The 243,793-nt window shown below is 36.3% G+C and overlaps 2 protein-coding genes and 2 pseudogenes across 4 annotated transcripts; all 4 read left to right on the top strand.

Moving 5' to 3' along the window:
- Window positions 1–13,825: 13,825 nt before the first annotated feature.
- On the top strand, window positions 13,826–30,672 carry LOC129506186 (40S ribosomal protein S21-like). Its single transcript, XM_055319633.1, has 2 exons — window positions 13,826–13,902; window positions 30,399–30,672. The coding sequence occupies exons 1-2, from the start codon at window positions 13,826–13,828 to the stop codon at window positions 30,670–30,672; spliced, it is 351 nt and encodes a 116-aa protein (XP_055175608.1).
- An 83,557-nt stretch (window positions 30,673–114,229) lies between these two features.
- RFX7 (regulatory factor X7) lies at window positions 114,230–243,322 on the top strand. 3 transcript variants are annotated; one of them, XM_055320057.1, is made up of 10 exons: window positions 114,230–114,288; window positions 114,454–114,616; window positions 168,988–169,021; window positions 190,974–191,056; window positions 192,485–192,607; window positions 229,958–230,074; window positions 231,383–231,467; window positions 232,174–232,381; window positions 235,068–235,363; window positions 237,198–243,322. In XM_055320057.1, the coding sequence occupies exons 2-10, from the start codon at window positions 114,456–114,458 to the stop codon at window positions 240,471–240,473; spliced, it is 4,383 nt and encodes a 1,460-aa protein (XP_055176032.1). In that variant the 5' UTR covers window positions 114,230–114,288; window positions 114,454–114,455; the 3' UTR covers window positions 240,474–243,322. The 3 variants fall into 3 exon arrangements, with proteins under 3 accessions (XP_055176032.1, XP_055176033.1, XP_055176034.1); XM_055320058.1 differs by having other exon boundaries at window positions 114,258–114,288; window positions 114,451–114,616; XM_055320059.1 differs by lacking the exons at window positions 114,230–114,288; window positions 114,454–114,616; window positions 168,988–169,021; ... (2 more) ...; window positions 231,383–231,467; window positions 232,174–232,381 and having other exon boundaries at window positions 192,522–192,607.
- LOC129506149 (40S ribosomal protein SA-like) lies at window positions 130,376–131,243 on the top strand (annotated as a pseudogene).
- Window positions 157,103–157,969, top strand: LOC129506386 (spliceosome-associated protein CWC15 homolog; annotated as a pseudogene).
- Window positions 243,323–243,793: the final 471 nt, after the last annotated feature.

Genomic DNA, 243,793 nt, shown 5'->3' on the forward strand with positions numbered 1-243,793 from the left:
CTATCTCTACACAGTGGGGAATTCTAATCAAGAAAGAATGCTGTATTTTCTCAAATGCTTTTTCAGCACCTATTGAGAAATCATATGTTTTTTTTCCTTTCTTTTATTAATGTGGTGTATCACCTTGATTGATTTGCAGGTGCTGAACCATGCTGCAGCCTGGGAATAAATTCCACTTAGTCATGGTTAATAATACATTTAATGTACTGTTGGATCCTGTTCGATCCTATTAGCTAGTATCTTGGTGAGAGTTTTGGCATCCATGTTCATCAGGGATATTGGTCATAATTCTCTTTAGTAAGGTCTTTGGTTTTGGGATCAAGCTAATGCTGTCTCACAGAATGAGTTTGGAAGTTCTCCTTTCATCTCTATTTTGTGAAACAGTTTCAGAAAAATAGGTATTAATTCTTCCTTAAATGTCTGGTATGCTTCCCCTGGGAAACCATCTCATCCTAGACTCTTGTTTGTGAAAAATTTTTTATTACTACTTTAATTTCCTTAATGGTTATAGGTCTGTTCAAGTTTTCTATTTCTTCCTGTTTTGGTAATTTATATATTTCTAGGAGTTTATCTATTTCTTCCAAAATCTATAAAGAACTTACCAAGCACAACACCCAAAAACAAAACAAAAATCCGGCCAAGAAATGGACACAAGACATGAATAACACTTTTCCAAAGAAGACATACAAATCGCTAAAAGATACATGAAAAAAATGCTCAATATCACTCATCATCAGGGAAATACAAATCAAAACCACAATGAGATACACCTTACACCAGTCAGAATGACTAAAATTAACAACTCAGGAAACAACAGATGTTGGCAATGATGTGGAATAAGAGAAACCCTTTCTCACTGTTGGTAGGAATGCAAACTGGTGCAAGGACTCTGGAAAACAGTGTGGAGGTTTCTCAAAAAAAGTTAAAAATAGAACAACTTTATGACTCAGCAATTGTACTACTAGGTATTTGTCCAAAGGATACAAACATAGCGATTTAAAAAAGTACATGCATCCCAGAGTTTATAGTAGCAATGTCCAAAATAGCCAAACTATGGAAAGAGCCTAGATGTCCATTGACAGATGAATGGATAAAGAAGGAATGGTTCAATGGATAAAGTTGAAAGAATAAAGAAGGAAAGGACGAATGGATAAAGAATATATATATATATATATATATATATATATATATATATGTGTGTATATATAATACTCAGCCATCAAAAAGAATGAAATCTTGCTGTATGCAATGACTGGGAAAGAACTAGAGGGTATTATGCTAAGTGAAGTAAGTCAGTCAGAGAAAGACAAATACCATATTATTCCACTCATATACGGAATTTAAGAAACAAAACAGATGAACATAGGGGGGAAAGGGAAGGAAAAATAAAATACAATGAAAACAGAGAGGGAGACAAACCATAAGAGACTCTTAACTGTAGAAAACAAACTGAGGATTGTTGGAAGGGTGGTGTGTGGGGGATGGGGTACCTGGGTGATGGGCATTGAGGGCACTTGATGTAATGAGTACTGAGTGTTATATGCAACTTATGAGTCACTAAATTCTACCCCTGAAACTAATAATACAGTATGTTACCTAAATTGAATTGAATTTAAAAATCTTTTAAAAGAAATTTTTAAAACATACCATTTGTAATTGTACCAAAAAGAATAAAATACCTAGGAATAAAGTTAACCAAGGAGATCAAAGACCTGTACTTTGAAAACTATAAAACATTGATGAAAGCAATTGAAGACAACACAAACAAATGGAACGATATTGTATGCTCGTGATTGGAAGAATATTGTTAAATAGCCATACTTCCCAAAACAATCTACAGATTCAATGAAATCTCTATCGAAATACCAACAGTGATTTTTGAAGAACTAGAACAAATAATCTTAAATTTTTTACAGAACCATAAAGGACCCCAAATAGCCAAAACAATCTTGAGAAGGAAAAACAAAGCTGTAGTAATCAAAACAGTATGGTACTGGCACAAAAGTAGACACATAGGTCGATGGAAAAGAATGGACAGCCCAGAACTAAAACAATGAAACTATGGTCAATTAAAAGGTCTATGACAAAAGAGGCAAGAATATACAATGGGGGAAAGACAGTCTCTTCAATAAATGGTGCTGAGAAAACTGGACAGTTCCATGAAAAAGAATGAAACTGGAGCACTTTCTCACACAATATCCAAAAATAAACTAAAAATGGATTAAAGGTCTAAACATAAGACCTGAAACTATAAAAATCCTAGAAGAGGGGCAGCCCAGGTGGCTCAGTGGTTTGGCACTGCCTTCAGCCCAGGGCCTGATCCTGGAGACCTGGGATTGAGTCCCACGTCGGGCTCCCTGCATGGAGCCTGCTTCTCCCTCTGCCTGTGTCCCTGCCTCTGTGTGTCTCTCATGAGTAAATAAATAAAATCTTTTAAAAAAAATCCTAGAAGACAACATAGGGATTTGACATCAACTGTTGTAACATTTTCCCAGATATATCCCCATGGCAAGGGGGAAAAGCAAGAACAAACTATTGGGACTATGTCAAAATAAAAACGGTTTGAATAGTGAAGGAAATCATCAACAAAATTTTTAAAAAAAGCAAGATATCTGTAAATGTTACATCCAATAAGGGGTTAATATCCAAAATATATAATGAAAGTATATAACTCAGCATCAAAAAAAAAAAAAAACCCAAACAATCCAATTTAAGAATGGGCAGAGGACCTGAATGTACATTTTCCCAAAGGAGACATAAAAAGGCCAACAGACATATGAAAAGATGTTCAACATCACTAATCATCAGGGAGATGCAAATCAAAGCCACAATGAGATATCACTTCACACCTGTCAGAATGGCTAAAATTAAAAACACAAAAAATAACAAGCTTTGGTAAGGATGTGGAGAAAAAGATACCCTTGTGCACTATTGGTGGGAGTGCAAACTGGTTGCAGCTCTTGTAGAAAACAGTGTGGAGATGGAGGTTCCTAATAAAATTAAAAATAGAAACAACATTTGATCCAATAATTCCACTAACAGTTATCTACCCAAGAAAATGAAAATACGAATTCAAAAAGATATATTCACCCTTATGTTTACTGCATTATTTACAATAATCAAGCTGTGGAAGATATATATATATATATATATATATATATATATATATTATATATATATAAATGGTATATATGCATGTATATATATGATATATAAATGGTATATGTATGTGTGTGTATACCATATATACATAGGAATTATTCAGCCATAAACAAGGATGAGGTCATGCCATTTGCAACAACATGGATAGACCTAGAGGGGATTACACTAAATGAAATAAGTCACACTAAGTAAGACAAATACCAAATGATTTCATTCACATGGAGAATCTAACGAATAAAACAAATGAGTAAACAAAAAACAAATTTAGACCTATAAATACAGAACAAACCGATAGTTGCCAGAGGGGATGAAGGTGGGCAGGATGGGTGAATGGGAGTGGGAGACATAGGCTTCCAATTATGGAATGAGTCATAGAAATAAAAGGCACAGCATAGAGAATATAGTCAATGATATTGCAACAGTGTTGTATGGTGACAGATGGTAGCTACACTTGTGGTAAACATGGCTTAAAGTATAGAGATACTGAATCAGTATGCTGTACACCTGAAATTAATGTAAAATTATGTGTCAACTATACTCAGATAAAAAAATTTAAAGTTAAAATAAGAAGTTCTACTAACTTTTATTTATATACCTTTACAAACTTTGTGTACCAGGTGTTTCCAAGCTGCAGCCTGGAAAAGAACAATCAAAAAGAATAATCTTCCAGGAGCCTAGGTGGCTCAGTTGGTTAGGCAACCGACTCTTGATTTTGGCTCAGGTCATGATCTTGGGATTGTAGGATCAAGCCCTGTGTAGGGCTCCGAGCTGGGCATGGAGCCTGCTTGAGATTCTCTCTCTCTCTCTCTCTCTCTCTCTCTCCTTCTGCTCCTCCCTCTTCCTCCTCCTCTCAAGGAAAAGACAAAAAACAAAAAACAAAAAACAATTCTCAATGGTAATAAAATCAACTGTTTTTCCCCCTAGGTCCCTAAGAAGTGGAATCCCAGTTCCCCTAGCTCCTACTGCCCAGTAAGTTTTGTCCCTAACAGACCATTTCTAAGAGTGGGAGTACCTCACAAACTCTCCATGACACAATAGGTACCAGCCCAAACTGTATTAATCTTTTCATCCTTTTAAAAATTAAACTTTTTTATTTTGAGACAATTAGATCATACATAGTTGTAAGAAATCATACAGAGTGATCCCATGTTCAGTTTCCCTGATTTCCCCAGTGGCCATATCTTACAAAACTATAATACAAAATCACAACCAGGAAATACATTGATACAATCAAGATATAGAATATTTCCATTACCACTAGGATCATTCATGTTACCCTTTTATAGACACATTCACTTATTTTTCTAGCACCCCTACTCATTCCTAAACCCCTGACAACAACTAATGTATTCTCCATTTCTATAATTTTGTCATTCTAAGAAATTATATAAATGAATCATAGGATATGTAAACTTGGAGATTGGTGCTCCCCCCCACACACACACACTTATAATTCTCTGGAGATTCACCTAGGTTGTTGTATGTATCAACAGTTTGTTCCTATTTATTACTAATATTCCTGGTATGGATGTATCAGAGTTTCTTTATTCACTGATAGAAGGATATCAAGGTTGTTTTCAGCTAGGGATTATTACCAAAAAAAAAGCTGCTATATAAACATTCATATTAGGATTTTATGTGAACATAAACTTCATTCCTCTGGGATAAATGCTGTGTTGAGTGACAGTTACATGTTTGGTTTATTAAGAAAGTGTCAAACAGCTTTTCATTGACTGTATTACTTACATTGCCATCAGCAATGTATGACAGATCCAGATTCTCCAACATTATTATCAACATTTGACGTTGTCACCAGTTTAATTTTAGCCATTCTAATAGCTTCATTGTGATATCTCATTATGGTATTAATTTACATTTCCCTAATGGCTAATGATGTTGAACATCTTTTCATGTGCTTATTTGCCATCTGTATATGATCTTTGGTGAAATGTCTCTTCAAGTCTTTTGCCTATTTTCTAATTGACTGTTTGATATTTTTTTCTGTTGAGTTTTAGGAATTCATTACATAGTCCAGACAATAGATATATCAAATAATGTGGTTTGCAAATATTTTTTCTTCTCTGTAGCTTGTGTTAACAAGGTCTTTCCTGGAGCAAGTTTTTAATTTTGATGAAGTGCAGCTAATTTTTCCTTTTATAGATCATGTTTCTGCTGTCAAATCTAAAAGTCCTAGATCCTGAAGATGTCTCTATATTTTTTTCTAAAAGTTTTATACTTTTACATTTAAATTCATGATCCATCATTTGAATTTTTAAAAAGATTTTATTCATTTATTTGAGATGGTGAGAGAGAGAGAGTGCATGAGAGGGGAGTAGGGAGAGAGGGAGAGAGAGAAAAATACTTCAAACTGAGGAAGGAGCCCATTGCAGGGCTCAGTTCCTGAACCCTGGGATCGTGACCCAAGCAGAAGGCATATGCTTAACTGGCTGAGCCACTCAGGTACTCCAAGGTTCATGATCCATTTTGAATTAATTTTTGTATATGATGTGAAGCTTAGGTCAAGGTTCATTTTTTAAACCTATGGCTATCCATTTGCTCCAGCACCATTTGTTAAAAAGGTGAAAGGATAACTTTCTCCCATTAGATTGCTTTTACACTTTTGTAAAAAAATCAGTTGGACATAGTTTTGTAGTTTTTTTCTGAGTCCTCTGTCGTGCTTCAATGATTTATAAGTCTATCCCACTAGACCACACAGTTGATTATTGTAGCTATATAATGTCTTGAAACCAAGTAGACTGATTCCTTCCATTCTGTTCTTCTTTTAAAAATTGTTATAGTGGGGCACCTGGGTGGCTCAGTTGGTTAAGCATCTGCCTTTGGCTCAGGTCATGATCCCCAAATCCTGAGATCAAGCCCTACATGGACTTCCTGCTTAATGGGGAGTCTGCTTCTCCCTCCCCCTACTCACTCTCTCTCTGTCAAATAAAAAAATAAATTTTAAAAATAAATAAATAAATAAAAATTGTTTTAGCTATTTAGTTCTTTTGCTTCTCCAAGAATAATTTTAGAATAATATAACCTATATCTACAAAAACTGTTGCCAGAATTGTGATAGGAATTGTGTTTAGGGATCCCAGTGGTTTAATGCCTGCCTTTGGCCCAGGGCATGATCCTGGAGTCCTGGGATCGAGTCCCACGTCAGGCTCCCAGCATGGAGCCTGCTTCTCCCTCTGCCTGTGTCTCTGCCTCTCTCTCCATGTCTATCATGAATAAATAAATAAAATCTTTTTTAAAAAAGGAATTGTGTTTAATCTGTATGTAATTTGGAAAGAATTGATTATTTTTACTATGTTGACTCTTCCAAACAATAAATATATTATGTCTTTATATTTATTTAGGTCTTCTTTGATGTCTTTCCTCAGTTTTGTGTAGTTTTCCGCATACAAATTCTGTACATATTTGGTTAAACTTATATCTAAGTATACTTTTTATAGACTATAACTGATATTGTATTTTTATTTTTGAGCTCAGATGCACATTGCTAGTATACAGAAATAAATTTTCCTTTGTCTTTTTATCTTATATTGTAAGACCTTGATAATCTTACTTATTTTCTAGAAGTTTTTTTTTGTGTGTATGGAATCCTTAGAATATTCTATATAGACAAATGTCTGAAAATTGGGACAGTTTCATTTCTTCTTTTAAGATTTCTATGTGAGGGATCTCTGGGTGGCTCAGCGGTTTAGTGCCTGCCTTTGGCGGGGGATGTGATCTTAGGGTCCCGGGATTGAGTCCCACATCGGGCTTCCTGCATGGAGCCTGCTTCTCCCTCTGCCTATGTCTCTGCCTCTCTCTGTTTCAGTGTATCCCTTTCATGAATAAATAAATAAAATCTTTTTTTTTAAAAAAAGATTTCTATGCTTTGTATTTCCTTTTCTTGCCTTATTGAGCTGTCTAGAACTTCTAATACTATGCTGAATAAGAGCTGTGAGAGTGGACATTCTCAAATTGTTTCTGATCTCAGGGGTGAAACATTCAGTCTTCTATCATTAAGCTCTAGAGTATTTGTAGATGCTATTCACCACGTTGAGGAAGTTCTACTCTTTTCTTATTTTTCTGAGAGTTTCATCATGAATGTGTTTTTCTGTATCAAAAGTTATGATCAAGGGATGCCTGGGTGGCTCAGCAGTTGAGCATCTGCTTTTGACTCAGGGTGTGATCCCAGAGTCCGGGATCAAGTTGCACATCAGTTTCCTGTGGAAAGCCTGCTTCTCCCTCTGCCTGTGTCTCTGCCTCTTTTTCTGTCACTCATTAACAAATAAATAAAATCTTTAAAACATTATGATCAAATGCCTTTCCTGTGTCAAAGGTTATGATCATGTGATTTTTTTCTTCTTTAGCCTGTTAACATGGTATATTAATTAGTTTTCAAATTCATGTTGTATCATTCCTTTAATATATTGCTGGATTCTATTTGCCAATATTTTAAGATTTTGCATCTCTATTCATGAGGGACTTTGGTATATAATTTTCTTTTTCTTTTTTGTACTATCTTTGTCTGTTTTTGGTGTCAAGGTAATACTATCTCCAAAACATGAACTGGAAAGCATTGCCTCCTCTTCTATTTTCTGTAAGACATCCGGTTAGAATTAGTGTTAATTCTTTTTTAAACATTTGTTAGGTTCTGTTAATAAAGCTATCTTGCCATGGGAATTTTTTTTGGAAGTTTTAAAATTATTAATTCAACTTCTGTAATAGTTTTAGAATATTCAAATTTTTATTAGTTTGGTTTTTTGGAGGAAGCAGTCCATTTCACCAAAGCTGTCATATTTATTTGTATAGAGATTTTCATATTATTACTTTATTATCTTGATATCTGTAGTGATTTCCCTTCTTTAATTCTTGATAATGGGAATTTGTGTCTTTTTTTTCCGTTTTTTCTTTTCAGACTTCCTAGAGGTTTCCCTATTTTATCGATATTTTCAAAGAATTAGCTTTTAGTTTTATTGATTTTTTCTGTGTTCAATTTCATTGATTTATGCTCTTATCTTTATTATTTCCTTCCTCTGCTTGCTTTGGTTTTATTTTCCTCTTCCTTTTCTAGGTTCTTGAGGTGGGAGAATAGATAACTATTTGAGAATTTTCCTTTTTATAATATATACATTCAGTTGCTATAAAGTTCCCTCTCAGCACTGCTTTATTTGCATCCTATATATTTTGATATGTTACATTTTCATTTATATTCAGTTTATTGTATGTTTTTTTATTTTCATCTTTTACTCATGGATTATGTTTAATTTCCAAGTATATGGATATTTTCCTATAATTTTTCTATTATTGATTTATGTTTGATCTCACTGTGGTGAGACATGCACTCTGTATGACTTCAGTTTTTGAGTTTCATCTTATGGTTCAAGGTATTATCTACTGTGATGAATAATCCATGCACACTTGGAAAAAATGTGTATTCCGTTGTTGTTGTTCTAAAATATCTGTTAGATGCTATCTGTTGATAGTATTCTTGAGTTCTTCCATATCCTTGCTGATTTTACATCTGGTTATTTTATCAATTGTCGAGAAAGGGGTGCTTATTATTTAATAAATCCAACTATAATTGTGGATTTGTCTATTTCTCCTTTCTATCAGTTTTTGCTTCACATGTTTTGCAGCTCTGTTGTTTTGTTCATATACATTTGGGGTTGGTATGTCTTCCTGATGGATTGACACTTTTGCCAACATGCCTTTATCATTATATTTAAAATGAATTTCTTGTAAACATCTTTTTTTTAATTTTATAAATTAATTTTTATTGGTGTTCAATTTACCAACATACAGAATAACACCCAGTGCTCATCCCGTCAAGTGTCCCCCTCAGTGCCCGTCACCCATTCACCCCCACCCCCCGCCCTCCTCCCCCTCCACCACCCCTAGTTCATTTCCCAGAGTTAGAAGTCTTTATGTTCTGTCTCCCTTTCTGATATTTCTCACACATTTCTTCTCCCTTCCCTTATATTCCCTTTCGCTATTATTCATATTCCCCAAATGAATGAGAACATACACTGTTTGTCCTTCTCTGGTTACTGTGGCCAAGTTCAAAAAGGGTGTTGCCTGAGTTCTCCTCTGGGATTTTGATGGAATCTTGTCTCACATTTAGATCTTTCATCTATTTTGGGTTTATCTTTGTGTATGGTGCAAGAGAGTGGTCCAGTTTCATTCTTCTGCATGTGGATGTCCAATTTTCCCAGCACCATTTATTGAAGAGACTGTCTTTCTTCCAGTGGATCGTCTTTCCTCCTTTATCGTATATTAGTTGACCATAAAGTTCAGGGTCCACTTCTGGGTTCTCTGTTCTGTTCCATTGATCTATATGTCTGTTTTTGTGCCAGTACCACACTGTCTTGATGAACACAGCTTTGTAGTACAACCTGAAATCTGGCATTGTGATGCCCCCAGATATGGTTTTCTTTTTTAAAATTCCCCTGGCTGTTTGGGGTCTTTTCTGATTCCACACAAATCTTAAAATAATTTGTTCTAAGTCTCTGAAGAAAGTCCATGGTATTTTGATAGGGATTGCATTATACGTGTAAATTGCCCTGGGTAACATTGACATTTTCACAATATTAATTCTGCCAATCCATAAGCATGGAATATTTTTCCATCTCTTTGTGTCTTCCTCAATTTCTTTCAGAAGTGTTCTATAGTTTTTAGGGTATATTTTGAGAACCATTTGAATGGTAAATGGTTCTCCAACCTTTTATTTTCAGGTTGTAGGTGTCCTTCTGTCTAAAATGAGTCTCTTGTAGACAGCAAATAGATGGGTCCTGCTTTTTTATCCAGTCTGAAACCCTGCGCCTTTTGATGGGGTCATTAAGCCCATTCACGTTCAGAGTTACTATTGACAGATATGAGTTTAGTGTCATCATGATATCTATTTAGTCCTTGTTTTTGTGGATTGTTCCACTGAACTTCTTCTTAAAGGGGAGTTTTAAGAGTCCCCCTTAAAATTTCTTGCAGAGCTGGTTTGGAGGTCACATATTCTTTCAGTTCCTGCCTGTCTTGGAAGCTCTTTATCTCTCCTTCCATTTTGAATGAGAGCCTTGCTGGATAAAGTATTCTTGGTTGCATGTTCTTCTCATTTAGGACCCTGAATATATCCTGCCAGCCCTTTCTGGCCTGCCAGGTCTCTGTGGAGAGGTCTGCTGTTACCCTAATATTCCTCCCCATGAAAGTCAGGGACTTCTTGTCTCTTGCTGCTTTAAGGATCTTCTCTTTATCTTTGGAATTTGCAAGCTTCACTATTAAATGTCGAGGTGTTGAACGGTTTTTATTGATTTTAGGGGGGGATCTTTCTATTTCCTGGATCTGAATGCCTGTTTCCCTTCCCAGATTGGGAAAGTTTTCAGCTAGGATTTGTTCAAATACATATTCTGGCCCTCTGGCCCTTTCGGCGCCCTCGGGAACCCCAATTAAACGTAGGTTTTTCTTCCTTAGGTTGTCATTTATTTCCCTTAATCTGTCTTCATGGACCCTTAATTGTTTATCTCTTTTTTCCTCAGTTTCCCTCTTTGCCATTAACTTGTCTTCTATGTCACTCACTCGTTCTTCCACCTCGTTAACCCTCGTCGTTAGGACTTCTAGTTTGGATTGCATCTCATTCAATTGATTTTTAATTTCTGCCTGATTGGATCTAAATTCTGCAGTCATGAAGTCTCGTGAGTCCTTAATGCTTTTTTCTAGAGCCACCAGTAGCTGTAGAATAGTGCTTCTGAATTGGCTTTCTGACATTGAGTTGTAATCCAGATTTTGTAACTCTGTGGGAGAGAGGGCTGTTTCTGATTCTTTCTTTTGAGGTGAGGTTTTCCTTCTAGTCATTTTGCTCAGTGCAGAGTGGCCAAAAACAAGTTGTATTGGAACACGGGGGAGTATCACTGGTCGGTCTAGCTGGTCTTCTGGGGGAGGGGCCTGTTGCGCTGATTCTCAGGTGTTAGCACTTGGGGGAGCTGCTCTGCCCCTGCCTGCTGCCGGGCTCAGCGGGGGTTGTTTACCCCGTGGGGCCCCAGGAGGAACAGCCGCAGTTGCTATGGCAACTCTGGAAGCCTGGATTCAGCCTCCGCAGGAACTACGGGGCTCGGGGCTCTCGGTTCTCCGTCTGCAGGGCCTGGAGGCTCCGGGGCGGGGCCGCTGATGTGCTCAGCTCCGGGCAGGAGCGTCCTCGCTGTCCTGGGCCCTCCCGGCCTCTGCCTGTCCCAGGGGGAGGCCGGATCCTGGGCTGTGTCCCGGCGCCCTGTAAACATCTTTTTAATGCAGTTTACTTATATCTGTCTTTTAACTGACATATTTAGATTATTTTCATTTACTCTCATAAAAAAATGGATTCCCCCCAAAAAGGATTAACTTTGCCATTTAATTTTTTGTTTTCTGTTGGTTCTTTAAAAAAATTTTTCTCCCTTACCATGGGTTAGTTAGAATTCCTATAGTTTCTATAGTGATTTTGAGTGTATCTCCTTAACAATTTTTAGTGGTTGCTCTAAGTATTACATTAAATATACAGAATCACACTTTAGTAGTATCATCATTTACCAGTTTAAGTATAAAAACTTAGCTATTTATACATCCCTCTCCTGTTTAGAACATAATTGTCTTTTTTGTTTAAGATTTTATTTATTTATTCATGAAAGACACACAGAGAGAGGCATAGACATAGGCAGAGAGAGAAGTAGGCTCCCCACAAGAAGCCCGATGTGGGAACAATCCCAGACCCAGGGATTATGCCCTTTGGGCAGACATTCAACCACTGAGCCACCCAGGTGTCCCAATTGTCTTTTTTAAAGATTTATTTACTTATTTGAGAAAAAGAGAGAGAGAGAGAGCAGAGGGAGTGGCAGAGAGAGAGATAGAAGGAGACAGAATCTAAAGCAGACTCCTCACTGAACCCAGAGCCCAAGCAGGGCTCCATCTCATGACCCTGAGATCATGACCTGAGCCAAAAATCAAGAGTTGGCTGTTTAATAAACTGAGCCACCCAGGTACCCCTAAAAATTTATTTTTAAAGTCAACATTTCTGTTCTTAGGATTACCTTTTTATATACTTTGTTTTCCTCTTTTGCATATTCGTATCCACTCATGACCTTTCACAGACTCACCTTTTCCTTGATTCTTTAAAAAATAGTGATTATTAATATTGTTGTTTTGAAGAAAAATATTGTTGTTTTGTTGCTCATATTATCAGAGTTTGGCTGAATATTTAAGAGACTCCAGATTTTTATTTTTGGTACTGCTCTTCAAGAAAATTAATCAGGAAATCTTGGAGGTAAGGAAACATTAGGAAGAGTCTAAAATGAAAGAAAAAAAAGAAAAGAAAGTTTAAAAAGAAAGTTTTCTAGGTGTCTAGACATTGTTTAAAGTACAAAAGATATGTTCCAGGTATGTGTGGGAGTGGTGGAGGGGCTAATAAATGACTGATACAGGAGTCTGAATATCTGGCCCCTGGCCTTAAGTTGAGAAAAATCTCCGTATGATTTGTACTCCAGGGGGCTCACTTCCATTGCTCAGGCAAAATACAGATTTAACTTGAAACCACATCACTGTACAGTCTTTCCCTTTCCCAATCCTGCTTCCTTCTATCTCTTTTACGTTTTTCCTGAAGAGTGCTCCTTCATTAAACACCTGCACCTGAATTCCTATCTCGGGTTCTGCTTCTAAAAAACACCAACCATGACACATTGGTATTAGAAATGGGCTAGGAAGCAGTCTATAAGGATGGTATTCAGCAGTTGGATCACCTGCTTCCACTGAAGACTTCACTGCTGCTGGCAAGTGAAGTATGAATAGTTTGAATTATGCTGAAACAGTAAGATCATCAAGGCTTTCCAGTTGTGGCTAACTGTTATGGAATCTAGAAGGGGATGCATTGACTTATACAATCTCTGGCATTTGAGAAGTATGGGGGAACTAGAAATTATAAAGATTGTGGAATTGCATAGCTGTTGCTGAACAACATCAGTGCTTTAGGGTGGGAAAAAAAAAGGTAGGTTAAAGGTGATCACTCATCAATTCAAAGTAAAGTGTGAATAATAGACCCTACTAGGCATTTAAAGAAGTCCTCATTGCCTTAGGACTTAATCTTAAGAGTAGCAGGGGGATTTTAAAAAATATTTCATTCTCAATCCTAGAAAATTTCCTCTGCCAAAGTCAGGGCCCTGAGATGGAAGGAATGAGACCCTGAGACCTAGGTTCAGGATTCTGGGGAATCCAGATCAGAACATTGAACCCCTGGTATGTCTAAAATCTCTGAGCCTGCACTAATAATGTCTCACTCATTCTTGTTAGAAGATGGGTGCTACTTTGCTTGAATAATATGCAGGTGTTTCAAATATGCAAATGGCTTACAAGACAATGCTTGCCATTCTCAGGATCTGCCCTCTGGCAACCAGACCAATAACTAAAGTCAACTTTCAGCATAACTGGGGATTGTCAGGTCTGCTAAGGCAGCAGAGAGGTGAGCTACAATGATCTACTCAATAAAATGCAGCAGTAAGAACCAGAAATGTTTGCAGGAAGTTCGACTTGAAGGTGCTGAATCAGGGGAGCGAAATATAAAGCAGAATAAGGCAGAGTTTGTTGATATAGAAACACTTTCCCATGACATTTGGTTTAACACTCTGGCAAGTATCTTGACATCCAGTTCTAGTAAGTTGCTGGCATGGCTCTTAGAAGCTTGGAAAAGCAGTGGCCTGTGTTAAATGAAGTGGAAAATTCAACAGCTAATTATGTTCCTTGGTATGGCCTCGAGGACATTCCATTTACCAAGATAATAAGAAAGCCATTGGAGAGGGTGGCCAGAGGCAGTAGGGAGAAACCCAGTAGTACCTGTTCTCTGGAAGAAGGGGCTGACAGCAGGAGAATCTGTAACAGAATAGGCTCTTTAATAGCAACAGTATGATTTTGGAATAGGAGAGGCCAAGCGGAAGCATTTAATTGTCAAAGGCAAGGTAGGTGTAATTATTCTCTTGGGCGGTGAGGATAGAAAGGGAACCAGAGAAGCCTGATCCATGATGACCTATGGAGATATTTAACAGAACGTGTGTTCAGGACCAAGACATATAGGGATCCAGCAAGGGTGTTGCTTAATATATACAACAATCAAGGGTATATATCACTGGATGAGCAAAAGATTCAGGTCACATGACCCAGTGGGAAGATATAATCCTTTGTCTAGTTTGCAGACTTGAGGCAATTGTCCGACTTACAACGCATCAGTTAAAGGAAAGGCCAGGTCCCTTGAGGAAGAAGACTACAATTCAATAGCAAATATATACTATAGTGATTTCCCCAGTCCTTTCCCAAAAAGACTTTCCTTTGGTAATTATAAACTGAGAAAAAGGACTACATAACAGTTTTTGAGGGATGTTGGATACAAGGTCTGAATGAACACAGAGTTGAATACCAATGACCCAAAGTGTTATCATGACGCTTCAGTTAAAATAAGGAAGGTCAGGTAATAAGTGGAGTCTTGGCCCAAGTCCATCTCACAGTGAGTCCATTAGTTCCAAAAAGAAAAATAAGCATAGAATGACCTAATAGTCATTTCCCTGCTACCTAAACACATAACTGAAATGGACAAACTCAGCAATTGGCAGAACTCTCACAATGGCTTCCCGACCTATGAAAGAAGACCCATTATAATAGAAAAGTCCAAATGGAAACCTTGGGAATTGCCCTTCCTACCCTTGAAAGATTGTAAAATCAAAAACAACACTGCTTCAAGGAAAAAGGCAGTGATTATTAACATCTTCAAAGACTTGAAGCTTGGTGGTATCCATTGCAACCCTATGTCTGGCCCCTAAAACACAGGTAATTAATATCTCAAACTTAATTAAGTAGTAACAGTCAACTGTGGCTACTGTGATGGATGTGCTATCTTTGTTGTAGCAGATTAACATAGCCCCTGATAAGAAGTATGAAGCCATTAATATGGCAAAAGTGTTGTTTTCAATATCTAACAGTCAGGAAGAGCATACACAGTTTGCCTCTACATTGGGAAGACCACAGTACATTAATAGTCTTGCCCAGAGCTAAGTTAATTCTCCTACACTGTTATTACATAGTGGAAAATATCTGGACCATCTGGACATCCCACAGATAATAGGGTTCTATGACATTAGCAGTATCATGTTAGATAGACTTAATGACTAAGAAATGGGCAAGTACTACGTACATATTGGTAAGACACGTGTACATCAGAGTATAGGAGACAAATCCTATGAAAATTCAGGTCTATCCATGTCAGTAAAGTTTTTAAGGGTCCAGTTGTCTGCGGCTTGCTGAGACATCCCATCCATATTAAATATTGACATCTATTTCAGGTATGGGTTTAATTTCCCTGCCCAAAGTGCCTCAGACACTACCATTATATAAGAGGTCATTATCTCAGACCAAGTGAGCTATTTAACAAATGAGATGTGGCAGCAGCCCCATGACCATGGGATTTCCTTGTTTTGTCACACACTTCATCCCCCAAAACCTGCAGGCCTGATGGGTGGAATAGACTTTTGAAAGCATAGCATCATGTGAGGATGGGGGATTATCCTTCAGGATGGGCCTAACACTTTAAATCAATGATCACTGTATAGTGATATTTTTCAAACAGGGGGTCTAAGGTTGTGGAAGTAGGAGTAGCTTTTCTCAGTAGCACTCTAAGTGCTGCCAGTCACTGCAACTACATGCTCTGCAGGCCTAGAGTTTCCAGTCTGCTTAAAGGAAATACTTCCATAAAGGGACAGAGTAGGAAGGATCTCATTAAACTTTAAGCTACCACCTGGTTATTTCCCATTCCTTTTTTGCTAAGAGGCTAGCAGACAAGAAAAAGAGTCCCCATACTGGCCAGGTAATTGGCTCAGATAAGGTAGAAGTAACTGTTACACAACGCAGGAAAGGAAGACTATTTAGCACTTAACTGATCCACTGGAACATCTCTTGATAACTTGCCTAACCAATTTTGTTGGCAAAGAGACAAATGCAACATCCACAGCCTAAGACAGATATGGCAGCTAGAGGCTCAGATCCCTCCAGGATGAGAGTCTGGATAGCCCTTCCACACAAGCCACCTAGCCCATAGAAGGGCTATTTGAATGTTAAGAGGATACAGAAGGTATGCAAGAGGAGAGAGATGATGAATGTCAGGTTCAAATGCAATGTCAGGATTTAGAATTTTCCCCATTAACCTTCTTATAAATTTCTCCAGGAAAAAAAAAAAAAGAGGAAACAGAATCCAGATGAAGTGAGGTTATGTTTCTTAGAATGTTTCTGAGAATACTCCCTGTTTTTTTTTTTTAATACTCCCTGTTAACCACCTGCATGCAAATCTCCATCGCAGTCTGTTTCCCAGGAATTTTAACCTAAGATAATATCACACCCACTGAACAAGTTGAGATCATGAGGAGATGATGTGCAATTTGGTACTGCTATAAACTAACAAGTGACAAGTACTCTAAGGGGGAAAAGAAAGTGTTCCAACTATATAACTGTATGTGGGAACTCATGATGGCTCTGGGCTGGAAGTACTCAGCTAAAATCCAAACCAATATTCATAAATAGAAAACAATGGATCCTAAGTTGTGGTAGTGGCGTTAAATGACACACATAAAACTGAATCTCTGTAACCTAAGTGGATGTATCTTGTGATATATCAGATATCTTGTGCATAATAAGGCACATTATAGTATTTTGAATTCAAACTTACCTGTATTAAGTAATATTTCTGAACTGTAAAGCAAGCATGAATCATTGGCACTTGAATACACAGCACTCTTTCCCACAGTTTATATCTCGTAAGCATTATCATAATAAACATATAGTCAAGTGGCAACCAGACCAAATATAAATTCATTGTGCAAATGAAACTGAAATAAAGCATTTCCCTCAAGAGAGCAAAAACCTGGAACCAATTTAAAAGTCCAACTGGGGAAATAATTAAATAAATTATAGTATAACATATCATCATTAGTGACGACATGAGTAGATTTACATTTATTGACATAGAAAGATGTAATATATGGTATTACTAAGTGTCAAAGCAGTCTGCAAATTAATATCATAGAGGACATTTTTATGATAATTTATATTCGGGTAAGTATACGTATAGGAAAAATTCCAAATGGAAGTATATAAAAATGTTAATCATTAATAATTATCATTATAATTATTTTGCTTATTATCTCAGATGCTGTCAGTGTCCCATGTGGTACTCTAGTCAATTTCTAATGGCTTTCTCTGTGCCTGAAAGCTTTTTATTCCAGACCGGCAGAAAACTGCTTGTAAGTGGGCTAAAAATGCTAAGGTAGTCGTTCACCCCTAAGGTAGCATAACTCTGAGGCATTTATTTTGCAGCATTTTCCAGGGGTTCTCCATGAAATTTCTGTCTAGTTTCCTACTGCTATAGCTGACTTAAAACATACCCTTCATTGGCCAGATTCTCTTCCTTGTATTACTTCCCCATTACCCTAAAATATTCTGCATTTCCAAAATAATCTGTTTGCACTCAAATTCTTTTCTGTTTCTGGGCACATCCAAACTGCAATATTTATCTGTAATTTTGAAATAGTTCTGTTTAAAACATTACATATATAAAAACTTAATAAAAATTTTAAAAACATTTAACATCAGATGGGGTGTTTTTTGTTTTGTTTTAATAGTTTATTTATTTATTTTAGAGGGTGGGGCGGAGAGGGGCAGAGTTGGGGAGAGAGGGATTGGGAGAGAATCCCAAGCAGACACCATGCTAAACATAAAGTCTGACAGGGGATTCAGGGCTCCATCTCACAACTCTTACATCATGACTTGAGCAAAAACCAAGAGTTGGACACTTAATCGACTGAGTCACTCAGATGCCCCAACATCAGATGTTTTATATATCAGATGTATAATAACATAATCAGAAGAAAAGTCATGAGTTCATTTTGGGTTATTCAGTAAAGATATTTGTCTTTAAGTTTTTGTTTTAATGCTGTGATAGGGGACATGGGAACTACTTTGACATATCAAAAGGGCTAATATGTAAGAGAAAAAATTCATGTATTCATCATGACACCAAAGAAACCATAGAAAAAGAGGCTAGTGGGTGGAACTCACAAGGAGAAGGATTTCTTTCAAATAAGAACTTTCTAGCAGTTACAGTTACCCAAAATTGGAATAAATGTTCTCTGGAAAAAGAGCATTTTAGGCAGTGACAAGTGATAGTGTATAAGCAGAGGCTGAATGACCCCCTGACAGGGACAGTTGGCTTCAAGGATCTCTAACACCCTTTTCAACCTGAAGAGTCTCTATTTTTTAAATCTAATCCATCAAATTATGTGGCTACCAGGAATCATTTATAGTTTCTCACTAACGATACCTGGTGTGTTGGATAATTTGGGACCCTATGTTCATTCCTAGACCTTCAGACATGAGTGAAGGGATGATGGGGGCACCTTGTACCAACGGGAAGTTCACATTCACAAAACACAGAGGTGAAGAAAGTCTAGGACTCTAGATAAATCACTAAATTCAGATCAAAAAAATATTAATTTAAAAACTCCGTTATTAACACAGGCTGTAGTCAGACCATGAAATGGTCTTGTTTTATCTATTTTTCCAGCATTTGCAATATCTTACATGTAAGCCAGAGATCAGTAAGTGATCGGTTTGGACAAATAGGAGAATTCATTATGCATCCTTAAGACAAAAGAAAACACATTGCTTCTGTGACCTATATTTTGAGAGAGTGCAGACATGGGAAGAAAGAGCTAATGTGGGATACTGCTGGATCCCCCAGTTTTGCTACTGAGTAACTTCCTAATATGGCTAAAGGAGATTAGAAAATATGGAATCATGGATGTGGGAAAATGCATTAGACGGGAGAGGTAGGATAGCTAAAAAGCGATGAGGGTGTTTCACTAAAACCTTTGGAATCTTTTCTTCTGTCCCATCATCTCCATAAGTCATATCAAACTTTCTAGATCACACATCTCATGTGTTTTGGTTTGGAATATATAGCTCTACTAATGTGGCAATGAGATTTCTGGGTCATAAGACCCAAAACATAGTTCTGTCTTTACTACTAACTAGCTTTGACCATTATCCTTGAGAATGTAACTATCTTTCTGAGCCTTAATTTCTCCATATGCAACATGAAGAAGCAGACTACATGATTTTAACTTTTCTTTCAGGTTTACCTTTTGTTATTTCCACAAGGATATATTCAATACACAGAAGGAGAGACCACATAATCATCTACCAAAGAAGGAAAACCCTTATAAAATAGACTGTTTAACCTGGTGTATTTCCAAAATCACTTAAGCCAGTGTGATTATTCCTGACTTTAGGCTCTATTGGAAGTTTCCAATGATTAGAGGTAGATGGAGATTATCAGTCCCTTCCTCCACAATTTATCATGTGGTTTTTATATCGCAATCAAGTTCTAGGTCAAATTCTGCCACACTTACACTTTTTTTTTTTAACATTTCTGCAGGATTTTTTTTATTGTGTTGAAACTTAAAATTTACCATTTTATTTATTTATTTATTTTTTGTTTCTTTTTTTTTTAATTTTTTATTGGTGTTCAATTTACCAACATACAGAATAACACCCAGTGCTCATCCCGTCAAGTGTCCCCCTCCGTGCCCGTCACCCATTCACCCCCACCCCCCGCCCTCCTCCCCTTCCACCACCCCTAGTTTGTTTCCCAGAGTTAGGAGTCTTTATGTTCTGTCTCCCTTTCTGATATTTCCCACACATTTCTTCTCCCTTCCCTTACATTCCCTTTCACTATTATTTATATTCCCCAAATGAATGAGAACATACACTGTTTGTCCTTCTCCGATTGACTTACTTCACTCAGCATAATACCCTCCAGTTCCATTCACGTTGAAGCAAATGGTGGGTATTTGTCGTTTCTAATGGCTCAGTAATATTCCATTGTATGCATAAACCACATCTTCTTTATCCATTCATCTTTCGATGGACACCGAGGCTCCTTCCACAGTTTGGCTATTGTGGACATGGCTGCTAGAAACATCGGGGTGCAGGTGTCCCGGCGTTTCATTGCATCTGAATCTTTGGGGTAAATCCCTAACAGTGCAATTGCTGGGTTGTAGGGCAGGTCTACACGTTTAATGCAATCCCTATCAAAATACCATGGACTTTCTTCAGAGAGTTAGAACAAATTATTTTAAGATTTGTGTGGAATCAGAAAAGACCCCGAATAGCCAGGGGAATTTTAAAAAAAGAAAACCATATCTGGGGGCATCACAATGCCAGATTTCAGGTTGTACTACAAAGCTGTGTCATCAAGACAGTGTGGTACTGGCACAAAAACAGACACATAGATCAATGGAACAGAATAGAGGATCCAGAAGTGGACCCTCAACTTTATGGTCAACTAATATTCAACAAAGGAGAAAAGACTATCCACTGGAAAAAAGACAGTCTCTTCAATAAATGGTGCTGGGAAAATTGGTCATCCACATGCAGAAGAATGAAACTAGACCACTCTCTTGCACCATACACAAAGATAAACTCAAAATGGATGAAAGATCTAAATGTGAGACAAGAGTCCATCAAAATCCTAGAGGAGAACACAGGCAACACCCTTTTTGAACTTGGCCACAGTAACTTCTTGCAAGATACATCGACGAAGGCAATAGAAACAAAAGCAAAAATGAACTATTGGGACTTCATCAAGATAAGAAGCTTTTGCACAGCAAAGGATACAGTCAACAAAACTAAAAGACAACCTACAGAATGGGAGAAGATATTTGCAAATGACATATCAGATAAAGGCCTAGTTTCTAAAATCTATAAAGAACTTCTTAAACTCAACACCAAAGAAACAAACAATCCAATCATGAAATGGGCAAAAGACATGAAGAGAAATCTCACAGAGGAAGACATAGACATGGCCAACATGCACATGAGAAAATGCTCTGCATCACTTGCCATCAGGGAAATACAAATCAAAACCCCAATGAGATACCACCTCACACCAGTGAGAATGGGGAAAATTAACAAGGCAGGAAACAACAAATGTTGGAGAGGATGCAGAGAAAAGGGAACCCTCTTACACTGTTGGTGGGAATGTGAACTGGTGCAGCCACTCTGGAAAACTGTGTGGAGGTTCCTCAAAGAGTTAAAAATAGACACTTACACATTTTTATTAGGAAGCAGAAGTAAAAATATTCACACAACCTGCAGTGTAAGCTTTCTAAAGCCCCAGCTTTCTGTCTTCTTAAGCATTTGAGCAAGTAACTTGCATGAAGGATTTGCTCAAGGCAAATGCAACATGATTGAGCTAATCTAGTCAAAGCCAAACCACAAAATCCTTTTTAAGTGGCTTGTATACAAAATGAATTGGAATTCTAAGCATAGAATACCATTCCAATGGGTGGAGACTAATGGGTTCACCAGATTTTTTTTTTAAGATTTTATTTATGTATTCATGAAAGACACACACACACACAGAGAGAGAGAGGCAGAGACAAAAGCAGATGGAGAAGCAGGCTCCATGCAGGGAGCCTGATGTGGGACTCCATCCCGGGACTCCAGGATCACACCCTGAGCTGAAGGCAGGTGCCAAACTGCTGAGCCACCCAGAGATTCCCATTCACCAGATTTTCATATCCTGTCACTATAAGTGTGGAAATATTAGTACAATATTCCTAGCCAATCCACATACCTTGAATTCTATGTATTTTACCAATGAAAAATAATCTTTAACATTTCTTTGGTTGGTATTTGTTTTTTCTATACACTCTTGATGTGAGTATACTCAACTCAATGTTAATTAGCCTGCCTGGGGTATAGATTAAAATTAAAAATCATACTGTCCATAACGAACTATTCTAAGGTAAATTATACATGTGTAACAATATAATATGAGGACTTCTAGGAAGGACTCCGATCCTAAAAGGCCTGATGTTGCACCATTCATAATTTATTTTTGTTAGATGGTACTCTGTGCCATTCTTCATATACTCTCCAACCTCTCTTTATCATCCTTCATATCATTTTTCTTTACCATTCTTTTTACTGTCCTCTTACCATCCTTCACATTTTCCTCTCTTTATCATGTGATATTCTTTTGTGATAGGATTATGTACTGGACTAAGATATCAATAGTTTAGTGTGAATTATGGTAATATTATCATAGCTCCTTTATGTCTTACACATATCTGACAAAAGCCTTGACTCTTGATTAATTAAATTATCTGCCTTCTTCATTCATACACTTGGGCTTCTGAACATTGCTAGAGAAAATCATATAATTATGTGCTTTCAAGCCACAAAAAATTCCTTGTCTCCAACTTTAGCTAGCTTTCAAGTTGTCTAGAAGCATTTCTGTATTTATTACCATGCCTATTTAAGGCCCAGGAGCTTAAGGAATCCTAAGATAATATTAAGTTTATCATTGCAATGATGAGCCATAGATGGGGTTCTGGCCAGGCAAAAGAGTAAAGCTTTCCCTCTTATCTACTTCTTTCACAGTAAAGTGTTCCTAAGCAACCACCATTTCTACATAGTTGCAATGGCTTTTTTGCTTCCGTACTTACCCCCAAATGTCTACTCTTCATAGAGCAACTACAGCAATCTTTTAAAAATGCACCTCAGACCAGATAATTCCCTTAGTCTCAATGGCTTCCAGGCATACTTAAACTAAAACTACTTGTTTAGGCTTATCAGACTCCACGCAATTTGGCTACTCCCCATCTCTTGCCTACTCCTCTCTATCCACATTGGTGTTCTTGTCAATTAGCAAACCTAAAGCATGTGCCCAATGCTTTTGCACTAGCTGTTCCCTCTGACTAGAGCACCCTTCCTTAGAGTTTCACATTGTGGTTCACTTCTTCACATCTTTGAGGACTCTGTTCATATGTCACCTTCCTCTACTTCCCTACCTGTCCTCTTATACTATTACTTCAAACATCAAGAAATATCAGTACTAAGAGGTTCTGTGTATTACTGTGTAAGGGAATTTTTGATGCTTCAAGTTACATGTCCCATGTAACTATTCCATGTTCTGTTCCTACTGTCATAAGGCCTACAACAGGTCTGCATATGGAAAGACAAATATACCTTTGTGTTCATCAGGAAGATATGAACATTTTAAAGCAACAATTTAGAAAGGCAAGGAGGGCATTGGAGGGGATATTGTTTATCTAGTTTTACCTATAAAGTCCTGGATGCTTTTATTTTTAAATCTCTTATTTATATACGGTATAATATATTTAAAACTTGTATATGGTAAAATTCATTCTTTGTGATGTACTCTTCTATGAATTTTCACATATATGCCTACAATTATATACTCACCCCAACAATCAAGATATAAAGCAGTTCTATCACTCCCCAAATTCCCTTATATGTGACTGCTTTGTAGTCAACCTCTCTCCTACCCTCCCCTAACCCCTGCAATCACTTAGCTGTTTCCTATCCCTATAGTTTTTAGGCTCTGAGAATTCTGAGTCTAACCATTATTTAAGGTCCAGCAAGTCCTGGTGATCTGCCAGCATTATTCAAATCTGTTCTTGATAGCAAAATTATTGGTTGAGCATGACTGAAAGAGTGTTAACTATGTATATATTTAATAAATTATACACTAGCTTTTGTGGAACTATGATATTGATTCTCAGGGTAATACTTTAGCTGAGGTGGTTAGAAGAATAATTTCTCCTCTGGTCTGGCTTAGTTCAGATCCCTCCTCTCCTATTTTATCAAGATTCTGCCAATTTCCTTCATCATACACGGCTTCGCCCTCAAACAGCTACTTCTTTATGTAATGTTCTTAATACTGTACAGTATTTTTCTCCTTGAATTTACAAATACCCAAAGTTTCTTTTAAGCACAGAATGATTGTCACTGAATTGCTGAAGGTGACTTTCTGATGATGTCCACAAAAATTTTCTTCTGCTCCCACTTTCCATCTCAGTCCTGCACTGAGTCTGTGCTCCCTGGCTCAGGCAGTAGTTGCTTCTTGAATGCTCTGTGCTCTGCTCTTAGCTCTCTGATTTGCCACCTGTGTGTTTCGGATGTGCCCTGGAACTGAAGGTTTAAGTATTAATGTCCAATGTAGAGCCTGATTATTGCAGCTCGGGTGCATTCTTGTTTGACCATTTCATGCTCACTAATCATTCACATCCATTAAGAAATCTGACCCATGAATTACATAGTGGAATTTAGTTTACCAGGAATAGGAACTAAGAAGTAGGGATAGGAAAAAAAAAATCACAGGTTAGTTCCTGTGCCTGCTGCACCTGTAGCATCAACACCAGAAGTTAACATATCAGGCAGGCTGAAGGCAAAGTAGCTTCAGTAGCCACTGACAAGTCACAAATCTGCTTGGACTTTGTCCTGCACATATTAGAAAGACTACACTAGGTTCTAGCTTTAAATTCACCTTGGAGGCTTCTTTATTTCCTAGTTCCAGCTATTCCTCACAAAATCCTTGAGGAAGATACATGCCAAAGCTATAAGAGCAGTGGAAAACCAAGCAGCATTTCAGTTTGAGACTAGTGGGCCCCAATGGCCTGGTCTGCCAGGAGAGCACTGGATGTTCATGGGTAGTTACTGATAGCACTTATTTATTCTCCAAGTGTACCAATTTTGATTATAAATTATACAACTACTGGGGCACCTCAGTGGCTCAGTGGTTGGGCTTTTGCCTTTGCTCAGGTCATGATCCTGGGGTCCTGAGATTGAGTCCCGTATCAGTCTCCCCTTAGGGAGCCTGCTTCTCCCTCTGCCTGTGTCTCTGCATCCCTCTCTCTCTCTCTCTCTCTCTGTTTCTCATGAATAAATAAATAAAATCTTTAAAAAAATTATATGACTACCTTAATTACATACAGCATACATACACAATATATAATTCCTCCCTCCCCATCAGGAGAGAATATGGAACCATTAGAAATTAGACACACAAAGAGAAAGGTACAAGATCAAAGAAAGAATTAAAATCATTCTCAGTATTGACAAGTAAAATTGGCAGATTGAATTTTGTAATACTTCTCAGAGTGGAAGCAACACACCCATAATGGCAGTTCTTAAGAGGGACTTAGAGTTTTTACCAATAGAGTGAGTAATGAGAAATATGAAAGCCCCTGAAACTAGAGACTGACATCACATACACACACACACACACACACACACACACGAAGAATGCAGTTATGCAGGAAGGAGATGCAGGAAGCTATGCACATTGGACCAGAACAGAGACCCATTCCTTAGCTAAAATGGCTGAAGGAGAGGTCCTTATCTTGGGTTCATTGATAGACTTTGGAGTCTATATCACTATATACTTTAGTGAAGTATAAATAAAACTTCTTGTATATATAAAATTTTCTAGAAAACTTATCAGTGATTTTCATCAGGCTCTCAAAAAAAGTCCAAAAAGTTAAGAATCATTGCTTTATGGTGTTTTCAGTTCTGGTATATATTTTAAAATATATTAAAAAGTAACTAGTTCTCATTCTAGTGTTATACTATTTAGTTATTTTCAACACATCTACCACTAGTTTCATAAAATCCTAAGTTAAATAGCCTTTACTGGGCTAGGTGGGCCCTACTTGAGTTTTATAATAATAATTCCAATATCCAGAGTAGATAAAAGAAACAGATAAACAGCATTGCTAGAGAAATGTTCTCTTAAAACACCTTCTTTCTTTCTTTTTCCTTTTTTTTTGTGTGTGTGTGTGGGGGGGGGGAGCAGGGTAGAGGGAGAGAGGGAGAATGCCAATAGGCTCCATGTTGCATGTGGGGCTTGACCCCACAACCCTGAGATCATGAGCTGAGCTGAAATCAAGAGTCAGACGGTTAACTGACTGAGTACCCAGGTGCTTATAGTTTTTCTATATAGGCATGTATTATCTTACAGAAACCCTTGGGAATTCTAAACTCCTTAGGGTAACATAGAGACAGTTTTGCAAGTTAAGTGCCATTTCCGATAAAGATTTGAGAGCTATGTCATGAAAAAAGATTGATTTTGCAATGCCACTTGAGGACACTTCTCTTCCTTTTGACTTTTGGTTTAGTTTATTCCTTCTTGGTACTGCATTTATATGCCAGGTGAGCCAGGTTGTGACTGGTTTATACAGTTCTTACTTGTAATAAAATACTAAATGGTAGGTAACTCTACTTCTGTTACAGTAAACCCCATATTTGTTCCTACCATTAAGTATCTGGATGCCCTTGTGGAAATAATGTAACTTCTCTGGGCCTGAGGTTCCTTATCTCCAGACATGATGAGAGCATTGGCTTTCATAAGAAGTTATCCGAGGTTTCTTCCAGCTGTGTGATTGTATGGCTTTGTATTTCTAGGAAGGCAGCTATGTTTACCATTCTCAAGTTTATACAACAAACTCCTGAGGAGGAGAGTCACTTTATATTTATACAGGATAATATCTAAGACAACAAGTAAATAAAAGACAAAACATTGATTGAGCAGCTGGGGAGAAGACCTCTCAGGAAAACTATGCTTCATTAGACTCCCTACCCCATGAAAAGACTGATTGGCCAAATTCTAGGAGTCTTTTTGGACTACCTGCCATAGTACACAGAACCATCATATCATACACTAAATGTCACACACACACACACACACACACACACACACACATGCAGCATGAATTCTCTCTCCCTTTTTATACCTACAAGGTTTGCCCTAGCTAGCTCTTCTGTATCATTTTTCCCACCATGCAGAAACAAATGAAAAATGAAACCAATTTCCACTTCTCAGGGACAGGAGTCTTGGCTCTCTTGCCACCTTCTCTCTCCTGGGCACAGAAGTTCCTCCTGTAGAACTATTGTCCTTCTGGTCTGCTTTCTGAAACATGAAAAGTTCCTGGTATTCAGAGGTAGGTCACATCCCCCTACTGAGAGTACCAGAATATGGCATGTGGCAGGAGGAGGAGCGTGTAAAGTTGGAGGTTACAGTATTATATCAGGCAACCCTACCCTAGTTATAGAATAACACATTATAGAGAACATTTCCCTGAGCCAAAAGTATCACTTCCTCATTACAATCAGAATTGAAAATGGGTCCCCCATTCAGACGAAATTATGAGGCTTTCATATCATCCCCAGCCTTAGCCAAGCAATGGTCACTTATAAGCATTATTATTTAATCATATGCAAGTTGTTTTCATTCTGATAGTTGTGATGGACCTGAAGAATATTATCCTCTTTACTCATATACCTAATCTCAATTTAAGTGATGTCCCTAGAGGTTCAAAATCCAGTATATTTCACCCTAGAAATAAATATTGGGCATCTCACTCCAGAAAAGCAATTATTGGAATGTGTCATGCCATACACCATCCAGATCCAAATAAAACTATTGTTCCTCCTTCACATCTATAACCATTTTCTTCAAAATTTAGTATAGAAGTCAATTCTTTCTACTGACTTAGGCTGGACTGCAGCAGTTTTCTGTTCTTATGCAACTTAGTGATCTTTTAAATAGTTGGATATGTTGCTTGCAATCTGAATTCTTATAGCTAAGAATTGAGAGCTTTGCATCTGCTCTTCTCTTTCTTCTATAAAACACACACACACACACCACACATACACACACACTGATGTTAACTGTAAGGGAAAAAAGGAGAGTACACATTCTTCTAAAGTGGCATCAAGGAAAAACGAACTAGGGGTGATGGAAGGGGAGGAGGGCGGGGGGTGGGGGTGAGTGGGTGACAGGCACTGAGGGGGACACTTGACGGGATGAGCACTGGGTGTTATTCTGTATGTTGGTAAATTGAACACCAATAAAAAATTAATTTATTAAAAAAAAGTGGACTCAAGGAAAGATCCTATGTTAGGCCATAAAACAGACCTCAAATTTAAAAGGATTGGAATCATACAAAGTATGTTCTCCAACAACTTTGGAATAAAATTAGAAATCTGTAACAGAAGGAAATTTGGAAAATATAAAACTATCTATATTTTATTTGTACACAATCTTATATATAGAAAATCCTAAGGAATTCACACAATGTGTTATTAGAACTAAGAAAAGAATTCAGCAAAGTTGCAGACTACAAGATCAATATAGAAAAATCAATTATATTTCTATACACTAGCAATGAATAATCTGAAATAGAAATTAAGAAATTAAGAAACCAATTCCATTTATAATACCATTAAAAGGGATATAATACTTAGGAATAAATTTAACAAAAGAGCAAGACCTATACAGTGGAAATTAAAAAGCATTATTAAAAAAAATTAAAGATCTAAATAAATGGAGAGACATCTCACATTTATGAATTGGAAGACTTAATGTTGTTAAGATACCAATAGTTCTCCCCAGAGTGATCTACAGATTCAACACAGTCACCAAAATCCCAACTAGTTTTTTCCTTTTACAGACATTGACAAGCTGATCTTTTTTTATATGTATACATATATATATATATTTAAAGATTTTATTTATGTATTCATTCATGTGAAACACACACAGAGAGAGGCAGAGACACAGGCAGAGGGAGAAGCAGGCTCCATGTAGGGAGCCCGATGCGGGAGTCCATCCTCGGTCTCCAGGATCACGCCCTGGGCTGAAGGCGGTGCTAAACTGCTGAGCCACCTGGGCTGCCCTGTATTTTTATTATTATTATTATTATTATTATTATTATTATTGGATTTCGATTTGCCATCATATAACACCCAGTGCTGATCCCATCAAGTGCCCCCCTCAGTGCCCCTCCAGTCATCCCACCTCCCCTCCAGTACCCCTTGTTTGTTTCCCAGAGTTAGGAGTCTCTTATGTGATCTTAAAATTCATACAAAAATACAAGGAATCCTGTATAGCCAAAACAATCTTGATAAAAGCACAAAGTTGAAGGATTCACACTTTCCATTTTCAAAACTTACTACAAAGCCACACCAATGAAGACAATGTATCAATGGTATAAAGACAGGCACACAGATCAATGGGATAGAATTAAGACAGGCACACAGATCAATGGGATAGAATTAAGAGTCCAGGAAAAAAATCTTCTATTTACGGTCAACTGACTTTCAACAAGGGTCCAATATAGTTCAATGGGAAAAGGATCATCATTTCAACAAAAGGTGTTGGGACCAATGGATATCCATGTGCAAAAAAAATAAACCCCTCCCACACACAATATATAAAAATTAATTCAAAATGGATCATAGCCCTAAATGTAGGACTAAAACTATGAAACTATTACCAATAAAGCATAGAAATAAATCTTCATGACTTTGGAGTAGCAATGTTTTCTCAGATATGATACCAAAAGCACATGTAATAAATAGATAAATTCAACATCCAAATGAAAAACTTGTTTTGTGCTTCAAGGATCACCATTAAGAAAGTGGAAAGATAACCCAAAGAATGGGAGAAAATATTTATAAGTCACATATCTGATAAAGGCCTGGTATCCAAAATATATAAAGAATATTTACAACTCAATAACAAAAAGACAACCTAATTAAGGAATGGGCAGAGGACTTGAATGGACATTTATCCAAAGAAGACAAATAAATGGTCAATAAGCACATCAAAAGATGTTCAACATCGTTAGTCATCAGCAGAGGCAAATCAAAACCACAAGATACCATTTCACACCCACTAGGGTGGCTATAATAAAAAAGATGGGTCATAACAATTATTGGCAAGTATATGAGGAAATTGGAAGCCTTTTACCCCTGCTGGCAAAATATAAAATGGTGTAGACATCTTGAAAAACAGTTTGGCAATTCCTCAAAAGTTAAATATAGTTACCTTACCAATCAGTATTTTCATTCCTAGATGCATAACTGAAGAGAACTTAAAACTTATGTCCACAGAAAAATTTGTACACAAATGTTCAGAGTAGCAGTAATCGTAATAGCTAAAAAGTGGAAGCAACCCAACTGCCCATTAACTAATGATACCATATACCAATGTGATATAGCCACACAGTGGAATGTTACTACCCTATAAAAAGAAATGAATTACTGATACACACAACATAGATGAACATTAGAAATATTAGGCTAAGTTAAAGAAGCCAGACACAAAAGGCTGTATATTACTCCATTTACATGAAATGTCCGGAATAGGCAAGTTCCAGAGAGTGGAGAAGTGGTTTCCAAGGAGGTGAAAATGGTAAGTATATGCTAGTGAGTATGAAGTTTCTTTTTGGGGTGATGAAATATTCTAAAATTAGATCATGATGATGATTGCACAGCTCTAGAAATATACTAAAACCTACCATATTGTACACTTTAAAAGTGTGAATTTGCAGTGGCAGCAAGCATGCCCTGGACACACACAATGATGCTGGCAAGTTTGTGGACATGCACCAGCAACAGAAATGCTCCACCAGCAACCGCAACATGGGCGCCAGGGGCTATGTGTCCATTCAGATAAAGGTGGCTGAGGCTGACCAGGTGACAGGCAGGTTTCACCAACAGTTTAAAACCTACACTGTGTGTGGGGCCCTTTGCAGGATGGGTGAATCAGATGACTCCATCCTCCTACTGGCCAAGGCAGATGGCATCCTTTCAAAGAACTTCTGACTGGAGAGGACCAGGATGTGGAATATCTGTCATAACTAAATAGCAAAAACCCAAAGAGAATAGAATGAAAAAGTGTGAATTTTATGTGACATGACTTGTATCTCAATAAAGCTGTTATTTTTATTCAATCCAATGTTTTATGCAGATAATAAATACTATGTATTTATTAATTTAACAATATATCTATTAATAAACGCATAGTATCTATTAATGAGTAAATTAATAAATATTAATAAATACTATGTGTTTATTAATTCAGTACTCATTGAACAAATCCTTGCGGGAATAGAACTAAAATAAATTCAGAACTGATTGTTTACTGGGCACTGTGTATTAAGCACTGTCATGCATGTGATCCAAAAAGATAGAACCGAAGAAAGAGCCTTTGAATCTTAAGACTGAACAACAGTGACCTTTAAAAAGCAGTTTCATTAGAGAGGTGAACTAGAATTGGAAGGATTACAGTGGAAAAGTGAAAGTAATGAGTGTGGGCTCCTTTTTCAAGTCTAGCAGCAAAAGAACAGATGAGATAGCTTAAGGAAGAGGCAGGGTAAAAAAATTATAGTAACTTATTTTTCTGATTATTTAATATGGGCCCAATGTAGACAGTTTGGAAGAACAGAGAAGTATAGCAAAAAAATTAAATGGTTTATGATCTTTAAATAAAAACAAACTACAAGTCTACATTTTCTGCATAAATTCATATCAAAGAAATCTGGATACTAAATTATTCAAAAGCTATTATACAATTTAGATTTCTAAGCCATCAAAGTATATTTCTATTAAAGAAAGAAGGAAAGGACAAAAAGTGACTTTTCTTTTGTGGTAGATGTTGAATTTGAAGGAAAAACATGGGAGTGATGGAAGCCACTTGGTACTGCTTAGAGGTTATTTTCCTAGTTGATAACAATAAGCTTTTGTTGACAGAAGTAGATCTCACCACAAGAAAAAAAAGTTTGTAACTATGTGTGGTGATAGGTGTTAACCAGACTTCTGTGGTGATCAGTTTGCAATATATACATACATTGAATCACTATGTTGTACACCTGAAATTAGCACAATGTTGTATTTCAATTATGTCTCAATTTTAAAAATAATGAGATTAAAAATATGTATAGGATCAGACCTCCAAAAAATTTCATTCCCACATAATAATAAAAATTACAGACTTCAGGGGAGCCTGGGTGGTGCAGGCTGTGATTGATCTCAAGATCCAGAGATGGACCCTAGCCGCGGTAGGATCCATGCTCAGTGGGGAGTCTGCTTAAGACTTTCTTTCCCTCTCTCTCTGTCCCCCCCACCCCGCAACTTCCTATCTCTCTCAAAATAAATAAAAGCTTTTTTAAAAATTACAGACTTCATTTGTATATTAGGCTTCTCCTCCCCACATCTGGCTCAGATCTGCAGCACCCAGGGCAGCCTGCAGTCAGAGAAGCCAGAAGTCAGGGAAGGGAGTATGAATCACTCCTTCTCTTCCCTTCCATTACCCTTCTGGGGCTCCTCCCACCGTTTTATAGCTCTCCAAGGCTGGAGTGCAGAGAGGAAGGAGAAGAAAGCAGGCAGGAAAATTCTCACTTAAATGACGCTGAGGCTGGCTGCTACTGGCTCCATTTAGACTTGGCAGATTGTAAATCTGATTTTCCTTTCCTAGAAGGTATTGAGGTTATTTTGCAAATCCTGCCACCACCACTGCCACTACTCCTGCTGGGTATCTCAAATCCATCTCTATTCCAGCTAGTCATTTGTGATTTCTTCCATACCCTGAGGTACCACTTTTGGCCTTCTGTTCCTGAGGCTTCCACTTGGACTGAAACTGAGACCATCCCAAGCTGACTTTCTCCACGTTATACACCTAGATCTGGTCCTTGGGAAACGTCACAAACTGTTGGCACTGTGACAGACTCTAAAAGGGCAGCTAGTTCCCAAACTATAACCATTGACCACTTCCTCTAAGCTCTCATTGTTTAGATTTTTCAGGGATATTTCTGACACAAGCCTTGTGTGTCCCCCGAACTCTGGGAAACACATAATAAGTTATGTGTTTAAGCTCTTTAAGTTATTTTCTAAGTTCCTCTCTCCTGCCTTCAGCTGCAAGGGAAGCACCCTCACCCTTTTCCCACCATGTATGGTGTCAGCACACCTACAAATTTACATAAAATTATATGTACACATAGCTAAATTTTTAAGTAAAAAAAATAAATAAAACAAGACAGTTAAAGAGCCAAGCATAGTCCCAGGAAGATAGTAAGCATGAATGAATGTTAGCTAAGTATTAGCTTCTCTGAAAGGTCATCTATATAATTGTTAAGAAATGGAAAAAAAGAGTCATCTTTTAAAGAGCTGGCTAACTACATGCCAGGAAACAAATTCCCTTTATGAAAATATAGTTAGAGGGGTGCATGGGTGGCTCAGTCAGTTAAACATCTGCCTTTGGCTCAGGTCTTGTTCTCTGGGTCCCGGGATGGAGCAATGGATCAGACTCTGCTTCTCCCTCTCCCTCCCCTCTTCCCTCCCCCTGCTCATACTTTCTCTCTCTTTCCCTCTCTCTCTAATAAGCAAAATCTTTAAAAAATAAAATATAATTAGAAATATTAAGGACTCTGCCTTGTGACTTATACTTTTACAAATAAGATGGTATGGCATAGTTAAGTGAGATCAAGACACCTGCAGAGGCAAAGAAAGTTTTGCCAATACATGACACTATAAAAGAAAAATTAGACATATGTAGCACAACATGCTGAAAATGGTTAGGATTAAAAAGTAATAATAAAAAACAGGGTGGCTGGGATCCCTGGGTGGCGCAGTCGTTTGGCGCCTGCCTTTGGCCCAGGGCGCGATCCTGGAGACCCGGGATCGAATCCCACATCGGGCTCCCGGTGCTTGGAGCCTGCTTCTCCCTCTGCCTATGTCTCTGCCTCTCTCTCTTTCTCTCTCTGTGACTATCATAAATAAATAAAAAAAAATAAAAAAAATCTTTAAAAAAAAAATAAATAAAAATAAATAAATAAAAAACAGGGTGGTACAGTCAATAGAACAATTTTGGTGCCATCATCTAAATACTTTTCTGTAAACGAGGTGGAATATAAATGAAATAAATTACAATAGCTCTAATTGTGGCTTGCAGATCACACAATCAACATGGCAGAAACAATTTGTGGGGCATTGCTGAAGTGATCAGTTTGCCATGTTCTTGTTACTTGGGGCATCCAGACCTAACCAGAGATACTAACATACTCTGTATTCATGCCTTCATTCAAAAGATATGCACCTATTATGCATAAAGTATCTTCCTTACAGCCTGTGATGGATATAAACAACTATGACACAGTAATTGCCTTAAGGCATGAACAGTCTAGTTGGAGAAGATAAACAAAGCATGCTGTCTTTCAATTTAGAAATTTTGCGAAGAACTTAGCTAGCTCGGTAGAGTGTTAGGTACTTACTATTAGAAGAAACATTTGCTATTACTGTCAGATTCTATATATTTTCAAATTTGAGGTATCTATTTTCAAGTTTGTGACTGTTAGGGTAGATAAAAAATGCATATGGTAAAAAAAAGGATTAAAATGATGTATTTAAATATCACATATGCATTTCTTACATACCACAACACAAGAAATGCTCTAATTTTATTTCTTTCTTTAAGATGTATTTATTTGGAGGGGGTGCAGACAGAGAGAGAATACCAAGCAGACTCTGCACTCAATGCTGAGCTCAATGTGGAGCTCAATCTCACAATTCTAAGATAATGACCCCAAGATCATGACCCAAGCCAAAACCAAGAGTTGGATGCTTAATTGACTGTGCCACCCAGAGACCCCAGAATGCCCTAATTTTCAAAGACACTAGTTTTTATTTCATTAGCCTATTATTGCATTTCTTTCTCTGATTTAATTCAATCCCCATGGCATGCAACATGCAGAACTTCATAGGTATATTTCAGGCCAACATAACACTTGGCCAGATGTCATTCTCTGTTCTCTTTACAGAATTTCTGCAGAGTTTCCTCTAAATGTTTTTTTTTCTATAATATAATCTATATTCCTTTTTTGTTTCTTCCATTTCTTTTTTTTAAACTCAAATCACATAACCCAATAGAGATCTAAAAATCCTTATTTCAGCATCTTCTAATCTGCTACTGAATTCTTCCCAGACCCATGATTTAACATCTGTGTTCAATATTCTAATCTACCAAAAAAGATTGGAGCTCAGCTTTACTTGCTTCTTTCAACCTGGTAGAGCAAGACAAAAAAAAGGCGGGGGGTGGGGTGGGGGGAAGCAGAATAATTGAACTCATCAGCTTCCTGATTTGAGATCTTTATAATATTAACTTTATTATTTTGACTTGAAATCCCTAGACATTGGACCACCCATATTCAAATTTAGGAGCAAAAGCATCCCAAAGACAAATATAAATTACTTTTGGAGTACTCAACCTCTGCTTTTCCTGATACAGACAATTGAGTTGACAATATATTTTATACAGTGAAAAGTGATACCTTTGGCTAGCAATTAGCCTTTTATATAACTTCGTGATATTGTATCCCAAAGAGATAGAATAGAGATTTGTTAATAACCCTTTTAAATGTTACATTTAAAATAACTTTAAAAACTGGGTCATAATGAGTGATTCTTGAAAAATCCCCAGCTAATTTTAATGCCCTAGCTTTAAATAATGGTGAAACACAATGGCTTCATCTTGAAAATTTGACAACCAAATTGATACTAATTAAAGAAATGTGTGCAATTTTCTTAGGGCTCTAAAACAAAATGGAATTTGAAACTCAGTAATAAACTAGAATGACTGTCAGGAAATTAGATAATTAAAAGATTTTAAAAGAAGCACACATGTAATACAGTAGAGAATAGGTAGCTCTACAAGGTAAAATATGGAATGCAATTTATGTGATTCTTTTAAAAAGATAATAAATGAGTGCATTTATCAGTGCTGACACTTGGATAAGCTTGACCCTGAGGTATAACTGGGGCCTGAATTCAGGATGGGAGAGGAGGAAAATCAAAGCCAATCATAGAGTGGGGTCATGGGGCAACAAGCTAGTGTTCAAATGACAAATTCACCACTGACTCAGACTGGCATTGAAATTTGGTCTATTCCAGTGGGTAAAGGTATAGAGAGTAAAAAATAATGATGTCAGTGGAGGCAGTGGTTTGGGATTTCAGGAGCAGTAGTCTAACAAAGCCTTGGGTTTACAGAGCACAAGACTCAGCCCCTCAAGAACATGCTGGTAGGATGATTCACATAGATTTGGTTAAGTGTTCCTATTCCAAAGGTGATCTTAAATTCTGAAGAGTTAACTGCAGCAGAAATCAGTCAAATGGCCTGGAACAACCCAAAGAGATGAGGAGAGGCTGTAGTTTTGGGGCAGCTGAGAAGCCAGGGTTCTCCCTAGACACACAAAACCCAGGCTCAAAACAGTAAGACTAATACCACACTCCAATGGCTCTTGTTTGAATCTGATAAAATATTGCCTCCTAGGTACTAAGATAAAAGCAATCAATAGAAAAAAAAAAGCAATCAATAGTTGCAAGGTAGTGAGGAAGGTAGTGAGGCTAAATGTCAGACTGAGGATACCAGTGCCTTACATGAACGGGACAAGCAAAGGCAAAACACAGTAAGAGCCCAGTTCTCAAGAAATTATTCATAATATAGAAAGAATAGAATACTCAAAAAGGAATGGTTTGTACTTGGATATATTTTTTTAAAAAAGTTGCCACTTAACTGATATATCCAATTAGGACACAAGAGTGGTACCCGCTTCAGGGTACTTGGTGAGGTAATTTTTTAAACCCAAAATGTTATGAAAGGTAATGGTAATAGATAAATTTACTGAGGACATCTTTGGACTAAGCATTCTATAATGCTTTCAACAACCTACAAGGGAGTTAGACTATTATCACTATTTTTACAGACAGGGAAACCAAGAGTCAGAAAGGTACAGAAAGTGGTCCCCAGCCATTCAGCTTATAATATGCTGAACTGGGTCTGGTTCCAGTAAAGCAGCTGAAAAGAAAATAGGCTTATATTATGGAATAAAATATATACAGTTTATTGCTAGTTAACTTAAGCAAAAAAAAATGGTTATATAGGTAAACTTACTTTAGTATACACGTACATATATAGAAAAATGAAAATAAAATACAAGCTTTACTACTGTGATGTTCTAATGCTAATTGGTCCTTTTGCATTCAGATATTAGGGAAATGTTCCTAGTGTCTATTCTCAATCTCCTCCCTGGTTTTCTTAGTGCCTCCCTTTTATTCCCTTCATTGGTCTATAGATACATTACATCAGTTTCTATGCTAATCCTAAGTGAAATGGAACTTGTGTTTAAAATCTCCTGGTATTTAAATTCTTTTTTTTTATTTTTTTAAATTTTCTTATTTATTTATTTATGATAGTCAGAGAGAGAGAGAGAGAGAGGTAGAGACAGGCAGAGGGAGAAGCAGGCTCCATGTGGGGATCCTGATGCGGGACTCTAGGATCACGACCTGGGCCAAAGGCAGATGCTCAACCGCTGAGCCACGCAGGTGTCCCAGATAATGAAATTTACAAACTTAAAATTATAAAGAAGATGCTATGGTGCCATGCTACATCTATTCACAAAGAAGTTTCATTACAAAGGAACATTTATAATTAACATCTAATGTTAATTTAAAAATCAATTTCTGGGGATAAAAAAAGTATAGCTGTAATGTGTAAATATGTGCATCATATAAAGTAGGCTGCAATACTAAGATTTCACTGATTTCCAATAAAAATAATACCAGATGTGTCAAATAGAAAGTATACATTGAGTATCTGAGGGCAAATGAAGGTCAAGTTTTGGGATGGGAGGGGAATGTCTCTCCCTGATGTAGGGAAGAGAAGAAAAGAAAAGCAGCAGCATTCAGAGTAACTGGAATAGAGAAGCAACCTTTCATCAAGACAGGGCAGATTTGAGGTCCTAGAAAATGCTGGTGACAATTAAACATCTTTTTGTCAGTCCATCCCATCAGATGCCATCTCTCACATCTCTAATCAAATGTACTGGTGGTCTGTGCTCCATTTACATGACCTTAGTGATGGATTCAGGGGCACCTGGGTGGCTCAGTGGTTGAGCATCTGCCTTTGGTTCAGGTCATGATCCCAGGATTCTGGGATTGAGTCCTGCATCATGTTCCTCATGGGGAGCCTGCTTCTCCCTCTACCTATGTCTCTGCCTCTCTCTGTGTGTCCTTCATGAATAAATACAATCTTAAAAAAAAATGGCTCCAGAGCTAGAGATGAGACCCAAGCCAGATGTGAGACTTCAGCCAACCATACAGTTAGAAGGAGCAGTGTCCACACAAGACTGCCCTCACTTATGATGCCAACTACAAATTTGGGGGGGTTCCCAAACCACCCTCAGTTTTGATAATTTGCTAGAAGGACTCAGAATGCCCTAAAAACTACTATATCCAGGTCTACTACAGGGATTAAAATTAGCCAAGAGAAAAGAGCAGAGTCCAAGAGGGGTCCGAATGAGGTGCTTCTTGTCCTTTCAGCACGGAGTCATGCAGAGTGTTAACTCCTTTCTAGCCACAATGTGTGAAGATATGCATGGACAGCTAAGGAAGCTTGCCACAATCTTTGGTATTTAGAGTTTTTATTGGGACCCCATCACATACCACCTGTGTGGCTGACCCTTAGGCTGCAGACCCGCTTGGAGGTTAGGCTGATATCTTAATCTCCAGGCTCTTTTGGAGGTAAAACTGATACCAAGTGGCCTCAAACCTCCATCATAAATCACATTTTTAGACTGATAATGTATGGGTCAAAGCCCCCAGGCAAAAATACTTCTATTAGCAGGACGTTCCAGGGGCCTAGAAATCACCTCCTGGTAGTTTAGGGGCAAAGGCAGACCTCTCTTTGGGACAGGTTCTTTACTATATACCAGGCAAATCAGAATTCTTCCCCAGGAATTTTCTTTTTTGAGATACAGAAGGAACTGTCTTAGGAACCCTAGAAATACAGCTTGAAACAAGATTCTTATGTGATTTGCTGAAGGAGTGTTCTTGAGAGAAAGCTAACAGGATGTAAGTGAAGCACAATAGTACAGGGGAAGATACTAAGCAGAAGAAATAGTTTCAGCTGAAGTCTAGTCATAGCCAGATTCCACCAGAAGCTTTTGAGCATGACTGATTGCACCTCAAAATTGTCATACCTTGAGAGGTGCTTTATATCCTCATATCATTCAGCCATTGGCTATAGGCCACCAAGGGGATGGGGAATTATTTCCCAGCCATTTTGGGATAAAGCAACAACTAGTGGCCCAAGGCAGTTCTCCAAAATTGGGTGCAGCCATGAGCCGGTATCGATCAGCCACAGTGGCAGCTGCTCAAAGATAGAAGCACTGACCTGGAAAAGGGGGCTAGTGGGGTGAGCCACCAATAGCATTTATTATAGTCCACACTTTGCCCTGCTCAGATCAGCTTGTCTGTCACAGTGAGTTTACTACACCTAGTCATAGCTTCTCCAGGATTCTGGTTGATCACAATTTCTCCTCCTTACAGAAGGAGGATCAATGGGACAGGTCTCTACCCCTAGCTGCTTTATTTGATCATAAGGCCAGATACTCATCATGTCCCTCCTCTACAGCTCTATTCTTAATTATTCTACACAGAGAATAGGTTCTGCACAGTAGAATAACCAAGACACTGCATGGGAATAGCACCAAGACCCTTCTCAAGCTCTGGTTGCTATTTTTGCCTATATAAATAGTTATAGTTAGAATCAGGATGGGACTACCAAGAGATGCCACAGTGCATCATCTGGGCTTCTTCCTGCTTCTTTATGTATCGACAGTTCTACCTCTCCAAACGATGAAGGTCAGTTGGCCCTGCCTTTGTGGTATGAGCTGCTGTGGAGAGACAAGAAGTACAATGTGACTAGAAAGCAGCTATAGCTTTAAGTTTAGAGGACTCTATGTTGCTTAGTGCAAAGACCCCACTGCCATGGAAATTTAGACCTCTCAACCCACAGATCCTAAAGCTGCAAGGACAAGAAGACAAGGTCTCCAAGTGGGTCATTGCAAAGGATGTTGAGTGGAGGTACAACTATTTCTATACCTTAGTTCCTGAACCTATATATTCTAACTACTGGGGACATAGCACCATATAATATTTATCACTTCAAGTTTTATCCAGTGTTCTGAAGAATAATACCCCTTTCTTGCATGAGAGTCATCTCTAAGCTAGCACCTCAGAAGAAGCTTTAAAAAGCTATTCTGACTGATAATGACACAAATGAATGGAAAGATATTCCATGCTCATAGATTGGAAGAATTAATACTATTAAAATGTCCATATTATCCAAAGCAATCTACAGATTCAATGAAATCCCTGTCAAGGCACCAACAGGATTCTTCACAGAATTAGGATAAATAATCCTAAAATTTGTATAGAACCACAAAAGACCCCAAATAGGCAAAGAAATCTTGAGAAAGAATAACATAGTTAGAAGTATCACAATTCCAAATTTCCATATAAACTACAAAGCTGTAGTAATCAAAAAAGTATTATACTGGCACAAAAACAGACATATGAACCAATGGAACAGAATAGAGAGCCCAGAAATAAACTCATTATTATATTATCAATTAATCTTCAACAAAGGAGATAAGAATATACAGTGGGGGAAAAGAAAGTCTCTTCAATAAATGGTGCTGGGAATACTGGACAATTACATTACTAATCATCAGGAAATGCAAATCAAAACCCCCATGAGACATCACCTTACACCTGTCAGAATATAAAATCAAACCACAAGAAATAAGTGCTGGTGAGGATGTGGAGAAAAAGGAAGCTTCATTTAATGTGGGTGGGAATGTAAAATGAAAAGTCACTGTAGAATACAGTATAAAGGTTCCTCAAAAATTAAAAATACAAATACTATATAATCCAGTAATTGGGAATTGCCAAAGAAAATGAAAACACTAACTGAAAAAATATATGTACCCCTCTATATTGACTGTAGCATTATTTACAATAGCCAAGAGATATAGAAGCAACCTAAGTATATCCACTGATAGATGAATGGATAAAGAAAATGTGATATACATATCATATATATATATATATATATATGAGAATATTGGAATATGGAATATTACCACATGGAATATTACACAGCCATAAAAAGGATGAGATCATGCCATTTGAGACAACATGGATGGACCTAGAGTGTATTATGCTAAATGAAGTAAGTCAGGCTGAGAAAGACAAAGATCCATATAATTAAAAAAATAATGAACAAAAATCAGAGAAGTACAGAAAACAAACTGACAGTTGACAGAGGGGAGAGAGATGAGGTGATGGACAAAATAGGTGAAAGGGAGTGGGAGATACAGGCTTCCAGTTATGGGTAAGTTACAGGGATAAAAGGTACAGCATAGGGAACATAGTTAATGGTATTGTAATAGCATTGTATAGCAACAGATGGTAGCTACACCTGTAGTGAACATAGCATAATATGTAAACTTGTCAAATCACTATGTTGTATACCTGAAACTAACACAACACTGTGCGTTAACTATCCTCAAAAACAAACAAAACCCCCAGCCATTCCACCATCAACAGGCTGATAGCTCCTGGGTTGTGCTATATGTGGTAGAACCAGTGGATTCCATAGTCACATGCAAGTTGCCTCATCTCCTTTGCCATAATGTGGGTAATTTATTCTAAGGAGATATTATGTGGGATCCCATATTAGTAAACCAAGTAGTCTGTGAACCCTCAAAGAGTAGAGTTAGAGTAGACTCTGTGAAGAAGAAAAACACCCATACCCAGAACCACCACAGTAAAAATGAATCTTTGCTGTTTCGAAGGTGGATAATATCTCACTTAAGCAAGGAAACCAAATGGTCTTCTCAATAGAGTGTAAATGTTCCTCTTAACTATCCCAAGCAAAAAGAAGCATTTTGGCCCTTTAGTGTCATACCATAGTCTATGGCCAAGGTCAACAGTATTCTTCTTCCCCTTCTCAGATTACAATATCTCTGACCCAGAAGATCTTTCACATATGTATTTAAGAAAAATGTCCTAATCTACATCACAATCTGTATAAATGAAGAATCCTAAATTTATCTAAAGCATCCAGGTGCATTAAGATCAGTTCCTCACTTATCAGAGGCTTCTATCTCTTTCCACTTTACAGCTAGTTTTACCTTTGAATACTATTTGCTACATAAAATGGAAGGAAAATAGGAGTTACAGTCCTGCCTTTTTTGGTAAACATTGATTATCTTGCCTAAAACAGCTAAACTGTGCCTTTTCAATTATTTTAATCCAATAATCTAGACATCTTAAAAGACAGTAGAATATACCTGAAAATAATGTAACATTGTGTGTCAACTACACTTCGATTTTTTTTTTAAAGTAGACGGAGCACTTTTCCTATCTTTTACATTTCTTATCCATTGGAATTCCAGCCTTCAAGTTTTAATTTTTTTAAAATTTTTTATTTTTTTTAAATTTATGATAGTCACAGAGAGAGAGACAGACAGAGAGAGAGAGAGGCAGAGAGGCAGAGAGGCAGGCTCCATGCACTGGGAGCCTGACGTGGGATTTGATCCCGGGTCTCCAGGATAGCGCCCTGGGCCAAAGGCAGGCGCTAAACCGCTGCGCCACCCAGGGATCCCACAGCCTTCCAGTTTTAAAGATTCATGACACATTTTGCTGTCTTTTAATTATGTGCCATTCCCTCTATTTTTTTAAGATCACTTCAAAATCTGAGTCTATCACAAAGTTCCTTATATAGCTAATTTTATTTCTTTATGTGCCAGTTACCTCATTTTCCCAATGAAATAATTAATGATTGAATAGTGATAATTTCATATTTATAAGAATCCCATATTTTAAACCATATTCCTTTACAGATATTCTAGCCCTAGTACCATAATTAGTTTTTCTGTATTTAAAGTAAAACAAATTTCTGACTTTGACAATCCCATTTTCAGGTCCAAAGCCAGGGGAACCAGAAAGGACAAGTCTCCTCTTCAGGGATTCCAATCTCACATTATCTTCAGCTCTTTGTTAGTGAGCTTCAAATTCATAGTTTATTTCCCATTACTGCATTATCTACCTTAACAGAGAAGAATTTTTCCTCAGGGATGGCATGTATCTGTAGAAATTTTTCTCTTCTCTAGATTCCACAAAAAAAGTCCAAACTCAAGTTATTTTAACCACTATTATTAATTTGATTCTGTTGTTTTCTTTACACTTTTCACATAATATCATTTCCCCCCAGAAATCTTGTCCTCTTTAAAATTGCATAATATTTTCAGAAAAAAAATAGATTCTTTGTTGCAGGAGTTTGCAACATCTTCTAATCAAAGAGACAAAACAAAATTCCAACCTGATCTACAAGCTTTGGAAATTCAGAGGTGGGACAAACTGGAAAGAGAAATGATGTTGTAATTAAATCATGGATAGGTTATAACCTACCCATGCATGAAATGGAATGAGGAAATGTGTTTCAAAAAAAACAAGAAGAACTGGAAAAACTCAAGATGTACTCAGAGGACATCTGAGTAGTAAACTAGTGAACTAGTTTATCTGGAGGGTTTGGAGAATAAGATGTGAGACTAAATCTAGAATGTTGGTGTGGAAGATTTACATGGCAAGCCAAGAATTAGTATCCTAAGAATTAGGATATTATTCTAAACAGAAGTTCTGGATTGGTTTAATAAGTGAATTCATGTTAGCAAAACTTTATTTTAGGAAGATGTATGATGGCATTAAGCAGAAGTATTAGGAGAACTAATACCAGTAAAGTAATTTTGAAGTAATTCAAACATAAAAGAATAAACCCTCATATTGATGGCAGCAAAAAAAGAAATAATGGATACATGGGAAACCCATTTCAAAAGATGGGGCTTGTTTGGCTGTTTCTAAAACAGCTAAATATAGAATTACCATATGACCCAGCAATTTCACCTCTAGGTATAGTCTCAAAAATATTTACAACAGGTATCCAAACAAAAACTTGTATATGCATGCTCATAGTAGCAGTATTCCTAATAATCAAAAAGTGTAAACAACCCAAGCATTCAAATAATGAAAGAATAAATTAAATGTGGTATATTCATATAATGGAATATTATTTGGCAAAAAAAGGAAGGTAGTAATGATATATGATACAACATGGATAAATATAGGCAATATAAAATAGCCCATACACAAAAGTACCAATATTATATGATTCCATGTATTTGAAATACCCAGAATAAGCAAATTCATAGAGATAAAAAGCAAATTAATGGTTGCGAAGGACTGGGGAAAGGGTATGATGGGGACTGACTACTTAATGAGTACAGGGTTTCTTTTCACAATGATGGAAATGTTCTATAACTAGGTAGTGATAAAGGCTAAATACCATTGTGAATACCACTGAATTGTATATTTTTAAATGGTTGAAATGGTAAATTTTATGTTATATACATTTTACTACACACAAAATACACACACATACACACACACACACCAAAAAGCAAAAAAACACTTGGCTTGCTAACTAATTGGAAATGTTAGAGAGAAAGGGTAAGCCATGGTATTATCATTTAAAGTATGGTTGATTAGAATAGTGATGCCATCATTAACTGAAAGAAGAAAATTAATTAGGGAGCTTATTTGGGAAGAAACTATGTGGCAGTCACCTCCTTACATGGCAGGGAGGTTATGAGATCAAAATTAGGTTTCCTTCCCTTTTTTGAAGGTACCATTGACACACAAAGTTACATTAGTTTCAGGTGTACAACTTAGTGGTTTGACTAGTTTATACATTATGCTATGTTCACCACAAGTATAGCTACCATCTGTCCTATTATATTGCGGTTATAATATCATTGACTATATTCCTCATTCTTTGCTTTTTATTCCTGTGACTTAACCATTCCTAACTGGAGGCCAGGACCTCCCCCACCCCTTCACCCATTTTTGTCCATCCTTCACCTCCATCCCCTCTGTCAACCATTAGTTTATTCTCTGTTTATAGTTCTGATTCTGCTTTTTGTTTGTTTGTTCACTTTTTAAGATTTCATTTATGAGTGGAATCATATGGTATTTGTCTTTCTCAGTTTAACTTATTTCCCTTAGCATATTACCCTCTAGATCATTCATGTCTCAAAGGGCACCATCTCATTTTTTTGGCTGTGTAATATTGCATTGTATATATACCATATTTTCCTTATCCATTTGTCTATTGATGGACATAGATTACTTCCATGGCTTGGCTATTGTAAATAATGCTACAATAAACAAAGGGGTTACATATATCTTTTCAAATTAGTGTTTTTATTTTCTCTGGGTAAATACCCAACAATGGAATTATTGGATCATATGGTATTTCTATTTTTAATTTTTGAGAAACCTCCATACTGTTTTTCACAGTGGCTATACTAGTTATCATTCTCACCAACAGTGCATGAGGTTGCTTTTTCTTTACATTCTCACCAACAATTGTTGTTTCTAACATTAGGTTAGAATGACTCATTAGCAGGGTATATAAAGTCCCTGACATTTGGGTCCAACACAGGAAAAACTGATGGGCCAAACTTCTCCATGGGTTCCATCAAAGCAGTCATTTGGGCCTGGATCACAGCTCAAATTCTCTAACTGCCTAATCTTGCTTCTTTCTCTTTTCTTCCACAAGCATTGATCACAATGGCATTTCCTAATAAACATCCTGAACCTTAAACTCTAATATATTGTACTTCCTAGAAAATCCAATCTACAAGAATTGGTGCCAGGCGTGGACTAAGAAAACAGGTAAGATGGGGATTTAGAGTTAGTTCATTCACTACCTGCTTGTTAAAAAGGATGCCATCACTGATGATAAATTAAGCAACAACAGCCTCTGGCTGTAGAGAGCTGTGCAATTGTTCAAATTCCACTAGTAGTGAGCTGGAATGGCATAGTAGTAGAAAGAAATAATCAGGCATTTGAAAATATGGATACAGTAGTAACTACAAAAACAATGGAATTCTGTAGCTAATGCAAAACTGGATTGATGCTCTAGAAAAAGATAAAAGGCTAAAAGCAATTAATAGGCAATTGAAAGTCAAGTGGAAAAACCAGGGGAGAGGACTTAGCAACATATAAAGTGGCTCTCTGTAGTAAGAAGGCAAGGAAAACTAGGATCAGGTCCAGAGCTTAATTGTCAGAATATGTACTTTCCAAAAAAGTTCAACTTTCAAACAAGACAGGTCTGCTATACTAAGTTCTAGACCCTGTTTGAGAAAGAATTGGACCCTTGGAATGGGGGCATTTTGGTTGATAATTCTGAAAATATTGGAACTCTCAGATTTCCCTGAGTTATGAGTCTGCATAAGTAGCCCAGCCCTCCCTATTCAGAGCTACCACTTCCTTTTGTTTTAAGAAAATACAGATTCCCATTCCCTGCAAGATAATATGTGCCCATCTCAGAATCTGTGAGGTAGGTAGTTGGGGGAAAGATTTTGATGGGGATCATAGCATAACCCAGCTGGGGACATGTTAGGACATGAAAGAGAGCATAAAGGAGATGCAGGACCCAGATAGCATGTGCTGGAAACAGCTGGAAGTATGCCTGTGGCTGTATTCTTGAGGGTTTTATCAGGGGAATTAAAACAAAAGATTGGAAAGAGCATTTTTTTTATTAAGCCCTATGATACAGGCTTTAACACTTACAACAAGGATCCCAAGAGAGGGGATCTCTGTGAACTATCTGTGATCTCTGTGAACTCACCAACTCAGTAACACCTAACAGTATGGAAAAAATGATGGCCCACAATAAGGGAGGTCAAAATGCCAGAATTCCTGTGACTGATGGAAAAGGAAATTGAAAGACATAAGAAAATTGGCATACTGTATCACAAAAATATCCCTCCTAAATGATTGTTCCATGGGAAGATCTGAAGGATACACAATTTAGCAAGACTATAGGCATGATCTGGTTGAAGGAAGACAATCACTAAAAATTTAAGTGTTAGTTCTCCTTTGAATGCCATGTCTGACAACAAAAGCGATGGTTATAGTACCAGGTTCACTTAGGTCAACAGGGATGATAAGATTCTGAAAAGACAAAGAATACATGATAGTACTTAATTAGATTCTAGGTAGATGCAATTATTGTAATGAGTGGCATGTTCAGACTGGTAGCCAAAGAGACTGACCCACAGAGAGTTATGGAGATGGTTAGTAGAAAAATGTATCCCAAGGACCAAGACAGATGGACAAAATTAGTTGTATTACTCAACTTGTACCCTTAAAAGAAATCAAGGATGGCTAAATAGGAGGCTGAGGGTAGATTTTGCAGTAAAACTTCATGATCTTTTGCCCAGTTTTCAGATTTGAATCTATTTTGGGGGGACTGAGAGGATGCCAGTTTCTCAGAAGGAAGAGCTAGCTGCACAACAGCAGAACAAATACAATGGTTAAATTATTCCCCAGGGGGACCTATGGCCATTTATGCAGATACATATATACTGGGAAAAGGGGACTATACAAACATTTTGGGGAACTGTTGGATATCACTTTAAGATAAATACAGTATCCTGAAGAAGTGTCTCTTTCTTACATGGGGGTTATGTCCAAAAACAGCAGAGGTGCCAGCTGAGGATGAGACACATCTAGAGAAGTTGCAATTATGGAAGCTGTAGTTAATCTCATTAACATTCCTCTTCTAAGTTTTCCCCAGTAGGGTAGGCCAACCAGAATCCTAGAGGAACTTTTCTCTGAATATACTTTAGGAAGTAGATTTGAGCAATGTATAATAGATAGTGGTGAACATCAAATTGTGATATCTAGAGCCTCGTTTAAAGAAGGACTTGCTAGAAACAGTCAACAAAACCAAAAGACAACCTACAGAATGGGAGAAGATATTTGCAAATGACATAACAGATAAAGGGCTAGTATTCAAGATCTATAAGGAACTTATCAAACTCAGCACACAAGAAACAAACAATCCAATCATGAAATGGCCAGAAGACAAGAACAGAAATTTCTCCAAAGAAGACATACAAATGGCCAAGAAGCACATGAAAAAATGCTCCACATCACTTGCCATCAAGGAAAAACAAATCAAAACCACAATGAGTTATCACCTCACACCAGTGAGAATGGCAAAAATTGACAGGAAACAACAAATGTTGGAGAAAATGTGGAGAAAGGGGAACCCTCTTGCACTGTTGGTGGGAATGCAAACTGGTACAACCACTCTGGAAAATAGTGTGGAGGTGCCTTAAAGAGTTAAAAATAGAGCTACCCTATGACCCAGCAATTGCACTACTGGGTATTTACCCCAAAGATACTGATGTAGTGAAATGTCAGGACACTGGCACTGCAATGTTCATAGCAGCAATATCCACAATAGCCAAACCATGGAAGCAGCCTCAATGTCCTTTGACAGATGAATAGATGAAGAAGATGTGGTCTATATATACAATGGAATATTACTTAGCCATCAAAAAGGACGAATACCCACCATTTGCTTTGATGTGGTTAGAACTGGAGGGTATCATGCTGAGTTAAATAAGTCAATCAGAGAAGGACAATCATCATATGGTTTCACTCATATGTGGAATATAAGAAATAGTGAAGGGGATTATAAGGGAAAGGAGGGGAACTGAGTGGGAAAAATTAGAAAGGAAGACAAACCATGAATGACTCTTAACTCTGGGAAACAAAGGGTTGTAGAAGGGGGGATTGGTGGGGTGATGGGGTGGTGAAAGGCACTGACGAGGGCACTTGGTGGGATGAGCACTGGGTGTTACACTATATGTTGACAAACTGAATTTAAATTAAAAAATGTAATAAAAATAAAGGACTTGCTAAATACAAAGCATTCTGACATGAAGTAACAATAAAGGACACTCAAATTGTTTTTCTCTATCATTTGGTTTCTCCTCTTTTTACAAGAAGGATAGTATAGAGGTAATTGTCTCAGCTGGCTCTGCCTCAGTGGAAATATTAGTGAAACGGTTAAAAATATGCCAAATTTGAGGTGATAGTAGAATACCCAACTCAAAATTTTCAGTAAGAACTTGCCTGGAGCTTGAGAAAAATGTCAGAACAAGACAAACATGAAGTAATTTGAATGTCACTCAAAAGCTTAGCTAAGATATACCAGTTATTTCTTTTTCTGCATTTCAACTTACTTTCTGATCCTGACTTACCGTCTGACTCTGTTCCACTGGACTAACAGGAAAATTATCCTCAGGCCTTCTGGGGAATGCTCTTCTCCTTGAGTTGTACTGTAATTTTAGGGTCTAATACAGTGCCAGGGCAAGGAGAACTTACACAGTTACCACTAAAAGTCCACTGTCCTATCTTCATGGTCCCTCCAGTCTTAAAAGCCCTCTGCTGCTTTTGTGCCAATTTAGTGCCTGGGAATCATGTTTTAAATTGCCTACATTCCATCTCCTATATGGCCCCACAGCCATTTCTCTCTAGCTACTTTCTTTCTCTCTACTATCCCCCTGGCAGCACCAGATGAAAGCAGTACCCCAGTGTCCAAGCTCTGGACACCATGGATCTCCTTTTCATCTCCTACCCTCAGTCCAAGAGAACATCATTTTAGTCTAAGTTAGATCTTTGTTTTTTCATGTTTCTTCTGAGACATGCCATTTGTGCCTGGAAATTTTATTTTCCCTTTCTTCTAACTTCCCTTTTAAGTTTTTCTAAGGTCTTACACTTTTGGAATGCAAAAGCCAAAGAGACTTGGGGTTATTTCTGCTTTCCATTCTGCTGCATACCTCCTTGGAGGCAATAATCAGAGAACTACATGCTTGAATGGGAGGTAAGGAGAGGGAAAATACAGAGATGAAAAATTCCATAGATTCACATCTCAAAATAACTTCGAGCCACACAGATTTGATCATGAGCTGAGTAAAGGTGAAGTCATAAAAATTTTTGAGATATTTTTTATTCTATTATATCAAAATCCATTGGTCTATGTTGGATACACACACACACACACACACACACTATTCTATTCAGTTTATTCAAGAGTGACAGATGTTTAGTGCTGGATTTTTTTCAGCAGGCTATATAGAGTGGAACCAAATACTATATGAATATTTGGTTGTAATTTTTCTTTTAATTTTTGAGTAGCAAATAACATTGCATGGTTTCTTTATTTCTTGAAATATAGTTGACACATGATGTTACATTAGTTTCAGGTATACAATATAAGGCTTCAACAACTTTATGTATTATACCATGCTCACCACAAGTATAGCTACTATCTGTCATCATACAATGCCTTTAGAATACCATTGACTGTATCTTCTATTACTACATACTCCATTATTCTTTTTAGTCATTCTATAACTAGAAACTTGTATCTCTCACTCCCTTTATCCATTTTGCCATTGCCCCACATCCCTCCTCTCTGGCAACCATCAGTTTGTTCTCTGTATTTATTGGTCTGACTCTACTTTTTGTTTATTTATTCATTTGCTTTGTTTAAGTCCCACATATAAGTGAAATCATATGGTATTTGTTTTTATCTGACTTATTTCACTTAGCATAATACCCTCTATCTCTATCCATATTGTTATAAATGGCAAGATCTCTTCCTTTTTTAATGGCTAAGTAAATTGGTACAGCCATTGTGAAAACAGTATGGAGGTTCCTCAAAAAATTAAAAATGAAATGCCATATGATTCAGTAATTCCACTACTGGGTATTTACCTGAAGAAAACAAAAACATTAATTCAAAAAGATATATGCCTCCCTATGTTGATTGCAGCATTATTTACAATAGCCAAGATGTGGAAGAAACCTAAGTGTCCATCAAGAGGTGAATGGATAAAGAAGATGTGAGATAGATATATCTATGCATATATATGTATTGGAATATTACCTTGCATTTTAAATCACACTTCTGCCATTAAACTTGTCAAACTGTTTCAGACTACGATGAATTCATTTTCTTCTGAAGTCACAGAAAATAATTATCACTATTTTTGTCTTGGGAGGGTAATAATCATATACTTACTATCTTGTGACTTATCTTTTTCTTCAAATATCTTGAGGTTTTTGCCCATATCTTTTTTAATTGCAAGACTAATATGTATTCACTATAAAGAACTTGTTTGGGGACTTAAATTTTGTGGCATGGCAGGTAAGTATTTGAACTAAGCCTCTTACTGAAAACCCCAAAAATGCCAAATAAAATGCATATTTTTCAGTTAAGAGCACTGAAGAACTGACAAGATCAAAAGACACTACTAGACCAAAATCCAAAGGAAAGCTGAAACCCAGAGACAGAAGTCACAACACCAAAGCCACTTTTGGCCTGAGGGTTTCTGCTATTCCTAAAAAACTTGAATTTGGTTTTGGTGAACTTGCAGCATGGTGGAGACAGATGTCAAACTCCAAATGGGAGGTGGTTACACCAGTGAGAATGGCTAAAATCAACAACACAAGAAACAACAGGTGTTGGTAAGGATGTGGAGAAAGGAGAACCCTCTTGCACTGTTGGTTGAAATGCAAACTGGTGCAGCCACTCTGGAAACAGTATGGAGTTTCCTCAAAAAGTTAAAAATAGAACTAATGTACAATCCAGCAATCACATTACCAAAAAATTTAACCAAAGAATACAAAAATACTAATTTGAAGGGATATATGCACCATGATGTTTACAGGAGTATTATCTACAATAGCCAAATTATGGAAACAGCCCAAATATCCATCAACTAATGAATGGATAAAGATGTGATATATATTTTAATAATATATATAATGCAATATGACTCAGCCATAGAAAAGAATGGATTATTGCTATTTTCAACAATGTGGATGGAGCTAAAGAGTATTATGAAATAGGGAACACCTGGGTGGCTCAGCGGTTGGGTGTCTGACTTTGGCTCAGAGCATGTTTCTGGAGACCTGGGATCGAGTCCCACATCGGGCTCCCTGCAGGGAGCCTGCTTCTCCCTCTCCCTGTGTCTCTGCCTTTGTCTCTCGTGAATAAATAAATAAAATCTTTTTAAAAAAAGAGTATTATGAAATAAGCAAAATAAGTCAGTCAGAGAAAGACAAATACTATATGAGTTTATCATATGTGGAATTTACAAAACAAATGATCACGGGGAGAAAAAGAGAGAGGCAAATCAAGAAACAGATTCTTAACTATAGAGAACAAACTGATGGTTACCAGAGAGGAGGTGGGGGTGGGGAATGGGTGAAATAGGTGATGGGGATTCAGGAGTGCACTTGTAATGAGCACTGGGTGTTGTAAGTGTTGAATTACTGAATTATACATCTGAAACTAATATTACACTCTTAATTAACTGGAATTTAAATAAAAACTTAAAGAAAAAAGAAATAAACATGTAAATCTGCACTAATTCCCACTTCCACTGGATGGCAAATGACATTGCTTTGGTGCTGAAAAGAAAAAAGAGAAAGGATTAAACCTTCCACGAGAATTTGTGACTACCCAGTGTATTCTCCCATAGATGTATAGCTGGGATTTATATCACCTAATGGTCCAGAAAACCTCAAGACATGAATTTGTTTTGAGATGGTCCTGGATTAAAGCCTGGCAGAAGAAACATAAATACTCACTGAAGAAGGTATTGTGATGGACTGAACAATGCCCTCTCCTCTCAAAACAAAAGGTGTTCATATTCTTATCCCTGACACTCGTGAATATGTTAACTTAGTTTGCAAAATGGACATTGCAGATGTGATTAATTTAAAATCTTGAGCTAGGAGATTACCCTGGATTATCCAGGTTAACCCAATGTAATCACAAGGATTCTTATAAGAAGGGGTAAGGCGGTCAGAGTCAGAACTAAGAGATGTGATGATGTAAGCAGAGGTTGAAGTAAGGCAAAGGGTTACAAGCCAAAGAATGCAGGTAGCCTGTATTAGCTCAAAAAAGGCAAGAAAATAGATTCTTCTCTGGAGACTCTGGAAGGAATGCAGCCCCTGACACCTTGATTTCAGATTTCAGCTGTAAGAGAATATTCCATTAAGTTTGTGGCTATTTGTTAAAGCAGCCATAGAAAATTTATACAGGGGGACACCTGGATGGCTCAGCAGTTGACTGTCTGCCTTTGGCTCAGGGCGTGATCCGGAGGTTCTGGGATTGAGTCCTGCATCAGGCTTCCTGCTTGGAGCCTGCCTCTCCCTCTGCCTGTGTCTCTGCCTCTCTGTGTGTGTGTGTCTCTCATGAGCAAATAAATAAAATCTTTAAAAAAAATTTATACAGGTACCTTCATTATAAGTCTTTTTTTTTAAAAAAAGATTTTATTTATTTGCTCATGAGAGACACACAGAGAGAGAGAGGCAGAGACACAGGCAGAGGGAGAGGCAGGCTCCAAGCAGGAAGCCTGATGCAGGACTCAATCCCAGAACCTCCGGATCACGCCCTGGGCTGAAGGCAGTGCTAAACTGCTGAGCAACCTGGGATGCCCCCTTATAAGTCTTAAAGAATCCCTACCAAAAATTTTCAAGAACAAAATGAGGCATACACAGTCAAAATACCTAGCACAGAAAAACACAAAATACAATGAATAAAAACTAGTAGAAACAGAACAAATAGATGCACAAAGTATTCAGGCATAAGGATTACCAGACATACATTTAAAAACCCTCTCTACATACTATGAAGAAATGAAAGATAATTTGAAATTTTCTGTAAAGAATTGGTATAAAATGGACCAAAAATGACCAGTTAGAAACATATAGAAAGAAAAAGTAATATACATAACAACCAAAATTTAAAATATAATGGATCAGCAGATTTCATCAGATTATAGCCATCTGAAGAAAAAAATAAGTGAATCAGAAAATAAGTTAAAAGAAATACAACATGTAACAGAAAAAGTCTTAAAAATATGAAAGAAACATAAAGACATTGGGATAGAATGACAAGTACATATTTATCAGAATTCCAGAAGGAAAGAAAGAGAGAATGAACACAGGCAATATTTTAAAAGATCATGGATAAGAATTTTCCAGAACTAATGAAAGACAACAATCTACAGATTCAAATAAAAGACAGGAGAAATAAGAAGAAATCACAATTAGGTACTTCATGGTGAAATGCAGAACCCTAAAGACAGTCTTGGGATGCCTGGGTGGCTCAGCAGTTGAGTGCCTGTCTTTGGCCCAGAGCATGATCCTGGGGTCCTGGGATAGAGCCCCACATAGGGCTCCCTGCATAGAGCCTGCTTCTCTCTCTGCCTATGTCTCTGTCTCTCTCATGAATAAATAAAATCTTAAAAAAAAAAGACAGTCTTGAAGGAATTCAGATGTAAAATATCACCTTCAAAACAATAGTTTTTATTCTTATGACTTATTTTTCGATGTTCAATGGAAGCCAGAAGACAGTAGAGTATCTTATACTGTTCTTAACTCAATAATTAATAATTAAAGAAATAATTGCCAACCTAGAATTCCACGTACAAGAGAAAATATTTTCAAGACTGATATACTTTAGATCAAGAGGAAAGTAATCTCAAATGGAAGGTCTGAGACAAAGAAGGAATAAAGAACATACAGGGGTAAATCTAAATGAACCATGACTTAATAAAAAAGAGACAATACCTTGTGAGAGAAAAGAAAATGATAACACAGAATTTTAAAATTCAAAGCATACAAGTGGAAATGGGAAAATGAAGTTAATGTGTTCCAAGAAAGTGGTATTGTGCTGGCAGAAAGTAAAGGTATTGATTACACCTTGATAAGTTAGGCATAAATTTTTAAGTTTCTAGTGTCACCATTAAAAGAAGAGAAGCCTAATGTGTAACCTTCACTCTAGAAAAGACATAATATAAAAAGATTAAGCAATCCAGAATTCAAGAAAGGAGAGAAAAAGAAACAGAAAAGGTGAGACAAGTAGGAATCACAGGATGAAATGATAGATTTAAAACCAAATATATCAGGAATTGACATAGATTCAAGCCAGGTAAAATAACACACTATAACTATATGATGCTTACAAGAAATACATCTAGAATATTAAGATTCAAATAAAAGTCTGGGAAAATACTAAACTCCTCCTAAAATCTAGTGTAGCTGTTGCTATATATCAAACAAATAAATGCAAATACAGAAAGGATTACAAGATTTCAAGATCATTGATCAACAGAACCAGGAGTTGGTTCTTTGAAAGAATTAATAAGATAGGTAAACCATTAGCCAACCTTATTAAAAAAAGAGAGAGAAGACTCAAATTAATAAAATCATGAATGAGAAAGGAGAGATCACTACCAACACCAAGGAAATACAAACGATTTTAAAAACATATTATGAACAGCTTTACGCCAATAAATTAGGCAATCTAGAAGAAATGGATGCATTCCTGGAAAGCCACAAACTACCGAAACTGGAACAGGAAGAAATAGAAAACCTGAACAGGCCAATAACCAGGGAGGAAATTGAAACAGTCATCAAAAACCTCCCAAGACACAAGAGTCCAGGGCCAGATGGCTTCCCAGGGGAATTCTATCAAACGTTTAAAGAAGAAGTCATACCTATTCTACTAAAGCTGTTTGGAAAGATAGAAAGAGATGGAGTACTTTCCAAATTCGTTCCATGAGACCAGCATCACCTTAATTCCAAAACCAGACAAAGACCCCACCAAAAAGGAGAATTACAGACCAATATCCCTGATGAATATGGATGCAAAAATTCTCAACAAGATACTAGCCAATAGGATCCAAAAGTGCATTAAGAAAATTATTCACCATGACCAAGTAGGATTTATCCCCGGGACACAGGGCTGGTTCAACACTTGTAAAACAATCAATGTGATTCATCATATCAGCAAGAGAAAAACCAAGAACCATATGATCCTCTCATTAGATGCAGAGAAAGCATTTGACAAAATACAGCATCCATTTCTGATCAAAACTCTTCAGAGCATAGGGATAGAGGGAACTTTCCTCGACATCTTAAAAGCCATCTATGAAAAGCCCACAGCAAATATCATTCTCAATGGGGAAGCACTGGGAGCCTTTCCCCTAAGATCAGGAACAAGACAGGGATGTCCACTCTCACCACTGCTATTCAACATAGTACTGGAAGTCCTAGCCTCAGCAATCAGACAACAAAAAGACATTAAAGGCATTCAAATTGGCAAAGAAGAAGTCAAACTCTCCCTCTTCACCAATGACATGATACTCTACATAGAAAACCCAAAAGCCTCCACCCCAAGATTGCTAGAACTCATACAGCAATTTGGTAGCGTGGCAGGATACAAAATCAATGCCCAGAAATCAATGGCATTTCTATACACTAACAATGAGACTGAAGAAAGAGAAATTAAGGAGTCAATCCCATTTACAATTGCACCCAAAAGCATAAGATACCTAGGAATAAACCTAACCAAAGAGGTAAAGGATCTATACCCTAAAAACTATAGAACACTCCTGAAAGAAATTGAGGAAGACACAAAGAGATGGAAAAATATTCCATGCTCATGGATTGGCAGAATTAATATTGTGAAAATGTCAATGTTACCCAGGGCAATTTACACGTTTAATGCAATCCCTATCAAAATACCATGGACTTTCTTCAGAGAGTTAGAACAAATTATTTTAAGATTTGTGTGGAATCAGAAAAGACACCGAATAGCCAGGGGAATTTTAAAAAAGAAAACCATATCTGGGGGCATCACAATGCCAGATTTCAGGTTGTACTACAAAGCTGTGTCATCAAGACAGTGTGGTACTGGCACAAAAACAGACACATAGATCAATGGAACAGAATAGAGAACCCAGAAGTGGACCCTGAACTTTATGGTCAACTAATATTTGATAAAGGAGGAAAGACTATCCATTGGAAGAAGGACAGTCTCTTCAGTAAATGGTGCTGGGAAAATTGGACATCCACATGCAGAAGAATGAAACTAGACCACTCTCTTGCACCATACACAAAGATAAACTCAAAATGGATGAAAGATCTAAATGTGAGACAAGATTCCATCACAATCCTAGAGGAGAACACAGGCAACACCCTTTTTGAACTCGGCCACACTAACTTCTTGCAAGATACATCGACGAAGGCAAAAGAAACAAAAGCAAAAATGAACTATTGGGACTTCATCAAGATAAGAAGCTTTTGCACAGCAAAGGATACAGTCAACAAAACTAAAAGACAACCTACAGAATGGGAGAAGATATTTGCAAATGACGTATCAGATAAAGGGCTAGTTTCCAAGATCTATAAAGAACTTCTTAAACTCAACACCAAAGAAACAAACAATACAATCATGAAATGGGCAAAAGACATGAACAGAAATCTCAGAGGAAGACATAGACATGGCCAACATGCACATGAGAAAATGCTCTGCATCACTTGCCATCAGGGAAATACAAATCAAAACCACAATGAGATACTACCTCACACCAGTGAGAATTGGGAAAATTAACAAGGCAGGAAACAACAAATGTTGGAGAGGATGCATAGAAAAGGGAACCCTCTTACACTGTTGGTGGGAATGTGAACTGGTGCAGCCACTCTGGAAAACTGTGTGGAGGTTCCTCAAAGAGTTAAAAATAGACCTGCCCTACGACCCAGCAATTGCACTGTTGGGGATTTACCCCAAAGATTCAGATGCAATGAAACGCTGGGACACCTGCACCCTGATGTTTCTAGCAGCAATGTCCACAATAGCCAAACTGTGGAAGGAGCCTCGGTGTCCATCGAAAGATAAAGAAGATGTGGTTTATGTATACAATGGAATATTACTGAGCCATTAGAAACGACAAATACCCACCATTTGCTTCAACGTGGATGGAACTGGAGGGTATTATGCTGAGTGAAGTAAGTCAATCGGAGAAGGACAAACAGTGTATGTTCTCATTCATTTTTGGAATATAAATAATAGTGAAAGGGAATATAAGGGAAAGGAGAAGAAATGTGTGGGAAATATCAGAAAGAGAGACAGAACATAAAGACTCCTAACTCTGGGAAACAAACTAGGGGTGGTGGAAGGGGAGGAGGGCGGGGGGTGGGGGTGAATGGGTGACAGGCACTGAGCGGGGCACTTGATGGGATGAGCACTGGGTGTTATTCTGTATGTTGGTAAATTGAACACCAATAAAAAATTAATTTATTAAAAAAGATATCAATAAATAATTGGGTGGATAAAGGGGGAATAGAGAAAAAAAAAAGATTTCAAGATCATTTCATAATGAAAAGGTGCAGTTGGCCAGAAAGAAATAAGCATTTATAATCGTAATCTTATTTTTTAAAAAAAGCTCCTGGTTTCATTGATCTGTTGTATTTTGTTTGTTTGTTTCTTTCTATACCATTTATTTCTGCTCTATATTATTTCCCTTCTTCTGTTGGGTTTAGGTTTCATTTATTGTTCTTTTTCTAGCTCCTTTAGGTGTAAGGTTAAGTTTTATATTTGAGATTTTTCTTGCTTCTTGAGGTAGGCCTGTATTGCTTTATACTTCCCTCTTAGGACCACTTTTGCTGCATCCCAGAGCTTTTAGACTATCATGGTTTCATTTTCATTTGTCTCCATGTATTTTTTTATTTCTTCTTTAATTCTCTTGGTGACACATTCATTTTTTAGTAGGATGTTCTTTAACTTCCATGTATTTTTGTTCTTTCCAAATTTTTTCTTGTGGTTGACTTCAAGTATTCATAGTATTGTGTTTGGAAATGAGCATGGTCTCAGTCTTTTTGTATTTGTTGAGGCCTGATTTGTGATCCCTTATGTGATCTTTTCTAGAAACTGTCCCATGTGCACTTGAAAAGAATGTATTCTACTACTTTAGGATGAAATGTTCTGAATATGTCTGTTAAGTCTATCTGGTCCAGTGTGTCATTCAAAGCTATTGCTTCCTTGTTGATCTTTTGCTTAGACGTTCTGTCTGTTGCAGTGAGTGGGGTGTTAATGTTCCCTACTATTATTGTATTATTAGCAATGAATTTCTTTGTGTTTGTTATTAATTAATTTATATATTTGGCTGTTCCTAAGTTGGGGGCATAAATATTTACAATTTTAGATCTTGTTGGATAAACCCTTTTATTATGATATAGTGCCCTTTTTCATCTGTTGTTACAGTCTTTGGTTTAAAATCTAGTTTGTCTGATATAAGTATGCCTACTCTGGCTTTCTTTTGACTTCCATTTGCATAAATGTTTCTCCATCCCCTCACTTTCAATCTGCAGGTGTCTTTGGTTTAAAATTAATCTCTTCTGATGGTTGAATAATATTCCATTGATAAATGTATATATATATATGTGTGTGTGTGTGTGTGTGTGTGTGTGTGTGTGTATACCATTTCTTCTTTATCCATTCATCTGTCAAAGGACATCATGGCTCCTTCCACAGTTTGGCTGTTGTGGACATTGCTGCTATAAACATTGGGGTGCAGGTGTCCCGGCATTTCACTACATCTGTATCTTTACCAAGGCTCTTCTTAGGAGCTACTAACCTGAATTACTCAGCCATCAGAAAGGATGAATTACTCAGCCACCTACCATTTGCTTCAACATGGATGGAACTGAAGGGTCTTATGCTGAGTGTCAATCAGAAAAAGACAATCATCGGGATCCCTGGGTGGCGCAGCGGTTTGGCGCCTGCCTTTGGCCCAGGGCGCGATCCTGGAGACCTGGGATCGAATCCCACGTCGGGCTCCCAGTGCATGGAGTCTGCTTCTCCCTCTGCCTGTGTCTCTGCCTCTCTCTCTCTCTCTGTGTGTGTGTGACTATCATAAATAAATAAAAAATTAAAAAAAAAAGAAAAAGACAATCATCATATGGTTTCACTCATATGTGGAATATAAGAAGTAGTGAAAGGGACTATAATGGAAAGGAGTGAAACTGAGTAGGGAAAAATTAGAGAAGAAGACAACATAAGAGACTCCTAACTCTGGGAAACAAAGGGTTGCAGAAGGGGAGGAGTGGGGTGAGGGGATAGGGTAGCTGGGTGTTGGGCACTAAGGAGGGCACTTGATGGGATGAGCACTGGGTGTTACTATATGTAGGCAAATTGAATTTAAATTTTAAAAAAATTTTAAAAATAAAATGAATTTCTTGTAGGCAGCACATAAATGAGTCTTTTTAAATTTATTATGACACTGTCTTTTAATTGGAGAATTTAGCCCATTTACATTCAGAATAATTATTGATATGAATTTAATGTCATTTTATTGTTTTCCCATTGTTTCTGAAGATTTTCTCTAATTGTTTCTAGTCTTTGTCACTTTTCATCTTTCTTTTCTACTCAGAGTCCCCTTTAATATTTCTTGTAGGGCTGGTTTAATGGTCATGAACCTCCTTAGTTTTTGTCTGGGAAACTCTATCTCCTTCTATAATGAATGATAGTCTTGCTGCATAGAATATTCTAGGCTGTAGATTTTTCCTATTCAGCATGTTGAATATATCATGCCACTCTCTTCTGGCCTGCAAGTTTCTGTGGATAGATCTACTGCTAACGTTGTCTTCCCTTGTAAGTTAGGGACTTATTTTCTCTTGCTGCTTTGGGATTTTTTTCTTTATCTCTGTATTTTGTGAATTTAACTACAATATGTCTTGACGTTTGCCTGCTTCTGTTGATTTTGGTGGTGTTCTCTGTGCTTCCTGGATTTGGAAGTCTGTTTCCTTCCCCACATTAAGGAAGTTTTCAGCTATAATGTCCTCAAGTAAATCTTCCACCCCCTTTTTTCTCTCTTCTTCTGGGACTCCTATGTTATCAATATTATGTTTCATGGAGTCACTGAGTTCCCTAAGTCTACTTTCATGATCCAAGATTTTTCTTTCCCTCTTTTGATCAGCTTCCTTATTTTCCATAATTCTATCTTCTATGTTACTTATTCATTCATTTGATTTTTTCATCCTCGTGGTCATTAAATACAGTCAGTTTAAAAAATAATAATTATTATAAATAAATACAGTCAGTTTTGAATCTCAATTGTTGCAGTTTTCATTTCATCTAGATTGGTTTTAAGCTGTTTTATCTCTGTAGTAAAGGACTCCCTGCTGTCTTCTATCCTTTTCTCAAGCCCAGCTTTTATCCTTATGATTGTTGCTTTAAATTCTGGATTAGGCATATTACTTAAATCTGTTTTGATTGGATCACTGGCCATGACCTTTTCTTTTTTTGTGGAGGATGAATTCCTCTGTCTTGGCATTTTGTCTAGGTCTCTGTCTTCATCTGTGTCAGGAAGGTCTGTTATGTTTCCTGCTCCTGAGAGTAATGGCTTTATGAAGACATCATACAATGTCCAGGGCTTGGTGCTTCAGGAATTGTCTCTGATGTATCCTGCATGTGTTATGGCTGCTCTGCAGAATTCCTCCTTGCCTGCAGTGGGGAGGGCACTAGGGATCTCGGCCAGAGTGTGGCAAGTTTTAGCTAGTTTTAACTGCTTGTTAAAAGAGACCTGATGCTATTTCCTTTTTAAGTTGTTTTTTTTTTTTTTTTTAAATTTATGATAGTCACACACATAGAGAGAGAGGCAGAGACATAGACGGAGGGAGAAGCAGGCTCCATGCACCGGGATCCGGAAGTGGGATTCAATCCCGGGTCTCCAGGATCGCGCCCTGGGCCAAAGGCAAGCGCTAAACCGCTGCGCCACCCAGGGATCCCCTGATGCTATTTCCATTAGAGCTGAAGCTTTGCAGAACTTCATGGTCAGTAGATCCAGTGTGTGCAGGGTTTGTGCTCGTCTTCCAAGGGAGGGGTCCATTGCACTGATTCTCAGGCACACTTGCCCAAAAAAAGCATCACCAGCAGAGTAAGGGGCTAGGGGGAGCAGAGCTTGGTGTAAGCAATTTAGATAGCCAGTGTTGGTCCTGTACTGTTTACTGAAGTTAGTTTATGCTGAGGAGTGGGGGAGGGAAATGGCTTCAGCCAGCTCCTTTGTCTGGAGAAGAAGAAAGGAGTTCATCCTTGCTGCTATCAAGGAAATACCCCCAGAAAAGTTAAGAGATTTCCCCCATGTATCCCAGGTGTTCCTCAGATTGCTACTTACACACTCTTTGTGTCTGGGTTGCTTGTCCCCCTGGAAAGCACAGTGCACCTTGAGCTCTAGCCCAGCCAGGCTAGCTGAGTTTTAAAGCTCCAAACTTTAGGGACCTGGCGTGGCAGGGACCTTCAGTGGTCTTCTGGGGAAGGTCTCAATGCACTGGGATTAATGCAGGTTTGACCCAGATGGGCAGTTGCATTAGAGCTCAGGAGTGTGGAATTTGGAGAAAGCACACACTAAAGAGCCAATGTCTGCATTAGCCACCCTCAGCAGGTGTCTCTGTGCCTATGATGAGGGGCAGGGGACAGAAATGTCACCCTCACTTTCCTTTGTCTGTAGAGAGGTGATGCCACCTCTCTCAGATGTGCTCCAAAAAGGGGGAGCTATCTTTCTCAGTGCATCTCAGGAGATCCTCAGATCATGCTGCCTGCCTTCTCTACAGGAGCATTACAGTGTCCTCATGGCTCTATACCAACCACACCACAGACCTCTAAAACTCCAGTCTTCAGTCAGCCCTGCTGATTGAAAAAACTCATGAAAATCAGCCCCTCTCATTTTTCCAGTCAACGGCTTTGAGGAAGTGTTTTGTTTGTACAATTGCTATGTGCTCCTCTCTCATCTCTCTCTGTGACCTAGACTCCTTCCCCTCTGCAGCACCCATGATATGTTTCTCCCCCATCACACGTCTCCACACCTCCAACCTTCTGTTATGTGGCCTCCTCTCTCTCTCTAGTTGTGTAGTTTGTTCTGTCAGTCCTCAGATTAATTTCTTGGGTATTTAGAATGATTTAATATTTATCTAACTATGATTGAGGGATGAGGCAAGCCTAGGGTTCTCCTACTACTCTTCATCTTAGCTCCTCAAGCTCCCTTTATTTTCTTCTAAGAATTTTATAGTTTCAAGTCTTACATTTAAGTCTTTAATCCATTTTAAGTCCATTTTTGTGGGAGGTATGGAAATGGGGTCCAATTTCATTTATTTGCATGTGAATGGCCAGTTTTCCAATACTATATATTGAAAAGATTATCCATTCCCAATTGAACATTCTTGACCCCCTTATCAAACAGTTGATTAATATATGCATGTTTTATTTTTGGAATCTTGATTCTATTCTGTTGGTCTATGTGTCTATTTTTATGCCAATGCTATATTGTTTTAATTACTATAGCTTTGTAATATAGCTTGAAATCAGGAAGTTGATGCCCCCAACTTTATTCTTCTTTCTCAAGATTGCTTTGTTTATCAGAATCTTTTTTTTCTATTTCTATGAAAAAAATGCCATTGGAATTTTGACAGAGATTTTTGATAAGGATTTCATTGCTCTGGGTAGTATGCACATTTTAAAAGAATTCTTCTGATCCCTGAACCTATTTCCATTGACATATGTCTCCTTCAATTTTTTATCTGTGTCTCATAACTTTCAGTTTACAGATTCTTGGTTAAATTGATTTAATCCTTCTTTGTTAAATATATTACTAAGCATTTTTTGTTTTTGATGCTATTATAGATGAGATTGTTGTCTTTCTTTTTCAGACAGTTCATTGTTAGTGTATAGAAATACAATTGATGTTTGTATGTTGATTTTGTATACTGTAATTTTCCTGTATTTGTTGATTAAATCTGTTTTTTGGTGGCATCTTTAGAGTTTTCTATATGTAAGATCATGTCATCTAAACAGAGATAATTTTACTTATTCCTTTCTGACTTGGAGGCCTTTTATGTCTTTTCCTTACTTAATTGCTCTTACTGGACTTTCAGTACTATGTTGAATAGGAGTGGTGATATATTCTTGTCTTATTCCTGATCCTCAAGGAAAAGCTTTCAAATTCTTACCACTGAGTTCTTGTTATATATGGCCCTTATTATGCTGGGGTATGTTCCTTCCATACATAATTTGTTATGAGTTTTTACCATAAAAGGATGTTGAATTCTGTCAAATACTTTTTCTGTATCTATTGAGGTGATATGATTTTCATCCTTCATTTTATTAGTATGATGTATCACATTTATCTATTTGCATATGTTTAACCATCCTTGCACCCCAGGGATAAATCCCGCTTGATTATGGTGTATGATCCTTCTAATATGTAGCTGAATTCAGTTTGCTAGTATTTTATTGAGAATTTTTGCATCTATATTCATCAGAGATATTGGTCTATGATTTTTTTTGTAGTGTTTTTATACTGGTTTTGGTGTCAGCATGATGCTGGCCTTGAAAAATGAGTTTAGGAATGTTCATTCTTCTTCAACATTTTAGAAGAGTGAGAAGAACTGGCATTAATTCTTCTTCTTCTTCTTTTTTTAAAAGATTTTATTTATTTATTCACAAGAGACACACAGAGAGAGAGGCAGAGACACAGGCAGAGGGAGAAGCAAGCTCCATGCAGGGAGTCTGATGTGGAACTTGATCCTGGGACTCCAGGATCACGCCCTGGGCCGAAGGCAGGTGCCAAACCGTTGAGCCACTCAGGGATCCCCAACATTAATTGTTATTTAAGTGTTTGGTAGAACTCACCAGGGAAGCAATTTGGTCCTGGGCTTTTCTTTGATGAGAGTTTTTTGATTACTGATTCAGTCTCCTTACTCATTATTGGTCTGTTCAGATTTTCTATTTCTTTGTGATTCAGTTTTGCATGTTTCTAGTAATTTATCCATTTTTTTCTTAGTTGCCTAATTTGTTGGATTTTCCTTGCTTGTAGTAGTCTCTTATGATCCTTTGTACAGTAGTCTCCCCTTATCTACAGTCTCACTTTCCCTGGTTTCAGGTTCCTGCAGTCAACTGGTCTGGAAGCATATGATGCATCTCCTGACATATTAGAAGGTCAGTTGTAGGCTCCTGTTAAATCACAATGCTTACATCATTCATCTCAATTCATCTCACTATTTAGGTATTTTATCATCTCAAATCACCATAAGAAGTGTAAGTATAGTGCAATAAGATAGACTGAGAGAAAGAAAAAGAGACATTCCCATAACTTTTATTACAATATATTGTTACCATTTTTCTATTTTTATGATCAGTTATTGTTAATCTCTGTGCATAATTTGTACATTAAACATTATTATAGGTATATAGGTATAGACAAAACATATCATATATAGGGTTCAACTGAATATCAATATCAACTTAAATCTTGGTATTTTACCAAGTTTGTAACTGTGCTATCAAATTAATTGCAATTTTTTCCCCTCCAGGTTTATGTTTATCTCTTAACTATAGTCACGGCTTCTCTTTGGGGATGAATAGAAATTTTAAATGTTCACATAATTATTTCCTTTATATTTTATATTGTTTTTCAGTGTCTCCTTCTAAAAGTTTGATAAATATTCACTTCTATTTTTTTGTTTTGATTTGTTTTTATATATTTAAGTTGGACCATCTGAGGTTTATTTTGATGTTTGATGTGAGGTGAGAATCTACATGATTTTTTTCCCAAATTGCTAAACTATTGCTCCAAATTGAATAACTCTTATTTTTCCATTGATTAGCAATATATCCTTTGTATTGATCATATTATATTCAAATTTATTTCTGGGATACTTTGTGCCACCAACAGTGTCTTCTTTCCTACTACTTAAAAGTGTTTTTAATTTTATGTTATAATATGGTTCAATACTCTAGGACTAGAACTCACCAGATGGCTTTCAAAGATATATTTGTTGTTTTACTTCTAGAAATATTTTCAGTGAGAATGATTTGCTGATTGTGTTTAAAATACTGATATAAAGAGGTTTTAGAACTTAAAATAGCACAACATGGTCATAGAAATAATGCAAAAGATATTGAAGTGTATAACAGAAACAGAAAAGACACCCCCCTCCATGTGCTTTGTCCTCTTCAAGAAGAGCCACTGTTAACACTTTTTGGTTATACTCTTCCAGAAATTGTCCAGTATATATTTAAGTGCATACATAGTATCTATTCCCTTATCCCCAATTTTTACAAAAAAAGGTTCACACTACACATTCATTTCTCAAACTTTACTTTTCATAATAGTGGCATACTCCTTATCCAGAAAGAACTTTAGAATAACTTATGAATTACCAAAATATCCCACTGAAGTTTTGTCTAGAATTGCATCAAATCCTACACATGCTAACAGACATTTTTAATTTCCTTTACTTCCTCAGCCATCAAGTGCTTCCTCTTGTTCCTTGGTCTTGCTTAGGAATTTCCCTTATATAGAAAGAATACCATTATGTACCTCAGGCCCTTTACACATGCCTCTCCTTCATCTTGGTAAGTCTCAACCACCTTTCAGATATGAGTTTCTGATATTTTCTCCTGAAAACCTTCTTATTTGCATTTTTTCTTATATCTAGTTCTTTAATAAACATATTAATCCTATAGCTTTTGGAAAGTTTAATGAAATTTCTTGATATCTATTTACATAATTGAAACTAATGAGAGCTTATCTATTTCTGCTTCATCTTTATTGAACTAACCAAAACTTCCAATGCAATATTAAGTAATAAGAGTGATAGTGGACACTCTGATACTGTGTCTACTTTTAATAAATACATCTTTCCTCTTTTGTTGTAAATATTATATCTACTGGTGATTTGAAATATGTACTCTATGATGTTAAGAAAGTGACTATCTACTCCTGTTATTTTAGAGAGTATAAAAGATTTTGATTTTTATTTAATGCCCTTTTGGGATCTGTTGAGATGATTATGATTTTTTATATGACTTATTTTTATAACATACCACAGAAGAAGTTTCCTAATTTTGAATCTGGAATGCTTTTCTGGGAGAAAAGCCCTTTGGTTCTGGTAGAGTAAAATAAATGTTATTACCTTCTCTTTCTCATACATTGTTTAGCATTTTTAAAAAGAAAGTTAGTAATATTTCCCTTATGATATGAGAAAAGTCTCTCAGAATAAAAGATCATCAACATTTAGAAGGTAGATAGTTTCTAATTATGCTAGAAATGCCTTGTATTATAAATGAACAACAACTGATGTTCTGATAAAAACAGCATCCTGTGAATTCGATTAGTAGGACCCATATCAACTCATTTTCCCTACATGAATCAAATCCCTTAACCTGTAGTTCTTCAGAGTGAATACTGTAGTGGCACAGAAATATTAAGTAATAACCATGAGAACAGACTGGAAGAAGTCAGTATACCAATTCTTACTACAAGTTCCTCAAAGACCCTATTTTCAAAGTGCAAAAAAAAATTACAACATAGATATCATATATTTGCTTTTAAGTTATTTTAACTATCTGAGTGTTTGAACTTATATACCAACCTGTTAACCAATATCTTTTGGGGGATTTTCTTTTCATTTGCCTTAAAAGGCTTCTATTTTTCCCATTTCCATTTTGTGAGACAAATGTCTTTTAAGACATATCAAGATTCAGTAGCCCTTATGTTCAGAAATAATAGCACTTTTATAATGCTGCAGGCAATATGCCAGTAACTCTAACATCAATCTCTTCAATATAAGCTTTCTATCACACACAGTAACTTTCTTACTATAATAATTGAATAATTGAAAAGACATTGCTACAGCACTTCTGAACTCATTAAATCCCTCGGAGGCTATAAAGCCCAACTTTTCTCTAGCTTCTGGTTCACTTACTGATACCCCAGCACAAATCTTTGGTTGAAATTACTTAAGCAGATCTATGCCAGGCATTAGTTATTCATCTGGCTTTGCAATAACATTGTTTTCTAGAATTAATGCTCACTCTTAGCCATAAAATCTGGGTTGAGAATTTAAATGATTCAGTCAGGGACTGACATGTGGAAATCATTCCCAGCTACACTGATTCTATTATGCTTCTCTTCAGATGACCTTCTTCGGGATATCAATGCTTTGAAATTGAAAGTATCCTAATGGAGTTATGTTATTTTCTATCTTTCTTGTGGATATGGTTTTATTTTCTTACCAACTTGTTTGAATATGTATAGAATAGGCATACTCTTGCCTTTATTGGTAGCAACCACATTCATACATACATTATATAAGTTGGCTCATGTAACTTATTTCTTATGAAATAGAAAGTACAACTATAATTGCCCTTCCAATCTTTGCCTATGGGTAGGGTATTCAAAAAATAGAAGGAGGGCTTTTCCGCTGGCAAAGTTATTTCTGTGTAAGAGCGTATATGTTTTTTGGACCCACCAAGATGGGGGAGGAGTAGGAGACCTTAGTTTTGTCTGGTCCAAGGAATTCAGCTAGATAGCTATCAAATTGTTCCAAACACCTGTGAATTCAACCAGCGATCTAAGAAAAGAATGCTGCTATTCTACAAATAGAAAAGCAACCACTTTCTGCAAGCTAGGAGGTGTGGGGAAGTGAATCTGAGGCAATATATGGGAATATAAATTGCAGGGTGAGGGAGCCTCCCTAAGCTGGCTACTGTAAAGGGATATAGCTGAAGAGCACAAAATTGGAACTTTTGGAAGTCTGCTCTGGTGAGAGATGTCCCTGCCAGAAAGGCACTCAGGTGGCAAAGTGGGGTAGAGTCCCAGGTGGATCAAAATGGTCTCAGGATCTCGGGTATCACAAAAAGAATGGAGGTGCCTGAGGGCAGCAGAGCTCCCAGGCATTGGACCAAGGAAGCCAGCTGCAATCAGCACGCCCAGGAGTGGGCTCTCAGCTCCGGGTTGCCATAAACCATGAACTGCTGCATGATTGGGTGATCACTCGCTGAGCAGGAGCCCAGCAGGCAGCAGAAACCTGGTCATAGTCCCCCCTCTCTCCCCGGGGGAGGAGCAGGGTGGGTACACACCACAGGAGTCTGCAGGGTTTGGATATTAGAAGTAGGGTAACATGCCTGATAGAAAAACTCAGTCCGGGTGAGTAGGAGTGCATCTGAGACTAGGAAGATGGGAGTGACTGACTGCTTTTCCCTGGGGGCAGATCAAGGGGTGGGGGTGGGGGGCATGAACTTCTAGCTCCAGGGCTGGAGATTGGGAAGTCACTATTTTCATTCTCATCCTCTAAAGCAAAAGGAAATCCTTTAGGGAACAAAAGTCACTTAGAACAATCCCCAGCTGCATACTTAGCCTGGCCCCCTGGCAAGGGAGGTGTAATTCCGCCTGGGGCAAAGACACCTGAGAATAATAGCAACAGGTCCCTCCCACAGAAGATCAGCAAGAGCATCCAGCTAAGACCACGCTTTCTGGTCACACAGAACTGCACAACTCCAGCACCAGGGGAAAATAGTATATAGAATTCAGTTTCTTTTCTCATGATTCTTCGGTTTTTCAGTTTAAATTGTTTTCTCTTTCCTTTCAACCAATTATTTTATCAACTCTTTTTTTTAAAGTCTTTTTAATTTTCATTTTTACAGTTACATTCCATCCCCTCATTGTATTTAATTTTATTTTTGTATATATGTTTTTCTTTCTTTACAATTTTGGGATGCAGTTTTTCTAACAGATCAAAATACACCCAGAATCTGGTGTATTATTCTGTTCTCTTCATGTATCTGATTATATTCTCTATTTTTAAAGTCTTCTTATTATTTTTTTAATTTATTCATGATAGAGAGAGAGAGAGAGAGAGAGGCAGAGATACAGGCAGAAGGAGAAGCAGGCTCCATGCCGGGACCCCATCCCGGGACTCGATCCGGGACTCGATCCGGGACTCGATCCGGGACTCCAGGATCACGCCCTGGGCCAAAGGCTGGCGCCAAACCGCTGAGCCACCTAGGGATCCCCTTTAAAGTCTTTCTAAATTTGCATCTTTACAGTTACATTCTATCCTTTCATTTAATTTTATGTCTGCATATATAAGTTTTTCTTTCTTTACAGTTTTGGGATGTGTTTTCTTCCAACAGACCAAAATATACCACAGATACAGTGTATTGCTCAATTCTGTTCACCTATTTATAGTCTTTCTTTTTACCTTTTTTCCCTTTCTTTTTTTTTTTAAGATTTTATTTACTTATTCATGACAGACACAGAGAGAGAGAGAGAGAGAGAGAGGCAGAGACACAGGCAGAGGGAGAAGCAGGCTCCATGCAGGGAGTCCGAGGTGGGACTTGATCCTGGGACCCAGGATCATGCCCTGGGCGGAAGGCAGGAACTTAAACTGCTGAGCAACCCAGACTGCCCAATAATCTTTTTTGTCTTTTAATTTTCATATTTACAGTTACATTCTATCCTTTCATAGTATTTAATTTTATTTTTGTACACACATAAGTTTTCCTTTCTTTACAACTTTGGGATCTAATTTTCTAACAAATAGACCAAGCCACACACAGGATCCAGTGTATTGCTCTGTTCTGTTCACCTGTCTGATTATATTTATTCTCTTTATTTAATTTTAATTTTTTTGGTTTTTTTCAGGTCTCTTCTGATTTGTTTAGTGTATATTTCTTTGGGGTCATTGTTGCCATTTTAGTATTTTGTTCTCTTGTTCATCTGTTCTTTGCTGGACAGAATGACAAGATGGAAAAACTCACCTCAGAAAAGAGAAGGAGGCAGTACTGACTGCCAGGGACCTAATCAGTACATATATAAGTAAGATGTCAGAACTAAGTTCAGAACAATGATTATAAAGATACTATCTGGGCTTTAAAAAAGCATAGAAGACGCTAGAGAATCCCTTTCTGGAGAAATTAAAGAACTAAAATCTAATCAAGTCAAAATCAAAAAGGCTATTAATTAGATGCAATAAAAAATGGAGGTTTTAGCTACTAGGATAAATGAGGCAGAAGAGAGTGACATAGAAGACAAAATGATGGAGAATAAGGAAGTTGAGGAAAAGAGAGATAAACCACTTACTAGATCACAAGGGTAGAATTCAAGAGATAAGTGACACCATAAAGCAAAACAATATTAGAATAATTGGGATCCTGAAAGAATAGTAGAGAGAGGAGGGCAAAAGGTATATTGGACCAAATTATAGCTGAGAACTTCCCTAATCTGCCTGGAAACAGGTATTCTAGTCCAGGAGGTACAGAGAATTGCCCTCAAAAACAATAAAAATAGGTCAACAACACAATATATAATAGTGAAGCTTGCAAATCTGATACAAAGAGAAAATCCTGAAAGCAGTTCAGGACAAGAGGTCCTTAACCTACAAGGGTAGAATCCTAAGGTTGGCAGCAGACTTATCCAGAGATCTGACAGGCCAGAAAGAACTGGCATGATATATTCAGGTGCTAAATGGGAAAAAGATGCAGCCAAGAATACGTTATCCAGCAAGGCTGTGATTCAAAATAGAAGGAGAGATAAAAAGCTTCTAGGACAAACAGAAACTGAAAGAGTTTGTGATCACTAAACCAGCCCTACAAGAAATATTAAAGGGGATCATTTAGTGAAGAGAGAGCCCAAAGTAACATGACCAGAAAGGCAGACAATACACAGAAATGCTCTATAGGTAATACAAAGGCACAAAATTCATACCCTACAATAGTTACTTTGAATGTAAATTGGCTATATGCCCTAATCAAAAGACAAATTGTATCAGATTAGATAAAAAAAAAGCAAGATCCATTGATATGCTGTCTGCAAGAGACTCATTTTAGATCGAAAAATACCTCCAGATTGGAAGTGAGAGAGTGGAAAACTATTTATCATGTTAATGGACATCAAAAGAAAGCTGGGGTAGCAATCCTTATATCAGACAAATTATATTTTAAACCAAAAACTGTAATAAGAGATAAAAAAGGACAGTATATCATAATTAAAGGGTCTATCCAACAATATCTAACAATTGTAAATATTTATGCCCCTAACATGGGATCAGCCAAATATATAATACAACTAATAACAAAATTAAAGAAACACATTGAGGGGATCCCTGGGTGGCTCAGCGGTTTCGCGCCTGCCTTTGGCCCAGGGCGCTATCTTGGAGTCCCGGGATCGAGTCCCGCGTCGGGCTTCTGGCATGGAGCCTGCTTCTCCCTCTGCCTGTGTCTCTGCCTCTCTCTCTCTCTCTCTCTCTCTCTCTCTGTCTCTGTCTATCATAAATAAATAAAAATAAATCTTTAAAAAAAAGAAACACATTGATAATAATACAATAATAGTAGGGGATTTTAACACCCCACTCACTACTTGGACAGGTCATCTAAGCAGAAGATTAACAAGGAAACAAGGGCTTTGAATGACATGCTGGACCAGATTGATCTTAATAAGATTTATAATATACAGAGCATTTCATCCTAAAGCAAAAAAATACACATTCTTCTTGAGTGCACATGGAACATTCTCCAGAATAAATCACATACTGGGTCACAGATCAGGTCTCAACTGGTACCAAAAGATTGGGATCATTCCCTGAATATTTTCAGACCACAATGCTTTGAAACTTGAACTCAATCACAAGAGGAAATTTGGAAAGAACACAAATACATGGAGGTTAAAGAGCACCCTACTAAAGAACGAATGGGTCAGTCTAGAAATTAAAGAAGAATTTTAAAAATTCATGGAAACAAATGAAAATGAAAACAAAACTGTTCAAAACCTTTGGGATTCAGCAAAGATGGGAAGTATATAGCAATACAAGCCTTTCAGAAACAAGAAATGTCTCAAATATACAACCTAACCTTACACCTAAAGGAGTTGGAGAAAAACAGCAAATAAAGCCTAAATCCAGAAGAAGAGAATTAATAAATATTAGAGCAGAGTCAATGAAATAGAAAACCAAAAGAACAGTAGAACATATCAACAAAACTAGAAGCTGGTTCTTCTTAATATTTAATAAGATTTATAAACATTTGGCCAGACATATTAAAAAGAAAATGGAATGATCCAAATAAAATCATGAATGAAAGAGGAGACATCACAACCAACATGGAAGAAATACAAGCAATTATAAGAACATATTATGAGCCAACAACATTTTATGCCAAAAAATTAGACAATTTGGAAGAAATGAATGCATTCCTAAAGATGTATTAACTACCAAAATGAAACAGGAAGAAATAGAAAACCTGAAAAGACCCATAACCAGCAAGGAAATTGAAGCAGTAATCAAAAATCTCCCAACAAACAAAAGATGGCTTCCCAGAGGAATTCTACCAAACATTTAAAGAAGAATTAATACCTATTCTTCTGAAGATATTTTCAAAAAATAGAATTGAAGGAATTACAAACTCTTTCTATGAGGCCATTATTACCTTGATCCCAAAACCAGACAAAAACTCCACCAAAAAGGAGAATTACAGACCAATACCCCTGATGAACATGGATGTGAAAATTGTCACCAAGATACTAGCCAATAGTACATGAAAAGGATAACTTACCACAACCAAGTGGGATTTATTCCTGTGTGCCAGTGTGGGTCAACATCAAAAATACTACATTAATAAAAGAAAGGACAAGAACCATAGAAGCAAAAAAAGCATTTGACAAAGTACAGCATCCTTTCTTGATTAAAACTCTTCACAGTGTAGGAATAGAGAACATACCTTAATATTATGAAAGCCATATATGAAAAGCCCATAGCAAATATCATCCTCAATGGAGAAAAACTGAGAGTTTTCCCCCTAAGGTCAGGAACTCAACTTGGATGTCCAGTCTCACCACTGTTGTTCAACATAGACCTAGAAGTCCTAGTCTCAGCAATCAGACAACAAAAAGAAATAAAAAGCATCTGAATTGACAAAGCAGTAGTGAAACTCTTACTCTTCACAGATGACATGGTACTCTATGGGGAAAAACCCCAAAGACTCCACCCTAAAATTGCTAGAACTCATACAGAAATTCAGAAAGTGTCAAGATATAAAAACAATGCACAAAAATCACTTGCATTTCTATATACAAACGATGAGATAGAAGAAAGAAAAATTAAGGAGTCAATCCCATTTATAATTGCACCAAAACCATAAGATACCTAAGAATAAACTTAACCAAAGAGGCAAAGGATCTGTACTCAGAAAACTATAGGATGTTTATGAAAGAAATTGAGGAAGCCACAAAAAAATAGACATTCCATGCTCATGGATTGGAAGAACAAATATTGTTAAAATGTCTGCTACCTAGACCAATCTATACATTCAATGTAATCCCTATCAAAATACCATCAACTTTTTTCACAGAGCTGGAACAAATAATCCTAAAATTTGTATGTAACCAGAAAAGACCCTGAATAGCTAAAGGGATGTTGAAAAAGAAAACCAAAGCTGGTGGCATAAAAATTCTGGACTTTAAGTTATATTACAAAGCTGTCATAATCAAGACAGTATGGTACTGGCACAAAAACACATACATAGATCAATGGAACAGTATAGAGAACCCAGAAATGGATCCACAACTCTGTAGTCAACCGATCTTCAACAAAGCAGGAAAGAATATCCAATGGAAAAAAAGATAGTCTTTTCAATAAGTAGTGTTGGAAAAATTGGATAGCCACATGCAGAAGAATGAAACTAGACCATTTTCTTACACCATACACAAAAATAGACTCAAAATGGATGAAAGACCTAAATTTGAGACAGGAATCCATCAAAATCCTAGAGGAGAACACAGGCAGCAACCTCTATAACCCTGGCCACAGTAATTCTTACTAGATTTGTCCCCAAAGGCAAGCAAAACAAAGGCAAAAATGAACTATTGGAACTTCATCAAGATAAAAAGGTTTTGAACAGCAAAAGAAACAGTCAACAAAACAGAAGACAACTGACAGGATGGGAGAAGATGTTTGCACATGTCTTATCACAGAAAGGGCTAGTATCCAAATCTATATAGGATTTATCAAAACTCAACACCCAAAGAACAAATAATCCAATCAAGAAATGGGCAGAAGATACAGATATTTCTCCAAAGAAGACATGCAAAATGGCCAACAGACACATGAAAAAATGCTCTATGTCACTTGGTATCAGGGAAATACAAAAAAGATCACGAGATACCACCTTACACCTGTCAGAATGTCTAAAATGAACAAGTTAGGGAACAACCGATGTTGGCAGGAATGCGGAGAAAGGGGAACCCTCTTACACTGTTGGTGAAAATGCAAGCTGATGTAGCCACTCTGGAAAACAGTATGGAGGTTCCTCAAAAAGGTGATAATAGAGCTACCCTATGACCCAGCAATTGCACTACTAGGTATTTACCCCAAAGATACAAATGTAGTGATCCAAAGAGGCACCTGCTTTCCAATGTTTATAGCAGCAATATCTACAATAGGCAAACTATAGAAAGAGCCAAGAGGCCCATCTACAGATGAATAAATAAAGAAGATGTGGCATATATATATATATATATATATATATATATATATATATATGGAATACTACTCAGCTATCAAAAAAGTGAAATCTTGCCACTTGCAATGATGTGGATGGAACTAGAGGGTATTATGCTAACTGAAATAAGTCAATCAGAGAAAGACAACTTTATCATAGGATTTCTTTCATATGTAGAATTTAGGAAACAAAACAAAATCATAAGGGAAGTGAGGAAGAAATAAAACAAGACAAAATCAGAGAGGGAAAGAAACCATAAGAGACTCTTAGTTATAGGAAACAAACAGAGGGTTGCTGGATGGGGGGGGGTCAAGGGATGGGGTAAGTGGATGATGGACATTAAGGAGGGCACATGATATAGTGAGCACTGGATGCTATATAAGACTGGTGAATCACTACCTCCGAAACTAATAATACATGAATTTAAATTGAATTTAAATTTTAAAAAAGGAAATAGGATTATAAAAATAAAGAACAAAAAACAAAACAAAACAAAATCCCCAACTATCAAAGATAGGAACAGGATGGAGTTTCCTCTAGTAAATGGTATCTTTAAAAAAATAGCTACTATATACATGATAATGAGAGATAGTGTTTCCCTCTAAGTTCAGAGATAAGGCAAGGATGTCTTCTCTAATTACTTCTTTTGTTGAACTACAGACATACATGTAAAATCTAAAGCTATGAAACTTCTAGAAAAGAAGTCATTGGAGAATATCTTTACAATCATAAGTAAACTAAGATTTCATAAATAGGGGATGCCTAGGTGGCTCAGTGGTTGACCATCTGCCTTTGGCTCAGGATCCCAGTTCTGGGGATCAGGTTCTACATCGGGCTCCCTGCAGGAAGTCGACTTCTCCCTCTGCCTGCATCTCTGCCTCTCTCTCTCTCTGTGTCTCTCATGAATAAATAAAATCTTAAAAAAAAAGATTTCATAAATAGAAGAGGGAAAACACTAAGTTTTTTAAAGATAAATTATAGGGCAGCCCCGGTGGCACAGTGGTTTGGCGCTGCCTGTGGCCCGGCTGTGATCCTGGAGACCCTGGATCGAGTCCCGTGTTGGGCTCTCTGCATGAGCCTGCTTCTCCCTCTGCCTGTGTCTCTGCCTCTCATTCTCTCTCTGTGTCTCTATAAATAAATAAATAAATAAATAAATAAATAAATAAATAAATAAATAAATAAATAATAAATCTTTAAAAAAATAAAGATAAATTATAATTTGAACTTTTGCAAAAGTAAAACATTGCTCAAGAAGACCTTCCTTTAAGAAAATAAGCAGCCAAAGCCATAGTCAAAGAAAATATTCACAAACATGCATTTAAGAGAGGAGTTGTCTGCTCTCCAATAATAAAAAGATAAAAATGAGAAACAAATTTGAACTGACATTTCAGAAAGGAAGATGTATAAATGTCCAGTAAACATAAGATTTCATTCTCAACATCATTAGGCATCAGGGAAATGCAAAGTTTTTAAATCACAAATACTCACATGATTAAAATGAAAAATACTGGTAACACCAAATGCTGGAGATGATGCAGAGCAAGTTGGAAAAATATAACCCATGGGTTAAATTCATTTGTTGCCTTTTTAAATAAAGTTCTATTAGAACACAACCATGCCCCTTTATTTGTGTATTTTCTGTGGACACTTCTACACTGCCATAGCAGAAGTGAGTAATTAAAACAGAGACTGTATTGCCCATAAAGCTAGGATATTTACTTGATAGCCCTTTATAGAAAAACATTGCTGACTCATGAAGTAATATCACTAGAAACCTCATAATAATCTTGTTGTGTAGCAGGTAAAATGCTACAAATAAATTGGAAAACTATTTTTATATTTTTTTTTAAAAAAGATTTTATTTATTTATTCATGAGAGACATAGATAGAGAGGCAGAGACATAGGCAGAGGAAGAAGCAGGCTCCATGCAGGGAGCCTGATGCAGGGACACAGGGACATGCCCTGAGCCGAAGGACACTCAACCACTAAGCCACCCAGGCATCCTTATTTTATAATTTCTTTTATATCTATCCTACAACTCAGCAATGGACCACCCAGAATTTATTCAGAATGAAAACATATATTCATATTCAACTTTGTACAAGAATGACCATTAAAATGTTATTCATTTTAGCCAAAAACTACAAAAAGTCCAGGAGTCAATAGGAGATTTGAAAAACATTGTGGTATATTCATGTAATAGAATACTTCTCAGCAATATAAAAGAACAAACTACCAAAATTTGTAGCAATTTCAAAAACCTAATGCTATGTCAAAAAAAGAAGACGCAAAATAGAATGCATATTTATATGAATTCTAGAAAAAGCTAATTCACATATGGTGATAGAATTCAACTATTTGCTTTGAAATGGGGATGCATTACCTTTGCAAAGGATGGACACAGGGTAATTTTTGGAGTAATGGAAATATTCTGTCTTGTTAGTGGTGAAGATTACACAAATCTAAGCATTTGTGGAAACAGATTAAACATTTAAAATTGGAAAAAAGACCATTTATATTTTTCAAGGCTTACACAATATGAGAGTTTAACGAAAAATAATTAATATCTTCTATTTCTCTAATACCAAAGGCACTTCCTTTTTTTTATTTTTTATTTTTATTTATGACAGTCACAGAGAGAGAGAGAGAGAGGCAGAGACACAGGCAGAGGGAGAAGCAGGCTCCATGCACTGGGAGCCCGACGTGGGATTCGATCCCGGGTCTCCAGGATCGCACCCTGGGCCAAAGACCAGCGCTAAACCACTGCGCCACCCAGGGATCCCCCAAAGGCACTTCCAACAAGGCCAACTGAATTTGTTAGCAAGGATCACAGGGGGAAAAAAAGTCTCAAAATTAGCTCTCAATATTTATAGACATGTATCTTCTGAGTTTACTTTGCATTAATAAAATTCTGTTAAGAAAAATGTTCTGAGGTGCTCCTGGTTGGCTCAGTGGTTCAGTGTCTGCCTTTGGCTCAGGTTGTGATACTACGGTACTGGGATGGAATCTCACTTTGGGCTCCCCTGTGGGGACCCTGCTGCTCCCTCTGCCTATGTCTCTGCCTCTCTGTGTCTCTCATGAATAAATTTTTTAAAAAGAAAGAAAAATGTTCTGATATTTTGGAAATAAGGCAAAAGAATGACAACATACCATTTTTATGTCACTTGAAAGCATTAATGGCTCTGCCCAAGCATTTTTTAACAGGGGATTTTACTTTTGCTTGACTTCCTATTTATTCTTGATAGGGACTAGATTCTGTAAAATTAGGCTTTAACTTTATATTTCTCTTTGGAATTAAGGTAACTGATGGTTATGGTTCCCTTGCCACATAATGCATTAACTAGCTTGTATCTGTTAGCAAATTCATTTCAGCTTTTCTTTCATTGGATAACTATCTATGGGGTATTTTGAATTCTCCCATGAACCAGCTTTACCTTTTCATGGTTCTTTCAGTAATGAGATAAGAAATCCTTGACACATGCCCACTATAATATTTGTATAAGAAACAAGTTTTAATTTTTAAATAATTATACTTTGACAATTCTCATGTTTAACACATAGTAGTTCACTTTCAAAACCAAAGGCCCATAAATGTATTCTCCCTTTAGCTCTTCTCAACAAAATATGAAGACAGGTAGCTTCAAATACTGTAAAACATAAAACTACAAACCCCTGAAGTATATTTCTAAATGCAAACATCAATTAAAGCATTTTTTAAAATGCCTGTCACTGGCAAGCACATGTGCAGCTTTTTTCTGGCTTAAATATATATATTTACACATGCACACACAAATTATGGGCAGAATTTAATAGGTTGCATCAGGCCAATATTCCAAATGCAACAATTAGGGGAAAAATGGATAAATGACAATTAACATTTTTAAAGACATCAGAGTGATGTGGATGCTGAAAGGACTGGATAATATTCCAGAATGGGGAGAAATATTTGTACTAAGTTTATGCTGGCAATTTCTTCTTTGAGGGGACTGGCTAATTCTGGGTTTGGATTAAAGATTAGAGTTGCGACACCTGGGTGGCTCAGTGATTGAGGATCTGCCTTCAGCTCAGGGCATGGTCCTGAAGTTCAGGGATTGAGTCCTGCATTGGGCTCCCTGTGGTGAGCCTGCTTCTCCCTTTGCCTATGTCTCTGTCTCTCTCTGGGTGTCTCTCACAAATAAATAAATAAAAATCTTAAAAAAAAAAAAAAGATTAGACTTGGTGTTGGTAGAGGAACTAAATGGGTGAAAGAAAAACCAGTGGTTGCAGAGGCTAGCACAACAGATTAGAAATTTGAAGAGCCCAAACAAATACTAATCAAAAGAAAGATAGATCATATAGTAATTCTATTTTTAATTTTTGAGGAAGGTCCAAACTATTTTCCACAATGGCTGCACCAGCTTGCATTCCTCCCAACAGTGCATGAAGGTTCCTTTTTCTTCACATCCTCATCAACACTTGTTATTTCCTATTTTTAATTGTAGTCACTCTGACTGGTGTGAAGTGATTTCTCATTGTAGTTTTGCATTTCCCAAATGATGAGTGATGGTGAACAACTTTTCATGTCTCTGTTGGCCATCTATATGTCTTCTTCTTTTTTTTTTTTTCCATCTGTATGTCTTTGGGGAAATGTCTATTCGTGGCTTCTGACTATTTTTCTTTTTTTTAAATTTATTTATGATAGTCACACAGAGAGAGAGAGAGGCAGAGACACAGGCAGAGGGAGAAGCAGGCTCCATGCACCGGGAGCCCGATGCGGGACTCGATACCGGGTCTCCAGGATCAAGCCCCGGGCCAAAGGCAGGCGCCAAACCGCTGCGCCACCCAGGGATCCCCTTCTGACTATTTTTCAATTGGATTATTTGGGGTTTTTTGGTGTTGAGTTGTATAAGTTCTTTACAAATTTTAAATACCTACCCTTTAATGGATATATTATTTGCAAATATCTTCTCCCATATGTAGATTGTATTTTTGTTTTGTTGATGGTTTCCTTTGCTGTGCTTTATTTTGGTGTAGCATTATTTAAAATAACCAAGATATGCAAGCAACTCAAGTGTACATCCATAGATTAATGGATAAAGATGTACACACACACACATACACAAATACACACAAACACACACACACTGGAATATTACTGAGCCATAAAAAAGGAAGAAATCTTACCATTTGCAACAATATGGGTAGATTTAGAGTGTATAATGCTAAGTTAAATAAGTCAGTCAGAGAAAGACAAATAACATATGACTTCATTCACATTTATGACTTCATTCACATTTCACTCACATGTAAAAATTTAAGAAACAAAAGAAACAAAAGGAAAAAAAGATGGACCAAAAAAACCTAGACTTTTAAGAAAGACAAATTGGAAGTTGCTAGAAGAGAAGTTGGTGAGGGAATAGGTGAAGTAGGTGAAGGAAATTAAGAGTACACTTGTGATAGCCCTGAGTAGCATATAGAAGTGTTGAATCATTATATTGTACATCTGAAACTAATATAATACTATGTTAATTATATTTGAATTATTTAAATAAAGAAAAATTTTTAAAAAGAAAGAAAGTTGGAGTGGGAATTTTAGTATCAGGAACTTGGACTTCAGAATAAGAATGTTTCCTGGAAAGAAGAGAAAAAAATTACATAATGACAAAGGGCTCAGTTCACAAAAACTAAAAAAAAAAAAAAAATTAAGTGTACATGCACAAAAGAATCTTCAGAATAGAGAAAGCAAAAGCTAATAGAATTGAAAAAATACAGACATATCCAAAATTATGGTTGGCAATTTCAGTATTTTTCTCTGTAATCTATAAAAACATTAGATCAAAAATCAGTAAGAAATTAGAAGGCTTGAACATTATCAACCAATTGGACCTAATTAGTATTCATAGAACACTCCACCCACAAGAACAGATTAGTCATCCTTTTCAAGAAAATATGAAACATTTGCCAAGAAAAATGATATTCTGGGCCATAAAACAAACAAAACACACTTTAAAAATTTAAAGTAATACAAAACATGTTTTCTCATCATAACAGAATAAAAATACAAAGAAAGATTTTGGAAAAAACCTTCTATTTGGAAATTGATAAAAACATTTCTAAATACCCAATGGGTTGAAGAAGATCTTGCAAGAAAATCAGAAAATACCTGCAATTGAATGAACATGAAAATATAATATATTAAAACTATCAGGATACAGATAAAGTGTCCTGAGAGGGAAGTGTTTAGCATTAATGCTTATATTAGAAAATAAGAAAGATCTCAAATCAATGACCTAAGCTTTTTAAGAAAGTAGAAAATTAATATGGAAAAGCATAAGAGCCAGTATAACAAGAACAAAATTGTAAAGAACAAAGCTGGAGGATTCTTCCTACATAGTTTTGAGATTTACTGTAAATAATCAAGTAATCAAGACAGTGTAATATTGGTAAAAGGATAAGCCAGTAAATCAATGAAGCCCAACAGTACAAAAATAGACTCACACATTTAAGCAATTGATTTATAAAATTACAATAGCAATTCAATTAAGAATCAATAATCTTTTCCACAAATACGGTGTAAAAGTTGAGATATCCAATTGAAAAGCAAGACAAAACAAAACTTCAATCCATAACACAGATCATATACAAAAAAATAAGTCAAATAAATTGCAAATACATGGAAAACCTAAAACTTAAAACTATTACAATAAAATGCATGAAAAAGTCTTTGTGTCATTAGATCATGCAAATGTCTCATAGATTTCTGTCAATAATTTCACAAACCAGGGGGGAGGCGGGGCAAGATGGCAGAAGAGTAAGGTCCTCAACTCACCTGGCCCCACCAACTTATCTGGATAACTTTCAAAACATCCTGAACACCTACGAACTTGACCTGAGATTTAAAGAGAGAACAGCTGGAATGCTAGAGAGAGAAAAGTTTTCACTTCTAACAAGGTAGGAAGGTGGAAAACAATAAATAAATAAATAAATAAATAAATAAATAAATAAATAAATAAATAAATAAATAAATAATAAAAAATAAATAAATAAAAAAGAATAAAGTGGGGAAGTAGCAGGACTAAAGCAGAGCTGCGAAAGCCTCCAGGACAGGAAAGCTCAGCCCTGGAGAAGCGGGAACTTTAAAAATTTGCGCCAGATTTTTCCCCGGATTGAAAACTGTTTAGCAGGAAAATCAGGCAAAATCCTAGGAAGGGCAGTGAAGCCTCCAGTTTCCTGGAGTCACTATTAGAAGAGGGGCGCCCGGGGGAAGGCTCACCACAAACCACGGTCTGATCTCGGTAAAAGGGCTGGAGCACGACATTTGGGAGAAGCCAGTCAGTCAAACAGGCCAGCTCCGAATGGAGGTGGCTGTGCCCCATTGCCTTTGGGAGCCGCAGCCCCCTGCACTCTCCCTGGGACAGGCAGAAGCGGGGAGGGCACAGGACAGCAAGGACTCTCCTGCTGCTGGGCGCCCTGCAAGGTGTGCAGATCAGTGCACCCACATGGGCCTGGGAGCATCTAGGCCAGTGAGGACTGGGAGACTGCATTAGTTATTGCGGGGAGCTGACTCCAGGGCTGGAGACCTGGCAGCCACCTTTGTTGTTCCTTCCTGTTTCACCTTGTGTCTGGGAGAGGCTGGGCTGCCAGGGAACGAAGGTGTCATGGGGTAAACACTGAGCCCGGCACCCAGCAGAGGGCAGGACATCTCCCCCAGGTACACACACCTGAGAATCAGCACAGCAGGCCCTTCCCCCAGAAGACCAACTAGAAGAACAGGGGAAGAGCAAGTTCTTGACCAAGCAGCACTGGAAAGTTCCAAGACCAAGGGAAATCGAGGGAATATAGTATACAGAACTAGAGGGTCACCCCCTTTAAAATTTTTTTCTTTCCTTTTTCCATTACAACTCATTTTTATATCAGATTAAAAATTTCCAATATTTTTTCTCTTTTCCCACCTTAACTACAGTATTTTACCAACTCTTCGTTTTCAAATTTTTTCCTTTTTGACTTTCATATTGCTACAATTACATGTCTTAGATATATTTTTCACTCCTGGATTCCCTTCAACATATTCAATTTAATCTTGGGAGATATACAAGATATGGTTTTTGTTTTGTGCTTTTTGTTTTCTCTTCCTCATTTTGTTCTACAATGGCAGAAGTTAATACCTTCTAAAACATGACCAGCATGCACCCAGAATCAAGTGGAATATGGTGCTGGTTCATTCTGTGAGATTATATTCTCTCTTCATTCCCATTCTGTCCACCCTCTTTTATCTTGTATATGTTTTGGTGGTCAGTGTTGGGGCTCTCTATGAGTATTGCTGGTTTATATAAATTTGGGATTCAGCATCTTCTAACATATAGAACAAAATACACTCAGAACCAAGAGGATCATCCTCTAGGCTGCCTAGAGTAGACGACATTCTCTCTCCACTACCACTTCTTCACTACCACCATTCCGCAGTCCCCCACACCTGTTTTTTTATTTTCTCTTTTTCCTCCTTACTTCTTTTTCTTTTATTCTTTTTCTTTTTTCTTCTTTGGCGTTTTTGGCCATTTATTTTTTTATTACTTTGTGTTAAAATTTGTTTTTCACTTTAGTGGTCCTTTTGTTTTATTATGTCCTGATCTACATTTTCATTTTCTGGTTTCTGACCCCATCAGAATCATCTAGGATGGAATTTACTTAGATCATGGTTGATATTCTTGACTCAGCTCACTCATACAGCAACTTTGCACTGAACAAAATGACTAGAAGGAAGAATTCACCGCAAAAGAAAAAATCAGAAACAGTACTCTGCCACAGAGTTACAGAATATGGATTTCAATTTGATGTCAGAAAGCCAATTCATAAGCACAATTATAAAGCTACTGGTGGCTTTGGAAAAAGGCATAAAGGACTCTACAGACTTTGTTACTGCAGAATTGAGATCTAATTTGGCCAAAATTAAAAACAAATGAAATGCAATCCAAACTGGATGTCCTAAAGGCTAGGGTTAATGAGGTGGGAGAAAGAGTGAGTGACAGAAGACAAGTTGATGGTAAGGAAGGAAGCCTAGGAAAAAAGAGAAAAACAATTAAGAGACCATGAGGAAAGGTTAAGGGAAATAAATGATAACCTGAGAAGCAAGAATCTATGTGTAATTGGGGTTCCAGAAGACGCCGAGAGGGAGAGAGGGCCACAAAGTATATTTGAACAAATCATAGCTGAGAGCTTCCCTAATTTGGGGAGGGAAACAGGCATTCAGATCCAGGAGATAGAGAGGTCCCTCCAAAAAAAAAATCAATAAAAACCGTTCAACACCTCACCATTTAATAGTGAAACTTGCAAATTCCAAAGATAAAGAGAAAATCCTTAAAACAGTGAGAGACAAGAGATTCTTAACTTATATGGGGAGAAATATAGATTAATAAAAGACCTCTCCACAGAGACCTGGCAGGCCAGAAAGGGCTGGCAGGATATATTCAGGGTACTAAATGAGAAGAACATGCAACCAAGAATACTTTATCCAGCAAGTTTGTCATTCAGAATAGAAGGAGAGATAAAGAGCTTCCAAGATAGGCAGAAACTGAAAGAATAGGTACCTACCAAACCAGCTCAGCAAGAAATATTAAGGGGGAACCTGTAAAAGAAAGAAGAAGCCCAGAGAAATAATCCACAAAAACAGGGACTGAATAGGTATTACGATGACACTAAATTCATATCTTTCAATAGTAACTCTGAACGTGAATGGGCTAAATGATCCCATCGAAAGACACAGGGTATTGGACTGGATAAAAAAGCAAGACCCATCTATTTGCTGTCTACAAGAGACTCAATTTAGACCTAAGAACACCTCCAGACTGAAAATGAAAGGGTGGAGAACCATTTACCTTTAAAATGGTCCTCAAAAGAAAGCTGGGGTAGTAATCCTTATTTCAGATAAATAAAGTTTATCCCCAAGACTCTAGTAAAAGTTGAAGAGGGACACTATATCATACTTAAAGAGTCTATCCAACAAGAAGACCTAACAATAATGAATATTTATGCCCCTAATGTGGGAGCTGCCAAATATATCAATCAATTAATAACCAAAGTAAAGAGATATTTAGGTAAAAATACACTAATAGTAGGAGACTTCAACACAGCACTTTCTGCAAGTGACAGATATTTTAAGCAGAACATCACCAAAGAAACAAGGGCCTTAAATGATACATTGGACCAGATGGATTTCACAGATACATTCTGAACTTTCCATCTGAACACAACTGAATACACATTCTTCTCAAATGCACATGGAACTTTCTCCAGAATAGACCACATACTGGGTCACAAATCAGGTCTCAACTGATATCAAAAAATTGGGATTGTCCCCTGCATGTTTTCAGACCACAGTGCTTTGAAACTAGAACTCAATCACAAGAAGAAATGTGGAAGAACCTCAAACACATGAAGGTTAAAGAGCATCCCGCTAAAAGATGAATGGGTCAACCAGGAAATTAGAGAAGAATTTAAAAGATTCATGGACACTAATGGAGATACAACCATTCAAAATCTTTGGGATACCACAAAAGCGGTCCTAAGAGGGAAATACATCGCAATACAAGCCTCCCTCAAAAAATTGGAAAAAACCTCGAATACACAAGCTAACCTTGCACCTAGAGGAATTGGAGAAAGAACAGCAAGTAAAACCTACACCAGGCAGAAGGGAGATAATAAAGATTTGAGCAGAAACTCAATGAAACAGAGACCAGAAGAACTGTAGAACAGATCAACAAAACCAGGAGCTGGTTCTTTGAAAGAATTAATAAGATAAACCACTAGCCAGCCTTATTAAAAAGAAAAAAGACCCAAATTAATAAAATCATGAATGAAAGGGGAGAGATCACAACCAATACCAAGGAAATACAAACGATTTTTAAAAAGTATTATGAGCAGCTATATGCCAACAAATTTGGCAATCTAGAAGAAATGGATGGATTTCTGGAAAACCACGAATTACCAAAACCAGCCAGGAAATTGAAGCAGTCATCAAAACAGGCCAATAACCAGCCAGAAAATTGAAGCAGTCATCAAAAACCTCCCAAGACAAAAGTCCAGGACCAGATGGCTTCCCAGGGGAATTCTATCAAACTTTTAGAGAAGAAATAATACCTATTCTACTAAAGCTGTTCTGAAGGTTAGAAAGGGATGGAATACTTCCAAACTCATTTTATAAGGCCAGCATCACCTTGATTCCAAAACTAGACAAAGATCCCACCAAAAAGGAGAATTATAGACCAATATCCCTGATGAACATGGATGCAAAAATTCTCAACAAGATACTAGTCAATAGGATCCAACAGTACATTAAGAAGATTATTTACCATGACCAAGTGGGATTTATTCTTGGGATGCAAGGTTGGTTCAACACTTGTAAAACAATCAATGTGATAGATTGCAACACCAAAAGAAAAAACAAGAATCATATGATCTTCTCAATAGATGCAGAGAAAGCATTTGACAAAATACAGCATCCATTCCTGATCAAAACTCTTCAGAGTGTAGGGATAGAGGGAATATTCCTCAGTATCTTAAAAGCCATCTATGAAAAGCCCACAGCAAATATAATTCTAATGGGGAAACACCGAGAGCCTTTCCCCTGAGATCAGGAACACGACAGGGATGTCCACTCTCACCACTGTTATTCAACATAGTACTAGAAGTCCTAGCCTCAGCAATCAGACAACAAAAAGAAAAATAAAAGGCATTCAAATTGGCAAAGAAGAAGTCAAACCCTCTTCACAGATGACATGATACTGTATATAGAAAACCCAAAAGACTCCACCCCAAGATTGCTAGAACTCATATAGCAATTCAGCAATGTGGCAGGATACAAAATCAATGCACAGAAATCAGTGGTATTTCTATACACTAACAATGAGACTGAAGAAAGAGAAATGAAGGAATCGATCCCATTTACAATTGCACCCAAAACCATAAGGTACCTAGGAATAAACCTAACGAAAGAGGTAAAGGATCTACACCCTAAAAACTACAGAATACATCCGAAAGAATTTGAAGAAGATATAAAGAGATGTAAAAATATTCCATGCTCATGGATTAGAGGAATTAATATTGTGAAAATGTCTATGCTACCTAGGGCAATTTACACATTCAGTGCAATCCCTATCAAAATACCATGGACTTTCTTCACAGAGTTGGAACAAATCCTAAGGTTTGTGTGGAATCAGAAAAGACCCTGAATAGCCAGGGGAATATTGAAAAAGAAAACCAAAGCTGGGGGCATCACAATGCCAGATGTGAAACTGTACTACAAAGTTATAATCATTAAGACAGTGTGATACTGGCACAAAAACAGACACAGAGATCAATCGAATAGAATATAGAACCCAGAAATGGGCCCTCAACTCTATGGTCAACTCATCTTCGACAAAGCAGGAACGAATATTCACTAGAAAAAGAACAGTCTATTCAATAAGTGGTGCTGCGAAAATTGGACAGCTACATGCAGAATAATGTAACTGGACCATATTCTTATATCATACACAAAGATAAACTCAAAATGGATGAAAGATCTAAATGTGAGACAAGAATCCATCAAAATCCTGGAGGAGAACTCAGGTAACACCCTTTTTGAACTTAGCTACAGTAACTTCTTGCAAGATACATCTATGAAGGCAAAGGAAACATAAGCAAAAATAAACTACTGGGACTTAATCAGAATCAAAAGCTTCTGCACAGCAAAATAAACAGTCAACAAAACTAAAAGACAACCTACAGAATGGGACAAGATATTTGCAAATGACATATCAGATAAAAGGCTAGTATCCAAGATCTATGAAGAACGTATTAAACTTGATACCCAAGAAACAAACAATACAATCATGAAATGGGCAAAAAACATGAACAGAAATTTCACCAAAGAAGACATACACATGGCCAACAAGTACATGAGAAAATGTTCCACATCACCTGCCATCAGGAAAATTCAAAACGAACCCAAAAAGAGATACCACCTCACACCAGTGAGAATGGTGGAAATTAACAAGACAGGAAACAACAAATGTTGGAGATGTGGAGAAAAGGGAACCCTCTTGCACTGTTGGTGGGAATGCAACTGGTACAACCACTCTGGTAAACAGTGTGGAGGTTCCTCGAAGAGTTAAAAATAGAGCTACCCTACAACCCAGCAACTGCACTACTGGGCATTTACCCCAAAGATGCAGATGCAGTGAAACGCTGGGACACCTGAACCCCAATGTTAATAGCAGCAATGTCCACAATAGCCAAACTGTGGAAGGAGCCTCAATGTCCTTCAACAGATGAATGGATAAAGAAGATGTGGTGTATATATATATACATATATACAATGGAATATTATTCAACCATAAGAAAGGACGAATACCCACCATTTGCTTCGATGTGGATGGAACTGGAGGGTATTATGCTGAGTGAAATAAGTCAATCAGAGAAGGACAATCATCATGGTTTGACTCATATGGGGAATATAAGAAATAGTGAAAGGGATTATAAGGGACAGGAGACAAACCATGAGCAACTCCTAACTCTGGAAATGAACAAAGGGTTGTGGAAGGGGAGGTGAGTTGGGGAATAGGGTAACTGGATGACGGGCACTGAGGAGGGCAAGTGATGGGATGAGCATACTATATGTTGGGAAGTTGAACTTCAATAAAAAAAATAATTATAATTTCACAAATGATAAAATAAAAATTGATACATTTTTTCCATCAAAATAAAAAATGTCAACACTCCAAAGACCATGATAATAAAATAAAAAGATAAGTGACAGACTGGGAGAAAAAATATTTGAAAAACACATATCAGCTAAAGGGCTCATGTCCTAAATATATTAAAAAAATTCTTAAAACTCAATAAAAAGAAAACAACCCAGAAAAAAAACTTGGTGAAAGATTTGAGCAGATAGTTTATCAAAACAGACATAGATTATAAGTAAGCACGTAAAAAGATATTTTACATCCGCAGTCCTTAAGAAAATGTGAATTAAAACCACAATGAGATTCCACTACACATCTGTTGGAATGGCAAACAAAAAACTGATAATACCAGTGGTTGATGAAGATGTGAATCATTCAATACATTATTGGTGGTAATAAAAAAAAATGGTATGACTACTTTGGAAATAAGTGTTCAGTTCACAGTAATCTGACACCTAGGTGTTTACCAAGTAAAAAGAAAACATGTTCTCACAAAAATCTGCACATGAATGTTCATAGCAACATTATTCAAAATCACCAGTAATTGGTAACAAGTCAAATAAATTATTCATATCAGACTAAAAGTGGAAATAACTCAAATAACTTTCACCTAGTGAATGAATAAACAAACTGGTATGTTCATGCAATCAATTACTACACAGCAATAAAAAAGAACAAATGACTTATACAACAACATAAATGAATCTGAAATGGGTAATGTTAAATAATAGAAGTCAAACTCATATGATTCCACTAAAAATTATGAATTTTATTATATGGAAATTATTCCTCAATAAGCCTGAATTTAAGAAAAGTTGATAAAAGAAGTAATATAAAATAATGATATAATACCCCCCCAAAAAAAATAGAAAAGGAGAGGAGAAAGAACAGAGAAGAGGGAAAATGCAAGCAAAATGGTAAACTTAAAATTATTATATGAGTAATTATATGAAGTAAAAATGGACTAACAAGACTTCTAAATCAAAGGCAAAGATTTTCAGACTGGATTTTTTTTTTTAGATTGGATTTTAAAAAAACAACTCAAGTGTATGTTGTTAAGCCTTATATGTAAGTACAAAAATTGAAAAAGAAAGAATGGAAAAAGAATGGAAATGATAGAGCATGCAAACAGTAGCTTAAAAATAGCTTGTGTGGTTATATTAATAACAAAGTTACCTTTAAGCAAGAAATGTACCACAGATAAAGGGTAGCATTTCATAAAGATAAAGGGGGCAACTCAACAGGAAGATACAACAATCCTAATTTTTTTAACAATCCTAAATTTTTATGTCTATATTAACACAGCTTCAAACAGTGAATATAAACATTAATAGAAGAGTAAAGGAGAAATAGAATCCCAATCATATTTTAATATACCTACTTTTGGTGTATTATGTCCCATAGAATGACTAGATAACAAAAATCATACATTATCTAGAAATCTGAACAAAATTACTAACAAATTTGACCTACTTTATATACATCTGAATGTACTTATATATATTACTACACTCAGCAACTGCAGAAAGCACATTCCAGTACAGATGAAATATTTACCAAAATATACTATATACAATCGTAAAAGGAGTCTGAACAAACTTGGTAAGTTTACAATCATATAGGGAGCTTCTTGGACAATAGTGAAATGAAACTAGAAATCAATTAATAGAAAGATAACTTTAAAAATCTGAAAATATTTGACAATGAAGCAATGTTCTTCTAAATAACCAGTATTCAAGAAAGCACAATGACAATTAGATAATAAATATTCAGCATATTAAATTTCATGGGACGTGGCAAAGGTAGTGTGTTATTTATTATTTTTTGCCTCTCAGCTCCAAATTCCACCTATTTGCCAGCTTTGTATAAACAGGTTTGGGCCCTTTAAATATTTTTCCTTGGTGGCTGTACTTTGTCATTAGAGGGCACTGGAAACATATTGGCAGGAAGAACATGTTTTTGCTTCCTCATCCTGGTATGCTTGCTGGGCAAGCTTCTCTAGGACACATTACTTTCCCCAGCACTAGGCTTCTGCAGTTCACAGTGGCCAGCAGCTTCCCCTAGACCTTCCTTGATTAGCTTTATAACAGTGCCTGCTGCTAAGAGTTTCCCTGGCACCTCAGAAGGTGGATTTCCAGCACACTTCAGCAATATGGTGCCATAAGAACTTCTCTGACATTCAGTGAGCCACAGCAACCTTCCACAGCAAGGTCTGCATCTTAGGCCTTGAAGGGGCCTCTCTCTTGGGTGTGCTATTTCATTCTAGAGGTAGTAGATGTAGAATCTTCTTTACCCTTTGCTAACCAAACCATCATTACTCCAATCCACTGATATGGTTAATAATTCTTTATATTAAACTTTTTAAAATTGCTGTGTGATTTCTCTCTCCTGATCAGACCAATCAATTCACAGTGCTTAAAAGAAAAATTACTTTAAATACATATATTAGGAAAAAAATCAATTTCTAAGTTACCATCTTAAGAAGTAGAAAAAGAATAGAAAATAGAAAATAGAAAATAGAAGGAAATTAATAACAATGAAAACAGAAATTGATAAAATAGAAAGTTGACATAAAATGGAGAAAACTCAACAGAGTCAAGTTTTTTTCTTTTAGAGTATCAGTGAATTTAATAGACTCTTTGTAAGATCCTTATGAACAGTTTTATACAAATAAATGTGACAACCTAAATAAAATGGAGGATTTCCTTATTTATTTTAGAAGGAGAGTGTAAGCAAGGGGAGGTACAGAAGAAGAGGGAGAGAATCCTCAAGCTGACTCTTCATTGAGTGCACAGCCCCATGCAGGGCTTGATCCCAGTACCCTGAGATCATGACCTGAGTTGAAATCAAGAGTCAGAGGCTTAACCAACAGAGCCATCCAGCCTGGAAGATCATGATTTATCTAAATTGACACAAGAAAAATCAGAAAAAATCTAAATAGTTGTTAATATATTAAATCTACAATTAAAAACATATCCCCAAAGAAAATGTCAAGACTAGAGGCCTTTAGTGGTGAATTCTTGGAATATTTAAGAAATAGAACAAATCTTACATGATTTCTTCAAGGAATAGAGAGAGAACATTTACTCATTTATGAGGCCAGCATAACTCTGATATAAAAATATAACAAGAAAATTACAGAACAATATTTCTTATCAACAGACACAAATTAGAGCAAAATATTAGAAAATCAAATCCAGAGAATATGTTAAAAAGGTAATATGTCGTGACTAAATTGGCTTATTCTAGGAATAAAAAAAATGGTTTGAATTATGAAAGTTAGTATAATTCACCTCATTAAGGTAATGAAAGTGGAAGTCATGATTACCTCAACAGATGTAAAAAGGCATCCAATTACATTAACCACTAGTTCATGATAAAAATTTTCAGCAAACTAGGAATAGAAGAAAACTTCTTTAATGTGACTAAATTTACATATAAAAAGCCTACTGCAAACCTATTTAATGGTGAAATGTTGTGTGCTTTTGCGCTGAGTTCAGAAACAACTCAAATACATATTTTTTTATTCTACTAATAATTTTATTACTTCACTAATCAGATCCTAATTAGTACAATAAAGCAAGAAAAAAGCATTAAATGTATGAATATTGAAAAGGAGCCAGTACGCAGCGGTTTGGCGCCTGCCTTTGGCCCAGGGCGCGATCCTGGAGACCCAGGATCGAATCCCACATCGGGCTCCCGGTGCATGGAGCCTGCTTCTCCCTCTGCCTATGTCTCTGCGCCTCTCTCTCTCTCTCTCTCTTTCTCTCTCTCTCTCTGTGACTATCATAAATAAATAAAAATTAAAAAAAAAAGGAGCCAGTAAAACTGTCATTCCAGGTGATATTATTCTAAATAATAGGAAAACTCAAAAGAATGTGTATACTATAAAGGAATTAAGTTGTCAATATATAAATATCTATTGTATTTCTATGTATTTGCAAAGACAATTCATAAATTAAATGTTAGAAACAATACCATTAACAATAATTTTGGTAAACCTCAAATATCTAGGAATGAACCTGATGAAAGATGCAAGATCACTAAACTAAAAACTATAAAACATTGCAGGAAAATTTAAAGAAGACCTAAATATATAGATAGCTACACCATGTTCATGGATTTGGAGACTCAATACTGTAAAGATGTTAATTCTCCTCAAATAAATTTATTGATTCAGTCGATCTCAGTCAAGATGACAACAGGTTTTTCTGTGGAAATTTTTAAGGGGATACTTAAATCTATATGTAAACACAAATAGTGGGTAGCCCCGGTGGCCTAGCGGTTTAGCACCACCTTTGGCCCAGGGTGTGATCCTGGAGTCCTTGGATCAAGTCCCACATTGGGCTCCCTGCATGGAGCCTGCTTCTCCCTCTGCCTGTGTCTCTGCCTCTATTTCTCTGCCTCTATTTCTGTGTGTCTGTCATGAATAAATAAAAATCTGTAAAAAAAAAAAAATCAAACATAAATAGCCTGTAATAACCAAGGAATCAGGTTGGAAGATTTACATTACCAGATACCAAAAGTTAGTATTAAGCAACACTATTTAAGACAGTATAATATTGGGATGCTTGGGTGGCTCAGCGGTTGAGCGTCTGCTTTTGGCTCAGGGCTTGATCCTGGAGTCCCAGAATCGAGTCCCACATCAGGATCCCTGCATGGAGCCTGCTTCTCCCTCTGTCTGTGTCTCTGGCTCTCTCTCTCTCTCTCTGTGTCTCTCATGATAAATAAATAAAATCTTTAAAAAAATTATATGACTTAAGTCAAAGACAAATATCAAATGGTTTTACTTTATGTCAAACCTAAAAAACAAAACAAACAGAAAGCAGAAACAGAACCATAAATACAGAGAATGAACTGATGATTGCCAGAAGGGATGGGCAGGGAGGGTAGGCAAAATGGGTAAAGGGGAGGAGGAGTACAGGTCTTCAGTTACGAAATGAATAAGGCATGGGGTTGAAAGGTATAGCAATAAAGAATATAATCAATGATACGGTAATAACATTCTATGGTGACAGATGATAGCTACCTTTATGATGAGCATAGCATAAGGTATAGAGATGCTGAATCACTAAGTTATACACCTGAAACTAATGTAACATTGTGTGTCAAATATACTTCAATTTAAAAAACTACATGTCTATTCATTATTCATATTTCTCCCTACTGGAGTGATTATTTCTATTCTTCATACATGTTTCTATTAGGTTGTTTATATTTTCTTGTTGATTTTTTGGTGTTTATTACATTTAATAAAATGTATTCAAAAACAAGTTGAAAATATTGTCTCCTGGTTTGTCACCTTTAACTGTTCTTTTTCTTATCACATGGCACTGGCTAGGACTCTCAAAACAGCATTGAAAAACTTTAGTGGAAAAACCTCTAATATTTTATGATGAGGCGGGATGCTTTTGTACACATATTTTTCATTCAAATAGAGAAGTTTCTCCTACTTCTGGTTTGCTAAAGTGGTTTTATTTCTAATAAAAAATAGATGTCAAATTGTATAAATGCTTTTTGGGATCTCTTAAGAGAATTATATCATTTTTTCTTTGAGCATATGATTTACATTAATATATTCTGAATTTTGAATCAGTTTCCACTATCTTGGATAAATTCTACTTAGTTATGATTTTTCTACATTTCTATATAAATGTATTAATCTAAAAAACACATTTCTGGATTCATTTTGTTAACTCTTAGGATTTCTGTATTTGTGTTCATAAATGAGTATATGCTTTCTTTGTTCAGTTTTAATATCCAAGCCATGTCAACCCGAATGCAAATGAATTAGAAAACTTTTTATTTTCCCCAAACTTTGGGTTAATTAATTTAGCACAGGGATTATTTGTTCTATGCTTACAGAACTATCTGTGTTTAGTAACTTTTTATGAGAGCTTTCTCAATGTTTCACTGTTGATTTGTTCTTTTGAGGTGCCTATCTCCTCTTGGATCAACTTTGATTTTATATTTTCTAGAGATTATTTTATCTAGATTTTTCTAATTTATTACCTTAAGTTCACCATTTATCTCAGATTTTTAAGAGTATACTCCATACCCTCCTCATAGTTATGCCCCTCTTCATTTCTTTTGTTGATAATTCTCTATCACTTACCTTGATAAAATATTCTAGATTTTTAACATTTTTGATTCTTTTTTAAAAATCAGATTTTAATTTATCTGTATTTACTTCACTCTATTTCATTCATTTCTGTTTTTTTCTTTAGTAAGGCCTTCCTTCTATAGTTTAATTTTTCTTCCACTAGCCTCTTGAGCTGTATGCAAGATTTACTTCTAGTCAATCTTTCTTTCTTTCTTTTTCTTTCATTTTTTCTATTCAATCTTTCTTTTCTAATGTAGGCATTCAAGGTTATGCATTTTCTCTGAGTATATATAGATTTTGAATTGTAATGATCTTACTATGCTTCTTGTAGTGGTCAATATACTGCATCCAGACCACACTATCTAGGTTCAAATCCCAACTCTGTCATTTATAGATTGTGTTCCCTTAAGCAGGCTATTTAATAGAGCTTTGTGTTTCAGTTCCTCATCTGGGAAATGAGATGATAATGGAATCAACCTCTCAGGATTATCATGATAATAAAATGAGACAATCCATGTAGATCATGTAGCACAAAGCTGGTTGTATAGTAATGTTTAATAAACCTTAGGTATTGTTATTTCTAAGCAGTTTGATAACTTTCTTTAAAATTCTTTTTTATTAAAGTTATTTAAAGTTACTTGAAGGAATGGCTTTTAATTCCCAAGTTTATAAAATTGTATCGCATTATTAATTCCAAATTTTATTGCAGTGTGATCAAAGAATGTGATCTGAATGATTTCTTACCTGGGAATTTATTAACATTGTCTTTGTGTTTTATTGGCTAGTTAATGTTGCACATGTGTTTGAAAAGATTGTGCATTCACCATTTATTGTGTACAAAGCCCTTTCTAATTATTCAATCAAGCTTCTTTATTGTGTTATTCAAATACTTTTTATCCTTGCTTTTTTCCTACTTTATCTGTCCTACTTTTTTTCCCTACTCTCTTACTTTATCTGAGATGTGTGGAAGTCTTCCAAAATGGCTATGCATTTTCATTCCTATTTATATTTCTATCAGTTTTTACTTTATAAATTTTAAACTTTTGATTTTATATTGATAGGATTATTAAAGTTCATTATTAATAAAGCTTCTTATGGAATTGTTTCTTTTTTTTAATTTATTTTTTATTGGTGTTCAATTTACCAACATTGGAATTGTTTCTTTCATCAATAAGAATGTTCTTTATCTTGTTAAATTCTCTTTGCATTTTTTTGTCTAACATTGTTACATATTTGCTATTTTTTGTACTTGCCTGACATATCTTTGCATGTGCTTTTATTTTCAATCTTTTAGATGTGGTTCTTCTAAATAGCTTATAGCTATATGTGTTGTTGTTCTACTAAATTTGATATTCTCTATCTTTGTTGAAGAAATTTATTCCATTTGTCATATATTATATCCACTGTCACATGATTATTGATGATTTGACTTTATTCCTGCCATCTGTTTGCATGTGTGCATGTATTTTTTATCATGCTTTTAGAACTTCCCTCTTATCTCTTCATCATGCCTTGTCTCTGATGTCTTTATGTTGCAACCATCTAGAATGGGTTTGGCCTGCAGGCCAAATCTGTCTCATTGCCTGTTTTGTAAATAACGTTTTATTGGAACATACTCATGACCATTCAATTACGTATTATCTCTGGCTGCTTTTGGTCTACAGCAGTAGAGCTAAGTAGTTGTAGCAGAGACTGCATGAACCACAAGCAAAGAATATTTACTCTCTGGTGTTTAACAGAAAAAGTTTGCTAATATCTAATCTAGATTTTAATTTTATGTTACCGATTTTTAGACATATACTATATTTAGATAACTACACATCAAATAATTTATTTTCTCTCCACAGTTTCTTGAACATCTTCACCTTTCTTGGATTCCTTATTTATTTTGTTAAAGTTCATCCTATAGTCATACTTTCAAGAAGATTCTACGACACATATCTATTAAGGCTTTTATTTCAAAAATCATGTTTCTAATCTCTAAGATCATTGTTTGCCTCATTTTTATGGATGTAATAACATCCTGAATCTCTTTGAGAATAATTATTATATTTGTAATACTTGTAATTATAAATTTTATTTATTTGTCTTAAAATTCTAAGATAATATTTATAAAATAAATTTATACTTCTCATTTTATTGTATTTATTAGCTCTCTTTCCTCGGGTATTATTTCAGAATTTACTGAGTTTGGTGCCTCTAGAAATGTGGATTATTCTTGTGTTTGATTATTCTTGTACTTTGTTAATGAGAATACCTATTAGTACTCTATTTCTGCTTAATGTGAATTGACTCTGGTGATTATTGGGAAAGGGAAAGACATATGGCTTGGCAGAGTATTTTCAGAGTGATGAGTCTCCCTCTCCCTCTTGAGATCCATTCTTCTATTCTGTTTTTTGTCTCCCATGACCCCACAGGCTCACTGCTTTAATATATGGACCAATAGAAGCAGGAAAAGGGAAGGGATCAGCAGTCTAGCTGCTCGACATGCAGTGTCTCAATCCTTCTGGATTGAGGATTAGCTCCCCTTATTCACTGAATCTGTTCTCTCTGAGCTTGGAGCTTCCCTGAAATTGCTTCCACCTCCCTCGCTCTCTTAAGCTTAAGAGTATTTGAGGTTTAATTGCTCTAATTTGTTCATCCAAGGTCTGATAGCACCATCTCCTAAAAATTTCTGATACATTGATGACACATTTTGTTCCCAAACGTGTTACCAATTATTTCTCTCTCCCTTTTCCCACACCCATCTCTCAATATTTTCTGTCATTTCATAAGATTTGGTAAAGATTAAGTTTCCTTCAGTCTGACATCTTGATTCAATCTTCATAAATAAGAATCTTTAATTTACTCCTAAAATATCATTAAATATAATTTATTTCTGGGTAGTAACTTAAGATCTTATCATTTTATATCAAAACATTTTAAAAGAAAGAGTATCTCTGATACAGAAAGGAAATTGAAGCCCTACTTCAACAACATCTCTGAAGGTACTCAAAATGATAAAATGACTTTCACCAATGATAGTGGAAAGGGATATTTAGTCGTAAGTCACTTGCCTTTAAAACTAGATTGGGTAGGGAAATGTGGGTGGTTCAGCATTTGAGCATCTGCCTTCAGCTCAGGGCATGATCCCAGGGTCCAGGGATTGAATCCTGCTTCTCCCTCTGCCTATATTTCTGCCTCTCTCTCTCTCTCTCTCTCTCTCTCTCTCTCTCTGTGTGTGTGTGTGTGTGTGATGAATAAATAAAGAAAATCTAAAAAAAAACAAAAACAAAAACCAAAACTAGGCTGGGTAGTCTACTTATTTTTAAAATGTTCTTTCATAGGGTAAGGAGACACTGGTTGCAGAAGAACTGTAGTCATTTAGTCACTTTTCCCAGCTAATAGCGAACTTGAAATATTAGGCAGCAGCAATCAGTGACATTTGTAACATTTTCAGTCAGAAAAATTTGGCTATCAAGCTAATCCTGTTTTGGAACTCTACCTCCATCCTGCTACACACAATCCCTTGACTGCTGAGTAGTAGCCTGTTCAGAATACATCACAAATTAACTTTAACCGTTTTAATGCTGATTTAAGGGAACTCTTCCTAGAGTGGCTAGAAAGCATAGACTCTGACCTCCGCCCCCCCCCCCCCCCGCCCACATTACCTGGTTTTTGAAATTCCTGAAAATAAGAATAGCTGTTTCATTTGGCTTTCTTTAGGGATCTCAAAAGGGATTAATATATGTTTAAAATTCCTGTGTATACTCTGAGATTTTGCAACAGATTACTAATACCACACCTTCCTCTGTTTCTCTTTTCTCAGTCCTAGAGTTGTTATTTGCCAGAGGTTGCCATCAGAAACCCTGTACATTCCCAGAGCTTTCTGAAATAGCATTTGATGAATCTCCCAAGTTTTCTGTTTGTTGTAGGTAAAAAAAAAAAATAAATTTCCTTACCATGATTGGTGCCTATCTCACTATTTGCTGTGCCCCAATTTCAGCCTGGCAGGGTGTGTATGTCCTTTCATGCTCTGATCAGGTTATCTCCTGCATCAGCTGCCTTAGGGGCACAGTGTTTTTGTAGCCATAACCTGTACTTTCTCATTTTTAAGGTGGTGGTACATGGGCACCTAGGAAGCTGGAACTTTTGGTTTTCAGGGTTCCTATCATTGCTGGGGCCCTTGCCCTCTACCATCACCCCTTACCTTTCTTTCAACCTCCCCAAGAAGAGGGGGGAAAAAGGTAAATTCATGTTTGTCTCTTACTAGGTGCTCACTGTGTGCATTATGTTAAGTATTTTCACAAATATTTTCCATCAAACCTTCAGGCTTAACTGCACAAGGGAGTTGTTCTTATCCCCACTTGTATCAATTAGGAAACTGAGGCTCAGGGAAGTTAGGAGTTTGCCTGGGACTACACAAGTGGCAAGTGGGTAAGTCGGGATAAGGATCCTAGCCTCTAAGCTCCAAAGCCCAGAGGATGTCCCAGAGAAAAACCCTGAAGCCTGGCTCACCCAAGAGTATGGATCCGAATTCAGATGAGAAACTAGAGGCTGAAAGAGCACAACAACTCTTCTCCTTAAAAGGTACAGGGCTAACCAAAGTACCTTTAAAACTGGAGAATTGGGGGCACCTGGGTGGCTCAGTCGGTTAAGCATCTGACTCTTGATTCCCTTGATTTTGGCTCAGGTTATGATCTCAGGGTTGTAAGATTGAGCCCTGCATTAGGCTCCACACTGGGCATGGAGTCTGCTTAAGATTTTCTCTCCCTGTCTACCCTTCCATGTCCATGTCCCCCTCTCTCTCTCTTTCTAAAAACAAACAAACAAAAACCAGGAGAATTGTAGGACCAGATGTCAGACTGAACAGACAAAATTGACTGGTTTGGAAATTTTTGTAAAGTCATGGAGACATAAATTTTAAGTATGGATTAATTAAGTTCTCAGTTTCTGCATTATTATGGATAAGCCAATAAATTTTCTTATGGGCCCATTCTGCTTTTTTCTGGCATTGCTTTTCTCCCCTTGGCCTAAACAAAAGGAGCTCTCTCCAATTCAATAACTCAATTCAATAAATATTTATTGTTTAGCTACTTTCTGGTAGGGACTATGTTGTCCCTGTATGTTGAAGATATAGAGAAGAATGAAAACATACTTCCTGATTTCATATAGTTAGTTCACAGTACTGAGAGCCAGGGTTGGGAAGGGCAGACATAAGCAATTTACAAACCTACAATTAACATATAACATGATCATATTTCTGACATAAGGCTATGCAAGGTACTATAGGATGGAGAAAAGTGCTAACTCAACCAGGGTGGGGTGGGCTGAGGAATGGATAGGGAAGATTTTCAAGAGAATGCAGTTCTTGACATATGATTGAGCCTTTCAGATGAGATTCACACCAAAGTAAAGGAGCAATGAGTACCTCTTCCTGGGAGTCTGAGAAGATAAATCAGTTGCTAGCACTATCTTGGAATCTAAATGAATTTTTAGTTGCCTAGCTGTCTTTCAAGTTTCTATGAGGTTACTTGTATGTCTATTCCTGGGTTTCTGGGTGGTCATCCTGGATTTCCCCAGAGCTTGGACAATAATCTTCCTCTTTTGTGCCTCCTTACCCTGGAGCTCAATGAGGAAATCTACTCAGTTCCCCTCAACCCCTAGGCCTATTGCTCCTTCCATTACTAAGCAACTATCTTATCTTCTGGAAGCCTTTTCAGCCGTCTATGCACAATTTCAGCTTACTTATTGCCTCTCCTGGTTGCTGTGGTCGAATGGTTTTTGAGGTCCACCTTCTCATGTGTGTTTTTCAGCTACTGTTTTTATTGCCACTGTCTAACCCTCTTTCTAACATATTCATATTCTCCAAGAAAGGAACTAGTTTGTCGATAATTACTAACCTCTCCTTGGGTAAAGCTCTTATATTCAGTTAACTCATAGGTCACTATCTAGCCAGGGGATTGGTTGCCCTCTCGTTGGAGCTGAGCCCTATTTTAAGCAGGGGCCCAGGGTTACAAGTGACAAGGATGGAGGCCTACAACAATAGAGCCATTTATAAGGCAGCCATAGAAGGAAGCCAAGGATAAGGTAGACAACCTACAGAGCTATGCTTACTGAGGAGAATGAGGCTACAAATACACTAGAACCACTATAAATGGAAAAACAACATACTAACATCAACCATAGTAGACCCTTGGCTAATTTTAGGTAACACTAAGGGGGAACAAAAAGGATAAAGAAAAATAGAAAGTTGCTGGGAATAAGTACTTACAAGAAAGAAGATTGAAAATAAGTACATCCAAGGAAAGGAGACAAGTTGGCCTACTGGACAGGAAATAGTCTTTCCTGAGGTCCGTAAGAAGCATGTCCAAAGACTTCTTTCTCTCCTCAAATACATACTATCTCATGATAGGAAGTGATGTCACAAAGATGGTGACATAGGTTGTTCCTGACTATTGCTCACTTTCCAAGAATAACAAGAACAGGACACCACTGAGTGAACCCTAGAACATAGGATGAGGCTGAAGCACCCCCACCGTGACCAAGACAGAGACCAGAGACAAGACCAGAGACCAAGACAGACTGCATTAGAAGGATAAGAGAAGTACCTGCACACCAACAACATGCCGCTACCCCAGGCCAGTGCAGTATATGCAGAGAGATTTCCCCCGAGCCTCTGGTTCTTCCAATGGGAAAGGAGAACCCAGCGGGGACAACTAGTGCCCTCAGTACTGTGGGTAACATTTCAGGAGCCCCTACTCTGATCTCACCACATGGGGACTGCAGGAAAGTCTGTAGGGGATGAACACTGGGAATCTGACTGTGACAGAGAAGGTGAAAGGGGCCAGCAACAACCAGCACACAGATCTTGGCAGATAAAATTCATACAGACAATAACTGAGTAGTAATCTCAAGCAGTCACTTTGCTCATTTGCAGAACCAAGTCAGAGGCACACTCTGACTAGGGAACTCAGCAGGGTTCAGACCTACCTGATTTGGATCCTCAAAATAGAAGTTTTTTCAATGCTAAGCCCAATTTGCCCACACCCAGACAAGGTGGTGAGTCACAGCTCCACCCACTGTAGAGAGTGCCTTCCGGCTCCATCTGACCAGAGGTGCTGGCAACTACTCCTGGAAGCTGTGCGGCCCAGCAGTACTCAAGTCAAGGGGCAGCTAAGCACAGCTGATCATCCACAGAGCAAAGCCAAATACCCTGAATGGGGAATTCTGGTGTTGTGAACAGATAGGGGAATCAATTCATAGCCAAGGCTGAAGGGAGTTCCCAGCCCCTCCCAGCTGGAGAGACTTTGGGAAATTGAGCAGCTCCTCCCCCTCTAGCCCAGGTAAGGATCTGAATCACAGCATTACCTGCTATGTTTTTTGGCCTCATCTGACCAGAAGGGTTGGCAAAAACACCTGGAAGCTGTATGGCCCAATAGCACTTGTGCTGAGAGGCGGATGAGCAGAGCTGATAGTTTACATAACAAACAGTGGCCCTGCTCAGGGAACTTGGGGTGCAGGTTGGCTTAAGACAACAAAGAGCTTTACTGGCATTAAAGCGGCTTCTCTTGCTGTGCCCAGGCAGGGAATCTAATTCATAGCCCTGCTCATCATTGAATATAGCCTTTGGCCTGTCTGAACAGGGAACCTAAACAGAGCACATGGAATGCTGCATAGCCCATTCAACAACCATATACACAGCAGCACTAGAACAGAAAGCACAACCCATGGCTTCCCCATATGTAGAGCAAAAGCAGTGGCCTCACCCAATGAGGGAATTGGGTGATTTTGGTTCCCAAACAATGAGCTGTTCAAGCCCTGAGTTCTATCCTGCTGCCCTGATAGGCCAAGGAAGGCAATTCATAGCCCCATCTATTACTGAATATAGCACCCAGTCCTGACCAACTAGTAAGCCTAACTGGAAAGTCCAGACAAATGTAGAGCCCATTCTATATATAGCCTTACTTGGATAAGGAACCAAGCCTGCATTCCTATCCAACAGTTCTCAACCAATGATGCACCTCCTCATCCCTGTCCCCAGAGTTCTAATAGTTGCCTTGCCCCCAAATAGACCATAATAGCAGACCCCACCTGCCAAAGGATATTACCAGCAGACACATTCAGACACCCAAACTAAACTGACTGGTGAGGAACTGTCTCTGCCAAAGCAAACCTGTAAAGTCTGGAAGAGGAGTCAGATTACTCAAATGCACAAATGCCAGTATAAGGAATCAACGATTATGAAAAGTTAAGTAAAAGTAACACCACCAAAGGAAACTAATAAAGCTCTAATAACTGACCCTGAAGAACTAGAGATTCATGAACTGTCACACAAAAAAATCAGAATAATGATCTCAAGGAAGTTTAGTGACCCACAAGAAAACAGATAGACAGGTAAATGAAATTAGGCGGGGTGCCTGTGGCTCAGTCAGTTAAGTGTTTGCCTTTGATTCAGGTCATGATCTCGATGATCCTAGGATTGAGCCCTGTGTTGGGCTCCCTGCTCAGTGGGGAGTCTGAGTCTCCCTTTCCATCTATCCTTCCCCCTACCACCAATGTCCTCTCTCTCTCTCTGAAATAAACAAATTCTTTAAAAAATAAATGAAATTAGGAAAACAATGAATGAACAAAACGAGAAGTTTGACAAGGAAATAGCAACCATTATCAAAAAATTAACAAATCCTAGAGTTAAAAATACAATAACTGAACTAAAAAAATATCCCATAAAGAGTTTCAAAAGTAAACTTGACCATGTAGAAGAAAGAATCAGTGACTCAGAAGTAATAAAACACTGGAAATTACCTAGTTAGGGGAGGGGGGGAAAAAGAATGAAAAATAGTAAAGATAGCCTATGGACATTATAGGGCACAATAAAAGGGACCAATATTTGCATTATGGGAAATCTAGAAAGAGAAGAAAAAGAAAAAGTGACAGAAAGTATTGTAAAGCAATGATGCTTAAAACTTTCCAAACCTGGGGAGAGAAATGGACATCCAGTTTCATGAAGCCCAAAGCCCCCAACAGGTTGAACTTGCATAGGGCTATACTGAGACACATTAAAATCAAATTGTCAAAAGTCAAAGACAAAGACTTTTAAGAGCAGTAAAGGAAAAGAGAAGTAATATACAAGAGGATTCCATAAGTCTTTGAGCAGATTTTTCAGCAGAAACTTTTAAGGCCAGGAGAGACCAAGATGACATATTCAAAATATTGAAAAAACACTCCTGTCAACCAAGATTCTATACCCGGCAAAGCTGTCCTTCAGAAATGAAGAAAGGATAAAGACTTTCCCAAACAAAAGAAAATTGAGGGAGTTCACTGCCATCAAACTTGCCTTACAAGAAATGCTAAATGGGGATTCTTTGAGTGGGAGCAAAAGAACACTAATCAACATCATAAAACCATAAAAAGTTAGTGTAAATCTCACTAATAAAGGTATAAATATATAATCATATTTAGATTATGCAATATAGTAATAGTGGTGCATAATTCACTTATAACTCTACAGATGAAAAGCTTTAAAATGTAGTAAACATAACCATAGCTATAACAATCTATTATTAGCTACACAATACAAAAAATCATAAATTGTAACAGCAATAACTGAAAGTATGAGAAAGAGGATAAGTAAAAGTGTAAAGTTTATAAATTCAATTGAAGTTGTTATCTGCTTAAGATAGAACGTTGTAAGTTTAAGATATTTTATGCAAGACTGATCATTGCACAAAAAAAAAAAAAACAGAATAAAGAAGTCAAAGCATACTAAAACCAAAAAACATAAAAAATAACACACAAAAAAAACAGCAGGACAAGAAAGAAGGAACAGTAGATTTACAAAACAATCAGAAAACAACAAAATAACAACAGTAAGTCATAACTATCAATAATTATTTGAAACATAAATGAATTAAAATCTACATTTAAAAGATAAAGAATGACTGATGGATTAAAAAACAAGATCCAAAAATATGCTGTCTACAAGAAATTCACCATGGCCTTACAGACACACATAGACAGAAGTGATAGAAAAAGACATTTCAAGCAAATGGTAATAAAAAAAAAAAGCAGGGGTAGCTATACTTATATCAACCAAAATAGAGTTAACTAAAATGGTAAAAAAGAGACAAAGAAGGTCAATACATCAAGAAAGTATAACAATTATAAATATGTATGTACCTAACATTGGAGGACTTAAATACATAAAGCAAAAACTAACAGAGCTAAAAAAAAAAATTAAAAAAAAAGAAAGAAGGAGTAAAATAGTATTACAATAATAGTTGGGGGCTTTAACACCCCACATTCAACAATGGATAGATCATCCCAGACAGAGAATCAATAAGGAAATAACAGATTTGAACAACACTATAAACCAAATGGACCTAACAGACATATACAGAACATTCTGTCAAACAACAGCAGAATATTATTTCTTCTCAAGCACATAGGAACATTTTCTAGGGTAGACCATATGTTAGGTCACAAAACAAGTTTTAACAAATTCAACAAGATTAATATCATTCAAGTATCTTCTCTGAACATGTAAAATAAAACTAGAAGAAATTAAATGGAAATTTAAAATGTCCTTAAAACAAGCAAAAATGGAAACACAACACAGAACCTGTGGGATGCAGCAAAAGCAGTTCTACAAGAGAAATTCATAGCAGTAAATGTCTAATTAAAAAGCAAGAAAGATCCCACATAACCAACCTAACTCTATGCCTTAAGGAACTAGAAAAAAAAAGAACTGAGCCCAAATTTAGTAGAAAAAATGAGCTAGTAAAGATTAAAGCAGAAATAAATAGAATGGAGAAAAGAAAAACAATAGAAAAGATTAAAACAAACTAAGACTCAGTTCTTTGAAAAAAATAAACAAAATTGACAAGCCCTTATATAAACTAACCAAGGGTTAAAAAAGAGAAAGAAAGGACCCAAACCAACAAAATTATAAATAAAAAAGGAGACATTACAACTGGCATCACAGTAATTCAAAGACTCCTAAGAAGTTATTATGAACAACTATATACTAACAAACCAGATAATCTAGAAGATATCGAAACATTCTTAACTTACCAACACTGAATCAGGAAGAAATAGAAAATGTGAACAGACCAATTAAGAGTAAGGAGATTGAAGCAGTAATCAAAAACTTCCCAAAGAGGAAAAGCCCAGGACCAGATGGTTTCACTGGTGAACTTTAGCAAACATTTAGAGAAGAATTAACACCAAACCTTCCCAAACTCTTCCAAAAAATCAAAAAGGAAGGACTACTCCCAAACTCATTTTATAAGGCCAGAGTTATTCTGATATCCAAACCAGGAAAGGATACTACTAGAAAAGAAAACTACAGGCTAATATCCCCCATGAATATAGATACAAAAATTCTTAATAAAATACTAGCAAACTGAATTCAGCAACACAGTAAAAGGACCATTAATTATGATCAAAAGAGATTTAATATTGGGAGGCACAGATGGTTCAACATACACAAATCAACCAATATGATACATCACATTAACAGAATGAATCTTATGATCATGCTAATAGCTACCAAAAAAGCATTTGACAAATTCAACATTCATTCATAATAAAAACTCAGGCACAGAAGGAACATACCTCAACATAATGAAGAGTATATATAGACAAGCCCACAGCTAATATCATACTCAGTCTAGACTTAAATATAAGACTAGATGCCACAAAACTCCTAAAAAAAACCCATAGGAATAAAGCTCCTTGACCTGGGTCTTTAATAATTTCTGGATTTGACACCTAAAGCACAAGCAACAAAATATAAAATAAACAAGTGATAGTATATCAAACTAAAAGGCTTCTGGACAGCAAAGAAACCCATCAACAAAGTCAAATTACAACCTACAGAAAGGGAAAAAAATTGCTAACTGTGTGTCTGATTAGAGGTTAATATCCAAAACATAAAACATAAAAAACAAACAAAAACAATTAAAAAATGGGTAGAGGACCTGAGTAGATATTTCTCCAAAGATGTATGAAAGGATAACAGATATATGAAAAGATGTTCAACATTACTAATCATTAGGGAAATGCAAATTAAAGCCACAATGAGATATCACCTCATGCTTGTTAGAATATCCATCACCAAAAAGACAAATAATAACAAATGCTGGCATGAATGTGAAGAAAAGGGAACTCTTGTGTGCTGCTGATGGGATTGTAGATTGGTATAGCCATTGTTGAAAACAGTATGTAGGATTCTCAAAAAAATTTAACATGTAATGATCACGTGATCCAGAATTATACTTCTGGAAAGATAACAAAAACAGTAATTTGAAAGATATCTCTACGTCCATGTTCATAGTGTTATTTACAATAGTCAAGACATGGAAATACCCTAAGTGTTCATTGACAAAGAATGAATAAAGAGGTTGTGTTAAGTATATATGTAATGCATATATCCCATTGGAAATATACAATGAAATATATAATATTCAGCCAAAAAAATATAATCTTACATTTGCAGCAACATGGATGGATGACTTTGAAGGCATTATCCTAACTGAAACAAATCAGAAAGAGAAAGATATTTAATTTTCTCAGTTGATGATGGAATCTAAAAAACAAAACTTGTAGAAAAACAGATGGGATTTGTTACCAGACAGAGGGTGGGAGAGGGGAAACTGGGGGAAGGTGGTTAAAAGGCACAAACTTGCAGTTATGAGATAAGTAAGCACTAGAGATATAACACACAACATGGTGACATACATACAGCTAACACTGCTATGTAAGGAACATTAAGAGAGCAAATGCAATGAGTTCTCATTACAAGCAGAACATTTCCCCCACTTTTTTCTTTTCTTCTTTTCTTTTTATTGTATCTACATGAGAAAATGGATGTTAGCTGATCAATTGTAGTGATTACTTCACACGATATGTGCAAACCATCCTGCTGTATACCTTAAACTGTTCTGAGATACAACAATGTATCTCAAATTTTCCTCAATGAAATTGGACACAGTACATGACATAAAGAGCTTAGTGAGTATGATGGTTAGTTTTATGTTCCACTTGGAACATAAAGGCTCATGTCAATTAATTTAGGTGTTGCTATGCAGGTATCCTGCAGATGTGGTTAATATCTATAATCAATTGACTTGAACTAAGGAAGATTATCATTAATAATCTTGGTGGGCTCCATCCAACCAGGTGCACAGCCTTACAGGCAAAACTGAGGCTGTCCTGAGGAAGAAGAAATCCCAACTGTGGACTGCAGTGTCCATTCCCGTCTAAGAGCTTCTGGCCTGCTGGCCTGCCTTACAGATTTTTGCACTTAGCCCCCACAACTATGTAAGCCAAGTCTTTTAAATTATATATTATAATAAATTGCAATAAATGTCATGATATACGGTCATAATAGATGTTACAGTAAGTTCTTATACATACATATGTATGTACATTACATATATACACACATAGATATTATATCTCCCACTGAGATAGAACCTGATAGAACCCTGCCTTGCCAGTGCGGAAGGACAGACTTGGAATTTGGTACGCCATATAACGTTCATCATCAGCTGTTTATTCCAATCAGGCCAATCTCCTGTCTCTGCATACCCATGTTCATTTTCCTCGTTCACACTGCTTTCCCCTTCTGCCTCATCTCCACTCCTTCTCCCACCTTATTAACTCCAACCCTTTCCTGATGCTCAATCCCAAGCCCTCCAGGAAGCTGCCTCCTATTATTACCTTGGCTCCTTTTGCTCTTCTCTTTCTCTATACTCCCTCAGCATTTATTAGCTGTGCTATTTACCGTGATTCTCAATCTTACACATCTCAGCTAACACCTGTTTTGTATTTAGTATTAATAGCCCAGTAAGTCATCCTGTTACATACCTTTTTTGTTTCTTCCCCTGTATTTCTCAACACTTCAAAAAATATCTGCGCACTGATAGTTCTATTCTCAAATTATAAACTTATTGAAGATTCAAACAATATTTACCATTTATTTTTAAATCCTCCTGAGGTCCCAGCCTAATAACTTGCACATGAAAGGACTTAAATGTGCCTTGAAATGAATTGAGGAATGAGAGTTTGCGGATTACTGATTAGGCTCCACCAGTTCAGATGGCACTGGTACTAACCTTCTCATTGTGGGGTTGGCTCTAGTGTCTTTTCATGGTCACTGTTAGGATTCGTTAAATATGCTTTTTCTTTACCTGCTTCTGTTCACAGCTGCTGCCAGGCTGAATTTCCAAGATCAAATTTCTACTTGGGACCTTTCCAGTTCCAAGTAAAAGTAAACATTTCCTTTAAAATTCAGGCAGATGATATTAACTTGAACCTTTTTTTTAACATAAAGAGAATTGCAGGTCACAACATAAACACATATATGGTAACAACCGTGGAAAATTTCTAAGTGAAAGCAAGGTATTACCCGGCATTCATTTTCATAGCACCTTTCATTTGAAAAGCCAGGTACATTTTGAGAACTTTATCCCATTAATCCTTAGAGATAACCTAAAAGAATGGCTTGTATAGATAGGGTCACAGAGCCAGGTAGTGACAGTGTTAACATCCTGCTGCCTTGCCCAATATTTGAATAGTTAGGCTATTTTGCCTTAACAAACCATTGCTTTAATGACATAATGGAATATTTATGCTCTAACAGGAGAATTCCAATTTTCATATCATACTTACATTAGTAAATATGGCATGGAGAAAATGTATCCAAATTTGCCAATGTGTGCTTGGTTTTGAATCCTCCAACTTGCCTCTTCTATAATATTGCCTTTCTCTTTGTTGTTTTCTTTTCTGCTCTCCTCACCTTCTTTCCTCTGATGCTGTTAAGACTGAAAACTCAACTACATTACAGCACTGGAATTTAATACATCAGCTTCTCTAAGACTATATGTATTTTGAAAGACAACAGCTTAGCCCAAATACATTAACTATCACTTTCTGATACAGAGGAAGAGTTTTTGGAGGTGGAAAGTCTTTCTTATTCCCGTAAATCATAATATGTGGGTGATTATATACTCTACTTTCAACTCTTAGGAGTTAAAGTTTACAACGGAAGAGGCAGAGGAAGTAATGATCAATGGAAAAGAGGATGAGGGAATACTTTGTTATTTTTAAGGGTGGGGGGAGAGAATAGGGTCAAACTTTATCTTTTCCATATTTGTAAACCACCATAATTTGTGGAAGTGAAATGTACACTTTAGGCATTTACCCAATATTTATTATTAATGAAACCTATTTTAGGTCTCATCTTTTGTTGGAACAATCATACTAATAACAGATTAACATCTTGTAAGATGGGTTTGTGTCTCCCTTTCCTTCCTTTCCCTCCCCTATGCACTCCATTAAGGATCTGAGCACTGAGCTAACACTGGGCTATGCATTACTCACTCATCCCATGTGCCCGTTCATGGCTTCACACCAGTGCTTATGCTAAAATCCTTTTCCCTCAATGCTCTGCCTATTGAACTTCTATTCATCCAATGAGACCCAATTCAAATGCTAGCCAAAAGGCCTACTCCGAATAGCTATTTTTCCCTTGAACAGAACCCATCCCTCCCTCCACTATGTGTCTGTGACATTAGTAGACAATTCTATTTTAGAACTCATCATCTTGTATAATTGATATATGTTAATATGTCTCTCTGCTCCAAAGAATGTAAATTATTTCAAGTTGGGACCAGATTCTTATGTAAGTATGTATGTAGCCATGTATATATTTATATTTTGGGGGGTCAGTGCTATTATATATCAGGCATGATAAGCATATGAAAAATGTATATGCTACATTTAGTACAGTCTGAATCATACAAAAAGTTTACAGTTTCATAAAAGAGACAAGATTTACAGACATAGAAGAGCATGACGGTATAACGTATTATGCTAAGAAAATTAAGGTTAAATAACTACTGCATTCAACAAATAATTACTCAACACCTAGGAGTATCAGGACTACCAGGATAAGTAAGACATAGTCACTACCTTTGAGGTGCTCACAATCCATCTTGGAGATTGTCTTTATATGTATACACACTTCCATGGTTTAGGTATCACTTTACATGTTGTTCCTCATAACAACCTTGTGAAGTAGGTCACTATTTTCATTTTTATAGAGATAGACATGGAGGGTTTGAATTCCCAGGTCTTCTGACTCTATGACCAGGGTCTTTCTACCCCACTACATAAATGTTTCTAAAAATTTTCCACTGGAGTACACTTTCACTGGGAGAATATAATTATACTCCTCAGGGTTGGGAAATATAAGTTCAAAATCCAGTGTTATCTTAAAAATTCAGGCTTAGTCTAATGTTTTCCATTACTTCTGAGTCAAACTGGACATTTAAGAAAATGAGCCACATTGATTCTGGGTGCTCTGGGGACCTTAGTACAGGGTTTCATGACCACAAGGGTATACACACAATTTCAGAAGCACATGACTACACCTGCTACCTTTACTCAGGGTGCCTGGGTTTGGTGTGAGTCCCTACTCAAGATTTTGGGTAACTTTATCAGGTTTCTTTTAGGTTTCTAGTGGCATTATTTTATTTGTAGCCCTCTCTGAAGACTGAAATAAAATACTCTACTCCCAAATGTTAAGGGAGCAGTAGGGGCTGATCCTTTCCTCCCTGCAAGGATGTGTCATTCTGGTAATTAGGTCTCTTCAGTCTGATACTATCTGCCACCTCCTCCATTGCTGGTTGAACTCAAGAGTCCCAGATGTGTCCTCCAACCGCCTGTTGGTCCCAGAAGGCCCCAAAGGCTCAGTAAGTCTCTCTAGACAACACCGCCCTTCCACCCCTACCCCCCGCACAGCTCAAGGTTGCAGGTCTGCTGAGCCCTCTAGTGGCTACTGGGGTGAAATGGCTCTTTCATGGAACGGATGAGAAAACTCAAAAGTTGCACTCGGGAAGCCAGCCTGTGTCACACCCGGTAGTGTACTTTAAAATAAAGTCTTGTTTCTCAGCTTCCTTTTCCTAAGATTTTTGAAAGGTCTCAGATGCATTATCTTTCTTGAATGAAATCCCCCATTGCCTAGAATCTCCCCCTCCCAGGGTGTGGCAAGATAGAGCCATCATTCTTATGGGACAAGTAAAAAATTAGAATCTGGGGGACTTGGCAACTTTCCAGAGGGCTTTTTTTATTTTTATTTTTTACTTCCTCCACCTTCCCCATGGACATAGAGTTTATATATACATTCAAGATTTTTCAATATTACCTCATTTTCGGTATGGGTTGCAGATTGTGGAATCAGACTTCCAGGATCAAATTCCCGGCTCCCTCACTTATTAACTGGATAACTTTAAGAATGTCATTTAGCCTCTCTAAGTTTCTGTTTCAACTGTATAATAGGAGAATGAAAGAACCTACAGTATATATAGTTTGGGAAGGGAGAACTATGATAATGAATGGAAAAGTGCTAGGTCTGGCATGCTGAAAGTGCTCAGCAAACATTAGCTATTTTTATTTTTATTCAAAGCTTCTGTCTTGTGCACACCATGTCTACCCATTTGGTACAGAAAAATACGGTCTTTACATAGGACACAAAGGTACATATGCAAAATAAATTCATAAGCAACCTATATTTTCCTAAAGTGGCTAAGCTAATAGTGACCTGAGGTTATGGGCAAGGGGGCAAATTTGTTTGAATCAATCAGTGCAAAGGGTATCAGGATGGATAGGGATCCATCCAAAGGAATCCAAGGGGCCTGAAATTCTCATGGAGGAGCTGTATTTTGTACACAGGTGTCCTTCCTCCCTCCCATCCCCCCCCCCCCACCCGACCATCTGCATCTGTGAGCATTCAGGGTGACTCAGGGAGCTCGGCCTGAGTGCACAGTGGTGCAAAAGCAAGAAAGTTCCAGGGCAAGGCAGGGCACAGAGCACTCCAAAGCCAGAAGGCCCAAGCCAATCAGATTCCCCACCCAGGACTCTAAAAGGTGGCAGAGCCTCATGGCCCAAAGTCCAAGCACAGCAGGAAAGTGGCCAGAGAACCTGATAGGTAGAAACCTGATAGAAAGTGTCAGAAAAGTTAAAGCTGAAGAGCTCACAACACCCACAGGCCCAGAGAAAGGTCAGTGTGAGTTGAGCAGCTGTTCCATCTGGTGCCAGAGGCCTTGGCTGTTGTCTTCTACAGGCAGGCAGTTTAGGCCTCCCCGATCAGCCCCACCTAGAAAAAGCCAATTCTTTTGCTCTTAAAGGGGACTTGCTTGTTTCCAGCAGAGTCTTACTCTTAGTGGGCAAAACTGCCTCTTAAGTATGAATGGGAAGAAGGGCGCGGAGAGCGCGTCCAGGGGTTCAACTGGCTCCACAGGAAGGTGCTCATGGCTGGAGCGTGAGTCTCCATGTTACGAGAACTGCACGCGTTTCTTTCCTAGGCAGGCAGGGGCCTTGGCTGCCAGGGACCCTGACAAGCCGCGACTTGAGCTGTGCCTTAGAGCCTGGGTTGGCTTGAGAGCGGTATAGAGGAGGGAGGGAGGGCATTCCTGGAAAGGGGGTGGGGTGGGGAGGTGAGGGGAACAGCATGAGCAAAGGCACGAAGGAAGAATGAATCTGCTGCGCGTAGAGAATGGCATAGAGACTTCACTGATTGGAGCCGGGAGTTCTTGCAGGGGGATGAAGGCGGCTATGATTGGATGACTAAAGTGGGGCCAGATTTGGAGGGCTTTGAATGCCCGACTGAGAAGCACTCAACCCAGCCCCTGACTTGCGATTTCCGTTCAAGACTGAATTACCGAAAGGGTGGTTAATTCCAAAGGGCGTTCTTCCTTGGGGGCTCCTGAAAAGTCAGCTTACCCTCTTCCCTGCCTTCCGATTCTCTTCCCTCACCCAGGGAGAAAGCAACCCTCGCTTTGTCGAGGGGAGGGGTAGCGCATAATGTTGATCAATTTCACTCCCCCCCCCCACTGATTTGAAGATACAAGGTAAAAAAAAAAAAAAAACAAAGAAAAAGCCAAATTCCATTTCCACGCCAAATATTATATTTGGTTTCTCCTCCTCACGCAAGTTCTCTTTCTCTCGCCGGCACCTCCCCCACGTTTTCCTGCTCTCCTCCAGCGAGCGGCTAGGCCGGTCCCCTCCTCCGCCCCCGCGGCGCGCGTTCCGGGCCGAGCTGGCCGGAGCCCGCCCTGCGCCCCCGTGCGCCCCCCTCCCGGTCCCCGCGCCCGCGCCCGCGCCCGCGCCCGCGCCCGTAACCCGCACACGCTGGTCCACGCCCCCCCGCCCCCCCGCCCCGGCCGAGCGGTAGGTGTTTTGCCGTCTGCGCCGGGCCGCAGTGCGGCTGCGCGCACCAGGCTGCCTCCCGGGCTGGCAGGGCAGCGGCGGCCGCGGTGGCGGCGGGGCCGGGAGCGAGCGGCGGCGGCGGCGGCGGCGGCGGCGGCGGCGTGGGGAGTGGCGTGGAGCCGAGCCTGGGGCTGCAGCAGCGCGGGCCCCCGGAGTAGAAAGCCCCGGGGCAAGGAAGGAAGGCCAGGCCGCGGAGTCCCTGAGCAGCCATTCTTGGATTTGGGGGAGCCTCGCCCCCCCCACACCTCGGCTTCAGACGTCCCCTCCTCATCCCCCCTAGCCCCGGCCGCTGACGGGAGGAGGCGGCGGCGGCGGCGGGGGGCTGAGGGGCGCCGCCATGCCTCTCCCGCGGTGAAGCGTCCCTGCCGTGAGGAGCCGCTCGGTCTCCCCGGTGATGTCCCCCAGGCGGCAGGCGAAAGCGACTCACTCGAGCCCTGGGGTAAAGGCCTAGCTTATTCAGCTTCCTTCCTCCTCCTCCTCCTCCTCCTCCTCCTCCTCCTCCTCTCCCCCTTCGTCCTCCCCCCCACCCCCCCGTCTCTTCCCTCACCCTTCCCCGCGCCCCCATCTTCCCTCCCCCCCTCCCTCCCTCCCACCCCTCCAGCAGCGATGGCAGAGGAACAACAACAGCCGCCACCACAGCAGCCTGATGCCCATCAGCAGCTCCCCCCCAGCGCCCCCAACTCGGGGGTGGCTCTGCCAGCCCTTGTGCCTGGGCTGCCAGGGACAGAGGCCAGCGCGCTGCAACACAAGATCAAGAACTCCATCTGGTAAGAGGATCCTCCGTCGCTGGGGTAGAAAAGCCCAGGCACATTTCTGCTGCAAAGGGGGTGGGGGGCGGCGGGCGGAGGAGGCGGCGGCGGATGCTTTCATTGACTGTGGGTATCCAGAGTCGGGTGCATATTTATAGGACCTCTGGAGGTGTGGGGACTTTGCGGCAGCCTCTGGTCTCCATAGCCCAAAAAATGCCTTTACCCCCTCCTCAATTGTGAGTGTAGATAAAAACAAGTTGTTTTTTTTTAATGTGTGTGTGTGTGTGTGTTTTTTCCCACTTCTGTGTGAGGGGAATAGGGGTCGAAATTTTAAGTCATATTGTATGGTGGTGGCATGAATTTGGGACTGAGGAATGTGTAATGTGTTTACTCCTTTTTGCAATCACACAAGGGAGGAAGAAGTGTATTGTGAATTTTCACCAAACAGACATTGTGCGTAAGAATATTAACATGCAGCACAAAACCTAATGTGTCTCTCTTCCTTTCCGTTGGTTTAGCAGCTATTTCTGGATGTTTTCGCCTTCTTTATTCTGAGATTAAATTTCCTTTCCAGGGAGTGTTATTTGCATGATGGTGAAGAAAGGGCTTCTTTAGGATAAGGTATTTTAACGTGGTAGTTTACATTACAAAGTGATTTTTTTTTTTAAATTTAAGAACACGTTTTAATTTAAAATGTCTTGCTATTTCGTGGCTTTTTAGAAACCATAGATGAGATATCCTTTGCTATTTCCGTACTTGTATGAGAATTTACAATATTTCAGCATTAGGTTAAACTCTGAAAGGCTGGTGGTAGTCTTTTAATAATTAAATACCCTGAGTTAAGTCTGTCTAACGTTAGAGCCATTGTAAATACTCTTTGAAAATGAACTTAGATTATTTCTGTAGGATTCTTCATTGATTGACATTTTAAAAAATGTAGTGCTATTTTAAAAATGGAAAGCAATATTTGGAATTTGGTCTAAGAGATTGCTTTTAATAGAAGTTTTAAAATAGAATTGAATGTGGTATAAAACAAGCTCTGATTTTAAAAAATGAAATCTTGCATGTCCATCATTGAATATGACTACTAAAATATCAAAACTCCTGACTTTTGTTGCAATTAAGAAGAAATGCATCATAAAAACAAGTGGCATTGCTGTACAATATTCAGACACTTAAAGATAGTCACAGTTTTTGAACACAAAATTAAGGTTTGTTATATAGTGATTTTTGTTATTTCTTGGCTTACATCCGTGTTGTCATGATGCTAATATGAAGTAGGTCAGTGCAGGCTTAAATAGTTTCTTACTACACAGTAATTGGCAGTTGAGGATCTTGCTTTCAGTTTTAATTTTGAAATGAAGTTTAAATATTTTAAAGGAAAGGTTTTTGGCTTTGATAATCCGTGGTCCTATTTTGGCAACTTGAATAGGTCAGATAAGTTTGTCTTCTATGTGTGTGTGAAAGAAAGGGAGAGAAGCCTTTATTCTTTGATGGGTACCCTCATCTCCTTTTAAAATCTGTTTTTTAAAGGGAGAGATGGTTCATCTTCTGCTTACCATCAAGGTTTCCAGAAATCAGTAAGTTTTTTTCCCCCCGCCGCCTATTAACTTGTAACTTAGTGTCTCTGAAATTATCAATGAATTGCATTAAACACCTTGGTTTTTACATTCAAGGTAAGGGATATCCAAATTAAAGGACTAAATCTTTTAAGAAAGGCACATTTTAAAAGTTGAATTAATAATGTATATTTTAATTTTTTATGAGAACAATAGGGGAAAGGAAACTCCACTTTATATTTCTAATATACGAGCAAAGTGTATAGCCAACTGACTGAATAATGATAGTGGTAATTGTTGGTAAATTGTGATTTAATTATTCTTTAACTGATAATTTATATTTACACATTCATTACAGTTTAACTGCACTGACTCTACTGTGAGAAAAAACTTCTCCTGAAGTAGAGTGCACTTCATTTTCTGCTACTTGCTCAGAAAAAGTAGCAGGCAACAAACACCGTAATCCCCAAATACACAATTTTGTATCTTTATTTAAAAATTGTCATGGCACACTTACTAGCGTTTAATTTTCAAGTGTAGAAATCCTATTTGCAAAAAACGATTTCTTTATATTATGTTTAGAACTTTGGAGTAGACAACATTGGTGGATATAATTAATAGTCTCATATCCCCTGCTTTACAGGACTGGATTTATATTATTCATCAAGTGACTATATAAAATAAAGATGCTAGAAAGTGAAAGCTCCTTCACCACCACCTCCTATAAACTACTATATATATATGCTAAATTAAAATCATTTTTAATGGGTAAGGTTGCTAAGTTAAGCAATTTCAGCCCCCTTGCTCTCCTCATTTCACGTTTTGTGAAGGAACAGTATCTTTTTATCAGTTGTTTTATAACTTGATAATGCTCTGAGAGATCAGTTTTGTACTACTTTCTGCATCAACCGTTGGTATCATTTCTAGTGAAAATTTTAAATTACATTAAGCCAAAATGTGGCATTTAAAAATTATCAAGTGGGTTTTGCATTTAGGTTGATCATAGTTTCTAAATTATTGAACTTGCAGATCACAAACAAGTCTGTACTTGTTTTCCTTTTCAACAGATATAGTATGTAAGGTGGGTCTTTAGCTGGACAATGAGTTATTTATTATTTCAGTTCATAATTAATACATCCTGTTTGTTAAACTAAAATGCTATTTGATAAAAGTATGTCCATTGCAATTGCAAGCATTAAGTGGGACTTTGGAAAAAAAAAATTTCTGTTCAAAGTTGAAATCATGGTACCTAATGAGATCAGAAACTATATTTCATAAGAATTGGAAATAAAATTTTTTAAGGTAGTCCTAGAAAATAAGAATCTGCAAACCTGATAGTGTGGTAATATTTGTGTAATATATTTATGAATATCATCAGCTTAAGTCCAAGTTAACAAGCCTGCACTATTCTTGACCTTCCTCATTCCCACTCCATAGACAAAGGTCCACATCACTTAGTACTTTGAAAGGAGATTTATTTGCAGAGATGCGTTTTAATACTGAATATGCTGTGAAAATATTGTTTGTTTTTTTAAACAATAGAATTCTAATATATTCTTTAATTTAAAAGAAAAGGAAAACTAGCAATATGTCTTTTTTCTAAATGAAAATCTGTCCTGGCAACCTAAAACAGCCACAGCTAACCTCACTGCAAACTTCTCAAACTTACATTGCACCTAAAAAAAAAAAAAAGAAATACCAAAGTATGTTTTTCTTTCCTCTTATCTCCTAGTATCTTCCTTCTTTAAAAGAGAAAAAAAAATTATATTTAGTTTAGCTGTATGTATATATATTCTAAGTGCTTTCTTTTCTATTTTACAACGGTTTTACTTGAAACCTTGATAGAATAAAATTCTGAGGAAAAAATGGGATAGAAAAAATTATGTTTGATATCTCTTCTGTCTCTTTGTGATTAGTTATAAGAATAATCATATTTTCATGGGTGGGAGTGATTTATATATTTGCAGTTAGGCTATAACATAAACAACAAAGCCTTTAGAAAATCAGAAGAAATCTTGATGGTTTATTGTAGAAAATGTTCTAAATACTGTATTTACTCAACAAATGAATTCAGGGATTTTTAAAAGGTTTAATTGTCATCAGTTGTTATTTTTATTTATGTAAGCTTTTATTTGTAAGTAAAACTGTACAAACCATTTCTTTAACGGTCCTGTAAGATGTATCATTATTCTACCCACTTTTAGGAAACTGATAAATTGAATGACAGGGAAGCTAGGATTCCTGTCATTCATTATCAGACCCTGGAAGTGCTCTGGCTAGAGTTCCTTGTCTTATTCAGTTCTGTAAGTCCTGCGGACTTCTGAATCTCATGCATTTTAGACTTAAAAGTTATTAATAAAGTGGAATTATATATGTGGGCTATTTGGATCTTTTCTAAATTCTAATTTAAACCCAAATTCAGCAATTTTGTTTTACTTTCTTATTTATTAGTTACAGTGAGCAAAGTCCGGTGATGATCCAAAGGTTTACCTGATGATGGCATATTAAACCTGATTTCTTTCTTTTTTTTAATCTTTTTTTTTAAATTTTTATTTATTTATGATAGTCAGAGAGAGAGAGAGAGAGAGAGAGAGAGAGGCAGAGAAATAGGCAGAGGGAGAAGCAGGCTCCATGCACCGGGAGCCCGATGTGGGATTCGATCCCGGGTCTCCAGGATCGCGCCCTGGGCCAAAGGCAGGCGCCAAACCGCTGCGCCACCCAGGGATCCCTTAAGCCTGATTTCTGTCCCATATACTAGAACTCAGCAGTTCCATTTTGTCCTTGGTTCTGGGTCAGGGCATTTATTAGTTCTGTCTGAGAAATAGTTATTGTTCCTTCCACGGCAGTGGGAAACATTTACTATAAAGTTTATAACATTAGTGTTTAACTGTAAGTCCCTGATCTTCATTTTGCTTTAAAATTAGAGACTAAGTACATTAGCTGGCTTTTATATATTTTTTATTAGTTGGTTGAACATTCTGCTTGCCCTGAGTTCAGCCTGTCTTCCATACCAAGCACACCAAGGGTGCTTTTGTTTGTTTCTATTGAGGCCAGCTGTGATGGTTGCATCCCAACACTGAGTGTTTGTGATTCCAGAAAGAAGGCAGTTCCTTGCTCTCCTCTATGATTTGAAACTAATTAAATTGTCTTCCCTATTGACCAAAGAAGGCAAGTTAAGCAATTTCAATCCCCTGGATTTTCTGGCCTAATGTTTAGCTCTTAGGTAATGGATGCATGTGTGTATAAATAACTTACCAATTTGTTCTCCCCACTGGGGAGGGGTATTTATTTATTTATTTATTTATTTATTTATTTAAAGATTTTATTTATTTATTCATACACACACACACACACACACACACACACACACAGGCAGAGACACAGGCAGAGGGAGAAGCAGGCTCCATTTAGGGAGCCTGATGTGGGACTCGATCCCGGGTCTCCAGGATCATGCCCCGGGTTGCAGGCGGCGCTAAACCGCTGCGCCACTGGGGCTGCCCAAGGGGGGAGGGGTCTTTAATGTCGTGTGCAAAACTGATTTGGTTTCTATCTCACTATTAATTTTTGGTATTATTGGAAGAAATGAGCTTCACAGTGGTGGAAAGACAGAAGTGTTTTATCCGTTATGAAAGAATGCTTTAAGTAAAAACATGTCAGAACTTGTGTCAGATCACTTTTTATATTAGAAAAAGTGTTGCACACAAAAATGTACAAATGAAAGTAATTAAAATGAGCATTATCATTTCTTCAAATTTGAACACTAATCAAGAACAGTGCGTGAGTACTCACCTGAATACTTGCTGTATATACAAAGTACTGTGCTAGAGAGTAACATTTGAGGAATGCCCATTCACTTGTAATGTTAACCTTGTAATATTAACTTAAGGAAAAGGTGCAATAAACTTTTTTATTCAGTTAGGGAAACAAGGAAAGAGGTGACAAGTGCCAAAGTGTGAGAAAAGTAGACCTTCGTTTCCTTGTCTGTAAAATGAATGATTTATACTAGATGACCTTGCAGGTTCCTTTAGCTTAACTTTCTATGCCTCTGTTACTAAATTAATATTGACAGCAATAATAAAACATACCATAAGCACAGTGAAAGACTAACAGAATTAACTAATCACAGGCAATCAACAGAACCATTTTCAATGGACGAATTGTTAGGATTTGTCTGTGTTTCCTTGGGTGTTAGCCCAGGAAGACTGTCTGAAGGTGTTACTCACTTCTTGTTACCTTGTGCAAGAGTTCTGTATATGAGATTCAGTCTGCAAATATTTATTGAGCATGCATTACATTTAAAGTATTCTAAAGAGCCGTTGTTGATTATGCAAAAATATGTAAGTCTCTGCCGCAGTCCATGTTGGGGAGTTTACTAGTTGAGAGATTGCACTAGGGGGACTATTTGTGTGCTTGTTTTGTTTTGTTTTGCTTCTGAAGAGGTTCTCCTTATAAGCACCTCACATAGGAACTTTTTCCTATTGTAATGTAATATTTTAAGGCAGTAGCGGATGTTATATTGTCAGTTTGGTTATATAAATAAGAAAGGTGTATTTTATTTTCAGAGTAATTCAGTGTAGTGTTGAGCTTCCCAACTTTCCTCTTCATTTAGGGTAGACTTTTTAATGTATAATTGTGACAGTTCTTTAAACCTATGAAGAACAAGACAGTAAGATAGTTATTCCACATCTCTGACCAAACTAGACCAGTCTTATCCTCTTTTTCCACTAATCTCTGTATTTAGTGGCTCTCTCTTCTGCTTTGTTGAAGGTTTTAAGAGTACACATTAAGAGGAGCAGCACAGACCAAAAGGAGGAAGGATCTTCTGTCCTGGGCAGGATAATAAATAAGGAACAATAAGCTCTGAGGCCTTAATGCACTTAATTGTTGACTATGAGATTAAGATAGTTAACACTTAACCTTAACCAATATGAATAGAAACTTTAAAATATGATTTAATTTTTCTTTCTTGAGACATTTAGTTTTTTTCTGTTTATGGACTGTAGTATTTCCTATCTATAAGAGGAAATAGAAGACCACTAGGTTTGGTTAATTATGCATAGTATAGTTATCAGACATCTATTACAATAGCTCTCATATATATATATATATATATATATATATATATATAAAATGAAAAATTGTGTGGGAGGTGAGGTTTTATATTCCTCATATCTAAGAACAAACCAAAAACATAAGATATTCCTTGCTATTTGAGTCTCTGGTTTCTGAATTCAGAGAGTGAGAGGTCAGTGACAGATTCCAGTCTGTTATGTCTTGGAATTTTGAAAGGCAGGAGTCCTTAAGATGTGAAAAACCATCTCCTCCAAATAGCCTTATCTTAAAAAAAAGAAAAATTACCTGAACTCATTCATAGTCTGAGTTTAGATAACAAAAGATACCTGTAAACTCATTCCAATAGGATTAACAAACTAATTTGAATTTACATGCTAAATCTGATTGATTAGTGATACCTGCCAAGGCCATGGGGATAGAAGTGAACTATTGGTTATCTTGGAGGATGTGAGTCCCTAGGGCTATGGTGTTACAGTTTATGAGGCCTCATTTTAAGATACAAACCAAACATCAAGTGCACTTGGGTTTGTGTTTTTCTTTCTGTGCTTATATTTTTTTATTTCTCGGTGACTTTCCTACTTTGATCACCACCTTGTACTATCAAGTAGGTACAAGATGAGAACAGGAGATTACTGCATTAAGTGGCTACTGCAGTTTGCACTAACCCATTTTCTTTCCTTTTATGATCTTGCTTCTCTGTTTATGCCTGTGCTAGTCTCTTTATCTGCTACTTTAAAAACCTTTCTTTAAAAACAAACTTTTTTTTTCCTGCTGATACAAGGGTTTAACTTTAGAATTCAACTCCTGTGCTACTGTTTCCATGAAATTTTTCTCAACTCAAGGAAAAGTGATCTGAGTTGTGTAAATAAACTTTTTTCAGTGATTTAGGCTAGCCTTACCTATGATGGGCCCGTTTTAGTTAATTTTTACTGCATTTACATGAAACATTCTCATTTTTTAATATGTAGTTCATAGGAATTCAGACTTAGTATACCTGAAACAAAGCAGCCAGTGCATAATAAGTAATTTACAATATGACAGTAAAATATTTTATTTATATGGAGTAGCCAAGTACTTGCCATTGTTTTTGCAGTATGTATGAAATTTTAAAAATTTATTTGGATAAGAGTGTCACTTTAATGACATCTTGCTTGTAGTAAAGTTGGAGCTTTTGAGATCCTTGGAAAATGTATTTGAACAACATGCTTCAGTTATTTTAAGTGAATCACTTTGCTAATTTGATTGCAGTTATTAGATCTGTTACTCGCATGTATATATAAGCAATCTATGATCTAACCTATAACTGCCAGATTATTATATGCATGATCCCTTTTTCTGAAGCAGGAGATAGTAAAAAGCAGTATTTGGCCAAATTTTGTACATATAAATTTCAAAGAAGTGAGAAGGTCAAGAACTAATCCTGAATTTACAGAATCAAGTGGTCAAGGAAAACTGAATTCCGTATACCTTTAATTTAATGTCTACTATATACAGGCATAGGAGAACTAAAAAGTAATGAACACCACTCTCCATTTAAAACATTCCCTCCTTGTGTAGTAGTTGCATGCATCATCAGAATTTAACAAAAGTAAGATTTTGTTAAATGCAGTGATATGGTATAATCAGTGGTATTAAAAAATAGAGAGTTAGATGAGAGAGGGATTCAGTAGGATATAATATTCTTATTGGCAAAATTCAGTATTGTGACCTTAACAAAAATCAAGGGATAGGCTGTTGATCCAAATACACCTAATGATATGCTTACTGGCAAATCTCTATTCCCACTAGCAGGAATTAGATTCATAATTGTTGATGACAATAAGCCTTGCCAGTAATGAGAATAATTAGGGGAAGATAGGTTAGATCAAAATTTGCTTGGTTGGGGAGTGGGGTTTCCACCAATTACAATTCTCTCAATGAAATACAAAGATAGAAGATATAAAATAATAATAGAGAACCAGAGGACCAGGAACTGCTGTTAGTTTTAGAAGGTGGCTGTGTACCATGAGTTGATTGTCTTTGAATAATGGCCACTTCATGAAGAGGGTTAGAATATTACTATATGAGGGGGTTCCTCATATACCTCACTTGACCCATACTTTGGCTATGTCTTAGCATCTATATCTGTGTACTTTCCCATTATTGGATGAAGTTTATTTTCCCCTTTGGATTCATCCCTTTCCATATATTTAGGGAATTTGTTCTAATACATACCTTTTCTGTCAGCATCATCAAACTGTTCTTTTCTACAGGCTGCTTTTCCTGTGACTTTATACATGCTTATGACTTCCTTAAAGCAGCAGCAAACAACTTGGAGAAAAGTTTTTGCAGTAAAACAGAATTGATCTTTCAGTGACCTAAAGAGCTCATTCGTAGTCTAAGAAAAAAAGTCATTAGGTAAGTGAATGAAGAATGTAAATACTCATTTTATAAGAATAATAATACAGTTAACAATGCAAAAATCTTTATTCGATAATAAAAAATAAAGCAGAAAAGTGCTATTTTTTTGACCACTAAGAAGAGATTTAAGAAACATGGTAACTATTGCTAGTTGATCTCACCCCTCGTTTTACTATTTTCCTTACCCCTTTCCCTCCCCTCCAGTCTCTCATTTATTATCTTATTGTGTGATATGTAAGCCCACTTGTATATATGGTGGAGTAAGTGAACATACATTCTAAAAGTGTTAATTGGTTTTGCACTTCGGTGGTAGAAACAATGTATGCTCCTCCCCCCCTTATTATAGTCTCAAAATTTTCTTGAATGAGCAAGCATTATCTTTAGTTTAGAAAAATCCAAACAAGTGAAATAATGCTTTGTCTACCCTGCTGCACTTCCTTTTAGCTGCCATCTGTCCATCAGCTCACCACCCCGACTCTGCTAGATCTCTCTTCTCTTGTCCTTTTTGACTCTTGCAGTCTGGCTTCCTGTTCTTCTTGCCAACTTAGTGGCCTTTTTTCAATTTTTATCTTTCATTACGTCTTCAACTCTTCTTGTTACCGTGATTCCTCTGCAGTTGGGAATTCTCATTCATTCCTTTTTGAGAGCTGCCTTTGTATCAGCTACTCTGCCAGGCATTGAGGATTCCATGGGCAGAGATGCAAGATTCTTATTTTTGTGGATCTTATTTCTGATTGACATTTTATTTTTCCTGCTGCTTTCTTGTAGATGCACTTTAATTTTGAATATCCAGACACTTCTCAACCATCCTTTTTTTTTTTTTCTTCTCTGTTAACTTCTTTGCTAAAGTCAGAAATAGATGGGCTGACCAGACAAATCTAATGACATCTGCTTATTCATTTGCTAGAGTACAGGTAGCTACCAACTGTCATTGTAAACTTGGCATTTTCACAGTAATCCTTCTTCTATGCCATAGTGTCTTGCTACCTCAGTTGGCTTTCATTTCTAGCTATTCTACTTCTGTGGGTAGATGTGGGTAGATGGCACCTGTTGGTAGTAGATGGCACCTGTTCCTTCGTTCCATCAGCCTAGCAGTATTGGCTTCTTATTTGATTTTTTTCTTATCCCTATGCCTAATATTTTAACAAGTTGCCAAGTTTGCAGTGTCACTTAAGTTCCTTCCTCTTCCCTACATTTCCACTGCCAGGACCATAGTTCAGTGCTTTACCATCTCGTTCCCAGATTATTACAGTGGCACCATAGTTGCTCTCTGCTTCTGGCCTTTCCCCTCACTGAACTGTGTTGTATATTGCTGCTAAAATAAGTCTTCAAATATGTCCTTTTCCATGTAGTCTTCTTTAAATAACCTATAATAGTTTCACCTTGCCCACCGTATCGGATCTAAAGATTTCTGTGAGGTTTCAAAGGCCTGTATTATCTAGCCCCATACAATCAGTCAAACCCGATTTCTTTCTGTCCACCAGTGTTGAACTCCTGTCAGGTAAGCACTTCAGTGTCTACCTTCTATTTTGTGGTGCTCCTTTTATTCTTACTTTATATCTTTTCTGGAATCTCTACTACTCTGTATCCAAATCCTGCTTAATTAAGTTTTAACCATTTTTGAAGTCATGGCTCATATTATTGTACTATAAAACATTTTTTAGCTACTCTAGTCTACATTGGCCTTTTCTTGATCTTTAACTGTATAGTCATATCTTACAATTAAACACTTAATCACTTTCATTTTTGTCCTGTGCTGTTCTGATAGACAATAAGTTCTTTGAAGCTAGGGGCAACACCTTTTGCATCTTTCTATTTCTTGTCTAGCAGTAAGTACTAGTGAATACTATTTTTGTCTACTGCATTCTTAGAGATACTTGATTTTTTCCTGCTTATTAATGTTTCTGTATTTGATATATTTGATGTGGTAATTTTCTCCCTAAATAAGTTATTAAACTTGTGCTGCATTTTACAGAATAGAGGACTTACAGCAATTGATTTTTTTAAATTGCATTCATTAGTGAAGCTGAAGTAATCATTTATTTAGAGTTTTAGTAATACTAATCAAATGTTTTTTACTCTATATCTGGATTAAAAAATAATTTATGCCCCAAGTGAGAGCCATTGTGTCCCTCATTTTATTTTTTTATTTTTATTTTTTTTGTGTGTGTGTCTCTCATTTTAAAAATAATGCACAAATGACTCCTACATAGTTTGGTAACCTTTTATGAATGAGTATAGGAGTATTTAGCTAGGGTTTTGTGAACTCATCAGTTATCTGTGTTCCAGCCTATTTCCCAAGAGATAGAGTTGGAATTTTGAAGAACCCCTTAACATTGACCTGTAGATAGCTTCTTTTAAATTTGTTTCTGGTGGAGGGTTTGCCCTACTGATTTTAGGGGCCAAGACCCAAGGCTAAGGTAACTTGTTCAGTCATGGTTAAAGTGTGAAGACAGCAAAGGAAACCTGTCAGTTAGGGCAGATAACTGAGGGAGGTGGATTGATTGAGGAGGTAACAAGGGAATGAACGAAATAGGAAAGCAATTCTGAAGGTCCAAAGTGTTTCAGGTTCATAAAACAGATGACAGTCTGTTTGACTTTTCTATTTGTCTGACATAAAGACTTTTTGTTTTTTTAGTCTGATACTCTTTTTTTTTTTTCAGAGAGGTAAAACTAGTTTTTATTTATTTATTATTTTTTAAAAAGATTTTATTTATTTATTCATGAGAGACATACAGAGAGAGAGGCAGAGGCAAAGGCAGAGGGAGAAGCAGGCTCCATGCCAGATGTGGGACGATAATTATCACGCCCTGAGCCAAAGGCAGACGCTCAACCACTGAGCCACCCAGGCTTCCCCAAACAACTAGTTTTTAAAAGACCCTTTCAGCTTTAAAAATGTATTTATATGATGCTATTTGGTATGTTAGAGCAGTGAGTAGTTCTCTACTGGCATCATATTAGTATTACCTTAGAACTTGTTGGAAATGTAAATTTTGGGGCTCCACCTCAGATTTACTGTAATAGAAACTCTGGGGGTATAACCAGCAGTCTTTGTTTTACTAGTCCTTAAGGTGATTCTAATACTGAAGTTTGAGAATCCCTTACTTAGAGGATATATTTTCTGCTAAACAATAGTAAGCCACAGTCTTCTGTGGCAGTATTTTAATGTTCTTGACCCTTGAGTACCCCAGCTAGAGTCAATAACTTCTTTATTTTAATTTTTTAGTATTTGAATGTAATTGTTATAGCATTATTTACACTGTGTTGCAAAAGATTTTCACTAAACTGAGTTCTTTACTTTCATCAATTGTATATTAAATGAATTGATGAATAAAAATTAAAGACGGCGCATAGTCATCATTGCACTCAGCCCTGATCAACAATTAAAAAAGACAGACAGACATACACAAAATACCAGATATCACAGGTGCAAGACAGCATGGGATATATAACCTAGGGCCAGCAAGCTTCTTCTTTGAAGGGCCAGATGGTAAATTCTTTTGGCTTTGTAGGACATAGGGCCTCTGTTGGAACTACTTTACTCTACCATTGTTATCAAGAAAGTAGCCACAGAAAGAATATATATGTATGTATGTATATAAAGAATGAATGGCTGGATTTGTTCCATTACTGCCAGGATTTGGCCCTTCGGCAGCAGTTTGTGGACCTCTATATCCCAAACTATTTGCAGAATACAATAATGGTTCTCGATCTTCACTCCCTTTTATTGACAAACAGTGGAAGATAGTCACCTGCTTGATATTGTCTTATAATTCTCCCTTAGGTAACCCCAGGATTATGTATAAAGTATATTAGAATGCAAACAAGAAAGAGTTATATTCTAGGGATAGTCTTACCTTAGCTCTTATGATGATGATAATAATAATATACTGACTTACTGCTTCTGATGTGAGAATTGAGGTCTCAGGGCAAACTGCTGCCTGAAAAACTGGAGACAATTAGATACAGAGAATCAAAGCTTATGAATGGCAAAAACCTAGGAGTAGAGGCCCCACAGCTGAAGCCACTATAGGTAGGAACACCTTTAAGTTTAGTGAATGAATTGCTGGAGGCTCTGAGTTGGCTAGCTTGAGAGTTGAAAACCATGGAGGCCGAGTCTTGGGGGTTGGGGGGTGTGTGGCTTTCCTGAGTCTCACTTCCAGTAACCCTACCAGGTTCTTCTTGTGAGGATCAGAGAAAAATCTTTTACTGTCTGTGGATTGTGGAGGATTTCAGGAGTTTGCAGGGAGGGGCAGGTAGGGAGGAAGAGAAAAGTAATCATTTTGAAATATACCCAGAGCTCTCTGTTCTCTTTGACAAAGCCTATTTCAAGGGAAAGTATTTTACCAGAACCTAACCAACAGGGGCTCTAGGAAAGCCTTGGCCCGGGGGAAGGGAAATAAGCTCACTAAAAGACTGAGACCTAATCATTGGACAATAGAGGACATGCCTCTCTCCAATTTTAGCACCATGTCAGTAGGACTCCTGTATAACAGGATTGCATCTAAAACAAGTGTAAGCCTCACACCTTATTTAAAAAGAGTCTCCAGGGATTCCCAAAGTGAACATGGGAGACAAAAAGAAAGACATTGGAGAAAAATTTTAGCCTTAGACATCATAGCTACAGCAAACAAACAAGCCTACTCCCAGTCAATAAACATAAAACTCACACTAAAGGTCTGTCTACCTCAGTTCCCTTTACCCAACATTATCTCTCTCCCTTTCTCTTTCTTTCTTTCTTTCTTTCTTTCTTTCTTTCTTTCTTTCTTTCTTTCTTTCTTTCTCTCTTTCTCTCTCTCTCTCTCTCTCTCTCTCTTTCTTTCTTTCTTTCAATATCTCACTTTCAACAAAAGATTATAAGGCATTTTTTTTTTTTTTTTAGATTTTATTTATTTATTCATGAGAGACACAGAGAGGCAGAGACATAGGCAGAGGGAGAAGCAGGCTCCACGCAGGAAGCCCGATGTGGGACTTGATCCTGGAATCCAGGGATCATGCCCTGAGCCAAAGGCAGATGCTCAACTGATGAGCCACCCAGGCGTCCCTATAAGGCATGTTTACAGGCAAAAAACCCCCACGATCTGAAGAGGTAAATGAAGCATAAGAACCAGACTCAGATATGACATAGATTTTGGAATCACACTGTTGATTTAAAATTATGCTTAATATGCTAAGAGCTCTAATGGAAAAAATAGATGTCTTGTAGAAGTGGATGGGTAATGTGAACAGAAAAATGGAAGCTCAAAGAAATAATCCAAAGGAAATGCTAGAAGTAAAAAACACTGTAACAAATGACGAATGCCTTTGTTGGGCCCATTAGTAGACTGGTCATGACTGAGGAAAGAATCAGTGAGCATGAAGATATATCAATAGAAATTTCCACAACTAAAATGCAAAGAGAAAAAAAGTGAGAGATGGAACCAGAGTAACCAAGAACTGTCGGACAGTTATAAAAGTGCAACACAGGCATAATTGGGATGTAACAAGGGGAAGAGAGAAAGGAACCAGGAGTATTTGAAGTATAATAGGTAAGAATTTTCCAAAATTAAAGACTCCAAAATTGAGGAAGCTCATAGATACCAAGTAGGACAAATAAGAACAACAAAAAGATCTACTCCTACACACATTACATTCAATCTGCAGAAAATCAAAGACAAAGATAAAATCTTGAAAGAAGCCCCAGGGAAATAACCACCTTACCTATAAAGGAACAAGGAAACAATTATCTCAGACTTTTCTTTTTTAAGATTTTATTTATTTATTATTTATGATAGACACATAAAGAGAGAGGCAGAGACACAGACAGGGGCAGAAGCAGGTTCCCAGCAAGGAGTCCGATGTGGGACTCTATCCCAGACCCCAGGATCATGCCCAGCAGATGCTCAACCGCTGAGCCACCCAGGCATCCCCAATTATCTCAGACTTCTATTCAGAAACCAAGCAAGAAAGGAGAGAGTAAATTATTTAGAGTTGAAAGAAGAAATCACCAACCTAGAATTCTGTATCTAGTGAAATCATCCTTCAGAAGTGAAGAAGTAAAACTTTTCTCAGACAAAAATTGAAAGAGTTTTTAACTAGTAGACTGGCTTTACAAAGATGTTAAAAGTTCTTCAAAGAGAGAGAAAATGGTCTAGGTCAGAAACTTAAATCTACGTGAAGGAGAAAAAAATAAATGAAGATGAAATCTTCTATTTTTCTTCTATTTAACTGATCTAACAGATAATAGTTCAAAAGTGAGGTATTTGGTGATTATAGCTTATGAATAAGTGAAATGAATGACAGCAATGTTAAGAAACAGGAAGGAGGAATTGGGAATCCTCTTAAATACTTGTTATAACTGAAGTAGTATAGTGTTGTCTTAAAAGTGGACTTGGATTAGTCATAAAGGTATATTGCAAACCCTACAGTAACCACTAAAAAGATTTTAAAAGGAAGTGTAATTGATATGCTAAAAGAATAGAGAAAATCGAGTCATATAAGATGTTCAGATAAAACCAGAGAAAGCAGATATAGAGAAGACAAAAAAAGAAAAGAAAAAGAGCAATGAAGAGTAAATATTTAAAATATGGTACATACAAATTCAGCTATATCAATAATCACTTCAAGTGTGCATGTCCAAAATACACCAATTAAAAGAAACTTTTATAGTAGATTAAAAAACCAAAACAACTGCCTTTTGCTCTACCCAAAGAAGGCTCCAGTATTAATCTGAGTTCCCCTCATAACTTAGAGGGAAACTTTGAAGATGTCCAGAGCCTTTGATAGCCTACAAATGAAGGAGGAGGACGTTCTTAGTTGCAGTAGGAACTCACTTACTTGGCACCAACCTTGACTTCCAAATGAAACAGTACATCTACAAAAGGAAAAATTATGGCATCTACAATATAAATCTGAAGAGAACCTGGGAGAAGCTTCTGCAGACAGCTCATGCCATTGTTGCCACTGAAAACCCAGCTGTTGTCTGTGTCATATCATTGGGAATAATGGCCAGTTAGCTGTGCTGAAGTTTGCTGCTGCCACTGGAGCCATTCCTATTGCTGGCCACTTCACTCTGGAACCTTCACCAACAAGTTCCAGGCAGCCTTCTGCGAGCTGAGACTTCTGGTGGTTACTGATCCCAGGGCTGACCACCAGCCTCTCACAGAGGCATCTTATGTTAATCTGCCTACCATTGCTCTGACGCAGACTCTCCTCTGTGCTCCATGGGCATCACCATCCCTTGCAACAACAAGGGAGCTCACTCAGTGGGTCTGATGTGGTGGATGTTGGACCCAGAAGTTTTGCATGTGTGTGGCACCATTTCCTTTGAACACCCATGGGAGGTTGTCCCTGATCTCTACTTCTACAGAGATCCTGAAGAGATTGAAAAGGAAGAGTAGGCCACTGCTGAAAAGGCTGTAACCAAGGAGGAATTTCAGGGTAAATGGACTGCTCCAGGTCCTGAATTCACTGCAACTCAACCTGAAGTCACAGACTGGTCTATAGGCATGCAGATGCCCTGTTCTGCAGTTCTCTACCAAAGACTGGAACACTCAACTACCGCTGAAAACAGGTCTGCAGTTTCTGCTGCTCAAGCCATTACATGTGTAGGAACAACCACTGAGTGGTTTTAAGCTCTTCCAGAAGGAGAAACAAAATGGAAATAAGGTTGATGGAAAATAAATGGTTTCTAAAAGCTGGAAAAAAAAAACCCAAGACAACTCGTCTACAAGTCCCTTTACACTTTGGTACTTTTATTATTTAGTAATGAGTTATTTGTAACATGCTTCATCAATATGTTGTAACACTAAATTTGAGAACTTAGAAGTTGCCAGTAAATGATGAGATACTTAAATTACAAAGAACTCAAGGGAAAATGGCCATGTTTTTCTGGGGTTTTTAAAGTTTTTATTTTAATTCTGGCTAGTTAATATACATAGGAATAATTAGCTTTAGGTATAAAATACAGTGATTGAACAATGTCATACATCACCCAGTACTCATACCACAAGTGCACTCTTTAATCCCCATTACCTATTTTACCTGTCCCTCTACCTACCTCCCCTCTGGTAACCATCATTTTTTTCTCAAATAATTAAGAGTCTGTTTCTTAGTTTGTGTTTGTCGGTCTCCTCCTTTGCTTGCTTTGTTTCTTAAATTCTACATACAGGTGAAATCATGTGGTATCTGTCTTTCTGTGACTTACTTCACTTAGCATATGACTCTCTAGCTCTATCCATGTCATTGCAAATGACAAGATTTCATTCTTTTTTATGGCTGAATAATATTCCATTTTATATACATCACATCTTCTTTGCCGGTTCATCAATCAGTGGACACTTGGGCTGCTTCCATATGTTGGCTATTGTAGATAATGCTGTTGTAAACAATAGGGGTACATGTATGCCTTTGAATGAGTGTGTTTTTGTATTCTTTGGATAGATACCCATTAGTGTGATTGCTGGATTGTAGGTAGGTTTATTTTTAACGTTTTGAGGAACCTCCAGAGTGGCTGCACCAGTTTGCATTCACACCAACAGAGCACACGGGTTCCTTTTTCTCCACATCCTCAAAAATGGCCATGTTTTATGTCCAGTTTTCTGTGTAAACTATTTAATTTCCTCTGTTAGAATAAATCTTACAAGTCATTTTACAACTGACCATTTCTTGTGTACATTCTGATTTTTTAAGCACTTTTTTTTGTATATTTTTTTATTGGAGTTTGATTTGCCAACATATAGCATATCATCCAGTGCTCATCCCATCAAGTGCCCCCCTCAGTGCCCATCCACCCACCCACCTCCCCTTCCACTACCCCTTGTTCGTTTCCCAGAGTTAGGAGTCTCATGTTCTGTCACTCTCTCTCTGATATTTCCCACTCATTTTCTCTCCTTTCCCGTATAATCCCTTTCACTACTTTTTATATTCCCCAAATGAATGAGACCATATAATGTTTGTCCTTTTTTAAGCACTTTTAATGAGATAATTTACATACCATTAAGTTTACCTGCTTTAATTTTTTTAAAAATTTTTAAATTTATTTATGATAGTCACAGAGAGAGAGAGAGAGAGGCAGAGACATAGGCAGAGGGAGAAGCAGGCTCCATGCACCGGGAGCCCGATGTGGGATTCGATCCCGGGTCTCCAGGATCACGCCCTGGGCCAAAGGCAGGCGCCAAACCACTGTGCCACCCAGGGATCCCAAGTTTACCTGCTTTAAGGATGTAATTCAGTGGTTTTTAGTATATTTTTGAAGTTGTGCAATCATTACTGTGATTTCATTTTTTTTAAAGCAGTTGAAAAGTGGGGGCACCTGGATGGATGGCTCAGTGTTGAGTGTGTCTGCCTTCTGCTCAGGTCATGATCCTGGGGATTTGGGATCAAGTCCCATATCGGGCTCCCTGCAGGGAGCCTGCTTCTCCCTCTGCCTATGTCTCTGCCTCTTTCTCTGTTTCTGATGAATAAATAAATAAAAATCTTAAAAACAAAAAAAGCAATTGAAAAGTGAATTATACTGACTGGAGTGATTAGAAGTGGAAAGGTTATTTATCTAATCATAATCCTGAAAGTTAGAAGGCAGTAGGAGCCATTAAAATAATGTTTTTGTTTTAATGTTAATGAGACAATAGAATGGGGATTTGTAGAAACTCAAAAGATGAAGTTGTAATTGCTCAGTACTTTTTCTCTGTGGCCTTTCCTTGCCCTTATCCTCTGTGGACCAGTCTTTAGATATGTCGAAAAGCTTTCTTCTATTTAGATACTTACTGCTTTAAAAAAAAAATTTTTTTGTCTCGGTACTGCGTTAAGCTTCACATAACTGGTCAAATACTTGAGTCTTCCTATGGTACTTAACTATTCTCTGACATTTCAACTGTATGTATTTGTAATTATAGAGCATGACATGTTAGCTGTTACTATTTTCTGTAACATATTTTCAACCAGTGAGATATTTGTACTTGCCTAAATTAATTTTTGTAAGATACTTAGAAAATTTCTCTGCCAAGCATAAAACCTAGAATGACTTATTTTTAAAAAACACTTTAACAATTTAAAAAAAAACGAATCACAAAGAGACAGTCCACTGTAGTGGTGTAAGTCATTACAGTGAAATTAGTTGCCTACGTTTGCTACACAGGTCACATAACTTTTTTTCTTCTTCTTTTTTTTTTTTTTTTTTTTTTTTAGATTTTATTTATTTATTCATGAGAGACAGAGAGAGAAAGGGAGAGGGAGGTGGAGACACAGGCAGAGGGAGAAGCAGGCTCCATGCAGGGAGCCCGATGTGGGACTTGATCCTGGGACTCCAGGATCACGCCCTGGGCCAAAGGCAGGCACTAAACCGCTGAGCCACCCAGGTATCCCCTAGGTCACATAACTTTTAAAAATTGTTTCCTTTATTAGTAGAATGGAAATAGTAATAGTGCTTACCTTGTAAGGTTTGTGGTGAAGATTAAATGAGATAACATATAAAACACTTGGTGTAGAATCTGGCACATGGTAAAAACTTGATAAATGTTGGCTGTTAATTTTAACCACAATAAATTCAAAGAACTTTTTCACTTGACCACACAGTCTGTTACTATGATTACTTCTTATTACTGTATTACTGTACTGTGACAGAGGAGACCATGATGATATTTGAGACAAGAGTTATCCAGGCAGAGAGGGAACAGCAAATGCAAAGGTGAGAAGACTGCAGCAAGGAGGCCGAGTAGCCAGAGTGTGGAGAGTGTGCTGGAGGGTGGCAGTGAGGTCAGAAGTAAAGGAGGGGCAGATTTATGTAGGTCCTTGCAGGTCTAGTAAGCACTAAAACTTAGACTCTTATTCTGGGTGTAGGGGGTAGCCATTGGAAGGTTCTGAGCAGAGGAGCGATACAACATTACTGATGTTTTATTAAAACTCACTGGGTTGCTTTGTGGAGAAGAGAGTATAGAAGGGCAGGGACTGAAAACAAGGAGACTAGGTTATGTCAGGTCACTGATATTTTACACCAGGGTGTGTGAGTGTTCTTGTAAAAGATTAAGTATTTTAAATATTGGTAAGTGGTGGGCTCAGAGTGTTGCAGTTAGCTATGAGTGATTTCATTTTCTTTACACTTTTCTCTATTTTCCAAAAGATTTTAAAGAGTACTTCTTTTTTTTTTTTTTAAGATTTTATTTATTTATTCATGAGAGAACACAGAGAGAGAGAGAGGCAGGCAGAGGCAGGCAGAGACACAGGCAGAGGGAGAAGCAGGCTCCATGCAGGGAGCCCGATGTGGGACTTGATCCCAGGACTCCAGGACCATGGGATCTGGGCTGAAGGCAGGCGCTAAACCACTGAGCCACCCAGGGACCCCTAAAGAGTATACTTTTGTAATCATAAACGTAACTGTTACCACTAAGCAGAGCTGTGATAATAACAAAAAATTATGTAATATATTAGGCTCTCTGATTAGAAGGACATACTTGCATATTAAGTATACTATCATAAGTGCTGTTACTAAAATCTGAAAGATTTGCCATCAAAGAGACTAAATATGTCTATCAGAATGTAATAAAGTACCAGGCATTTGGAATAGATGATATAAGAGTCTTCCCTGAACCTTTACCTTAGGTAAACTTAATCACTCTCCTCCTAGGCTCTAATTCTTGTTACTATACAATTCTAATAAAATAACTATAATTTTATAGCCTCCTCTGTTGGAATATCAGCACCACAAAGACCGGAATTGTATGTCTCTCACTTAGAGATATATCCCTAGTGCAGAATGTGTATGCATGAACGTATGAGCTAACTCAGGAAGTATCAAACAATTTTTAGATGTCAGTTGTAGGTCTGTGTAGTTTTTCCTGCTGTTCTTCCTCCTATGTAACAGTGTCCACCCCCTCGTGTAGTGTTTAAGTTACTAAGTATAGTAGAAGTTATGAATAAAAATAGCAAACTAGTTTACCAGTAAAAATCTTTTCTCTATACACCATTTTCAACAGTATAAAAGATGGCTTATTGTAAATTTTTGCTTGTAGATGACCTTTTTGAATGTGTAATTTATTAATATAGATAGCATTACCAAATAGAAATCCTATCAGAACTTAAATTAGTATGTATAATCTCAAATTGTTGGGTGCTTTTTAGCTTGAACAATAAAGCATTTTTCTGAAACTCCACTATATCCTTTTCTCCCAGTGTGGTGGGTTTTACTGGTATATGTTGTATATACTTAGTTGAAAAGATGTGTTCAGTGCGCTTACTAGAGATTTGTTAAAATTCTTTATAATATTTCACTGGTAACATAGAGAAGGAGAAAAAGCGACTTTGTGGTGTTGATGCCATACTTTTTTATTTTTAACCTCTGGAAATTATGACATATCATATTAGTATAGCCTAATTTCTTGTTGAAAATAAAGTATGAGGGAAGTCTGGCATATTGACAACCTGTGCACCTACCTGTGATCCTTAAGGCTTAATTTTGGGTCATGTGATTTCTTTCTTGAAAGCTGTTTCCAGAGAATTCAATATTAACTAAATACTTATGTTTTTATGTCCATCTTAGATCTTTAAAAAAATCTTTCTGATCACTTTTGTTTTCTTGGAGAGTTTTTATTCACTATTTCTTGCTCCTAGGAGATTTTTGAAGTTTTTAAAAAACAAAACACAGAGAACTTCAAACAGTTTCTCCTATGTTAAAATGGATATGAAGAACCTCCAGACAGAAAGAAAGCTCCTTTGTGTTCTTTGGTTGGTGGTTTATCACTTCCACTCTCATCTCTGTTGGGTGCCCCTGTTCTTTTGTGTTTATGTTCTTCCTTTCTGGAGGGACACACAGTATATTGAAAAATTTATTTATATAAATTATATCATCACGATAAAGAAAACTCTGAATACTAGTGGTTAGATTACATCAGCGTCACATTTTTGTTGTGGTAAATGACACATCTTAACGAAGTCTAAGTATTTATAGTTTTCTCTCTGTATTACTTTCTTGTTCCATCTTTGCTTCTAGCCCATTTAAGTCCCGGTTTTCTTTCTCAGTTCTTTTTATCACTTTGTCTTTTTCCCTGCCAGTTCTGCCTCTGAAGTGGGCATGTAGCATCTGTTTGTGACCCTAAAGCTATTCCTTACTTTCTGTCCTTCCCTAGGTGTTTCCCTAGGATATCTAATGTTGTATGCCTATACCTGTACTTCCTCTTAATCTTTATAGTTAATCACCACTTTCTCACCTCTCCTTCTAGTCATTATTCTAGGCGGACTCTCTTTATTAGTTGTTATACCTACTTCTTTAAGCTTGTATTCAATGTGGATCAGCTAGTCTAAAACAAGACATGAGATAACCGAGAAATTTTGAAGAGAAGTATTTCCTCACAGCGCTCATGTTAATAGAATACAAGGCGTTTGTAGCAGATAATTCACCCCTCTTTTTCTGTTGTTTCCTCTTATTCTTATCCTTTCTACCTTTTACCTTTTTCTCTAACTCCCACTTTTCTCTCCCCAGAACAGAAACAGAAAATCTACCTGTAATTCATTACAATTTTATCTCTGCCTTTTCCACATTTGGAATCTTAGAAGTTGTCAGCTTTATATTTATCAGGTTATTTGAAAGCCTAATGAAGTGGTTTTAAGAAGAGATGTAATGAGCCTTTGCTATGAAAAAGATTACGTAAAATCATTTAATACTGTAGGAAAGGTGTGAGTCAGCAGCCAAGTTTGACAGAAGGAAAGGGTTGTGCTAGGCTGATTGCTATGCTTGCCTTGGTCCCAGTATAATTCCAACCATTTGAAGATGGAGAGAATGAAGCTAAAGACAATTTGGGATTCCAACTCCTGAAGTGAGATGTAAATGTTATAATACAATAGAGTTTCAATCCATTTGGATAGAAGTAACAACTTCTATCTTGTTTTATTTATGTAAAAAAATTGAGTCCTCCATCATTGTTTAAAATCATTTTTTTAAGTAAATTGGAATGTGTAATCCAGCCTTGACAGTGCATGGTGAAGAGACTTAATATTGCTTAAAAACTGTTCTCCTGGATGAAGGCATGAACTGTGAAGGACTTGAATCAAAACCCAGTCAGAAGGAATCAGTTTTATAGGAATTGGTTTTGGGGATGTCAGTGCTAACAGTTGTTTTGCTACTTGATTATATAGACTGAGGGTTTACATGTGTTTAATCGTATGTGAGGATCTTAAAGAAATAAATAGGCTTTTGGAGTGATTGTGGGAGATTAAAAAACAAACAAAATTTTTATATCTAGACTTGTATTTTGGCTTTTGGGATATATCTCATCCCCTTGAGTCCAAGTACAAAACTGTAACATTTGGTAATCTTAATGATGAAATCTAGTTTGTTACTGACATTCATGTTCTTTCCTAAAACCTTAGAATCATAATCAAGTTGTATATTAAATTTAAATACATATATATGATACAAAACCAGTGGGAGGATTACTTTAGGAAATTAGATTAATGCAATGCTTAGCTGTTTGCAAGACAGAAAGAATAAATTTAGAGGCTGACTCAAACAGCAGGACATCAAACAATTACATATGAGTAAATGTTCAGTGAAGTAAAACTGGGATGATTTAAAAACAAAACAACAAACCTAGAAACATACTAAGAAATGAACATATGTAGAGTGGGAGATTTTTTTCTTTAGAAGTAGTAGAAAACATCTCAAAACAGAACCAAGATTTTACTACTTAAAATTGAAAAACAAAACACATTTTGGGTTAAACTCTTTTTATCTATACTATACTTCCAATTAAAGGAAAAATCAGAAGAGAATAAAATTTTCACGGTAGTTGGCCTAAAAAATTTTTTAAAGAGAGCTTGTCAAATATAAATAAATTATTTGTAGAATATGAGAGGAAAAAAAAAATCCACAAGAATATCACATAATTTCACAAGTCCACACACACACATGCACATACAACCCTAATTGTAGAAAAGAAAATGGATAAAAAAAAAACGTACCAAAATCTTGCTTTTCAATAATTTTGGGATTGGTAATATGGGTGATTTTCAAAAGTTTTATGTATTTTTCTGAAATAAGAGGCTTTTAAAAATATTTCTTTTAAAATTGTCTACTGATTAAATCTAAATACTTCCTTATCATTTCTAGCTTGACTTTCCAGCTTCTCTTCCCTCCTTTCTCTTACATACAGTGTCTTTCCCATGGATTTGCACAGTGCTTCCCAAAATTTTACAAAAATTATGGTGTGAATGCCTTCAACTTGTTCCATTTTACTATGTGGCCCCCACCACATCTTACTTGTATTAGGTCCAGCTATATCACATGTTTAGGTTATTTGCCCATCCATGAAGGATATGCCTGCCTTGCACCAACCCTTGACTGACAGGTATTTTGGAGTATTTGATGTTCTGTTAAAGGTCTAGTGTATAGTCTTCCATCTCTTTTCCTTGGCTTTGGCTTTACCATTTAGCAGTAATGCTTCCCTCTTCTCTTTGCATATTCAGAGATAGATTTCAAGACCATAATTAGGCACTTCAGTTTACCATGTGCTCTTCAGTGTTTTTCACCCCATTTTACCTTGTACTTCCAGTATAGCACTTACCATAGTTTCACATACTGTGTTTTCTACTGTGTGTTTCTTTCCCAGTAGATGTTGAGCCCCTGATGGGCAGCAACCATGTCTTATTCATCTTTGTATCTCTTTGTATGAATGTAATTAGAAGAAAATACACCAGAATTTATCAGAAGTTCTTTGTTGGATATGGTCTTGGTTTTTTTTTTTTTTAATTTTTTTTTAATGAGTATATATTAAAATAATCTTAAAAGGTACTTAAACATTAACTTTGATACATCTTAGCTTCCAGGTCCTGCCATAATGGAGCAATAGGTATTGAACTTATCCCCTCTCTATAAGCAACCATAAAGCTGAATAAAATATATGTAGCAATTGAGGTTTTCTTAGCGTTAGATAGCAAAGCATACAACAGTGATCCTTGAGAGACAGAAAACCTAAGAGGTGAGCTCATGCTGGCTTTCCAAACTGAAGTTCAAGTATGGAGAGCCAAAGAGAGATCAGAGTTTTAGTGTAGTGGAGAAAACAGTTATTGGAGTGCATGGCTGCTGACCCAGCTGGAATTTGTGAGACTGGGTACTAGAAAGGAGGGAGTTGTTTCAAGAAGGAGCTTCGGAAATCTGCACGGAGTTGTTGGATTCTTTGGCTGAACATTGAACTCCACATATGCAGAATGGGTCTCATTCCAGAGAACAGCTACTGGGGCCTGTATGTCAAGAAGAGATGCTTTAGAGGTCACAGAGAATTTCAGCCAGTCAAATTGGAAGGAGCTAGTTGAGCCCCTTGAGGATTAGTTGAGACCCCAGAAAGACTTATATTTTAGGACTAAGGTTACTCTATCTATAGAGTAAGAGCTATTTTAGACCCATCCTAACAGTCTAAAACTAACCCTTAAAAGTATCAGGTTGAGCTGCCCATAAATTAACTTCATGCCAGAACACACTTAGCACTCCAAACATTCAATGTAGTACCAACAATTTCCAGTTATGTAAAAATTACTAGACACAGGAGGAAGTGGGAAAATGCAGCTTATCTTTAGAGGAAAAAAATAATTGGAACAAAGTCAAAGGATAAAAATGTAGAGAAAGGGATCCCTGGGTGGCGCAGCGGTTTGGCGCCTGCCTTTGGCCCAGGGCGCGATCCTGGAGACCCGGGATCGAATCCCACGTCAGGCTCCTGGTGCATGGAGCCTGCTTCTCCCTCTGCCTGTGTCTCTGCCTCTCTCTCTCTCTGTATGACTATCGTAAATAAAAAAAAAAAAAAAAATGTAGAGAAAGTTGGCAGATATTTTAAATGGTCTCTGATAAATACGTTTAAATATTTAAAGGAAAAGATGGGCATGATCCATGCCCAGATAGGGAATCAAAACAGAAATGGAAATCTAGGAGTGCCTGGGTGGGTCAGTCAATTAAGCATTCAACTCTTGACTTCAGCTCAAGTCATGATCTCAGGATTGTGAGATCAGTCTAAGGCTCCGTGCTCAGCAGGGAGTCTGCTTGAAATTCTCTCTGCCCCTCCCCCCACTTGTGCTCAGTCTCTCACTCTCTCAAATAAATACATCTTTAAAAAAGTAGAAAAAAAAGGTAGAAAGCTAAACAAAAATCAAATGGAAAATACAGAACAGAAAAATTCAATACTTGAAATGAAAAAATTCACAGGATATGTTGTTTAATGGCAAATAAGAAACTGCCACAAGAAAACTTCAGTAAACTGAATCCAGACGAGAAAAAAAGAACAAACCTCAGAGATCTATGTCAATATTGAATGGTAGAACATACGTGTAAAATGAGTCTCAGAAAGAGAAGAGAGATTGCAGCAAAAAATATTTAAAGATATGACAATTGAAAGATTTCCAATTTTGATTAAAATTTGGACAATAAATTTCATGGAACGCAGAAGTCAATAAACTCCAGGCACAATAAACAAAGAAAACCATACTAACACATCAAGTGAAATTGCTGAAAACCAAACATAAAGAGATTATCTTAAAAGCAGCTGGGGGGGGGGGAGACACATTGTATTGTACATAAGGGAAAAATAATAGGAATGAACACTCACTTTTCATCAGAAATAATAAAGACTAGAAGACAGTGGAATATCTTTTATTAAGTGCTAAAAGAAAAAAGGTATCAACCTGAAATTATAAATCCATCAAAAATATCTCAGCAATGGAAACAAAATAAATACATTTTTATTTGAACAGAATCTATGGGAATTCCTCACCATTAGACTTCACTACAAATAATACTTAAGTTCTTCAGGCTAAAGGAAATATACAAGTCAGAAACTCAGCTCTAAATAAAGGAATAAAGAGATGAGAATTGGTCTTTGTATTGGTAAATATAAATGACATTTCTTATTTTTTATAAAAACTATTGCCTCTGAAAAAATGTTAATGTATTGTGGGTTTATAATATGTACAAGTAAAAAATATGACACAATAACCTAGGATAGTGGAAAGGTAGATTGAATTCCATTGTTGTAAGATGAAAAGATAATATTAATTGAAAGTACACTGTTATAGATTAAGGGTCTCTTTTGCAAATCCCTAAAGCAATCACTAAACAAAGTGGTGTGGCTAAAAAGCAATAAAATGGAATACTAAAAAATACTAATTGAAGCAAATCCAACTATATTAGTACTTACATTAAATGTAAATGGGCTAAATACTACAAGTTATAAGTCAGATTTTTCAGACTGGATAAAAATGAAAGACTGCATCAAAAACTCTACAGAAGGTGTACTTTAAGTATAAAGCTACAGACCAAATGTAGATGCACTACACCAATGCTGATCATGAGAAAGCTGGAGTAGTTTTAATATCAGACAAAGTGTATTACCAGTGATAAAGGGAAACATTTCAATGATGATAAAAGCCAATTCAAAAAGAAGACATAATATTCCAAATATGTATTTGTACCATATATTAGAGCTTCAATATACAAGAAACAGAACTGACTAAAGAAAGAATAAAAGCAAATATTGTGGTATTGCCAGTTAGTAGCTGGGGAACTCATATATTTTAGCTTTTTATAATAAACTTCAGAAAGGTATTAATGCCAGTATTTTGTCAATTTCTTTTTCTTCCACTAACATTTTGCTCACTGATTTTTTTTTTATCTGAACTGAATTCCTTCACTCATTTACATTTGCTTATTCACTGTTTTAATGTACATTAGCTCTGTGCAGTTGTTTCTGTTCACTGGTTTCAGTAAATAGAATATAAGCTTGTAATAAGATAAATCTAGATTTAAATTTTGATACCTCTTCTAGATTTGTATTCCTTTGTACCTCATTTTGTAAGCAGTGTATATGAAGTACCGTGTATTGGTACTCAGTGTACAACATCATTATTATCTAAAGAGTTTTAGTAGTTTATTTTTATTTATTTATTTATTTTTTGGTTTTGGATGGAATTGATTGGAGTTTTCTTATTGCTTACCGCACATGCCGTTTAAGTTGGGTCTCTGCTTCCTTCTCCACTAAAGAATAGCTGTACTTTGTCATCCTCACCTCTGGAGGGCCAGATGCTATATATCCATAAACCAAGTTTACTGTTTTTTTTTTTTTTTTTCTTCTTCTCCAGTCTCTGAGGTAATCAGCCTGGCAGTGCATTACCCCATCTCTGGTTTTCCAAATGGGCTCTTGCAAACCAAGGATAGTGTGTTTTTTCTGTTTTTCTTGGATTTAAAACCTAAGAACCTAGTAATGTGGAATAGTAGTAAGTGAATTGTTGAAGAATTCCTTAGGACTGCTCTCTTAAGGGAAGGTATAGGAAAAGATAAGATTAAGTCTCAGTCATAACTGTAAGTTATAAGGGAAGAACGCAAGAGATAGAATATTGGATCTCTTAATATGTGAAAGATTGAATGTGAAGATTAAACTCTTAATGCTGTTGCTTATATGTAGTAGATGTTTATGTTGGCTCATTGCTGGAGAAATAATAAAGATGAAAGAAAATTATGACAAGTTGGTTTGGTTGAGTAAAAGAATATTGATTACTGTCTTTTACATGAGATATTTAGCATTCATGCTTCTTGAATACTTTGCCACAAAAAACAATTATATATATCATTCAATTTGTGTTAAAGTTATAAATCAGATCTTACATATCATGCAATTCAGTGATTGTGTATTCAGACACAACTGGTGCTAAAGTTATATAGACATTGACTTATAACTTCTTTTTTTTTTATTATTTCTTTATGCATGAGAGCACAGAGAGAGAGAGAGAGAGAGAGAGAGAGAGGCAGAGACACAGGCAGAGGGAGAAGCAGGCTCCATGCAGGAAGCCCGATGTGGGACTCCATCATAGGCCTCTGGGATCATGCCCTGAGCCAAAGGCAGAAGCTCAACTGCTGAGCCGCCCAGGCATCCTATCCTGACTTATAACTTAAAATGCTTAGCGGAAAAGATAAAGCATTTGCTTTAGAATAGTCCATGCATTCACTTATGACATCAAGAGGAAGCTATCAAACAAATGAGATTCTCACGTCAACTGTACTGGACTCCAAAAAAGGAATATCCTAGGGAAAAAGGTGGAAGGACTGTTCTAGACAAAAGCCACTTAAAATACATGAACTTGAATTTGATCTGGTTCTGAGGTAAAAGCTCCATAAGACATTCTTGTGATAATTAGGGAAAATGTGAATGTGGGCTGTATGCTTTATTGTGAAATTGTTAATTTTCTTAGGTGACATAATGGAATTGTGGTTATTTCCTATACATGTCAAACTATGTCCAAATGTTTTCTGTCTACAGCTTATTTGGTACAGCAAAATACACATGACTGTGTATTATACACACATATCTATATTTATCTATATACACACATAGATATATTTATACTATATAAGAAGAAAATAAATTGGCAAATAACTGTTGAATCTAGTGAAGAGTGTACAGTTCTTTTCTTTCAGTTTTTTTTTTTTCGGTTTAAAACTGATAAAAAGTGGGAGAATATTTGCACACATTTGGCAATTTTTAAAATACCTTCAGGGGTGCCTGCCTGGCTCAGTTGGTCGACCGTGTGACTCATGATCTTGGGGCCATAAGTTCGAGCCCCGCTCTGGGTATAGAGTTACTTAAAAATAAAATCTTTAAAAATAAATAAATAAAAATTACCTTCAAAAGAGAAATCATGGTGAAAATTAGAAAATGCTGAGAAGCTGGATGGTAATGGAAGGATTTTCTGTCAGAATTTTTTTGGTATGATTTTATTTATTTATTCATGAGAGTTAGAGAGGGGCAGAGATATACACAGAGGGAGAAGCAGGCTCCCCATGAGGAGCCCGATGCAGGACTGGATCCCAGGACCTCAGAATCATGCCCTGAGCCGAAGGCAGACACTCAACAACTGAGCCACCCAGGCGTCCCTGTCAGAGTTTATAGATGCAACAAACTGGTACTTGATAGAGAAATTTGTAGCTCTACTGGTTTGCAGTAGGAAAAGAGAAAAATTGAAAATGAGGTAACAAGCTTTCAGTTTAAGATGAAAAATTAACAGTTAACCCAAAGAAAATAGGAAGAAGGAAGTAATAAAGGAAAGTGAATAGAAGACTAAGGTATGATAGGATCACGAACATCTAAGTTGGTTTCTTTGAAAAATCTTGTTAAATGGTTAAGACTCAGGAATGACAGATCAAGAAAAAAGTAGATGTAAATAATATTAGGAATGAAAAATGAGACATAATTGTGATGCAGCAGAGATTAAATAAGGGAATTTGTGAGTAACCTTGATGTCTGTATATTTTATTTATTTATTTATTTATTTTTTATTTATTTATTTTTAAGACTTTATTCATTCATGGGAGACACAGAGAGAGAGAGGCAGAGACACAGGCAGAGGGAGGAGCAGGCTCCATGCAGGGTGGGACTTGATCCTGGGTCTCCAGGATCAGGCCCTGGACTGAAGGCAGCGCTAAACCGCTGAGCCACCCAGGCTGCCCTGTCTGTATATTTTAAAAATTAAATGCAGTGGATAAATTCCAAGAGACCTTTAAATTATTTCAGTAATAGAAAACCTGATTGCCCTTTAACCACTAAGGAAGTTGAATGGGTTCTTTAAAAACTGCCTGTAGATAAAACACAAAGTACCAATAGTTTTATAAGTGAAATCTACCCAAATACTAAAGAAAATCTTAAACAAATTTAAAAATTAGCAAAAGAAGGAATACTCCATGGTCTTTATAAAATATGTTTAAATTCTTACGCTCTTCCACGCTCTTCCCTCTAAGAGGTGGAAGCCTAATTCCCTCATCTTGTGTATGGACTGGGCCTAATGATGCAATTCAAACAGCAGTAACCGAAAAATGACCAGTGAGACTTAGGAAAATAGTTCATAAAAGGTACTGCAGCTTTTTTTTTTTCACTCTTTTTGTTGGTTTACTTGTTCTTGGAGAAACCAGCTACTTATCATGAGAACATTCAAACCAATGGAGATACCTCTGTGGTGAGACACTGAGGCCTCCTGCCAACAGCATGTGAGTGGACCACCTTGAAAGTGGATTCTACAGCTCCTGTTGACATCCTGACTAAAATCTCATGAGAAACTCACCCAGCTAGTTCCTGACACACAGAAGCTGTTAGATAAAAAATGTCTGTTGGTTTAAACCACTACATCTTGGAGTAATCTGTTACACAGGAATACCTAATAGACATTCCCGCTCATTTTGTGAGGCTAGTGTAATCTTGGCACCCAAACCAGATAGAATATAAAAATGATCTGTAGGGTGGCTCAGTTGGTTAAGCAACTGCTTTCAGCTCAGGTCATGATCCCAGGGTCCTAGATTTGAGCCCTACAGTTGAGCTCCCTGCTCAGCAGATAGTCTCCTTCTCCCTTTGTCCCTCCCCTTCTCATGTGCTCTCTCTGTCTCTTTCTCAAATAAAATCTTTTTAAAAAATGGAAATGGCCTTTTAATTTTACTGTCCACTCAAACATAGCAACAGAAAGTCCAAAACAAAAATTAAAAAACCGAAGCCAAAGAGGTATAAAAAAGAAGAATACATCTTAGCCAGCTTAAATGTATTACAGAATGCAAAGTCAGGCCAGTAGAAAATCTGTTCATATAATTTACCACTTTAACAGATGAAGGGAGACAAATTATTTGGTTATCTGAATTGATACAGGAAAAAAGTTTAATAATATTCAATATCTGTTTGTGATAAAACTCCTAGCAAGCTAAGAATAGAACTTCCTTAATTGATAAACTCTGTTTACAAAGAAACCACAGAAAACATACCAATTAATAAAAAAGATCTAAAACACCCTTTTAAAAATTAGAAACAACATATGGGTGCTTATTACACTCTCACCCACATTGTACAGAGTCTTAACACATTCAGAAATAAGTAAAAGGAATAATTAGAAGAAACAAAATTATCATAGGTTAGCCTTTGTGGAAAATTCAATCTACATAAAAATTATTGAAATAATATTAAGATAGTCTAGCAAAAGTTACTTACAGTTATATATACAGCAATAAAATTTTTACATAAAATATGTAATATAGGAACATTGAATAACAAAAACAGGTTCTTGTAAATCTAAAAGAGATTTTAGAAGATTGTAAAACCTTATTGAAAGATATTTAAATAATTTAGACCTAAATAAATGGAGAACATACTACTCCCATAAAAAAAATTTTCATGTCTAAAACCAAATAAGTCTACAGACTCCATGCAATTTTAATCAAAACAAGAGTTTTCCAAAAAAACACCCAGTCTGATTTTAAGCTTTTTGCAGATAGAAAATGGCCAAGGAGCAAGGTGCTCCTTAAGGACAAAGTTAAGCACTTAAAATATCAAATGCCAAGACTAATTATTGCTACAGTATGGCATAAAGTTCCAATTTTTCCATATCCTTGTCAACTCGTGTTACTTTGTTGTGATCTTTTATCCTGATGACAATGAGGTAGTATCATTCTTTAACCTATGGAGGTTCAATTCTCTAGCACCATTTGTCGAAAATCTGTCCTTCATTGAGTTGCTTTTGCATCTTTGTCAAGTCAATTGAACATATTTGAATGGGTCTGTTTCTATCTTCTCTGGAACACGTAGTAGATCCATTCATGTATTCCATTTATCCTGTGTCTATCACTGCCAATATGATGGAACAGCGTTATAAAATGAATTGGGAAGTTTTTCCTCTTTTATTTTCTGGAAAAGACTGCAGAATTAGTGTTCTTAAATGGTAGAATTCTCTAGCATTTCTGAGCATATGTATTTAATTTCTAAAGTTTTGTTGAGCTTGTGTCAACATAATGAAAGTGAAAGCATAAGTCATACACACAGCTGAAAGATTAGTACTTGAAATATATAAAGAAGTCTTAACAGATTACTAAGAGAAGCAAATAGAAATTTGAGCAAAAACCATAATCAGGTATTTCATTAAAAGGATACATGGTTTAAAAAAAACACTGAAACATGTTCAGACATACTAGTTGTCAGAGAAAGGCAAATCATGACAACAGTTTCATACCCACCAGACTTAGCAAAAAATTAAATGTCTCCTTCTCTGGCTATTGCACAGATCTTTTTTTATATAGAAGTATAGAGTCAAAGCATGTAATCCAGATTCGGAATTTAGAGAAATCACAATATTTTTTTGGAGTGTTCCTTCTTTTGCCTGTGACACCTTCCATAAGTCATTGTAAAATCCCCTCCTTAGGGGAGATAACTCTCTTTTTGCTTTTATTGTCTTACTTGGCACCCTTATATGTATTTTATATCCCTTTTGGTTCTTGACAGTGTCGTTATTTTAGATGTTTCTATGTATGTTAATTATTCTGGTTGCTTGGTTACTTCTTTAAACTTTGTGAACAGCAAATGTCTAGTTTTAACTGCAGCAGCTTTAGAATCAATTAGAATGAGTTTTGACCCTCACTTCCATTTGATTTCATAAATTTTCTTTTTATGGTCTGTAGGAGAATAAGACCAAAATGAGATTTTTGGGTAGGATTTAAATTAAATTAACCTTCTATTTCATGGCCGTAATTCCTAGAATGTAGGAATTTCAGGGGTGAGTATAATAGCCCTATAAATAGAATAATGCAGATCATTGCCTTTTTTTTACTTGACCAAATCAAAAAGGTTTTCCCGATAAGTTAGTAGACCTTCAAAGCCACCTTAGGCTTTACCAATACACTGTCTAGCATTGATTCTCCTTGAGCTTGTGGGAATAGTCTTAGTCTTATCTGTGGTTTTATTCTAGATCATCATTTTCCAGTTTGGGATGCTAGTTAAGATTCACAAAAGTAAAGTTTCTTCACCAAATTAGTTGGGAGATGCTGTGTACTGTAGCCTTCTTTTTAAACCCCTCTCAAAATAAATAAATAAATAAATAAATAAATAAATAAATAAACAAACAAACCCCTCTCAAATGGACACAGTACTCATGGGCATATTAAGATCCTTGAACAGTCAGGTATTATAGGGATGGAGGAACCTGGAATACGTTTAATATTGTTTAATTCAGCAATTCCTAGATTGAGTGGAATATTGGACACTTTTTTTCATGGGGTACCTATTCATATTGGGAGGAACAGTTGTCACAAAATACAACTCTAGAATATTGGTAATATGTCACTAGTGTATGCTCATCTTGCAGTTCTCTGTTCCAGATGGTTAGAAGGCTGGCTTCTAACATTTTTGTACTCCTTTTATACTTGATACTTGTCTTCTGCCTATGTTATATTACTGACCGTGACTCATAAATGCTTTATCATCTATGGCTGTGATTCTTGGATTTAAGTGAAGGGCAGTAGGATATAAAATTAGTCACGTCCTTTTTTTGGAGGACGGGTATTAGTATGTTGATTACTGCTCCAGTAAAATCTAGAAAGGAATTTATTTTGCATGTATCATGATTGAAGACAGTCTAAGAAATTTGCATTTTTATACATACTTTTAAGGGAGAAAATCCTATAATTAAAGAGTAACAATCTGTTTTGTCTCTCCATGTTCACCTCTGACGAAGTCTTCAAACTTTTCTTAGATTCTTTTAAATATAGCCTGTGAGACATACTGTGTGATAGACCTACACTGACCAATACAGTAGACAAGCCACATGTGGCTTTTGAGCACTTGAAATATGGCTAAATCATATTGAGATGTGTTAAGTATTAAGTATATACTGGATTCCAAAGACTTAATATGAAAAAATGATCTAAATATTTTAGTAATTATTATATTGATTACATATTAAAGTGGTAATATTTTAATGTATTAATTATTAATAACATTTTATTAAATTTATTTTCATTTTTTTACTACTTAATGTGACTCCTGGATAATTTAAGACTACTTATGTGGCCTGTATTATATTTCTGTTGGGCATTTTCCCCATAAGCTGATAGATCTCAGAGACTGAAACTCATTATTTAAGTTTTTATAAAGCTTTTTGGACCAGTGCAGAATTCTGTATTTTTTTTTTTTTTTGGAAGCTTTTAGCCTAAGATCTCATGATCCTTCATCTCATGTGTCTTTGAAGTATCCTAAGAGATCACTTCTAGACCTACTATATAGAATTGTGCTTTAGGCACAGAGAGAAAGGTGAAAAATCAAGATCTTTCCAAATTTATTAATAATTTATCGTACCTATTTCCAATGATAACTATTCTACCTTTGAAATGTGTCTGTCTTGGTATCATCCTCTCTAAACCATCATTTGAACATTGAGTATTCTTTGATCTCCTTAGGTAGCCTTCTACTTTATAAATTGAAGCAATATTTTAATTTAATTTTATTTTTTTAAGATTTTATTTATTCATGAGAGACACACACACAGAGAGAGAGAGAGAGAGAGAGAGAGGCAGAGACAGGCAGAGGGAGAAGCAGGCTCCGTGCAGGGAGCCCGACGTGGGACTCGATCCTGGGTCTCCAGGATCACACCCTGGGCTGAAGGTGGCACTAAACCACTGAGCCACCCAGGCTGCCCCTGAAGCACCATTTTTAGATCAGGTGATCTCCAGTTTGGTTCTTTCAGTGCTTTGGGGGAGATAATTTTAGTAACAACTATCAAATTAATTTTCATGTTTTTTGCCTTTTCATGATGACAAAAAGTCCTATGATTCTTGGGGCTAAGTGAAGACAAGGACATTGAACATGGTGGCTACATTTTTTGGAACAGATATTGGAGGAATACTGAACCCTTTACCACCCTAATGAAATCTAGAGAAGAGTAGTAAGTTGTGTCTCAAGAGTGAGGGCAGTATATGCAAGAGTCATTTCAACTACAATTTCAGGAAATATTCTTGTAGCAGTTTATATGAGACATTAATTTCTGATCTCTGTTGAGCATCATTGCCTGAGTCTGCAGGCTTAAAGGAAATCTCGTTTTAACTTTGGTCCTCTATAGCAATTCCCACTTTGGTTTCCTTGTTTTAGGATCTCAGTTAAAAATCTAATAAGCGGGATGCCTGGGTGGCTCAGTGGTTGAACGTCTGTCTTTGGCTTGGGGCGTGATCCCAGTCCGGGGATCAAGTACCACATCAGGCTCCCTGCAAAAACCCTTGCTTCTCCCTCTCTGTCTCTCTGCCTCTGTGTCTCTCATGAATAAGTTTTTTTAAAAAAGAATAAGCATCTGCTATTAATAGGTTGGCTTAATGCTTTTCAGTTTTAAAGACTTACACATAGTGGGGCCTGGGTAGCTCAGTCCATTAAACATCCTTGATGGTGGCTCAGGTCGTGACCTCAGGGTCCTAGGATTGAGCCCTGCATTGGGCTCTGCTGGACGTGGAGCCTGCTTAAGATTCTCTCTCCCTCTCCTTATACATACCCCTCACTTTCTAGGGTGCACTCTCTCTCTCTCAAATAAATAAACAAACTAACACACATGTCACCAATTGGTGACATCTAAGGTACATCCAGAGAAAATGGCACTTAATTTTATCCCCATGTGTTCTTTATTTTAATGATGGGCCTTATTTCTGACCTTGCTTTCTCAAAATATAACATAAGAAGATACTAAGTTGCATAGCTGTCACTCTATTTGAAGCTAAGCTTCAAAGAAGAGTAATCTTCACTATCCACATGATTCTGTCCTGCCTCCTGTTTTAGTTTGTTTTTTAAAGTTTTGTATGTTTATTATACAAATTTGAACAAGAATAAAAAGTGTAAAAAACTTTTTGAAAATTTGAAAAGAAAGTAAAACCTCTTTAAAATTTCATTTTCCAAAGAAAACAGAGTTGTCCTTATAGATGGGTCTCAATTGCCTATATTTCATTTCATTATTTTCATGGGCATTGTTACATGGTCTGTAGACCAGGTAAATTTGTCTGTATTTGGAACCAGAGGCTGCCTCTGCAGATCAGCACTAGAGGGCATTGAAGCCCAGCAAAAAGTATATGACTTGGAAGCTAGCCAAAGCCTTCATCCAGCTCACTTACTGGCAATACTTCATGTTTTTTGGAGAAGGAAGTTCCAAAATGATGAGACTGGAACACAATTGTTCTTCTTAATTAAAGTCCTACTGTAGAATAGAGGTGTGATTATCTAGTATAATAGGAGCATTTTTACCAGATAATGTGGTCAAATAAAAGTCAATGTGTGACCTTGCACAAGTCATTGAAGCTTTTGAGTCTCTATTTTCTTACTGTAAATGAAAGGGTTAGACTGAATTTACTCTCATTTAAACTAAGAGTCTGTTACTTGTGTGTTACTGCAGTATGACTTTTATGTAGATCATCTTGTTTAATCTTCACAAAAAAATTTAGAAGAGGGGTCCTATACTTCAAGAAAAGCTCATCTAAGTAAAGGGTATATAGCTAGTAGTGGCAGAATTGGAATTCTTTCTTTTCATAAACCATGTTTTTTTTCCTGCTATCTATACCATGGTATTCTTACTGGATAAATTTATTTGAACTGCTCCTTTTACCTTTTATTTTTATTTTTTTTTTTTTTTTATGATAGAGAGAGAGAGAGAGGCAGAGACACAGGCAGAGGGAGAAGCAGGCTCCATGCACCGGGAGCCCGACGTGGGATTCGATCCCGGGTCTCCAGGATCGCGCCCTGGGCCAAAGGCAGGCGCCAAACCGCTGCGCCACCCAGGGATCCCTCCTTTTACCTTTTAAAAAGTGATTACATGAACAAATGATTTCCTGTCATTTGACTACTTTGAACTTTTATTATAAATTGGAAAATATGCACATTGAAAAATATGGGCAAGTACATAGATTGAGGCTAAAGAGAATCACACAATTTGTTTAGTACTCTGCCCCCCCCAAATACAGACTTTTCAGTCTTTTAGAGCAAATTTTACTAGTAAAATTCAGGATTTGGGGTAACCAGCACTCATATAATAAAAGATGTCTATATGTGGAGAATAGCAAAATCAAGGAAAATAACTTTACTAAAATAAGTCATAATCTAAACTTTCAAATACTTGTAACATACTCCATATCACTGAATGGCTCTTTAGTAAACATTGTAAAGTAACTTGGTAGTCACTGGATAAAGTGGGTGAATCTGTGATTCTTAGTTTTCTATGTTGTCTTATAGAATATAAGTTCTTCATAGTTTTAATCAACATTAGAGGATTTTTAGGTCCTAAACGAGTCTCAGTGATAGGATCAGAATGGTTGATGATGTGCTTTTCTTTCTTTTTTTTTTTAATATTTTATTTATTCATGAGAGACACACACAGAGAGAGGCAGGGTCATAAGAGAGAGAGAAGCAGGCTCCATGCAGAGAGCCTGATGTGGGACTCAATTCCGGGTCTCCAGAATCACGCCCTAGGCTGAAGGCAGACGCTCAACCACTGAGCCATCCAGGTGTCCCAATGATGTGCTTTTCTTTTGGAAAGGATATGCTAAGCATTCCCTTTTTTAAAACTTGTTATTTTGAAAAATTTCAGTTGTATACAGAGAGAAAATATAGTGAACTCTCATGTCCTATTTAGCTTCAACAACTAGTCTCATAGCTAAATGTATATATGTGTGTATTTATATATAAAATCTCCTTTGATTATTTTGTAGTAAATCTGGACATCATGTCATCTACAAATAAATATGACTGTGATTAATCCACTAAGAAAAGAATCATTCCTTAATATCTGAGCATACAGTTCTTCCTTATTTTCATGTCTCATTTTTTTTCCTTTGTAATTTGAACTGGTATCTCTATATTGCTGTTGGTTATCTCTCAATCTGTAGGTCTTCTTTTGAAATTTTTCTTGTAGCTTTTTTTCTATTGAAGAAACTGGATCAGTTCGTCCTCTGGGGTTTCCTACAGTCTGAATTTTGCTGATTTCATTCCCCTGCTGCTTTTTTTAAAGCATATTTCTCGTCTCTACTATGTGTTGATAGTTAGATGTAAATATGGTTCAGTACGTAGACATGGTTTAATATTTTGGCAGGAATACTTCATAGGTGGTTTTGTGTACCTTCATCAAGTGGCTAAGCCCCCTTTTATTCTTAAGGAATATACTTCCTTAGCTATACTGACTTAGATATCACAATCTTATTCTAGGGAACTGTTTTTCTGTAGAGGGCCACCAAAGCAGAAGTCATTGTAGGTCCCATTCTACTTTCCCTTTATTTCTCTTGTGCCTTTAAATTTAGGGATTATTGGGAAGAGATTGTCTACCCACCTGCTGTATGTTCCTGGATTAAGCCGTTAAGGATACAGAAGCCAAATGACTATTCTCAGTAATAGTAAATGCAGCATGTCTTTAAACAGCTTTTTTGATCTCTCTGGGTTTTCTTGTGTGTATATAGTTACTTTTCCTGCAGGAAAAGTTTAGCTAGAGTTGCTATATCAAATGTGTGGACTGTCTTTGCCTGTTATATCTAGGCTTTCATTAAATTCTGCAAAGACTTGGGGAATCCCTGGGTGGCTCAGCGGTTTGGCGCCTGCCTTTGGCCTGGGACGCGGTCCTGGAGTCCCAGGATCTAGTTATGCGTCGGGCTCCTGGCATGGAGCCTGCTTCTCCCTCCTCCTGTGTCTCTGCTTCTCTCTCTCTCTGTGTCTATCATAAATAAATAAATAATCTTTTAAAAAAATTCTGCAAAGACTTAACATAATAATCAAATGACAGTTCTAAAGCGTCACACTTTTCTGGATTTTTTTAAAAGATTTATTTATTTAGTTAGTTATTTATTTATTTATTTATTTATTTATTTATTTATTTATTTATTTATTTATTTTAGAGAGAGAGGCGCAGAGACACAGGAGTGGGGAGAAGCAGGCTCCATGCCAGGAACCTGACATGGGATTCGATGGTGGGTCTCCAGCATCGTGCCCTGGGCCAAAGGCAGGCACTAAACCGCTGAGCCACCCAGGGATCCCACTTTTCTGGATTTTTGAACAAATTCAGCACCAGCAAGGCCCATATTCTCATCCTGGAAGAGAGAAAGCAGAGTGGTTACTCAGTTACATGACCAGTGTCTTTGCCTCCAGTATTTCTGGAAAGCCCATTTTCCTGCGGCCCATCCCGAGTCTATTTTTAATACTCTTTGATTTATATAGTTCTGATACTTAAGTTTGCACCAAGGACTATGATTTGAATACTTTTTCCTGTACTCTATCCCTGCCTTGCCTCTGTTTCTCTCCCTTCTCCTCCCTTTACCCCTCATTTTATTGAGCACTCATACACAGATAATGGAGTATAGCAGTTTAGCAATAGAAATAAATAGCAGTTTAGCAATAATTAGAAAGTTGAGGATTAACAATTTCCCTGCTAGATTTGTGTATGTGTCTGAGAAAAAGTGTTGCAGTGTGCATAGTATGATCTATGTGCCAAATGTTTGTTGCAATATCGTGTTACAGTATAGAGCTAGAAACACCATAGGTGTCTTCAGTAGAAGAATGTATAAATAAAAAGTAGTTTGTTCAGACAATGAGATACTATGTGTATTAGTTTTCCAGGACTGCTATAACAAATACCACAGAGTAGGTGGCTTAATACAGCAGGAATTTATTTTCTCAGAGTTCTGGAGCCCAGAAGTCTAAGATCAGGGTGTTAGCAGGGTTGATTCCTTCTGAGGGGTATGAGGAAAGGATCTTCCAGGTTGCTTTCCTTGGCTTGCAGATGGCTTTTTCCTTATGTCTCTTCACATCATCTCCCCCCCCCCCCCCCATGTGTGTCTCTATCTGCATTTCTCCATTTCATTAGCACCGCTGTGGTATTGGATTAGAGTTCACCGCATGAGTGATTGATTAACTTTATTGCCTCTGTAGAGACCCTGTCCCCAAATAAGTTCATATTGTGAGGTACTGAGGATCGGTACATATTTCAACCCATAATACTATGTAACAGTTACGAGGATAAACTAGAATGAATCAGAATAGATACACTTTTTCTAAAGCCTGTTAATAAGTAAAAGAGTGGAATATGCTAGAATAATACATCCATCATAACGCCATTGTTTATAGTAAACAAAACTGCTTCATATTGTGCAGTGACATACATTAGTTCTCCCATGTATCCAACAGGAAATGTATTCCAGGACCCAAGTGGATACCTGAAACCATGGCTAGATCCTATGTTTTTTCTTATACATAAATTAGGTATAGTAAGAGATTAACAACAAACCAATAAAATAGAACAGTTATAACAAAGTATTATAATAAAAGATGAATATATTCTCTCTAAATATCTTACTGTACTCATTCTTCTTATGGTGATGTGAGGGTGTAAAATGCTTACATGATGAGATGAAGTGCAGTGAATGACATAGCCATCATGACATAGAGGTAGGCTACTGTTGACCTTCTGATCATACATTATACATCAGAAGGAAGACCACCTGCTTCTGGACCATGATTGACTTTGGGTAACTGAAACCATGGAAAATGAAACCACAGGTGGGGGGAGGGGACTATTATACTGATTTTGTAATAAATATATAAACATTCATAAGAACCGTAACCAACAAATATAGATAGTTGTCACCATCAAAAAGGAATGGTGAAATGAAATTGGAAAAGAGCCTAGAGGGGATTCCATTTTATCCATGAAATTTTCTTCCTTAAGGGGGAAAATGTTCAGATTAGTTTAAAATCACTGGCAGGAACATGTGTGATATATTATTCCTTATAACTTTACTTGCTTTACTTGGTAATCTCAAAAAATAATAGAAAAAATACTAACTCAATGAATGCAATAATGTCACTAAGAAGTTGACAGCTTAATTTTAATATCAATAATTAAATAGTGAACAAAAGTTAGGTAATAGAGTTAATTCTTCTAGTTGAAACTAGTTTTGGGACTCCAAAACTAGTTTTGGGACAACCACTCATTTGGTTAGGTGTCTAACTCTTGATTTCTGCTCAGGACATGATCGCAGGGTCCTGGGATCCAGCCCCACATAGGGATCAGTGGAGAGTCTACTTCGGGATTCTTTCCCCCTCCCTTGCTTGCTCTCTCTCTCTCTCTCTCTCTCTCTCTCTCTAAAATATATCTTTTTAAAAAATTAGTTTTAATTTTCTGAACAACAAAATGAATTTTTTGATAAAATTAGCAAATGTTTATATCTTGTGTTTTTCAGAACAAAAAGCTCACTTTTCATACCTAACGAAGTTTGAACTTTTGAAATAACTCATTTGTAGAGCATTGTATTGCATATGTTAGGGAACTTCTTATATGTGAGTCAACAACACATTGCATATGAGTGACTTTGTTCTCTACATTTCAGAGTAGTAGCTCTCAACTAGGGACATATGGTAATATGTGGAGCAGTTTTGGTTGTCAGAATGTCTGCTGACATTTAGTGGGCAGCATCCAGTAATACCAAACATTCATAAAGCATAGGACAAATTATACTGTAAAGGAAGATGCCAGTAAAAACCAGTGTCCCATGGAGAGGCATTGATCTACAAGCTAATTTACTTTTAAACCAGATCCCCAAAGGTTCATAAGATCAGGCAAGAAACTTTTGAACAATGACTATTTTTTAAAGCATTTTGGGGAAGAGTCATACTGGTGTCTATATGATTTCTAAAGGTTGTTTCATCACCTCAGCCAATCAGAAAAGATGACAACACCAGCTAGGCCAACTTTTGAATCTGTGAGAGATGGGAGAGGAAAAGGAGAAGATGATCTGAGCCACCTCTTAAAGCAATTCAAGTAGAGGTCTTATCACACAAAGATATAGAGAACTATTCAGGAGGCAGAAGTTTGAAATCACGACTTAAGGACAGAGCTGGAAGGGAGAGAGAGAGAGCAATAGCAAGAGAAAGAGATTGTCTGACATGAGAACATAAAATCTCTTCTTCAGTGTCAAAGAAGCCTTGGTTAGACCAGATTCCTGCTGCCAACCTTGATGCAGATAAGCCTCTTAACAGGTGAAGAAGATGGAGATTTTGAAGAGGAGAGTGATGATGGTACTGCACCTCTTCTTGAAGAACTAGAGAAAATTTAAAAATTGCTAAAGAGCAGACCAGGAAGGAACAAGAGCAGAAAGCTGAAGGAGAAAGAATAAGTGTAGAAAACATTGAGTGGAAACCCTCTCCTTAATCTCACAGGCCCATTCCAGCTTCAGGCCAATCTCAAAGTTAAAAGAAGGTGGGATGAAGGGGGGGCACTTGGGTGGCTCAATTGGTTAAGCCTCCAGCTCTTGATTTCAGGTCATGTCATGATTTTAGGGTCCTGAGATAGAGCCCTGTGTTTGGCTATGTGCTCAGCATAGAGTCTGCTTGAGATTCTCTCCTTCTCCCCCCTCCCTCTCTCACACACACTCACTCTCTCTAAAAAATAAATAAAATCTTTTAAAAAGGTGGGATGATTATGTTTTCAAAAACTGTGCAAATGGTTAGAGAAGATCAGAAGAAACACAAGATCTGTAAATGATAGACTGTGATCTGAATTTCACAAAATGTTCATGGAGAAATATATTAAATAGTACAGTTTTACGTGCTTAATTAAAGACTAAAATGGGGATGCTTGGGAAGCTCAGTTGGTTGGGCCTCCCACTCTTGATCTCAGCTTGGGTCATGATCTCAGGGTCACAGGATTGAACCCCGTGTAGGGCTTTGAGCTTAGTGTGGAGCATGCTGGAGATTTTCTCTGTCCCTCTGCCCCTTACCCCTACTCATGTTCTCTAAATAAATAAATAAACAAACAAACAAATAAATACTATAAAATGTAAACGATTCAAAACAAAAAAGCGTTTTGGGGTATAAATACAAACTTAATTGGCACTTTCTTGATTAGTATCAAAATGAAATTTTTTTAGTTTTATGATCAGTTTGTTTTTCATTAGGTAAAATTTATATAACCTAAAATCAACCACTCAAAGTACACAATTGAGTGACATTTAGTACATTTATAATGTTATGTAACCATCACCTGTATCTAGTTCCAAAATATTTCATCACTCCAAAATGAAACTCCATATGCTTTAAGCAGTCCCAGTTTCCTACCGCCTCAGCTCCTGGCAATCATCAGTCAACTTTCTATCTCTATGGATGTAGCTACTCTGGATGTTTCATGTATGTGAAATTGCACAATTCATGACCTTTTAAAATGTCTGCCTTCTCTAACAAAATTTTCAAGATTCATCCATGTATGGGTCATGCTTTTTTGTGGCTGAATGATACTCTATTATGTGGATGTGCCTACTGCATTTTGTTTATTCACCCATTGATGGACCTTTGGATTGTTTCGACCTTTTGACTGATGAGAATAGTATATCTATGAATATTTATGTGCACATTTTTGTTTTAGTGCCTATTTTCATTTCTTCGGTATATACCTAGAGTAGAATTTCTGGGTCATGTGATAATTCTATGCTTTTTGAGGAAACACCAAATTGTTTTCTGCAGCAGGTACACTATCTTATATTCCTGTCAGTAGTGGACAATGATTCCAATTTCTGCACGTCCTCATCAACAGATCCCAGTTATGTTTAAGAAGACATAGTAAGGGTATGAATAAATATTTCTGAGTGATGAGATTAATGGTAGTTTGCTTTAAAAAAATTTTATCTTTCAACTTTTAGAGAATTAGCCACTACTGCTATGATTATTTTTAAAAATGTAAAATTTTCTTCTCATTTGAGCAAACTAAAAGTAAATGTTTCATATTCAGAATTATTTTATAGGAAGAGGAAGCTAAGAGTTTGACTTGTCCTGGCAAGGCTAGAATTTAAGAGCTTCTTACAGTTGATATATTACACTGTACTTCTCTTCAGATTTTCCAGGGTGAAGTCTAATATCTGGTATTCATAGATCACAATTCCTGCGAAGTGAGAATTTTGAATCAACTATATAGGAATTGTGAGTCACTCTGAGTTCAGACTCAGAGACTAAATAAATGTACAAATAGTATTGAACTTTGGATGGAGGCCAAACCTGTTATTGGAGAGATGAGTGGGAATCTCTTAGAATGATATTATCTGTAATAAATAGTTTATAAACAACTTATGGAAACTGGGGAAACAGTTTCTGAAATGTTTATAGCAAGAAGTCTTTAAATGTTCTTCCAGGCATACTGTTATTCACGATGTATTATATTCTATTTGGCCCATGACTGCTAATTTATTTGTTGTATCATATTTAAGTCTGAAGAAAGGGAAATATTACATGATTATTTTGTGAAGCATTTCTGTGAGGTAAGTAGGCTTAGACTGAGGGTTTTTTCTTTCTTTCTTTCTTTTTTTTTTTTTAAACACGTACTTCCTAAAATTACTGTCTCCTTGGTATAACCCCACTAGGTAAGACAGTTTTCCCCAGCTTCACTCTGTAAATAGATATAGGGAACACAAAATATGCTTTCTCAAACTATATCTCTCTTCATTAAATTACTATGTGCTCTCCTTGCTGATATGTTTTCCTCTTTCCCTACTCGATAGGTCTGGAATTAAGGTTTTTACTTCTTAACATTGTGTTGATCTGACTTGACATTCAAAGCCTGAACTGAAAGATGTGGAAGATGATTAGCATGTTTCATAAGCTTAGTAGTTACAATACCCCAGCAAAATTATGATAACCGATATTTTGTTGTTTTTTGTCTGGTACCAAATACCAGGTTGATACTATTATAATTTTTACAAAGCTAACAATTTTATTAAAAACCTGTGAGATGGGAAGTTTAATGCATTTGAAATTATCAACAATTTAGAAAATGTCAAAAAACGTGAGAAAATTCTCATGTTAAAACATATTTGAACGTAAGTTACTTGCAGATAAAATTAACAAAATAGTTTTATTCAAAAATAGAAATGAGGGGGGATCCCTGGGTGGCGCAGCGGTTTGGCGCCTGCCTTTGGCCCAGGGCGCGATCCTGGAGACCCGGGATCGAATCCCACGTCGGGCTCCCGGTGCATGGAGCCTGCTTCTCCCTCTGCCTGTGTCTCTGCCTCTCTCTCTCTCTCTCTCCCCCTCTGTGACTATCATAAATAAATAAAAATTAAAAAAAAAATAGAAATGTGGGGATCCCTGAGTGGCTCGGCAGTTTAGCGCCACCTTCGGCCCAGGGTGTGATCCTGGAGACCCAGGTTCGAATCCCATATCAGGCTCCCTGCATGGAGCCTGCTTCTTCCTCTGCCTGTGCCTCAGCCTCTCTCTCTCTCTCTCTCTCTCTCTCTGTCTCTCATGAATAAATAAAATCTTTTAAAAAATAAAAATGAACATTTAAACAATGAGATATTAAGTCAAATACTGTCTACCTTTTTAAAAATGTTCAAATGTGCATCAGTTGTTCATTATTAGAGTGGTGAATGTAGTTTTATTTCCTGCTGCTGAAAAATTTTCTCAAATTAGGTGGAGTAATGATAGAAAAAGGAATTATAATTCCAAATATATTCATAGATAATAATCCTATTTCTTGTTTGATAAGTTTAGGATTTAAAAAAAATTTTCTATATGTTTAATTTTCTTTTTTTTTTTTTTAAGATTTTATTTATTTATTCATGAGAGACACAGAGAGAGGCAGAGACACAGCCAGAGGGAGAAGCAGGCTCCATGCAGGGAGCCCGATTATGGGACTTGATCCCAGGACTCCAGGATCACGCCCTGAGCTGAAAGCACATGCTCAACCACTGAGCCGCCTAGGTGTCCCTTTAATTTTCATTTTTGATCAAAGTCTTAGATGCTTATAGTTTAATGAGTTCAAAAAGGTCTTAGAAGATTTGCTGAGAAGTTTCCCAACTACTAATTCATGGCCTCTCAGAGAGAAAGCCAAGAGAATTAAATACCTCCTATCTCCTTTTACTCTCATCTCCAGAATATATTGCTCTCTTATCTTAGTATATTTAAGAGTGAGGCACAAAAGGCTAAGAAGCTCTTTGCAGGTGGTTGGAGTTTCTGCTTTCTGATTCAGTAGGGGTGAGGTGGGACCCACAAGTTTGCATTTATAACTAGTCCCAGATGATACTAGTCCAAAAATTATATTTTAAGAACCACTTCATTAGGGAGTGCTCTTGAGATTCCCATCTATGGAAAGAACGGAAGAATGCACAGGGAAAGTTAGGGTGCAGTGCTAAAGAGTTCTGAATCTGTAATGACCTCAGAGTTGTCCCAAGTTGTAACAAGGAGCTGGGCCTTTATACTCCCATGTTGATCAGCCTCTGGGTGTGAGCTGTCCCTGGAAGGAGATAGGACCTTGGGGAGTGAAGTTTTCTTCAGTGTAGGCAACCCCCAAAGTGGGCTGACAACTGAAGTCTTTCTGCTGAAAGCACTACTAGCAGCTGAAGGACAAAATTCTTTCCTGAAGGGGGGAAATAGGGCAGTCTATTAAAGAGTTCATACCTGTTCCTTCCAAGCCATCTGAATCCTCATCCCAAGATGTCCACTTTTTCTAATTTTGGTTTTACCATAAGATTAACTTTGCCTATGCTAGAGTTTTATATAAATGGAATTGTACAGAGTGTACTTTTCTGGGTGGTGTCTTTGGCTCACTAGAATATCTACTAGATTCATCTATGTATTTCTATGTATCATAAGTTTTTTATTTAATTGCTGAGTACTATTCTTTTTTTTGTAATAATAAATTTATTTTTTATTGGTGTTCAGTTTGCCAACATACAGAATAACACCCAGTGCTCATCCCGTTAAGTGTCCCCCTCAGTGCCCGCCACCCAGTCACCCCCACCCCCCGCCCTCCTCCCCTTCCACCACCCCTAGTTCGTTTCCCAGAGTTAGGAGTCTTCCATGTTCTGTCTCCCTTTCTGATATTTCCTACCCATTTCTTCTCCCTTCCCCTCTATTCCCTTTCACTATTATTTATACTGAGCACTATTCTTATATTGACTGCCATTTGGATTGTTTTCAGTTTAGCATTATTATGACTAAAGATTCTGTGAACATTATGTACAAGTTTGTTTTGTGGATATACAGTTTCATCTCTTCTAAATAAATACTAAGAGTAGAAATGCTGCAGTAAAAGATAGATTTGTATTTAACTACTAAATTTTTCTGAAGTGGTTTTACCTTTAACATTTCCAGCAGAAATAAATGTATGATAGTTACAGTTGCTCCAGACTTGTTTTTTTCAGTGTTTTTAATTTTAGCCATCCTAGTGAGTATATATGTCATTATGATTTTGACTTGCATTTCCTTGATGATTAGTGATGTTGAACATCTTTTCATTTGCTTTTGGACATTTGTATATTCCTTTTTTTTTGGTGAACTATCTATTCTAGTTGTTTGCTTATTTATTAATTGACTTTACTGTTGAGCTGTAGGAATCTATTACATATTCTGAGCATGAGTCTTTTATTAGGTATATGTTTTGCAAGTATTTTCAGTTGGTGGCTTATTTATTTTATTAATTAATGTTTGTTGATGAATACAGTTCATTTTCATTTTGATAGAATCTATTTTTTTTTGGAATCTATTTTTTTAAATGGTTATTGCATTCCAAGACATCTTTACATATTTTCAGGTCATAATAGTCTATGATTTCTTGTAGGCACTTTATAGTTTAAGTTTTTATAGTTAATTTTAAGATCAAACTCAAAGTTAACTGTAGAATGAGTTATATTCATTAGTTTATAGATATATCCAGTTATTCCATCAGCCTTTGTTGAAAGGATTTTTTTATCACTTGAATTGCTTAGTACTTCTGTTGCAAATCAATTGACTGTATAGAAGTCAGCTATCATATCACTTCTTTGTTGCATGTTAACTTTACTCTGGCTGCCTTCAAAATTTGCTTTTCATCTTCATGTTTTCATCTCTTTGTGTTGTGCCCTTTTGTGGTTTTCTTCATAATTGTCCTGCTTTGAATTTAACAAGCTCAGATATGTAAGTTTGTGTTTTTCACACAATTTGGGGAAATTTAGGTCATTTATCAGGTATTTTTTTTGTCTCGTTATCTCTCCAACTGTATGTAGTTAGACCACTTGGTGAGGTACTACAGATCACTGACAGATCTCTGAAATTCTATTTAATATGTTGAAAATCTTTTTCTTTCTCCCTTAAATTCAATAAGATGTATTGATTTATTTTCCAGTTTAGTGACCTCTTTTCTGCTGTATCTGATCTCCTGTTAAGATAATCCAATGAATTTTTCATTTTAGATGTATTTTTTAGGTTAGAATTTCCATTTGGTTGTTTTTCATAACTACTTTTTCTCAGCTTAGGTTCTCCCCTGCCGTATACATTTCTTATGGCCATATTTTCCTTTAAATACTTGAACATACTTGCTTAGAAATCCTTCTGCTAACTCTGACATATGGATCATTCAGGATTTGGGTTCTGTGAGCCGCTTTTTTATCTTCACTCCAGGTCTCTCTTTCCTGTTTCTTCTCTCTGGTAAACTTTGCTTGTGTAACAGGCAGTGTGGGTGATAAATTGTTGTAGGCTATGGATTCTGTTATTTTTCTCTGAGCGTTGTGTGGTTTTTGTTTTGAGGTTTTTTGTTTGTTTGTTTGTTTTCCCGTTAGAATGTAACATGCCTGGATTCAAACTCCAGTACTATTAGTCCTGTAATAGGCAGCAGCAAGAAGACTCAACTCGGATCTTTCCACTTTTTCCAGCTGTTGCCTTTTTCTGGAAGCCTTGAAGTCTTTACCAGAGAAAGGTTATTCAAACATTTGGGCATGGTTTATACAGAAATTTTGTGACACCTTCGTTTCTGGGATTTCATCTTTCATGTTGCAGTGGCTCTGGCAGCCCCGGCATTATCTCTTCCTCCTCAGCTGGCAAGACAAAAGATTTCAGCTTTATTCTTCAGTGATCATTATTGCCTGGGTGGATAAGTGCCCTCAGGAAGTAGCCTTATAACTACAAGTCCTACCCAGTGCAGTTCCCTTCTTTTAAGGATGTCTTCCCTCCAGTTGCTGTCTGCTTGTGGTCACTCTTTAATTTTGATGTCTGTTTTCATATTTTCTCCACAAGGTGTCATTGTTATATGTAGGAAGTTATTTTGTCATTATCTGAAGCAGGACATCAGGATATTGAAGCATTATTTTTTTTAATCAAGTCAAAACTTTGAATATTCAGGAATATCGTAGAAAATTATAAAATGCCCACTAAACGGAATATTACAATACATATATTAAAACTTTGAAACAAAAAATTGGATACAGAACAGGAATGTCTGCTGTCACTGTAACTCTTCACTATTAGACTAGAGATTTTAGACAAAGTACTTAGATACAAAAGGAGGAGAAAAGGAAGCATAAAGACAAAAAAGGAAGAAAAATATTTTTAAGACAGTTGCTGGTTATAAGGTCAGCATAGAAAACTAATAGTTTTTGTGAACATCACCATGTACATTAGCAAGAACAAATTAGAAAACATAATTTTAAAAGATATAGAGAGGGGCACCTGGGAAGCCCAGGTGGTTGGGCGTCTGCCTTTGGCTCAGGTCATGATCTCTGGGTCCTGAGATGGAGCTGGCTTCTCCTTCTCCCTCTGCCTGCCCCTCCCCCGCTTGTGCTCTCTCTCATTCTCTCTGTCAAAATAAGTAGTCTTTTAAAAATAAATTAATAAATAATATAGAGAAAATTATAAGACCTGTTTAAAAATGGACAAAAATCAAATTATAAATCAATTCCCTAACTTCAATCTATAACATCAGTACAGCTCAGTATAAATCTTAGCAAGAATTTTGTGAAATTGGAAAAACCAAAAAATACTGGAATATTTAAGGCTCAAGAATTAGGAAACTGGGCAGCCCAGGTGGCTCAGTGGTTTAGTGCCGCCTTCAGCCTAGGGCCTGCCTGATCCTGGAGACCCGGGATCAAGTCCCACATCAGGTTCCCTGCATGGAGCTTGCTTCTCCCTCTGCCTGGGTCTCTGCCTCTCCCCCCCTCCCCCGCCCCGCCACCTGTCTCTCATGAATAAATAAATAAAATCTTAAAAAAAAATTAGGAAACTGTTCAGAAAATGTTCAAGGAAGGTCAGGTAATCAAACTACTAGACCTAATTTTTAAATCACTGATAAATTTAGAGTGATAACTCAAAAGATAAACACATAGATTAATAATGAAATGGAAAAAAAAAGCCAAAAATAGATTCAAGTATACATGAACACTTGGCATAATAAAATAGGGAACAGTTGGCCTACCAGAAAGAAAATGTTTATTACACTATACCATGCATAAGAATAAATTCTAATTTGAATAAAGATCAAAATTGAAAAAGCTGACTTCAAAAGGATTAGAATGAAATATGTCCTTATAACTTTAGCTAGATAGGATATCTTAAGATAAAAAAACACAGATCATAAAGGAAAAAATAAATAAATTTGACTAAATCAAAAATTTGAACTTTAGTAAGATATTAAAATATATTTTTAACAAACTATATGTAACAGGATTCATATCTAAAATGTATAAAGAACTGCTACAACTTAATAAGAAAAAGCCAGCTCTACTTAAAAATGAGCAAAGACTATGAACCAGCAATTTACAGAGGAGAAAATCTACATGGCCAGTATGCAGATGAAAAAGTATTGCTACAAATTGAGAAAAATGACAAATTTTAAAAATTTGTATCTATTAAGATTCTATTTAATATATGTATTCTATTTTATGTATTAATGGCAAGTATTTATACAAAGTAATAGGAAAATAGAGACTATCATATAATACTGATGGAAGTATAAATGAATATAACTGCTTGGGAGAAGAATTTAGTAATATATCATACAACTGAGAAGATATACCCATGAGCCCCTGAAAATTGATTTTTGAATTTATAACAGAGATTTTCACACGTGTACACAGTAGACATGTACGAAGTTTGTTACAGCATTGTTTGTAGAAAAACTGGAAAGTATATAATTGTCTTTCATAAAGAAATAGATGAATAAATTTGATATATTCATCCAGTGGAATACTTTTCAGGAACAAAAATAAATGAACTTCATGAAAGTATAGATCTCAAAAATAATGTTGATTGAAAAAAGACAATTGCTGAATATATATAATGTAAAGGCATTTATATAAACATGTAACATTTTCTTGGAACAATAGTGTATGTTGCTTGTAGATATTCGTACATCTAATACAAGTATTGAAATATCAACTGGGAAGGTTACACATCAAATTAACAATAGTTGTCTTTGGGAAGGTTAGTGAGGTATCGTATGAAACTGGACAGAAGACAAGGGGACTTAAACTTAATCTATATCCTTGTATTATGCTTGCATGCTTAAATATAAAGTAAAAGTAATCAAAAGGCTAGATCAAATAATTGCCAAAGTTCCTATCTAGCTTAGAAGCATTTCATTTTACTTTTTAAGTTTATTCTTTGAAAGGCTGTCTTTTACACATGCTTTTTAGAGATTTATCAAGTTGTTTGTGGTAAGAAAACAGTCCAAACCTTCAGATATTCCACAGAGCATGTTTCTGATAGAAAAAGATTGTATTTAGAATTATAGTTTAAAAGATAATCACATTTTCAATTTCATACTAATTTCTCTAAAAAAAACCCCTTTTTTAAGTGGTCCCAGTTTTTCCAGAGTTGTCTTCATATGGGGGACTGAATGTTGTTTTGTTTTGTTTTTTGTCATTTATTCATTCAACAGATTTTATTGAATACCTAACATGTGCCAGATGATAATATAGCAGTGAGCAAAACAGACAAAGCCTGTTTTCATGCAGTTTAAATTCTAGTCAAGGAAGATAGCTGGTAAACAAATAAATTAATAAAAATATAAAATTACTGGTGGTAAGTGCAGTAATGAAAAGTAAAGCAAAGCAAGAAAGATAGACAGTAATGGAGAATATTTTATATGGGAAGGTCAGGTAAGAACTATCTGTAAAAGATAACATCTAACAAAGTCGTGAAGAAAATGAACAGATTAATTATATGGAGAAGAATTGTAGAGGCTGACAGAAAAAACCAGTACAAAGGCTAGTGTTGCCAGGAGTGGAATGAATGAGGAACAGGGGAATAATAGGAGATGAAAATGGGGAAAAAAAGCAGAAGGCTGGATGGGTCATGCATGGCTTTTTTGGCCATGGCCAAGACTGGAGCAAAGGACTAATGTGGTTTGGACAGAAGAATCACTCTGGCTACTTTGTTGAGAATAGCCCACAGAGTTGGGGTGTGTGTGTGGGAGGGAGTGTTGGGGATAGAAGCAGGGAGATCAGTTAGGTTTCTGTAACACCTTAGACAGGAAATAGTGGTTTAGAAGAAGGTGGTGAACAGTGGTTGGATTCTTGTTGCATTCCTTTTTAGGAGCAATCCTTAATCAATAGAATACTCTCGTATCTCAGGGAAACCGTGGGAGTTATTACGAAGAGAAAAACATAGCACACTTTAGCTGCTAATGAGTTATAAACTATATACATGATCCCAGAAGATGTAAGAAACGTCTAAAAAGTCTTCTGTGGGATTATGGGAAGAGGATTTCATTTCCTCTTAAGTGGAAGTATCATTTGCTTTTCTTGTTTTTTGAGTCATTCTGATTTTGCAGTTGAACTTAATCTGGTTATATTTTGTTCTTTAAAAAGTGAAATTTAAAGTCTATGTACAAATGAGAAGTTTTGTGGTTATTGATTGTATTAGCTGACATGAGGTTTAAATGTTGATTTTTTTTACCTTATAGATTAACTATATAGCTATATACAGAGGCAAATAACCAATTTTACATTTATTTGACTCTAGAATCTTTTATGAAAGATAATTTGGTTTGTAACATCTTTTAAGATACAAACTATCTCTGAACTTATACATGATTTCATTGCATTTATAAAGTTTTAAAACAAAATCCAGATGACAGTTAAATTATTTTATGCTAGCTTCATTTGTATTCTGTACTAATAGTTCGCTTATTCAGTAATTCATTTAAATTGGTATATAGTGGCTTTTGGGGGTTATTTATTTCTATATGTATTCTCCCCTTCTAATTTATTACTATATTAACTAAATTTTATTCCTTTTGTATCTAGGGATTCTTTTCCCTAGCTTGTGTTTGTGTGTGTGTGTGCACAAACATGTGGGTGTATGTATTTGACAGACAGGGAGAAGAGAATCTACTTTATGGTATATTATTATTAGAGATATATTATTTATATTAAAGATATATTATTAAAGATAATCTTACACCATTATGACTTTTAAATCAAATTTAAACAAATCATTTAATTTAAATCAAATTTAAATCATTTCCCAGAGTGGCAGGCATACACAGTAAAAATTGTAATTTATTATAAACTCTGTGCCCTATTTCTTTGTATAACAATACATATCTGCATTTTTACATATCTCTATAAACTTGTTTATTCAAAGCATCTGTTAAAATGATACAGTGTAAAAACTATAGATTGACTGTAGCTATGAACTCAGAAGGTATTCTGATCATGCTTTAGGACTATATTTAGTACAGTGAATGGGAAATAAATGTTTTGCTTTGTAAAAAATGCAGTTTTAGGTTATGATGTCTAATCTTAAAAGAATTTTACTATTTTAAATATTTAATAAATTTTTCATTTTTATTAACCTAACTTTCTTTTTCTTTTAGCAAAACTGTACAATCTAAAGTGGACTGCATTTTGGTAAGTAAAATAACTAATCTTAAAGTTCTTTTGTAGTAAGGCTTTTACCACTATATAAAATGTATTATTCTTGAGTAGATGTTTAAGTACCTCAGTTTTAGTGAATAAAATTTGATACTGAATTATAAGCCTAGGGGTTAAGCTATCTAGATACTTTCCTGTATTTTATCAATAATGAAATCACAGTCTGAGATTATTGCATGTTTTTGAAATTTACTGGCATTTTCTAAAGATCACTCACATTTAATAAAGTTATTTTTCTCTTCTGATAATTCTAAGAATTTGTTTAAAGATGTTTAATGGATTAGTTTTGTTGATAGCATTTTTCATATTTACGTTGCTAGACTTTAGGAATCAAAACCACAATAATAGTTCTAATTTGTGTTGTACTTAGTAGAACTCTTAAAAATGTATTTAAATGAGAGCTTCTTAAAATGCTTCATGGATTGGTTTTTGTTGGTATATTTTTCATGTTTGGTTTGATGGCCTTAAGAAGTTAAAACCACAATAATAGTTTAAATTTAGATTGTATTTGTAGTTCCTTAGCTCTTCTCTTAAACATGTAAGGGGTGAAACATGAAACAACTGGGACTACTAGAATAGTAGTGACTTCTTTTAAAATCTCTACTAATGGAATACTCCCTAAACTCTAGAACATTCAGTGACTCTGCACTGTTAGATTCCCCAAAGTGTTCTTGGAGTTAGTTCTCTCTTCAGTTGTTTATGACATCAGAACTTTTTTATTCAGTTTTGGGTCTTCCCTATAAGCTAACTTTTTTGTGGGGGAGGGAGGATCTCTAGTGTCTGTAGCTAAAATAGTAGTATCTTACTAGCTTATGAAATTATTGCTATGTTATGATATTATTAGCTTCTAGATAGGTGAATAAATAACAGTAGTTCATAGGGTGGTGAGTGGGGAACTTTAGAATGGGTAATTAGGAAAAGCCTCTTTGAGAAAGTGGCATTTGAAGGGAGAATTGAATAATAGGAACTGAGCCTTGTGTGATGATTTCCCAGTGACATGTCCTAGGCAGACGGAAGAGTGAATACAAAGATTCAGAAGTAGAAATGAGTTGGGAATATTTACAGAATACAAAGAACACAGTTTCCTGGAACTTATAGAGAAGGGAGAGTATAATAGGAGAAAAGTTCAGGTAGGGATAAGTTTTTATAGGGTATATTTAGCCATGGCAAATAGTACGGATTTCATTCTAAGTGCGTGGAGAGCCAATTAAAAAGTTTTGAGTAGAATAGTTTGAAACACTTGTTTTTAATACTCTAGTGGTTGTTGGAAAATGAGCTTGTCAGGGTGAGTGTAAGTAGGAAAACCATTTAGGGTATGCAAAAGTCCAAATGAAAATTCAAGGCTTTTGCTTACGTTATGGCAGTGGAAGATCGAAAAAAGTTGATGGATTCAAGGTTTATTTTGGATATAAAGCCAGTAGGAGAAACAGAGGAATCAAAGATAAATCCTTTTGATCTAGAAGATTTCCTTTAGTATTTCTTTTTTTTTTCTTTAGTATTTCTTGTAAAACAGGTTTGCTTATAATGAATTTTCTTGGTCTTTATCTGTGAATGTCTTTATTTGCCTTCAGTTTTGAAGGATAGTTTTGTTGGAAATAAAAGTCTTGATCAACAGGACTTTTTTCTTTCATCTCTGAGTATATTATTCTGTTGCGCTTAGCCTTCATTGTTTCTGATGAATAGTGAGTAATTTATCATGTTTTCATGAGTATGATGAGTTGTTTTCCTCTAGTTGATAACAAGATTTGTTGAAATTCATTCACTTGCTTGTTTGCTGACCCACTTATTCTGCTTTCAGCACTTTGACTATTATATGTGTAGGTATGGATCACTTTGTGTTTATCCTACTTGGGATTTGCTAAGCTCACATGTGTAGATGATTCTGATTGGGGAAGTTCTTAGCTGTTACTTCTTTAAATATTTTTCTGTCCTTTGGGTTCCCTTTTCCTTCCAAAGCTTCCAATACATGTATGTTGGAAAATAATGTTATCCCTCCAGTCTCTGAAGCTTTGTTCATTTTTTCTCTGATTTTCTTTCTCTCTGTTCTAGTTTCTATGTCTTTATTAAGATTCTCTATTCATTATCATCATGTTTTCCTGTGTATGTTTAAACATAAGTAGCCTCATCCTGGCAGTACTCCAGTCCAAACCATATGGGATAGGTCGTGGGAGCAGCCCATGGCAAGAGTGATATAGATTTTCAACTGAATGTCTAAAGTTCGGTTTTTTATGACCAAACATTTCTTAACATGTCATTTGCCATTAGTTTCCAAAGCCCTAAAATAGTTCTTTTTGATCACTTTATAACATTATATAGTTACTTCAATGGAAAGATTTGCTGACCTATTCATTTCATCTTTTCTAGATTTCTCAACCTTCTCAAAAAGATTTTATCATGAGTTTTGTAAAAGTTTTATGATTTTAGCTTTTTTCTATTAGATCTGTCAACCATTTTGACTTAAATTTATGTTTTGTCTGAGGTAAACTGCAGTGTTTATCTTTTACCATATGATTGGATAATCCAGTTATCCCAGCACTATTTATTGAAAAGCTCACCCTTTCCCAATCACCTCTTATATCAAAAATCATTGTGTGTGTCTTTCTCTGTACTCTCTTTTCCTATCAACTGCTATATCTCTACTTAAGACGTCACCACACTGTCTTGTTTATGGTAGCTTTGTAGAAAGTCTTGAATCAAATTATGTAATGGTTCAAATTAATTTTAGCATTTCCAAACAGATTTTAGAAAAAGTTTGTCAATATCTATCGCCCCCCCCCCAAAAAAAAACCCAAGTCTACTGGAATTTTTGATTTGGATTGCAATGAATTTATAGATCAGTTTGGGATCAGTTGACATCTTAATGACAAATCTTTTAATCCATTAGCATGGTATAGCTCCATATTAGTTGGGTCTTCCATAATTTTTCTTAACAGTGTTTTGTAGTTTTCTTTGTATAGGCTTTATATATATTTTGCGTAAGTTGTCCTAAATATTTTAATACTTTGGATGCTCTTATGAATGGCATTTTAAAATATTTGTTATACAGTGTTTTTTTGCTAATATTTGTATTGATCTTGTAGTCTGCAAACATATTATGTTTATAATATATCTAGAAGCTTATATGTAGAGTCTTTTGGATTGTATACCTGATAATATTGTCCATAAATAAAATTTGATTCCGTTTCATTTTAAACATCTACTTTATTTTAGTCACCTTATTGCACTGCTAGGACCTCTAGGACAATGTTGAATAGAAATGGTAAGAGTGAATTCACTTTCCTTATTCCCAGTCTTAGAGGAAAATCATTCCTTTATTCACTTTATAGTGTGATGGTAATATTACTTTTTTCATGGATGCTATTTTCAAGCTGAGAATGTTCACTCTGTTTCTGTTTTCCTAAGAGGCTTTCTATCAATTACATGTTGTATTTTATCAAATGATTTTTCTGTTCCCATCGAAATGATCACATGATAATTCTCCTTTATTCTATTAACATGGTGAATGGCACTGATTGATTTTTGTAAGTGGAAACAAACCTTGTATTTCTGTGAAATTCTACATGATGCATTATACTTTATGTGTTGCATAGTATTTTTATATATTGCTACACTGGATTTGCTATTTGTTAAAGACTACTGTCTATGTTAATCAGGGCTTTGGATGTGCTATTTTCTTCTAAAATCTTTTTCTGTTTTTGGTATCTGAGTAATGTAGATTTCATATGAGTTTAGACAAGTACTCTTCTCTGTTTTCTGAAGGAATTTATTTTAAATTAATATTTCTTTAAGTGTTTCATTTAGTAGTAAAACTGGGAAAGGTTTTAGTTACAAACTTAGTTTCTTTCATTATTACAGGACTTTTCTGTTTCTTGATACAGTTTTAGTATTTTTGTCTTTGAAGGACTTTGTTCACCATTTCTACTATATTACTGAATTTGTTGGTGTAACATTGCTCATAATATTCCCCTCTCTAGAATCTGTAGCAATTATCTCTGATTCTTGATAAGGGCCCTTTGTATCTTCTTTTTTCTTGATCGGTTTAGCTAGAGGTTTAATCTTTTACTGATCTTTTCATTTGAATCAAGTTTGGCTTTATTGGTTTTTCTTTATTATTTATCAGTTTTCCATTCTGTTTCTTTCTCATCTAGTAAGTATTATTTCTTTTCTTCTGCTTACCTTGGTTTTAATGTATTCTTATTTTTTAGCTCCTTAATATAGTGACTTGAAACTTTTTTCTTTTCTACTGTAAGCATTTTTAATGCTATAAATTGTCCTTTAAGCACTAGTGTAGCTACATTCCATAAATTCTTGTGTAGTGTTTTCATTATTCAATTCATTTTTTTCTTATTTTTCCATTCTGATACTATTCTTGACTTAGATATATCTTTTTTTTTTTTTAAGATTTTATTTATTTATTCTTGAGAGACCCAGAGAGAGAGAGAGCGAGAGAGAGGCAGAGACATAGGCAGAGGGAGAAGCAGGCTCCATGCAGGGAGCCTGACCTGGGACTTGATCCCGGGTCTCCAGGATCAGGCCCTGGGCTGAAGGTGGCACTAAACCACTGAGCCACCCGGGCTGCCCTGACTTAGATATATCTTGATCAGTTTCCAAATAGTTGAGTATTTATTAACAATTTATAAACAGTAGTTTGCTGTGTGGCTCAGTTGATTAAGTATCTGCCTTCAGTTCAGGTCACGATCTCAGGGGATTGAGCTCCATATCAGCTTTCCTGCTCAGGGGAGGAGTCTGCTTCTCCCTCTTCCTCTGTACCCTTTCTTCTCTTTCTCCCTACACCCCCCCCCCCGTTCCTACTCTCTCTCTTTCAAATAAATAAATAAAATCTTTAAAAAAAAAAAAGAACTTGTTTACTGTGTATCTTAGTCAATGTTTCATATATACATGGAAAGAATGTATATTCAACTATCATTGAATGGAATGTTCTTTATCTAACAATTAGGTCCAGTTGGTTATTGTTTTTAAGACATATTTACCCTCTTCCCTCCCTTATTTCAGTTACAAAGAGGGATGCTAAAATGTCTCTCACGGTTATTAATTTTTTTTCTCTCTGATCCTGTCACGTTTTGCTTCATGTATTAAAAATATTATGTGCATAAATATGTGGGATTATTTTGTCCTTTTGTGAATTGGTTCTTTTATTATTATGCTATTTCCATTTTTATTTCTGGTAATATTTTGCTTTGAAGTCTGCTTTGCCTTATATTATCATAGCCCCTCCATCTTATAATTAGTGTTTGCTTGTATGACATATCTTTTTCCATTCTTTTACTTTTAAGCATTCTAGGTCTTTATAGTTAAAGTGTTTTGTTGCTGATGATGTCATCATATACTTGTATCTTTATCATCTAGTCTGACAAGCCTTTCTTATTACTTACTTATATGGCTGCGTATTCACATTATTTTGCAATTTATTTTCTTGTAGGTCTGCTGTTAATTCTCTTAGTTTTAGTTTATCTGAAAAAAATGTCTTTTACTGCCCTTCATTTCAAATGGCATTTTTACTGGATATAGAATCCTAGGTTTTCTTTCAGCATTTTAGCAATGGTGATCCATTTTCTTCTGGCTTGCATAGTTTCCTTTGGGAAGTTTATTGTTACTCTTGTTTGTATGTAATACATTCTTTCTTTTTCCTTCTTTGACTTCTTATAGGATTATTTTTGAGTGGTTTTCTGCAGTGCTATTATAATAGCTTTAGTATGGTTTTCTTAGTTTTTGTCCTGCTTCTTTGAGCTCTTTGCGCTCCTTACCGGTTTTCAAAAAAAATTCCTAGCCATTTAAATACTCTTCTTCATTTTCTCTTCCATCCTTGGACTCAAACCAGGTCACTAACTTCATATTTAGTTATTATTTTCTCTTTTTGCTTCATTTTGGATGGGTTATATTACTTTATTATCAATTTCCTAATATTTTCCACTGATGTGCCTGATCTGCTGTAATTCCCACTGAGTGAATTATCTATTGTAGATCCAAATTTTTCAGGTCTTGAAATTCCACTTGGGTGTTTTGTTTTGTTGTCTATTGCTCTTCTCATTAAATCCTTGGGCATATTTATACTTGTTTTAAAGTCTTTGTTTGCTAATTATATTATCTCTGTTTTATTTACTGATTTTTTCATCATTGCAATTATGGGTCATGCTTTTCTGCCTCGTGCTTATCTAGTTATTTTTAATTTAGTATTTATTTATTCATTTGTTTGTTTATAGTGTCTGGGTTTTGTTCTCTTCTTTTAAAGTGTATTAAAACTTATTTTGGCCAGCATCTAATTTACTTACAGGATAGTTTGATCCTTTGCTGTGTTTAAGCTTTGCTGGGACAAGTCTAGGATGGCATTTACTTTTAGAATTTAGCTTTTATATTAAAATATTACTTCTGTAGTATCTGTATGCATTCCTTGGGCATTCACTGAGATCTCTCAATTCTATCTGATTAGAATTTGAACATGTCACAGCCAGGTATAGTTCCCTGGTAGTTCTATGCTCAGCCTCTTGGAGTTTTTCTTGTACTTATACAGTTTAATATTCAGTAAATTGCAAATCTACATAGTGATTTGTGTAGATTTTAAAGATATTCCATATCTTCTTTTTGGTACTTTGCCTTCTCAAACACTGATCTGTGTGTAACTTTAGCATATTAGTACTGCCATGCTCTGCTTGGGTTTCCCCTCCCTGTACCACGGTTTACAAGTTGCCTTCAGATGGAATCAGGTGTTCTCTATTCAATTCTGAAAGCAGTTGTTGCATGTATTTTGTTCAGGCTTTTAGTTGGTGAAGCTGCAAGAGGTGCTCCGGTGTCAGGGACTCCCGTGTGGCCACATGCATAAATCTATTAATAGATATTTTAAAGATTCAGTAAAATGAATGTTTGGGCCCCTTAAGTCCCCTTCATTTCCTAGTGAATTATTTTCCACTGTTCTCCACAAAAACTGCTTCTGACTTTTTAAACCAAATTTCCCAAACCCCCTTCTCTTACCATCAACAGATGATCTCACCTCCTACTTTTCTGAGAAACTATGAAGACACAGTGAAGGTATTCCACAAAATTAGCACTACTTGTTATTTCCAACTCAACAGTTGCTCACTTCTGTACCTATTCTTATATTCCTTCTCTTTACTCCACAGAGAGTAGAAATACCTTTTTGCCTTTCTGAAAGTTGACTCTGAATCCCATCTCTTCCTTTTTTTTTAACCCCATCTCTTCCTATCTGAATTCATTTCATTTATTCTCTTTCTGCAGTTTTTCTCATTTTCTACTGGCCTTTTCCTGCTAATAGTTAAATGTTTAATCTTATCAAAAAAAAATCCTTTGTGAAATCCAAAACCCTTCTCTCTTTTTTTTTTTCTTTCTCTTTCTATTGGCTATACCTGCTTGTATTTTAAGATTCATCCTAGATGTCACCGCCTCTGGAATGGCATCTTTGATTGCTCAGATCTGAGTTCGATACATCATCTGTCCCATATTATCCTGTGCTTAATTACCTTTATTGGTGTTACATAGTCACTTCTGTGATAATTATAATAAGCATTTTTTATTTGTTCTTAGCCTCTTTAATGTAAGAGCATATTCTTTGGAATTTGGTCAAAACAGATGGGGGTGATCAATATCTATTTGTTAAATGTGTGAATAAGTATGAACTAATCAGTTATTAAACTTTGCAATTTAAGCTATAAAGAAGTGGGGCCCCTGGGTAGCTCAGTCGGTTGTGTCTGCCTTCAGCTCAGGTCATGATCCTGGGGTCCTGGGATGAGCTCAGTGTTGGGCTCCCTGCTCAGTGGGGAACCTGCTCTTCCCTCTCCTTCTTCTGTTCCCCTGCTTGTTTCTCTCTTCTCTCTCTCTCTCTCTCTGTCTCTCTCTCTCTCTCTCTCTCCCTGTCAAATAAATAAATAAAATCATTAGAAATAAGTAAAATATAAAGAATTGTTGCCACCTTCAGTTTAGGCTGAGACTTTACACTTGCTAAATATTTGAATTTATTTTTTAGAATTACCTCACAGTTTGCCAGTAAAAACAGAAACTTGTTTCATTCCTTTAGAGGAAAAGAACATTTTTTTCTTTTTCTGACATTCCCCCTTTTCCCTTGTTCTACTCTACTTACATATACCTCTTCCTTCCAGCCTCTCATATTAGGAAATAACCAGTCCAAACCACCACCACTCCTTCTCCACAGAGTACAGATGGGGAACTAAAAACGTTACTGTATAGATGCAAAAAGGATTTAAGCAAGTGAAGTGGAACCAACAAGCTAGAAACTAAGGAATCGGATTAGCTGTCGAGCAGAGTGGTTAGAGCTGAGGCAGTAGAATGAAATAGACCTGAGTTTGAATCCTTGCCCCAGCCATTATTACCATTACTGTTTGATTTTGAACAGTTTTTACCTAATTCATTTTTGTAAAAAAAGGACATAATGATAGTACCTAATGCACTGAATTGTTAATATTAAGTGAGATAATTAGTGTAAATACAGTGCCTGGCACATAGTATGCATACATGGCAGCTTTAGTTGAAGGTGTATATGTGTAAATTGACAGTGTGGATCTAATTGACTTAAATTACCATAAATTTGTTTCTAGAAGTCTAAACATTAGTCGAAGACACATTTTATATTCATCATCACAGAACATACCATTTAAGAATTAATGTTTCCCATATGGAACCACTGAGAGGATAGTATTGAATCCCTGAAACATAGTGAATGGAGGATGGAAGAGGTTGGGAATCTCCTGGCTAAAGCCATCTGAGAAGCCAGAAGGTGCATATTGTAGAACATATGCCAATATCAACACTCCATACTCTCTCCTCCAGGCCTCTGTAGAAGCTGTTTCCTCTGTTAGCTGTGCCCTTCTCAAATTTTTCACTTGGATCACTCCTGCTTTTTCTTTTAGACTATCTCAGAACCCTCTTCAGGAAGTTTTGTTTATCTACTAGGAATGCATTCAGATAACAGAAAACCCAAATTATTGGTGGCTTACCAAAATAAGAGTTTGTGTTCTCTAACAAGTCAGAAGTTAGGTATTCTAGAGTGGTGCAGTAACTCAACAATGTCACCAGCCAGAGTCCTAGGCTCTTTTTGTTGTGTTGTCTCTTTCCACTCACATCATTGATGGCTGCTACACTTCTGTGCCTTTGTCCAAATGGTGAGGCAGGAAGAAGGGAGGAAGGGCAAGGATTCTTCTAGAGAAGCTCTGTATTTTAGGATACTTACTTCCATTCTGAAAACTTACTTCAGGAACTTCAGCCTCCAGAGTAATGTCACTTGGATACTCCTAGCTCTAAGAGAAACTAGAACGTGGAGGGGTTTTATGTTTTGTAGCCTTTATACCAAATGAAGACAAAGAAGAAGGTGGTTAGCATTATATATGTATATTTACACACATACATACACATACAAGTTCATCCCATCTTACCTTCTCATGTTAAGAGCCCCTGCTTTCATGCACCATATAAAATGTTCTGTACTCCTATTAAAGCTCTTACCACATAGTATGCTAATCACCATATTAATCTGTTTTATTCTCCAAAAATAAGCTTTTGGAAGTAAAGACTGTCCTGTGGTCTTTATATCCTCAGTGTTTAGCACAGTGTCTAGTATGTGGGATATACTCAGTAAACACTTGCTGAATGATTATTCACAAATAGTAATTATCAAAAAAAATGTATAGTATGCATATAATATCTTCAGAGAATTTCTTTGTTTTGTTGTTGTTGTTGTTGTTGTTAGTATTTATTACCATATGCCAGACAAGTGCTTTACATATTTTATCAGTCAGTCCTCATAATTTGCCTATGAGGTTAATCTGTTTTCATCTTCATTTTCCAGATAAAGAAGGAAGCTTAGAGGTTAAGTAATTTACCCAAGGTCATAAAACATGATAATTGGTAGAATTAGGCTTTTAATCTAGGTAGTCTGACTCCAGAGCCCAGGCATTTAAAAACTGTGATGCACTATATCATTTTTAAGTATCTAAAATATGAGTTTATATGTACATTTTTGAAATTCTGTTTATTATAATCCAGAAAGTGTTTCTAAAAAAAATTTCTAACTTTAAAATAAATCTGAATAAAAATATTAAAAGCTGACTTCATTATTTTACTGAATTTTAGTAATCAGTGTTTGTAAATGCGGTTTATTTTTTGCATGCAGGTTGTTTGAATGCCCTTTAAAGAACTCATAATATGCTACTAAAACAAAATAGCTAAAATTATTCTAATTATTTTAAATCACCTACAGTTGTAAATTGTAAAGACTGTGCCACTATGAAATATAGAAGTGAAAAATATAAAATTGTATCTGCTATTTTTATATTTTTAAAGCCTGGTGTTTTGCCTGTTCATCAGTAAAGACAAAAATATTTGTAGAGGTATAACTGTGAATAAAGCTTTTTTGATAATGTTTTAATACTTTTACAGTGGGAACCATTCATTTTTACTTAATTTTAATAAATATATCTTAAACTAAATTTCTCATAAGTTATAATACTTTTAGATCTATAATGTCATTATACGTTTGTATAGCTGATCCAATTATGTTTTTTATAACCATTTTAATAGTTGAGGCAAAATCTTATACCCTTGGTATACACAATACCAGAGTATTAGTTAGACCCCAGCAGAATTTGAAAGCTGCTAAGTCCATATTGCTTAGTTACCTTGCCTTATTAGTTCAGTTAAATGGGACTACATGACAGGTGTAGGAAGGCCTAAAATGTGAGAGAAATGACCATGAGTGTTTGGTTTAGAAGAGGTCTGGTTTGGTTAGAGTCAAACACAGCAGCATGGGAAATAATAAATAATTCATGTGTCCCAAAACATGGTCCTTGGAAGAATAGTTTCATAGGATGTCAATATGTTATGCAAAAAGTTCCAAAAGTCAAAAATGTTTCATGAACTTTGGATTAAAAAGTGTCTTAAGGGCTATTAATACACTATTATATTTATCATGAATCTTAAGTATTCAGTTTGTTTTTCCATTATAAAACTTTTTTTTCCATCATAAAACTTATCTTGAAACCTGTTTTCTAGGCCACCCTATTGAGGAAATGATTGGTACAATCTATAGGGCAGATTTCTAGAATAAAGAGAAATGATTTCCCATATGTTATTATTCAGAACTACCAGGATATTGAGAACTTCCTATTTATTGTTACTATGTTTTAGGCATATGCTCCACCAGGAAGCAATATTTCCACCAGTTCTAATGTTCAGGGCCCCTAAATAATTAGTTCTGCTTTGGAATTATTAGAATTAATAATGATAAAAGGGGGTGGGGAAGACTGTATATTTTGTTTCTGTTAGGAAAGGGTAATATAAGTATTAAGCAACATTGTTGGAAAATCAGTTGAAATCAAGAAGAAAAATACATGTCTCATAGACTAGGCAATTCATCAGCAATCAAAGCAAGAATCTAAGGGTAAGATTAGAGAACCTTTGCTTACCTTTCTTTCCATTAGTTTGAGAGATAAAAAGGCTTAAAACTAAGAATAAGGGAGGGTATTTTAAATCCATTTGAATCCATATTTTAAACCTCTCAGGAGGAGTATATGGCCTAACTCCTAGGGTTCTCTAACTGATCAACATTCCAAGAAAGGACTTTTAAGTATTGCCAGCTACTTCTAGGTCTAAAAAAATGCTGCACAGATTGGCCCTTTTGGGTGACTTACACAGCCCAATAAACCACTGTTTTACAGAGCATGCTATGCTCTGCACTTAGGTCAAGTAAACTCACCTGGGCAAACAGCTGACATGTCTACAGTTCCTGGTCATAGATCAGTCTGTGGGTTTCCTGACTTAAGTCAGCTTTACTAGGATAGGGTTTATTCATGAAAGTTGACCAAAAGAGGACTTCGTAGGATTATCATTAGGAAGGAGAAGTGGAACGTGATGTGGAATTGCCAGAATACTGTTCCTTTTGGAGGGCTAGAGAAACCTGAAACTAGGTGACAGATACTATCATTTAGGTTATTCAAGTAGTGAGGCAGGTAGGTTCCCTCCAGGGGAGAACTCTCAGGAGGGTCCTCTTGCAAGGGAATATAGTAGGAAACTTGAAAAGGTGAACTTGTGTTGAATCTGTATTAATTGTATCCTAGGTTCTGAATATTGATTCACTAATCCTTTAAAGACTCTGCTCTCTATCTCCCACTCCCATTGAAATAGTGTTTGTCCTCCCTAGGGAAATGAACAAAAATTAACAGCCTAGGGGTACATGGGTGGCTTAGTTGGTTGAGTGGTCGGCTCTTGATTCAGGCGCAGGTTGTGATCTCAGGGTCCTGGGATCTGCTCACATTGGGCCTAAGGCTCAGCATGGAGTCTGCTTTGGGATTCCTTCTCCCCCTCTGCCTCCCCCTCTCCCCCTGCTTGCCCTTGATCCTGTAGACCAGAAGAATGACTCTAGAGACCCACAGGCTGCATCTCTTCCACAGAGGTGTTTTGTTTGGCCCACATTGACATTTTTAAATTTTCAAATTGGTTGCCATATTTCAAAATTGAGAGAGTTTGCAGAAAAAAAGTTGTGTGTTTGGTCTCTCTTCAAACTTTAGGACACTTCAGTCCTTACTTCCATATGACAACTGTTGGCTGTGCCTATGTAGCAACTACTCCTTTCAAACATGGCATATACTCTCCAGTCTTCTCAGTCCTCACCAGACTTCTAACTCTTCAACACAGATATTTTTCTTCCCTGTAGTCTGTAATTTAATCATTTGGATTACCTGTCTGGCATTTGAGTTTGACCTCTGTGTTAGATTCTTAGAGGGCAGAGTTCTTCTGAAAGTCATTCTTTACAGGGTTGAGGGAGCCCTAATAGTAAGTATGAGGATGAGAAGATAGGCTCTTTTTATCTCTTAATAATGTGGATGCTCTTTACTGTCAGTTCTTGCCCTGGCTGGCCATAACAAAAACTAGTCATAGTATTTGACTTTTCATAGTATTTATCTTAATCATATAACATATGTTTTACTTCTAATTTCGTTGATTGTCTCTCTCCTGGTATTAAAATTTAAGGTCATGCCTAAAGCATAGTAAACACTCAGTGATGGATGAAAGAATGAATATTCTCATTTAATTTTTAAACTTTTCAAGTCTGTCCCCTGGTTAAAATCTTAGGTTAGAAGAAATTACTTCAGTATGCCTACTGCTGCAATGATTGGACAGGAGCTAAAAGATAGGTGAAACGTTAGAGTATAATGTATCTGCTTCCTGAGAACCAGACTAATGATGTTAGAGTAGGACTTTCTAAGATAGAAAGATGCAGCCTCCTTATTGCTAAGCCCTTGAAACCAAACCAGTGTATTTTAAAGCACATTCATTAAAATGACCACTGTTAGATACGATTAGATGTTTAGATGTCCATAACAATCTTTTTTACTTTTTTCTTTCATAATTTAATCTACTTCTAATTATATGTGCAGAACTTTCCTAATATATTATACAGAATCTATTCAAATACCTTACTTAACCTGCCTTGGTATATAAATTTTCCAGTGCTTACACTGCAGCCCTTCAGGGTTTCTTGATGTCAGAGGTTCTGGCTTGCTGGTAGTTGAGGGAAGCTGAAAGGGGTTTTTTGTTAGTTTGTTTTCAGATGGTCATGGATTCTTTGGATCACCCAGCAGAATTTTAAAAAATTGTAAAAAGCAAAATTTGGGTTTCACTTTTCTTAAACTGTCCCCTTAGTAATTGGTATCTTTCAAATGGACTCATATCACATTCCTAATCTCAGCAGAATATTTTAAGCAAAATTAAACCATTTTCATTTTATATCTTATTCAATAGGTTTACAAATAGAATAAATTCTCACAATAATACAAGTATAATAAAAATTACTCTCTCCATTTGATTTATATTTTCTAGAACTGAGAATAGAAAAATAACTTCCTCTTACATCGTTTATAGCAGGTAGCTCAAAAGAAAATCACACCCCACCCCCACTGCCCACCATGATTCTATGAAAGCAAGTTAGGAAAGTGAAAATTAACAATTGTAAGCAACAGGCATTGAAAACTAGAGTCCTCATACCTTGACCTTTTTCTGTATCTTCCTCATTCAATCCTGTGGGAGGACAGCTTTCACAACTGGTGGGGCCTGAGAGAATGTAATGTCAGGTATGTTGATTGTTTCCATAAATTAAAAAAGGCTATAGAATAAGGTTCTACTTACCCCCACTTTTAGTCCTTCTGTCAGTGATGCTGGTGAAGAAAGAGGCCTTTTAGTACTGTGTTCCTGAATCGGTATCATCTGAGGGGGAAATATTTAATTTTTTTAAATTTTATTTTTGTAGTTTATAAAATCAAATGCAGATTCAAGCATGACTATCCTACCAGTGTAGATATTTTCCCTTCCTACATGATTAACTGAAGAAACAGTCAGACTGGAAAATTTAGGTTTCTAGATTTTAAGCTGTTTTACATACAAATTTAAATTAAAACTTTTTAAAAAGAACTTTTCTGATACCAGATTGAAAAGTAAAGTTTAAAGAACTAATTATGGACATGATACTTTGGTTGGTCGTCATCTACCAGAACTCAGTCATTGTCAACCTAGCCAGTTATTTGAAGGGTATATATACATCCTAATAGAAGAGTGTCTGTCTGCTTTTTCTGGAAATAAAGATAATGATCTTCAGATGTCAATTCAACATCACGGATTTGCTTGAAAGCTTCACAGTTAAGCCCTCAATTCATTATGGTCTTTGTAAGTATCAGCCCTTACCCAGTCTTGTGACCTTATTTAAAAACACACACACACACACACACACACACACACACACACACAACCCTCAGTAACACCTGAGAGGGAAGTCTCATAACAGGAAACACATCACCACAGTGAAACTTATTTCAAACAAAAGAAAATTCCTTTTTATTAACATTTGAGGAATTATAGAGTAAACCCAATTCAAGATGGTTCCAAAAAACAGGAACAGATCTCCATTCAATCTATGTTGTAACTATATTCCATGGCAGTAAATAATGGGAGTATATTACCTTACCATCTGTTTGAAGGGCTTCAAGTTCTGGTAATCAGACATTTGAAATTCACCCGGGCCCTCAGCAATCCATCTCGTTTGTATTGATAGTTGAGAGGCAGATGTCCTGAGCATACAAGCAGAAATGCTAAAAATGAACTCAGTTTTTGAAATATAGAATATTGTTTCAAGTATTTTTTATGATAGAAGACAAGTAGAAATTTACACATTTTGTTCCAAGTCCAACCTAGGAAAAGCTTTTATTTCTGACCTATTCTGCCTAAATTGATTTCTTTCTCCCTGGTAGCACAGTGGTTATCAGAAGTAATTTCTAACTTCTGTTTCATCTTGATGGCTTAGGAGGGAATAGTATCCACCTTTTTCTGCATTAACTCTGTGGAAAGTCACTGCTAGCAGAACATTGTCTTCAGTAACTTAAGGGCAAGTATGATGCTCACATATGAAATCTAGGAGCCTTGTTCTTATGTTGTACCTCCCAAGCTAGTGGAGGTCACCAAACTAAAATATTTCCTACATTTCTTAAGACATCTTGCTTTTTCAAATAAAAGATTATACACTTGTTGATAGAATTTGATAATAAACTCTTCTACCAAAATCTTTTAAGCAATTACATATTTCAGAGTAATCTCTATATAGTAATATTTATCACAGATATTTTATAAATTGCTTTTAATCCTCACAAAAATTTCGTGAACATTTTATAACAGTTTTACAAATTAGCTTGAATAGCTTGCCTAATATTATGAAGCGAATAAGTGCAAATCTTGAATTCTACTCTTAAGTAAGCCTTCAATTAATTCTATATTCTGCACCTTACTACGTATCTTACTGCTGTAGATAGATTAGATTTGAAGGGTCAGTCTATCAAGCTCAAGTAGCAGCTGTTTAATTCACTTATATAGGTCATATATTCATAATAGTTATTTATCAATAGGAAACTTGCCTGTTAAACTCAGATTTATAAAAGTATCAAAGCTGCTTTATTACTATGTTAATCACTGGGTAATATTTTTATATGAAAAATCTCTGACACAATTTCAAGAAGGATCAGTGAATCATACATTTTGCAATATTACTCTCAAGGATAAATTGTTGATTTTTTCAAAATTAAATTCCACCTTAGTGAAAGGTGTTTTTAAATAATGAAAGTAAAAATGGCATTCTAACCTGCAAGTAAACAAGAATCCCATAATAGATGTAGCATGAAAAATTCCAAGGGAATTGGTGAATTACTCAAATTATGGACAACTATCTAATCTTTTGGGAAATTTTTAATTAGAACCCTGTTTTAGGGGATCCCTGGGTGGCGCAGCGGTTTGGCGCCTGCCTTTGGCCCAGGGCGCTCCTGGAGACCCGGGATCGAATCCCACGTCAGGCTCCCGGTGCATGGAGCCTGCTTCTCCCTCTGCCTGTGTCTCTGCCTCTCTCTCTCTCTCCCTGTGTGACTATCATAAATAAAAATTAAAAAAAAAAAGTTAAAAAAAAAGAACCCTGTTTTATAGAAAAACAAATTCCAGAGGAATTAAACACCTAAATGTGAAAAAGAGAGCTTTAAGAAGAAAACAAGGGGGGTGGCTTTATGACATAGGGATAGGGAAGAATTTCAAAACACACAAAAAACACAGATTATAAATGAAAAGATTGATATATTTGACATGCAGGAAATTAAAAACTTCTCTACATCAACAACTCCAAAAACAAAATGAAAAGATGAGCTACAACTAGGAGAATGTAATAGCACATATAGCCAATGGAGGATTGATACATAGGGTACATGATAAATACTCTCATTTTTAAATGTGATTCCTTGAACAGTGATTCTTTAGATGAGATTCTCTGACTACCAGTATCAGCATCACTGGGAACAAATGTATTAGAAATCAGGATTCTCTAGCCCCCACTCCAAGACCCTACTGAATCAGAAACTCTGGAGGTGGGATTATGCAGTCTTCAACAGGCTCTCCAGGTGATTCCTCTGTATGCTAAAATTTGTTAGCAATTGTATTATAGTAAATTCAAATGATAAATAATAGGGAAAGATAGCCTTATCTTCAACTAGAAAATGTAAGACTGTGAAGTATTTTTTCATACCAATAGGGTAGCTAACTAACATTTAATCTTAAGTTTTAACAAGGATGTAGAAAAATTGTAGTTTTGCTGTTGGAAATATAAATTGGCAGAACAGTTTCAGAGAGTAATTTGGAAATACCCAATAAAGTTGAAGATGTGCATCCTCTATGACCAAGTATTTCTATTTTTAAAACCATAGAAAAAAAACTCTTGCACAGAGATACAGCAGTCACAAATAGTTTTCATTGTAGCACTATTTGAAACCACGAAACTATGATAACTCTCAGTAAAGAATGAATAAACTAGTTTTAATCCATGCAACTATTGTATAATCTGTTTAAAGTCAATGAATTTGCAAATATGGCAAAAAGTATCTTTTAAATATGAATAGTGGTGCATGTGTACCTACTTCCTATACTTTGTTTGAAATACTTTATAATTTTAAATTTCAAAAATTAAATGGGATATTACAATATTAAAAGGATTCCCATCTGGCTTTGTCTTATTTTTCAGGATTCTGTTTCAAAAGGTGATTGGGTTTGGGACGACTGTGTGGCTCAGTGGTTGAGTGGCCAGCTCTTGATTTTGGCTTAGGTCATGATCTCAGGGTCCTAAAATTGAGCCCCACATCAGGCTCAGTGCACTCAGCAGGGAGTCTGCTTGAGGGTTCTCTCCCTCCCTCTGCTCTTCCTTCAATTTGCTTGCTGTCACACTAAGTAAATAAATCTTAAAAAAAAAAAAAAGGTAATTAAGTTTGGGCAAATCAGAATCTTGAATCTAGTTGAGGGAGGAAGTATAACCAGACACTGAAAATCATTTTTTGAACACTAAATGCAAAAAACCCCCCAGGAAATGCAAATTAATTGAGTATCAATTCTTGAAAAATTGCTCTGGCCCAAAGTAGAGGGACAAATAGGCATATTCTAAAATCATGTGTCCAAAATTATTAGAGATGAATTTTTAAGTAGTTTTTTAAACTTGTTTTTGGGTTTGTTTTGTTTTTTAAGGAGGGTGCAGCGGGAGAGAGAGAATCTTAAGCAGGCTCCATGCCCAGCTCTGAGCCCCACACAGGGCTTGATTTCACAACTCTGAGATCATGACATGAGCTGAAATCAAGGGTCAGACACTGAACTAAGCTACCCATGTGCGCTAATAAGTAGGGTTTCTCTTGTTTTTTTTTTTTTTTTTTCAGACTTAAAAGTTAAGTGGCAGCATGAAGGCTATATATTCTAAAGTGGTGCCTCTCAACCTTTTCTTTTTTAGCTTGTATTGCATTTTAATAAATATAAATATCTTATATTCATGGTTAATTATTTGAAATTTCACAATAAGTTAAATACTATTTTAAATGATTGAATAAAAGATACTGTGATTACAGAGAAGAATCCTTTTCACTTCCTCACATTTTTATCTACATATAGAAAAGAGATCTTCGGTTCTCTCAGAAATGCTAGAGGGAAAAGTCTAACCTTCTAAATTAATCAAGATGGGCTAGACTGTGCTGCCATAACAAAGTAAGCCTGAAATAACAGTGGCATAACCACAAAAATTTTCTTTTATTCACATTATATGTATAGCACAAATCATTGGAAGCTCTTGCTCCACATAGTCCCTTGGGAACCTACATTGAGACACTGGCATGTTGTAGATTCACCATGACATACAAGGTGCACAAAGAGAGAAAAAGAATGGATTGTTGATTCTTAATTATGCTGAGAAATGAAATATATCATTTGTGCTCCATTCATGTGGCCCTAAAGTAACTACAAAGAAAACAGAAATGTCGGTGAGCAAATGGAATATTGATGAGCACTGTCTCTGCTCCATGTTCTCTTTACTGCATTCCTTGCACCTCATATAAGGAATTAGATAGCTCCATGTTACTAATTCATGGTGTGAATGAATATCCTTTATCAGCCAAAACTTCAGAAGGGAAGGGAATTTTCCCTTCTCAATGGTAGGACTCAAATACCAAACTCTACCTTAAATCTTCAGAAGTAACTTGATTTTGTATATCTTACATTATACCTTTTTTTTTCCCTCTGGCTCACATGATATCAAATTGAATGCTGAATCTGATTGTTTGCTACAGGCTTTTCTGTTCAGGATGTGAAAGATCAAAGCACTAACTAGGTCATGTGCAAAATTAAGTTTAAAGTGGTTTCCTGGAAGGTTTTTGACACCTAAATCAAACTTTAGTTCAAAGATTTCTTTTTGTATGTCTTCTTACAAAGATTGAAATGTGTTAGAGAAAAGTCCTCATAAGCTTTGAGGTACCAGGGTGGCTCAGTCAAGTGTCTGACTCTTGGTTTCTGCTCAGGTCATGATCTCAGGGTTGTGAGATCGAGCCCCTTGTTGGGCTCCATGCTGGGTGTGGAGCATGCTTGAGATATTCTCTCTCCTGCCCTCTCTCCCTCTCTTAAAAAAAAAAAAAATTAGATCTTCAACCAAAATAGTAGGAAATTATCATCTTAGTTCATTCAATTAACTAGTATTATTTGAGGTTTCCCCTAAACTTGAAATCGGTTTCAATAACTTTGCTTTGAGAACTTAACTTCTTCTTCTTATATGGGTTCTTTTGATAACATAATCTACTTTGGATTTAATATGGTAGGCATTGTTGAGATTAAGTGGGTGATATTAGTAATATTCAATAGGAAGTATTTTAGGAACTAAATTTAAGATTTAAGTGGAAAGAGGTTGGAGGTAGGGAAACCAGCTAGTGTACTTTTTAGTAATTAAGAATCTTTCTAGGTTCCTCAATGGCCAGGACTATTGTGTTGTTCATCTGTGTATTTCCAATCTTTGTAGGTTCATTGTGAGTTTGTAATTATTGTAAATCATCTGTGGAACATGTCAGGAAATAACATTAATGAATAAATAAGCGAGTAAATGAGTTCTTCTTTACTGTTATAAGAAAGACAGCTAAAGACCTAGATTTAAATTGTGACAGGGGAAATAAAGAGCCTGGAAGAATATGGGGGAAAGAGTTAAGAGGGCTAAAAAAGGGATAAAGTGGAGTATGTGATGAACAAAATTAAGCATACTCCAAAACAACATTGGGGAACTGGAGAAAAGATGTTAAGTAGCAGTTGGAAAAGAAAATGTCTATTTGTGTTTTGTTTGTTTTTTTGAGAGGAGAGTTATTCAGGATATTGCTCCATGCAGGGAGCCTGATGTGGGACTCAATCTCAGGTTTCCAGGATTACATCCTGGGCTGAAGGCGGCACTAAACCGCTGAGCCACCCAGGCTGCTCTTGTCCACGTTTTCAGTTGCAGTGGTGTTTTGCTTGAAGTAGGCCACCAGACTTTCACTATATTTTTACTATAACAGGGTTTGTGGCACTCTTAAAGCTACTCTGTGGCAAACTAAGCTGGGAAAGAAAGTTATACAGTCTTCTTCATAGCAGAAATTATTTTAAAGGATAGGTTTAGAGACAAAAGGATATAGTTGCAGAACAATTACAGATATTCTTACAAGTAGGTTCTCCAGATAGCAGCCACTGCTGCAACTCTGAATAATGACATCTGCATAGTGTGGAAAGGGTTGTTGGTAGTAATTCATATTTTTAAACTTTAGTTCTGTCTCCATGTGACAGTAGCATCATTAGTCATGTGTTTTCAGTTTTTGAGAATTAGAAAAGGATCACAGAAATCATCTTATCCATTTTAACAGTTGTAAGGAAAATTTGCCAGAGCACCGAACTTCGTAGCCCGTTAAATGATTAGGCTAAGACAGACTAATGAATATGCTTTTTACTTCTAGTCTCATACTTTACCTATGATACTGTGCAATCCTCTTTCTCAAATATGCAGTCCTCCTTTTTGAAATGTGATTAAAGCTGAGAAATTTTTCTCTAAGCATTGGTTTTATTCATATCTAGAGTATAAGAATTAATAGGAAAGTACCATTTTCTCTTAATAACTTTTTATGTACAATAAATTTACCAAACAACTTAACTATTACTTTATTGATGAGAAAAAAAAACCTAAATTTTTGCTTTGGTAGGTGATTCATTCCATCTGGTTTAAATTTAAACAATGTTTTTTAATTATCATTTTCTTATTAAAATATAGTTGATACACAATGTTGCATTAGTTTCAGGTATAGGACATAGTGCTTCAACAAGTTTCTATACATTATGCTCTGCACACAAGTGTAGTTACCATTTGTCACCATACAATGCTATTAAAATGCCATGACTATATTCCCTATGCTGTACCTTTCATCCCTATGACTTATTCATTCCATAACTGGAAGTTTGTATCTCCATTTCCCTTTACCCATTTTGCCTATCCCCCATTCCCTCCCTTATAGCAGCCACCAGTTTGTTCTCTGTACTTATGGGTCTGTTTCTACTCTTTTTTGTTTTATTTTTTTAGAGTATACATATGAGTGAAATCACATGGTATTTCTCTTTTTCTGACTGACTTATTTCACTTAGCTTAATACCCTCTAGGTCCATCCATGTTGTTGCAAATGGTAAGATGTCATTCTTTTTTATAGCTGAATAATATTCCATTGTATATCTACCCCACACCTTTTTTATCCAATTCACCTATCACTGGACACTTAAATTGCTTCCATATCTTCACTATTATAAACAATGCTGCAATAACCATAGGGATGCATATATCTTTTTGAATTTATGGTTCCATTTTATTTGGGTAAATATTCAGTAGTGGAATTACTAGATCATATAGTATTTCTATCTTTAATTTTTTGAGAAACTCCGTAGTGTTTTCCATAATGGCTGCACCAATTTACATTTCCTACCAGCAGTACACAGGTGTTAGTAAATTTTGTTGAGGATAAACAATCATTTTAAAAATGATGTCTTCTCTTTAATCTTTTGTAATCAGAAAGAAGTTGAGAATTTTACAGACCTGGAGAAACTCTACCTCTACCTTCAGCTGCCTTCTGGTCTCAGCAATGGAGAGAAAAGGTATATCTCTCTTCTTGCTTTTCCCTTAATTACAGTGTTAATAGGACATACTTAAAGTATGTATGTCATGGTTGTTATTGTTGTGTGCTATTCCTAAAATCATCAGAAAACAGAATGGCAAAATAATAGATCTTTTTACTCTTTGATCATATTTGGTTAAGTGTTTGCTTATAGTTTTTGCTGATTCATTTGTACATCTGGGTAAATGCTATGAAATGCAATTTGGGTTATGTTTTTTAAACAGATGTATTTATGTAGTATGAGGGATTGTGAAAATTGAATTGAAAAGCAGAAAATAAATAGATGGGTATTGTAAGCAATGAAGATGCAGGAGTTGTTTTAGTTACTGCTATGTGAACAGATCACAGAATATTTTTTAAAATTGCATATATGAAACATGAATGTATTATAAATATACGATACTTTAAGTGTGTTTGGGCATAGTCCTGTATTTTCATTACTAAAAACATTTAATAGTCTCATATAGAAAATAGAGAAGTTGTTAGCTCATGCATTCCATTAAAAGTTTCTTCATCCTTTTAAGTATTTCTCAAAGTTCATTTCACTCATTCATGTACATTATACTTAAAATTCAGTTACTTTAAAATTGTGTATAGAAAGAAGTGGCATGAAAATTCTGTTAACTTTTACCTCTTCTCCCTCAAACCAAATTTTATAGCCATTTTAATAATTTTTTTTTTTTGGTCTAAAAACTCCGTATCTTTGGAATTAAATAAATTAAATAAATTGTTACAGTTAGCTGGGATGAATGTCAGAATCAAAAAAGGAACTTCCCTCATGTTATCTTGAGTGTACCATTTTATGGATTTAGTTTTTATAAATGATGCTACCATATAGTAAAAACTTAGGATGTTTAGTAGAAATATTGGCCTGGGGAGGGGAGCCAGTTACAAGAAGGACTGTAGGAGGAGATTTGTCCTCTCAAGATCTCTCTGGTGTGAATTGTATTCTGGCACATGAAGTGCTTAATAAGATTTCAGAGTAGTTACTTGAAAATGCTAATAAGCAAATAGAAAATATTTTTTTCCATAACTTTAAAGGTTTGATGATTTGGCAAGTTTAGGCAAATGAATAGGCAAGTAAGTGAACAAATACCCACTTAGAGATCATTTTCACCAAAACAGATACCTTATGTTGTCAGTACTCCATCACCTCTGCCACTGTAGAGACCATCTGGAGGGATGGAACAGGGCAGTAACTTCAGTCAGTCACTAGCTGTGGAAGATGACTCACAACCCCAAATGGACCATTGGTATATAGATAACTGGGCATCTGCTGTATGGCTTGTTTAGTTTGGTCATTAATAGTGTGTTTACATGCAATTCTTTACTAGAACTTAAAGTCCTGGCTCAAAAATTATCAATTGCTGTCCGGTTCAGCTAAAACATGTTTTTGTTTTACAATCAGTGATCAGAATGCCGTGTCATCTAGTCGGGCACAGCAAATGCATGCCTTTTCCTGGATTCGAAATACCCTAGAAGAACATCCTGAGACTTCATTGCCCAAACAGGAAGTCTATGATGAGTACAAGTAAGTAAAATGTGCATATATTAGGCATGCTGAGGTGTTACAGAGCTTAAGTACTACACACGGCTATAGTGATTTGTTTTAAAATTGGTGAATGTCATGCTAGTATATGGGAGTTTACCTTAGAGATTTCCAAGATGCTTTCCTTTCTATCTAAGCTTCTCTGGTAGCAAATATCATAAAAGATAGGATTATTGAATAAAAGGATTTCTCTAAAGTTCTTCTGGATGATAGGAGGGGTGTTTGAGGGTAGAATGATAATGGTATAGGATTGCTGAATAAAAGGGTTCCTATAGAGTTCTTAAGGGTGAAAGGAAGAGTGTGTCTGGAGTTAGAACAGTGGAAGGTAATAAATAAGTTAATGTGTAAGCAAAAATGAAAACATGTTTTTCATTTAGACTTCTTAAGGGACTTTTTCATATGTCCAAAACTTTTCTAATGCTTTTCTACACCTATCAAAAAAGGGGTAAGTTTTTGGAATATTGTGAATTACTTATTCATGAATGAGGAAGTTGAGTGGCTTGTACTTATTAGACACTCAAATAATGTTGATTGAACAGATAATTTATTTAAGTACAGGAAACAAAAATATAGAGACTAATGGGCCTTTCTGGATAAAGACAATTTAATAATTGCTAAGTCTGGTTTTGTTTAACACTTCTGTAATTGATACAGAAGACAATTTATTATGGCAGAGTAAATAAAACCAACATTTTCGGGGTATTTAAACGTCAAATCAGCAAGCATTCTTGTGTTGTACTTAGACAATTTGAAAGAAAAGTGTCAAATAAATGCTGTTTGTTAATCAGTATAAAATGACACGAAGGGACTACACTTACTGAGATTTTAGTATATAGAAAGAAAACTTCTACTTTCATTGAAAATTGTGATTCCCTCATCTTAAGGAACATAATGGACCTGGAGGAAAACTAGAGAAAAATGTCTGAAGATCAAGGGAACAAAGTTAAACTGAAGAGCTTTAGACGTTTTTTTCTTTAAGAAAATTAAAGCTAAGAGTGCATATGACCCAAGTCTATAAAGTTCATTCTCTTAATTTATAATAATCTATAGAGTATCTACTATGTGCCATACCCTGTATTAAGTTCTGAGGATATAATAAGACACAGCCCCTTCCATTCATGAAAAGATAAGTATGTATTTATAGTTAAGTATTAGTTTTTCACTAAATTCAATTAATTAAAATAGAGATAATCCTATAAAACTACAAAGAAGCAAATATTAATTCATTAAAAGGTTGTTAATATCAGTAAACATGTGATAGGTTGAAGAAACTCTGGACTGAAGATCCACAGACTAGATTCTGTCATTAAATTTGTGACTTGGACAAGTGTTTTAACCACTATTTTTTTTTGATACATTGTCTATAAAGTGAGACAATTGAAGAGGTATGAGGTTTCTTAAAGCTCTAAAATTCTAAAAGTTGTCTGAAGTAGAAAATGTTGAGGAACAAGTAATCCAAAGATGTCCTGGTGGATTTCCAAAAGGCAAACTGGACAAATTAATGTATGACATTTTCATAATGAATTAAGAGAACTCAAGATATCATATATTTTTTGAAATGGCATATTTCCACTATAGAACCCTTTGCATCATCATTAGAGACAGTACCCTATCTTTGTGGAAGTGTGACTCTGGCCTATTAAAGCAGTCCTTATGTTCCTAAAGGTTTCCTGCCTTTGACAAAGAATTGTTACATTTTTCTATCAAATCATTTTCTGAGATTCCCATAAACTCTCATAATTCTTTTCATATGAAAAGTTACAGGTTTTTTCCTAAACAAAAGGGAAATAAAACATTTTATCATTTTGCAGAAGCACTGGGAGCTTCAATTTTGAGCAATTAATTTGTAGCTGTAGTAGAGAACAACAGAGATAAAAGAGGAAGGGAATTTGACTAGAGTTGAAAGGGGAGGTAGTAGGTAACTTTCCTAAAAAAGTAGGAACTTTTTTATAATAATATGACTAGAAAGGAAATAGTTCATGGAATTTGAAATAATTATGCTAATGATTATGCCTCTCTTTATAATTAGTATAGTTCTGTATCTCAGTCTGGGTATTTTAGTTCAAAAAGCATTTCACTAAGAATATACTTTATGTACTGTTATATTCTCTACAGGGTTTCCACATAGTAGACGCTAATTTAATATTAAGAGTGGTTAGAATGGACTCTGATCCCTGACATTGATAATAAAATTTCAGTGTTTTAAAAGACTTCATTAAGTCTTTTAGTGCACTCCTGTCTCCATGGTATAGATAAAAACATTGAAACCCAGGGAAGGTAGGTGGCTCTCCCAGTGACACAAAACTAGTTAGGGAATGATACAGGTCTAGAACTCAGTTTTCATGAGTGTTTGACAATGGGCGAGAGGGCACACTTCTTAAATTAGAGTGATAGCATGCTGCGTGGGTAGAAAAGATTGGTCAAGTAGTTAGAAATAAACCTGGCTATGACTTCCACTTAGGGTGAATAAATAAGCTGCTCAAAATATGAATTAGTATACATATAATTAGTATGCATGCATACAAATAATACAACTGTGGTAAGAGACACAGCAGAGAAACATGTATTAGCATGACTGGCTAAGAAGAAAGTATGTTTGTGTGTTCACAGCATCGTACACGTGGGAACTCCAAATTCAAAGTATTCTATTATTTGTTCATTGCCTAAAACCGTAATTTGCCATGTGGGTTTAAATAACTTGAGAGAGATGAAAAATGTAGGAGGGACTACAAACAAGCAAGATGTAGATCAAGTATCAGGAGGTAGCTAGTTAAAAGTTTTTTAATTAAAAAAAAGTTTTTTAATTATTTTAAGCTGTGTTGTCTAAAGAAAGCAAAATGTAGTATAACTGCTTTTTTTTTAAGTACAAGAATTTTAAATCACAAAGAGATTTCAATTAGATACAAAATAACAGTCAGTAAAGATTTTTGGAGAAATTTTGTCCTTTCCTAATGGCCTATTATATAGTCATCTTCCTATTTGGAGTACCTTAATGAGGTTTCCTGCATAAAAACTTAACATATATTCTAAATACTCACTGAAAAAATGTTATTAATATGAAATATACCTTTATTTTAAGCTATCCTATTACACATAGACCCTTGTATAACTCATTGCAATGATATTCAGATATATTTTTTATGAATAATTCTGTCATAATCATTAAAATCAAAATCCCTTTGAGAGAAAAAGATGAAGATATAATCAAACACAGCATTGACTGACTGCTTTTAACTTTATCTTCATTCTACATTAAGATACTAATAGGAACATAAAGCTTTAAGGGGCTTTCAGCATACAAAAACAGTTTACAAATGATCATGAACTTTTGCATTTGTTGAAACTTTTGAATTCTGATAATCTATGTTTAGGAAAATGATCATTAATGTGTTTATATTATTTTTGAATTACAAAATTATTATATATTCATCACTACAGTTTTGGCAAAAAGTTATAAATGTATTAAAAAAAAAAACTAGTACCAGTAAATCTTACTACCTAAAAATAACCACTTCGGTTTATTTCTTTTTATTTTTTCTAATGCCTTCTTTTTGTGTGTATGTTCTTGTTATTGTTTAACCAAATTTGGCTCCACTGTTTACACAATTCCCGAAGGGGGAACAGTGGCAAATAACATTGCACTGAACATTTTTGATGATATAATTTAGTGTAGATTATCAAAATTGAGATCGCTGCTGGTTTATGGATGGACCTTTATATATTAAGGATCTTATCTGTTAAGATTTTTAAAAATATTTTTCAAGATTGCTGTTTATTTTAATAAATCTCTTTATAAGTAATTTGATTTAGCCACTTTCTTTGAAGCTTGTAGCATTGCTGTTATGCTTAGAATTTACCTATGCCACTAGCAGCTGAATACCCATGTTATTTTTCCTAGATTTTTAAAAAGATATTTCTTACTTCACTTTTTATATATAATCTTTTAGTCCATCTGGTATTTATTTTGGTGAATGCCATTAAATAAGGCACTGATTTCAGTTTTCTCCTAAATGTTATAAAGTAATTATTCCATACTTATTTATTGAATCATTTTTTCCTCTTAAAACACTAATCTGTAATATAACTTTGATCTTACCAAAGCCCTTTCTACTCAGTTCTTTTTCCTTGTTATTTTGTCCTTATTCCATTACCAAACCATTTTTAGTATTTTAATTATTAAATGTATAAAAAAACTGGTAGGACCAGACTGCCCTTACTATCTCTCTTTTTAAAAATCTTCCTTGGTTTTATTTTCAGACCAATTAATGCTTTTCATATGAAGTTTGATACCACTTTTCTCACTTTAAAAAAGGAAACCTCAAGGGAATTTTGATTCAAAATGCATTAAATGTGAAATCTTATGTTAGAAAAATTAATTTCAGAGCTAGAAGTATGTTTCGTAATTTACATCTTTTTCATGCCCTTCAGTGATGTTTCAGTTTTTTCCCTTCAATTAAATCCACTTATTTTTCTTACTAAGTTTTATTCCTTGGTAATTTTTATTATGTTATTTATATTGAAAATATTCTTTCCATTGCTTTACTGTTGATTTGTTTAGGTTTATAGGATATTGTAGACTTATTATATTTACGTTGTACATTTTATATTTACTGAACTTTGTTTAATCCTAATTTTTCAGTTAATTTTGACTCTTGAGTAAAGTTTATTCTGTGTACCTTCCTTATTCTCTTTATTTTATTCTTTGATAATTTTCCTTCTGATTTTAAATAATAACAATGATAGGAATCATTTCCTCTTATAGTTCTTTGTTAAGGATGTATTATAGTTGATCAAGACTTTATTTGTTATTTTATGAGAAAGATATTGAAATTTATCAAATGCTTTTTGGGCATTTATTGAGATTATTATGAAGTGCTTTTTTCTTTGACCTATTGATGTGATATATAAAGAAATTACCTAATTTATAAACCCTTCTTTTAGTTCTAGAATGAATGTTCTATTCATATCAAGATGTATAATCTTATAGTGTACTATTGATCTCTGTTTTCAAGTATATTATTTAGGATCTTTGCATCTATATTTATGAGTGAATATTTTGGTCTGTAATTTTCTTTTTTTTTGTGCTATCTTTGTCAGGTTTTGATATCAGGGTTAGGCCAGCTTCGTAAATGAATTGGAACTCTTTCCCTAAATTTCTGTGCTCTGGAACAGTTTATATAGCATGGGAGTTATTTGTTGTTGAAAGTTTTAAAGAACTCAACCATAAAACCATCTAGGCCTGGAGGCTTTGTTGGAGGTAATACTTTGACAATTTTTTGTGGGGTTTTTTTCTGGTTAGGTTTTTACTTCATTAGTCAAATTTGGTAATTTGTTTCTCATTGAATTCATTCAGATTTTCAGATGCATCAGCATAGCATTGCATATTATTATTCTCTCCTAAATTGAGTTATCTTCTAAATCCTTATATCTATTTTCATATTTCTAGTTTTATACATTTGAATTCTCCTCTGTTTTTTTTCAAATTACACTTGGCTGTAGTTTATTTCTGTTGGTTTTCTTTTAGAAAAAAAATGAAGCTAAGATTGATATATCAGGGTGTTTTGTTTTTGTTATTTGGTGGTTTGATTTTGGGTTTTTTTTTTTTTTTTTGCGTGTGGTGTTTTGTTTCTTACTTATTAGGTGCCTTTCTTTTCCTTCTCCTGATTTTCTTGGGATTTTTTTCTTACTCTTTAAATAGAATTCTTTGTTTTCATTCTTATTTAAGATACAAACATTTATATCTATGAGTTTGCCTCTGATTATAGTTTTGGCTGTATCCCTTAGGTATGGATATGATTTGTTAAAATTATCATTATGTTCTACTAGAGTAAAATTATAGTTCTAATTTCTTCTTTGACCCCAAATAGAAGTTGTTTTTAACCTTTCATGTTCTTGAGAGTTCTGTTGTTTTGCACTTTATTAATTTGTAGTTTCATTATATTATGATCAGAGAATGAAGCTTATTAAACTTCTGAATTTTTATATTTGTTGAGGTCTACTTTCAGTCTAACAAATTATTAGTTTTTATGAATACTTCTGGACAGCCTCTTTATATTACACTGTATTCACTCTGTATTGATATATGCTAATTCCACTTTTCTATATTTTTCAAATCCTTCAAATTCTGTAAAATCCTTTCTTTTTGGTCTGTTTAAGCAGTTGAAGATGAATAGTATGTTAATCTCTTACAAAAGTGACATTTGTCACAGTTCCTCTTAGTATTTTTAATGAGTTTTGTTTTATAGATCTCTGGGATGTTTGACACAAGAAAAGGTTCATGATTTTTATCTTTGTTATAGTTTTTGCCTGTTGTCAACAAAAAATGATCCTGGGTCATACTGAATGTATTTCATGTTTTTTCTCTTTTGAGATGAATATTTTTGGCCCATTCTGGGTATCTGTCTAATATATATATTTACCCATCTTTTTTTTTTATTATTATTTAACCATTTGTGTCATTTTGTGTAGGCTGTTTACATTATGCTTCTAAAGTTGTTCCTGATCTTGAAGTCTGACCCATAGAAGAAGCTGATGGAATGAACCAATCTAGAAAGCCTAGTATTGCTAGAAACACTTAGCAACAGGGGAGGGTAGCAGGAAAAAAACTACTGCTTTTTCCTGTTACCTGGGAAAGAAACACAAGCGTTAATCTTAAATGGATTTCTCACTAACTGAAACATGGCCTCTTTTAGCAGTCCTAAAAATCTGTTTGCTTCAATTCTGGGGAGAATCACAAACTTTCAGATTTGTAAACTTGAACTTTGGCTGCAATGTTTTCTGGTACACAAATGTTCTCTCTGAATCCCTTTAAAAATTTAATATTTTTAAGGAATATGACTATATTAATTTTCTATATAACCATTTTGTGTATAAATACTAATTTTATATGTATGATGCTTTGATACTTACCAGCCTAAGTTTGTGATTTCTGTTCTATTAATGACTTTAAATGAAACTCTTAGGACAACCTTGAAGGCAGAAATAGATTCTAGGAATACTTGTTTTGAAAGTATTAAAATACTGAACACTTCATAAGTTAAATGATACATAAATGTTTTATACCTGTCTAAAATCTAGATTAAGCCTAATCATGTCTACATAATTCATAAGTATATTCATAAATTTTATTAGGTGTATCATATATTGTTTAAGGTAATAGCATCTGAATACAATAAGTGGAAGCAAATATCATCCCTCCTTCCCTTTAAGGATGACTCAAAGAAATGAATTCACTAGGCAAATCTGAACCCAGGTTTTGTACTTTAATGCTGGGCTCTTTTTACACTAATCCCTGTTACCTCTAGAAACTTATTCTAAGCACTATTCTTTTTAAAATTAAATTTTTGAGAGCAGTATACTACTATGCCTTAATTATATCTTAAATATTTTTAACTTATTAGAAATCAACTAAAGCATAAAAGTGATCAATTTCAGCATTACTAACTTTTTCATATTTGACACGTAAATATGGATATTGAATATGTCTTAAGATATAAATTGGTCTAAGATTTTTACCATTGAAATGTACTTTTATAGTGTTTGAATTGTTACCCTAAATACATTGTTTAGTATTTAAATGATTACTTTTCAGGTAAGATTTTTTTTTTTTCCAGACTTGCTTGATGTGGTCTATTTCAAAGAAGTTTTTAATCCCAGTTTCTCTTTTTTCTGTGTTTCTGTGACTGGACTCTCAAAGGAATAGTTAAATTGTCTCTTTTTCTTCACCTTCTGTTTCTGACCAATTGCACTTTCACAGACTCATCATTTACTGTTTAACTTCTCAACTCTTTAGTAATAGAAAAAGCATTGAATAATAGAATGAATTGAATGAATAGAATAGAATGATTGAATAATAGAAGAGTGGCAGGATAGAGCTATAATAACGATATTATACCAGAAGGAACTGGTTCTCTTATATGACACAGTTGTAGAAAGGGTCGACTGACTTTTCCAAATCACATTCACTGTACTAAATACATTGTAATCATAACTGAAGTACAAACCAAGTCTCCTAATTTAAAACCAGAGTCTTTTCCAATACCCCCGCCTATAAAAACTGCATGCCCCTGAGCCCAGTCATTATTTTGAATCTTTAGTTATCAATTCCTCATTTCTTACTACCTTAGCTTCTTTTTCTGCCCCCAGCATGATTTGTGGCAATTGGTAGGTGGTATTTAGTACTTTTCTTTTATTAAGACTTTAGTATTGCCACTTCCAAGGACAAAGAGATCATAGAAGAAGTTAGTAGTGTTTTGTTACAATCAACAAATTAGAATAAATGATTTTAAAGTAAATTTATTTGAGTGTATTAAATTATCAAGCGTTACATATACATAGTCCTTACTCTCAAACAGGAAAAACAGATCAGTAAATAAGCAGGACACAAAGAACGAGTTTCCAGATCAACTTGATGGAGTGAGGGCCAGCATCACAGAAGAGGTGATGTGTAAAATCATAAACACTGAGTTTTCCAAGCTGACTAGAGATTCAGAAGGGCGTTCTTAGTAGAAGGTATGATACTCAGTGCATAGTGGCTTATAGTCAGAGTCAAAGAGGAGATGTCAGAGACCAAGCCAAGAGAATTAAACTTGTTTCCGTGTGTAGGTCTTGAAGAACTATTGGAAATTTAAGCAATAGAAAATCATCTCAGAAAGTAAGAAATTCTAAGGATAGGGAGAAAACTGGTATTTAGGGGTTAAGCAGAAGAACATGAGCCTTCCAAAGGAATTTAAAAGAGAAACAAGAAAGCATAATATAATCTGAGAAAAGAGATTATTTTGAGGTGTTCAGTCTCCTGTGCCTCAGACAGTTCAATTTAAAAAGGAAGACAAGAAAAAGATCCGTGTGATGTGTCATTAATAGGCCACAGGATCTATTGCCAGAGCAGTTTTCATATTTTATTGAGGAATGAAGCCTGATTGCAGTGTCCTGAAAGGTAAGTAGGTGTGAGTGCAGACAGGTTTTTAAGGGATGAAGAAAGAAAAAGTAGAAGGGTGCGGGGGAGTGGTAAGAACAGAGTTTTTTGTTGTTGTTGTTTTTAGCCTTATCCAGTAAGGATTAAATTGATTTGTGTATAACAGAATATCCAATGAACAGTAGTTTCAACAAGACAAAAGATTTCAGTTTTCCTTTCAGCAGCTCTGTAATAGCAGCAGGGAACCCAGGCTCCTTCTAAATCCGCACTCTACCATCTGTAAGCCTTAGCCTGGTTTTATTTGTTGCCATCTAAAATGAACTACTATAGCTGATAGGAAAAGTAAGTGACTTAGAATTCAGGTGCATTAAGGAAGGAAGGGAGAAAAAGTTTGAAAATCATTGATTTATGATTTTCAAACTTAGTCATCCTGTCAAGTGTCTCAATGGCTCAGTTGGTTAATCTTCTGCCTTCGGCTCAAGTCATGATCCCAGGGTCCTGAGATCAAATCCCACATCAGGCTCCCTGCTCAGCAGGGAGTCTGCTTTTCCCTCTTTCCTTCCCCCCTGTTCATGATCTCTCTCTCACAAATAAATAAATAAAATCTTTTAAAAATAATAATGAAGTTAATCATCCTGTCATATTCTGCTGTTTTTCCATTTAAATTGCCATTTAAATATAATGTTTGTTTCCTCTTCCCAAGTAGACAGGGTGCTTTTTTTTTACACTTTGCCCTAAGCTTGCTTATAATAAAACCACAATATTTTCTGGGGTTTTTTTTTGTGGCAAAATGCATAAAATTTGTCATCTTAACCATTTTTAAGTGTATAGCTCAGTGATATTAGATACATTCACATTGTTGTGGTACCACACCACCACTCATCCACAGAACTCTTTTTTTGCAAAACTGAAACTCATTACCCATTCTCATTTCCCTCGCCCCTGGAAACCACCATGCTATCTATCTCTATCTCATTAATTTGGATATTTTAGGAACCTCATATGAGTGGAACCATACAGTATTTGCCCTTGTGTGACTAGCTTGTTTCACTCAGCATCATGTTCACAAGGCACATCCATCATAGCATATGTCGGAGATTCCATTGTATGTGTATGCCATGTTTTGTTTATCCATTCTTCCACTGATGGATACTTAAGTTGTTTCCTTTTGGCTGTTGTGAATAATGCTGCTATGCACGTTGGTGTGCAAATATATTTTCTAGATACGCTTTCAGTTATTTGGGGTATATGCCCAGAAATGAAATTGATGGATCATATAGTAATTATATTTTTAACTTTTTGTGGAATCACCATACTGTTCTTTTTTTAAAAAAAATTTTATTTATTTATGATAGACACAGAGAGAGAGAGAGAGAGAGGCAGAGACATAGGCAGAGGGAGAAGCTGGCTCCATGCACCGGGAGCCCGACGTGGGATTCAATCCTGGGTCTCCAGGATCACGCCCTGGGCCAAAGGCAGGCGCCAAACCGCTGCGCCACCCAGGGATCCCACCATACTGTTCTTTATAATGGCTACACCACTTTATATCCTCACCAGCGGTGCACAAGATTCTTCACATCCTCATTAGCATTTGTTACTTCCTGGGTTTTTGATAGTGGCCATTTTGATGGATGTGAGGTAGTATCTCATTTCAGTTTGATTTGTATTTCCTGATTAGCTAGTGGTATTATATTTTATGCTTATTGGCCATTTGTACGTCTTTGGAGAAATATATTCAAGCCCTTTGCCCACTTTTTAACTGAGTTGTTTGTTTTTAATGTCGTTGGGTTGTAAGAGTTCTTTTTATATCCTGGATACTAACACCTTATGAGATACTCAATTAATATGTTATGAATTCTACAAAACATACAAATATATGCTTATTATAACAAACTGAAACAGTCTAAAAGTATAGGATCAAATAAAAATCATTCTTTACTCTCTCCTTCATCCCACTACCCTCCTGAGATTATAATATTCCCAACAGCTTTATCTTTCTATGGTTCTTTTTTTTTTTTTTTAAGATTCATTTATCTACTTAGAGAGTGTCCTTGATGCACATGAGTGGGGTGAAGGAGTGGAGGGAGAAAATCCTCAAATAGATTTCTGCCAAGTGCAGAGCCCCTCATGGGGCTCAATCCCACAGCGTGACCTGAGCTGAAACCAAGAGTCAGATTTGACAGAGCCATTTAGGCTCCCCTATCTTTCTATATTTCTATATATAGAAGTTATGTCAATTATTCCTAGATTTTTTTTTAATTCAAATGAAACTGTACCGTACATATTGGTCTGACTTTTATCACTAAGCAGTATGTCCTAAGTAGTCTTTCTTGTCCATATATATAAAGTTACTGCATTCCTTTTTTTACTGCTGCACAGTATTTCATAATGTAAATGTTTCATAGTGTGTGTTTTTTAAGCTCTTTATTTAAGACATTTTCCTGTTATTAAAATAATACTGTACTCAACAACCTTGAATTACATATCTTTGTGCTTGTATAAAAGTAACATTGAAGTATGGACTACTTAGAAATGGAATTATTGGATCAAAAGCTATAGTTATTACCAGGTTTGTTTTTTTGTTTGTTTGTTTGTTTGTTTGTTTGTTTGTTTGTTTTGAGAGCACATCCGCATGTGGGTTGTGGGGCAGAGGGAGAAAGACCATCTTAAGCAGGCTGTACACCCAGTGCAAAGCCCATCTCGGAGCTCAGTCTGATGACCCTGAGATCATGACCTCAACTGACTGAGCCACCTATGTGCCCCTCTAGTTTTATCAATTTTAATTTAATTTTTGAGTCATTACTATATTTATGTGTTTGTAAATCAAAAGGTATTAAAGATGTATAGGGAAGAAATTGTATTTCACCTTTGCCTTTCAGCCACCCATTTTCTATCACCATAGGCAACAATTCCAATTAGAATTATACCTAAATAACTAGAATTATATAATCATAATTATTAGTTATTATGAATGGCTGCATCTTATTCTGTCCTATGAATTATTATTCACTTAGACCACAGTTGATAGACATCTAGGTTTTGATAGTACTAACAATGCTGTTGTGAATAAACAATGGTATATCAGTGAGATAAGTCTAAATATCTGAAATTACTAAGGACTTGTGCATTTTTAATTTGGATGGAAGTTTGCATGAGATACGAAATTATTTTGTCTGTATTTCATTTTATATTGTCTCTCCTGAGGTTTTTTTTTTCTGAGTTTTTATTACTGTCATAAGTTTGGGTTTTTTTTTAATCTTCATGTTGGAAATTTTCTTCAACGTGTCTGATTATCTTTCTGTTATCTGTTAATATTTTTTTTTTATTTTTTTATTTATTCATGAGAGACCGGGGGTGGCGGGGGGGGGGGTGCAGAGACACAGGCAGAGGGAGAAGCAAGCTCCATGCAGGGAGCCCGATGTGGGACTCGATACCAGGATTCCAGGATCACACCCTGGACCAAAGGCAGGTACTAAACTGCTGAGCCACCCAGGGATCCCTGTTCATATTTTTAAATGGAGCTTAAGTTCCATGTATAATCAGAATTTATCTGCTTTTGGACTTGACTTTTAGGTGAACAAGCTTTATATTGAGAGATTTCTAAATGTCTATATGTTCTCCAGGGATCATTCACTTTTTCAGCAGGATTTCTCCAAACTTCTGTTTGGGGAGCACACACACTGGCTTCTAGTAGCAGTTCTGGACCTTGGACCCTGGACGCTGGACCCTGGATAGGAAAGGGAAAAATGGACTATTTTGTGTAGGTAGACTTTGAACAGATCTGCATACTCAGTGTACTCCATGTATTCCCTCTTCCCCTCCCCACTACTACCCAAACTGGCTTTAGATTTCCACCTCACCTTTGCTGTCTCAGACTTCTACCCACTCCTTTAAAATTTCTCCAAAAGGGGATCCCTGGGTGGCGCAGTGGTTTGGCGCCTGCCTTTGGCCCAGGGCGCGATCCTGGAGACCCGGGATTGAATCCCACGTCGGGCTCCCGGTGCATGGAGCCTGCTTCTCCCTCTGCCTATGTCTCTGCCTCTCTCTCTCTCTCTCTCTCTCTGTGACTATCATGAATAAATAAAATAAAAAATAAAAAATAAAAAATAAAATTTCTCCAAAGTATTAAGTTATCCTGCCTGAGAAATTCATTCCTGGCTGCTGTTACTCTGTATCTTAAGTAATTGACAAGTGGGGGAAGAGGGTATTTTCTCCTTATATTAACTTTTTTTTTTTTTTTTAAAGCATGTGATCTCTCCATCACATTTAGACAGAATCCTTCTTTTTTATTTTGGCACTTGGTAGTGCAACACAGCATATGATTATGTAACTGTCTCAAGTTTTCTTGTCTTGCAGACTGATCTTAACTCCCCATGGTAACCTAGCATCTAGTAGACAACTTAAACAGTTTGAAGGAATATCCTGACAGCCTAAGGCAGGGTAACTTTTAGATTTCTGAGATAGTTCATGTATGGGGGCTACATAAAGTTGTCTTCCTCACCTCTTATTTATTCTGCGGCTCACTGCATTGTGTCTTCACTAAACTTATAGGGAGAGATCATTAAGTTCTTTAATAAGTCAGTGAATTTGATGAGTTAATATAGTAAAAGCATTTTAAATGTATGCATAAGAATCTTAAATTAACTTTATTGATTGCGGGTTTGTATGCATTTCTCTCAATACTCGTGGAAAGAAATTATTATCAACCAGTGAAAAAAACAAAATCCCTGCATATCTTTGGAAACACATTCCTAATTTACTTTCCCTCCTGCACCCCTTCTCCATACCCATCGCATCCCCTTCTTCTTAACACTCCACCTATCAGCAGCAATGCTATTGAATTTCTAAATACTTGGTTAAAAATTGAGTTAGGATGCGGTGCCTGGGTGGCTTAGTTGGTTAAGCATCTGACTCTTGGTCTTGGCCTAGGTCATGATCTCAGAGGCATGAGATCAAGCCTCACATTGGCTCCACACTCAGCACAGAGTCTGCTTGAGATTTTCTCTCCCTCTCCCTCCCTCTTTGCCCCTCCTCTCTCTCTCTCTCTCTCTCTCTCTCTCAAATAAATAAATAAAATCTAAACTAAATAAATAAAAATAAAAATTGAGTTAGGTGTATTGTTTTAAAATTTGTTGACTAAAACTAAATGAGTTTATAATAAGTTCTTAGAAGTTCTTTCCTGAGTATACAGCTTCATCTAGTATGCAGACAAGACGTGACCGGGGGATACTTATTAATGCACCTGTACTGGGATGCCTGGGTGGCTCAGCGATTGAGCATCTGCCTTTGGCTCAGGGCATAATCTCGGGGTCCCAATTGAGTCCCACATCGGACTCCCTGTGAGGAACCTCTTCTCCTCTGCCTATATCTGTGCCTCTCTCTGTGTGTCACTCATGAATAAATAAATAAAATCTTTTTTTTAAAAATACACCTGTATTCTCTGAGAGTTCATAGATGTCCTGCAAAGGAGAGAAAAATTATGTAGATATACTTGTCACTTTATTGTAGTCGATCTCAAACTCAGCTAAAAATTGGAATTATCTGGGGAGCTTTCAAAAAAATTGTTTCCCACCCCTTCACTCCAGATATTCTGATTTAATTTTTGTAGGGTGCAGCTGGCCATTGGGAGTTTTAAAAGCCCACCAAGTGTTTCTACCATGAAACCAAGGTTGACACCTATTGCTTAAGAATATTGGCTCCTGGGACACCTGGGTGGCTCAGTGGTTGAGCATCTGCCTTTGGTTCAAGGCGGGGTCCTGGGGTCCTGGGATTGAGTTCCACATCAGGCTCCCCTTGGGGAGTCCGCTTCTCCCTCTGCCTATGTCTCTGCCTCTGTGTGTCTCTTATGAATAAATAAAAAAATAAAATCTTAAAAAATAATAATAAATTTAAAAAAGAGTGTTGGTTTCCAATTGAAGGTGGTTCTGTCCCCCAGGGGACATTTAGCAATATCTGGAAATGTTTTGGGTTGTCACAGTTGAGGTTTATTGCATGCATCTATTAAAGAATGGAGGCCAAGTATGATGCTTAGCATGTCACAAAGCACAGGACAGTTCCCCACAATGAAGAACTATTCAGCCCCAAATGTCAGTACTATTGCTGTTGAGAAACCTGCTTCATACAGTGCAACAGCTGATTACCATTTTGGAGCTCTTACTGCACGTATGAATTTAACTGTAAAGCCAGATATACTGTATTCTCTAATAACTCTAGCCTGGCCTCTTGAAGAATTTTTTTTAAATTAGTGTGGAAGATATATGTATTGTAGCATCACTGATATTTTAAGTCTTTTTAAAGCCTTGAATGAACTTAGTTTTTCCTTGGTATTTATTAATTGTGTGACTGATAGACTAGCATTAAAGAAGAACTGAGTGTGCTAATACACTAGATCCTCTTATAAAGCCAGTTAACAAAATTAGCCATGTAATTATAACAAAATAATGATAATCAAGAATCTTCATACTCATTGCATGTAAAATGACCTCTTTGTATCAAATAGCTATTTTGATGATTGGAAATGAACTATTTTGAAAAAATATCATTATTCAAAATTTAATTAACATATTAAATTATCTGTAAATTTTTATTTATTGCTGCCTAACTTCAGAAAATTTAGCGAGAAGGGGCACTTGGGTAGCTCACTTGGTTAAGCTCCAGACTCTTGATTTCAGCTCAAGTCATGATCTGAGAGTCCGGGAATCCAGCCCTGTGCTCAGTGAGGGGGAGTCTGCTTGAGGATTCTCTTTCTTTCTCTCCTTCTCAAATAAATAAATAAATCTTTAAAAAGAAAAATGAAAAATTTAATGAGAAGGAATGCTAATGGTAAATTAAATTATACTAGCTTAAGGAGTATGCCCTGTATTGTTTTGTCTAAGCTCTGTAATGATACATGGGGCAGGGGCAGAAGGAGAAAGAGAGAATCTTAAGCAGGTTCCCTACTGAGCACAGAGCCTGATGACACAAGACTCCATCCCAGGACCCATGAGATCAAGACCTGAGCTGAAACCAAGAGTCGGATGCTCAATCAGCCTGAGCTACCCATGCACCCCACTCAGTATCGAGGTCTTGGTGTTCTTCTTGGTGATCTCTCTGTTTAGTGCAATGCCAATCAAAATCATAGCAGTCTTTGGTACAAATGGACAGACTGTAAAACTCATATGGAAGTGCAAAGGACTAAGAATAGCCAAAACAACTTTGAAAAGAAGCACAAAGTCAGAGTGCCTATGCCACATGACTTCAAGCCTTATTAGAATAAGATGGGAAAATAGATCAATATAACAAAGTAGTGAATACAAAAATAGACTGATGCAAATATTACCAATTGATTTTCAACAATGGTACCAAAGCAATTTAGTGGAAAATGGGTAGTCTTTTTTTTTTTTTTTTTTTTTTTTTTTTTTTTTTTTTAATGATAGTCACACACACAGAGAGAGAGAGGCAGAGACACAGGCAGAGGGAGAAGCAGGCCCCATGCACCGGGAGCCCAACGTGGGATTCGATCCTGAGTCTCCAGGATCGCGCCCTGGGCCAAAGGCAGGCGCTAAACTGCTGCGCCACCCAGGGATCCCGGTAGTCTTTTCAATAAATGGTGCTAAAACAATTTATACTCTATACCATGTATTAGTAATCTAATCCTGTTTAACAGATTATCCCAAATTTAGCCTCCAGTCTCCCTCTGGTCTTTTTTGCCCCTGGACTCTCTTTCTAGAAACACATCTCCAGTCTAGACAAATTCAAATGAGTTATTCTCAAATTTGCATATAAAGAAAGGAGACTACAGTTTATTCAATCTCCTGTTTATCCAGCTACAGTCTCACTCACTAGTTAGTATTCACTGAGTCTCCGGTCAGTGGCCATGGAAGAGGAGAGGCAGATTAGACTGAGCTCTATTAACGTCAAGAATGCCAACAGTGAATTAACTATAGAAAGAAAAATCTTAAGCTCTTTAGGTTGGGAAGGAAAAAAAGGCACATAAGCCATTTTAATCAGGAAAAGTCACTGGGCAAATATAAATGTATATTTAAGAAAACAAGCTGTAATACAGAATAGAAAGTTTTCAGCTACCATTTGTATCCTGGGAAGAACAGCCCAGTGTTGTCCCATGGCCAAAAAGATCGAGCATAGAGGATACCATCAGAAAAAACACAAAGCTAGCAAACTAACATTTCACCATTTTACAAAACCATTATGCTGCCAGGTAATGCAGCCTGAGCTTTGCCAAGTAGACACTGAAAGACCTTACTTAACAAATTCCTAGTTTGAGGAATATCATTACTCTTTTAGATGTCTTCACTTTATGTACATTACTATCATCATCTGCTTTGGAGAATAGTTTTGTTTTCAGGGCTGTTTCTCCAACAAAAGAATATCCAGATACTCTCCATATAGATTTATCAGTTTTTCCTCTATACCATATGAAAGTAAGGTGTGGATATGATACTTCTAAAGATAAGGACAGTCACTTATAACCATAATATTTTTATTACATCTAAGAAAATAAAAAATTCTACATTCCACCTATTTTCTGGTTTGGAGCTATTTTTAGTATAGAAAAAAACATTTTTGTCATTTTTGGAGACTGCATGTGTCTTAATGATTTGAGAACAGTGAAGCCTTACTGAGGTACAAATGTGATTGGCTAGCTCATATCCCAGCAAATGAGTCACTTCCACTCCTATCTTGAAGCATATGATGCAGATTTATGTAGCAGTAAAAAATCTCATTTTATTGCATGTCAGAGATTAAGAAAATTATTCACAGATGGATGGAACTATAAATTTTTGTTTAGCTTTTTTAGATTTTATCTTTTGAGATATAAATCACATATTATAAAATTCACTATTTAAAATTGCAAAAGTCAGTGGTTTTTAATATATTTACAAAGTCATGCATCACTCACCAGTAGTGCCAGAATATTTTCATTACTTCCCCAAATTCCAAATCCATTAGCAGTCATCCATTCTTCCTTCCTTCCAGGACCTAGTAACAAATAATCTACTTTATGGCTGTACGAATTTGCCTGTTCTGACATTTCATATAAATGGGACCATACATTATGTGGCCTTTTCCTATCTGGTTTCTTTCATTTAACATAATATTTTCAGAGTTTATCTGTGTTAAATTATATATCAATATGTCATGCCTTTATAGCCAGATAATATTCCATTGTGTGAATATACCACATTTTCTTCATCCATTCATCAGTTGGTGAACATTTGTTGTCTTTCCACTTTTTGGTATTATAAGCAATGCTGCTCTGAAGTTTTGCTGCCTATGAAATCTCTAGGTTTTTGTATGAGCATGTGTTTTCATTTCTCATGAGCATATACTTAGGAGTAGAATTGCTTAATCAAATAACTGTGTTTAAGTTCAAAAAAAATGGCAGCACCATTTTACATTCCCACTGATAATATATGAGGATTGCATTTCTCCACATTCTTAGCCAACACTTTTCCATATTTTTTATGATAACCACTCTAGTGCATGTGATGTAATAGCTCATGGTTTTGATTTGTATTTTCCTGGTGACTGATGATGATGATGAACATCTTTTCATGTGTTTATTGGGCATTTTTATATTTTCTTTGGAGAACATATTCATTTTCTGTGGAGAAATGTTCATTTTCTTACCATTTTTAATTGTTATTTTCTTTATTTATATTTTCTGTATATATTCTGGATCCTAGTTCCTTATTAGATATATTATGGTTTACTAGTATTTCTCCCATCTGTGGGTTGTCTTCATTTTTTTGATAGTATCCTCAAATGAAAAAAAATTTTTAATTTTATTAAATCCAATTTATTTTTTCTTTGGTACTTGTGCTTTTAGATATCATATCAAAGATCTATTGCCTAACAAAGGTCATGCAGATTTATACTGTTTCCTTCTAAGAGTTTTATAGTTTCAGCTCATATTTTTGGGTCTTTGCATTATGAGTTCATTTTTGTACACACTGTGACATAGATACCCAAATTCATTCTTTTGCCCATGGATACCCAGTTGTCCCAGCAGCATTTGTCGAAAAGATGATTTTATTCCCCATTGAATGGTCTTGGCACCCTTGTGTAAAATCAGTTGACTTGTAGATATATGGACTTCTAGATGCTGAATTCATTTCTATTGTTCTTATATCTTTCTTTCTTTATGCTAGTATTACACTGTCATTAGTTTAACTTTGTAGTAAATTTTGAAATTAGGAAGTTTGAGTCTTCGATTAGTCATTCTACTTCCTGATTATTTTGACTCCTTTAGGTCCTTTGAATTTCCATGTGAATTTTAGCGTCAGCTTTCAATGTCTTTAAGGACAGCAGTTGGAATTTTCATGAAGATTGCATTGCAGCTGTAGATCAATTCATAAGTATTGCCATCTTAACATTATTAACTTTTTAAATCCTTAAACAGGGGCTATATATCCATTTACTTAGGCCTTTAATTTTTTTCAAGGATATTTTGTAGTTTTTATGTATACACCTTACACTTCTTTTATTAAGTTTATTCCTAAGGTTTTCTTTATGATATTGTGAATGGAGTTACTTTTTAAATTTCATTTTTGATTGCTGCTAATGTGTAGGAATAAGAGTAATTTTTACATGTTGATCTTATATTCTTCAGTCTTGCTGAACTAATTACATCTATGATAGTGTTTTTAGTATATTCCTTAGGATTTTCTATATATAATATTGTATCATCAGGGAATAGATGTAGTTTGTTAGTATTTTGTTAAGGATTTTTGCATCTGTCTTCATAGGGGATATGGGTCTTTATTTTTCTTTCTTGTGATGTCTTTGCCTGATTCTGGATTTAGAGTAATGTTGGCCTTACAGAAGGAATGATTTTGGAAGTATTCCCTCTACTATTTTGATGAAAGAATTTATGAAGGACTGATATTAATCTTTACCTGTTTAGTAGAATTCAGCAGTGTGAGACCATGTAGACTCAGGCTTTTCTTTGTGATGAGTACTTTTTAAATTACCGATTGAGTCTCTTTTTATAGGTCAGACTTCCTTATTTCTTTTTGAGTCCATTTTGGTAATTTGTGTCTTTTAGAAATTTATTTTGTATAGGTTAGTCTATATGTTGGCATTCAGTTTTTCATAATATTCTCTTAGAGTACCTTTAATTTCTATAAGGTACACCTGTAAGATTTGTAGTAATATTCCTCTTTCATCCTGATCTTAATTATTTGAGTCTTTCTTTTTTAATCTTGGTCAGTTTACCTAAAGGTTTATTAATCAGAGTTGTTGATCTTTTCAAAGACTCAGCTGTGGGGTTTGCCTTTTTTCCTGTTGGTTTTCTATACCCTATTTCATCTATTTCCACACCAATCCTTATAATGCCCTCTTTATGTTTGCATTAGGTTTGGCTTCCTCTTACTTTTCTAATTTCTTAACATGGAAGATTAGGTTATTCATTTGAGACCTTTCTTTTTAAATGTATGCATATGCAGCTATAAATTTCCCTCTAAGCACTGCTTTCACTGTGTTCTATAAGTTTTGGTATGTTGTGCTTTCATTTCTATTCATCTCAAAGTATTTTCTAATTTTTCTTATGATTTCCTTTTTGACTCATTTATTATAATTTCCCATTCTTTTAGTTATTGCATTCTAATTCCATGCCATTGTGGTTGGAGAAAATGTATTGTATGATTTTATGTAATCATACATGTAATGTAATGTATGATTTTATTCCTTTGTATGTGTTGAGACTTGTTTTATAGCCTAATATACGATATATCCTGGAGAATATTTCATGTTCACTTGAGAAGAAGATACATTCTGCTGTCATTGGGTGGTAGAGTGTTCCATGAATGTCTGTTAGGTTGTTATTATATACTATTATTTGTGTCTTCTCTTCCATTGTTCATCGTTCTCTTAGTTCTATCCATTATTGAAAGTGGAGTATTGAAATCTATAATTATTATTGTTGAATTATCCACTTCTCCCTTCAATTTTGACCATTTTTGTTAAGTGTTTTGGAGCTCTGTTCTTCGGTGTATAATAGGTTATGACTGTTAAATCTTGATAGCTTGACCCTTTCATCATGAAATAATGGTTTGTCTCTAGTAACAATTTTGTGTTCTAAGTCCATTTTCTCTGATAGTAGTATAGGCACTAGTTCTCTTTCAGTTACTTTTAGCACACTATATCTTTTTCTACCCTTTTACTTCAATCTATTTGTTTCTTTGATTTTAAAACATATATGTAATATGTAGGTGACATACGGCTTGCTAATATTTTATTCTAAATCCATTCTGCCTCTCCCTGCTTTTAATTGAAAAGTTTAATACATTTACATTTAATTGTGATTGCTGATAAGATATGATTTACATTTGCCATTTTTGGTATTTGCTATATGTTTTATGTCTACTTTTGTTCCTCAGTTTCCCCATTACCTTGTGTTAAATGGGTATTTTATAGTGAACTATTTTAATTCCCTTGTTGCTTCTTTTACTATATATATACATTTCTTAAGATTTTATTTATTTATTTGACAGAGCACAAGCAAGGGGTAGTGTCACGTAGAGGGAGAAAAGCAGGCCCTCTGCAGAGCAAGGACTCTGATGCAGGGCTGGATTCCAGGACCCCAGGATCATGACCTGAGCCAAAGGCAGATGTTTAATTGATTGAGCCACCCAAGCTCCTCTACTATATATGTTTTAAAATTATTTTCTTTTGTGGTTATCATGGAGCTTGCAGGTAACACTTCAATTTAATTTAAAAAAAAATAGTTTAGATTAATACCAATTTAATTTCAAAAGAATACAAAATCTTTTGTTTATATATCTTTACTATATATATATATATATATATATTCTCTCCCATATCCCCATTAATCTTATGCATTATGCACTCATCAACACAGATTTATATTTGGTGCTATATGCAATTGTCTTTTGGATCAGATAGGAGAATAAAAGAGGTTACAAGCAAAAAATACATTTAGACTGAATTTTATATTTACTATGTAGTTACCTTTACTGGTGCTCTTTATTTCTTCATGTAGATTCAAGTTATTATTTGATGTCCTTTCATTTAAGCTTGAATGACTCCCTTTAGTATTTCCTGTATAACCAGTCCACTGTTGATAAATTCTCTGATGTTTTTGTCTGCCCATTGAGGTCTCAACTCATTTAAGTTTATGGTCAGCTGTTGATTGGACAGAGATTTCTTTAAATAACTTAAAGCAATAAGCAGTCTTTGCCACAGGGCTGTGTGTGTGTATTGGGGTACACCAAAAACACTCAGTCATGCAATTGACAACTCTTCTTTAGCTTCCACTTCCTGCTTTTGTGAAGCCTCAAGATTAGCTAGGGGTGAGAGCTTGGGGCCCTCTAGGGTCTTGAGATGCACACAGCCCTTTGCATGTGCATAACCTTCTAGATGCTTGGGAATAAGATGGAGCTTTTCAAAGCTTTTATGGAAATCGTACTTACCAGTTTTTCCTTTTAGGTTTTTGGTTAGTCTGTTGGTCTGTTTTCTGCTCAACTGTTATCCACTGCCTCGGGTAGCCACAAAGTTAAGACATTTGCCTACAGTTGTTTTATTTATTTATTTATTTATTTTTTATTTTATTTTATTTTTTTGAGAGAGAGAGAGAGAGGAGCAGGGAGAGGCAGAGGGAGAGAGAGAATCTTAAGCAAGCACTCCATCCAGTTCAGAGCCCAGCATGGGGCTCCATCTCACAACCCTGAGATCATGGCCTGAGCCAAGATCAAGAGTCAGACACTTAACAGACTGAGCTACCCAGGCACCTCTGCCTACAATTCTTTTTAACAGTTTCCCCTCGTACCCTTCCATCCCCTCAAGGGAGAAAGCTTTTCGAAGTAGGCAAACACTAAGGTCAGATGTAGCCAAAGGTGGGGTCTTGCACAGAACCCATCACAGGAGACAAATAATGACAGGTCTTTGGGTTGTGGTTTTGAAAGAGCTCCAGCTATGTTGTTTATTCTGGTGACCACCAAACTGAACTGGGAATATTGGGCTGTTACTTTTCAAGGCTACTTTTAGATCATGAGGGAATCAGATTAGGGCAAGCAAAAGAGATACAAAGTTGTTCTTACTGAAAATCAGCCAGTTTTCTTGGATAAATGCTCTCCAGTTTACTGCAAGCCTTGGGTTAATTTCCAAAGTTCTGAAAAGATGATATTGACCAGCTTTGCCAGTTTTTCTGCTGTTTTATGGAGAAGTGTATTTCAGTGGTCCTTACTATGCAACTTTTATTGATAGCACCAAAACTATAAAATAGAGATTCATGAATGTTAAAGGACCAAAAATGTTATGTGCAGTTCTGTCACATTTCACTGAAAAGTTAACTGAAATGAACCAGCAAATGGAATAGCCATTTTAATCATAAATAGAATTTGTTCACCTGGAAGACAAAAACCTCTATAAAGACTTTCTCTAAAAGTCTATAAAAAGGGTAAACTATAAAAAGGACTCCTTCTAAGTTGTATTTAATATTTCCCTTTGCTACAAAATAAAGTCCAAAACCTTTATTTTTTCGAGGAAGGCATAATTATACAGTAGAGAAAGATTAGCCTTTGAAACTAGCCACATCTGAGTTTGTACTAATTTAAACATATGCTGAGGTTTGTAGTTGTAGGCAAGTTCTTAACCTTTAGTGTCAGTTTGCTTTCTATCCCTCTGTAAAACACATACTATTTTTATTAAGGTTTAAAATGATATATGTAAAATGTTTATCACAATGGTTGAAACATAGTAAGCCCTCAATATATGACAGCAGTTATTATTCACTCTTCTACAATCCAACATTTTGGCTTTAGCTGATATAAATCTTATTTTGTGTGGCTTTTGACACCACAGATTAGCTTTGTTTATTTTTGAATATTATATGAATGAAATTATACAATAACTTGGTATCTGTGTTCTTTTTTTACTCAATGTTTGTAAGTTTCGTGCATTTTGTTTTGTGTGGTTTTGAGTCACTCATTCTAATAGCTGTTCAGTATTCCATTTGTGAATATATATCAGTTTCTTTGTTCATTCTATTGTGTATGAACATAAAGGGCTTTTTTTTTTTCCCCCCAGTTTGGGTTTTTATTTGCATTTCCTTGATGATTAAAGGCGAGGGCCCTTTTTATGTGTTTTTGGCCAGTTGACTCTATGCTTTTGTTGAGAATGTATTTAAATCTTCGCCCATTTTTCTCTCCTATGGAAACATTAAAAGATTAAACATACCTCACTTATTTTCTGCTGACATAATTTCTAGAGGAGTGCCATACTTGTACATATTATATCTATATATGTGTATTGATTTGAGATTATATTCAGCAAATCAAGTTGGCAACTGATGAATATTCTTACAAAAGAGCCTTGGGAGTGGGAGCACCTGGGTGGCTCATTCAGTTTAGATCTGCTTCAGCTCAGGTCATGATCCCAGGACCCTGTGATTAGGCCCCACAGGAGCCTGTTTCTCCCTCTGCTCCTCCCCTGCTCATGCTCTCTCTCTTTGTCAGATAAATAAATAAAATCTTTAAAAAATAAAAAAAAAAAGAAGAAGGAGCCTTGGGACACCGGGGTGACTCAGTCAGTTAAGTGGCCATATCTTGATTTCCATTCAGGTCATGATCTGAGGTTCTAGAGATCCAGACCTATGTGGGGCTCCACCTTAGCAGGGAGTCAGCTAGAGATTTTTTCCCTGTAGCCCTACCCCCACTTGTGTGGATGCGCCCCTGTGCTTTATTTTTTAAATAAATAAATCTTTTTTTTAAAAAAGAAGCCATTTGAAGATTTTGCAATACCATCATTCAATACATATTACCTGTTATATAAAGCTGCTTGGCGTAAAGAACCACTCACTAATGACTCTTGCAGATCATCTTTACCTCTATTCCTTATTCCTTTATGTCTCTGTTCCTTAGTTTCCTCATCTACAAAGTGATATGATTATACAAAATATTGGAATTTATTGGGGGTTTTTTAAATGTAGGCAACCTTCTTCCTGAGTTGATCCTTTTACTAACATTATTTCAGAAGTGTTTGAAACTATTGAACTATTAGTATAGTAAAATTGGATTTGGGTGGAAATTGAGTAAAGAGAAATGATTAATCAGGAATTCATTGAGCCAAACCTGCTGCTTTAGTATTTTTGTTCATTCTTTTTTTTTTTTTTTTTTTTTATGATAGTCACAGAGAGAGAGAGAGAGAGGCAGAGACACAGGCAGAGGGAGAAGCAGGCTCCATGCACCGGGAGCCTGATATGGGATTTGATCCCGGGTCTCCAGGATCGCGCCCTGGGCCAAAGGCAGGCGCCAAACCGCTGCGCCACCCAGGGATCCCCGTTTTTGTTCATTCTTAAACTATAGGCAATTACTATCTATATTCATATAATCTGAACATTTATGTTAGGTTAATTTAAAACAAAGAACTGAAGCAATTAAAAAATAAAAGGGTACCAAAAAAGTTAGCATTATATACAGAATGTGATCAATATACGTGTGTGTGTGTATGTGTATATAGTCTTCATTTTTAAAGATGATACAATCCAACTTGACCAAAAGGATAGTTTTTTTAAATGGTTCTCATAGGCAATAGTGAGAAATCAAACCTTTTTTTTTTTTAAGATGTTTATTTATTTATTCATGAGAGACACAGAAAGAGAAGCAGAGACACAGGCAAAGGAAGAAGCAGGCTCCACGCAGGGAGCCTGATGTGGGACTCAATCCCGGGTCTCCAAGATCAGGCCCAGGGCTGAAGGCAGTGCTAAACCACTGAGCCACCTGGGCTGCCCAAATCAAACCTTTCTTAAATAATAAAGGGAATATTAATTTTTTTTACAATGATTTAAATAGTTAAGGATATAAGTTCCTTTTTTCCTTGGGATTATTACCTAAAATCATGTGTAATAATTGGGGCTCCTGGGTGGCTCAGTTGGCTGAGCATCCAACTCTCTTGATTTCATCTCAGGGTCATGAGATTGGGCTCTTCATCCAGGGAGTCTGCTGAAGATTCTCCTTCCCTCTCTTCTGCCCCTCCCCCCATGCATACACACACTCTCTTTCTCTCTAAAAAAATATAAATAAATCTTTTTTTTATTTTTATTTATTTATGAGAGAGAGAGAGAGAGAGAGAGAGAGAGAGAGAGAGAGGCAGAGACATAGGCAGAGGGAGAAGCAGGCTCCATGCACCGGGAGCCTGACGTGGGATTCGATCCCAGGTCACGCCCTGGGCCAAAGGCAGGCGCTAAACCGCTGCGCCACCCAGGGATCCCAAAATATAAATAAATCTTAAAAAGAAAACGATTTAAAATCATGAGTATTAATTCCTTGAAAAAGGAAAGGCAAGTTGGAAGGAAACAGCTGGTTAATAGGGTCATATTTGCTTATATATACATTATAATTTAACTATTAAAATTAATTTTGTTGACCCCAAAGTAATCTTTCAGATGTATTGTTTCTTTATGGGTTGCTTACCACAAACATAAGATTATCTCAAAAGTGACATTTTATCTTAGTCTAAGCTCAGGTTAAGAGTATTACTAACAGGCACCTGGGTAGCTCAGTGGTTGAGCATCTACCTTCAGCTCAGGTCATGATCCTGTGATCAAGTCCCGCATCAGACTCCCTACGGGGAGCCTGCATCTCCCTCTGCCTATGTCTTTGCCACTCTCTTTGTGTCTCTCATGAATAAATAAATAAAATCTTTAAAAAAAAATAGTATTACTAACAACTCTAAATTTCTCTCTAGAGTTTAGGCTAGAAGACACCGTAACTAACCTAACAAGCTTCTGCTGTGCTTTTCCAGCTGTGCTGTCCTCTGGACACTAAACCATCACATATATTACACTGTACACTTCTCCAGTGTTCTCACCAAATACCAGAGCCCAGTGGACTTATGGCTGTGCCTCAGACCTAGCTGTGTAATATTACTCTTCCCAGACTATGAAACAATAAGAAAAATCAAATCTGTTTATGACCAAGGTTAGGCACTTTCAAAGAGTTTTTCTCTCTAGAGACTCAGGAGCTAATTGTACTATAAAAATATTAGAGAATTTCAACAACTGTTGTACTTTTCAAAGGCTCAAGCTAATTAGATGTTTACCATATTACTTTTCCCTCATTTGTCTTCCAGATTATCTAGCAAAATTGTTTGGTAATACTTTTAAGGGAATAATAATAGTTCTGTGTCTTTGAGACCTCTCTAAATTCCCATACTGTTTATTATCATTTGTAATACATGAATGTTAAGCCTTACCAAAATAATAGTTATATGTCTTATTTTTTAAAAGGCTTTTAATAGAATATTAGTAATTTTTTTCCTTTAAAGATTAATTTTAGGGGGAAGGGGTAAAAGGTAGAAGGGAGAGACAATCCTAAGTAGAATCTGTGCTGAGTGTGGAGCCTATGTGGGGCTCGATCTCACAACCCCAAGATTATAGCCCAAGGCAAAAACCAAGAGTCAAATGCTTAACCAACTGTTCCACCCAGGCACCCCTAAAATTAAGAATTTTTAATAAATTCTTTGGGGTACCTGGCAGCTCAGTCAGTAGAATATGCAACTCTTAATCTTGGAGTCATGAGTTTGAGCCCCACGTTAGACATAGAGATTACTTAAAAAATTATTTTTAATTCTTCTCTTTATAAACGTTCAGAAAAAAATTAATGATTTAATTTTGGTTGCCTTCCAAGCATTCAGTTTGCTTATAGTTACTAATTAGCAATACTTTCTCATCTGTAAGATGAGTGGGTTAGGCTGGATAACTAAATTCTTTCCAACTTCACTTCTCTGTGCAAGTTCCTTGTCTCTAAAATGTGCATAATAAAAATACCTGAGGAGAACAGTTCATGCTGGTGATATAGGAAGATCCTGAACTCCCCTCCTCACATGGATACACTGAGTCTATAGCTACATATGGAAAATATTCTTCTTAAACTAAAGCCTGGCTGAGGGATGATTACACATCAGGCAAAGTGAGAAGAAAACCACATTGAAGTGGGTAGGAGAGGCTAGGACACACAGTCTGCCCATAAACCCCACTCTCAGTCTAGTGACCCATAATCAGGAGGGAACTCAAAAACCCAGAGCTCCTTCACAAAGAGCAAAGCAGTTGAACCCCACATTGGGCACCCCAACTTTTAAGACTTAAACCTGAAAGATAAGCTCTCCCCAAAACATCTTAAGTTTGAAAACCAGTTGGGCTCATGTCTAAAGACCCAAAAGACTAATAATCTGAGACACAGCTTTTAAAGACACAGATTTGGACTCACCCACCCAAAGCCTAGACTCAGAGGCAGCAGAGTACTTAAAGTAAGGAGGCTTACTTTTCTTATATTAAAGCATCAGCTTGAGGGGCAGGCATCTAATTTAATATACACATCTAAGATCCTGCTGGAACAGTCTATAGGGACAAAGACTAGTGGACACCATCTTTGCATCCTCTCTTTGATATGCTCCAGATCACTAGTATTTCCTGGAAGGGAGCTTGTATACACATTTAATGTTCTGATTTTTGCAGCTACTGTCCATGAGATACCTCTTGACTTTATCACCTGCCTCTAGAGGCCAGGGAGCTGCATACCTGGTCCCACAGAACTGTAATAATCAATGTCACCCAAAAAGGAGTTTATAACCTTTACTCGTGCCCTGACTTTTATAGTTGCTGCCAGGGAACATCTTCACATCGCCTGAATCTGGTGGCCAGTGGGGCCTAATATGCATGGGCCCCAAAGGACTATCACCAATGGAAAAAGAATTCTTAAACAGTTGCTAGCCCCAGGGCATAGCAAGACAATAGGTCTTTCTGAGGAGACCTATTAGCAAATTATGGCTATAGCCTTCTAATTAAACATACATCCAAGGGTTAACTAATCCTTTTCTGAAATCTGAGGGCAGGTACTGCCTTGCACTTTCCCTCTGCTGTGCTCCAGTGTCATCATTTCCCAGAGGGAATCTTTACACATGTCTGGCACCTTGGCTTTATGTCTGGTGCCTCAGTGTTTGGAGGTGCCACCCAGGGGATATCCCTTGATCACCCGACTCTGATCACCAGAGTCTTGCATTCCTAGGTTTCACAGAACTGTGGCAAGTGGAGAGATGGTTCTTAGAAGGCTACCACTTCGAAGGCACTGCACAGACAGCAGACTTCCCAGTCTTTCTATGTATGTAGGAGGTCTCTGCTTGTTCTGGAGCTTTGATCTGAGGGGCAGATTCAGGTTTGGCATACATCTAGTGGTCTGTGAAGCTGGTCTCAAGGAGTGGAGGCTGTGGACACCAGAGTCTGCCTCCGTCTTGCTCCAGCTCACCAGTTTCTTTCAGAAGAGAGGTTGCACACTCATCATCAGCCCTGATTTTTGCAATTGTTGCCCAAAGAATACCTCCAGATTGCTGGCTGATGGCCAATGGGGCTATACTTACAGTCCCATAGGACTATATATGTTTGCATACTTTTAAAAGCTGTTACCTGAGGCTCTGGCTTCCCATTAGCTCGATTCTAGGTGTTGAAGTCCTCCTTTTGGGGGCACTGACAGGTCTTGGCATATACTTAACTACTGGGAACTATTAAAAATATAACAGACTACTTGGACAAGCACAAAAGTTTGAGATAGCCAAGGGTTAGGGCAGGGTTGAACAACAAGGCTCACCTACATGAGATGACTCCTTCAAGACAGAGGGGAGGTGGCTGTTTTATCTAAAGCATAGAAACCAACACAGAGTCAAGCAAAATGAGGAAGAGAAATATGTTCCAAAAGGAAGAATAAGATACCTCAGAAAAAGAAAAACTTTTAATGAAATAGACATAAGTAATTTACCTGATCAAGTAATGGTCATAAAGATGCTCACTGAACTTGGATGAAGAATGGATGAACGTTGTGAGAACTTCAACAAAGAGATGGAAAATGTAAGAAAGTACCAAATAGAAGTCACAGAGTTGAAGAATACAATAATCAAGCTGAAAGATTTACTAGAGTGGGTCAAGCAACAGATTAAATGAAGCAGAAGAAAAAATCAGTGAGCTTGAGGATAAAGCAATAGAACTTAACTAGTCAGAGCAGCAAATGCAAAAAGGAATGAGACAGTGATACCTTAAGGGACTTACTAGGCAAAATCAATAGACTAACATTCACCATTATAAGAGTCACAGAAAAAGAGAGAGAGAAAGGCACAAATTTCTTATTTGAAGAAATAATGGCTGAAAACCTCCCTAACCTGAGGAGGAAACAGATACCCAGATCCTGGAAGCCCAGAGAGTTCAAGTTAAGATGAACTCAGAGACCCACACCAAGATACATTATAATTAAAAATTTTAAAGACAAGGAGAGAATTTTTAAAGCAGTAAAAGAAAAGCAACATGTTACATACAAAGGAAACCTCCCCCCTCCCCGAAAGACTGTAATCAGATTCATCAGCAAAAACATTTGCAGACCAGAAAGGAATGGCCGGATATATTCAACGTGCTGAAAGAAAAACATTTCCAGCCACAAATACTATACCTAGCAAAGTTATCATTGAGATGTGAAGGAGAGATAAAGAGATTTCCAGAGAAAAGCCAAAGGAGTTCTTTACTACTAAATCAGCCTTATAAGAAATATTAAAAGGACTTCTTTAAGTGGAAAAGAAAAGATATTAATAAGAAAACATTTGAAAGAGTAAATCTCACTAGAAAGGCAAGTAGTTACTAAAGGTAGTAATCACTTATAAAGGTAGTGTGAAGTGTAGAACACAAAAGTAAAAATAACTATGGTTATAATAATTAGTTAAGGGATATATAAGATAGATACAAAAACAAAACATGGGAGGAGAAGAGTAAAGATGTTGAGCTTTAAAATGTGATCAAACTTAAGTTGCTAATGAACTTAAAATAGACTACTGTAGAGATAAGTTGTTTATGTAAGCCTTCTGGTAACCACAAAGCAAAAACCTATAGTAAATATTCATATAATAAAGAGAAAGCAGTATAAGCATACTACTAAAGAAAGCCTTCAAACCATGAAGATTGAAGGAGGAAAAAAAAAATAGAGAGGAACTAAAAAAACAGCCACAAAACAATTAAAAAGATGACAGTAAATACATACCTATCAATAATGTTAAAATGTTAAAATGTCCATGTTAGCCAGAGCAATCTACATATTTGATGCAATCCCTATTAAATTTCCAGTGGCGTTTTTCACAGAAATGGAACAAAGAATCCTGAAATTTGTATGTAACCACAAATGGCCCCAAATAGCTCAAACAGTCTTGAGAAAGAACAAAGCTGAAGGCATCACACTCCCTGATTTCAAACACTGTTAATAGTATAGTAAGTGAAACAGTATGGTATTCACATAAAAACAAGACACACAGGTCAGTGGAACAGAGTAGAGCTGAGAAATAAACCCATGAATATATGGTCAATTAATTTATGACAAAGGAAGCCAAGAATATACAATGGAGTAAGTAAGGACAGTGTCTTCAATAAATAGGCTTGGAAAACAGGACAGCCACATACCAAAGAAGGAAACTGAACTAGTATCTTGGACCATACACGAAAACCAACTCAAAATTAGTTAGAGACTTGAACATATGACCTGGAACTATGAAACTTGGAAAACCTAGGCAGTAAGCTCCTTGACTTAGGTCTCAGTGGTGATTTTTTTTAATCTGACACCAAAAGTAAAACAAACAAAAATAAACAAATGAGACTACATCCAGAATGCTTTGGCACAACAAAAGAAGCCCAGCAAAATAAAAGGACAACCTACTGAATGTGAGAAAATATTTGCAAGTCATATATCTTATAAGGGATATAATACATATATATTTTATCTTAAATATCCAAAATATATAAAGAACTTATACAACTCAGTAGCAAAAAGCAAAGCGATTTTTAAAAATGGGCAGATCTAAACAGACATTTTTCCCAAAAAGACATACAGATGGCCAAGAGATACATGGAAAGTTGCTCAACATCATTAATCATCAGAGAAATGCAAATCAAAACCAAAAGAGATATATCACCTCACACTTGTTAGGATGGCTGTTATCAAAAGGACAAGCAATAACAAGTGTTGGTAAGGTAATGGGAAAAGGAATCCTTAGTGCACTGTTGGTGAGAATGTAAATTGGTGCAGGCAGCCTCTATGGAAAAAAATATGGAGATTCCTCAAAACTTTAAAAATAGAACTACCATATGACCCAGCAGTTCTACTCCTGGATCCTTATCCAAAAAAGAAAACACTAATTTGAAAAGATATATGCACTCCCATATTCATCACACTATTTACAAGAGCCAAGAATTGGAAACAACCTAAATGTCTGTTGATGGATGAAGAAATTCTGGTACACACAAACACAGACACACACACACATTATTCACCAAAGAAACAAGTGAAATCTTGCCACTTTAGACAATATGGATGGACCTTGCAGGCATTATGCTAAGTGAAGTAAGACAGAGAAAGACAAATACTGTATGATCTCTCTATGTGGAATCTAAAAAAAAAAAAAATAGTTCATGGATACAGAGAACTGACTCTTAGTTTCAAAAGGCAAGGGTTGGGGAGGTAGGGGAAATGGATTGAGGGGATCAAAGTATGGATCTTGAAATCATGCATGAAGACAATAGTATGCCATGAATTGTAGTGGTCTATGGCTGACGTTACACCATTTCAAATTTTTGCTCTACAAAATAAATATATGTTATGCTACTTTTATAACATTTTATACACATGTAACGCTGTCTTCCTTGATTTTCTACCTGGTGTAGCGTAGGGTGACCTTTTTAGATCACACTTTTTATAGATAGTAATGTGCTATTACAGTGAGCTTAAGGGCATTTTAGAGACTGTCATTGTCTTCATATGACATATGTCATATTTTGAATTCCAGCACATGTACCTGTAGTGAGATATGTGTGTGTGTTTTCATATAAATTATGCTATGGCTATTTTTTTTACATCTATAAGAAAACAGGAGCTCCTATTTAATGGTTTTGAGACTTAGTATCTCAGAAGAGTATAAAAGCAACTCTGCACGATTAAAAAAAATACCTACCTTAAGATCATTGGGAGGGTTAAATAATGCAATGCATACAAAGCACTCAAAAAATGTCCAGGTATGGTAAGGTATCCTAAGGCTGTACTTTTGCTCCTGGTCTTTTATGATTTTTATTTATATTTTTGTACCTCTAAGTACAAAAATGTTTAACTTTTATAGTTAATTTGTAAATGGAATGAATAGATTTGCTGGACGGGTTTTGAGTGATGTGTTGATGATCATGTTGAATGTTAGGCTTAATTTCAACATCTTGAAAGTGCTACTATAAAAAAATAGAATGAGATTAAAAAAACAAAAGATTTCCTTTTAAGAATGTCATTAGGATGTTATCCTGTGAACAGAACATTATTCACTCCCATTTTTTAAGTTTTGGGTAAATATAATCTGACACTGAGGTGTTAGCTGACGCTATCTTTTTTTTTTTCCTTCAAGATTTTATTTAAATTCAAGTTCGTTTATATAGTGGAGTATTAGTTTCAGAGGTAGCATCTAGTGACTCATCAGTTGCATATAATACCCAGTGCTTATTACATCAAGTACCCTTGTTAATGCCCATTACCCTTTTACCACATCCCCCCCCCCACTGTACCTCCAGCAACTCTGTTTTTTACAGTTAAGCATCTTTTATGGTTTGCCTCTCTCTCTGTCTTTATTTTACTTTATTTTTCTTCCCTTCCTCTATGTTCATCTGTTTGATTTCTTAAATTCCCTATAATATGTGAAATTATACAGTATTTGTCTTTCTCTTACTTTGCTTAGTTCCATCTACATCATTGCATATGGCAAGATTTCATTCTTCTTGATGACAGAGTAATATTTCAATATATATTATATATATTTCATTATATATAATATTTCATTGTATATAATGTATATATATACACTAATATTTCAATATATATTATCTACACACACACACATATACCACATCTTTATCCATTCATCAGTTGATGGACATTTGGGCTCTTTCCATGTTTTGGCTATTGTGGATAGTGCTGCTATAAACATTGGGGTGGGGGATCCCTGGGTGGCGCAGCGGTTTGGCGCCTGCCTTTGGCCCAGGGCACGATCCTGGAGACCCGGGATCGAATCCCACGTCGGGCTCCCGGTGCATGGAGCCTGCTTCTCCCTCTGCCTGTGTCTCTGCCTCTCTCACTCTCTCTCTCTCTGTGTGACTATCATAAATAAATAAAATAAAAATAAACATTGGGGTGCATGTGCCCCTTGAAATCACTATTTTTGTATCCTTTGGATAAATATCTAGTAGTGCAGTGGCTGAGTCATAACATAGTCTTATTTTTAACTTTTTGAAGAACCTCCATACTGTTTTCCCAGAATGGCTGCACCATTTTGCATTCCCACCAATAGTGTAAGAGGGTTCCCCTCCTTCTACATCCTCACCAACATCTGTTGTTTCCTGGGTTGTTAATTTTAGCCATTCTGACGGTAACTGATGCCATATGTTACTTAATCAACCTATAGTTAAAGCTATGAACCAGGAAACAGATGTAAACTAACCAAGATCTCTACATGAGCTGGAATAATCTATAGCTTGTTATATAGCACTGATTTCAAAATTATGAATAGGTAACCTAAAACTATTTCTTCAGGTTAAAGCAAAATCATTGAATATCTGTATCTTCCCAGTAGAGAATGGGCTCTAATAATGAAATCCTTTTTCTTTGAAAATTAGAACCACTAAAAATTGAATAGGCCATCTCACAATATAGAGGCTTCCCTATCAGGGAAAATTTTTACAATGATGTAACCCATCATTTAGGAATACAGTCATTTCCACATTTGTCAGTAAGTTGAACTGTATGACTTCTGAACTCATTGCCAATTCTGAGATCTCATAATATTAAAGAAATTGAGAACCTGTATGGTTGCTTTTAATTTGGGGCTCTCTCTATTTTCTTTTTGACATGTGAGATGTCAAAGTATTTGAATCATAAGCAGTCTTATTCTTAACATTGCCTACTGTTTGATTTAGGAGGAATAATTTGAGCTGTTTATACATCTACAAGGTACTTTTTATACTTATCCACTAAAGAGTTTATTAAAGATAATATGATTGTTTTAAAAAAAAAAAGTCATTCTTCCTAAAGGGGAGTTCCTCTTTTACATATCCTCCTTAAAAAAAACTACACCCAATGTAGAGCTCAAATTCATGATCCCAAGATCAAGAGTCACGTGCTATACCAGTTGAACCCCCAAACACCTCAGGATTCCTCTCTTTAAATGGAATGGATAAGAATCAAAAAACATTTCACAATCTGAAATCAACTCAAGATTTAACAAGCAAATTTTGCATTCATCATCTTAATACTTTGCCAAAGTAAAAAATTCTGCTGTACTAATATATTGAGAAAACATTAAAACCTAAATCCCAGAGGGGGAGTAGAATGGATATATTATGTTTCTCATTAGACTTGTCCTGCTTCTCTTTATTTTGTGTTATTTTTTTAAGGTCCATACATATGCATGCTGTCATAGGAAACCAGTGAACATTGTTTTCTTTTTTCCTTATGTGTTTCTTTAACGTTTGTTATTTTAAATACAACATACTTAATATATTAAAATTTAATGTGACTCTTCAATCTTGTTCTTAATGCTGACAATACAGTGTGAACCAGGTAAATACGGTCACTGCCCTGGTTGAACACATAGCCTAATGGAGGTGACAAGCAACAAGTAAATTGGCTGTTACATAATTATTATAAGTCATGAGAAAAAAAGCAGTACACCAGTAGGCAATATGGCAAGGAGGGCACTGCTTTAGATAGGATAGTTGTTAGAGACACTTTTGAAATGACCTTGCAGCTGAGACTTTAAGAAAAGTAATCTTTCCAGGTAGAGGATGAATGTTAAAAGAACTTCATTTATATTTTCTTTCTGTGCTGATTTAAACCATAAAAATGACTGATTTGACTTGCTACTGAAATGGTTATGATTTGATACAATTCATTTAAATTGTCAGCACCAGAAAATAGTCACCTCTTCACTTTGTACCTTCAGCCTTGACCCTGAACCGCTCAGAGTGTTACGTGTAGTTTCAAGTTAAATATGACATACTTAATCTAACACTTCCTATAAAGTGAATTCTCAGTACATGTTAGCTGCTTTCCTTTCTCCTGCCTTTTCAACATTGTTGGGAATGTGTTTGCTGGGTGACTCCTCTCTCTCCACACCTCCACCAGAGGTATTTGGAATTTGGTGTGGATATAGGAAGGGCACAATCAAGAACAGTACCCTCATCTCCAAACCTGCCCCTACCGTGTCTGTTAAGGCTCCCCAGGGGCCCTACCTCCTAAGTCTTGCCCAATTTGACTTGTTAAAGCCGGGTCACTTCAGGAATGTATTATATAATAGATATAAGTGTATATAATGTTTTTATATACTAGCAACAGCCAGTAGATTCAGTAGTCTATAAGAACTGAAGTCCCAGTAACCATTATACCCTGTTTACAGGCCTTCCAGTTTTTTCCATTGTTTCTTATTCCTAAATCTCTTTTTGACTCTCCACTACATGACTTTATCAAGAAGCTGCTCTGGTCAATGCTGAAATAAGAGGTGAGGTGGGGAAATTTTATTGGATTATCTTGGAATCCCTCTGCTTTCCCTTTGGTGTTTCTCAGGTAGTGGTTCTCTCAAAGGCCAGCAGTTACTGAGGAAAGCCTTGGTAGCCAGGACAAGATGTGGCCTTGGTCTGCTGCTGAACTGGTAGAGGAGGGATTGGCTTTTTACCTATGACTGGCAGACAGAGAAAAGCAGAACACCTGATTGCGAGTGGTAGTTAAGACTTGACTTGTTTTCCTTTTCCCACTTGAAGTTACTGCTTTACAAAGTACTTTTCTTGGCAATAATAGAGTGGTGGAAGTGAAGAGAGAACACTGGACCTTTGGAATCTCTCTCTGTGCCTTCATTTTTTTCCCTTATCAGTAAAATGAGAGTGTTGGTATAGATGATTCCTAAGGTTCCTTTTAGGCCTAATATATCATGTTTCTATTTTAAACTATATAGCAGTTTTGTTTCTGCTGTCTGACTTACATAACGTGTATACTGGAAATTATCTCAGTATATGAATTTGATACTTATGTGGAAATGTAGAACCCTACTGGTTGAGCTGGATATACTCATTTCAGAGGGCAGAGTTGGATTGTGGTTGGAAAACTTTGTACTGCAGGTATCTCTTACAGCGAGTTTTTTGGATGCTATTGAAAGCAATGGTACTGTATACCCTGAGGATGAACAAGCTAACTAAACCTGAGTTAGTCACCAAAGAATTATGATCAGTGAAAATTGTGGCAAATGACTTGAAGATGTGGTTTTTAATTTTGTTAAAGTTGTCAAGTCATATTAAAATAGCGCTGTCCTGTGTAATTCTAAGTTCTGTTGCTCTAAATTGGTCCCTCCTTCTTTTGCAGGAGCTATTGTGACAATCTTGGTTACCATCCATTAAGTGCTGCTGACTTTGGAAAGATCATGAAAAATGTCTTTCCAAACATGAAGGCACGTCGTCTGGGCACAAGAGGCAAATCTAAATATCCTTTACCAGAATGGTTTTTAGTAATCTCTTTAGTAATCACTTAGAACATCTGCTGTTGTAGTTCAACTAGCAACTATATTTAGAAATAAATTTAAGTCAACAAATATAAACAACTCAAAGTTCTTAGTAGAATAATTGCAAACATTATTTTCCTGGCTATATATCAAACTGCAAGAGCAATAACAAATAGTTGTTTTAGGATTATGATAGATGTCACCATCTTCTGTCACTGTAATATGTGTTCTTAATGGTCTGGTCTCCTTTTCTTTAACAGTAAGAATCAACTGAGATCTGCCACAGTGCAGCTATCATAAATCATATCAATAAAAGTGGAAAGAGTTTAGCTATTTTCTTCCTATAATTTAGAAACATCGGGATCTCCTTAGCAAAATATACAACATTGAGGAAAAATTCTTGTGGAATTTATACTGGAAGATTATATTCTCTTTAAAGTATTTTTTCAGCCAACCATTTAAAACCTGTATTAAAATAAAAGCCAGAGCATAGGAAAGGTCCCTCTTATGACAGACATACTTAGTAGCAAACAGAAGGAAATGAAAATTAAGAATTTATTAAAGTCCTTCCGACTCTTGGAAGAAGATTATGAAATAGAGGGTCTCTGTAATTAGAAAAACATTATTTCTCTTTACTTAGCCCTTGGCCTTTTTCAAAGCACAGAAACTTGCTTCTGTGGAGATGAGAGGAAAAGGGAAAAAAGGGACACTACTTTTCTAAAACAGCTCCAGGTGTTCTCTGATCACTTGTTGCATGACCCATCCTTGTTCTCTGAGTACAAGCAAAAATGTCTTGATAGACCTTTGGCATGTTATAGGTGATAATCCTGTGTGTTTCAGTGGAAAAAGAACTGAAAAGGTTAAAGCCCTTGTGACACTCTTAAGAGTTGTTTTTGTCCCAGTGCCCTGGGCTAAAGTTTCCCTGTGCTGCGCCAGGTTTCCATCTGGATATTCCTTTCCTTCTGACCTGTTTGTTGCTGGTGGTTGGCACAGCCTATTAGGAACATTTATTCATAAAATTTATAACAGATGAGAATCATTTTGTTTCATTTAAGACAGTAACATTCTATAAAGACCATTCCAGTTTCAAAAGACTGAAAGTGTCCTGAGTTTATAATATTAAGCTTTCTCTTACTGAAGAACTCTGAAAGTAGATGTTATCTCATTCTGATTTTATTATTTCATATATGGTTACTTCTCAAATGCGAATTTTATAATATATATATATATTATACATATATATATATGCAGTTCATTTAATTTAGAATGAGACCTTAACTGTTTATTACATATTGCTACAGTGGACTAAGGAAAAAAGCCTTTGTTCATATGCCAACACTGCCCAATCTTGATTTTCACAAAACTGGAGATGGGGTAAGAATTTTGCCTTTTCTTTTAAATAAGTAGAATTATACCTTAAGGTCAGCATTGAAATGCATACTGCATAATCTCACTTGGATAAAACAAGGGACCAGGAACTATGCCTTTTACAAAGTAGATGAAAAATTCAATCGTGGCTGAAAAATTTTAGTATATCTGACTTATGTCATCATGGCTCATGAAATTAGGTGGAATGTGTGTCTAACCTGGTTTCTAATTCTATCCGTGATATATGTTGACAATATATAGTCAAGAGGAAAACTTAAGTTGTGAGGTAATATATGTAGTATGAATGTCCTTTTTTTCCTTTTTATTTACTTATATATTTATCTAATACCATTTAGGTATACAAAAAAGACTTGTGGCAAAAAGTACAAAGAAGAGAAAATACAGAGAGTGGCATCGTTTGTTTTACTGATGTCATAAAAGTGTTCTAGAAAGATTCACAATATCTCTTAGCCTTCATATATATATTTAACAACCATTTAAATGTTATACTCACAGTGTTGCTGGTTGGTGTAGGCATAGGCCTCTTATTTGCAAGGCTCTTAAGTGCCTGCCAGCAGGGCATTTTATATGACTTTGACCCGACAGATTTAGATTACATCTTCTAATTAAGAATGCATGTCTTTGATGTGCTTCAGTTTAAGTTCTCTGAACTTTCTTTTATAAGTTAACTTTTCCTTTTTCCTTTATTTAGTTGGAAGGAACTGAACCTTCTGGGCAGCTTCAAAATATTGATGAGGAAGTTATCTCTTCTGCTTGCCGTCTGGTGTGTGAATGGGCCCAGAAAGTGTTAAGCCAGCCATTTGACACAGTCTTGGAATTAGCCCGCTTCCTTGTAAAAAGTCATTATATAGGCACCAAGTCGATGGCAGCTCTAACGGTAATGGCAGCAGCACCACCAGGTACAAAATTACCATTAACAAGCTAAAAATGACAGAGCTGTTACTACATTTTAGAGTTGGTAGCAAAATAAGAGTTTCGCCAAAGAACAACTTTGACTTTTTAGTGTTTGTGTGAGCTTACTGTCACCTCACTTAACTAAGTTCGGATGGGTTTGTTGAACCAACAAAAATAGTAATAATTATAGTCATTTCGTTGTAAAGCTTAAGGCTGTACTTTTTTTAATTTTCCCTATGGTATATTGCTCTACTTAAACATGAATATTTTTATTCAAATACGGATTGTTTCATTCAACAATTTTAGTTTTGGAATAAACAACTCCCTCGTAAATTAATAGCTGTGTAAAGTACCTGTTCTGTTGCAAGTTTTTAAATGTCTCATTTCAGTCAGACCTTATAAACCTAAGGAAGAATGAGTAAGTGGAGTTACTACTCTAGGAAATTATAATTTCTGTGAAAAATGTATTAACTTGAAACTTGTTTTCCAGAGATGATTCTTCTGTTTATTAAATGTAAATAATTTAAAAATCTATAATAGATTTCTCCCAGCCATAATTATGGTTTCTTAAATAACTTCAGTTTTTAAAAATCTTAATAATTTTAACAATTATTTTTCTTTCAGTTTATATTTATCAGAAGCTTTATGTATCTGGGGGGGACGGCAGGAGTATATAATTATTCTATCCCTTCATCTTACTGTCAACTGAGGACTCACTTCAGCAAAATAATCTCTTAGCAGAACGTTGTCATGACTCTCTGTCTAGATTGGAAACTGTATGACTTAAATCTGTTTACTTATACATGAATAAGAGAGTGCTTGGGTAGCCTGATCTATCTAGGTAGCTTGCTTATATTACCTCATTTCTTCTCCCAGCAGTCAGGTGAGACAGGTGATATTAATTCCCATTTTACAGATCAGGAAACAGGGAGGTTAAGTAATTTGTCCATGGCCACATAAGCAGTGGAACCAGGATTTGAATTCCTACTTATTGGTCTCAAAAACCCAGGTTAACGGCATTACATCATGCTGTCTTCTAATCTTGTGGCAAAATGAGGTTTTAAAAGATATGGGCTCTTCAACTTTTTGTGTTCTCTTTCTCTTACCCTACTGACACCCAGATTAGTGCTTGAACGAGCTGAGGATTTAGGAGGTATCATGAGAAAAGAAACCTCTCAATCTTATTTCCCACATTGCTCACAAAGTCTGACTGAAAGAGTGGTGAATGATGGGATCAATGAATCTTTAAAGCATAAGTGTAAAGAAAGGTGTGTTTTTTAAACAAAAATACTGAAAATTTCATATTTAAACATTCACTTTGTGAAAGTATTCAGTAGTTTAGCAATTATATCACTACTCAGAATAGTTTTAGACTCAAAATTTTGTTCTCAACCACTACCATATTTTTTTTTTAACCTCTTTGGTGATTAATCTTCATCCTTTGAAGGTGAATTTGGTTTTTTATAAATATAGTCTCCATATTAAGAACAGGTTGTGTTACAAATGTCCTTTTGTAAGTCAGCTGCTTGGAAATCATTCCTGTCCAGAAACTCTGGCAGGAGGGAGACAGCTGAGCTTTGAGCCATTGGCAGAGGCTTTTGGGTGCAGGTGCTGAAAAGCCAGACCCGAGGCTGGAGGCCAAGAGGGCGCAGTACAGTTTGAGCTGGATTTGAAGAGGAAAAAAATGGTATTTAGGTGATCAAAAGGAGGTCAAAAGATGAAGGATTATTGAAGAGTGTGTGGGAAAGAGTTTACAGTCACTTCTTTCTCTCCTTCCTGTCCCCTCCTCCTCCACAAGTTGTTGATGAAAAGCAGAAATTGGGCTAGAGAAAGAAAGGGCAAGGTGTACCAGCAGGGTGGTGCAGTCCTCCCCATTTCTCTCCACTGTTTCTACCAGCCACAGCTTACTTTCTAATGATCGCAGTGCTACACCCTAAATGTGAAATGAACTTTTTAAAAAATTAATTGTATTACATCATCAAATGTTCTTAATTTAAAATTTATCTCTTGTTTAGTTTATCATTCCTTTCTTCTCAGTGTTGCTCTTACTACTGTTTTAAAAAGTTTTCTCAGTGACAGTGTTTCACAATACCTTAACCTCAGTTTTATGTAGAAACTGCTTAACTACTCTTATGTCATACTGGAATAATTGTATAGAACAATTAAAATAGTACCTCTTTTTGTGGATTTGTAGTAGAATTAAAGGACTTGTTCTCCCTATACACATTTTTCTAAATACGAATAATTTCAGCAAATATTTTTTGAATGCCCCTTGTGAGCTGAATATTTAAGTCATGAAAATGCATGGATTTCTAATTAGAGAGCTAAAAGAAGGAAATTTCTGACATCTCATAAAATGTGAAACATGCTCCCTTGGTATTTATTTATCTTAGCTTCTACATATTTATGACATAGCTACTACTCTTTTCAACATTTTTATCTGTTATTACTGATTTACCTGAAACTGTCACCTGAATTGGACCATATTTTAAGGTATCAATTAAAACCATACTGGCAAATGTTTATAAACGAAAGTCTAACACTTATATTTTATAAAGAGATTGTAAATTAAAATTTGCTGGTTTGGGTTGCTTTGTCCAGTAGATGGCTACATGTTCAAAGAAATTGAGTTGTAACTGCCTTTTATAAAACAGAGTATTTATTTTAGCTTTCTTTTCTGTTTATTTTCAGGAATTAAAGGAATTACCCAGCCTTCTGCTTTTATACCTACAGCTGAGAGTAATTCTTTTCAGCCTCAAGTGAAGACTTTGCCTTCTCCTATTGATGCTAAACAGCAGTTGCAACGGAAAATTCAGAAGAAGCAGCAAGAACAGAAATTACAGTCCCCTTTGCCAGGAGAATCCTCAGCAAAAAAAACAGAAGGCACTACAACCAATGGAGTGACTAATCTTTCTAATGGAAATCCTGCAATCCTTTCTCCTCAGCCTATTGGTATCGTTGTGGCAGCTGTCCCTAGTCCCATTCCGGTAATATCATTAACTAAATAGTATAGTATTAGACTTCATTGGGATGGTGGGAGATAATTTATTTAATTAAAAGTGGTACATAAGGGGCGCTTGGGTGGCTCTGTCAGTTAAGTGGCTGCATTCAGCTCAGGTCATGATCTTGGGGTCCTGGGATCAAGCTCTGTGTCAAGGAGTCTGCTTCTCCCTCTCCCTTTATGCTCCCTCTCGCTCGCTCTCACTCAAGTAAGTAAATCTTTATTTTAAAAAATAAATAAAAATGCCACATGAGAAGGAGGCAAGTATTGGTATAGATTCAGTTACAGATTGATTTTTGTGAACACAGATAAATTCAGTTCAGTCAGTTGTCTTTTAAAGATTTTATTTATTTGAGAGAGAGAGAGAGAAAGTGTGGGCGGGCACAGAGGGAGAGGGAGAGAATCTCAAGCAGATTCTTTGGTCAGTGGGTGGAGCCTGACACGGGGCTCGATCCTGTAACCCTGAGAACATGACCTGAACCATAATAAAAAAGACACCTAACTGACTGAGCCACCCAGGTGCTCTGTCAGTTTTTTTTTTTATTCATAATATACAATGTTAAGTACAAAGCTATAAAATGAACACAAGTGAAAATACAAAGATTTAAGACATACACAGTATGCACACATGACCAGTCACAGCTTTAGCTTAGAGATGAGTCATTTGGGGATCCCTGGGTGGCGCAGCGGTTTGGCGCCCGCCTTTGGCCCAGGGCGCGATCCTGGAGACCCGGGATCGAATCCCACGTCGGGCTCCTGGTGCATGGAGCCTGCTTCTCCCTCTGCCTATGTCTCTGCCTCTCTCTCTCTCTATGTGACTATCATAAATAAATTTTAAAAAAAATTAAGAGATGAGTCATTTTGAGAATTATTTCATCCCTACCTAAGCCAAGATGATCAATTGCAAACTTTTTTTTTTTAACTTTTCTTCTTTTTAACATTCAGATGATGCAGAGTTGTAACTCGTATTGATAACACTTTAATATAGACCTATTGCTGTGGCTTGCTGGACATAGGACCTTGGACAAGTCCCTTAGCTATTCTGAGTCTATTTCCTTATTACCAAACAGGTTATAGAGGGACTTTTAAAATGAGAGGACAAAAAAATAATAAAATAAGAGGACATCATGCCAAAAAAAGTGGTCTTTTATGTTATTGATAATATCATTAAGGAGATCTTTTATCTTTGTTTTTCTTATCATCATCATTACCATCATGTCATTAAAACATGGTATAGCTGGTAACCACACTTATGTGCTATTCACTGTAGAGCAAACTTGGGGAGACAGTAGTTTTATCTGAGACCTTACCCACTGTGGTTTAATTGCTAATGTCCAAGGTAGACTCATAAAACAATCATTTTCTTGACCCAGAGGTAGATACCTTTATCGTTGCATGTTTTTTCAAGATTTTGTCTTCTTTTCCTATAATCTCCTTAAAAATGATTATTTTGGCAAGTATTCATCAGAAATGTGAAATTTTTAGTCCTATTTATTGAAAAGTATCTTAATGTTTTTCTTACGTATTTTACAACTATATTTCACTGTTGCGTTTTTTTATAACATGTTTCTGATTGTATAGAACCTGGTCTAACATAGATAGAGATATAATAAGATAGATGTCAGATAGATATCTAGATAGGTAGGTAGATCGATATAGAACTCTTGTCTAACAGAGAAACTTTTTTTCTTTTTTAGCATTACCTTTGTTAAATGCCTTATATAGTATTAATTATACTTATACTTATTATAGATATGTGAATTTCTATTTATATCCTAGACTTGTTAAATCTGACTTTCCTGTTTTCTGCCTTTTAACAGGTCCAGAGGACCAGGCAGTTGGTAACTTCACCCAGTCCAATGAGTTCTTCTGACGGCAAAGTTCTTCCCCTCAATGTACAAGTGGTCACTCAGCACATGCAGTCTGTGAAACAGGCACCAAAGACTCCTCAGAACGTTCCAGCCAGTCCTGGTGGGGATCGTTCTGCCCGGCACCGCTACCCTCAGATCTTACCCAAACCAGCCAACACCAGTGCACTCACCATTCGCTCCCCGACTACTGTTCTCTTTACTAGCAGTCCCATCAAAACCGCTGTTGTACCCACTTCACACATGAGTTCTCTAAATGTGGTGAAAATGACAGCAATATCCCTCACGCCCAGCAACAGCAATGCCCCACTTAAACATTCTGCCTCAGTAAACAGCGCTACAGGAACAACAGAGGAATCAAGGACCATTCCCCAGATCAAGAATGGTTCTGTTGTTTCACTTCAGTCTCCTGGATCCAGGACCAGCAGCACTGGGGGAGCATCTGCTGTGGAAGTCAAGATGGAACCCGAAACATCATCAGATGAGCAGCCTGTACAGTGCCAAGAGAACGCTGATGGGACTAAAGCTCCCAAAGCAACAGCTAGTGCCCTTTTGGGGCAGAAAAGTAATACAGATGGAGTAGTGCAAAAACCTTCAAATGAAGGTATCATTGAAGTAAAAGCAACTAAGGTCTGTGACCAGAGGACCAAATGTAAAAGTCGCTGTAATGAAAGTCTGCCAGGCACTTCAACAGGCAATAATCCAAGCACTGGCACTCTCTCAGTTGCCACTCAGAACTTAACTTACACCAGCACCAGCTCACCAGCTAATGGTGACTCAATAAATAAAGACCCTAAATTATGCACTAAAAGTCCAAGAAAGCGACTATCTTCTGCATTGCAAGAGTCCCAGGTGCCTCCCATAAAGAAACCAATTGTGGAACAGCTTTCTGCAGTTACTATAGAAGGTCAGAAACCAGGCAGTGTTGAGAAGGACCAAAAGGTTCCACATTCAGGGAAAATAGAAAGTTCAACAGCCGGTGCTCAGATTCCTAGCAAGGTATCAATAAATGTCAGTTCACACATGGTGGCAAATCGACCCTTGAATTCTTCTGCTCTCATTGCCAGTGATTCAGCTTCAGAACAGCAAACACCATCATCGTCTCCAGATATAAAAGTAAAACTTGAAGGGAATGTCTTTCTTTTGGACAGTGATTCAAAACCAGATGGTAGCTTTAATTCAAATGAATGGCAACAGGTCAGTAAGGATTCTGAGTTTATATCTGCCGGCTGTGAACAACAGCAAGATATCAGTGTTATGACAATTCCTGAGCACTCTGATATCAATGACTTAGAGAAGTCTGTTTGGGAATTAGAAGGAATGCCGCAGGACACATATACTCAGCAGCTGCAAAGCCAGATACAAGAATCTTCTTTGAATCAAATACAAGCACAGTCTTCAGATCAGTTACCTCTACAGTCTGAACTGAAAGAGTTTGAGCCTTCTGTTTCCCAAACAAATGAAAGCTACTTTCCTTTTGATGATGAGCTTACACAAGATAGTATTGTGGAAGAGCTGGTGCTTATGGAGCAGCAAATATCAATGAACAATTCTCATTCTTACGGTAACTGTTTGGGAATGACCCTTCAAAGTCAGTCGGTAACTCCAGGAGCTCCAATGTCATCTCATGCCTCCAGTGCCCACTTCTATCATCCAATCCATAGCAATGGCACTCCAGTCCACACACCCACACCCACTCCTACCCCAACCCCGACCCCAACCCCAACCCCAACTCCAACATCAGAAATGATTGCTGGGTCTCAGAGTCTGTCACGGGAGAGCCCTTGCTCCAGGCTAGCCCAGACCACACCTGTGGATAGTGCTTTAGGAAGTAGCCGACACACACCCATTGGTACTCCACATTCTAACTGCAGCAGTAGTGTCCCTCCCAGCCCTGTTGAATGCAGGAATCCATTTGCATTTACCCCAATAAGCTCCAGTATGGCATATCATGATGCCAGCATTATCTCAAGTAGTCCTGTGAAACCAATGCAAAGACCCATGGCCACGCACCCTGACAAAACCAAGCTTGAATGGATGAATAATGGGTACAGTGGGGTTAGTAATTCATCAGTTTCTGGCCATGGCATTCTCCCAAGCTATCAGGAACTAGTGGAAGACCGTTTTAGGAAACCTCATGCTTTTGCTGTGCCCGGACAGTCTTACCAATCTCAATCCAGACATCATGACACTCACTTCGGTCGTTTAACTCCTGTCTCTCCTGTGCAGCATCAAGGTGCCACTGTAAATAACACCAACAAACAGGAGGGTTTTGCAGTCCCTGCCCCGCTTGATAATAAAGGAACTAATTCATCTGCCAGCAGCAACTTCAGATGCCGGAGTGTGAGCCCTGCTGTTCATCGCCAACGTAATCTTAGTGGAAGCACCCTGTATCCAGTATCTAATATCCCCCGATCTAATGTGACCCCCTTTGGAAGTCCAGTAACCCCAGAAGTTCATGTTTTCACAAATGTTCACACAGATGCATGTGCCAACAACATAGCTCAAAGAAGTCAATCAGTTCCATTGACAGTCATGATGCAGACAGCCTTCCCGAATGCTCTTCAGAAGCAAACAAACAGTAAAAAAATAACCAATGTTTTGTTGAGTAAACTTGATTCTGACAATGATGATGCAGTGAGAGGTTTGGGCATGAACAACCTGCCCTCCAATTACACAGCCCGGATGAATCTCACTCAGATTTTGGAAACTTCCACTGTTTTTCCTAGTGCCAATCCGCAGAATATGATCGATTCCAGCACTTCTGTTTATGAATTCCAAACACCATCTTACCTCACTAAAAGTAATAGCACCGATCAGATCAGTTTTTCTCCTGGAGATAATCAAGCACAATCAGAAATCGGAGAGCAACAATTAGATTTCAGTAGCACTGTTAAAGACCTGTTGAGTGGAGACAGCTTGCAAACCAACCAGCAGCTGGTAGGTCAGGTAGCATCTGATCTCACTAATACTGCGTCTGATTTCTCTAGTGATATCAGGTTGTCTTCTGAGCTCTCAGGCAGCATCAATGATTTGAACACTTTAGACCCAAACCTACTGTTTGATCCAGGTCGTCAGCAGGGACAAGATGATGAAGCTACACTGGAAGAATTAAAGAATGACCCATTATTTCAACAAATTTGCAGTGAATCCATGAGCTCTATGACTTCATCAGGTTTTGAGTGGATAGAAAGCAAGGACCATCCTACTGTTGAAATGTTGGGTTAAATAGTGTTTTATAATATGTAGCACACTGTATCTAAAGACATATGTATTGTATTTGTCTTAATGGAAGTGCCTCCCGCAGCAGAAACACTTACTATTAATTGTGACATTTTAAAAGAGTTTGCTGCAGAAGTGGTTTCTTCTTCAGTAGGAAATGGTTAGACTCGCCTCAGTTCTTAACAAGTTTCTGAAGACAGTAGGCTGTAGAGGAACAAGTATTAGGTTTTAAATTTTGTAATGTTCCCCCATTTAATCACATCATTTGCTAGTAAACAATTGACTAACCAGCTTTTACAAGAGCAGTCTAGATCTTTATTTTGTATAAGTTCATTTTAATTCATCAGTTGATCTGCACAGAATGTAGAGGAAACCATTGATTTTAGGGTATAGGCTATTTTGTTGTTGTTGGCATTATCTTTTAGATATGGAATCATAGCTAAGGTAAACTGTAGACAAGAAGGTCTTCCTTGAAGCAGGGATAATATTCAGGTTATTACTGGTATTTAGGCTTGAAGCATAGAGCTACTGTAGAAAGAAAAAAATCTCTGTAGGACTTTCTGGGACTTCAGTACCATTTGCACCTGCAGTTTAAAGGGCTTAAATAGGAGAAAATAATGGAAAATTAAATATTAATTTAAGGAAAGCAAAAGCTGCACTAAAATTTTTAAGAGGAAAAACTAGTAGCCATTTAATATTTGTGACCTTGCATTAGTCTTATTTTAAAATTTAATTTTTAGTATGGAGCCAGCACACACACAGAGATATTCATGTACCTGTGTGCGTGCACACACACACGTAAATAACTCCAAATACTGTAATGTAATAGAATAAATACAAGCATGTTAGAAAAAATATTTTTATGTTTTATTATTTGGTAGTTGAGACGGGAATTTAGAAGGAAAATAAAAGCATTTTCTTAATCACAACGGCTACATGCACATGTTAAAATTCTATTTAAGATTTAATTTGAAGCTTTTGATTACAATATCCTTAAGTCCTCAATTTATTGACTGACTCCTTCACTCTTGAAAACAGTAATAAAGTCGATCATGGGATCCCTTTGAAAAACAAACAAACTAGAGGGAGATGACATCAAAACACATTTCACCACATGAGGTCTGAAGCCACAAATCTTTATGTCACTGATAAAACAAAGGGGATATCAGTAGTACTTGAAGAAGAGGAGCATTTTATTACATGCTTAATTTATTTATTGTGATAACCACGATTGCAAAAGCAGCACTCAGGATTTGTTTTAAAATGTTTCTCTGTATGGCTCCCATTTTGTTTTATGAATGATTATTTATGAATTTCTTGTTGACACAAATCTCACTAGCTGACAGCTCCATTTGAGTGAATTTTTAGGATTCCTTTCAAATAGGTTTAAAAACTGCCATTAAGTTTTTAAAGCTAACATTAAACCATTGCTATGCTACCTTGAACCTAAGCAAAGCTTTCCTTCCCTTTAAGCCAATCAGAAGACTACAATCAATGAATATTTAACAAATGCTATGAAGGGTTTAATTTAATAAGGTTTCATTGTTCAATAAATTTGCAAGGTAGGGTATTAACATATTTTGATAAATAAACGGTGCTACGGTTGGCTCAGAGGTTTATATATTGATATGTCTTAGTTATTGGCATTTGTGTGTGTTTGCTGTTATCTTGATTTAATAATCTGTTAGATATTTTTTTCTTGATGCTAGTTATTTCTTCACTGTACATTGAGACACAGCACTACTGCACACCAAAGTATGCAATACCCAAAGGAAACTGTGTGATTTCTTTTAACAAATGATGGGAGCCTTTCTATATGAGATACTCTGAAAAGGAGATTTTGAGGCCATTCTAATCCCTTGTTTACATTATTAGCTTCCTACTAATATAAAAATAACGGAAATCTTTTTTTATAAAAATATAAAGACTGGAGGATTTTTAACCCTCTGTACAGTATTGCAGCAAACACTTTAAATTTGGTTGAATTCGTCCAGCAAACTTTCTGGGGTTCATATATTGCACTAAATTTGTTGAACCTGTGGTAGGCACATCTCTTAGGATAAATGCAACCAATACAGTCCACAGATTAAACTTTTTAAATGTGTTTCATTATGAAAAGACAAAATGTCATCAAAGTGACAGATAAAATTGTCTTATGTAGCAATGTGCATTGATCTCAATGAGATATTTCTATTTCTTATTCTCTTACATGAGAATATTACAGCAGGAAGAATTAAGTTTAGTTTGCTTCACCATGTTAATACATGATCACAAAATGTGCATGAGTGTTATTGACTTATCTTGTACAGTACTAGGTATTCCTGTAACCACTTTTTTTTTTCTTGGCTGTATTAAAACTGGTTCGGTGTTAACCAGGCAAGCATAGTTATTCACAAGTTATTTACTTTTTTATGTTTACTAATTCTGCTTAGTTATTGTTGAATATGTTCTTTCTCAAATTATTTTCATTGTTTTCATGTTTAAAACATTTTTCATACTGTTTATCATGATAAGACTTCATGAAGTAAATAATTTTGCATATAATTGCAATAAGCACTGACTTTTGAACTGAAAAGAAGGAAAGTGTTTTTTTTTTTTGTGCAGTGCATCTGAGGTTCATATAATAGTCTTGTACTATAATGTGCTTTACTACACCATAAATGACAAAAAACAAGCCCTGTTTCATGTTTTCATTTAGTGCAAAAAGTCAGATTTCCCCAGTGTTTTGTTGTCTGTTGTACCTGCTGAAACTACGGTAGTTGAATATTGCAGTAGCATTTCAGTTCTCTTTTTTTATTGAAAGTGCTCAAAAATTGTTTTTTAAATGTTTTCAAAAACAATTAAAAACATTTTATATTAAACTGACTGAGTCTTAAGGTGATTTGTGAGAATCTTTTATATATAGGCAGTATGCCATTTTCAGACAGACTTGATGCCATTCTTCCTTAGATCTCATGAAATTCATAGAAATGGATAAAAATCCACACAGGGCTGAACAGTGCTCTTAATCTGCTCTCTACTATTAATCCAGAAGGATACTCAGAACTTATTTTGTCAGAACTCTACTGTTCACTTAGGATTTTATTACTGATGAGTGGGACATGGCACAGAGCTTTATGTTGTCCCAGAAAACATCTTTGCTTTTACTTATTCACATAATGTTTGCTTTAAAATGTTAGTCTGTGGGGTACCTGAATATGTATATTTTTGAAGCTTTGAATAGAAAAATAGTAGGGAGAAGTGGAGAAAATTCTAAAGGACAACTGTGCCCCCAAACCAACGTAGGCATTTTGGTGAGCCAGAAATACAAAATGAACTGAACTTGT

This window comes from Nyctereutes procyonoides, unplaced genomic scaffold, assembly GCF_905146905.1.
Source record: "Nyctereutes procyonoides isolate TBG_1078 unplaced genomic scaffold, NYPRO_anot_genome, whole genome shotgun sequence".
Lineage (NCBI taxonomy): Eukaryota > Metazoa > Chordata > Mammalia > Carnivora > Canidae > Nyctereutes > Nyctereutes procyonoides.

Excerpts from the sequence above, each read along its gene's own strand:
- LOC129506186 (XM_055319633.1), top strand. The coding sequence starts at position 13,826 with ATGGCTCTTAGAAGCTTGGAAAAGCAGTGGCCTGTGTTAAATGAAGTG. Across the intron at positions 13,903-30,398 it reads ACAGCTAATTATGTTCCTTG|TGGCAGCAAGCATGCCCTGG; the intron begins GTATGGCCTCGA and ends GTGAATTTGCAG.
- RFX7 (XM_055320057.1), top strand. The coding sequence starts at position 114,456 with ATGGCAGAGGAACAACAACAGCCGCCACCACAGCAGCCTGATGCCCAT. Across the intron at positions 192,608-229,957 it reads GAAGTCTATGATGAGTACAA|GAGCTATTGTGACAATCTTG; the intron begins GTAAGTAAAATG and ends CTTCTTTTGCAG. Across the intron at positions 231,468-232,173 it reads TTCACAAAACTGGAGATGGG|TTGGAAGGAACTGAACCTTC; the intron begins GTAAGAATTTTG and ends TCCTTTATTTAG.